The 288,358-nt window shown below is 37.6% G+C and overlaps 9 protein-coding genes and 2 long non-coding RNA genes across 14 annotated transcripts in view; 6 read left to right on the top strand and 5 right to left on the bottom strand.

Moving 5' to 3' along the window:
* The window catches only part of LOC122140723, a 6,019-nt gene extending 3,952 nt beyond the window's left edge, over positions 1 to 2,067 (bottom strand). Inside the window, exons 1-2 of the long non-coding RNA XR_006157313.1 lie at positions 1,998 to 2,067; positions 1,560 to 1,687 (exon numbers count right to left, since the gene is read on the bottom strand). This is a non-coding gene — a long non-coding RNA (uncharacterized LOC122140723). The remainder of the gene's footprint in view (positions 1 to 1,559; positions 1,688 to 1,997) is intronic.
* Positions 2,068 to 2,848: 781 nt separating this feature from the next.
* On the top strand, positions 2,849 to 7,233 carry LOC122141056 (gastrula zinc finger protein XlCGF7.1-like). Its single transcript, XM_042746915.1, has 4 exons — positions 2,849 to 3,275; positions 4,380 to 4,468; positions 6,456 to 6,943; positions 7,056 to 7,233. Exons 3-4 carry the CDS (start codon positions 6,501 to 6,503, stop codon positions 7,231 to 7,233), a joined length of 621 nt encoding a protein of 206 aa, XP_042602849.1. The 5' UTR covers positions 2,849 to 3,275; positions 4,380 to 4,468; positions 6,456 to 6,500.
* A 22,052-nt stretch (positions 7,234 to 29,285) lies between these two features.
* LOC109066702 (gastrula zinc finger protein XlCGF8.2DB-like) lies at positions 29,286 to 35,289 on the bottom strand. The gene is made up of 3 exons (XM_042745384.1): positions 35,251 to 35,289; positions 33,854 to 33,981; positions 29,286 to 31,133 (listed from the first exon to the last, which is right to left on the bottom strand). Exons 2-3 carry the CDS (start codon positions 33,936 to 33,938, stop codon positions 30,040 to 30,042), a joined length of 1,179 nt encoding a protein of 392 aa, XP_042601318.1. The 5' UTR covers positions 33,939 to 33,981; positions 35,251 to 35,289; the 3' UTR covers positions 29,286 to 30,039.
* Positions 35,290 to 41,011: 5,722 nt separating this feature from the next.
* LOC109065215 (gastrula zinc finger protein XlCGF8.2DB-like) lies at positions 41,012 to 48,983 on the top strand. Its single transcript, XM_042745259.1, has 3 exons — positions 41,012 to 41,074; positions 41,693 to 41,820; positions 47,666 to 48,983. The coding sequence occupies exons 2-3, from the start codon at positions 41,736 to 41,738 to the stop codon at positions 48,544 to 48,546; spliced, it is 966 nt and encodes a 321-aa protein (XP_042601193.1). The 5' UTR covers positions 41,012 to 41,074; positions 41,693 to 41,735; the 3' UTR covers positions 48,547 to 48,983.
* A 10,719-nt stretch (positions 48,984 to 59,702) lies between these two features.
* On the top strand, positions 59,703 to 64,485 carry LOC109069532 (vitelline membrane outer layer protein 1 homolog; the record flags this gene model as incomplete). Its single annotated transcript, XM_019086163.2, has 4 exons — positions 59,703 to 59,830; positions 59,965 to 60,078; positions 64,093 to 64,274; positions 64,346 to 64,485. Coding segments are annotated over 3 exons (423 nt in total), but the record flags the coding sequence as incomplete, so codon positions are not given.
* Positions 64,486 to 84,781: 20,296 nt separating this feature from the next.
* LOC109083644 lies at positions 84,782 to 90,830 on the top strand. Its single transcript, XR_006157277.1, has 3 exons — positions 84,782 to 85,499; positions 85,578 to 85,625; positions 89,745 to 90,830. It is a non-coding gene; the product is annotated as an uncharacterized LOC109083644 (long non-coding RNA).
* A 7,646-nt stretch (positions 90,831 to 98,476) lies between these two features.
* Positions 98,477 to 100,433, bottom strand: LOC122140663 (zinc finger BED domain-containing protein 4-like). Its single transcript, XM_042745195.1, has one exon. It carries the CDS (start codon positions 100,416 to 100,418, stop codon positions 98,523 to 98,525), a length of 1,896 nt encoding a protein of 631 aa, XP_042601129.1. The 5' UTR covers positions 100,419 to 100,433; the 3' UTR covers positions 98,477 to 98,522.
* A 6,699-nt stretch (positions 100,434 to 107,132) lies between these two features.
* LOC109065226 (NACHT, LRR and PYD domains-containing protein 3-like) lies at positions 107,133 to 174,292 on the top strand. Its single transcript, XM_042745181.1, has 12 exons — positions 107,133 to 107,387; positions 118,630 to 118,908; positions 119,040 to 119,090; positions 120,793 to 122,608; positions 122,785 to 122,958; positions 134,190 to 134,363; positions 134,476 to 134,649; positions 134,766 to 134,939; positions 135,055 to 135,228; positions 147,282 to 147,455; positions 152,608 to 152,654; positions 173,754 to 174,292. Exons 2-12 carry the CDS (start codon positions 118,650 to 118,652, stop codon positions 174,290 to 174,292), a joined length of 3,756 nt encoding a protein of 1,251 aa, XP_042601115.1. The 5' UTR covers positions 107,133 to 107,387; positions 118,630 to 118,649.
* A 13,177-nt stretch (positions 174,293 to 187,469) lies between these two features.
* Positions 187,470 to 198,842, bottom strand: LOC109051045 (gastrula zinc finger protein XlCGF8.2DB-like). Of its 4 annotated transcripts, none has more exons than XM_042745227.1 (4): positions 198,803 to 198,842; positions 198,051 to 198,170; positions 189,470 to 189,711; positions 187,470 to 189,384 (listed from the first exon to the last, which is right to left on the bottom strand). In XM_042745227.1, the coding sequence occupies exons 2-4, from the start codon at positions 198,133 to 198,135 to the stop codon at positions 188,584 to 188,586; spliced, it is 1,128 nt and encodes a 375-aa protein (XP_042601161.1). In that variant the 5' UTR covers positions 198,136 to 198,170; positions 198,803 to 198,842; the 3' UTR covers positions 187,470 to 188,583. The 4 variants fall into 4 exon arrangements, with proteins under 4 accessions (XP_042601161.1, XP_042601172.1, XP_042601176.1 ...); XM_042745238.1 differs by having other exon boundaries at positions 187,470 to 189,401; positions 189,487 to 189,711; XM_042745242.1 differs by having other exon boundaries at positions 187,470 to 189,410; positions 189,496 to 189,711.
* A 3,178-nt stretch (positions 198,843 to 202,020) lies between these two features.
* On the top strand, positions 202,021 to 203,054 carry LOC122141051 (putative nuclease HARBI1). Its single transcript, XM_042746897.1, has 3 exons — positions 202,021 to 202,602; positions 202,681 to 202,891; positions 202,990 to 203,054. The coding sequence occupies exons 1-2, from the start codon at positions 202,021 to 202,023 to the stop codon at positions 202,882 to 202,884; spliced, it is 786 nt and encodes a 261-aa protein (XP_042602831.1). The 3' UTR covers positions 202,885 to 202,891; positions 202,990 to 203,054.
* Positions 203,055 to 203,522: 468 nt separating this feature from the next.
* LOC122141048 (trihelix transcription factor GT-3b-like) lies at positions 203,523 to 204,804 on the bottom strand. Its single transcript, XM_042746886.1, has 5 exons — positions 204,638 to 204,804; positions 204,322 to 204,415; positions 203,998 to 204,085; positions 203,836 to 203,899; positions 203,523 to 203,749 (listed from the first exon to the last, which is right to left on the bottom strand). The coding sequence occupies exons 1-5, from the start codon at positions 204,747 to 204,749 to the stop codon at positions 203,523 to 203,525; spliced, it is 585 nt and encodes a 194-aa protein (XP_042602820.1). The 5' UTR covers positions 204,750 to 204,804.
* Between the last annotated feature and the right edge of the window lie 83,554 nt (positions 204,805 to 288,358).

Here is a 288,358-nt window from a genome sequence, read left to right as displayed (position 1 = left end):
CTTCCTGCATGTTACTATCAAGCCTCTACAACTGATCCAGAATGCAGCAGCGAGGGTTGTCTTCAATGAGCCCAAAACAGCTCATGTTACTCCTCTCCTCATCAGGTTACACTGGCTACCAGTAGCCGCTCGCATCAAATTCAAGGTACTGATGCTTGCCTACAAGACGACCACTGACACGGCACCAACATACCTAAGCTCACTAGTTCAATCTTATGTGCCCTCCAGAAGTTTGCGCCTCCTCCCATCCATTCTGCTGGCTAACGTTCAGTCACTGGACAACAAACTCTGCGAACTGCGGGCACGTATCTCATACCAATGAGAAACAAGGGACTGCTGCATTATTTGCCTCACAGAAACCTGGATGTCTGCAGTGGTTCCAGACTCAGCCATCGAGCTTACGGGGTTCTACGTGCACCGCTCGGACAGAACGAAAGAGCTCACAGGGAAAAGCAGAGGTGGGGGAGTTTGTTTCTTTATCAACAAATCGTGGTGTGATGAAAGGAACCCTCAGCCCGCTCCTGTACTCCCTGTACACACATGACTGTACAGCCACACACAGCTCCAACGTCATCATCAAATTCACTGATGACACAACGATGATAGGCCTGATCTCCCACAACGATGAGACGGCCTACAGAGAGGAGGTGAGCACCCTGACTAAATGGTGTCAGGAGAACCACCTCTCACTCGACATCGACAAGACCAAGGAGCTGGTGGTGGATTTCAGGAGACAGAGCAGAGAACACACATCACCATCAACAAGAAACCTGTGGAGCGGGTAAACAGCTTCAAGTTCCTCGGTGTTAACATCAGTGAGGATCTCACCTGATCTACACACACTGATGCAGTGCTGAAGAAGGCACATCAACGCCTCTTTTTCCTGAGACGGCTGATGAAGTTTGGAATGAGCCCCAGCATCCTCAGATCATTCTACACTTGCACTATAGAGAGCATCCTGACAGGCTGCATCACTGCCTGGTTTTGAAAACAGCACCGCTGGCAACCGCAAAGCTCTGAAAAGGGTCGTGCGAACTGCCAGCCACATTGTTGGAGGTGAGCTTCCCTCCCTCCAGGACATCTACACCAGGCGGTGTATAAGGAAATCCCGGAGGATCATCAATGACTCCAGCCATCCTTCCCACAGACTGCTCCCTCTGCTGGCCCTCAGGAAGACGTCTCCGCAGCATCCGATCCCGCACTAGCCGACTGAGGGATAGCTTTTTCCCTCAGGCTATCCGACTTATGAACAGTCTGAACTAATACACCCTACAGCATACTCCACAATAAGGTATGCCACACACTGCACTTTAACTTTAACAGTTCAACACCGAACTATTAATACAATAATCTACCTGCTACCACTGGATTCCATCCAATGCACATCAATAACATTCTGTATCCAGCCCACGTACACTCTGTTGCACCTTAGCATATTCTCAAGCGTATATATGTCTACATAATGTAAAACATATTCAAAAACATCACTCATTTCTGTAGAGCTGGACATTTTAATCAGGATCAGATGAGTGAGTTCAGCTTTGTGAATGAAAACCAACCTGTGTGTGTCTCAGTATCTTCATATTTGACTCTGAATGTGTCTTCAATCTTCATCTCTTCTCTCTCCTCTTTAATAAACTCCATCTTTATAACAGTGTGTGTCTCAGTCTCTTCAACAGGAGCCTCTCTGTGTTTAAGATCAATAATAAAAACACACTGAGGCATTCGTGCTTTACATTGTGTATACTGATTTTCAGAATAGTTTAAGAGATTAAACTCTCATGAGGATAAGTGCTATGGCTTGTAAAGGCTGTGTTCACACGTGTGTGTGTGTGTGTGTGTGTGTGTGTGTGTTGTGTCGTCACAGCGTGCGCTGATTCGAGTCACTGAATCACTTCACGAAGCGACTGACTCACTGACTCGCGCTTTAGAAAAGTTCAGATGCACTGAATGATTTATATCTATTCAAAACCTTTAAATGCTTTAAAGGCACAAACCTTTCTTCCTCCGAATCACATCAGATGCGGGAGCGCGGCGCAGCCCTGTGACGTCACACCACACAACCAAAATAAAAGTCCCGTTCACACGCTGATCTCTAAAATCTCTCTCTCTCTCTATATAACACAATACGAACAGCTACTATAAAAGTTATAATAGTACAGTTATCAAGCAATACATGAAAAGTCCATGTATGAAAATTAGTGCTGGGCAATGATCAGTCGTGATTAATCGCATCCAAAATAAGTTTGTGTTTACATAATGTGTGTTTGTACGGTGTATAAATAAAATACAAACACATGCATGAGATATTTTGTGTTTAATAAAAGTTCTATGTTTCATAAATAGGCTAAAGTGAGTTTGACGCTGTATTTCGTTGTTGCATTCGCTGAATTGCCGCTAATTCGATTAATTGCGCATGGTGCTTTTTGTGAATTTTTATTTTAAATTTATTTATTTAATAATCATTGCACAGCACTTATTAAAATGCTTAGCTAACTTAGCTAGGACGATGGGAATGAGCATTTCTTTAGTATCTACCTTGGGTTTGTATCCATCACATGCATGAAATCGTTCACCTTTAGCTTATTTGTGTAATACTTTAATCACAAAAGAATCGCAAACAATCCTGAAAGATCCTTGCATTGCATTGTAATAGAGCTGGTCACAGTGCTGGGGAAAGTTACTTTTAAAAGCAATTCATGACAACATTGCATTACTCTTTAAAATATAAGCAATTTGAATAAATTAAAAATAATACATAATAATGAATAAAGTGTATTTAAATATGTATTTCACCTATAATAATTCTTCCCTTCTTCCCAGAATAAAACAGGACTTTTATTCTGGTTGGGCACCGTGACGTCACAAGGCTGCGGCGCGCTCGGTGTTTGTTATGATTCGACTTAAGAACGGTTTGGGTTTTAAGCGTTTAAATGAATGCAACACGTTCAAGCTATTTTACAGGTTTAGCAAACGATGTAAAGTGGCGTCGTTATTACTGAATGTAAGATTGTAATACTTTATCTAACGATGCGTCTCGTTTCGCTCGCTGTATCGTCGGTCAGTTTATACACTCAGTCACTGGCAAAGCTGAATGAGACGCTCCCAGAGGCTTAGTGTGCAGTTATTTATTTTTCTGCTAATTATTCTCTTAAACACACAGAGATCCACGTGACACTCTATTATGAAGATGTCGTGTATTAAAGCGGAGAGTGAAGACATAAGGATTGAGGAAGTGTTCAGTCTGAAACGTGAAGAGACTGAGGAAGATACAGGTTGGTTTTCACTCACTCATTCGATCCTTATTAACCCCTTAACTGTCACCCCCCATTTATTTTTAAAAATAGGCATTAAAGTGCACTATCCAAACTTAAATTGTTGTATTTTATGAACACTTTGGAATATAGACCTAAGGTTGGTCTCTTTTTAAAGAAGAAAATTAGCAGATTTTGGCAAAAGTAGAATTTTTTCAAAAAATTTAAAGTTTCAAAAAGTTATAGAAGTTTAAATGTACTGTAAATAAAATGCGCTATATTCATTTTATTTTATTTTATTTTATTTATTATAAATATTTTACATAACAGGTTTTACTCTAAAATTGGTATAAAATTAAAGCCTTGTGCCTAAATAAGTTATGTTCCAAATTTGAAGTTGATATGAAAAAAATTGAGGTTCCTGTGAGATTTTATTTAGGATGTCATACCACAAACAGCCACCGGGAGCCATCAAAACTCCTGTGAATTTTGTTTAATGAATTTTTCCCTAGATTTCTCTGTCAATTTTACTTCAATACTCAAAATAACCACCAGATATGGAATCCTGAGACTCAGACCTTTCCAATGATATGTTTGTTGCCAAGATTATAAAAAGTTTTGATTCTAAAAGACCGTAATGCTTTTTGTAATATGACACTTGACACCGCCCACTAAGGGGGAGGAGACCGCCATAAGATTTTAAAATACGATTTCCATGGTAACACAATGTCCGATTTCAAAATGGTTTTCACAGGATGAATCTTGGGCTTCTAAGCTTTCAAATGATATATAATTTATGATGATTACCAAAAGATTTTATAGAGTAAAAGGACAACAACAAAAAAAAAAAGAGCGCCAAGCGTCCCACAGGTGGGACGGTGACAGTTAAGGGGTTAAAAAGTCCAGCGATACAGTTACGTAAATGTAATATGTTTTTATTATTTTCTTGCGTGGCTGGATGGACAATAAACACTTTATTTCCATTCGCCGAAATAAAAACAAAGGCGGTGAAATGCAGTTGCCATTAACACTTGCTGTAAAGCATGAGTGACTGATCGATTTGTCCAGAAAGAATGATTAATTCTCACTTCAGAGCTTTTTTTTGTATGTTGTCATACTGTATAGGTCTGCGTATACAAGACAAACTGCAACCCGGATGGCTTTCACATGGTGATCTGATGATTTTATATTGTGATCAATCTACTTTTCAAGCGGTTTGTAGATATCATGATCTTTTATTTCCTCATAATAATGTTAAAACCACAGCAGTGACTGGCCAAATTAAATCACACATCTTTAATGTATGGTGACATATTTGAGAAACAGTTCAACATGAGCTAGCAGTAGGGCTGTATGATGAATCAAAGTTTAGAAATTACTTCAGCAATATCATATTTGATATTTTTAATACACTCTGTTAACTTGGAAATCTCTGTTTCTTCAAGCTGAGAGGAAATCCAAACCTGTGTGTCACTGGTGTAACAGTAATATCTAATTATAATAGCCGTGTTTCCACTGTCGGGCCAAAAGCGGGCGTGCTAGTGCGTGCCAGGGCCAGTCACGTTTCCACTGTCACTTCCGGGGCTTGATCGTGCCTCGTCGGGGCTTCCTCGGGGTCAACGGCCAGGGTTTTTTTGGCCCGACAAAAACCTTGGGCCAAAGTGGGCCAGCTGGGGCTAGAGGAGTGGTTATGAACAAAGGCCGAGTTTCTCCGCGTCTGGAGAGTGTCAGCGCCGTTCATTTCATAAAGATAACAGCTATAACACCAGCATTAAACACTTTTTAAAATAAGCTGAGCTCAAAACTCACTTTCAGTCAGCAGCGAGTGTTTGAAATAACTCGATCCAATGTGGATTATAATCACCATAAAAGGCAGAAATATTTACAAGCGATGCAAAAGACTATGCACGCTAGGTATTAACGTTACTATAGTAAACATGGTAAATGCGACCGTTTGAAGAAATCATAAAAATACAAATTCTCTATCACAATCATGTATTTATTTAGTAACATATTTTATCTGTCATAAGTCTCGTCTCGAGAGTTTAGTTCCGCGTAGCCTATGTCATAAAAATATAACAATGTTTTTTGTTCAGGAACTTTTATAAAAATATAGAAATGATTAGTCTTTCTAAATGTGATGTATATAGGCTATTGTGACTACAAATAAACAGAAACAGACTCGACTGAATAAGCAGGCTATGTTCATAAGGCTTTATTTCTGTGTGACTAATTTTCAATCCTGATAAATGAATTCATTATGATTAATGTATCACTTATTATAGTAAAACATTCGATGCTTTTGTATTTAAATATTTAACAAAGCATGCAAACAAAAGGCCGCTGTTATCGTGTTCGTTTTTGTGATAGCGCTAGTTCCAGCGATTTATTTCTTAGTTTTCTGATAACTTCTCTTTGTTGGTGAAATGATGGGGTTGTGTGACGTTGTTCCTGAGAGGTGTGTAAAGGGTGGCTTTTAGTGACGCGCAGCGGAGCTTCTGGCCCAACGGTGGAAACACAGCACTATTTTGGCCTCGGTGCTACAGGTCCGAGGCTAATAGCCCCACCCGGCCCGTTTTAAGCCCTGGCTCGCACTGGCCCAACAGAGGAAAACCGGCTAATGTCTCTGAGGGAAAACATATATAAGGAGAAAAGCAGAGGGCCCAATACCGAGCCTTGCGGCACTCCATATTTGTGTTTGATGACTCTCTTCATTTACACAAACAAAGTGGTCATAATCATATTAGGACATGAACCATATTGATTTCCTGTCCACAAATGCCTATGTAGCTCTCAAGATATCCATGAGAATGTTGTGATCTATGCATAGCTCTGGAAAAATATAACTTAAGTTAGCACAGTTTCTGTTTTACAGTGGGGCTTAGATCCTGACTGGTGTTGTTCACAAATACAATTTTTCATCATTGTTGAAAGGACGATATTTAAAAAAAATAAAATAAAAAACAAACATATATATATATATATATATATATATATATATATATATATATATATATATATATATATATATATATATTAGACCAGGGATGTCACAAACCTGCAGACTTTAGCTCCAACTCTAATCAAATCAAGGTCTTCCAAATTACTTGAAAACTACAAGCAGGTTGGATCTAAACTCAAAACTAAAAATGGCAGGGTCATCTTCAGGGTTTAACTTGTATTTGTCTCTTTTCATTCTAGAACCGATGGTGCTGATAGAGGAGAGTAAAGATCGGTATAAGAATCATGAATTCAGTACTGAAGAAAAATCTTTTAGTTGTTCACAGACTGAGACTTCCTCACAAAAAAAACCTAAAAGGGACTCGGATTAGAAAACGCGTGATCTGCTCAGAGTGTGGAAAGTGGATAAGCAATCAGAGAAACCTTACCGTCCACATGAGGACTCACACTGGAGAGAAGCCTTTCACCTGCCCTCAGTGTGGAAACCGGTTCAGTCAGCAGGGAAGCTTTGATAGACACATGAGAGTTCACAGCGGAGAGAAGCCTTACAGCTGTGAACTGTGTGGAAAGAGCTTCACTGCACAGATCAACCTTGACTACCACATGAACAGTCACACTGGTGAAAAGCCGTTTTCATGCGATCAGTGTGGAAAGCGCTTCAGACATAAAGCAACCGTTAAAAATCACAAGAAGATTCATTCGAGACAGGAGCGTTTTTATAGTGGTCAGTGTGGACTGAGTTTCACAGACGCAAGTCACCTTAAGAGTCACGTAACAACTCACGCTGGAGAGAAGCCGAACATGTGCGATCACTGTGGAAAGGGTTTCGTAAACAAAAAGGACTCTCAAGGTTCACATGATAATTCACACAGGAGAGAGGCCTTTCGCCTGCCTCGAGTGTGGACAGAGATTCAAACTGAAAGCCTCCCTTCAGACTCACATGAGCGTTCACAGTGAAGAAAGGGCCTTTCACCTGCCCAATGTGTGGAAAGAGATGCAAACTCAAGGGAAACCTTAGGCTGCACATGAGGCTTCACACTGGAGAGAAGCCTTAAATGTGTATCCAGTGCGAAAGTATTTAGAGCTGCATCCATGTTTCCTCTTCTTCATTTGCACATTTTGACTGTCACCATCTATTTCATGCACAAAACATGGATAGACTAAAATAGGTAAACGTCAATATATAAATAAAATGTGTGGGCCAGGTGGGGCCCCAGTGGGCAAACTCTCAGCAACTCTTGGCTGTTACAGTTTTTCTCTTTGTTTTGGAAGTGTTCTTGTCCAGGTACAGTACTGATTGGCTCCTGTCCTGATCCACCCTGCTTTGACTCTCTCATTTCATGCATCCTTCACCCCTAGACAGGGTGTATCATGGACTTTCTGTGGGCCAAATCTGTGGGATGTGGGCACATTTTGGGCTGACTGTGGGTCCTAGTGTGGGCCATTCTTTAGTCTTTCTTTGTACATGCAGAATACCACTTATTTACTATGCATATATGCAGAATAGTTGCACTTCACATTTAGGCATAAACTCATAGTCATAGAAAGGATAAAATACATTAGTTATTCCCATTGCTTGGCACATTTTTCAAAACAATCTTAACATCCTAAAAACTGCAGTTGTCAGAACTGGGACATCTGAACTCTTGCGTGTCTGCTCAATGGAGTAACTCACCCAAAACATTTCATTCATGCTTCAAAACATAGTTACTGTGTCAGTGACTTGGCCAGTGCCACCAAATAAAGTGTTTTTGTCATCGTGTGAGCCACACTAGTCAAAATGGTTAGATTTTTTTGTTCACCATGGAAGTATTTGTTATATGCAAATTTAATTTTAGTTAATTTCGTGTTATATGCAATTTCATTTCATATTTATTAAATGCAATTTTTCCTACTTATTTTGTTGACAGACTGCTTATTATACTATCCAAGAATGTTAGTTTTGTCTGTATCACACTGAGCATTTTAAAATGAATGTCAAAAATGTGATTGTGCTGGGCAAACTCCAAACAAGTTTGTGATTCCCATTTCATTACCGTGGCAAGCCATTTGCCAACTTAGTGATTAAATCGGTCAGATGCAGCGGCCGTTATAGAGCCGACACTGCCGCATCCGAGCCAGAATTGACCCGACACTGAAGTGCACAGCACGCCGGACGTGGCCCGGATTCATTTTTAATAACTACTTTACTGTTCACTAAGCTTTCATTTAAAATTGATCCGCAGCCAAATCGTTTACTTTCATTGTAATTATAAATATATAAACATCTCATTATGATGAATGCATTTTAAAAGTAAAGAACTCGCTTGATTAGGTTGGCATGAGAAAAATTTATTTACACAATTTATTTACAAAACTATGCAATTACAGCAAAAAGTTATATAGAAAGTTCATATATATATATAAAACATAACATTTAGCGAAATTACCCTTGCATTTATTTATACTTGAATACTAAAATTTAGCAAGTATAAACAATAAACACTCACAATAAAGACAATTTACAATAAGGTTTCATTTGTTAACATTACCTACCCAACATGCCAAATACTTAACATTAACCTTAGTTAACTGTGTTAATTATTATATTAACCTAGTTAATTTCAACATTTACTAATACATTGTTAAGAACAAAAGTTGTATCTGTTGACATTATTTAATGGATCAGAGCTAACATGAACTAACAAAGTTGTTTTTTTAACAGTATCAAAGATTAATGCAAATTGTAACAAATGTATTGCTCATTATGTAATGTTAATTTCAACATTTACTAACATTAACTAAAGATACCTTATTGTAAAGAGACACCAAAACTTAGTGTTTTAAAATTAAAAACATTTTGTACTTTTATTTAACTATTACCATGGATCATTTTTGAGTAAAACAATGGGTACATTTTCTTGGTTCTTGCCAATTTTCAAATCGCTCAGGATTTATGGTTGCTGTGGCGTAACATGTCCTTCCACTTCTTAATAATCCAGTGACATCTTTGTTTGGGATCTTTCATTTCTGCACCTGTAAAGTGCAAATAATATGCAAGTATCTATTAGTAAAGGTGTAACGTAATGCATCATTGTGAACTACATTAAATGTATGTTATAGCAATGTACCTGTTATTTGACAGACTATTTACTGCATTAACTGCAGTGACAGCACAATAAGTGTCTGTGCCCAGCATGATTAATATTTAGTGTGTAGCATGCAAATTAAACAGAGTTCACCTAAAAAAAGAAAATCATTTAGTCCCATACTGTCATACTGTCATACTGTCCATACCTGACAAACGTCTTGGGTTTGAATACCAGCATTCTTCAAAGTATCTTCTTTTGAGTTCTGCAGAGAAACAAATGTCAGAGGTTTGGTAAAATGTAAATGACAGAATTCTGGTTAAATATACATTGAAGTAAATTTAAAAAGACACATTCAGTAGATCCAAAGCTTGCTGTTGATCAGGTCTCTTCAGTTAATATTCCCCGCAGTTACTGCAGAAAATAACACGGTGAAATGGTCAATGCAGACATTTTACTTGAACTTACTTTCTTGTGTTGTAGTCACATGTGTTTTTGCAGAGATGAGCATCTGTACAAGTATAGTCTGCTTGTATTTAGCATATGTAAAAGCAGAACAGAGCTATTGCAGATGATCTCAGACAAACTGATGCATATATGACTGCAGTACATTCTCATAAAAATAACTCAAAGTAGATTATTTGAAAACATCGACCTTACACACTTAAACAAATCTTCACTCCAAATACTTTAAGAAATATGGAGGGAAAACAACGTTTGCATGTTGCAACTGCATTTACAAAAATAAGAATGTGGAAGCTAAAAATACAAACAAACCTTTCTCTTTGTATATGCTGGACTGCCATCATCCTCCTCCTCCTCATCTGTTTGTTGGCGGACTGTAGTGTTGCTTGTCAGTTTTCTGCAGCGTAAACACTCTAGACCACACAACAATACTTAGATCAAAGATGAAAAATATATTGTTTATTTATTTTTAACTTGCGTTTCGCACAATGCCGTGTTCGCTGCAGTCTCACGTTAGAATAGAACTAGTAAAATACTAAAAATAAATGCTCAACGATGCTTACCAGAAGTGTTTTATCGAAATGAGTCCATACATCCACATCTCTTGGTAAATAATCCACTGTTTTGTTTGCATTCACCCCACACAAACATGGCGGACAGCACTCACGAGCACAGGTACGAGACTCCGCCCACGCTGCGATCTCACCATCAATTTTTTTTTTATTAACAGAAATCAGTTCATCCTTCACAGCTCATCTGTTGAGTCAGGGAAATCAGTGGCTCCTTTGCTGCTCAGCGCATACACCTCTAAGCTGGACCTCTGGTGGTCAAATGACAAAATGGCTGTTTCCACACCCAAATCCTCAAGCTTGGACACCTTTACAATATATAGATAAACAAGACAACCACAAAAAAAAAACATACTGAAGAAACAACTCATAACAGTGTTGTCACACATGGCAAATAAGTGGTCAGGGACCACCAGGGTTATATTAACTACACATTAGTTGTGTTTACATAGAGTCCAATATCCAACTAATAATTTGACTCATAGCCATTTGTGACTACTAATGCCTCAACTGACCACCTTGATCTGAATAGACTAGCCCAGCCAGTAGGAATTTAGTTTGAGAGGGTGGTGTGAGCCTTTGACAATTTCTTCAGTGTAAGAATATTTGATGTTGATAGCCTTATAAACAAAAATCACTCAGCTATCTCTGTCACAATGTTCTGCTCACATTGTAATTGCTGTCGATCATCCTTGCATCTAATACTATAATAATACCACTAATGCCTAACAAATGAAGCCTCTTTCCAAACCTCTAACTTCAGCTTCTTTAAGTGCATTTTAATTCGGGCATCCCTCATCTCAGGGCTGAGGTCCTGTGCCTGCCCATGTGCCCTCAGGGCTGCTGCCTCTTGAAAGTATTTCTGCTCTTCATCTTCCTCCAGTGTGGCCCACCTGCCCTTAATATCATACATTGTGCCTGAGGAAAACACAGATGCACAGAAAACTTAACACTTTAGAGTCAGCATCTCTTTTTTAAAATAAATGCATACAACTACAATCTGTCCAACACACTGGTTTACTTGGGTTGTGAAACCCATTTCTCTGTAACAACTCTGTAAAAACAACAAAGTAGATGATGATTGTTTTCAATACACACATCAGTCTTACACTGGAAAACTCAACCACTACCAAATCAAAACCCTTGCAAACCCCTGATGTAAACATTGCATTATATACAACAACAAACCATTTAGTATAACAATTAAAAGCATCCGTTAAATATTTTTCCTCACGTTTGTTTCTGAGTAGGTCACTACAAAAAAGATTGTAAGACGACAGCTCTCTGATATTAACTTTGGCCTTTGATGGCCGGGGCTCAGACGAAGCTTTAGTCATTACTGATCCAGTTCTGAAAAAGAAAAACAAAAAATAATGAAAGAGTATTAAACCAATTAAACTGAATGTTAAAAAAAACACTTCATTTATACAAGCAGTACAGCAGGATGATATATTTATTTGACATGTTGATTTTGTTTATGGGGGTTAGAGATTTGGACTTGTAACCAGAAGGTCGCAGGTTCGAGTCTCAAGAACAATTACCTTCCTTGAGTAGTCATCCACTCCACCAAATACAACAATATTTTATCGACATGAGATGAAAAGAAAGAATAAAAATAATAGAATAGCTTCTCCGTACTACACATCCTAGTTGTGTGAGCCATGAAAAGATACCCACTGCATCGACTCTATGCATGGATGCCATCATTCTCCACCACTGAACACGGATTCCCATTGAAACCAGATGTCCCTGAACCATGCGGTAACCAGCATCTGGCATCTGAGACGTGATAGCTGAAATGACATTATCCAACTCAGCTTCTTAAATCAAGAAACAATTACATAAATACAACAAACCTTCAAACCTATGTAACAAGTTCTCGTAGAAAACACCAAGGCATTTGGCAATGCAAGAAACAAGTAGATGTGTATCCAGCTAATCTTTCTCTCAATTACAATTTTTGGGCATCCAGGACCTGGACCAGCGACTCTTTCCACTTCCACACTTGGCACACATGTGGCTTCAATCTCAGACCTTACCAGGTGATAAAGGTTTCGCAGTCCCTCTGGGGGACGTCTATCTGTCCAGAAAAGGATTCAAGTATAACAAGCTCATAGTGGCTCATAAACTCCAAATAATCAAGGTTAAGTGGTTGCTGACTTATTACTGATTGCAGTTTGTTCAAAAGTCTCTCCAAAAACTGCTCTCTCAAAATATCCTGTGGAATAGAGGTAAAATTAACATTTGCCTTAAAAGTATGCATGTGTATGCTTGTCATTTCATATGTATACTCAGAATGACAAACATGAGATTATAAAGTGGACAGTTTTGCATATACTACGTACTGCCACAAGACTTCTACTGAAAAATAAAGACTGGATTACTAATCTTACACACTATTTAGGATGGATACTATGCACATTGGGATGCAGGCTTGTTCGCCCTCACTGCAAAAAAATAAATAAAATAAAATTACATTGGTAACAATGACATATAGTATATCCAAATATAACAGTAAGTGAAATTCTTGGGTGCGAGACCCACAAAATAGTCATCTTGGGTCACATCTTGGGTTATATTTGCATATGTCATTGTTACTTACATAATTTTTTTTTCTTTTTTTGCTGCAGTGAGGGACAAAAAGCCTGCATCCCAATGTGCATATTATAATGTCCATCCTAAATAGTGTGTAAGATTAGTAATCCAGTCTTTATTTTTCAGCATGATAGTTAATATTTTTTTTTTTTTTTTTTGTACAGAACCTCCCTGTCGTGAATGTATACATTTGAACTTCAAAATAAATAGTGTCAAATAGTCTAAAAATAATCTACTTTCGCGTGGTCGTCGAGTTGGATACATTTGAACTTCAAAATAAATAGTTTCAAATAGTCTTAAAGGGACTTTGATAGTGTTCAAGCCATTGAACAAACGTCTCTTCCAGCATGTATTTTTCTTCTTCCTCTGTCTGTCGGTAATGCAGGGAGTCTTCTGATTGGTTGATAAGCCAGCCAATCAGAATTTAGCAGCCTTTTCTCTGATTGGCTGGAATTATGGCACATTGAAACGCTGGGTTGTGTTGAGCAAGCGAGCCATTGGCGAATAGAGAGCACACAGCACAGGTATCAGGAGAGCAAGCAACTGAAACATTGCACATGCGAAAGAGAACGTCGCGCACATCCAAAGAAACTTCTTTTAAGTGCAAAATTGATTTTAGTTCAAAATATTTATTTGCAAGATGAACATTTCTCCGCAAAACTCAGTTCACGCGCATACGAAATGTCCTTTTGCACGCTCAAAATATGATCTTGCACACGCAGAATTGTGTCAGAAACATAACCCCATATTATTGCAGACATGTTGTCACAAGTTGACCCTGAAGGGAAAGCACATATGAAGTTCAGGCTTTACCAAGTTCTTTTTGAAGTTCGTGTCAAACAGCAAACAACGAATGCATGCAGAGACACATAAAACTGTTTCTTTATGCCTCTAAAGACTTGTAAAAACACGTTACTACTGCATCAAGGTTAATATTGTTAGTACAGTAATAACAGACAGTTATGGGATTGTAAAAAACTTGAATACAAATGGATTAAACTACTTAATTTAGTGAGTATACCATGATTGACAACCTGTTGTTTTGATGCCTTGTTGAAATCACCCATCTTGTAAAAACAAAAATTTAACAAAAAAATAATAACAATAATAATTTAGCTGACATTGTTATGAATTGTGAGAAAGGACCCAAAAGCGAAATGCAATAAAAATTACATATGTGTGTATTCATTAAGTCAAAAGGTAATGTAATAAAGTGGTCTAAGTTCAAATGTTAGAAAAATAAATACATTTTAAAGACATCTTGCCATTCCAAAAGTGGACATCTCTTTAGAATAACCCTCTGTATACTGTTGTAATCATGTTTATTAACTTCAATACGTAAAAATGTGTCTGAAGTATGTACAGAAATAAAAGATGCAACAAAAAGTTTTGTTCAGAATTTTAAAAAATCAATTGACACTGGTACAGCAACTATCAGAGGTGCAACATATACAAACATAAAGACAACATTAGTGATTATATTACAGTAGTTCAGTCAGCTCTACATCAGCAGCTGTGCAACACTCATTATCAGACAGATCAGGGACATTCACTCTCAACTCAGACACCGATTAGCATGAACAAAGACAGCAATTAAAGTAATGAGGCAGAAGAGGTGATCTTTCACACTTCTAAAGTATTGTGAAAAAGTATTGTGGTGCTTGATTGTGACTTTCTAAGGCTACGATTTCATTTAGACTGAAAATTGTGAGTAATTATATTTAAAGGCTGATCATCTTTCCTTTTCATATCCAATCATAAATACATTTGTCAATAAGGAGGCTTTAGAGTGGGAGTTATTTTCCCAATGGACTTTAGCCATTTCACCATATTTTCACTTATACATATGCAAAGGTCATATTCAGATCTAAAACTGTGCAACACTTAACAAACACGATTGCGTAGCCAGGGTATCTGCAGGATTCTAGAGCTCATATTGTTTATCAGCTCGGAGCCGCAACGCAAACACACTTGTCCGAGCCCAGAACAGCTTTACTCGGGAAACAAAGTTGATTTGGCGACACTGTTACAGCACAGCGCTGCGAGATCCAGTTTGAATTCTGCACAGAAATCTCTGTTATAAACATCAGAATACCAGAAATAGCAACGCTAACTTAACCACGGTGTTACGGCAGAAATAGTCGTTAATATTAATACGCTATTTATTTCAGGGTTTGTACAACCATCTGAGAGAGAAAATCAAGCAGTTTTCAATGAATTTCAAGCATTTCACACTACTATGTTCAGCCATTTAAAACTCTAAAATGATCCAATTCAAATGTTATTGTAATACTTTGTGGTAAACAAACTGTAAAATTAAAAAAATATTTTTTAAAGATTGTTTTTTTTTTAACTTAAAAAATACATCAAATCACCATTATAACCAGGAGATGGCAGCAGAGGAGCCCTTATTGGCTTATAAGTCATTCATTTCTACTTTTTGCTAATATAATAATATATATAATAAAATCACAATTATAAAATATCAAATCATCAAGAAATCAGATTTGGTCAGTTTTACACTTTTTTTGTGCATGAAGTAAGAAAAGTATCAAAAGTGCCTTGAAAAACAAACTTTTCTTCAATTTGTGACTAAATGACACAGTCACTGAAGTTGTTGGTGAGTTCCATATATTACTATAGAAGAATATTGGTATATTTAATAAGAGTGGAATATATAAGTTTCTATATAAACATTAGATTTTGCACGTTACTGTGGTTAATAAAAGTACATTTTGTATGCTTCCCCACTCAAGCTTAGTTCTTCTGTATAAACCAGGAATTAACCCTCTAGGCGCCACGGTCGAGTTTACTCGACAAGATGCGGCACTGAATAAAACGGCCGATTTTGTGAAATAGGGTGTCAATTTCATTCGACCTCCCCTCCACTAGATGGCAGACATGTCATACTTCATCTCCGACTCAAAAAAACGTCATGCTTCTATACAAAATCTTCGAGCTAGAGCGCATTGAATTAGTGCGAACAAAAGCGGAGCTAGTGTGAGAGAGAGCCATTTTATCAGAGCAATATTGTCAACATCAGCGAGTATTTGCATTAGATTATTATTACTATTATTATTACTATTATTATTATTATTAGTATTATTATTAGTATTATTATCATCTAATGGCATCAATAAAGATTACCCGCAATGAAGTGTTGGGACTTCTATTCGTGGACCCTGATTCTGAAGGGGAATATCTGCCTTCAGAAGATGACGTGATTCTGAAAGTGAAAGTAAAGCCCTACACCAAGCACAAACGGTGAATCCTTTGCCCAATGTAGACGGTCCTTTGCCCAGTGTCAGTGGTGGGAACAATGTTTCCCGGGGTCGGAGTGTTCATCGCGAAGTTAGCAGGCGTGTTAGTGTTGTGGGGAACAAGGCGGGAGATTTTTACCGCGCTAGTGTAGCTTTGTCTTCTGACCGTGTGCCTCACCGAAATCGCGGCGACAGTATTGTGGTGGAGACTTTGTCTAATGCCACTGGGTATGTTAGACAAGGTCGAAGTATTCATAGGACAGTTAGGGGGCAACGTGGAGGCAGGGTGGGGAGTCGCAATGACAATGACAGTAGTCCGAGCTGTGCACACTCGGCGCGCGCGCGAGGCAGATCTGGCCGCGCTGCTCGTAGCAGGAGCAGAGGCGGTGTGACACGGGGCAGAGGGGCTAATATGCATAGTCTATCGCAAGCTGATGGTAATGCCGGCTTTGAGTACTTGGTCAATGAGGATGAGTACCAAAGTTGGATCACGCCCTTTGATCAGCCAATTGGATATCTGGGGGAAAGAGAACTCTCCAATGCCAATTCGCCCCTAGATTTTCTATCACTCTTTCTCTCTGATGATTTCTGGAATTTACTTGTAAATGAGACAAATCGCTACGCCCATCAGTTTTTAGCCTCCCATCAACTCCATCCACACTCCAGATTTCATCAATGGTCTGACGTAAATGTCAGTGAAATGAAAGCCTTCTTTTCTTTGCATTTGAGTATGGGTCTGGTAGAGAAGTCAGAGTTGGAGGATTATTGGGCCGAATATTGGCCAACAGCAACACCTGGATTTGGCAAGGTGATGTCCAGGAATAGATTTGAGATGATTTTGTCTTTCCTTCACTTCACCAATAATGAGGAGTGTGTTGACAGGGGTCAGCCAGGGTATGACAGGCTATTCAAAATTCGCCCAATCATCAATTTGGTCATCCCCCGGTTTTCAGCAATGTATGGTCCATCTAAGCAGCTGTCATTGGATGAAATGACCATTGCGTTCAAAGGGAAATCAACCCTAAAAATGTACAACCCAAACAAACCAGACAAATATGGCTACAAAGTATTTGTTCTGAGTGAAGCCAAGTCAGGCTATGTGCTACAGTGGTCCATGTACACTGGACAAAGTAGGCCTAATTCAAGTGATTTCGGTGCTACACACCTTAATGTCCGTGAGCTGATGGCCCCGTACACAGGGAAAGGGCATGAGGTGTACATGGACAGCTATTACACCTCGCCAGCCATAGCAGATGAGCTGGCAAGCAATGATTTGGGTTTGTGTGGGACTGTCAGCAGTAAGAGGAAGGGGATGCCAAAGGGCCTCAGCCGTGAACAGTTACCGTTGAGCAAAGGAGATGACCCAGTCTTTATGAGGAAGGGGAAAATGCTAGCTTGTGCATGGCATGATACAAAGCGCCTCACAATGCTCTCGACACTGCATTCCAACACATGTGTCAGAAAGCGCATCAGGACCAAACACACTGATAGTGGCTATAGGGAGATAAATAGGCCTGTTTGTGTTGATGACTACAATTCGTTCATGGGGGGTGTCGAAACAGCAGACCAGAGAATGAAGACCTACCTCTTTCCCCCATAGGTCAAGGAAACTGGTACAACAGGATTTTCAATGCCATTCTCAGTGTAAGCATGGTGATGCCCACATCATTTACTGCCGCTGCACTGCTGCTCCTCACAAGACCCTGAAAGTCTTCGTGCAGGATGTCATCACTGCTTTACTGGAAGGGTTCTCCAGGAAAGAGAGCAACAAAGGACGAAAGTCGTCCTCACTGGGAGACTTGCCACAAAGACTCACTGAGCGACACTTTATCTGCCAGGCTGATGGTTACCCAGATTGTGTAGTTTGTTCTGATCGGACCTGCCCTAAAGGCCGCCGTCAGACAAAATACATGTGCAGGCAGTGTGGGGTGGGTCTTTGTGTTGGTGCCTTGCAATGAAAGGTACCACACCATGAAACACTACAAGAAATGTCACCTGGATGGATAGGGAGTCATTATCTCTACAGCAAAAGGCCTGCTACATAAATTCATGTTTTTGTCTGCCATTTATTAGAAATGATTTACACTGTTGACTTACTATTCTACTTACTCTATTTCCCTGACCATTTAGTAGTGTACAATATGTGTTCTTTTTTTGTGTGTTCATGTCCTTGGGATGTGTGCGTCTTTGTCAGCTAAAAAAAAAAAAATTCAACAAAAACAACAAGAAGAAAAAAAAAAAATACTAACATTGTCTCTCGTCTTGTCTCGTCTGTCTCTCGTCTTGTCTTGTCATCTCACTCATGATCTGTGCCTTGCCGTGGCGAGTGAGCTTTTGAACTAAACAGGTCTTGTCTATTTGTGTTTGTTTGTCATATGAATAATATATATGTGCCCCATACATGGAATCAGAGTGCCTACTGTATGTAGTAAATGGAAAATCTCTACAGCAAAAGGCCAACCACTACATGCATTCGGTTTGTTTCTACCATTTATTAGTAATGCTTTACACAGTTTGTTTACTACTTACTATTTACCTGAGCATTCAGTATTGTGCAATATAGCATACAGAAGGTGAGGGACATTTTGGGGGGTAAGAAGTGCTGCATTTTATCATTTAAACGTGACTTTTCATGAAAATTCTATAATCCAAGATGGCCGCCACCATATGACGTCATAATATGCAAATAAGATGGGAAAATGTAATCCCTACATAAACTTTGGGTCATCCTTAATATTTCTATAATTTACAGAAAGTCTCTTATCTTTTATCCCTTTTAAGATATAGCCTTTTGAAATTAAGATGTCAAAATCGAACGTTTTAGGAAAAAACCTCTGGCGCCTAAAGGGTTAACATATTATTAGTAACTGCACATATAAATGCAAAACAATAGTAATTTCATGATTTAATTATTTATATGTGTAATCCACCCACACACAAACCCCCAGTGCTACCAAATCTGCTCCTGGTGCCCCTTCTCTCAAATGTTAGTCTGGAGCCCTGGATTCTCCTCAGAAATCTGGGGCCAGTTGCATAAACATAGCCTCTATGTTAAGATTGTGTCTTAAGAAATACTTTGACCAACTAGCAGTTAGAGAAGAGGTAATCAGTATTACTTTTCTAATGTAGATTGGGCCAATCGATCTTTTAGTAATGGATTTTAAGCAGATATGACCAGTGTTTAACAAAAAAAATTAGACGACTGGCCTAGTTTTTAAGAAGTTTATGCAGCTGGCCCCTGTTTGTATTGCACATGAAGCCTGGAAAGCTATGCTCACACCACTTTTTTGTTTGCATGTTCACTAATTGCAGAGATGGAAAGTCCAAGTTCAGAGAGTAAAAGTCCTCCTCAGTATTTTGTTCCAATCACCTGGATTTGTTAATTAGCACAGTTCTTCAGCCAGGAGGTAATTCTGACACAGAGATGCACTAAAAATGGAGAAGAAGACTTGGACTATGCTCATAAACCTTGCACGCAGTATACAAACAAACATGGAACAATACATTTATTAATCTGTGTTAATGTTAGCTAATAAAAAGACAATGGTTCAGTGTTTGTTCATGTTTTTGCTGCTGTTACGTGACGTAGAGGTGTCTGATGAGGGGCGAGACGTGGGCTGATGACGTCATTGTTTCAGAAAATATACGGATTCACGATACACACGAAAACGCAAGGGCGGCGTTTTCAGATTTATCCAATCTGGAACCCAGTTTCACTCTCCCAAAACGCCGGATCCTTGTGGACGAAACGCCTTTACGATACAAAATTTATGTGTTTACAGCTGAACGTGTCTCCGTGTGGACGGGGCGTAATTGACTCCCACACCACCATCAAATAAACACAACACAAGAAATCACACCAAATGTGAAATCTGTCACCTCCAACTCGGAGGTGGGTTTTGAGAGGATGTGGATGTTTTTTTTTTCCTTTTGTTTCGGTGGCATCTCATATACTCCTATTAATTCAGGTTAGGACAGTGTGTGTGTGTGTGTGACAGACTTGACCATGTCAGTTTGGAGATTGCTGAAAGGGGACACAGTATTTTCCTGATGGTGCTCTGGCTGGTATTGCTCTCTAAATGAGACATCATTCCTCAAAGTGAGGTCATGCACTTGTTGGTATGTGATGCGCCCCTCCCAGTTGCTTTTTTGGGTGCACTTGTCACAGCCATAGTAACCTGAGAATTGTTTATTGCACTTCAGCATGGCTTTTGCTGGTGCATCACATGTAATACATCTCAATCTTACATTGAGTGTTGTTTCTCCCCATTCAAAGCCATTCATTAGAATCATTTTCAGTAAATTTAATATGACTTTATTGAAGTCCAGTGATTTGGGCTTGGCCTCAGTAAGGGCAATGGTCAAAGGAAATGTGCTTGCTGGTTTTAGAAGTACAGGCCAGAACGATGTACCAGTTCTCTTAAAGAGTGGCAGTCCATCTACATTGAGGGAAATCTTAAGCTCAGTGATGTGTCTGGCATAACTGTAGGAATACCAATTCAAGCACATGATTAATTGTTCAGTCACTCCAAACTGAACACTTTCCACTACAGACACCATTTGGCTTTCAACAGGACCAGTTTTTAATATGTTTTAGCAGTGGATGGCAGGTGTTTATGCCCTTGATCCCTGAGAATTTGAAGCAGTGCGTCTGCAGCATTGTGCTTGATGTTATAGCCACTGATCCACTTTTGTAACTCCTCGTGCTAAATTGTCAGTGAGCATATCAATGTTGGCAGTATTCTCAAAAAACCCTTCATCTATGTCGCTACCAGAAGATTCTGCATCCATGTTCTCTGTGTCTACAGCCATTGTATGTTGTAGCGGTGTGTCTCCATTGACTGCATTAATGCCAGTATTGATAAAACTCATTTCATAAGTCACTATCAAATTCTCCAGTCATTGCATTTTTTAGGCCTGAGTCCTGGAGTGGCATAGTGTCTCTGGGACTGTGTGTTTCACTGTCTAGCACAGTTCTAGGACCAGCTGCATTACTGTGCACATTTCTCATTTTCCTTTGCACCCTTTGCAATAGCCATTTGTATTCTCTGTTCCTGGCTTCTGCAGGCATCCAGCTCTGTTTCTTCTCAGCAATTAGGTACACTTAACATATATATATATATATATATATATATATATATATATATATATATATGTTAAGTGTACCTAATATATATATATATATATATATATATATATATAATATATATATATATTTCTTTTTTAATTATCTATAAAAATGAAAAAATACAGAGATATGATTATTTTTGGTCATATCGCCAAAACATTTCTCACGTGTGACCTTTCCAACATGATTTAAGTTTTCGGTGTTGTCATTACATCTGAACGGTGTGCTTCTTTATCAGAAAACTATAACGTTACACAAGAAGTGCTTATTAAAATAACTTTACTTGATTGATAGATAATGAAATTAGCAGACATAACATTACTCACCATAAGTTGCTGCTTGCTAGGAAAAAAAAGAAGGCAGCCAAATGTCCTCAGTCTGGATCAAGGGATGCTGGGATAGGTACAAGTCCCTCCCCTCCACTCCCGCTACTGGAGCATATGCCGCACATGACCTTTGTGATTGGTTTAAAATGCTAGGTATCCAATGGTCCACAAATATAGGGGAAGGACAGATAGTAGGGACTTACTACTTTAATGTAATTTATTTATTATTATTATTTTATGAGAACTTGCATTTCACCTACAGGTGGGATAGCTGATGTCTCCAAATGGGTCAGGAAGATACGTTGCCATGCAGTCTCAAATGAAACGTCCTGGTCTAAGTAAAAGGGATCCGGATGGGAACATTCTGGTAATGTCTCAAATGTCCTTTTTGTAACGTTGCTATGTGACCATATAATAACCAATACAGAACGTCCTCCTCAAGTCATATCTGGAATGTTATTATATGACTAAAAGAGCACCATGTGAGAACACTAAATTTAGATCTCGTTTCTAGAATCTCACATTTAAATTTCCGCAACTGAAAAAAGAGATATAGGATAACAAAAGTGTAGTCTGCACAAAATTGTATGTTATTTTATTCGTCTTGTCAAGAGTCTTGAATTTATTGACTTTGACTTGAATTTATATGAATTATCTTAAGACACAAAATTTGTTTAATATTTTATGCAAAACAGCAGGAAAAAAGTCTCAGAGAAAATAAAAATGTTGTACAAAAACTTTATTTATTTTTATTCCGTCTTGTCAGGATACAATTCATTCAACATTTACAACACAATCGGAAAAAGTGTCGCAGAGAGAAAAAAATAAAAATGTAGGTTGTACAATAATAATAATAATAATAATAATAATAATAATAATAATGTTTAATTTATATAGCACCTTTCCCAAGCTTAAGGACGCTTCACAATGACAAAAGAAAATCATGTCATACGTAGATGGACAAGACATTTGGCAAGTCCAGAACATGCGATTGCAGTTGTATACCACAGTAATAATACAGTATCATAATCACAAAAAAAAAATATATATATTATATATATATATATATATATATATATATATATATATATATATATACAGAGAGATAGGTAGGTGCAAGATCATGGAGAGATGATAGGCGAAATCTCAGAACACAAAGAAGTTCACCTCCAGATGATCGAAGTGGATGAGAGGGAATATATGGAGAAAGCAGGTCAGAGAGATAGGTAGGTGAATCATCATGGAGTGACTTCAAGGTAAGCAGAATAATTTTATAAATGAAACAAGAGAACACAGCATTTTCACAACAGAATTTTGAATATATTGCAATAGGAAGATGAAGTGTACTGGTAATCCAGAAAAAAAAGCTTTACAGTAATCAAGGCGAGATGTGATTAATGCATGTAATTCAGCCTCTTTTGGTGAACGGTGAAGGATCGGTGTTTGGCAATACTGCGGAGTTGAAATAATGCAACTTTGGTGGTCTTTAACTCATTGATGCATGACAATAGAGATGCAGTCTGGTGAATAGAGTCTGGTTGGCAGGAAGTGTATATCTGAATATCATCGGCATAGTGGTACTGTAAACCGTGGTGGCGAATAGTATGTCTGAGGGGCATATTATAATAGATAATGGCCCTAGGACTGAGCCCTACAGCTCCTGTTTAAGAGGGACAGAGGGAGAATTATAGTTATGTATGGTGATGTAGTATTGTCTGTCCGTCAAATATGAGGAAAACCAGGATAACACAGCTCCTGAGATGCCAATCTCTGAGAGACGCATGAGTAATAGCTTATGAGAGACGGTATCAAAAGCTTAGCTGAGATCGAGTAGTAGAAGTATAGAAAGATTTCCCGAATCAAGGTCATTTATAACCCTTACTAGAGCGGTTTCAGTACTGTGTTGCGAACGAAAACCTGACTGAAATATCAAAGTGTTCATTGAGAGCTAGAAATGACTGCAATTGTGCTGCAATAACCTTTTCCATGATTTTTGAAACAAACGCTAGGTTGGTGATTGGATGATAATTAGTGTGTAATCAGTTGGGTCTAGGTTTGGCTTTTTAGGAAAAAGAGTAACAGCAGCAGTTTTAAGTAAAACTGGAACAGTGGCAGAGATAAGAGACACGTTTACAAGATGTGAAATTGGAGCAGAAATGACAGAGGTGCAGTGTTTCAGAAGGAATGTTGGTGAAGGATCACCCCGGCAAGAAGAAGAATTGGATTTCAGTATTATTTGACTAATTAAGGTAGGATTAGTCAAGGAGAAGTTATCGACCGTCTAAATAGACAGAGCTAGCTCACAAGTAGAAGTGGTCAGTTCTGCACCAAATGTACCACATAAAGCATCCTGAACTAGCCTATTCACCATGCTAAAAAGTGATTTAGGCCTATTGTTTGCTTTGTTAATAATTTTGTAAATATAGGAAGAGTGAGCTGCGTTCAAGGCAGTTTTATAGTGCTTAACATGATCTGAAAATTCCTGTAAGTTAACAGTTAAACCCGTTTTCCAAAAAAGGCGTTCAAGTTGCCTGCCTTTTGCTTTCATAGCACGTAGCTCATTGTTATACCATGGAGAGGAGCGGGACATGGAAATGGACCTAGTCCTAATTTGAGAATTCTCATCTAAAACTTCAGCAATAGCAGAGTGATACAAATCAGATATCTTGGATGGACAGCTAAAATTGAAAACATCATAAATAACAAATGAAGCAGAGGCAGTAAATGTATCAACATTGATAACGTTGAACTTCCGATAAGAAATGGTTATGTTGTCAGTACATTTGGTTTGATAAGTTAGTGTAAAGTCAAAAATAATAAGCTTATAATCAAAAATTGAAGTAGCCAGACCACTAAGGGAGACATTGTTCAAACCTGATGTACAGACTAAGGCCCAATTCCAATTCTACCCCTTAGCCCTTACCCTTTCACCTACCCCTCTGTTTCACAGTTCCAAATCCTGGAGGAACTGCTTAGTACAATGAAAATCCATTTGAATGAGTGTTATGGAGTTATGACAGATGACCGCAAGGCCACCCCCTTTACCAGATACACACAGCTTAGACAAGTACTGATATCCATTCAGTGTAAGCATATTAAGATGGATGAAATCATCAGGTGTTTGCCAGTTCTCAGTAATAAAGAACATGTCCAAGTTGGTATCTGCAATTATCTGCATTTAGATAGGGGCCCTTGTCCGAGATGGAGCGACAGTTCAGCAGAGCACAGTGGTTATGCAGTACTCCTATGTTGCCGGTGAAGTTGACATTTGACTCTGACTTTTTTTAAAATAGACAAGTGATCGCGATAGATGATTTCATTCATGTTCTGCTCTGTCACTCATCGACAACCTGCCTGTTCTGTCTGAGCACTGTATATTTACCACTGGTATAGCCTGCTCTGAGCATCGTTTTGCACAAGCTGCGTACAGACCCCACAAATAAAATGCACGACGCAGAAAGCATGCGTGCAGCACGTGCATAACAGTCCGAGTGCAGGCTGTACTCATGGTCAATAAGAATAAAGCGCAGAAATGCTGTTCTGAATGGATATTGTTAACACAACATTTTCACACTCAAACCACACCAAATCAAATTACACCTACAGCCACTTACCCGCTAAAACCCTTTTTTATTCGGGAGTTTGATCTTCATCCAGAGTGATGCAGCAAGCAATCTGAACCTGCTAAACCTCTTGCCCCACTGAGGAACACTACAGTTTCATTCCAGAATGAGTTTGCAAATGACATTTTAGATCTCTTTGATACATGAAACTCTTCTCACACTGAAGACATGGAAAAGGCTTCTCTCCCGTGTGAATTCTCATGTGAATCCCAAGGAATGTTTTGTTTGTGCAAGTCTTTCCGCAGTGATGGCACATGAAAGGCTTCTCTCCGATGTGAACTATTACATGATTCTTGAGAAGTGTCCTGTCTGTGAAACTCATTCCACACTGATGACATAAAAAAAACAGTTCTCTCTCAAGTGAACCCTCATGTGGTTATAAAGGGAAATTTTAGATCTGAAACTCTTTCCACACTGATCACAGGTGAAGGACTTCTCTCCAGTGTGAGTTCTCATGTGAGCATTTAGGGTTGGTTTGTGTGTAAAACTCTGTCCACACTGAAGGCAGGTGTAAGGCTGCTCTCCAGTGTGAGTTCTCATGTGGCTTTTAAGGCTTCCTTTTTGAATGAAACTTCTACCACACTGTTGACAGATGTAAGGCTTCTCTCCTGTGTGAATTCAAATGTGTATTTTAAGGCTTCCTTTTGTAGTGAAACTTATTCCACACTGTTGGCAGGTGAAAGGCTTATCTGCAGTGTGACTCTCTTCTTTCAGCGCCATCAGGTCTAAGGTGGAAAAGATAAATACAAGTTATCCCCAGGTTAATTGCACAAACCAATGGACATAAACATTTAGAGATTAAGCATCAAAACCAACAACATAAAAAAGGGCTTGACCCCAGAAAACTGGTCAATTTTTGACATATGAAATGCTATTTTGTTGTCAACAATAGCCTCATGGGCAACACGCCGACATATAGCACAGTTGCGTCCTGAGTTTGAGTCCTGGCTCGTAGAGTTCGTAGAACAATATTTAAAAAATATCTGCTATTTATGTCTAAATTATTAGAAAGAAAGTGTCCTTTCCACTAAGATAGTGACCTTTCAGTTTTGCAGAGTAACCATTTAGTTTTCAGTATCTATTGCTGTAATATTTTGCAGCAACATAGACCACAACATTCTTGTAGATAGCTTGAGAATTATGTTTGCATTTGTGGACAGTTTTAAATCCTATTTATCCGACCGCTACCACTTCTGTTCAGTAAGGCGTTTCTCTTTTTTTTTTTTACACAAAGAAATTATGGAGTGCCACAGGGCTCAATATTAGGTTCTCTGACTTTCTTCTTTTAAAAGCTTCTCCTGAGGGACATTATTATTATTATCTAATGCAGATGATACTTTTAAATTTCCTCACATCCTGACAAGATGGCACAACTGCAGTTATGGGCTAAAGATACACCTTTTCAACCAAGCATACCTGTAAACTATTATCTTTAAATCAGTTATGGTGTATTAGTTAGACCTATTTTAACAAAAAAACTCAGTCAGGTCAAAGCCTATATTAGTTATTTTAAATTTCTATATAAAAAAAGTTACATTTCAACATTAAACTCACAGCATTATTTATGCAGTTGTAATTGATGTGTAAATACATTTATGCCACCTCTGAGCAGCATTATACAATCTGTGTGAAACTAAACAGCACTTAAATATTGACAGCACATTATCTAAACTGTGACTTTGAGTTGCTTTTGCAAACATGAAATTTTAAATTATAGATGGAGATAATGGCGGACTTTAACAGCAGAGAAGAGCAACAAGTCAGTAGCAGTGGAGAAAGTCAACAGCTGTAAACAAATCTCAGAGGACTCAATATACGTGTCCCTGTTATTTAAAGGACCATCAGGCAGTAAATGATGGAAACAGGAGTGTGACTGGAGGTGGAGCCACAGAAAGACTATTACTATAATGAATAATTTCAATATTAACATGATATTATGAATAATATATATATATATATATATATATATATATATATATATATATATATATATATATATATATATAATCATTCATGTAGAGCTGGACTTTTTAATTTAGCTTTGAGGAACAAACAGGTTGGTTTTCATTCTCAGTCTCTTCATGTTTAAGATCAGAATAATTAACAGAAAGAAAAATCAATTAAATCTTTTAGTTCAAACTCAGTCACAATATTTAGATTTTACCCAGTAAAAATGAGGTTGTTACACTTTTTACAGATGTTAATATTGTTAATGAAAATAACTTTATTGTACATCTGCATCTTAAGCTATATTGGTGCTGTCAATTCATATTTCTTTGAATTATGCAAATGTGCATTCCCAAGAAACTAAACATGCAAAACCAATAATTAATATTATTATTATTATTTGTGGTGCTACAACTGATTCAAGATGTAGGGAGCAGAGAGAGAAGCACCTTTTGTTATTTGTGTGGATACATTTAACATTCATTAATGAAAGATCAAGCATTACATATTCAATAATAATAACATTTTTGGAAAACTATAATAACAATTTGCATCAATTTAAATGCTTAAAAACAAACCTTTCTTTAGCCAAACCACAACAGATGCATGAGGAGTGTGGCGCAACTTTATGATGTCACATCGACACTCCAAAATAAAAGTCCTGTTCACACGCTGCTGTCAAATAACAAAAGCGCATTGAAATTTACAGACAAAATACGCAAACAAATAATGAAATGAAATAGATATTTAAACAGATTGTTTGATTATGTGCTAACAATAATGTGTGTAACTGACATGAGATTGTTTAAAAAGCACAGCAGTCATTTTTAAGAACTCAATTTTACCAATTGTCAGTAAACTTTTTTTTTTATTAACAAGCCAATTCTTTCATTTTTATTCATTGTATTTTGATGTACACTTGTATTACTATGAATGGGAGAAAGTGAAACATGCAGTATGGTGAATAAGCTTCGCCTTGTAAGTACAAGAGGCAATCGCTGATTGATAAATTAATCGCATCACTGCAGCTGCCATTAGCTCTGGGGCCAGTTTATACTTTTGATCCAAAAAACAAAACAAAAACTGGATTATTCTAAACCCAGTAGGAGGGTGGATTTCAGGAACAAAAATGTAATACAACTTTAAAACGTCCAAAAAGTACAACATTTGTAACATGTCAAATATCCACAAATCCCCAATCACGGTGATACAATCCAATTTTGAAAAACCGGCACAAAAGGAAGATGGGTTCCCTGATCCTGATTAGCAAAATATGGGATTTCCAAATTCAGATCATTCTGATCCAGATTAAACTTTTTTAACAACTGAGACGCATGCTTCGGATCACTCATGTGTTGGCTGGTCTAGCCTGAAAAGTGAGCAACATTTAGAAACATAAGAAACAACATTTATGAGACAGTAATTGTCAGATTTCATTGGTGATTTCAAATATGAAATTTTATCATAAAGGGGTCATATGATGCTTTTTAAAAGATTATTATTTTGTATATTTGGTGTAACAGAATATGTTTACATGCTTTAATATTTGAAAAACACATTATTTTTCAAATACTGTACATTATTGTAGGTCCTCAATGCCCCGCCTCTCTTAAACGCATCATTTTTAACAAAGTCCCTGCTTCTGACAAGCGCAGTCTGCTCTGATTGGTCAACTGACCCAGTGCATTGTGATTGGCCGAACACCGCAAGCACTCGTCGGAAATGTAACGCCCCTTTCCATAATAGTGAGCTTCATCTTTCAAAATAAATGTAAAGACAGTTAATAATGTCCTTAGTTTTACCATCAGTTCAAGCCTGAAATGGGAACAGAGTCGCGATATATATTTTCTCTTCACCAGCCGAGTACTTCAATCTTTCATATTTAGAAGCCCTTTTTATCATACATACAAACTTTCCAAAATATTAATTTATCTGATTAACCCTTTTCATTCAAACTAATTAGTTTCTTTTTAGATTGATATTTAGAATTCAGTTGTAAGCCTGTTTGTATCATGAAAAAATATAAATAAACTATAAAAAAAAAAAAGAATACGTTGTGTTAGTGTTGAGAGTTTCCACAACAAGTCAAGACAGTCAAGTCGCCTTTATTTCTATAGAGCTGGTAAAAAAAAGAGAAAATGGCAGAATCAATTATGGAAACTATGCAAACAATTCAGATTCTATTGTAAAGTTACTCTAAAAGACAGCAGTGACATTATTTAGTTCAAGTCAGTTCTGGTCAATAACAGTGTGATGTTTATCAATTTAAAACAAGGCCAGTTCAGCTAAAAAAAAATGTTCTACAAAAAAGTCACCAATGTGGTTATTCAGTTCAGTGTTGATCCAGTTCAGTACTGGATGTTGCAAGATGTGATTCAGATTTAAAGCTACTTTACAGATGTTCTACTTGCCTGTAAAAAAAAAAAAAAAATCCACATCGATGACATTTAAAATAGTTCTCTCTTGAAGGAATCTTCACGTGCCACTTAAGGTTTCCTTTTCAGTTGAATCATTTTTACACAGTTTGCATGTGAAAGTCTTTTCTCCAGTGTGAATTCTCATGTGGACTTTAAAGGGATAGTTCACCCAAATATGAAAATTACTCCATGATTTACTAACCCTCAAGCCATCCTAGGTGTACATGACTTTCTTCTTCCAGACAAATTCAATCGGAGTTTTATTAAACATGTCCTGGCTCTTCCCAGCTTTATAATGGCAGTGAGTGTTTTTCGTCAATAGTCCAAAAGAAGTCCAATAAAGGCGAGTAGATCACGGGGTAACTTTCATTTATGGGTGAACTTTCCCTTTAAAGTCTCTCATGTTGAGCAAAACTCTCTCCACACTCAAGGCTTCTCTCCAGTGTGAACTCTCATGTGCCTTTCAAGACAGATTTTACGAGTGAAGCTTTTTCCACACAGCTGGCAGGAAAAAGGCCTCTCTCCGTTGTGGATTCTCATGTGGACTCTAAGGTTTCCATGTTGACAGAAACTCTTTCCACACTTTTGGCATGTGTAAGGCTTCTCTCCAGTGTGAATTCTCACGTGTCTTTCAAGACAGATTTTACGAGCGAAGCTTTTTCCACACAGTTGGCAGGAATAAGGCCTCTCTCCGTTGTGGATTCTCATGTGGACCGTAAGGTTTCCATGTTGTCTGAAACTTTTTCCACACTGAAGACATATGTAAGGGTTCTCTCCAGTGTGAACTCTCATGTGAATATTAAGGTTTCCTTGTTGAGCAAAACTCTCTCCACAGTGCTGGCATGTGTAAGGCTTCTCTCCGGTGTGAGTTCTCATGTGCCTGGTGAAGTTTTCTTTTAGAGCGAAACTTTTTCCACACTGAGGGCAGGTGAAATGCTTTTCTCCAGTGTGAATACGTATGTGCTTGTCAAGAGTGTCTTTACGAGTGAAACTCTTTCCACACTGTTGGCAGGTAAAAGGGCTTTCCCCAGAGTGAATTCTCATGTGGATTTTAAAGTTTCCTCGTTGAGCATAACTCTTTCCACACTGGGGACATATGTAATGGTTTTCTCCAGTGTGAAGTCTTAAGTGAACATTTAGGTGTCCTTTTTGAGCAAAACCGTGTCCACACTGAGGGCAGGTGTAAGGCTTTTCTCCAGTGTGAACTCTCACGTGCCTGGTAAGGTTTCCTCTGTGACTGAAACTTTTTCCACACTGTTGGCAGATGAAAGTCTTCTTTCCATTGTGAATACTCTTGTGGTCTTTAGGGTTTTTTCGTTGACTGAAACGCTTTCCGAACCGAAAGCAAGTAAAATAACTTTGAGTTTCTGACTCTTGAGCTCTTTTTCGCGTGAAAGTCTTTTCAGTCTTTAAGCGACAAAAAGGTTTTTCTCCAGTTATGAAATCATGAAGATTCTCATATTGATCTTCCTCTTCATTTTCATCAAGTACTACTTTCTCCTCTTTCAGTGCCATTAGGTCTAAGGTGAAAAAAACAGTTTAATGGCACAAGACAACAGATATCAAAACCTTTAGATATGTAAAGCATCAGGACTATATGTGACCCTGGACCACAAAACCAGTTATAATGCTCCATTTTTCGAAATTGAGATTTATACATAATCTGAATAAATAAGCTTTCCATTGATGCATGGTTTGTTAGGATAGAATATTTTGGCCAAGATGCAAGTATTTGAAAAGTTGGAATCTGAGGGTGAAAAAAAAAAAAAAAAAAAATCTAACTATTGAGACAATCTCCTTTAAAGCTGTCTAAATGAAGTTCTTAGCAATGCATATTACTAATCAAAAATTAAGTTTTAATATATTTACAGTAGGAAATATATGAAATGTCTTCATGGAACATGATCTTTACTTAATATCCTAATGATTTTTGGCATGAAAGAAAAATCAATCATTTTGACGCATACAATGCATTTTTGGCTATTGCTACAAATATACCCCAGCGACTTAAGACTGCTTTTGTGGTCCAGGGTCACATATGACAGAATGGACATTGGTGGGGTGTGGTAAATATATAGAAGAAACCAGGGGGGAGTTCATTCAATATTAGATTCTTCACAGATACTACCACACTCCGGTAAGACTTTACAGGATGAAACTGATAAAAAACCATTAATGTTGGAAATGCCAGCTGGATACAGGTGCCTTATTACATTGTATTTGGGAATGTAGACTTGTTAAACCATTCTGGAAACAAGTTATTGATGTCTACAAAATGACGAATAAAGAATGTACATTGTGTTTTTGCTGTTATCTTTTTTTATTCCATTTATGAAGGTGATGTAAACTTTAGATAACTTTTTGACAGCGTTGTCTGAAGATGATCTGAGCAGTCTAAGACGAGTTTTAAAAAAAAGTAGATTTTTCACTAAATTCAAAACTGTGAAAAATCTTAACCTGTGGAAATTTTAATTTTGGTGTGCATTTGACTCGGCATGACCCAAGTAATCAGAAGAAAAAAATTGCTTCCAGTTTTTTTTTCTTCTAATTTCTTTGCTTCTAGACCTTACGGTTCAAAAGTTATTAGTAGAAATATAAGTGCACATTTGCCCTACTGGTTCCACTAAATAACATAAAATACAAAATCAAAATAAGAAAAACTAATGTTGAGACTGACCTCTAAAATTATTCCAAATTTCATAACTTTCCCGCGAGTGGTTCTTTGGGCTCCCAAAGACTTCCAGAGCAGAAGAAGAAGACGACTAACGGATACAATAGGTGCTTGGCCCCATAAATACCATTTTGGCACACTTAATTAGGCATGACAGATCACTGTAGCCAGAGACGTTTAAAAGTTTGAGATGCTTTGACCAAAATAATGTTTTTGTTACAAACTGTTGTATAACTGATCAAAATTCGTTTTTTTTAAGAGGTGATATTGTGTTTACCCCAAATAATTGTTTTAAGCTACTTCTGTGTTATTTCTTGCAATTAAATATATAACATGTAATATTGATGTATGCAAATTTTCAATATTGTTATATTTTCCCTATTTTACATATTCATCCATACAGTATATTCATTATGAGTTATTGTTACATATGCATGTAATTTTATTCTGTTCACAAGTGATGACTTGTAATGATACAGCTGCCCCCTAGTGGCCGAGAGTTTTTGTTCTTTGTCTTCATTTATTAGGTTACCTTTGTTCCTTGAGGCTGAATCGGCAATTGTTTTTGTTGTGATTTTTCCTCTACTTTTTGTTCAGTTTAATTCTTTAATAAATAGTCCCCTCTTTAAACGAGCCTTTGCTTGCCTCCCTCTCTATGTTATATTCGATAGCATAACATAATTGGGGGCTCGTACGGGATACGAACCCGGGACCTCTCACACCCAAAGCGAGAATCATACCCCTATCTTTATGATTCTTTTGCATTATATTCATATTCCTCATATTACTGTTTTATGTTACACATTTACTCAAGTATAAGGCCTATTCAGTACTCATTTATTCTCTTTATTTCCATTAACACACATATTCCATTGACTTAATATACAGTTTTCTTCATTTGACATATGTGACCCTTGACCACAAAAAAAATAAAAAAAAAAAAATGCTGAATAAATAATCTCTCCACTGATATATGGTTTGTTAGGATCGGACAATATTTGTCTGAGATACAACTATTTGAAAATCTGGAATCTGAGGGTGCAAAAAAATCTAAATATTGAGAAAATCATCTTTAAAGTTGTTCAAATGAAGTTCTTACCAATGCATATTACTAATCAAAAATTAAGTTTTGATATATTTATGGTAGGAAGTTTACAAAATATCTTCATGGAGCATGATCTTTACTTAATATCCTAATGATTTTTGGCATTAAAGAAAAATCAATAATTTTGACCCATACAATGTTTTTATGGCTATTGCTACAAATATACCCCAGAGACTTAAGACTGGTTTTGTGCTCCAGGGTCACAAATAAGAAAGTACAAGTTATGATATTTCGATAGGATGTCTGCAAAAATATTTTTTTATATGCAAGGACGTTTGGTAAATTTGTCCTCTGCATACATTGGACTACGTATTCTTTTCCAAGAGCTGGTGTTTCCTATTTGCAAGATGATATTTGCCCAGATCTGCTGTTTCTGCTCGAGAGGTGTAAAACCACAGCTACATGTATATCTGATCTTATGTATACTCATCCTCACTGTCATGTAAGCGTGAATGAAAACCAACCTGTGTGTGTCTCAGTATCTTCATGTTTGACTCTGAATGTGTCTTCAATCTTCACGTCTTCTCTCTCCTCTTTAATAAACTCCATCTTTATAACAGTGTGTGTCTCAGTCTCTTCAGCAGGAGCTTCTCTGTGTTTAAGATCAGAATAATTAACAGATAATAAACCCAATCTAAATCTCTGGGTGTGTCTCAATCAGCTCCCTAGTTCAGTAGTCAGCACACTAGTAAGGGACATAAATGGCCTGATCACACACACACAATAACACAAATACCAATGAATAAAAGAACAAATTTATATTGAAGTGATTCATTTCATAAACTTAAAGATAAGAAAAATAAAGCAGCTGCAACATTACATAAATAATATCTAATTAATTTTACTTCGCTTGTAAATAGGGTGGCCACCTTCAGTAAACCAAGAGAGAACACATTAATATTGTTATTTTGAATTTGATTATTTACAATTATTCATTATTATTAGTCTTTTTTGACAGTTCTGCAGCTATTTTTTATTCAATTGCTTAAATTAGGACTACGTTATTTTTGTAATTATTTGTCCCATTTTTGTCTAAATAAGTTGGCTTTTTTTTTTTACTTTTTAAAATGCCAAATTATATGAATATTTATGATGCATATATTTATGAATGCTATAAATGATCAATTAATAAATTAAAGGGTATAACATAAAACAGGTCTATAATCAATTAATGAATCTGGCTAATAATGCCTAAAAATATAATAATTATGCTTACTAAGCTGTATGAAATAAATAAGACTATCCAGATTTTAATAAAACAATAGGCTGATAACCTTTAGACTTTAAAGGTATGACTTGCCCAAAAATGAAGATTCTGTCATAATTTACTCAGGTTTTTCTAAACCAGCATAAAGTTCCTGCTTCTCTGAGTGTGTAAACGATGACAGCATTGTATTTTGGGTGACCTGTCCCTTTAAGTCGAACAGTCCACCGTGAGCAAGCTCCTCTGCGCGTTCCTCATCAGTTACTGGACAGACGCACTGATGACTTCCCCTTCAGCGCTACATCTGGAGAGTCTTGTGTTCAGAGCGCAGGTGTGCGCTCCAGGTGTTTAAACCGCGTGCTGCGCTCGCGTGAAAGCGCTTTAACGGCGCGCGTTCTGGACACTCCGTCGCTATGGGAACAAAGAGGCCGAAATTACGCGCAAACGCGCTTCTCTAGTACTTCTTATGAAATTGATTTCATTATAAACGCGATTAGTCTTATAAACGGTGCACAATAACTTACCTATCTGTGTTGGCCTTTGTAAAATACGGGGCAAATCGCGTCCCGTATTGATTCCGTATTTTTAAGCAACTCTAAACTTGTAAAAATCATACAGTGAATGCTCTGTACAGATCTAAACGCTAAAAACACAAACCTTTCTTCAGCCGAGTCACAACAGAGGCAGGAGCGCGCGCGGCTTTATGACGTCACACCGCCAGACCAAAATAAAAGCCCTGTAGAGCGCATATAAATTTACATACAGAAAACAAATATATATATTTACATATCAGCGGTATATATTTAAATATACATGTTGTACAATGATATACTGAGAATGATGGAAGTATGTGAAATTCTGCCTAAAAGGCAAAACAGTCAACACACACACACCTTACTGTTTGACATATCTTGTGAATATACTGGGTAAAATGCTTTATTATTTTATTTCATGGAAGTCCTTATTTCGGCAGCTGTGTTACATGTGTATCTTATTTATAATTACAATGCACATGACATTTGCATGATGTTTTACAGCAGTTCTGTGAGTGTTAGGCTGGAGAGCATTGCAGAGGGGTGTGTGTGTGTGTGTGAGAGAGAGAGAGAGAGAGAGAGAGAGTCAAGTATGGCGTTTATTTAGTCTCAAAACTCGCGCACATAAAATCTAGGTGCGTGCACAGTTTACGAGGGAAAAACGAACGGCAAATCCGCGAGCACGGGGCTGTGACACACTCTTGCTCGCGCAAAATGCCATCCTCGCGCGGGCGCGTTTCTGCACCGCCACATCCGTTCATAAACTACCCGCACACGTCAAATACCCTCTCACAGCTCTGTCAAATAAATTCCCCCCAGCACTCTCACTCGCTCGGTTATCAAGATGAAATTTGAGACTTTGGAGGCAGGGACAGTGGCTGATGTCTCCGCTCATTTGATTGGTCACTTTAACTAGGGCTCTGTGTAGTAAATGCTGCTCCATCTGAAAGCAGTTGATGGCGATTTACTACTAATCAAGGAACCGGCTTTACTGACGAGATGCGCATAACAATGTCATGCGATATATCGCCCAGCCCTAGCGTCAACACAACATGCACGCGTCGTTCTCTTGTGAACACACATTGGAAATTACTTTGTGACATAGTAGATCCATGTCGCTCCATAAAACTTAGGTTAAGAGGGATATTTCACCCAAAAAATGTCATTTACTTCAGTCGTCTGCTGAACACAAAAGAAAATATTTGAAGAATGTGGTCAAACAGACTGTTGACGATAGCCACTGACTTTCATAATATTTTTTTTCCTACTAAGGAAGTCAATGGGTGCCGTCAACTGTCTGGTTAACAACATTCTTCAAAATAACTTTTTGTGTTAAGCAGAAGACTGAAGCTTGTACAGGTTAGGAACAATTGAGGGTGAGTAAGTGATGACATTTTTGGGTGAACTATCCCTTTAAACCACTGGAGTCACATGGATTACTTTAATGATGTCTTTACTACCTTTCTGGGGCATGCATAGCTGTCAATGGAGGGACAAAAAGCAGATAACAGATTTCATCAAAAAGACCTTAATTTGTGTTCTGAAGATGAACGAAAGTCTTACGGGTTTGGAGCGACATGAGGGTGAATAATTAATGACAGAATTTTCATTTTTGAGTATGCATTCATAAAACCTTGAGGTTTTAGTAGTACTTTATTAGCGTTAAGGAGTGTTGTATCAAGTGTGCAGTATCAATGCTATCTTACATTTCTGATACTTTCCATGCACATTTTTGAATTTCAGAAGCATTTCAAATACATGAATTCCAAATCGTTACCTGTTGAATGTATTGAAATTGTGCAATAAGAAAAAACTAAAAAGAAAAATAGCAGAGAATGTATAGCTCTTCAAGTATGTTTGGATCAGCTGGATCTTCAGTCAGAGGGCACTCGTATTCAGGCACTATAACACCAGTTTCTGAGTCAGGGCCATCAAAGTCAACAGCGGTGTCCCAGTCAATGTCTGGCTCTTGAAGGTCCTATGAATGCATCAAGGCAAGCTGTTAGTAAATCTGGTCCCAAGTCTTATCAATTTTCTTCTTCTTCAAAAAACAAAAAAACACTTACTGCAAGGTTCTCTGTATGTACATTGGTGTTTAGCATCCGGGCAATTTCCCAAATCTGTGTTGGACTCCGGTTTCCCTCAGTACATAGTGGATGGTGGTTCCAGCCTTCAGTGAATATCTCCAAGTCTCTTTTGAGTCTTGGAAGACTTGCATAATGCACACAGAATATGTCATCTGTACATGAAATGTCCAAGAGGTCATCTTCTTCAAGGGAGTGCAGAAGATTGAAGTACTTCGATGATACTGAGATCCACACATCTCGCCATAATCGTTCTATTAAAACAAAATTATCTTGAGTACAGTGTAAGAAAACAACATTGTGCCAAAGTCAAGCAGGCAATACATTTGTAATTGGAAAACTATGTTGGTGCATCTCATGGTGTAACTGTGTTGTGCCATGTCATACCTGGCTAGCACCCAATCTTGGAAGTGGTAAAACCATATATACTGTGTGTAAAGAACTTAGTGAGATTATGAAAATGTGGCATTAATAATAGTAGTTTAAAGTAAATATCTGGGTGACAAACAGGTAAAATGTTACAGTTTCTGGTTAACAAAAAGAAACAATGCATAGGACATTGGCCAGATTTCTCAAGTTCTATTATCCAATTTCTTAGTCATGTGCCAAGATGCGCTAAAGAGCATCAAATACATCATTGATATTAGGTTTATTTATTTACACTGCTAATACAAGATTGCAGTAAACAAATCTGTTGTATTAACACTTATTTAATGGAGAACGAGACAGGTGAAGACACATCATTTCAAGGGATAGTTCACCCAAAAATTAAAAAATTGACTCACCCTCAAGTTGTTTCAAACCTGTATGAATTTATTTATTCTGCTGAACAAGAAAGCAAAATAAAAAAAAAACTATGCAAGTCAATGGGGTACATCAACCGTTTGGTTGCCCACATTCTTCAAAATATCTTCTTTTGTGTTCAGCAGAAGAAAGAATTTCATACAGGTTTGAAACAACTTGAGGGTGAGTAAATGACAGAATTACAATTTTTGGGTGAACTATTACTTTAAGGGAAGCAGTACTTAAAGTCAAGCCAAGTCACCTTTATTTATATAGTGCTATTTACAGATTGTTTCAAAACAGCTTTACAGGGATAACAGGAAATTAATGCAACAAAGACTGAAGTCTTTCAACTCTTTCTTTGTTTGTCATTTGTATAAAATACCTGACCATAAAGGTACACTGTAATAAAATATGAGGACGAGTATGAAAATCAGGAAAAAAATATGCAAGGTAAGAAAAAAATTGTACCTTTGGTTGTGCACACATTTTCCCGAGATGAAGCTTCTCCGATCAGTGCCCGGCCGGGCAATGTCCACGTTCTCCACTCCCTGGTCAGCTCTTACCCTGAAATCACAGTAATTATGGTACCAATTAGGCCTAACTGAGCTACTTATTTATATTTTTGATGATGGTTCTGTAACTTCTTAGTTTAATAAACACAACCCTCAAGAAGTAGTCAATATTGAAAAATTGATAAATGTCATCCAATATAAACCCACAACCAAGGACGATGAGTGTGTAAACAGAATAATTATTTTGTAATGACATTTTGCTTTTAGGAAATTACGCTCAAGTCAAGTGTCAGATTAATCTAAATTCTTCCATGTAAGACGAAGCTCATATTAAACAATTTGAATTTTCCCAGCCTTTTTACCTACAGTACATAGATAACACTGTAGCTTTTTAACTTTCTAAAATACACTACCTTGAAGGTAAACCATGCAGGTGAGTTGCCTCAAGGAAGAAGTGAAATGCCGCTGATGCACAGTTATTTGTGGCTGCATTCAAGTACATTATCTACAAAAGAAACATTTTAAACAATTAAAAGGCATTAAAGTTAAAACTGATAGGGTTCCTTCTCAGGAAGCATGAGTATGCTCAGCAAGCAAAGCACACTGACCAAGTTCTATTATGAAATTGGTTTGTCGTGTGCCTTTTACTTAAAGGTAAATTATGTCAACTTTGTATGCAGTTTTGTTTATTAACCGGTTGAGTGTCAATGCATCTTGCGGGAAGATGATTGTAGCCGGAGCTACTTCTCTCTGTTTATGTCTATAGACTTTCAATGAATTTAAGGTCTGAGCATTACAAGCGTTTTATTTAAAAAGTTATGTAAAAAACAACATTCACAAAAATCACAACACCAAAGCCACTATATCCATTCTTGTAAAGCCCGTGTTAAAACTAAAATATTAAAAAAACACAAAAAACCAGCAGCAAACAAACACCACCCAAACACAAAAATATCACAATGTTGTATCTAGAAAGCAATTGGGCATAAAATATCAAATTAAAACAATGTCAATGTGTATTGTGAAAATTACCCAATCCAAAATGAACTTTAAATTAACTTGACTTTAATACAAACCTGATTAACTTGTGGCTTGTGTCCACATGTACCAGAGACAAGGGTCCTGGTACAGAGTAAACTCTGCGTACAACACAGCCGAGACTTGACAGCCTTGATATGATGCCCACAGAATCAACCGTATGCATGGAGGCTGCAGTTCTTCTCCACTGAACCCTATGGCCTATTGACTCCAGTCCCCCTCTGACCATCCTGTAGCCAGCGTTTGGTAAAGGATTCTTGATTGAAGCAACCAAACTGTCAAGTTCATCATCACTGATGGAACTATACATGTTCCTGCCAGAGAGCTCGTACTCTTCCACTCGTCTGAAGACTGTGCTTCTTGAAACACCCATCAGTTTAGCCCTGCAAGACACAGGAAGTCGAGTATGAAGCATTTCTTTCAAGCGTTGTTCTCCAATCAAAATTCTGGGGCGCCCTGCCTTCACAAGGTCAAAGAGATCTTGCAAAGCCTGGGTGATAGCAGGATGTACTTCTACATGACTGGATAGGGCCTGCAGAAGATACAGCTCCTGACGGCAAATGAATTCGAAGTAATCCAAATTCAGTGGTGTTGTGTTGAATCCCAGTTCTATTTTATGCAAAAGCCTTTGATAAATGTGATGTCTTAGCTGTTGCAAGACAGAACAAAGTATAGTTAATAATGTCTCATGGTCTCACACACACAAACCACCGTAAAAAAATGTAATCACGAAAAATAATGTATGTATTTTTCCCAATTAGCATTCCCTGGTTTGTACGCTAATGCTTGCGGGACAGTATTTTGTGTGCGCGGTGCAGAAACGTATCCTGTGCACGCGCCTAGATTTTATGTTCGCGAGTTTTGAGACTAAATAAACGCCATAGTCAAGCAGCAACCATTCGGTCTTTCTCTTAAAACCAACACGGAAGTGACTAAAACTGTCATTCATGGAATGGCCGCTAGAGACGGGCTCTAGAAGGGAGTCAGTCCCATAGACACCCATGTTAAAATGCCCAACTTTACAGCAGAAACAAGTGTTTACAGTAAGAGGACCAGATTTCTGAATGAAAACCAGGGACATTTCCTAGTTCAGTGGTCAACATATCACTGAAACCTCACGAAATTACTGAAATATACAAATAAAAAAAAAACGGCAGAAATGTGTGTATTTTTTAAATTGTTTTGGGTTCCATATATTAATATCATAATTAATCATTACAGTGATGCTTGAGGAAAAACGGAAATACTCAATTATTTCTATTTTTTTTTATTTTTGTACACTTTAGTTGGTGGTTCTTTTCAGCACACAATAAGACTTTATGTATTTCAATATTTATTTCACCAAGAATAAAACTCTGAAAACCTCTGACATGTTTTATTATTCGTATGTGTTTTCTTTATGTACACATCTATATGCTATATATATTATAGACACAGCAGTGTTTGAACGGGACTTTTATTATGGTCTGGTGGCGTGACGTCATAAGGCTGCGCCGCGCTCCCGCGTCTGAGTTTCAGCTGAAGAAAGGTTTGTGTTTTTGATCATCTAAAGCGTTTAATCGATACGATGCATTCAGTATACTTTGTAGTTTGTACAAGCGATGAAAAGTTAATGAATGATTACTGTATGTTACATTATAACACTTTATGTAACATTAGTGTCATTTTGTGCAAATAAACCGCATTCACACACTGGTAACAGAAACGGAGCGTCGCATTTCGCCCCTGTGTAGTGAATCAGTTCATCCTAAACACTGGCACGAGCTGATGGACGAACGGAGCTTTCCGACACTCCGAGTCAGTTGAATCAAATCTTTCACAAAACGATTCAGTGATTCGAATCTCCGCGCGCTGACGAGAACTTTTACAAACAACAGCATTTTAAAAAATAATTAAAAAAAATAAAGTGTGTAATATACTAATCGTTAAATACCTATTAATCAAAACTAAATAGTATTTTGTGTAATTTTTGTTCTTTTATTAATTTGTTTATCATTAAGTTTTTAGATGATTTAAGTGCATTAACTCTCACTCTGGCTGACTCCCTTACTAGTGTGCTGACTACTGAACTAGGGAGCTGATTGAGACGCACCCAGAGATTTAGATTGGGTTTATTATCTGTTAATTATTCTGATCTTAAACATAGAGAAGCTCCTGCTGAAGAGACTGAGACACATCCTATTATAAAGATGGAGATTATTAAAGAGGAGAGAGAAGACGTGAAGATTGAAGACACATTCAGAGTCAAACATGAAGAGACTGAGACACACACAGGTTGGTTTTCATTCACAAAGTGTATATAATCTCAGTTCATTCACCTTTGTCAGGTGTTTTTGTACTCTTGTCTGTGCTCCTGCATCTTTCTGTCCTTCATTTTTTTTTAAAGGATTTCAGCTTCATTTATTGCTTCATCTATTTTTTTTCTTAAAGTTCTCTTAAAGTCCCCCTGTGGTGAAAATCTAGTTGTTTATTTGTCTGTGTGGTGTTTTTAATACGCTTTTACACAAACCATGCGCCAGTCTATTTATCAGCACCATTGCGGAGTATACTCCACAAAAAACAACATCCAACCAAATCAACAGAAACCATCCTAAACATACCATTTTTATATGAGTCCAGTTGGTTGCCCGATTTGTGAGTCGCTGTAGTAGACACTCGCTTGAGATCAAATGAGGCGAGCAGAGTGTTGAAGTCAGCAGACTGGGGTTTATCTAGGTGGATGTTGAAGTCACCAAGCAGTACCAGAGGAGTACCATCTTCAGGATAGTTTGATAGCAGCACATCCAACTCCTCCAAGAAGTTTCCCCAATTGACCTGGGGGATGATAAATGACCACAAAGTGGATTTTAACAGGGTGGGTTACAGTAATAGCATGTGATTCAAATGAATCATTACCTGTAGGTGGTGGTTGAAGATCAAATTTCCAAACTTTCGATATAAGAAGACCAGTACCTCCACCCCTCCCAGTCGTACGAGGGGTGTGGGAACAAGTGAAAATGAGAGGAGAGGGCTGCGGGGGTGGCAGTGTCCTCAGGTTTGATCCAAGTCTCAGTCAGTGCCATGAGGCTGAGACTGGAATGAGTAGCAATAGAAGAAATTAAATCTGCTTTATTAACAGCAGACTGGCAGTTCCAGAGACCAACTGGAATAGAGAGTAAAGTAGTAGAGGTCAGAGGGACAGGCCGTAGATTATTGGGATAGGCCTGCCTCCGACGTACAGATCTGAAAGCAGATAGTGAGTACACCTTTCCAATTGTCGGTGGTGTCGCACAAGTCGATGGTCTTTACACTCATCGGGCTTCACACGAGGGCTGCCGCGGTGAAACTAACCAATTTTTATACCTGCCTGAGTACATGTTGTTGAAGTCAGCTGGCCAAACCTTACTATTTAGCAAATCGAAACTGGAAAGTCCCGCGATATGCACGCGAACAAACGTGACTTGAGCACGTATTTATTTGTATTTAGAACCGCTAGCTTGAATAATAACCTGCGGCAGCAGACTAAAAGTAGCCCAGAGTCGCACCTCTCCCACATTGAAATCTGCATATAACAGCCGTATGATCCATACAATCTACGGTATGATCGCGGGCACAGTTTGGAATCACAAACTTGGCTGCATTTGAGTCTTCATGGCATTTTGAAGATACAACATCATCAAGTTAGTAACTAACGAATGTAAAGCCTCTGTTATACTTTCCGTGTCCGCGAGTCCGCTATGGTGCGCGTGACGTAAAAATCGTCATCAGAGAGTGTGCACGGAGGCTCTGAGCGGACGACCGCGTTCCTCCCATTTTTTATGACTGTGTGGACAAGTGTGCGCGGTCAGTAGGCTTCAAAAGCACAATTGCACATGTGCAGGCTGTGTGAAGAAGCCCATTGCTACTCGAACCTGTGCAATACGTCAATAAAAGAACATAAAGACAGACAGATGTGCAATAATTCTTGGCAATTGTTTGTTCACATGTTTGTTGCAGAGCGGACCATCAAGTATAAATGGAAGAAGTCCGTGTCCGTGCTGTCCATGTACATGTCCTGATTGCTCATGCGGAAAGTATAACGCAGGCTTTACAGTATCAACTTTAGTTGTCCGCTAGTAAAAACAGTTTTATCCGTCATTATTTGAGTACGAACCAGCGCGAACAGATAATATTACTTCACAAAGTTAGTAATCAGTCTTCTTGCTTACGTTGAGCATACCAGCTAATTTCTGGTTCAAACACATATGGCTTAATTAAATCAATATTTACACTAGCTATTGCCATTGTATCATTGTATGAATTGTTTACTACAATTCAGTTAGAGGATGGCTGGCTGCTATGTGACTGAGTGGAGGCGGAGCTAATTTGTGTATTCATAGATCCGCGTATAGTAAATGAGGCAAGGGTGTAGAGTTATATTCAATCTATTTTAAGGCATGAGAAAATTATTTTCATAAGAAGAAACATTTATTAACATTCTTCAATATAAATGCCCACTGCTAGGATTGAGTAACATCTTTCCATATGAAATTAGTAGCTACACGTGGAAGTTTCTTATATTTTTACTGCTGCCAAGATTAACTGATCATGCAAAGTTATCTGGTCTATCTAGCTTTGATGTGATGCTGACGTCTACTAAAAAAACTCTGGGGACAGCAGATGCTTTCACCAACTAGGATGATTTTGAAGTTGGAGGAGAAAATGAGTCCTAACCTAAAGGCCCCGATATACTTCTAACGAAGTTTGTTTTCGTTCTTCGTTTGGAGGCAAAAAGAAGTTCAAAAAGGCTGAGTGACGGTATACCATTTCAGAACTTTCCAACACCCCCACGTTGCTGGAGTGGGGTGTAGATTAATGTTGACATGTCAACACGCTCGCGCATATTCCCCATTTATTTGAAACACATGTATTTGGTATTTGCTACCTTATATCTTTACTCTTTCCTTTCATTCTTTTCATGGCTTTAGAATATTTCTCTATGTCGCTTTTTGCATAACTCTGGGTCATCGACACCAAGCTTCGTTGCAGTTTCTTACTAGGAATTAAAAGCTTCTCTGAATCTTTAAAGTCTCTCTGCGAGCGATCGTACAGGTGCAGATATATTTGTGCAGCTCAGCTGTTTGACACTCCAGTGTGTTCTGGAGATGCTGTTCAATGCCCGGACCTCCTTAGAATGAGCAACGAACCGGGAAAAAAAAAATAATCGCACATCAAACAAGGTGGAGTTCCAGAACACACCCACCGGTTGCGTAAAGGCTACGGACCAATGGAAGCTCAAAGGTGTTTAGGAGCCAAAACGAACTCCCCCAGAAAGTTCACTTTGGTGAGCTGTTTCAAACTAACGAAACAAACTCAAAGCGAACTTAGTTTCGGCCTGATTTTGTTCGAAATGACATCATATCAATTTGTTTTCGATTTCGTTTGAAGTATATCGGAGCCTTAACTGTCTTGAACAGGAAAACACAGAGTTCACCCAGAGCTAGACAAGACAAGCGTTTGAGATTAAAAAGTATATGAATTTTGAATTTTTTATTTTTTTTTTTTTTTAGAAAATAACCGAGCGTTTCACTAGATAAGACCCTTCTTCCTCGGCTGGGATCATTTAGAGCCTTTTGAAGTTGCATTTAAACTTTTTTGCATTTAAGCATTTTGGAAGTTCAAACTCGGGGGCACCGTAGAAGTCCGTTTATATGGAAAGAAATCCTGAAATAGTTTCCGCAAAACACAATTCCTTTACAACTGAAGAAAGAAAGACATGAACATCTTGGATGACAAGGGGGTGGTGAGTTCATTATCAGTAAATTTTTGTTCTGGAAGTGAGCTACTCCTTTAAGAGACCTTGGCATCAAACACTCCAGAGTCAGTCAAGTCAGCTTTATTTATATAGCACTTTAAACAATACGTGCCAAAGCTGCTTTACAGTGTCAATAATGCAGGAGGACAATAGTAAACTGTCAAAGTCAGTGACGTCATCGTCCATGCTCAGTTCAGTTTTCTTCAAATAGTGTCTGTGCAGTCAAGTCAACAATGTTAACCAGAAATTAACTAAGTAAGCCAAAGTTGACAGCGGCAGGGAACCAAAACTCCATCAGTGACAGAATGGAGAAAAAACCTTGGGAGAAACCAGGCTCAGTCGGGGGGCCAGTTCTCCTCTGACCAGAGAAAACCAGCATGGTGTGGGTTTAATTCCAGGCTGCAGCAAAGTCAGATTGTGCAGAGGACTTATTCTTAGTATAAGTAGTTACTAGTCTACTAAGTCTGGTTCCCGTGGTCTTGTGCTGATGGCCGTTGAGGTGATGAGGTCTTCGCTAGGGATCTGTATCTGGGGCTCATCTAGTTGTCCTGGTCTCCGCTGACATTCAGGGCTGTAGAGGTCCTCTCTAGGTGCTGATCCACCATCTGGCCTGGAAATTTGATAGTGTGCTATGTGTATGTCAGGTTAAACAAGGTTTAATTTAGGTTTAAACTGACAGAGTGTGTCTGCCTCCCAAACAACGCTAGGTAGATTGTTCCAGAGTTTGGGCGCTAAATAGAAATGATCAACTGGCCAAAGTTTTGAGATCACATTGGACGTGAAGGACTATAATGTGATAAGAGCTCGCTCAAGTACTGAGGAGCTAAACCATTCAAATCTATACGATGTTTGATAGGGAGCCAGTGCAGTGTTGACAGGACCGGGCTAATATGATCATACTTCCTGGTTCTAGTAAGAACTCTAGCTGCTGCATTTTGGACTAACTGAAGTTTGTTTACTAAGCGTGCAGAACAACCACCCAATAGAGCATTACAATAATCTAACCTTGAGGTCATAAACGCATGGATTAACATTTCTGCATTTGACATTGAGAGCATAGGTTATAATTTAGATAGATTTTTTCCATCTTAAAAATAAAGTTTTACAAATGCTAGAAACGTGGCTTTCTAAGGAATGATTGCTATCAAATACCACACCTAGGTTCCTAACTGATGACGAAGAATTGACAGAGCAGCCATCAAGTCTTAGAGTTCTAGGTTATTACATGCAGAGGTTTTGTGGTCCAATAATTCCCTCTTTTCATTAATTATTATTTAGGTTTTATAATATAATACAATATAGTATATTGTATTAAGATATAATATATGGTAAATTTCCATGTAAGAGATCTGTAAGCTAAATGTTTTCAGAAAATGTGAACGTGAATATTTTATATATCGTTAGTTATCTAAACATCCCTATGTAGTAGAGTTAGCACACTTCTACACTAGTGTGTAAATGTAACACTGTCTACAATGACATGATATCTTGCCACGCTGCAACAGCTTAAAATCTGTCTACACTGGACGCGACACAGAGACCGTTGCAAATCATTTGAACTTTGTGTCATAAATGTCATAAATAGAAGAACGAGGCATCAGTTTACTGTCAGGGATTTGTCGTATTGAGAGGTGTCATCTAGTGTAGACCACATCATTGATTATATTGGGTTTTCTAGTATTTTATAATATTGTGTTGCGTCGCGCTGCACCGCTAGCATCCAGTGTAGACACGGTAAGTGTTTTGTAAACTTTCATCATTGTTTTGTTCTCATTTCAGTGCATTGGCCCCCTTTAAACATAAATGGTGTTATACATGTTGGATATTTGTATCATTGTTTTGTTCTGCTGTTCTCTCTTGCTTCTGTGAATGCATTGTTTTCAGATTTGTAATTTCATCTGTCAGTGACGTTTTTTGAACCACTGTGATGGGTCATTTAAAAGTTTTTACAAACATCTGCTGCTTCCTCCCTGACACAAATATTGGTTTTCTTTCCAAATAAATATCACATGGAATTACAGTGTGATGAGTTTTTGGACAAATGGTTGAGTGGAGCATTTGTCTTTCTTTCTTTTCCCCAAGTTTCTTTATTTTTTGCATCTTAACCCCTTGTAATGTGTGATTAATCTTTTTTTTTTTTTTTATTTAAATGGAGGGTTTAAATGCCAGCTTTTCCTAAAGAAAGACTTTCATATCTGAATGTTTTAATGTCTGATGCTTTGTGTTATTAAATTGAGTTTAATATTTGTATGTTGGTTTCGACGACTTGCATATCTGAATGTTTTAATGTCTGATGCTTTGTGTTATTAAATTGAGTTTAATTTTTATTTGTCTTTTTTGCCTTAGACTTGAGGGTCCTCAAAGAGGAGAGTCAAGAACTGAATGATCAATATAAGAATCAACATGATTTCGTAACTGGAGACAACTCTTTTAGTTGCTCACAGACTGAAGAGACCGGAAGTAGTAGTTATTTCCTCTGCCAACCGTGTGGAAAGTGTTTCCTTCAAAAAAGTTTTTTTAAAAGGCACATGAGAGTTCACACCGGAGAGAAGCCTTACGCCTGCCAACAGTGTGGAAAGCGTTTCAGTCACAAAGAAGCTCTTACAGTACACATTAGAATTCACACTGGAGAGAAGCCTTTCACATGTCCTCAGTGTGGAAAGAGTTTCACTCAAAGTGGAAACCTTAGAGACCACATGAGAATTCACACTGGAGAGAAGCCTTATGCCTGCCAACAGTGTGGAAGAAATTTCAACCGGAAAAGTAGTCTTAATAGCCACAAGACAGTTCACAATGGAGAGAGTCTTTTCACCTGCCAACAGTGTGAAAGAAGTTTCACTCACAAAGGAAGCTTTAACCAACACATGAGAATTCACAATGTAGTGCAGCCTTACACATGCTCTCAGTGTGGAAAGAGTTTTGATCAACATGAAAACCTTAAAGTCCATATGAGAGCTCATAGAGAGAAACCCTACACATGTTCTGAGTGTGGAAAGCGTTTCAGTCAAAAACGAAACTTTGAAGACCACATGACAATTCACTCTGAAGATCAACCCTACACATGCACTCAGTGCGGGAAGAGTTTCAATTACAAACGACGCTTTGAAGACCACATAATAATTCACACTGGAGAGAAGCCTTTCACATGCCAACAATGTGGAAAAAGTTTCTACCGAAAAGGTAGCCTCAACAGGCACATGAAAACTCACAGTGGAGAGAAGCCTTAGACGTGTGGTCTCTGTGGAAAAAGTTACATATATAAAGCAGCCGTTAAATACCACATGAGATTTCACATATGAGAGAACTGTTTTTTATGTCATCAGTGTGGAATTGTGGAGTTTCACAGACAGAAAACATCTTGGGAAACATGTAACACCAGACAGAAGTGCCATCACTGTGGAAAGACAATCTTGAGGTTCACACAAGCTCCCCCGATACAGTTCAAAATACCTGAGCAGCGGATTTGGACTTCGTTTGCACCTGGGTTTAAAATGTGTTTCGGTTGATCGGATCACAGATATACTGTCTCCATATCACCATCTCTTTTGTCCACTTTCGACCACTCCTGTCCCCATTTTTTCAAGGGTGGGGGGGTCAGTGGATGGGTAAATGCGTGTTTTCCTTTCATTAACATAATAAATGTGACAAAACAGATTTTCTTTTAGTTTGTGTGTCTTATTCCTAGGTGTAAAGTCAGGTAGATTCATACAAGAAATTAGTCAATACCATACATAGAAGAAGCAAATTTATTAAGAAAAACAAAGATATTGAAAAAGCATATGGTGTGGCATGGAGAGAAGGATTGTTAATAAAAGCTGCTAGAATGGAACCAACAGGTAAAATGCATTATTGGTTGTTAACATTTTTATTTCAAAAGGTCATCTGTAGTGCAGGTGAGTTGAAGTCAGTCATTTAATGTAGAAACAGGGTGTCCGCAGGTCCTTAAAAAATCTTAAAATGTCTTAACGTTTTCCTAATAAAAGGCCTTAAAAATGTCTTGAATTCAGATTCGATGGGTCTTTTATATTTTTGGTCACATTACCGCTAAAATATCTCACGTCTGATGGACCTAATGACTGTTTACAACCACTGGACACAGACCGAAGATTTTTTTCTCCCCTGCGTTAAGTTACTGCATCATCAGAGAGAATCACAGTAACAGAATACAGGTCAGCTATTCCTTTTTAATGTTCACAATAATAACAATAATAATAAAGGTTGAGCAACAGCCGATCATCCTTCTAGCTTTTGTGTACATTTTTTATTTGTATTTATTTATTTATTTTTTTAAACCACTGGACAAATAGCCTGATCAAAACATAAGTGACAAAAAATAACCAGTGAAGCATTGAAACCCAAGAATGATTTTTCTAATTTTATTAGCCTACATTCAATGTAAACAGCGATTAATTATAGATGGTGTATTTCTGGTATCAAGCAGGGATGGGCATTCCAAACAAAAATAATATTCGAAAATCACTGGGTATTATTCGATTATTATTCGAAAATCGCACCCCTCCCCTGCATGCACGCACAAACACACATAAACAGAGAGAGATGGGATTCACGCTTTCAATCTGTATGATAAACTGTTTAATTTAGAAGACAGGCTACCTTAACTCAAGCTATATAATGATTGTAACGTGCTGAAACATATTAATATAATGTTATACATAACCGAATGACGGCACTTATTAAACTAACAGTCCGTCAATTAGCATAAATCAACTGCTCGTAAGGCTAGAACATTTCCAATTAAAAAAATGGAACTCCTAAAGGGAGTAGAAACTATATTCAAAGAAAAATATTATGGATAAATACTTTATATAGAACTCATGTCGTTGGGCAGTTAGGTATAGGATGTGCATTATGTGCAGATGATGGTGCCACATGGGAGAGGGGTCAAAACTTTTTGCAAGTAATTTTTTGCGTGCAGGCGGCCATTAAAAAGGTGGAACAGTGGACTATGGACTAGAGATTTAAAATACATTAACATTAACTAAATGGAACCTTATTGTAAAGTGTTACCAATTTTAGTTATTTATTTTGAATATAGCCTTTATAATAAATAACTTTATAGTTTGCTGCCATAAAATATGTAGATTGGTGTGATACACAAACAGAACCAGTTCGGTAATTGGCTTCAGCTGAAATTGCCATAACGCCTGATGTTTGGACAGTGGCAGGCATGGAGGAGTAAAACTCAGAACAGAGAATGCAAATTTTGTCGGAAAGAAATGAAAGTGCAGTTGTGCAAGAATGATTCAGATTTTATTACATTTAGTGTAAATAATGATTTATAGTGAATACAGTAACACGATTCGTTGAGAAATCAGAACAAATGAGCACAAAGAAACTCACAGATAGTAATTTTTTTTCACATAGCCTAGAAGAGCAACGAGAAGACCAAGAGAGTGATGTTTCCTGAATATCAGCATGATTGGAGATTTGACATTGATTTTTATTAATTCAGTATATGAGTAGTAAACATTGTGACCTACATTTTTTGAATAGAATACATTTTAAAATAGTTCCAAAAAGGAACACAGCAGAACCAAGCAGCACACAGCCATGTTTCATTACTGAATGATTCAGCAATTCTGAATGAAGCACATGCTTCATTGTTTAATGATTCAGCCGTCTGAATGAATGAAACGACTGTATTCGATGGTGGTACAGTTTGCACAAACAGAAACTTGATGGCTTTTCTCCAGTCATGGCCTGATTTTTCAGTATGTCAACATCTATAGGTACTTTGTTAAATCAATTTTGAAATATCTGCAAATGTATTTTGACATTTTAGGCTTTCTGCTGATCCACTTCTAATTCAGAGTGATACAGTTTATTTAAATGATGTAAATTTTCTCGAATATCCAATATTATCATCATTGTCAAACTGAATGGTTAATTTAAAGCACAACCGGTCAAAAGTTTGGGATAATACTTTTTTAAATGTTTTTGTAATGAGTCTCTTCTGCTCACCAAAGCTGCATTTATTTGATCAAAAATACAATAAACAGAGTAATATTGCGAAATATTATTTCAATTTATAATGTTTTTATGTGAATATGCATTCAAATGTAAATTATTCCTGTGATCAAAGCTGAATTTTCAGTCACTAATATGCTGATTTGCTGATCAAGAAACATTTCTGATTATTGTGAAAATACTTGTGCTTCTTCATTTTTTTTTTTTTTTTTGTGAAAAACATAATACCATTCAAAAGCACCATTAATTATTTTTTTTTTTAATTCACCAGGATAAATGTAATTGACCAAAAGAGCCAGTTAAATCACTTTAACTTTCAGTGAGTCTCTTCGGAGCTCCAGGTCAAACCACGACTCATTCGCAATGGCTAGCAAATGTAGCAAACACAATACTTTCCCATAATGCAACTTCGACTACGGGAGGCTGTTAACTCAAAAAGAATCAATGCTTTCTGCAATTGGGTCAGATCGAGGTCACCTTAAATGAACCGTACCTGCAGTGAATTGAGAGATAAGTCTTCTTAGCACCCAATACTGAAACAAGAGTGGTAGCATTATATTATATTATTATATTATTCAGGACCACACCTATTAGTGTGCCAAAATTTATCATTTTGGAAGGTGTGGTTCTTACAGCTTCAATAGACTCCCATTGGGGAGGAGTAAGAAGACAAAGAAAACCAATAGATTCAAAAGGGACTACAGCACAGTCGGTGCTTGGCTCCTGATAAACACAAAATAATAATCAACATTAATATTCAGGGAATACAATCAGACTATATTTTATTTAATCAGGTCGTATGGGGTCTGGATAATGGGTAAGGGACGCTGGCCCCAAGAACTTTAAGAATAACTAAAGGTTTTGTTGCTTTGTGACATTAAACTGGGGTTAAACTTGTATTTAGTTTTTTCACCTTAGACCTGATGCCACAGAAAGAGTCAAGAACTGAATGATGTAAAGGAAGAGAAACAAATGTATGAGAATAATTAATAATAATAAGTAATATTTTGTAACTGAACTTAATAGGTAGCCAGTGCAGAGACTGTAGTATTGGGGTAATATGATCATATTTTCTTGACCTGGTAAGGACTCTAGCCGCTGCATTTTGGACTACCTGTAGCTTGTTTATTGAGGATGCAGGACAACCACCTAGCAGTGCATTACAATAGTCCAGTCTAGAGGTCATGAATGCATGAACTAGCTTTTCTGCATCAGGAACAGGTAACATGTTTCATAGCTTGGCAGTGTTTCTAAGATGGAAGAATGCTATTTTTGTAACATAGGAAATATGATTTTCAAAAGACAAGTTACTGTCTAATATAACACCCAGATCGTCTAATAACTAATTTGTCGTCAAAAAAAAAAAAACAATCCACACACATATTAGTCATCAAATCTTTTACAATATATATATATTTCTTTTTACACATTATGATCAGTGTAATAAAAAATTATTTGTCGTCACACTTAAAAAAACAAGTCATGCAGATGTGAGACCCTATTTTTGTTCTTTGAAAAGTTTAAAAGTATATATCTGTGTGAAATTAATTTTGATCAAATAGCGGTATCACTCATATTTGATTAAGATTAATACTCAATATATAACATAAACTTCCATCTTGCAGTGAATGGCACAATATAAGTGGAAAACTATAAATAAAAGGATGAACTGAATGAAATAATGAACTGCATTATTTGATTTATGTTCATACATGTTGGTTTTTATGTCTTTATACATACTTTGCTGCGGTACCATGGGTGCAGAAGGCGCAATGATATTACGCAGCGCCTGAAAATAGTCCCAGCTAGGTAACTTCCAATAAGACTATTTTCAGGCGCTGCGTAATATCACTGCACCTTCTGCACTCATGGTACGGCAGCCAAGATCCTTGATTATTACGCCGGAATGAGAATATAGTTCCTAGCCATATCGGCTGAGAAAATCGCAACTTTTAATTTTTTTACATTGGTCTTAGTTCACAATGTAACTACAGATGAGTCAAGTTTTAAATAGGAAAAATATAGAAACTCTTTGGTAATTTTTTTAGCGAGATGCTAACGGTCTAATCAGATTCAATGATCTATGCTAAGCTAAAAGTGCTACCGCCAGACCCGGAGGTCGGCTGAATGGATTCAAAAATGGTGAACTCAACTGTTTAACTCTAGGGGAGTTGGAAAATGAGCCTATTTTCAAAAAAAGTGGAGTGTTCCTTTAACTAGGATAGAGGTGATTCAAAACCAAGCCCTAAGAATATGTTGTGGAGCGTTTAGATCCTCTCCTGTGACAGCTTTGCAGGTAAAAATGTTTGAAACACCACTAGACATTCGTGAAATTCAGCTTAAAATAGATAGTCATTACTTTTACATTTTTACAAATTTATATAGATGGTTCTAAAGACCCAGAAACTGGGTTTGTACCGAATACGGCAACTCAGAATTATAGCCAAATATTTACGGGTGCCTGCTCATGTTGGAGTGGAAGGAAATGAGGAGGAAGACAAGACAGTGAAGCAAGCTCTTCAGCACACGAATATTGACATACATATACCCTTGAGTAAATCAGAAATTAAAGGTTTAATTAAAGTTAGCTGTCAGAAAGATGTGTCAAGAGAGATGGGATAAAGGAAACAACGTGTGACATCTTTATAATATATATAAAGAAGTAGGCCACGTAAGAACTGCTTATGGTGATAGAAGGGATGATACAGTAATATCTCGATTGAGAATTGGACACTCTGCTCTTAATAAATCACTCCAGATGATAGGAAGACATGAATCTGTGGTCTTCCAGAAACTGTAGAGCATGTGCTGATTAACTGTAGGGCATATGAAAAGGAAAGGGAGGAATTAAATTCTGCTGTCATTAATTCTATGACAGAATGTCTTTAACAGTTCTCATAAAGGTTGCAAAGCTCTTTTTACATTTTCTGAAAAGGACAAATGTATATAACAAAATATTGGTAGAAGAATTTATTTATTTTTGAATTAGCATTTTCCTTGATATCGTCGCCACACTCTCCATCCCAGTAGGTGGCGGAATATGCACCAAAAGCTTGTTTGCCAACCGCCATAAAACATTAAAAGAAGAAGAGATCGTAGACTCAAAACTGGCCAAACAAGCAATGAAACATATGAACGCTGAGGTACAAATTCCACTGAGTAAAGTAGAAATAAAAGGAAGAATCAAAGAACACATGAATAAAAAGTGGCAGGAAATGTGGGACAATCATTTAAAGGGCAGACATCTATACAATATTCAAAAACAAGTTGGCAAAGGGAGAATATGCTTTAACAATAAAAAAGAAGACATAATAATAACTCGACTTCGAATTGGAAATTCTGGTTTAAATCATTCATTATTCACAATAAGGACACATCAGTCACGATTATGTACAACATATATATGCAAACACTACCAGTTAAAGGTTTTTGAACAGTAAGATTTTTAATGTTTTTTAAAGAAGTCTCTTCTGCTCATCAAGCCTGCATTTATTTAATCCAAAATACAGCAAAAGCAGTAATATTGTGAAATATTATCTATTATCTATAAAAAATAACTACTTTCTATTTGAATATTTTTGAAAATGTAATTTATTTCTGTGATGTGCAGCTGTATTTTCAGCATCATTACTCCAGTCTTCAGTGTCACATGATCTTCAGAAATCGCTCTAATATGCTGAATTGCTGGTTATCAATATTAAAAACAGTTGAGTTGAGACATTTCTGTAGGATTCTTTGATGAATAAAAAGATCCAAAGATCAGCATTTATCTAAATAAAAAAAAATTGCAACATTATACCACTTTTTTTTTTTTTTGAGAAATTATAGAAATTAATAATTTTAGCAATAATGCTTTAAATTGATCAAAAGATTTCTATTTCAGATATACAGGTACATCTCAATAAATTATAATGTCGTGGAAAAGTTCATTTATTTCAGTAATTCAACTCAAATTGTGAAACTCGTGTATTAAATAAATTCAGTGCACACAGACTGAAGTAGTTTAAGTCTTTGGTTCTTTTAATTGTGATGATTTTGGCTCACATTTAACAAAAACCCACCAATTCACTATCATCAGTGTGAATCAGAGGTAAAAAAAAAATTGTATATAAATTATATAAGTACTGTTCAGTGTCTTTCACAGACCGATTGTTTTGTGTCTTTACACATCAGTGTATCGTCACGAGTCGCAGGGTTTTAATTTTTTTTACTCTCATATATTTTGTTATCATTGCCATGCGTTATACAACTGAGAAACTGCAACGACTGGAGTCGTTATTTTCTTTTCTTCACTGTTATCTTTCTGCACTCCATTGAAAATCATACATCAATTAGAGTTAATATTCAATGTTGAAACATTATTCAAATGTTATTTTTCAAAGCAAATGTCATTCTAACGCAGATTAATTCAGTTGCACAAGATGTTTTCTGGAGCAACCGATCAATCCCTCAGCTTGAGCACTGAGGATCTGATGTCAAAGCGCATGGCCAGAAGTAGCAGGACTCTGTGGAGACGGTCAGCGAACAGAAGTTATGGATGAAGTCATGTTGAGTTATTCTGCAGGTACTAACTGAAGGGACGGCTGATTAATAACAGGGTCTAGTGCATCTGTCACATAAATCTGCATCATATACTTGAATGTATATGTGTCAAGTTGTTTTCGTTTTACTGCTTCAGAGTTATTTTCCATTTATATTGAAATATAGTCTTGCACGACTTCAGTCAGTATGTTCAACGGTGCTGGCACCTGTGCATTGCTCTTCCTGCATTCCACCGCTTAAACTCACGAGGCTTTTCAACGACTGCAACAGAGAAAAAAAAACATGATGATGAAGACCTGCAATCTCACTAGAATGTGATGCAATAGAAATGAAATCAAAAACAAACATGTTTTATTTGAGCTGGCAGAGAATCCCAAGCACAAGCTGTAAAGACTACACCCTCTTCTGGAAAGGGGCAGGGAGCAGCAGCTCATTTGCATTGAAAGAGACAAAAACAGCATGTAACTATACAAATAAGGGGATGTACAGTCGTGGCCAAAAGTTTTGAGAATTACATAAATATTAGTTTTCAAAAAGTTTGCTGCTAAACTGCTTTTAGATCTTTGTTTCAGTTGTTTCTGTGATGTACTGAAATATAATTACAAGCACTTCATACGTTTCAAAGGCTTTTATCGACAATTACATGACATTTATGCAAAGAGTCAGTATTTGCAGTGTTGGCCCTTCTTTTTCAGGACCTCTGCAATTCGACTGGGCATGCTCTCAATCAACTTCTGGGCCAAATCCTGACTGATAGCAACCCTTTCTTTCATAATAACTTCTTGGAGTTTGTCAGAATTAGTGGGTTTTTGTTTGTCCACCCGCCTCTTGAGGATTGACCACAAGTTCTCAATGGGATTAAGATCTGGGGAGTTTCCAGGCCATGGACCCAAAATTTCAACATTCTGGTCCCCGAGCCACTTAGTTATCACTTTTGCCTTATGGCAACGGTGCTCCATCGTGCTGGAAAATGCATTGTTCTTCACCAAACTGTTGTTGGGTTGTTGGAAGAAGTTGCTGTTGGAGGGTGTTTTGGTACCATTCTTTATTCATGGCTGTGTTTTTGGGCAGAATTGTGAGTGAGCCCACTCCCTTGGATGAGAAGCAACCCCACACATGAATGGTGTCAGGATGCTTTACTGTCGGCATGACACAGGACTGATGGTAGCGCTCACCTTTTCTTCTCCGGACAAGCCTTTTTTCCAGATGCCCCAAACAATCGGAAAGGGGCTTCATCGGAGAATATGACTTTGCCCCAGTCCTCAGCAGTCCATTCACTATACTTTCTGCAGAAGATCAATCTGTAACTGATGTTTTTTTTGGAGAGAAGTGGCTTCTTTGCTGCCCTTCTTGACACCAGGCCATCTTCCAAAAGTCTTTGGCCTCACTGTGCGTGCAGATGCGCTCACACCTGCCTGCTGCCATTCCTGAGCAAGCTCTGCACTGGTGGCACTCCGATCCCGCAGCTGAATCCTCTTTAGGAGACGATCCTGGCGATTGCTGGACTTTCTTGGACGCCCTGAAGCCTTCTTTACAAGAATTGAACCTCTTTCCTTGAAGTTTGTGTCAGAGTAACAATTTAAATGCGACTTTGTGAAACGGACTGTCCTATAATTGTTGCTATAGTAGCATCATATTTTTGCTAGAAAGCCTATGCATTTGGCAAATATATTTTTTAAATAAACCATTATATTTCATAATTAAAATCTATTTTCACACTCATCTTGGGTGAGAGGGCGGGATAGGCCCCCTCACGCCCCCCCGTGGCGCGGCCCTGGGTTGAGCGCATGCTGGGCTCACGTGAAAGGGCTTTAACGGCGTGCGTTCTGGAGACTCCTTTCGTCACTACAAAGACGCCAAAATGCAATCACTCGCAAACAAGCTTCTCTAATACATCTTATGAAGTTGATTTCATTAGAATTGTGATTAGTATTATAAACAGTGCGAAATACGTATTTCTTTATTCAAATATCTGTTGGCATTTGTAAAATACAGCACGCACCATTTTACCTTTAAATATGGGACGATTCAGTATTTTAAGGGACGGGTGGCAACCCTAATCTGTGTTCAAAAGGAAATTTATTGAAACATGTACATTAAATTATGATGATTTGATATGCATTATATATTGTTTGTTATTGGTTTATTAATGTAAGTTATTATAAAAGTGTTACCTAACAAAGTAAATAACTATCAATCGAAGTTGTTTCAAGGGGCACATGCTTTTACCGGCAATGAGCAGCATTTGACCCGATCAGTCAGTGTTTGTCTAAAGTGCGTTTACATTCAGGTCATTGACTTTAATATCTGACTTCATTTGATCATTTAGTTTTGATCACTGACTGGAGCAGTAATATGAATAAAGACAGATTCTTCAGTTAACTGATCTGAGTTTGATCTGCAGATATTATAGTCAATTTAATGGTAACACTTTCTATGAAGCCCATATTTATAACACATTATAAGAGCATTATAATGAACGCATAATGCATTATTAAAAAAAAAAACTTAGTTAAAATCAAATGTGCCATATTGCACATTCATCTGATCAGATATCTGATCTAATGGGCTGTTTAAGAAAAACAATATTTTATTTTTATTGTTGTAGTTGTATTAATTTATAAGTGGTCTGTCTGCTTTAAGTAAAGTAGCAAGTTAACAATGGCAAGATATTAGACTTGTAATACATTATTAGCAATGGGAAATATAATTCATTGTAAGTTAAGTGGATGCACTGTGTTTGTTGTGTTATAAATCATCATATTCTTAAAAGCTATAACCACAAATAAGTAAATATTACAATGCATTAAAATGATGATTCAACGTATTATGAGGTTTTGTAATACCTTATGCATTCACTATAATGCCTTAAGAATACTCTTATAATGTATTATAAATACAGGCTTCATGGAAAATGTTATATATACACATTTATGAAACTTAAATTCAGGTTTCATTCTTAGTTGATCACTTCCTTTAACACTTGCAATCGCTTTTATTTACTTGAGGAAATTTAAATGCAATAAACCTGTAAGCAAATGCCAGCCATTTACTTTTACATTGGTCTTACAGTAAATTCTGTGTTGCAGTGGATGCTTAATATTTCACTCATTAAAAATACAAAATCAAACAAGCAACTTAACATTTTAATCGGCATTTTACCAAGAAAAACAGTTTTCAGGGACACTTACAGCTAAGCATATAGATATTTTGCTGGATCAGTGTTTGTATTTTTGTGAGTTTAGTCACATACAGGTCGTTGATGTGCACTCTGTGCTCCTGGCTGCTGATTGGCTAGAAGCAGGAAATCACAGTATTGATAAACCATACAAATGTATTCTGAAAGAATGGGGCAGATTCTGTGGACAGACTGCAGTCTGCTAAGGTTCTCTCTTCTGGATTTGAAGAATCTGTTGTTCCTTTGAGCAGTTTAACTGACCCTGGAGCAATGCATCACTTCATTTCTTTACTGTTAGTCATTATTGGGCTGCATGTGAGCGTTCAGACTGCAATAAGTGTTGAAGATCTATATGCGTTGCATGCGGGCAATGGAATGTCGTGGGGGTGGTGGCGCTTTGAGGACAGGTGCCCAAATGGAACGTACGCAGCAGGGTTCAGCATCAGGGTAAGTCATGCACTGAATCTATTACAGTAATATGGGGTGGCTTGGTGTTTAAACATGTAAGCTGGTAACTGATCATTACTCGTTTAATTCCAGGTTTCTCCAGGAAGATGCACCTGCCTAATACTAATGTTATCATGCAATGATTAGAGTTAAAATACAAAATACAGATCTTACATATTTAAAATTAAAATGTAGTTTTTGTTTTTCAAGTTGTAATACAAGGTATAACATATTTCCTATGGCTTTTGGGATGACAACACTGCACTCAATGGGATTCGCCTTCACTGCATCGATCCATCCAAAGGCTTATCAAGGTCTTATGAGAACTACGCCTCAGTTCAGTCAGATGTAGGAAGGTAATGGGCTCGCTCTACAGGGTACTAGTTACATTAGTTCTTGCAGGTTTGGAATCTTTAAGAGTTTTTACATTAAGGTTTAGGAGCAGCTTCTTCATAAGCTACAGTAAACAAATTAATTGTTTTTCCTTCAGCTGGGGTCAGTGGAAAAAAATCCAATGGTGTCCTTTTGGATTCTTGACTGCTTTTCAGCTGAGAGTTGAATCTCCCCAAGGGATCGAAGACGACTCGGCCGCAAATAACATCAGGTGAGCACGTAGTCATCGTTCACTGTGAGAACTACATTTAAAAAAAATTAATATAAAAAAACTTTGCGGTTTAATCATAGTTGTCACAGTACACACACGAGGATAACTGAAACCAAGGAGCGAGGAGACAAGGAATATACTAACAGTCTTTAATCCATGGATCACAGGAAACATTAACACTGGAAACAGCAGGGAACACATCAGTGTAACAAGTCAAGTCAATTTATTTATAGAGCACTACATTAACACAACCATTGTTGATCCAAGGTGCTTTACAGTAAAAGGTTACCTTAAAAGCAACAGAGATCAAAAATTAAAGGGGAAAGAGATAAAATATTTATACTTTATTTTATATGTATATAGAAAACACATCAAAAGTTCCGTACATAGCATCACTCAAAAGCAAGGGTGTAAAAATGAGACTTTAAGTTGGATTTAAAAACACAGAGTGATGGAGAGGCCCTGATAGTAAAGGGTAAACTGTTCCAGAGTTTAGGGGCAGCAACAGCGAAAGCTCTGTCACCTTTGGAATTACAACGAGAACGAGGGACAGATAAAAGAAGCTGTTACAAGATCTTGATGACCTAGAGGTTGTATATGGCTGGATAAGATCAAAGATATAATCTGGGGCTGACTTATGCAGTGCCTTATATACAAAAAGAAACACCTTAAAATCAACTTTGAATTTGATAGGGAGCCAGTGCAATGAAGCAAGAACAGGAGTAATATGCTCCCTCTTTTTTGTTCCTGTCAACAATCTGGCTGCCACATTTTGAACCATCTGAAGCCGAGATAGAGTGCTTTGAGGAAGGCCAACATACAGAGAATTACAATAGTCCAGCCTTGAAGAGATTAGTGCGTGGATGACAATTTCAAGATCTTTTTGAGAGAGAAAATGTTTTGCTTTCGCAACAGATCTGAGGTGGAAGAAGCTATTCTTTACAACCGTGTTTACATGCTTGTCAAATTGTAGTAATTGATCAAAATGGACCCCTAGATTTTTTACATGGGGCTGTAAGTTATCACTAACGGAGCCTAACCTACTTGTAAGAGTAGTATTGAGTGCAGCGGGGCCTAGCAGAAGCACCTCAGTTTTGTCAGTGTTTAGTTGCAAGAAATTGTTAGCCATCCAAGTTCTCACTTCGTCAAAACATGAGAAAAGAGGTTGTAAAGAGGAGCCATTTTTTTCGAGTTTGATAGGAAGGTAAAATTGTAGGTCATCGGCGTAGCAGTGATAGTTAATATTATATTTCTGGAGAATGGAGCCTAGGGGAAGCATGTAGAGCGAGAACAATAAAGGGCCAAGAATAGAACCCTGAGGAACACCATAAAGGACTGGTGCAGAAGGTAAGGTGAACAACCCAATATTTACTGAAAACGTCACATTCTTTAAATAAGAGGTGAACCACTGTAATGCCATGCCTTGAACCACTACTGCATATTGTAGTCGATTCAAGAGGTCAAATGGTCAATAGTGTCAAAGGCTGCACTCAAATCTAACAGAAAACTAAAAGCAAATCACACTAAATAAATTGAAAACAAAAGATCATTCATAACTTTAAGCAAGGCTGACTATGTACTGTGAAGTGCTCTAAAACCAGATTGGAACATATCCAGAATGTTAAAAGAATCCAGGTAAGAAGTAAACTGTGAAAGCACTGCTTTCTCTAAAACCTTAGAAATAAATGTTAGTTTACAGGGGCTATACAGAAGCGTGTTTAAAAGACTCTGGGAAAACCCCACTAGTCAAAGAACTGTTTATAATAGTTAAAAGTGCAGGGCTAATAGTGTCCAATACCTCTCTAAGCAAACGGCCAGGCAGTACATCGGATTGACAATATGTAAATTTCATCTTAGAAATTAATGCACTTAATTGAGATTGAGTTACTGGTTTAAAACTAGTGAAACTGCTAGAGGAGAGAGGTGAGATCTGATATCTTGTACCTTCTGTACAAAGAAACCTAAAAATTCTATGCAGATCTCGAGATTGCCAACAGGGGCTGAGCAAGTGGCTGGATTAAGAACGGAGTTTATAGTTTTAAAAATATCTTTTGGCCTGTTTGCATTCATGGCAATCAAATTTGAAAAGTATTGAGATTTTGCATCACTGACAGGCTTTTGATAGGTGGCTAGACAATCTTTTTAAATTTGATAAGAAACCTGAAGCCCATCCTTTTTCCACCTGCGTTCAGCCCTCCTGCACTCTTGTCTGAGCAGACGGGTAGAAGCATGAGGATTGAGGATTAGATCTAGCTTGCTGCTTTCTAGGCTTCAGCGGAGCAACAGTATTCAATGCAGTAGAACAAGCAGAGTTAAAAGCGAGAACCAGCTGATCAGTGTTCATATCAGGTGACAGAGAGACCTCACAATTAGAAAAGATTGTAAAGAATTCTAGTGCAGTAGTGGCATGAAAAACACGAAAGCTGCATACAGGCTGAGAGAGGATGGGCTGGACATATGGGACTGCAGGTTCAAATAATACAGAACAGTGATCAGAAATACCAGCATCGAATACTTCACATGAGTGTATAGAGAGATTGCGAGTCAAAATAAGATCTAGTGTGTGGCCTAGGTTATGAGTAGGAGAAGAGACACACTGTACGAAACTGAGCGAGTCAATGAGATTCATAAAATTTTTAACCAATGGTTTAGAGGGGCAGCAGACATGGATGTTAAAATCCCCCAGAACCAACAGTCTATCACAGCGTGACACTTGATTGGACAGGAAGTCTGAGAGCTCATGAATAAACGTTGTGCTAACTTTGGGTGGTCTGTAAATCAGGATGCAGATTAGAGGACCATTGAGATCAATATGCAAGAGTAAACTAGAAAAGGCATCTACAGGCAGTAGTCGACATTTAAATGACTTCTTGAAAATTGTAGCTAGACCACCACCAGGTCCATTTGGCCTGGGAGAGCTGTAAAAAGAACAGTCAGAAGGAGATAGTTCACCGAGAGACGAAAGGTCATCAGGTTTCAGCCACAAACAAAAAACAAAAAGAAAAACAAAAGAAAAAGATGATAAAAATTAATTCATAATTAAACAGTGACCTAGCGTTTACTAGGGCCATTTTCACTGAAGGCTGAACTGTTTAGTAGCTGTAGCGGTAGAGCCCTGAGTGGGACATATTCCAGAGAACGGTGATTTACAAAGTTAATATTTCCACCCTCTCTACGTGTTTTTGCATACAGTCGATGAGAAGAGGACCAGACAACGGGGATAGTACATCCATCAACTGAGGGAACTGAAGTAGTGAGCCCAGTGCAGTGTTTGTGAGAACCCTGATGTATGTAGCGAGGCCGGCGAGCAATACCAAGAGCAACACAGTGATTATATAGGCTGATGGGCAGCGGTGGCCAGACTTTGGGGTTCAGGTGATGCAGACCCAGCGACGAATAAAAGGTCATGTCATAAAAACCCCACCAGCAAATAGGCAGCAAAGTTTCTTGAGACAGCACGCAAAAATAAATAAAACGGATTAAAAAAAAAAGTTACGGGCAGTAAAAAGATGAGGATCGTCCTAGAGTCGCAGGATGAACTCAAGGCAGTAAGAATCCAAAAATTAAAACTGCACGCTTGAAAAGTCCAAAATCAGTCACAACCGGACTAATTCGCTCAACCGGAAAAGGGGACTCCTTTCCTGCAAGTAGACCCGACAGCCACAGAACGCAAAAGCACAGACATATATACTAGAGATAATTAATAAACACAGGTGGCAGGATTCAGAATCAAACTAAACGAGAAACAGAACATGACCAAATAAGGAAACACAGGAAGGCACATGAGGAGCAAAACACACATAAAACATTAACTTATGTCAGTCACTAGATTCACCGCTTTAATTTTTAATTTAATTTGACCAGCCCTACTTTTGATTTTTTTTTTTTCAGAATGTGCCAAGTTTCGTGACATTCCATGTTATACTGTAAAATCTGTTTTAATAATTGGATTCCGAGATTCTGTCTGCGTTTTCAAATACTAGATATTTTTCTTCTTCTTAAACCTTTTTTTAGATTCAGATGCAGTGGTGGGTCTTTGCTGCAGGGTGACGGCACATTCCGGGGAAATTGGGGCGAGTGGACCTCAACATGTGAGGGAAGAGGGATATGTGGTATCAAGACGCGGATAGAAGAGCCGCAGGGATATAGTGACGACACCGCTCTCAATGACGTGCGCATGTACTGCTGCGATTAAGGTGATGCGATCGCAATCAGACACTTGGATTGGCACATACTGCAGAGCAACTGAGTTTGTTTTTTCTTTAAGGTACAAGAGGACAACAACGAGAACAGCAAGAAGATCTGATTGATTATAATATTTGATCAAATATTGTGATGAGATTACAATGAACAACTGAATGTATGTCACGGTTCATATCACACAATAAAGCCTAACAGGACAATCAAGGCCTTCACATCATTTATCACAACACTTTACATCAGACGCTTCATGACATTAAATCAGGCACAGAGGTGAAGTAGTGCGATAAGATCACATTTATTTGAATCGAGAGAGAGATGGGTGAAAGTTGCGTGTGTGTATTGCGTCTGTGCGTCTTATACAGATACCATAGGAATGAATGAGAAATGCCGTAAGCATTCAGATTTCACTTCCAAAACATTCAGTCTGTTTAAAAATTCAACCTATAATATTCAACAGGTAATTGTCGGTCCATTTTATTTCTTTTTTTTATTAATTTTGCCTCCACAAATTCAGTGGTTAAAATTCGACAGAAAATTCAACACTGCACATCTGGGAACTGCAGGAAAAGCAGTAGATCACCGATGCGTGATCATCATCTGCTGTTAGTCAGCCTCACCAGCAGGTGTCGCTTACAGCTTGAGAGGGGCATTCATTGTCGGTTTCATTCACAAACATGGATTTACAGAAGTGGGAAGTATATATGATGATCATTAGGGCCAGTATATATTCGGAAAATCTGGTAAACGAGACAAAAGCTGTGTTTATGTTTAATTTAATGTCTTCACGATTGCTTTCCATGTGCATAGCCAACATATAGTAGCTTTCTCTACCGCCAACAAGATTATAACATTATCCCCACCCGATGCTGATGCACAGATCAAATAAAAAACCAAAACACTACATAACAATTGCTGTTCTGTAGTACTGGGGTTTCCCTCATACATCACACCCCAGGATTCCCCCAACAACCAAAACACTGCTTAATGCACTAATACAGTGATAGTAAAGACCAAATTCATACATTATTGGTGATGTAGGCTATACCATAAGCATGAACATGAAACACAAACAAAACCAAAATGTTGTCAAAAATGTAAATTAATAAATAAAACAATTTTCTTCATATAACAATTATCTTTAATATACTTCGGGGATACATGCATTTCGAAGCTTTGACAGAACATGAATACACATACTCATGTAAAATGTTGCTCAAATCCAGTCATTGTTGTAACGGATCTGGATAAAAAAGTTTTCAACCTGCCAAGTGAGGATTTTTTTTTTTTTTTTATAATGTTTTAGGTGTTACTGAAAAGTTATGCATATCATAGTGCATTTTTACACGTGTTGCAACTGTCTTTCACAGTAAGTGAAATCCCTGCTGCATCAGAATACACTGGTATGGTAGACATGGAAGAATTTTGAACTTCAGTATCTTCTGAAATAATTTCTGACGGACTTAGAGAGACCTTTAGTGAGGCACAAATTACTTAACATGATTTCATGATGTCTGCTTTTTGTGCTTCAGGAATTCACTAGCCTAATGCAGTCATAAAATGTAATTTAATTTAATGTTATTGTCTTTTACCTGTGTACGAACAGATAAGGAAACAAACTCATTTGTCTTACAGCCTGATGTGTAGTGTTGTGTGTTGCTAAATAAATTTGGTATTCTTAGGTGGTTGCGCTACAATAATGTGTCCATGTGGGATAGTCTACAGTTTAAAGTTCAACTTGAGAGCAGAAAGTCCAAGGGATTGTATGGACTTGTTGATGTCATGGCAGCACATTCCAAACATAGTAATTTATGACTTTGTCTGAGGACCTGCTACTCATAAAAATTATAGGATTTCCCAGAGCACTGCCCTTTTCTCCTCATGAGGGAAGATTACTCAGCCCTACTGCTGAAAACATCCAGCGTGATAACTCTTTAGCAATCTAGTGGGGATAGCATGTCTGTCAACCTGTATTGTATTAATGTTTTCAAAGTGTTTGGGCAATAACGACTTCAAAGGCCTATGTTTCCAGTTTGGATTGCATATTCCCTGCATGTAGGTGATGAAGCCTTGGCAGAGAGAGTTCTTCTTGCTGGACTCTGTGTACCATAAGACATCAGGAGAATTTGGAGGCATGTCCTACCAAACTGTGCTAAGGTTACTTAAGGAAGAAATGCATTTTGGAAGCCACGTTCCCCTGGCCTGCCCGTTATGTTTCACTCGGTGGTCCCGTTCTCTGGGCTGCAGTTTACAAGGATCACTTAATGTTTGACTTTAGAGTATGTACTGTTCATGTGTCAGTTTGTGCTTAAGTGTTGGTTGAATAATTCAGTGTTCCAAGCAAGATAAAACAAAACAGAGGACGTCATTACCTTCATCATCCTTAGCAGTATATATATAAGAAACTTGCACATAATCTTGTCCCTGGAAAGTGGTGATATAAAGTGATTTAAAGTTCACCAAAATTTAGCTTATTTTCTTTCTAGTAATTAATTTATGAATAAATGAAGTATTCTTCTTCTTGTATTATTACAGTGAATAAGTAATTGTAAAGTTCTGTTAAAAAAAAGGGAATTCCTGAATTTTTTGAATAAAATTTCAGCTTTAAACATTCAGGGATATTTCCAGCTGTTCCCATCACTCACCAGTAAGTTTTACACAACTACAGCATGCTTGTTAATATTAATTATTATGAATAAGCTAACACAAAGACTGCCTGCATGTATACTAATTAGGCTTTCACAGACAGTGCAATATTTCCTCAATTCTACAGACCTTGCTTGTATTCAGTACAGTCCAAATGTAACCTAGTCAACAAAGCAACAAACCATTATGGTGCAGCAAAGCCACTGGAAATAGCGAGTTTTAGTATGCAGCAATGTGTTGTCATGGTTTGTCTTAAAGGGGTCATATGATGCGATTTCAATTTTTCCTTTCTCTTTGGAGTGTTACAAGCTCTGTAACAGTATCTGTAAAGTTGCAAGGACTCAAGGTCTCAAAGTCTCAAATCCAAAGAGATATTCTTTATCAAAGTTAAGACTCTGCCACACCCCCCTGAAATGGCTTGTTCTAACACGCCCCCACATCGCTACGTCACGATGTGGAAATATTTACGTAATGCCGCCCAAATGTTCACACAAAGAAAGAAGGTGTGGTTTCAGTAACACCCTCAGTTAGTGTTGAAGCAGTCATTAATCAGGGAGATGTGTGTGTATCTAGACGAAAGCAAAAGCACTTTATTTGTTCTTCTGAAAGTAGATGCATTCAGGAATCTTTAAGATTACTTACAACAGAACAGAAACACATTTTATGGACGACCGTTTCGTGCCTAGGAGAGGAGGTAATTGTGACTTTGCTAAAACAATCTGGCGCTTCTGAATCAGCTACTGTAAGTATGTTTTATTAGTTTAAGTATTTGCTATTGACTGTTTAAATGCGGTGACTGCAGTTTTGCGTGTCGTGTGTGTGGTGTGTGTGTGTTCACTCTAATGAGTAGAGAGAGAGAGGGACACATTACAGTGATACAGTCAGTGTCTTAACCGTCCGTGGCTTGTGTACTGCAAACACACGAGGCCTTCATCACTGGAATACTGTCACAGAACAGCAACGCATGTTATGGACTGTTCCGTCTTTCGGGAGGTAATTCTGACTTTGCTACTACAAATCTGGTGCTTTCTGAAAGCTACTGTAATGTTTTTGTTATTAGTTTAAGTATTGCTATTGACTGTTCAAATGCGGAGTTTTCTACGAAGATTTCATGTCTTAACTGTCTTGTGTACAAAACACATTTATTTTGAAAGGGACTCGTTCACCTTTCGGGCTTGAACTGATGTTAAACTAAGGATATTATTAACTGTCTTTACATTTATTTTTGAAGATGAACTGATGAAAGGGGTGTTACGCGCTTGCAGTGATCAGCCAATCACAATGCACTGGGTCAGCTGGCCAATCAGAGCAGACTGCGCTTGTCAGAAGGAGGGTACTTTGTAGAAGACGATGTGGTTTTGAGAGAGGCGGGGCACAGAGGACCTACAAAAATAAAGATCTTTAAAAAAGCATCATATGACCCCTTTAAAACCCAGTAACTGCTAGCTTAGTCTGTAACAATGGCAAATCCTTAGCTACAGGTGTAAACAGAAGCTGACCATTCTAAGTAACCACCTGCATTCAGCAAATAAACATGAGAGAGAGGATACATTGATAATGAGAGGGTGATGTTAATTTGTTCTAACCTTAACATATAACTGACATTTTACAATACAATACAATACAATACAGTTCAGTTCAGTTCAATTTTATTTCTATAGCACAATTAAAAAAGAAAAGAAAATGAAGTTGACCAAAGTACTTTACAACACTACACAAAAAATGACCAATTTTGAAGCGCACAGCAACAATAAATACAATTATAAACACAATAAAGCACAAGTCGTAAAAATGGGCAGTTTTTAAGAAAAACGAATCATAGAACAATAGATCAAGGAATATTAAACGGCAGAGAAAATGAATACGTCTTAAGAGTGGACTTAAAAACAGACAAGGTCGGGGCAGCTTTCATGTGAGATGAAGCACGGTCAATGGGTTGTACTAAGCTTTCATGAGAGATCAAGCACGATCATAAAGCAGAACTAAAGGATATCTCCAGAGTACTAACAAGTACATAAGTATAAGTAGATCTGAGGGATCTCGTCGGAGTGTAAAGCTGTACTAAAGTATAGTTGTAGAGTTGTACTAGGTTTGTACTTGTACAGTTGCTATTTTATTTTATTGTTTATTTTTATATTACTGTGCAGCACTTTGTGACCCTTCCTTGTCTGTGAAAGGTGCTATACAAATAAACTTTACTTACTTACTGTAACAGATCAGTTAATAGTGATTGTGAAGAGATTTAAAAACACTAAAATTTTAAATTCAATTCTATACTTAACTGGCAGCCAATGAAGACTAAAACCGTGTAATGTAATGTAATTTTACATATTACATTTTGAATACTCTATTATTCCAACAGCTGCAAACTTTTTGTGTGTTTTTTATGTACCTGGTCTTTATGCTAAGTTAGGATAAACAGCTTAATTTTTAATTAGGCAAAAAATGACTGCAGATGGCATGGGGGAAGAAGAGAGCAGGCCCTACAACAAAGAAATTCTTCCTTAGGTATGCTAAAAATGTTTCTACCATTTACCATTGAGATCACTGAGATCTGACTAACTATGTGTCAATATGTCTCCCCTCTTTATCTCTCTCTTTCATTTATTCTGTCCCTTTTTAGGATAAACTTGTGGTCCTGAGGGTTTCTATAGTGTTTTTATGAATTTTTTGATGCCACTTTTTCAATAATAAATTCTAATTAATTCTCATATTTCTTTGAAACATAGACTCGGGCCACTATCGGCTGATTTTATGATCTACACTGCTGTGATTGTGTCAATCAGTTTCCAAGAAACAAGAGGACCACGATTCAACCATACTGTAAGAGGCCGCAAAATAAATGCCCAGTGATAAAAGTTTGTATTGCAAAACCACCCACATCTTTGCACTGCTGTAGAGTTGCATATTTTATTGAAGGAGGTTTGCCATTCCATATGAACTTAGATGTTAATGTTTGAAGCTTGGACCCAGCAGCAGGTGAAAATGAAATGTGGTGGATTAATCAAGCCCTTCCCAGAGATTTCGGGGCTCACAGCTGCCCAGCCCATCCTTCACACCACACAAGTGTAACAACTGCACACAGAACAGCGTGTGTAAAGACCAAGAGGTCTGCACTGGCTCCTTTGGCACATGTCTTGACACATCCCTAGTTAAACCCTGTGGAGTGAACGCCAAATGCTCATCCTCCAATCATGACAGGAGCTGCACTTGTGTGATTCCGTGGAAAGGAGACCCATATCAGGGCTGCAGGAATCAGGACCTCCAGTGGGATCAGACTGGAGGTGTGACTAGCAGTATACAAACTCTTTTATGTTACATACAGGTGCATCTCAAAAAATTAGAATATCATGGAAAAGTTCTTTATTTTTTTTATTTAATTCAAAAATCAAACTTTCTTATATTCTAGATTAATTGCACACAAACTGAAATATTTCAAGAGTTTTTTGTTTTAATTCTGATAGTTACGACTTACAGCTTACAAAAATTAAATATTCAGTATCTCAAAAAATTTAAATATTTTCTCAAAGATCAGTCAAAAAAAAAGATTTACAAAACAGAAATGTTCAAGAGCTCCAAAGTAGGTTTAATTATGCACTCAATACTTGGTTGGGGCTCCTTTTGCAGGAATTACTGCTTCAGTGCGCCGTGGAATGGAGGCGATCAGTCTGTGGCACTGCTGAGGTGTTCCCAGGAGACCCCAGTTTCCTTGATAGCGGCCTTCAGCTCCTCTGTATTGTTTGTCAGATGTTACTTATTTTCCTCTTCACAATAACCCATAGATTCTCTGTGAGGTTCTGGTCAGATGAGTTGACTGCCCAATCAAGCACAGTAATATCATTGTCAGCAAACCACTTGGAAGTGGTTTTGTCACTGTGGGCAGGGGCTAAAGTCCTGTTCCAAATTGAAATCAGCATCTCCATAAAGCTTGTCAGCAGAAGGAAGCAGAAAGTGCTCCAAAATCTCCTGGTAGATGGCTGCATTGACTTTAGACTTCAGAAACTTCACACTGGACTTTGCATTCTGTGCCTCTCCATTCTTCCTCCAGACTCAAAACCTTGATTTCCAAATGAAATGCTAAATGTACTTTTATTGGACTTTGGACCACTGAGCAACAGTCCAGTTCTTTTTCTCCTGACCCCAGGTGAGATGCTTCTGATGTTTTTTCTGGTTCAGGAGTGAATTGGTTCTAGGAATGTGACAGCTGTTGACCATTTCCTGAAGACGTCTGAGTGTGGTGACTCTTGATGCACTGACTCTGGCTTCAGTCCACTCCTCGTGTAGCTCTCCCAAGTTCTTGAATCGGCTTTTCCTGACAATCTTCCCAAGGCTGTTGTCATCCCTGTTGCTTGTGCACCTTTTCCTACCACACTTTTTCCTTCCAGTCAACTTTCTATAAATATATTTTGATACAGCACTCTGTGAACAGCCAGCCCTTTCAGCAATGAGCTTCTGTGACTTACCCTCCTTGTGGAGGGTGTTGATGATCATGTTCTGGACAACTGCCAAGTCAGTAGTTTTTCCCATAATTGTGGTTGCATGTTCTAAACTAGCCCAAGAGGTACTCAGTATTTATACTCAAAACTAATCAAGCTCAAAATGGAATATTCAATTTTTTTGAGATACTGAATTTTTAATTTTCCTAAGTTTTAAGTTGTAACCATCAGAATTAAAACAAAAAAAAACCTTTAAATATTTCAGTTTGTGTGCAATGAATCTAGAATATAAAAAAGTTTGCTTTTTAATTAAATTACAAAGGATAAAGACCTTTTCCATGATATTCTAATTTTTTGAGATGCACCTGTATACTCGCATTAGATTATATTGAATCTTAATTTACATTTTTTTTAGCATTTTTGAGCATCTTTATAGATGAGCTTCATTTTACAGTTCCATCTCTACCTGATCCCATGTAATAAAATTATAAAATATAATTTCCTCCTCACTCTTAATCTCAACATGGTTCCTAACACAACACATACCCCTTCACATGTCACCCTCCCGGCTATTTGCTATGGTTTCATTTTTCGCTTCCTCCCCCTAAACAGTTAGCATCTCTTAAATTAAAACCATCAGTGCACAATTTTCCACACCACAATCTGTCAAACACATATCACCAGCAAACATACACTCATTTACATCCTTCTCTTTACTCTCTGAGGCAGAAGTCTCCAAACTCATCCTTTCTAATCATCCTACTACTTGTCCACTTGATCCTATTCCATCTCTTCTCCTTCAAGCCATTTCTCCTGCAGTTGTACCTGCACTCACTCACATCATTAACATATCCCTCCACACTGGTGTTTTTCCCTCAACATTTAGACAGGCTTGTATAACTCCACTACTTAAGAAACCCACCCTCAACCCATCTCTTTTAGAGAACTACAGACCAGTTTCACTTCTTCCTTTCATTGCAAAAACACTTGAATAAGCTGTATTCAACCAAGTCTCTGCTTTCTGGTTTCAGAAGTGGACATTTAACCGAGACTGCCTTGCTCTCAGTTGTTGACGTCCTAAGACTGGAAAGAGTGGATTCCATACCTTAAATACTTATCTTGCTGGATCTGTCCGCTGCTTTTGACACTGTTAACCACCAGATCCTCCTGTCAACCCTACTGGCAAAGGGCATCTCAGGAACTGCACTCCACTGGTTTAAGTCTTACTTCTCAGATAGGTCCTTCAAAATATCTTGTCCAAGTCGCAACATCTAACTACTCAAAAAGGGCTCAGTTCTTGGACCACTTCTCTTCTCTGTCTACATGGCATCATTAGGTTCTGTCATTCAGAAACATGGCTTTTCATACCACTGCTATTCTGATGACACTCAACTCCACCTCTCATTCCATCCTGATGATCTATCGGTAGCTGCTCGCATCTCAGCTCGTCTAACAGACATTTCTTGCTGAATGAAGGACCATCACTTTCAGCTCAATCTTTCTAAGACAGAACTGCTAGTGGTTCCAGCAAACCCATCGTTTCATCACAATTTCACCATCAAGTTAGGTCACATCAACCATAACTCCATCAAAAACAGCCAGAAACCTTGGAGTTATGATTGATGATCAGCTGAATTTCTCAACATCTCTCTCTTTCATTTATTCTGTCCCTTTTTAGGATAAACTTGTGGTCCTGAGGGTTTCTATAGTGTTTTTATGAATTTTTTGATGCCACTTTTTCAATAATAAATTCAAATTAATTCTCATATTTCTTTGGAACCTAGACTCGGGCCACTAACGGCTGATTTTATGATCTACGCTGCCGTGTTTGTGTCAACCAGTTTCCAAGAGACAAGAGGACCAGGATTCAACTATACTGTAAGAGGCCGCAAAATAAATGCCCAGTGATAAAAGTTTGTATTGCAAAACCACCCACATCTTTGAACTGCTGTAGAGTTGCATATTTTATACAAGGAGGTTTGCCATTCCATATGAACTTAGATGTTAAGGTTTGCTTGGACCAAAAGCTTGGACCCAGCAGCAGTCAGCATCAGAGTGACTAAATGAAATGTGGGGATTAATCAAACGCCCTTCCCCAGAGATTTCGGGGCTCACAGCTAACCAGACCATCCTTCACAACCACACAAGTGTAACAACTGCACACAGAACAGCGTGGTGTAAAGACCAAGAGGGCTGCACTGGCGCCTCTGTTTCCCGGCACATGTCTTGACACATCCCTAGTTAAACCCTGTGGAAGTGAACGCCAATGCTCATCCTCCATCATGACAGGAGCTGCACTTGTGTGTGATTCCGTGGAAAGGAGACCCCAAGGTATCAGGGCTGCAGGGAATCAGGACCTCCAGTGGGATCAGACTGGAGGTGTGACTAGCAGTATGCAAACTCTTTTATGTTACATACAGGTGCATCTCAAAAAATTAGAATATCATGGAAAAGTTCTTTATTTTGTAATTTAATTCAAAAAAGCAAACTTTCTTATATTCTAGATTCATTGCACACAAACTGAAATATTTCAGGAGTTTTTTGTTCTAATTCTGATAGTTACGAATTACAGCTTACAAAAATTTAAAATTCAGTATCTCAAAAAATTTGAATATTTTCTCAAAGATCAGTCAAAAAAAAAAGACAGGTCTAAATGTTAGGCACATCAACCATAACTCCATCAAAAACAGCCAGAAACCTTGGAGTTATGATTGATGATCAGCTGAATTTCTCAACCTACATTTCTAAAACAGTCCAGTCCTGCAGATTTGCTTTATTCAACATCAAGAAGATCAGGCCCTTTTTTTCAGAACATGCAACACAACTCCTTGTTCAAGCTCTTGTTCTGGGCCCACCGGTGTCCAGACAGTGGATATCGTCAATGCTCGCAATGCTCCTTGGCAGGTCTTCCAACCAGTTCTAGCAAACCTTTACAATTAATCCAGAACACGGCAGCAAAATACATTTTTAATGAGCCAAAAAGAATGCACATCACACCTCTGTTTATCAATTAGCACTGGCTGCCAATAGCTGCTCGCATAAAATTCAAAGCATTGATGTTTGTCTACAAAACCACCACTGGCTCTGCACCCAACAGACCATTTCTCTCGGTTGGTTGTGCATCTTTTTCTTCCACACTTTTTCCTTCCACTCGACTTTCTGTTAACATGCTTGGATACAGCACTCTGTGAACAGCCAGCTTCTTTGGCAATGAATGTTTGTGGCTTACCCTCCTTGTGAAGGGGTTCTCAAATGATTGTGTTCTGACAACTGTCAGATCAGCAGTTCTTCCCCATGATTGTGTATCCTAGTGAACCAAACTGAGAGACCATTTTGAAGGCTCAGGAAACCTTTGCAGGTGTTTTGAATTGGTGCACTGAGAGTCAGGACCTTGGTTTAACGTCTCTGATCTGAAGTATATATATACTATATATATATATATATATATATATATATATAGGAAAAAAAATTAATGGTACAACCTGAATAATGTTTTATTTTTTCAGTATGTATATGCATTTAAAAATATAAATTAACTGCATGTACTTACCATATGGTTAGGGTTAGGATTAGGGTCTGGCTTAGGGTTGCTTGCATGTAATTATGCATCATTTATTGTTATTATAATTAGGGATGGGCGATACCTTTTATTTTATTTTCGATCCAATACCGATATTTTCAAGCCCAGTATTGTGTATATCAATATCAATACCTCTAAACTAAATGGATGTAATGATTAAATACATCTTCTGTCTCATATGCCCTCTGAATCAGGGTTGGACTTGGTTCTTAAGACCCCTACACATCTCAAGGGCCTCATTTCCAAAATATATAACTTAATTATGACATTCCAAAATAGATCACTAGAGAAAATCAAAACAAGAATGGATAGGAGAGTTGGGAATTGACATATCTGAAGACACTTGGGACAAAGCTGTTTACAGAATAAATAAGACTTCATCTTGTGCATGATTCAGTCTGATTCAGATGAAAGTTCTGTACCGTATTCAGTATAGTAAAACCAAACTGGCTAAACTATACCCAAATATAGATAAAACATGATCGTTGCAATGCATTTAAGGCAGATCTAACCCATATGTTCTGGTCATGTACTAAACTGAGACAATTTTGGTCTTCAATATTTGAAATTTTAAACTCAGCATTTAATTTAAGAATTCAGCCTAACCCAATAATGCCTTTGTTTGGAGTTACAGGTGACGACATTCACATAACTAAAGACAAAGAAAATGCCTTGGCATTTGCAACATTATAGCTAGAAGAAGAATTATTTTAGAGTGGAAATCACCAATGCCACCTAAATTGTCACTATGGATTAGTGATGTAATGTTTTTTCTAAAAACTGAAAAAATGAAATAATTTCTCAGAAGATCAACCAGGACATTTTTCAAAACATGGGATCCTTTAATAACCTATATCGAGAAGAATGTACTCCTCCAACTTTGAACAAATTTATTTATTTTATTTTATTTAAATTTTTTGTGTATCTGAGTGTTTTGTGGGTAGAAAATGTAAAAATGAATGCCTTTGAAAGTGCCTCTGTCACTGAATACTTTCAATGTACCTTGTTCTAATAAAAATAGAAAACAAAAGGGGAAAACTGCAAATATATATTTTGTCTTGCACCCTGATGCACATGCATTTACCCTGAAGACAACTACAGGAAACCTGGATGATGCTGATGTAAAAAAGTGCAACAATTATTTCTGTTTTACCATACATCAATTCAAGTTTATTTGTCTAGTGCTTTTCATGATACAGATCGTTGCAAAGAAGCTTTACAGGAAATTAAGTTCCTACAATATTTAGTAGTAGCTTGTCAGTGGTGACTGTCAAATTGATGTACATATGGCAGGAATGTATGGTAAAATTCAGTTAATGACATAATCAAACAGACGATGAACACTATTAACAGCAATTATTGTATGATGCAATCAAACTTATAGCAAAATGTGGTAGTTCTGTATGTTGTCTCAGGGTTAGCATCATCTGAGGTCCTCTGAGGGGTTGGCATCATCTCTTCTCAGGTGTTCTGGATCCAGACTGGAGCTTGTGTAAATCCTAGCAAAACAGATAAACAAATAGAGGCATAATTAGCATAGCTGCTGTTCCAGCCAAGTAAAATTAATTAGTTTAACCCAAGCTAAAGAATAATAATGTGCATTTGATCAGATATAACTGCAGTCCAAAATTATGAGATGCATTATTTGAATGCTTGGCCAAAGAGGTGTGTTTTTAATCTAGATTTAAACAGAGGAAGTGTGTCTGAATCCGAACATAGGTACTATCAAAAGTCCAGCGTTTTGTGACCTTAGGGAGCGTGATGGATTGTAGCGTGGTAGAAGACTAGTTAGGTACGCAGGAGCCATTAAGGGCCTCATGGTGAGTAATAATATTTTGTAACTGATACGGAACTTAATAGGTAGCCAGTGCAGAGACTGTAGTATTGGGGTAATATGATCATATTTTCTTGACCTGGTAAGGACTCTTGTTTATTGAGGATGCAGGACAACCAGCTAGCAGTACATTACAATAGTCCAGTCTAGAGGTCATGAATGCATGAACTAGCTTTTCTGCATCAGAGATACCTCATTAGTGACCTTCTATATGTAATCCAACATCCAATAGCTTTGTGCAGGCTGTTGTTACCATAGATATGTATATGTAGATACCTCATTAGTGACTGTTTCTATGGTCTGCTATATGTAAGCCATCCTCCATATTCGAAGGGCCAACTTGACGTTATTCACCATAACAGCCAAACAGCTAACTAACGCCATACAACAAGATGAGTGCGTTAGCTAACACAACATCACACGATTCGAAACATTGGTAACTTTTAATATTGAGTTTATACATTTAAAAACACAAACCAACACATTCTCACCCACAAAGCATTATCCCGTTTCTTCTTCAAATTTTAACAACCATCGGGTGTGCAGGATTATGCCATCTTTGAATATTCATTGATTAATGGTGGACTTGATGTCATTTACCATAATGAAAGTATAAGTGACGTGACATACAGCCAAGTATGGTGACCCATACTCAGAATTGGTGCTCTGCATTTAACCCATCCAAAGTGCACACACACAGCAGTGAACACACACACACACACCGTGAACACACACCCGGAGCAGTGGGTATCATTCATGCTGCGGCGCCCGGGGAGCAGTTTGGGGTTCGGTGCCTTGCTCAAGGGCACCTCAGTCGTGGTATTGCTGGTCTGAGACTCGAACCCACAACCTTAGGGTTGGGAGTCAAACTCTCTAACCACTAGGCCACGACTTTCCCCTTAATAAATAATAAAGCTAAGTGCTTGGTGCAGATAAATAGGGCATCTACCCATGCATATCTATGGTTGTTACTCCCAGGTAGGACGGATTTTATTTTATTTTATTTGCTGGTTAAGGTAACTCGTGTTTATTTGGTTAAAGCTGTTTTAGTGCTCTTCATCTGTGTAAGCTTCAGCGAACTGTATTGTGAGCAACTTTATGACTTGTTTCAGTGATCGTTATCCAGTATGTATAGTTATTTATTTTTATTATGATTACTATTTAGCCCCATTTAAGTTAACAAAGGTTTGTTTTTTAACAGGAGGATTGATTTCTTTAAGGGTGTGCTGTCTCTATGGGGATAGTGGAGAAATTGTTTGCTGCATGAACGCTCTTAAGACGGTGCTGCTGTTTTGCTGTGTGTTTTGTTTGTTGGAATAGGACTGTTTTGATTCGCTACTGCTGCATGAGCATTGTGCACATCGACCTGCTTCTCAGTCATGTTGCTAATGGCATCGTGTAAGTGTGTTAAATTGTTTTTGTATTGGTTTCATTTCCCCTGTTGTATATTTAGTGATTTTGTTTCTCATTGTATGAATTAATTTGTATATCATGTTCTGTTCTCTTCCTTAGTTTGCTAAGGTTTTTTATTGTCTTTTGTTTCACGTTGACACTGACCAATCTGCAATTTCTTCAGTTTTTTTTGATGAGCCTTCTTGCCTCATAGTGGTGGTATTCCGAGCACGGAGTTTGAATTGTTGCTTTAACTGCTTACACCCCACTAGAAGTGTGTGTGTGTGGTTTGCTTTTGATAATCACCCTCCTGCTAACATACCTGCTACAGGTAAGCCTCAGCCTTCATAGTATACAGCATCACTGATTATAATGAGTTCAAAATGACTTTGTTGCGCCGCTCTTGTCCGGTGTAGACACTGTGTAAGGGTTTGGTATTGATAGTTTTAAGAATTGATCCCTCCACCACTACGCTACATTCACATGGATCTCTAGGAAATAAATATGATGCACAATGTGATCACCATGTGTTCTTCTTTTTTTTTCACAAGACAAGCATGCATTCCTGCTTCAACTGTACTATGATGACTTTGAGACAGCCAATCCCTTGGGAGCAAAAATATGGCATTGATTAGAAACTTTTATTTTATGGAATCTTCCACCAAATGTTTTGATGAACATCCATACTGTTGCTCCGTTTCATTTTAAAGACTTGATGATAAATGGATTTGATATTGTTCTACGACCTCTGGTTGCAACCCGAAATGATTGCACTGTATTTTATGTAAAATCATTTTCTATTTTTAACTTTCTTAAATTCTTTTTAAGTCAATTTTTTAAATCATTTTAGAAGTATTTAAATTCCTTGTTTTATTTTTGTGATTATTTTTTTCATGATTATTTTACTTTTTTTTTATTTTTATGTAAAGCACTTTGAATTACCAGTGTGTAGAATATGTGCTATATAAATAAACTTTTCTTGATCTCATGGTTTTACAGACTAAAGAGTTTCACGGCTGTATTTGACACCCCTTTAAGAGGAACCATTGTGCAGGTAACAGGGGGTCAGCTTGGCTCTTCATGGACTATTTGGGTTTGTGGAGTGTTAGTGCAACATTTTTTATCACTGTTAATTGAAAGTAACAAGAAGTAGTTATAGGCAGAGCAAAGCTTCATGAATCAGTGAAATAGTTGAAGCTGATGTACCGAATTGTGTCGAGGCCTTGAAACAATCAGACACCCGTCTTCACTGTGATACCTAGTGGTCACTTGCACGTGTTGCTCTGCCTTGACAATGATTTACATATGATAACCTACATGTGTATGTCAAACAATAAAGTGTGTCCCCACCATTGTAAGAGCAAATAGTTTTTTTTGTTTGTTTTTTTTTAATAATGTGTTGAGTTTTAACGTGTCTGACAACTACATCAGCTTGGTTTTGTTACATTTAAGCTCCTCATCGTGAATAATTAGGTTATTCGGGTCATAAGAAGTAAACATTAATAAAAGAAATCAAGCCACAACGTGTCATTTGTTACATTGTGAGATTTTTATTTTGCCGCCTGTCGGTTGAAACACTTCAGAACCGAACAGAAGCTTTATTTAGCCGTTGTCACGTGACGTGGTTGTTTTGAATCACACTTTGGAGCAGTGTTTTGAAACACCTATGCTTCAGGATCTCGACACTGGGTCGAAACGTCAGTTTCACGTCAGCTACAAATTTTAAAATATTTTATAAACTTGAATGATTCTGGGCTTTTGACAAAAAAGGATCCAGATATAATATTTAATCATAAACAAAGTGAAAACATTCCTAAAATATTAAGAAACTGTTAATCTGAACAGTTTTCAGTACAAATGTAGTAATTATGATACAATATTATTGCATTTTTATAGGCACTTTCTTGCTTCTCTGTAATTTTTTTCTTGGTGCCTGTGTGAGACTGACATCTAGTGGTTGTCCTGTTTTACATACGTCACACAAACACAGAAGCAGGAAACAGTTATCTCCAGTTCAGGGAAAGTGAAACTGAAGCGTAGTCGAGCGGTTGTGTGTTTGTGTCTCTGTATTCAAGCAGTAAAATGGCAGAAGCCAGAATTTCAGTGGATCAAAATGAGTTCATGTGTCCAGTGTGTCTGGATCTCCTGAAGGATCCAGTGACCACTTCCTGTGGACACAGTTACTGTAAGAGCTGCATTACAGATCACTGGAATCAGGAGGATCGGAAGAAAGTCTACAGCTGTCCTCAGTGCAGACAGACCTTCAGTCCAAGACCTGCTTTAGCTAAAAACACTATTCTGGCTGAAATGGTGGTAAAACTGAAGAAGACTAAACTTCCTGCTGACTGTGACGCTGTCCGCTGGAGATGGAACTTGTGCTGATGTGCGCTGCTGCGGATCGTCCGTGTGACGTTTGTACTGGAAGAAAAGGACGAAGCCGTCAAGTCCTGTCTGAATTGTCAGGAATCATACTGTCAAACTCATTTTGATCATCATGAGGAGTTTCATTCACGTAAGCCACACAATGTGACAGAAGCCACTGGACGACTGCAGGACGATGATCTGCCAAGAAACATGACCAAAGCTCCTTGAGGTTTTTTCTGTCGCACTGATCAGAAATGTATATGTGTGCTGTGTATAGATGAACATAAAAACCACAACACTGTATCAGCTGTCAACACAAACCACAAAAAAAAATGAAAAATATAAAGATTCACAATTTACTTACTCTCATGTTGTTTCAACACATTGAAAGTCAATACGCATGCCATTCATGTTGTTGACACACACAATGAAAGTCAATGGGGTCAGTTCATGTACACAGGACAAAGTCAATGGGGTCAATATTCACACTTAAATCTTTGATCAGTTCATGTACACAGGACCCAAATCAGCTATGTTCATCTTGTGATACGCAAGAACCAATGAGGTTTAAATTTGTTGATGCATCATCTGGGTTGGATTCTGGAAACAGAAACATTATCCAGATTGTGTTCTGCAATAGAAAATGAGTTTGAAACAAATAAAAGCATTTTATTAAATGCGCTATTCATTATATTTATTTAACTTGTTAGTGATGTCTCATATTGTACAGTATTTTTTAATAAATCTGAAAACAAGATATGACAGCCATCGTTTAAATGTTTATATTTCAACAGTGTATTAGAATAGAAATATAATTATATAATTAAAATGTTGATGGTGAGCAAGTGGACACTGGAGTCTTCTAACTAGCCGTGGAGTTTATTTTGTGCCTAACTGGTACATCTACATCCGTAGGGCGCGTGTTTTTGTTAACAAATGCATCATGGACAGCAGAAAAATCTCAACCAACAGCAATGAAGGCAATGCTTTTCATTTTTGTAATACTACATCCATTTCTTATATGCAGTTGTGGCCAAAAGTGATGTCCAATGAGGATATTTCTCAATATTTGCTTTGGATGATCCTACAAGAAATACACAGAAAACCAAAAGGCTCACAGGAAATTAAGCATACATTAAATACAATAATATAATAAGTTATTAATATTTAATTGGTTCTCCCTTGTTTTTGATGAAAGCACAACTACGCAATATGTGTAAAAAAAAATTCTTAATAATAAAATATTTGAATAAAGGGCGACAATGTCCATTTTCCTAAGCCAGACATCATTTTTGGCCACTGCTCTAACTAAAGTTAGCTTATCCCACCCTTAACACACCCTGACAAACCAACCCACTAAAAAATTGTAAAAAAATGGAAAACAAATTAACACAAATAAAAAAAATTGAAAAAAAAATACAACAGTATTGTTTCTTCAGTAATACCACAGTAATATTTTATTAATAATAAATCTTACGCGTGCTTTATGAAAAGGCTTAAATTAGCCCAAGTCAACACATATATTTAATGACTGTTTAGTAATATTTATTAACATTCTAAGTAAATTAACAAAAATATCTCTATATCATCTTTTGGTTACACAAATATGAATTTGGTAAACCTTGCCCTAAAAAGGCTAGAGTGACAATCCCAGTATCCCAACGAGACACTGCGTCCTCTAGAAGTCCCTATGAGGGAACACAGCTAAGGGGGCCAGGAGAGCACAATATCCACTTCTCCATCTGAAGGTGAAGCAGGTGTCCCAGAGGCATGGCAAGGGGATGCAGTGTCATATTCCCTCTCAGGGAACCATGGTTACATGCGTAACCAGAGACATTCCCTCTTGAGGGAACTCGCACTACATCCTCTGAAAGTCACTATGGTGAATGTAATACCAAATCTGCCATGCTGAGGGGGATGCATGCCATGTTATCACAGAGGCAAGCACAACACAGTTTTATGTGACATTTACTATTATCCATTTTTCCTCCAGACACAGATGAAGGAGCTGCAGAAGCAGTTCCAGCAGAAAATCCAGCAGAGAGAGAAAGATCTTAAGCAGCTGAGAGAGACGGTGGAGTCTCATAAGGTGAGTCTGGAGAAGAAGAGAAGTTTGTCTCCGTCTCAGTTCAGACTCACTGAAGCTGAATCACTGTTTGTCCTAACAGTGCTCTGCAAAGACAGCAGTGGAGGACAGTAAGAGGATCTTTACTGAGCTCATCCGCTCCATTGAGAGAAGCCGCTCTGAGCTGATACGACTGATCAGAGATCAGGAAAAGACTGCAGTGAGTCGAACTAAAGAACGACTGGAGCGACTGGAGCAGGAGATCAATGATCTGAGGAGGAGAGACGCTGAGCTGGAGCAGCTTTCACACACACAGAATCACATCCAGTTCCTGCAGGTAACACAGATCTACAAACACGATTCCAAAAAAGTTGGGACACTGTACAAATTGTGAGTATAAAAGGAATGGAATAATTTACAAATCTCATAAACTTATATTTTATTCACAATAGAATATAGATAACATATCAAATGTTGAAAGTGAGACATTTTGAAATGTCATGCCAAATATTGGCTCATTTTGGATTTAATGAGATCTACACATTCCAAAAAAGTTCGGACAGGTAGCAATAAGAGGCCGGAAAAGTTAAATGTACATATAAGGTACAGCTGGAGGACCAATTTGCAACTTATTCAGGTCAACTGGCAAACATGACAGTGTCCTCTCAGAAGTCAAGATGGGCAGAGGATCACCAATTCCCCCCAATGCTGCAGCGAAAAATAGTGGAGCAATATCAGAAAGGAGTTTCTCAGAGAAAAATTGCAAAGAGTTTGAAGTTATCATCATCTACAGTGCATAATATCATCCAAAGATTCAGAGAATCTGGAACAATCTCTGTGCGGTAAGGGTCAAGGCCGAGGAAAACCATACTGGAGGCCCGTGATCTTCGGCCCTTAGACGGCACTGCATCACATACAGGAATGCTACTGTAATGGAAATCACAACATGGGCCAAGGATACTTCCAGAAAACATTGTCGGTGAACACAATCCACCGTGCCATTCGTTGTTGCAGGCTAAAACTCTATAGGTCAAAAAAGAAGCCATATCTAAACATGATCCAGAAGCGCAGGCGTTTTCTGTGGGCCAAGGCTCATTTAAAATGGACTGTGGCAAAGTGGAAAACTGTTCTGTGGTCAGACGAATCAAAGTTTTAAGTTCTTTTTGGAAAACTGGGACGCCATGTCATCTGGACTAAAGAGGACAAGGACAAACCCAAGTTGTTATCAGCGCTCAGTTCAGAAGCCTGCATCTCTGATGGTATGGGGTTGCATGAGTGCGTGTGGCATGGGCAGCTTACACATCTGGAAAGGCACCATCAATGCTGAAAGGTACATCCAAGTTCTAGAACAACATATGCTCCCATCCAGACGTCGTCTCTTTCAGGGAAGACCTTGCATTTTCCAACATGACAATGCCAGACCACATACTGCATCAATTACAACATCACGTCTGCGTAGAAGAAGGATCCGGGTACTGAAATGGCCAGCCTGCAGTCCAGATCTTTCACCCCATAGAAAACATTTGGTGCATCATAAAGAGGAAGATGCGACAAAGAAGACCTAAGACAGTTGAGCAACTAGAAGCCTGTATCAGACAAGAATGGGACAACATTCCTATTCCTAAATTTGAGCAACTTGTCTCTTTTAAATTACAAAAAAATGCAACATTAAAAACTAACAGATCACCCCCTATATGAATATTGAGCAAAAACACATGAAATAACATTTAATTTAAACATTTACTCTCCTTAATAGTTAGAAGCAAAGCATGCTGGGAACCAGAAATCTGCTCATTCCGTGAATGTGTGTGTATATTAGAAGTCTCGCCTTCCTTCCCTTGAGGATCACCGTCTTTCATGATAGCGGCCCCGCCCCAGGGGTCTCCCATTTCTCCACTCTCAGGAGCCTCAGAGGAAGAAACAGCAGCATCAGAGGGCTGAGCATTCGGGCTTTGTGGAGTGCTTCACCATTGCTTAGAAGTTGTCACAAACCATGCGCCACTTAACTGCCCGAGTGTTCCAACCCAGCGGCTGCTTCAAGTCTCCAAGAGGCTATGCCGTCTCAACAGCCTGAAAAGCCTGCTCTGTAGCCTCAACATACAAAGCCATAGCCTGTACTAAAACAGCGAACAAAAGAAACAAAGAACTATCACATAAAAACTAATAACCACAATCCTAAATAACTGAAACATTGAGTTATAATATTTGAAGTAATTTCCATAATTTTGACAAATAATAAATATTGTATTTACTTGCTTTGCAAACATTCCCGTAAACACTCCTAATCACTCTCCTAGACTCCAGTCTCCTAATCACTATAAGCAATTACATTTTAATACATCCATCTAAAAACAAATATATTCTTAGTGCATTCATGGTATATATTGTATAAAAAAAAAGAGCAGACCACAAATGTGCAGTATATGTTGTTGTTTTTTTTCACATTGTTACAGTAAAATAACAAGGAACAAAGAAAATATAATGGTAGAAAATAATTCAGTGGACTGAGAGCTTGCCATAGATATTCCTTTTATAGCATGTCAGCAGGATGTTCGATAACAGTATATCATTGTTTGCATATTTCAAACTTCTTTTACCCCTAAGAGAAGAACAAGAAAGAACTTTGCCATGAGTAGATTGGGTCCTTAATGATAAGTCAACAAGAGCTGCACAAATCTAACAGTAATATAGGTTACTGGGTGAAGCGTGGCGGCGATGAGTTTTGATTTTTGTTTTTTTTGTAGAGTTTCCAGTCTCTCTCATCACCTCCTGAATCTACAGATGATCCAATCATTCCCTTCAGTTCTCTCTTCTCTTTTGATGGTGTGAGAGAATCTGTCCATCAGCTGAGAGACAAACTGGCGGATTTCTGCAAAAAGGGCCTCAAAAAGATCTCAGACAGAGGTAAAGAACTGGAGATTCATCTGCTCAGAAATGAGTCCATCATCATCTTACACTGTTCATGTCTGTTGATTTCCACAGTCTCATTCACCACCTTTGTTCCCTGGACCAGGAACGACTTCCTACAATGTAAGTCACAGGCAGAAAACCTCACTGAGTATGTTCATGTTCTTCCTTTATAAGGTAAAAGAAAACATGATAGAAGAGATTTAGAATTGATAACACAATTGCACAAGATATCTGGTAAACTGTACTGAGGCACTGCTGATACACTGATCAGCAGTGATTCATATAATGCAAGTCAATGGCTGCCGGCACTTTGAGAGTCCAAAAATCATATGCAGGCAAAACTAAACTAATACCTGTGGCTCCTGATGATACATTGAGATCTTATGAAGTGAAATAAGTAGGGGTGTCGAAATTAATTGTTCCATCGATGCATCGCGATGCGGACGTGGACGATTCTGCATCGAAGCTGTTATAGACCATAATCGATTATAGCCTATTACGCCATTTGCATACGCACTTATCACGCGAGTATTAAAAATGCACACTCTATTTTTAAATCGGAGCTTGGCTTTTTCCCACATATGGCACGTGTGTTTTTCTAGAGACAAACGTGCACTTTATGTTCCTGTGGCTCAGTGGTAGAGCATTGCGTTAGCAGCGCAAACGTTGTGGGTTTGATTCCCAGGGAACACATTAGGTAAAAAATGTTAGCCTGACTGCACTGTAAGTCGCTTTGGATAAAAGCGTCTGCTAAATGCATAAATGTAGACAGTGCTTCCACTCGCTGTTATTTAAGTCTTTTACTTTAGATATGCTTTCATTTCTGCCGTTTGGAATGTAACACGTATTCGATGCACAAAACTCACATACTAACAGACTTTCATGTGCGCCTTGAGTTTGTTTGTCCTGAAGCTCACAGCTGTGGTTAAATGCACCTGCATCTACTTTTATAATACCAAATTGATGTAAACACAGTCAGTTATGTTTTCAGAACAGGACGAAACATCTGATATGTGGAAATAGATCTGTGCATTAGTGTGAATGCAGTATATTAAAGCTGCCATGATCTCATCAGTAATAATTAAATGGCAACAATGCTGAGAAAAAAGAAAAACCCATAACTATGATTATCTTTAGTATCTGTTCCCAGATACTAAAAGTGCTTTTTGTTTATTACTTGTAATTGCCCCCCCCCACTTATTACTTTATATTTGCTTATATGTTTTGAAGCTATATTTACTTTTAATTCTTAACAATAATTAATTAATAATATATATTTATTAATTAACATAATTATTTAAAAAAGTAGCCTGCTTATATAATTTAATAAAAATGCACGACATAAATTTGATATAATCGTGATGCATCATATCAAATTGAATTGAATCGTTGACATGATAATCATAATCGAATCGAATTGTGAAAACAATGCCAATTCACACCCGTAGAAATAAGTTTCTCCAGACTAACGTGAATGCACATCAGGACCATTTGCCAAGGCTCTGGAGTAGTGGTTGACTGATAAATTGCCAAGGCCGATATATCGGTCAATAATTGCTATTTTTCAAATATTGATGTACACTGATAAGTTTTTCTGTTTTGCTGATGTGTTTGAGGCGGGACTTTGATTTTGTCAGTACTGAACAACAGTTTGTCAGAGATTCGTCACAGTCACTGCAGTCACCATCCGGGACAATTACCCGATCACAGTCACCTGAGTACTGATTACCCACACCTGTTGTCACCAATCAAGCCACACCACATATGCACATACTTCCCAGTTACTCGCCGTCTGGTCTACCGTTGGCGTCCTTGGACTGATCTGGGCCCGGTTCCCCAAAACGTTCTTATCGCTAAGTAGTTCTTAACCTATTCCTTAACCTCTCTCTTAACATTATGGCACGATTCCCGACACGTTCGTACGCTAAGTATATCTTCTGTAAGTCACACTTTCGTAAGGTTGGTCTGGACCATTCGTAAGCTCTCTCTTAGCGTTGTTTGAGCTCAAGACACTAGTCGCCGCAACTGTGCAGCAGTCTTTAGAAATCAGCGCAGCGCAGTACAAGTCCAACTATGGTATGTTGACAATGTTGTGGCTCAACAATGATTTTATGTTATGGACATTTTAAGACTAATAATAAAATATGTTCGCAATGGATACAGGCCTATTTATGAAGTTGACTTTATTTGGTATCAGAACTAATATGGTGATAATTAGCCTAGGCTATTTCGTAATGGCATTAAAGTGTTTAAATTGGAAATAATTTTTGATAATTAAAATCTGGCAAACAGTTTGGCTCTAAATGGCTAAGATCTATAAATGGGTAAGCATGGTGGTGTCCAGCAAGCGACCAACTATGGCAGCGATCCAACGTGTCCTTGTATTGAATCAAAGATGGCGCTGTTTAGTCCATGTCAATTTTTTTTTTATTAGGCAAAACTTAAGCCCTTTTGACATTTTGCCTGACGTGGCTATATTAAAAAAATTTCGCCTCCCAAGACAACTCATTATGGAGCTGCTGGACCTTCTCAGATCTGTGCTTGCCAGGCTAACGCGGTGGAATTTTGCTTTAAGCCCTGAAGTCCAGCTGCTTGCAGCACTAAAGTTTTTTGCTACAGGGAGCTTCATCGAGGTCGTGGGAGAGGGCTACGGCCTAAGCAAGACCTCGGTGTGGAGGTGCGTCCACACTGTCTCCAATGCCCTTCTGCGCCATGCAGGGATTACATTCTGACTGATTGTAAGTACCTTACCATTAATATGAAAAGTGTATTACATAATTTTTAGAAGTCGTTAAACCCATGTCAAGAAGCGGCACAAGTGGCACAACGGGATAAGGAGGGTGGATGATTAGCGAGGGATACCCGGTTTGTCTACCCGTCACAACATATCGTGTGAACATATTACTGACAATTTGATAGTTTAATTTTATAGTCTATATTTTACGGATAACTTAAACTGTTAAAATAAATGTTACTGGAATAATTTGAGGAATGTTTCATTTGCATAGAACGTGTTGTCTTTCTTAATGCCGTATTGCACCTTCGCGTGAAGTTGAAAATCGATTCCTGAGCAATCGATGCCAACTTATTCAGCACCTTCACTTGGGACAGCGCATTTGTAACGTCGAACGTAAGAGGCAGCGTCTTAAGAAGCTTCCTAAGGAACACTTCGGGGAACACGCTTAGGAACATAAACAACTTTTGTAAGATATATCTTTCAAGTCTTCTTAGCACGCTAAGAGTGAGCGTTATCGGGGAACCGGGCCCAGGACTATCTGAGTGATAATCACCAGGAAAGACTTACCTGTTGAATCTCCCACGATCCTCCAACGACTCCACTGTTCCTGTTCAGCAATCTCCTTCGAATCTGCAAAAGAGACACACCATCAGCCCTCAGATAAGCACACCAGTAACCTTCATTGTGTTGTTCCTCACCTGCATTCACTTCACCAGTTCCTCCATCTACAATACCTGTCAATAAACCTTCCTTTCTGCACTTACCTGTTGTTTCCGGCCTGATCTATGACCGTTGTTCAGCAAGCTGTACAAAATAAGTTCTTAATTAAAAAAAACGCAAATGATAAAACATTCCCTTATGTAAAAGGTAAGTACCCTCAAGGTAAATTGAAGTATTACACTATTCAAATCATAAATGGAATTAAAAGAAAAAGAAAAATATCCTTTGAATTCCTGTATACTTGAAATTTGAATACAACATAACTTCAGCTAAAATTCCATTCTTTCCCATGTGACTTCTCTCATTGTCATGCAGGCCATGAGGCCTTCAAAACACATCTGGCTTTCATAGTATTAAAACTATTTCTACAATTGTTTTTTATAAGATAAATAAAATATTATTAATATAATATAAAGTAATAATGTTGTAAAATGTTCAGTTTCTTGCACAGACCATTTGTTTTGCTTCATGAGACCTTGATATATCGTCTAGAGCCATAGAGTATTAATTTTAGTGTTGTCTGCACATTTTTTTTTTTTTTTTGACTCAATGTGATGGTAAATGTTGACTTGCATTATATGAAACACCAAGGACCACGGTTTCAGCTAAAATAAAATCTTTACTGTTCTGCTGAAGAAAAAAAGTCAACAACAGCTTAGCTGTAGTTGACTCACCTGAGGATGAGTAAATTAACAGCAAATTTTCATTTTGGGGTGAACTATGCCCGTAAAAGATAAAAAAGATTCATAATTCCATATTCTGATGTGTTTTATCTCTATCAGATTCACACCAGTTCACTCTGGATCTGAACACAGTGAATAAACGCCTCTGTCTGGCTGCAATGAACAGAGTGATTACATATACTGACAAAATCCAGCCGTATCCTGATCATCCAGACAGATTTGATGAATATAATCCTCAAGTGTTATGTAGAGAGAGTGTGTGTGGACGCTGTTACTGGGAGATTGAGTGCAGTGGGATTGTGTGTATATCAGTGTCATATAAGAGCATCAGCAGGAAGGGACAGGGTAAAGAATGTTGGTTTGGATCTAATAATCAGTCCTGGAGTTTGATCTGCTTTCCCTCCAGTTTCTCATTCAGACACAATAACAAACAGACTGTTCTCTCTGTGAAGCCCATCAGCAGTAGAATAGGAGTGTTTGTGGATCACAGTGCAGGAACTCTGTCCTTCTACAGTGTCTCCAGAAACACAATGAGACTCATCCACACAGTCCAGACCACATTCACTCAGCCGCTCCATCCTGGGTTTGGGGTTTATTCTGGGTTTGCTGTTTATAGTGGATCAACTGTTTATTCTGGGAATAGGGTTGATTATAAATCATCAGTGAAACTGTGTGAATGAATCAGAAGAGACTGACGAGAGATTCTACCCATAATGCTTTGAGCTGCATGATAAATCAGTAACAGTGAGATGTTATAGAGTCTCTTCATGACATTAATACTGCAGCTGAACTTCTGTCACTGAAATAACAGTCAGAATAAATGATCAGTGTGTGTGTGTGTGTGTCTTGCTGAGTGACAATGCATATCTTTGCTTTTCTCAAACTATTTTATTGTCGTTTCACATCAATCATTTGTAGTTACACAAACATGATTTGTGAGGAACATATAATTGTATATTTTATCTTTAATTTGATTTGTGCAGAAACAATAAAACAGTGACAAATGAGCTTCAGATCATATTTTAATTGATGATGAATATTTAAAATGTTTGAATGCTGTATGAATCATGAATATAATAATTGATACTTCAAAAGACTGAAATGAGCTTCAGCAGAGTGTCTGACATTATAAAATATGACATTAATCATGGCATTTAATAAAATATATTTATTGTAACCACAGTATATTTTAAAATAAATAATTCATATCATTAAAATAAACACATTTTAATTCATTTGTAATTAATAAAAAAAATACTTTACCCCAAACAAATATTACTCATTACTAAACAACTTTTATACACAACTGTACCCAACTACCTAGTACTGGACTCCTTTTTTATTCATTTGTAGCTAATTAGGTTAAAGTGTTTTATTCATTTGTAGCTAATTAGGTTAAAGTGAAAATATTTGTGATTAATTATAACTGGTCATAATTAAGTATTCTGACTGAGTTGGGTCTTTATAGCCTTTGCATTTCTTTATATTTGCTCATTATAATTTACCATATGTTATTCTATAGTATCATACATTTGTAGGTCATGGTAACCACAGGTAAAACCATAAATGGTTCTTCACTAAACAGTAAGAAAAAAAAAAATGTTTTCTATAAAAGTCTGGAATTTATGAACAACAGTAACCTAATCACATTTAGTATGGATATCAATGCAAAAACGACCATAGCTTCATAACAAAAAATTATTTTGTAATTACATTCCTGTAACAGTTAATACAGGCTTGAGCCCCTAATTATTTTTCTGATTTTTGGGATTTTTTGAAACATAAATATAAAACTATTTTATCGTGCTGATGGCCTGCACCCCAGCAGAGTCGGAGCGGAACTTCTCTCCGACAACATCTCCAGGATGCTGCGCTCCATATGACTAGTAAGCAAATTCTCAAATAACTGCTATGATGGCTTTTGTTCTACCCACTTAAATGATAGAAGAACTTATCCTGTCCAATCTATTAAGACTGTCTGTTCCCCGAATAGTGAGGTCAAAATATAAATCTAATGCAGGATCTAGAAAAAAAATCTAATTGTGATTAAACCAGAAAAATGTCAAATAAATGAACAAAAACAATTTTTAAAGTTTGTGCTCATAAACATTAGATTACTCACACCCAATGCAGATATTGTAAATAAAATTATCACAGTTAATAGTTTTGATGTACTCTGCTTGACTGAAACCTGGCTAAAACCAAATGATTATATTGGTCTAAATGAGTCTACTCGACCAAACTCAATAGCATCCAGCTGCAGCCCCGCAGACTCTTCTTGCTAGACACCAGTGGCTGGACACCAGTGGATGGACAGCAGACGTCATTTCCATATCGTCATTTACTTTTCAAATTGACGTCATTTCCGTATCGTCATTCACTTTTCAATTTTGACACGCCATGCAGATGTCAGCGGTAAGAAAAAATAATAAACTGTCGATGATTTATATGTCATGTCAGAATTCAAATGTACAAACTAGCTAGTTAAAAAAAATTGTCTTGTTTTCAAGGTACTGTGTCGTGTTTTTTAAAGGTATAAGTGAACTCAGGTGTGCCTCAATTCTAGAGCTAACGTTAGGTTAGGTTGCTACAATAGATTTTCCAATTAAATCGTTCTTTGAGTGGTTTGGAAGGGTACTGTCTTATATGTTTTAATAATGTGGTTTTGGATTATTCAAAATGGTACTAGCGTTTAGTCATGGCCATAGGAATGACAAAAATAGAAAAATATTTTCACAAAGTCTGCTGCATATATATTTATATTTATTGCCATTCTGCCCCTACCTGCACGTTTACAAAAGTAATTTTCAGTTTATATATATACAGTTTATACAAGGGCTGGTGCCAGGGAATTATTGTCCCTGTTTGCAGGCATGGTAGAAAGTTTGCTCACTGGACAGACATGGCAAAGGCTGTGGTTATGGGGAAACTTCAGCCAGTTTTCCGCATTCCAAGGAAACGGAAACTTTAACAAGTCATGCAAGTAAGTGTCAATTCAAGAATTATGAGTAATTTATTGTTACAGTGTCAAGTGTACCTTTTTAAACAACATTAAATTGTAGATATAAGTTCACCATTGTCCTTCATTTTATGAATTTAATTGTTTCTAAGCAACATGCATACACCAAGAAGGCAGAGAAGCACCGCAAGCTAGAGACTCGTCCTGGGTCCTTGGTATGTATTTGAAGCATCACTACAGAGAGCATTACACTGTATTTTGCAAATGTGTTATTCATTGAGCATGTTTGCTGGGGAAATATGATTTCTCAATATGTAATTTAATCTCTTCAACAAGGATCCAGGCACTTCCCTGCTTTTACAGGTAACCTTAAAAAAATTGAATGAATAATTGTGTACATGTATGGATTGTTCATTTCTAAATTTGATTTGGCCTTCAGATGCCAAAAAGTGTTTTGGAGGAGGTTTGTCAAGAGGTGATCCTCTTAGACGGAGATGCCGCCCACCTTACCCTGTCATTAACATGTACAGCCTTGAGGGATGTGGTGAGCAGTCTAGAATTTAGACACCGGGCCCATTATGCTTGGCTGGAGAGTAAGTTTTTAATCAATTTTTCATTTCTGTATTGGCCTTGAATCAACACTTGTACTCTAATATAGTTAAATATAAACATGCTCATTCTAATCATATTGTACATCTGTTCTTGCTTTAGGTGTGGTGAATGTCAAAAAACTGCCCCAGGCTGTAAGAGACATGTGTGTCCCTTTTAAAATTGTACAATGCAGAAATTGCAGATGTTTTGTTCAAAGACTGGGTGGGGTACTGTGGAAACGGAAGACGTGGAGACCTGCGAGGGTTTTATACAGACCCTGAATTTCCTGAGCATTGCCCAGACTGCCAGTTTTAGGGGGAAGGAATGAGGTGTGGTGTGCACAGTGTGCAATAGTTTATTTGGAACTGTTCATGTTTTATTTTCTCTTGAAATAGGGACTTCCCCCACAACCTTACGGGCCTGACTGTGGCATCTTCATTCTGATGGTCAGATTTGACAAATTTTACTAATTAGATTGTGTAATTTCCAATAAATATTGCAAAACCATGAAGTGTTAATTTGATCTGGATTGTTTGGTAAATTGTCTGATCATGTGAATCTAGGTCTATTTTAAAAACAGAAGTGGTTACATTTACAAAAAAAAAAATACGAATTGAATATCCAAATGGGCAAGGAAAAAAACTGTGGTCAATTAACATGTACAAGTCTGTTGTATTGACAAAACGTTATAGTCCATTGATCTAGGCTGAATTTAGGTCACAAAAAATAGTGATATGATCTGAACAATATATATTTTCAAGTTGGTTCTTGTGAATGCAGTTTGCATGAATTATTGATGTTATAATATTAAGTATATTATTGAGAATTGTTTTATGTAAAGAGATATGATAAAGATCATATTTCAATTTGCACACAGCTTTTATATCATATATTTTAAGTTATAAAAGTAAAATGACAATACGGAAAAGACGTGTGCAATTAAGCCTGCAAAGAATGCTGTCTATCCACTGGTGAAAACAAAATAAATATGCTGTCTATCCATAGGTGAAAATATAAAATAAATAAATGTCAATCCAGAGGTGAAAATATAAAATAAATATTCTGTCCATCCAGAGGTGAGAACTAAATATGCTGTCTATCCAGAGGTGAAAATATAAAATAAATATATCTCAATCCAGAGGTGAAAATAGGAAATAAAATTGCTGTCCATCCAGCGGTGAAAACGAAAATTAGCGGCGAAACGGAAATGACGGAGAAAATGGAAATGACGTAGGCTGTCTATCCACTGGTGTCCAGCCAGTGGTGTCTAACCGGAGGTGAGTCTGCGGGGCTGCAGCTGGATGCCTCTCACCAAACTACTGTTATAAACATGAGCCCCGTCAGACTGGTCGTGGTGGAGGTGTTGCAACAATATATAGTGATATTCTCAATGTTACCCAGAAAACAGGATACAGGTTTAAATCATTCGAAATACTTTTGCTTAATGTTACACTGTCAAATATGCAAAAGAAATCTATTGTATCTCTTTCTCTGGCTACTGTGTATAGACCACCAGGACCGTATACAGAATTCCTAAAAGAATTTGGAGATTTCCTCTCAGACCTGTTGGTTACTGCTGATAAAGCGCTAATTGTTGGAGATTTTAACATTTATTTTAATAATACAAATGATGCATTAGGACTTGCATTTACTGACCTAATAAACTGTTTTGGAGTAAACCAAAATGTCACCGGGCCCACTCATCGTTTTAATCATACGCTAGATTTAATTATATCACATGGAATCGATCTTACTGATATAGATATCATACCTCAAAGTGATGATGTTACTGACCATTTCCTTGTATTGTGCATTCTGCGTATGAATATTAACTATATGGCTCCGCATTATCGTCCGGGCAGAACTATTGTTCCAGCCACCAAAGACAGATTCACAAATAACCTGCCTGATTTATCTCAACTGCTCTGTGTACCCATAAATACACATGAACTAGACAAAATGACTGGCAATATGGGCACTATCTTCTCTAATACATTAGAAGCTGTTGCCCCCATCAAATTGAAAAAGGTTAGAGAAAAACGTACTGTGCCATGGTACAACAGTAATACCCACGCTCTCATGAAAGAAACTCGTAGTCTTGAGCAAAAATGGAGAAAAACTTGTAAGTTTTTAGAATTGCGTGGAAAAAACAGTATGTCCAGCTATAGACAGGCTCTAAAAACTGCCAGGGCCGAGCATATCCACAAACTCATAGAAAATAACCAAAACAATCAAAGGTTTTTATTTAGCACAGTGGCTAGATTAACAAATAACCAGACGCCACCCGATCTAAATATTCCCTCACAGTAAAATAGTAATGACTTTATGAATTTCTTCACTGATAAAATAGATAACATCAGAAATACAATAACAAATGTAGATTCTACAGCGTCTAATACTTTAGTTTTATCCATCGCACCCAAAAATAAACTGCAGTGCTTTACAACTATAGGACAGGAAGAGCTAAATAAACTTATCACTGCATCTAAACCAACAACATGTTTATTAGATCCTGTACCCACTAAATTACTGAAAGAGTTGTTACCTGTAGCAGAAAAACCGCTTCTCAATATTATTAACTTGTCGTGATCTTTAGGTCACGTCCCAAAACCATTCAAGCTGGCGGTTATTAAGCCTCTTATTAAGAAACCACAACTAGATCCTAGTGAACTGGCAAATTAAAGACCCATTTCAAATCTTCCGTTTATGTCTAAAATTTTAGAAAAAAAGGTGTCTGCTCAATTGTGCTCCTTCCTGCAAAAAAAATATCTCTATGAAGAATTTCAAAATTACAAAAGACTTGCTTCTTATGTCAAAACCAAGGCTGCATCTCATTGCTAGTTTTACCTGATCTTAGTGCTGCGTTCGACACTATAGATCATGACATACTCATAGATAGATTACAAAACTATACAGGTATCCAAGGGCAGGCTATAAGATGGTTTAGATCCTACCTGTCAGATCGCTTCCATTTTGTTTATTTAAATGGGGAGTCATCTCATTTATCACCAGTAAAATATGGAGTGCCACAAGGATCTGTCCTAGGATCTGCTATTTTCAATATACATGTTGCCCCTTGGTATTATTATTAGAAAATACGGGATTAGTTTCCACTGTTATGCTGATGATACTCAACTATATATCTCAACAAGACCAGGTGAAACTTCAAAATTATCTAAGCTAACAGAGTGTGTAAAAATTTTAAAGATTGGATGACCAATAATTTTCTTCTATTAAATTCAGATAAGACAGAGATATTACTTATTGGACCAAAAAAACCAGTACACAGAATCTAGTAGACTATAGTTTGCAACTAGACGGATGTACTGTTACTTCCTCTACTGTCAAAAATCTGGGTGTTATATTAGACAGCAACTTGTCTTTTGAAAATCATATTTCCCATGTTACAAAAACAACATTCTTCCATCTTAGAAACATTGCCAAGCTACGAAACATGTTACCTGTTTCTGATGCAGAAAAGTAAAAATGATGTACTTATAAGGCCCTTAATGGTTTAGCTCCTATGTACTTAACTAGTCTTCTACCACGCTACAACCCATCACGCTCCCTAAGGTCACAAAACGCTGGACTTTTGGTAGTACCTAGGATAGCAAAGTCCACTAAAGGAGGTAGAGCTTTTTCACATTTGGCTCCCAAACTCTAAACTAAACTAAAAAATGTATTTTGATTTAGAATTTAGACATTATAGAAAATCCATGTGTGAGATAATATAACATGTAATAAATAAAATAAATAAATATTTATAAGTTAAACATTACCTTGTCATAATGTTTTATAATTTATACAGATAACTCTTATATATGGCAATAAAAGAAATAATCATATTAGAATAATGTTACCTTATTTATTACTTATTATAGTGTGCTTTCTCATTAACATATAAAAAAAAAAAAATATATATATATATATATATATATATATATATAATAAGCTATATTACATATTGTAATATTATATAATGTTGTGCGCTATCTGTCACACCCACTGAAGGCTCGCTGAAGTGAACTAACAGAAGCTGCTCCGGAGCAGGTTAAGTTCAGAGAGTGAGTTGCTATGACTACTAACATACCCTGAAAGTTACCTCCATTTTTGGAACCGAAAGTTGAGGTTATCCACTAACTTACTCTTAAACATACCCGGGTATGTCACATAACCTGCTTTCTGGAATACCCCCCCCCAGGACCCACCTCTGGTCAAAATAACCCAACCGCTGGGTCAAAACAACCCAACTGCTGGGTTGGTCCCTTTTCAACCCAGCTCTGGGTTATATTTAACCCAGCATTTTTTAGATTGTGGAATAGCCTTCCTGATAATGTTCGGGGTTCAGACACACTTCCTCTGTTTAAATCTAGATTAAAAACACACCTCTTTGGCCAAGCATTCAAATAATGCATCTCATAATCTTGGACTGCAATTTTGTCCACATTATTATTCTTTAGCTTGGGTTAAACTAATTAATTTTACTTGGCTGGAACAGCAGCTACGCTAATTATGTCTCTATTTGTTTCTCTGTTTTTGCCACAGGATTTACACTCCAGTCTGGATCCAGAACACCTGAGAAGAGATTATGCCAACTAGAGATCGACCGATATGGGTTTTTCTATAGCCGATGCCGATGTTTAGAGGTCAGGGTCAGCCGATGGCCGATATGTGCTGCCGATTTTTAGGGCCGATATCTTGAAGTTTTCCCCTTGATTTGCATGCCAAAATGTCACACTAATAATAAGTCGATGCACAACATTTCTAAACTTAATCATTTATTGAACACGGACTTGAACCATCATAAAACTGTCAATCATTTACATTAAAGTTTTAGAACATTTATCAAGCAGAATTTTGTTGGAACAAATGTAAACATAAATATACACTTAAATAAAAAATACAACTTTATAAATAAAAATAAATTAAACTGAAAAATATAAAAAATAAAATGTGTAAAAAATAAATAGTAGTGCTGCACACTAGCAACCAGCAACATTTGATGAATGAATTAAATTGTGTTAAATGACATAGAACATCTAAAGTGCATTCTAACTTTTTTGATTTTTGCAATTTTCTGTATTTTTATATAAAACAAAGTCCTCAAGTAACTAACTTTGAATAAAAACCTAAAGGTTTTCGTGCACTTGACAAAGCAGCATCAAAAATCTCTTTTAGTGCAAATAACATAGCAGCAAACCCTTCATTTTTGAGTGAAGGAAATTATGTAAACATTACAGAACAATATAAAAATGAATGTGCTTTAATTTTAACTCAGTTGCAGTCCTTGAATCTTCCTCACTATACCCATCTTTCACTGAAAGTTCTCAGTACTCCCAGTTTAAGAACGGGAGGTTGTTATGCAGGAAACACAACTGTTCTGCATGTTCTCCTGTGAAGCGGCTCCTCTTGTTGTCATAAATATTCCCAATCTCACTGAATACTCTCTCGCTGGGAACAGAGGAGGGGGGTGGACAGAGGAATTTCCTTGACAGTGGTGCAAGAAGGTGTAGGCGGGATGTATTCTGTTTCCACCATTCCAGTGGCTGACCGGTCTGTCTTTCAATCAGTGGCTCACGAAGGTACTGATCCAGCTGCTCAGATATGCGATGCTCATCATCACTCTCCTGAGTAGGAATTCCATGAGGCCCCAAGATATTTGCATACATTTGTTCAAGAACACTGGAGGGACCAGGTAATTTTTCATCTTCCACCCTTCTCTGTTTCGGGTCTGATCCTTGGTCTTCAGTGGTGGCTGTTTTCAGTTGCTCAGACACAATGGCATGCTCTTCTTTTATCCATTGTTTTGCCTTGGTCAGTGTGTCCACTGCAAAAAAGACATGACCCTTATAACGGGGGTCCAGCAGTGTCGCAAGCACCAAACATTTTGTCTCCTCCATCCTTGCAAACCTTTTCTGCAAGCTTTGCAGCATGGTTTCTCTTAGTGTTTTAATCCCCCTTGTGTTAGGACCCTCTGCCTGAAGCACCATCTTCAGCACAGCAATGCTTGGGATGACACTGGAGATGGAAGCCTCTGACCTGCTGATCTCGAGGGTGACTTCCTCAACAGGTTCCAACGTGTCAATCAAATTGGAAACTGTGTCCCATTGATCTGCAGCTGGAGTAGCAATTTTTCCATATTCTCCAGCATAGATATTGAGTGCTCGTTTCTGCTCCAGCATCCTCTGCATCATGTGGAGCGTGGAATTCCAGCGAGTGGGTTCAGACTGAATGATACTGTGCTGGGGGAGGCCAAGTTCTTTTTGAATTTTTTTCAGATTCTGCTTTGCGAGCACAGAGTGGTTGAAATGTTTAGCTATGTTCTTTAACTTGGCATTAACGTCCAGCACTGCTCGCTGACTGTTGATGCCATCAGTCACAATAAGCTGTATGGTGTGTGCGGTGCAGCTGAGATCAGGTATTTCTGCCAGTCTGAGGCCTTTAACCATGTTAGCACCACTGTCACGGAGCACAAGTACAACCCTGTCGTGGCTGATGTCCCAGTACTTCAGCAGGCTGATGAACATGTTGCTGATGTACTCCCCAGTGTGGGAGCCAGACATGGCCTTGGCATTTAGGACGACTTGTTTCCTTTCCCAGTTGTCATCAATGAAATGACATGTTAGACTCATCAGTGCTTCAGTGTCCCCCGACCAACAGTCTGTCGTGAAAGACAAAAAAGGACCAGCATCCTCTGCAATCAGTGCTTTTATTTTCTTCTCAACTTTTGCAACTATACCATCTAGGATGTCTGTGCGGTAGTGCTTCTCAGTTTTTAGGTTGTATCTGGGCTCCATTGCAGCCACCAGCCTCCGAAAACCAATACCTGAGACAAATGTAAATGGCTGATTGTCTGTGGCAATCATTTCCAGAATTAAAGTGTCAAGTTTTTTTGACCTGAGATCTGAATTCTGCCATTTACGTTGGGCATCAAACATTTCTGTTAGAGTTGGCTGAGATACATTGGGTGTAGAGGCAGCTGCTTCTTCTTTTTCTTTCTGTGCATCTTTGTAAGCCTGGAGGTGGTGACACCGCAGATGACTCCACAAATTTGTGGTGTTTTTCTTTATACCTTTTTCAGCTCCCAAGCTCACCAGTCCATTGCAGATATTGCACCTGGCTTTCCCTGGAGTTGGCTCGGTGAAATGCTGCCATACTGGATTTGATTTTTGTTCAGCCATCAGACAGCAATTACTAACAGAAGAAACATTCATGGTTAGCATTTTAGTAGTGCCTTCATTTTCAAGTCAGTCTATAATTCCAATACACATTAAAACAATTACACTCTAATTTAAAAAGTTTAAAAGAACCAAAACAGTTCACTAATGTGTTGTTTTTGTTGATAACAGATTGCTTACAAGTTACAAACCAAATTACCATAATCTAGTAACCACAAAAAAAAAAAAAAAAAAAACGTTAAACCATAGTGATTTCTGACATTCTTGACGGTTAACGTTAGACAGGTTTAATGAGATTAATAACTGTGCGACGTATATAATGGTCGGAACACGTCACTTTTATTATGCTGATGTTCATTTTTATTCTCATTACACAGTTGATGGAAGCACACGCAGATGCGCATATAATTCAGCTGAATATTTATTGATGCAAATAGGGACGTCAACGATTATTCAATGAAGCTTTTTCGAGTGACTTTTGGACATATAATAATACCGCTGCAGACGCATTTTGCAGCATTAAGGTAACCGATTAATTGATTGTTAATTTAAACGACGATCGATCGTGAAAATATTGACATCCCTAAATGGAAATAATTTGGATGGAAACCCGGCTATTGTCTGCATCAAACCATGCTTCCGAACAAATGTCATTCACCGTTCTGTGCTGCTCCAGGACAGCTGTCTCTCCGAGCACGGTGCGGTCTGTGAGCGGGGCGGAGTAACGGAGCCCTCAATCACGCTGCAGTGTTTGTGAGAGCTGCCACCTTCTCCACGCCATGCACAGAGTGAAATTCTCCGACTCCAATACAGGAAAAATAAAACTGAACTTATAACATTGGGGCTAATATGTTAGCAAACAAGTTGCTGATAGTTTTCGACTAACTTACAGTCCTTAAAGCGAACCTTAAACCAGCTGTAGCATTATGCCAGTTCCCGACGGTTCTATGCTATTAGTTTTTTCTTTCACTAAGTAAAGCAACACTTCATAGTTTACTAGTAATATATAATAATATATATGTCCATAGGACTTTGAAATATCAGAATTTAAGCCTTACCTTTATCTCCAACAACTTCCACAGAACCAATTTGGGCTTGGGGTCCTTCACATGCGGCAGCAGCACTTTCCACCGCACCAATAACACGGGGCTGCCCGCGGACGTGCCTGACTTTAAATCGGCACTACTAAACACGGATATCGGCCGATGCCGATATATAAAAAAATGACAAATATCGGCCCGATATATCGGCCGACCGATGTATCGGTTGACCTCTAATGCCAACCCCTCAGAGGACCTCAGATGATGCTAACCCTGAAACAACATACAGAACTACCACATTTTGCTACAAGTTTGATTGCATCATACAATAATTGCTGTGAATAGTGTTCATCGTCTGTTTGATTACATCTTTAATTTATTTTTGTGTACATTTCTGCCATATGTCCATAAACTGACCAAAAAGTCACCACTTATCACTATCTGATAAGCTACTACAAAATATTGTAGAAACTTAATTTTCTCTAAAGTTGCTTTGCAGTGATTTGTATCGTAAAAAGCACTATACAAATAAACTTGAATTGAATTTAATTTCAAGCGCATTACAGAAGCACCTGACAGAGTAATGAACTCACAATCATCTTTGAAGCATTTAATGAAGTTTCTACTGCTTTAACAACAGCTGTACATTTCATGTTTGTTTTGTACAACTCACTCTATGGAGGTCCAAACATCCAGAAATTAAATAAATAAATATATAGGTAAATAAACAAATGTAATAATAGGAAAATAAATAAATAAATGTCTTGATAAAACAAATATAGTTCATTTGTAATACAATTTAATCCTGACTGTATTTTTTATTACTGCTTTCCGTTATTTATTGTTTTCTGTAATTTTATATTTATTTTTATTCTTTCTAATTTGCAATTATTATTTTATTTATTTTTATATTTATTACATTTATTAATTTGTTTTTCAAAGTTTTTGTTTTATGTGATTATTTATTTTATTCCCATGTATTTATTTACAGGTTTGTTTATTTATTTCTTTTTACTTTTCCTGTGTGCAACTTGTAAATGAGGGAGTTAGGGCTGGGTATCCATTCAGATGTCCCAATTCAATTCGATTCTGATTCACAAGCTCTTGATTCGATTCAATTCTTGATTCAATTCTAAGAGGTACCTCTTGCACTACTGTAAAGTGGGCCTGCATTAGTCTGCTTCTTTTAGTAATCCTTCCTCTGAATCCCATTACAAATGTTTACTAAATAGATTATTTAGCTAAACGCGGAGCTAAAAAGTGCCAGCAGTGTTGTTTACAAACCTGATTTCTGTATGTCTCTGTTAAATATGGGCACACATAATCAGGGCACTTTTGTGTTGGTTACTCTGGGGTTGAATAAATGGTTGTCTGCAAATTGTTCCATATTATTTATTCATTGTCAGCTTTCACAAATATACTTGAAAATGAGTCCAAAAAAATTAACCAGTATGTGTTTAAGTGCCCCGCTGCTGCATTGCAGTAAATTTCACAGGCTAATATGTGATATTTTCAAATCATTGTTCACAACCTATACCTGTCTCATATTTTTTAACCTGTTCCACTTCAGAGAGAGTTGTGATCCAATGCCTTGTTCATATTTGGGTGTTTCTGCAACTATGGGCACTTATGTCCTAGCAGTGACATTTTTGATTTATGGAAATTTATCAGTAAATATGAACACAGTGTGTTTATAAGATTGATTGCATAATTGTTGTTTATAATGTTAATCGTATGTTTGTTTATGTCTTTTATTGATTTTTCCAAACATTTCTGCCATATGTACATTAACTGACAGTCATCACTGATAAGCTACTACTAAATATTGTAAAAAAAAAAACTTAATTTTCTGTAAAGTTGCTTTGCAATGATTTGTATCGTAAAAAGCGCTATACAAATAAACTTGAATTGAATTGAATATGAGCGGTGAGATTAAAACGGATTTCCAGAACTCCGTCTGTCTGAAACATTCTTTTTTTTGTGCAGTTCTCCTCTATGTGCACTAGACACTTTTCACACACACACTGCTGTGTACATAATCCCACAAAATACTCAGAAATATGTTTACATGCTTGAGCACTACAAATCATCTTGCACTGTTCCCCAGCCAGCTGCTTGACTTACGATGTTTCTCTTTGCACATCTACAGTATTATGTGAAGCATTCATATAGTCTATATATTTTTCCTTTTCAGTCTATGTATAGGTAAACATTTATATATAGTATTTAAAGTCAAAATCTAGGTTAGTTGTGTATAGGTTTATACTGTTTTACTTCATTGTTGTATGTATCTGTGTGTTTATGAAGCACCGTAGTCCTGTGAGGCACAACATTTCGTACCACTGTATGTCCACACATGTAGCGAAATTAAATTAAAAATCACATATCACACTAAAAACTATATAAAAATAATATAAAAAAACATAAAAATATATCTAAAAAGAATAATTAAAAAAAATAAAATCACAAGACGCTAATTAATTTTTTTTGTGTTTGTTTTTTTTTGCAGTTCACATATGCTTAATGTGATTTTAAATATGCAAAGAATCTAATTTGGATAGACGGACTGAACGTAGTCATTTTTTTTTTTTTTGTTTACAAGATGACATTATTTCAAATGAATTTTTCATATAAATATTACTTGACAGCAAATGTCGGTGCCAATAGTCCTGTGGGCAGTGTTGTTGTGCTAAGGGTATCCTGAGATCAGACCTGGCTCATTGGACTTTTCCCATTTCCAGTCTCTAATTTTAAATTTTGTAAATATCAGTATTCACAAAAATGGCCAAAATCTTGAAATTGCGATGTTAAATGTTTTTTAATTTTATACACTTCTCTTTTTTTCATTTCTTAAAAAAAATATTGTAATGTTGCAGCAAGAACTTTTTGTAAGAAGAGATGAAAACCATAACAATTTTAACGTTTCAGATTGAAATCTTCACGATTACATGCAATTTTGTGTACAGTTTTATATGTATTACAGACTGTGATAGGTAAAATACAGTTTTTTTTTTTATTTTGTTTATTTAGGAGGGTCCAAAGTGGCCATAGTTGCGTAAACACCCATTTAAATTTTAAGCATGTGACCAAAAAAATAAATAATTAAATAAAAAATCTAGAGGATAATGAAAGGCTACAATTACTCAGCTGTATGTAATACTGAAGATAATGTACAATGGTTTGGGTGTGTGATTTCTCAATTTCCGATAGTTCATGATTAAAATGTGTTTGATCTGTCTTTGAAGTGAGATGCACTGTTCAGAGCAGTATCGTGATACAGTGCTCATGCTGTTAGTTTCAGTTCTGCTGCTCCTGTCCCAGCAGGACCAACATTCACATGTTGTGTCTCATGATCGTGTTTAGCAATGCAGTGGTTTGGTTACGCTCCCATTTTTTTTTTTTTTTTTTTTTTGCCATTCTTCTCCATCATGAAAGGTTATCATCTGATTCATTAATGTTAATCCAGCAACACAAGACAAAAAAATCATCTGCATTCAGTTGTTAAAATATGTCCTTAATATTTGTATTATTTGATTATATCTTAAGTTTATTTAAAAGCAAATTCACTTAACCTTTCCCTAGAAGAGATAATAGGTGTATTTGACTTGAAGCAGCAGCAGACCGACTGAAGTATGACATCACAGTACCACGAGAGCAAAAAGAGAGCTTCTTATGCTTTTGAATTGCTCTCACGATACTTTGATGTCATACTTCAGTCGGTCTGCGCAGTGCCGCTTCAAGTCGAACACGTCTAAAGTGTAAACTGTCACGGTCAGCTCTGGGTCTTGTACAGTAATATGATGAGCAGGTGTTCAGTGTCATCACCTTAACTACCTTAGCTTCAGAACTACATGAACTGAAGCCATAAACCACCCCTTAATTCTAATGATCAGGAGTGATCAATTCTATTCAAATTCAACACTGATCCAACAGCCCTGTCTGTAATTAACCAGTGCCTCTGAAGATCATAAATAGCTGGTTCAGTAGTGTTTGAGAAGGGTTGGAGCTGAACTTTGCAGGACGTCGTATAATCCTATAGACAGGTAAGTGTTGGCTGTGATTAATTATTTAATTTTACCTTGAAAGGTAAGTGATTGCTCTTAATTATTCTGTAATTTAATTACAGGCAGGATGTACAGTGATTGCATTATATACTGTATAGATTATAGAACATTTTTATGTAAAGCAATAGTGAATTTAACAAACAAATGTGTGTTCTTGTCAGTCCAAGAATAATTTATGCATTATGATTTCACTTTTTGCCTTGTCATTTAAAGCAATTTTAATGTCCATGTAAAGCACACAGTGTTATTTTGTGCATATGTAAAGAAAAAAAAATGTTGGTGCCTCCTTGTAAATATTAACGGAAGACAAAAATGGGACAAGGAATATGGATCCACTGATGCAAAGTCTATCTACAAAATAATGTAATATTTGCTTTTAAACATGCTATACTTTCTTGTAGAAAGAAAAGCAAATATCACAGAATATGGATTTTAAATAATCGTAATTTCTTCACGTATTTCTCTTTAAATTAATCAAATATATCAGCTGGTCTGCAGCTTCCCATCCTGACGCACATACCAACATATTTCAGGCGATAAAGATACATCGTATAGATGTCATTTAGAGGAAGGGAAGACGTCTCATTTAACAGCTTAAACAGCCGATCTACAGATGATCAAAATATCATCTGGTAAACATCGGATTCTTTTTTCAGTCATATGCTCTTTAGCAGACATGCATGTGCTATCTGGCGTCTTAGCTAAACCTCCAAGATGTTCTTAGGGAGAATGCAATTTCTAAACAGTTAGAATTAATTCATTTCTAAAATGTTATGATACGGAAAGCCTGACACAGATCACAGCAGAACAGACCTACACAGTAGGCTATCAATCATCAGCAACGTGGTAAACACGCATACACCTGTATGCATGCAATTTAATATGAAGCGTCCATACCACATTATATGGTTGATAAGAATAAAGATGAGCTGTTGATCATAATTAGCATGGCCATAAGTTGGCTTTGTAGAGAAAGTTTCAAGTTAATTGCATTAATAATTACTATATGATATAAACGTAATCTTTAAAATGTTACGGACGTGACACAGCACTGAAGCATCCTGACATCAAATATCTAGCCTATATAAATCCAAAAATACCGCTGTTTAGACAAAGTGAGTTAATTATTTTTGAAAACAAAAAAAAAAAACTGTGTGCAGCTGCCTGTTCATTTAGCAACTCCTAGTGAGCATGCATACATGTTCAATTTTGGCGTGGTAATGCGAGTTCATGATCCGAGTCATGAACAGATGATTCTTTTGAGTCAAACTTTTAAAACAATAATTTATTTTGTTTAACGAAACCAATGTGGAAACCAGTGTTTCACAAGCTGGATAGATCTGAGGTGTGATTTAATTTAGATTTAGATTTAACATTTAGGTGTAACATTTAATATTTAGATTTAACTATTTAAAATATCTCTAAATTGACAAATATTGTTGTAAATGTGCTAAAAAGTGACCGTCAAAAATTCATACCAGTTTTTTAAACATTGTTTGAAGCTAAAGGACAAAATGTTGCTGTTATTTTCAGCGTGAGCCACTTTAGAAACGGCGCCCCATAAAACTGTGCACCAAAGAAAACCTTAATCTCAAAAATCCACCTTTTAATGTGGAAACCCATCACTGTTCAATGAAAGATGACACAACACTGTACATATCTTGGACTGACACTTAACACACTTTCAATATTCAAAGCATGTTCAAACTTATAGCAACTTCTGAGTTCAGCAGCGTTTCCTGAGAATCAATCTTTCATTTGAACTGAATGAATAACAGCAAATGAGAGTTAAGATAATTGTTATTCTTCTCATTCTCACGTCTCTTCCTGATAGAAGTGAAAGAAATTTCAGAGCTGCTGTTCAACACAACACTTCAGAGGAAGACAAAGACAGATGTTCAGACACTGAGGTTAGTGTTTCATCTTTCTCTAGTTGTTTTCATGTATGAATGTCGTCTTATGATTGGTCATTGGTCACGTTGTGCTTCTTTTTTGCTGTGCTGAAATGTTTTGATGATTTTATTTAAAGCTCTTCATGTCGTGATCAAACAGATGATACAGTGTGTCTTTGTCAGTTATTCACAGAAAGCTACAGATTCAGATACTGGTGTCACATGCTGTGAAATCACTGTTTCTCATTTTACCATCAGTGTGTATGTGATACTCAAACAGTATTTGTCATAAGCTCTTTACTCTTTGAGAGAGAAACTATCACTCAGCATCAGCAGACAGCTTTGATTAAATATTGTGTCTATGTGGTTAACTCTATAACAGACTCATTCAGTGAAATCAGCAGCATTTCTACTTCATTAACTATTTTACTTTAGTTCACTGTGCAGTAAGTGTTAAACAGCAGAGTTACAGAAATACAAGTAACTACCAAATATAGAAAAACTCAAGTGTTAATAAATGCATATAGTTTGTTCACTTTTGAATTTAGATCTTGGAAAAGTAGAGCTGAATAGCTTTATGCCATAATAATGATTTCTATTGAATCCACACATAACCTGTGCTTTCATGCTTGTGCTGAAATCTTCTGAAATTTAGTGACTTTTTATCTGAAGGAAAGTAACCCTGAAACATGATGAAACATGATTCAGAGAAATAAAGCTGCTCTCTGGAAACCCCTCCAGCTGCAAACAGAGCTTCAGCACAGAGTCAAACCGGTTTTATTTGTTTTCCTGAAATGGTTGTGGTTTAACTGGTTCTGAAGAGAAACATCTTTCTGCAGTGGTTTCAAAGTCACCAGTTATTGACTATTACAGCAAATCATTTTTTACTCCCCCACAAATAAAGTAAATAGAAATATCAGAAGCAGTAAGAACATATTAATATATCATTTCTGCTCATTCTTTCCATGTTTCACTGTGTTGAGCTGCTGTACTTCACAATGAAAACCAGTTAAATTATCTTAAACTGCAGTAGAGCTTCATGTGAGTAAAATACACTAGTGTTCAGCTGCAGGTCATAATTATCTTACACTTCACACAGACACACAAGAAAGAAAATGTCTCCTTTTATGTCAGACTCCAGCTATACGAACTGAACACAGACTCCTAGAAATGATCTCAAACACAGAAACACAGCAGAGCTTCACTGTTTGCCCACATAGTTAGGCTGAGTCTAGATAAACCATCAGCACAGCTATCAAACTAACTAGCGAATACTAACTGTGAATACTGCAAATACTGTAATCACAACACTTAGTTCATTCAATCTATGAAATCAGACAGTTTACACTTGGTAGGTGGTCTGGCATTTCAAGGATGATCAGCTGTTCTTCTGTCTCCTTGTAGCTCTGTCTCAGGCCACTTATATTACAGACATTACAACAGTTTATTGCTCTGGTCTCATCAGACTATGGCGTGTTCACAGGTGATCAGGAACCCTGGACATCTTTCTTCTGGTGTTTTTCAGAGTCAGTATAAAGGTCTCTTTATTGTCCGAAATTATTGGAACAGTGACATTAATTTTCTTTCACCTGTAAACCGTAAGTGTCTTAAGTACTGTTCCACAGGTTCATGTGCAATAATTGTTTATGGTTCATAGAACAAGCATGAACAACCTGAAATTTCTGACATTGTGGGGACCAACCTTTGGGTTTGTAGTTTTGTTGTTTTTAATCTTTTTTTTTTATCCTTTAATACTATTAAAACTACTTTAATACCAGATATCATTTTTGATATTTTTTTACTAGTGGGTGCAGGACACTATAGTTCATTTGTGTAAGTGAGGATAGCAAAATAAAGTAAACTGTGACATATTATAATCAAACATTCTTCATACAGTGGACTACCAGTTAAACTGATAAACAATTGAGACCAAAAAATTATTCAGACACTTTGACCTGACCATGTTTTTTTTAAGTGTTATCTGACATTATCAAGATGAATATGATCTGACACAGTTTAACTCTGAGTTCTTGTCATAGTTTATTCCCTATAGTTTAGAAAATGGTAATAAAATGTTAATGTGTGAAATATTGAAGGTGTCTGAATCAATTTTGGTTTGACTATGTCATAGTATGAATTGTACACAAAAAAATTGAAATGTAAAATATGTTTTTGATAAATATATGGAATATGTAAATGTAATTTATGGAAACCATGGTGTGCACATACATTTTGAATATGTTAATTATTTTCAGGTGAGGAAAGTGAAGAATGGGGGCTCAAAGATGCAGAGGTTAATGGGATTTTTTTTTATTTATGAGTTCAAAAATAAACAAATACAAAAATTAAACACAGGGGAAAACAGTCCAAGCAGGCGGTGTCAGGACTGACAGAAAATCATCCTTAACGGGAAACCATCCACAATAAACTAGCACAGCACTAAGAACACAAGGGGAATAAATAGGAAAGGAAATGAGGAGGGTAATGAAGGAAGAGCAGGTGCGGCAAATCAATCAGTTTAGGTAACAAGAAGGGCGGGGTTTAGACAATGGACAACGGAGCACATGACACATAGAAACAAACAAAACCAAGCCAAGACAAAACATGACACAAGAACACGCAGCCGTTTCCTCACGATGGAAGGAATACACATGGAGCATGAATGTCTAGAGCCTGGCACTGAACCAAAACCAAACTGTCATTTACTCACTCTCATGTCTTTACAAACTGGTATGACTTTCTGGTATTAAGATATTTTGTAGACAGTTGGTAACTTACTCATGAATTCTATACAAGCACACAAACAAACAGATAGATAGATAGATAGATAGATAGATAGATTCTTTTCTCAAATTATCTTTTTTTCATGTTCCACAGAAAAAAAGTCATACAAGAATGACATTAGAGTGAATAAATGACGTGGTGAATCAAACAATGTATATGAGACACTGTTATTTAACATTCTTATTTAACTTTTACCTTCATAAAACATATTTAAAGAGACAAAAGCTTCATCCTTAATCCATGGTATCCAGGCTTTAAAGTGGTTTATTATTCTAAGTTATGCTTTGTAATAGCCCTAATGAAATCTACCATAGTTCTTGCACACTAGAGTTTAACTGTAGTATGTCTGTTTGTAAGACCATAATATAAAACCTCATTACGTATAGTATATGGTTTCCAAAATAAATAATAACAATGAAATGTCACAAATAAAATAAAAATGGAATGAGAAGTGTTGACTGCAGGATTATATTTAGACCTGCTCAATGTTGCACCATGATTCTTTTTCCACATTTTTACAGTGTTGCATGTTATAACCAATCACATCAGTCTGTTGAGTTTATGAATGGAGTGGCCAATCAGAGGCGGTCAGATGAGTCATCGCTGAAACAACAGATTTTGTTGTTCAGTGCACGCACACTTACTGAATTCTGCTTAGCGCAGATGTAGTTTTATGATGCAAATAGAAGATTGATTCATCAAACAGTGTATAGACAGATTTACTGATTATAATGGGAGTTTTTTGAGAGTGCTTAAACTCACGCTAGACTGAAGTTATATAACGTTACAGTCCTTTGACAGTGTAAATGTTCTTTGCTCGCTTTCTCTGTATAATTTATTTGACAATTCATTACATTTATGAACATGATTCGGACATCTCTGGATGGTGAAATGACATCATTTTTATAGACTTAACCTGAAATAACTCCAGACTTGATTCGAGGGAAAGGACTCATGAATATTTTAAAAGCAACTCTAGAGGATGCCACACTGCCACATCAGAGCCGGAATTGCCCCGACACTAAAGGGCACAGCGTGCCGGATGCGGCCCAGATTCATTTTTAAATGTCTATTTTACTGTTCACTAATCTTTCATTTAAAATAAGCTCTTGTTCAGTCCAGGCTAGACTATTGCAACGCTCTCTTGGCAGGTCTTCCAGCCAAATACATCAAAACAATAAAATCAATCAATAACTATTCAACAAAATAAATAATAAATGACCACAAAAAAATACACTCAAAAAATCCAAGGCATTGATGTTAACTGGCTACCAATAGCTGCTCGCATAAAATTCAAGGCATTGATGTTTGCCTACAAAACCACCACTGGCTCTGCACCCCTTTACCTAAATTCATTACTTCAGACTCATGTGCCCTCTAGAAGCTTGTGTTCTGCAAGTGAACGTCGCTTGATTGTGCCATCCCAAAGAAGCACAAAGTCATTTTTTACGGACTTTTAAACTAAACCATCCCTCCTGGTGGAATTAAATGCCCAACTCAATCCGAGCAGCGGAGTCCTTAGCCATCTTTAAGAATCGGCTTAAAACGCATCTCTTCCATCTTTATTTGACCCTCTAACTTTTTCACTCACTATTCTAATTCTATTTAAAAAAAAAAAAAAAAAATCTAACTACCTTTCTAATCTTTTTGTATTCTATCTATATTCTTTTCTTTTATTATACAATTATAAAAAAAGACCTCTAACACTAGCTTGCTCTAATCTTTTTCTATTCTATCTGTTTTCTTTTTATTTATTATATTATTTAAAAGCCCTTGCTACGTGTACTGCGTTTAAGCTAACTGAGACCTTTTTATAGCACTTATATATCATTGCTCTTTTGTTGTTTTTGATTGCTTCCATTGTCCTCATTTGTAAGTCACTTTGGATAAAAGCGTCTGCTAAATGACTAAATGTAAATGTAATGTAAAACTGAGACATGGCCAAAATGTTTACTTTGTGCACAACAGAAATAGTGGAGAGACGACTACGCCACCCTAGGACTTGCACCCAGGGAAATACCACGCACCCTCAGGGGCTACTCAAGGAAACACAGGTTCGATACTACTAAAGGAGCAAGAGACTTGACTTACCAAAATAAAATGTTTATTTTTCACAGAAGTCAACAGTTTACCAATTAAATACCCACAGTTACAAAGGGACCATAATAAAGCTTACTTTAACAGAAGGGACAAGCCCCACAGCAAATCCGTGCATACAAATTCATTAAGCAAGTGGCAAACCAAACAGAAACTAAAGCAAAAGGAACAAATACACTCTCCCCTTCTGTTAAGCCGCAGTATCACAGCTCGTCAAACATTCACCTGTGGATATGAATGCACAGAACACTCAGGGGAGCAGCGGTCCAGCATCGTGATGGCCACACAGTCAGCTACATGCACATGACAATGAAACCATAGGAGAATTACAAGAAATAATGTGAGGATAAAAAAGACTTTCTCATGTTTATGATCTCTGCTGGTTTAAGCCGCTTCATTCTTTTTTCTGAGGTAATCCAAATCTTATTCCTCTCAGCATGTCTTCTTGAGGTGAATTATGTACTGTATTATTTCTCTCAGCGCGAAGCGGACAGTAAAATAAAAAAAAACTTGAACAGTCTCACTGCTTTGTTTGATGTCATGTGGGCATTTACATGCCGCGAGCTTGTTGTCTATTATAATATAAAAAGTGTGCTCGGCGCGTGGGCATGGTCGCATTAGATATAATGAAGGGAGACTAGACAATGAAAGACTAGACATCGTGTTGTTTTCATATGGATTACTTTATCACAGAATATTTGTTTTCGATAAGACTTGCTCAGTTTAAAAATAGACATGTCAAGCTTTCTATAGATATCTCTTTCAGGTCTCTGTGTTGAGTATTTGCTGAGTTACAGTTCATTTTAATGACACATTTCTAAATGAAGATCACACAGGACCAAGGCTGCAGACAGCGCACCCTGTTTGTTTTCTTTATTTTACAAATGCACAAAGTTTTGCTGTTATTATGTGTGTATACATATAAAAATAGACCCTTTACAGATTCGATTGATGTATTGCTCTTACCTGTAAACTAGAAAAAAAAGTGTAGTTTAAGTTATTTTCGGGGTTATCAGGATAAGATGCCACAAAACGCGTATCCGCGTTGATCAACTCCAGAGGGTTAACATTAGTTACCTACCCAACATGAACTAACATGGCAAATACTTAACATTAACCAACTGTAGTTAATATATTAACCTAGTTAATTTCAACACTGAGTAAAATATTAACAACAAAAGTTGTGCTTGTTGACATTATTTAATGAATCAGAGCTAACATGAACAAACAAAGAACAGTTCACTAGCTAGGACCATGCCACAAACAAGCTATGAAACTGTTAGTTGAACAGTGTTGGGAAAGAGAATAAAGGGGCAGAGGAAATGGGATGATGGTCAGGTTGATCAGGGCATCTAGAATTGATGGCTAAGAGAGACTCAGGGTGGGGGTACCATCTCTATCATATATTTAGGCCAGACAATTAGGATGAGTTAAGTGAGCTTGGAATGTAGATGGCCTGATCATACGGAGAGGATGCAGAGGCGAAATAGTTCGACAAGTAGGTTTAGAAGCGCACATGTTGATCTTAGGAAAGAATGAGCATAAAATATTAAGTTTTGAATGGACGGTGGGTGGGTTGGTTGATGGGAAAGGAAGCTTTGAGACAGTTCCAGCCGGAGAGGTATTCTGGAAATCACACTTGGAGCAAGGCAATTAAGAATGGCTTCTTGAGAAGCATGTTTGGTGTCTGATCTGTGGTGAGACCGGAGTGGCATGAATGTTTATTCTGGAGCCAAGAATGGGAAATGAGATGAAGAGTCGGCTATGAGATTGAGGAGTCCTGGTATATGAGTTGTTCGGAGAAGGAATTGTTGTTGAGCAGAGATTAAGTGAGCCTATGCATGGATTGCATAACTACCAAACATGATCATCCCTTGTTTATAGTTTCGAATTCTGCTGCATAGTCTGAGCGCATGAGTAGATTCGGACCATTCAACCCCCAAAGGATGGCTGTTATGACTATGGGATATATTTCATAATGCTGTGGAGACTGCTCTTGACTGTGGATTGTGGGAACTGAATTCCGGAGGCTGTTCCGAATCAACCCAGCAGCCACCATATTGCTGAAGTCTATTTAGGGTGTTGCATCAGTGTATAGTTGGATGCAGCCGGGATGAGAGATATAGACATTATGGAAAAGAAATGTTGTTCCATGATGGTGTGTTGTTGCCGGAGGCACATTTCCATTGCATGCTTATCTAATGTGACACTGTCGTAGGAGAAGTGATGGTTGCTGCTTTTGACAGAATGTCTGACGCGAAGGATTTCCCTTGAGGAATTATCTGGATGGCATTGTTAAGGTGGCCTAGAAGACCTTGTAGCTGACACTTAATACATCTGTCTAGCTCAGATGAAGTGTGAGGCTCTGAGGTTTCTACTCTGACAATGGAAGGCAGAGTTCAGTGAAAATGTAGATAAGTGTAAAAATCCTAATTGTGGTGGTGCAGATGAAGGTGCAACGATTTGAAGTCTTTGAGGAGGTGAAAGACGTAAGTCTGTGGTTGTTAGTAAGAATCCATCGTAGCTTTGGAAAGAGAGTCTAAAATCCTAGGGCTGCTTCTGCAATCGAATGTGGCTTACGGTGAAGTAATGGCACCTTGACAGAAGCCTCACCGGATACTTGATGGATAGGAAAGAATGCTGCTGCAGGATTGGCCGGCCTATATGTCAATGATTTAAGGAAAGGTTAATGTTTACTGAGGGGCATTTCTATCAGCATTGGAATTACTGGAGGAGATGGAGCTGCAGCAGATAGCTGTAGTTTGCATGGATAAGTGTTGAGGTTTAAGGGCGGGCTGTAATGGAGCATGCTGAATATCCAGCAGTAGAGTTCAGGGTTGAGAGGGCTCCTGAATGACCCTTGGTTGGACTGCTGTAGATGACCTGCTGTTGAATTATTTGTGAGTGTAGAGCTACAGAAGGTGATGGACTACTGAATTTGGCCAAGTAGGTGGTGTCGCTATGGCTAAGTATGTACCTGTGGCAGGATGTGAAGGTATTGATAGAGGGAGGAAAGGGGAAATGGTAGACCAGAGGAATGGAATTGGAGGTTGGAGGTTGGACGTGGATGTGAGGTTGGACGTGAGGTAGGGTCCCCTGGGGCACTGGATGAGGCACCTGGACTGCAGAAGTAGCTGTTTGAATCATTAGAAAACTGGGAGCCGTATGCTGTAAACGGCTGAAGTAAGGGTGGAAGAATGGATGTTGGGATGAAAGGATGTTTGTGAGTGGGTTTTAAGCCAACTTGTTGCTAGATGGCAGGATGAAAGGGTATTGATGAGGGAGACATGGATAGACCATTTGGAATGGAATTGGAGATTGAAGAAGTCCAGACTGCACCGCGTGAGGTAGTGCCGCTGGACGAGGCTTCTGGACTGTAAGGGTAGCTATTGAGAATTATTAGGATGCATGAGAGCCATAATGCTGAAAAATGGCTGAAAGAAGGGTGGAAGAATGGATGCTAGGATAAAAAAATGTTTTTGGGTGGGGGAGTTTTGAGGATGAGAGGGTATTGGTGGAGGGTGGTGGTAGAGTTAGGGAGGTAAAGAGGGAGTGAATGAGAGAGGGAGGTAGGGAGAGAGTGAGATTTGGAGGTATAGAGCAGGGGAAGAATAAGAAGCTGTTAAATAGGAGTATATTTTAATTTAATGCCAGGTCAGCATCTTACGCTATTTTCATGGCAAACAATTAAAATACAAGTATAACAAATACTTTAAGTATAACAATAAAACTTCTTAAAATTCTAAAACTTTCTAAGTAGCTATTGAGAATTATTAGAGAAACAGGGCCATTGCTGTAAACAGCTGAAGGCAGAGTGGAAAAATGGATGTTAGGACGAAAGGATGTTTTTGAGTGGGGGAGTTTTAAGGATGAGAAGGTATTGGTGGAGGGAGGGGGTAGAAGGAGGGAGGTAGAGAGAGAGTGAGATAGGGAGGTATAGAGAGAGGGAAGAATAAGAAGCTATTGAGAATAAACTTTAAATTCTAAAACTTTCTAAGTAGCTATTGAGAATAATTAGAAACACGAGTGCCGTACTGCTGTAAACGGCTGAAGGAACGGTGGAAGAATGGATGTTGGGATGAAAGGATGTTTGTGAGTGGGGTGTGTTGCAAGATGCAGGGAGAGAGGGAGGGGGAGAATGGATAGAAGATTTGGAAATAGAATTGGAGGTCGAAGGAGACTGGCTGGTCTGTTTGAGCAAAGACTGTAGAATACCCAAGACGTGTCTCTCCTTTAGTTTTGAATGGGGAAAAAAATGCAACGCTCAATATGGACGCTCAATCGCAGAAAGCCCACCTTCTGAATGAAGTGTCTATTAGGGTTTTACATTAAATCAAAGACAACAACGTGCCAATTAGGTACTTTTATTTTATTTAATGACCTGAAATTGTAGCAAAAATTAAAGTGTTCTAACAACAGTTATTGGCAGAATACATTAATGAATGACAATGGACAGAGAACATAAATAAATGCCTGAAGTAAAATATAACATAAAATAGTGTATTGAAGACCAAGCTCCAGTGAAATATCCTCACAATCCTCTATGATGCCTTTAAGTTAATCATTATCTGTATTTTGCTGTGATTAAATGTCAGTTTCTCTCTGCAGATGATGAAATGTACAACTGAGTTTAGATATGTGTCTCCTTTATGAAAGCCAAAAGTAGTATGTGAGCACTTCACAATGTTAAAAGGAAGGAAGTCATAGGATAGCTGGGTATGTTTATGCATAAACCCTAGTAATTGAAAAAAATTAACAAAATGGACCATAAATTCGATATCTTTGTTTCTTTTTAGTGAAGAAGAGGAGAGTAGTATTCATAAACTGAATAGAGCTCTCTTAAACTACCCTTTTGAAAAAAACAGCATATGCTGGTTAGGTATGTTTTGACGCTGGGGTGTTGGTTTATGCTGGTCCTTTGCTGTTTTTTGCTGGTCCTTTGCTGGTTTATGCTGGTCCTTTTGTTGGTTTATGCTGGTCCTTTGTTGGTTTTTGCTTGATTATGCTGGTCATTTGCTGGTTTTTGTTTGTTTATGCTGGTCCTTTGCTGGTTTTTGCTGGTTTATGCTGGTCCTTTGCTGGTTTATGCTGGTTCTTTTGCTGGTTTATGCTGGTCCTTTGCTGGTTTTTGCTGGTCCTTTTGCTGGTTTATGCTGGTCCTTTGCTGGTTTTTGCTTGTTTATGTTGGTCCTTTGCTGGTATATGCTGGTCATGTGCTGGCAAAGGACCAGCATAAACTAGCAAAGGACCAGCATAAACCAGCGTCAAAACATACCTAACCAACATATGCTGTTTTTTCAGCAGGGTAAAAACAGAAAATACATAGAAAAACCAATTAGCATTTGAAAGTTATAATTTATAGACATTTAAAGAAAGAAATTATTTACCTGTTGAGAGTGTGATGACAGTCTGTGTAGTAGGATGGCTGAGCTCCAGAAAATCAGTAATGAGGCATCTTAGAGTGCAGCCTCCATTAGGGTTTTACATTAAAACAACAACAACAGCAGCAGCATGTTGTGTGAATTAAGTATGTTTTATTGACATGCAAAATTGTCAGTGCTCGTGACAACAGTTATTAGCTGAATACATTAATGAATTACAATTGACACTGAACATGAATAAATACATAATACATAAAATACATAGTCCATAATTTTGGTAGTGGCAATTTTTCTCTGCAGATGATGAGGTTGTAGGATGTAATATATCATATAACAATAGAAAAGAAGGATACAACATCACAAAACATAACAAAACACCAAACAAAAACCAAAAAAAAAAAAAAAATGATAAGAACATGTTTGATTGGAAACCAGTTAAAATTTTAATATTCAATTTATATTTACATTTAAGAATTAAATCATTTACCTGTTGAGATTGTGTTGACAGTCTGTGTAGTTGGATCACTGAATTCCAGAAAATCAGTAATGAGGAGCTTTGACAGGGACAGATTTGACAAACAAAAGGGCAGGACACTAACAGCATGAAACAAAAAAAAAAAAAAAAAACAACAAAAAACAGAACAAGAAACAAAACCCAAAACAGACCTTACACACGAGATATATATATATATATATATATATATATATATATATATATATATATATATATACACTACTTCATAAGATACAGGCATATATACCTGTAGATTTAAAAGTGTCATACACTTACATTATTAGACAGCATTGAGGCATTATGTAGATCAGTATTTTTTTTTAAATAAATTATTAATATTGTAAAGTAATTTCCGCAGATTTGCTTCACACAAACTTCTGATGATTAATTTCTCCGCTCCAACTTCATAATCCAAATAACATCTGAGCACTTAGGTGCCCATGTTCAGAGTGAAACTTCAGATCTTTTTCTTCTTGTCTTTCAGCTGTGAGTGGGTGAAGGACGATGGCGTCTGTTGAAGAGCTGCTCATGAACTCACTGAAGGACCTGTTAGAAGCTGAACTGAAGGACTTTCAGTGGTACTTACAGAAAGATCATGAGTGTATATCAAAGAGTGACATGGAGAATGCAGATAGGGTAAATACAGTGGATAAGATGGTGGCGTGTTTTGGACCAGAAGATGCTGTGAAGATCACGGTCCGCATCCTGGGGAAGATGAACCAGAATAACTTGGCCGAACAGTTAGAGAACAAACACAAGAAAGGTAATGTTTAATTGTGACTGTAGCATGATTGATTGTTTAGCGGTGTGATGGTTTAACATAAACTTTCCTCTTTGGTGATGTGATTGTGTGATTTATGTTTCTCAGTGAGTATTTTTCTGTCTCCGTCACAGCTCAGGCTGAGTGCAATACGAACACATCTATCCCTGTTGGAGCTGATTCAGGTCAGTAAATAACAATCGAGAAGAAGGGAATATAACTGAAGCAGCAATTACAGAGCCAATCATATCAGTGGCTGATCTTATAAAAATATAATGAATAGAACTGTCCCAGTGATTCCCATTCTACAATGGTCTAAAAGTCTTAATTAAACATCTTAATGTAATACAATTGTTTATTAAAGTTAAACAATATGTGGTATTATTTAAAGGGATACTCCACCCCAAAAAGAAAATTTTGTCATTAATCACTTACCCCCATGTCGTTCCAAACCCGATAAAGCTTTGTTCGTCTTCAGAACACAATTTAAGATATTTTGGATAAAAACCTGGAGGCTTGTGACTGTCCCATAGACTAAATTACAGTGTCAAGGTCCCTAAAAGGTATGATAGTCTTCGTCAGAATACTCCATCTGCCATCAGATATGCAATCTGGGTTATATGAAGCGACGGAAACATTTTTGTAAGTGAAGAAAACATAAATATCGACTTTATTCAACAATTCCTTTGTCAACAGTCTCCTCCGTGTCACTCTATTTCACCGTATGCTGTGAAAGTGAAAGTGATGTGACACAGCCAAGTATGGTGACCTATACTCAGAATTCGTGCTTTGCATTTAACCCATCCAAAGTGCACACATACAGAAGTGAACACACACACACCGTGAACACACAACCGGAGCAGTGGGCAGCCATTTATGCTGCGGCGCCCGGGGAGCAGTTGGGGGTTCGGTGCTTTGCTCAAGGGCACCTCAGTTGTGGTACTGCAGGCCCAAGACTCGAACCCACAACCTTAGGGTTAGGTGTCAAACTCTCTAACCAATAGGCCACGACTTCCCCAACTGTATGCTCTTTTGTATCAACTGCGCCACAAGGATGCACTGTTTTATTTCAAATCAAAGCTAAATACACGTAGAAACAGCGCATTCTTGTGGCACGGATGATACAGAAGAGCATACACAGCATACAGGGATATGGAGAGACACAGAGGAATTATTGAATAAAGTTGTTATTTTATTATTATTTTTGTTTTCTTCGCTTGCTAAAAGTGTTCCTGTGACTTCATATAACCCAGATAGCACATCTAATGGCAGATGGAGTATTCTGATGACGACTTTCATACCTTTTATGAACCTTGACACTGTTATTTACTTGGAAGTCTATGGGACAGTCTTAAGCCTCCAGGTTTTTATCCAAAATATCTTAAATTGTGTTCTGAAGATGAACAAAGCTTTTACGGATTTTGAATGACATGGGGGTAAGTGGTTAATGACAACATTTTCATTTTGGGGTGGAGTATCCCTTTAACAATTCATTCAGTGACATCAAGGCATGATTACAATCACACATGCAAAGGTTCATTTAAGCAGGTCAAAACATATTGCAAATGCAGCCTTACATTCTGTTTGATGCGCTAGATGATGCTGAAACCATTTATCAGCTTTTAGTTACATTAGTCAGCATGGCCTAAAAATTATCTCAATCAATAAGTCATCTGGAAAGAACATTGAAAAAAAAAAAAAAAAACGTAAAAAAACAAAAAGAAATTGTTAAATTTAAATGAAGTTTTCAGGGATGGACTGTGCTGTTTTCAGCTGTTTGAATATAATCTGTCTGCATCAGATCATGCTGATATGTAAAATAATATATTTGTCAAATTTATTTAATGTTTTTTTTTTGTCAATCTTATTCATTTATTTTTATTATAGAGCTGCAAAACTTCTTGAAAACTCACAAAAACAACATGATGAAGAAAGCAAAAATTATTTTTGAGGGCAACAAAGAAAACAACACAGATCTCAAAACTGTTTACACAGAACTGTTTATCACAGAGGGAGATATGAAAGATGTCAATCATGAACATGAGATTCTGAAGATTGATGATGCTTTCAAGAACAAAAAAACACAGGACAAACCAATCAAATGTAATGATATATTTACTGAACTGAGGAAAAACAATGAGGAGAAGATTGTGCTGACCAAGGGAGTCGCTGGCATCGGAAAAACTTTCTCAGTGCACAAATTCATCCTGGACTGGGCAGAAGGAAACACCAATCAGGATATAAAGTGTGTGTTCCTGCTTCCATTCAGAGAGATCAACACAGAAATATTTTTTGAAGACAGAGAGGTCAATCTCCATGAGTTTCTGCTGAAATTTTATCCTGGATTGAAGGACCTGGAGAAATCAAAGTTATATAAGGAACATAAGATAGCATTTATATTTGATGGACTTGATGAGAGTCGCCTGCCATTGAACTTTAAAAGCAAAACACTGGAAACTGTTGAGGAAAGAGCACATGTGGATGTGCTGTTTACAAGTCTGGTCAAAAGTAAGCTGCTTCCATCAGCTCTGGTCTGGGTGACATCACGACCAGCAGCAGCCAATCAGATCCCTGCTCGGTATGTGGGTTTGTTCACAGAAGTGCGAGGATTCACTGACCAACAGAAGGAGCAGTACTTCAGAAAGAGAATCACAGATGAGACTCAGGCCTCCAGAATCATCTCACACATTAAGACGTCTCGTAGTCTCTATATCATGTGCCACATTCCTGTCTTCTGCTGGATCACAGCCACAGTACTTCAGGATATTCTTATCAAGAACAATGCAGAGAACATCAGCACAACACTCACTGAAATGTATATTCACTTCCTGCGGATACAGATGGCCATGAAGAGCAAGAAGTATGATGAACAGGAAAAAAGAGAACATTCAGACCATTTAAAATTAAATAGAGAAATGATTTTGAAGTTAGCCAAGCTAGCATTTGAACAGCTGAAGAAGGAAAACATTGTGTTCTATGAGAAAGATTTGAAAGAATGTGGTATTGATGTGAGTAAAGACACTGAGTTCACAGGAATGATTGCTGAGATCTTTAAGATGGAAGATGGACTTTATAAGACAAAGGTCTTCAGCTTTGTGCATCTGAGTGTTCAAGAGTTCCTCGCTGCAGTGCATGTGTTCATCTGCTACCTGAACAAGAATACAGAGGAGCTTCAGTTTTTCTTTGAAGATTCACAAACTACATTCAGACAAAAGCTTCAGTTCTTCTTTAGAAATGTCACATTTTATGACTTAACAAAGAGGGCCATTGATAAAGCAATGCAGAGTGAGAGAGGACATCTGGACCTGTTCCTGCGGTTTCTGATGGGCATTTCACTGGAATCCAGTCAGAACCTGCTCAAAGGCCTGATCACACACACTAAAGACACCAGTGTGAGCATCAGACAAACAGCTGAATACATCAAACAAGTACAAGACAAGAATATCACAGATGAGGCTTCAGTCAACCTATTCTACTGCCTACTTGAGCTCAAGGATCATTCATTATATGAGGAAATCCAGAGTTACCTCAGTTCAGATGCACATCCAAGAAGAGACCTCTCATCTTCAATGTGCACAGCGTTGACCTCAGTACTGATGATGTCAGAGAAGGTGCTGGATGAGTTCAGTCCAAAGAGGTTCACGTCGTCATCTTCAAACTACACAAGACTCGTTCCAGCTGTGAGATGCTGCCGAAAAGCCCTGTGAGTAATTTCACTGACTGCTGTTTAATTAAATTTTTTGTTCTATATCACTAAACAATTAAATGTCAAAATAATATGTGAAATATGTTCCTGGCTGGATTATGAAGGGTCTAATAAATTATTGCAGGAACAGAGAACATCAGAAAATAATCTGACTAAACATTCTGTTTTGGCAGATTTGACGGCTGTGGTCTTGATGAAACATGCTGTGAAACTGTGTCTTCTGCTCTACAATCATCAAACTCTCATCTGAGAGAGCTGGACCTGAGTAGCAATCAACTGCAGGATTCAGGAGTGAAGCTGCTTTCTGATGGACTGAAGAGTTCACACTGTCAACTGAACATACTGAGGTTTGACATTTGCATTCACTGAATCAATATGTTCAAATATCTGGATGAATAGATGTTATAATAACTATAGCTAGTATATATCAACCCTCTACGCACACCTTGGCAATATAATCACCATCGCCAGACTGATATACTATTTTTATGTACATACAAATATACAAATAAACATACACACACACACAGACACACACACACACACACACACATATATATATATACATATATACAAAGTGAATTGATGCACATTTGATAATTAGTGTCTATATATATATATATATGTAATGGTTCATGAAAAAGAAAGTTAATTAACAGCAAATAAATGCTTATGTATAAAGTGAATTGATGCACATTTGATAATTAGTGTCTTTGTAAACATTTTAAGAACAAAATAACTCTGCTATTTGAGCATTGAGATTAACAGTGTTGCGATCCACACCCACATGCTTAAAAGCAGCAGACATTGTCCATCCTTTTTTAAAACTGCTTAAGATCCTGTTTGTATCATGCCAGCACTTGTTCTTGTGTATGAGTTGTAAAATGAGGGTGAAAAAGTATTGTATTGCACACAATGAGAATGCTGTACAACACAGTACACCCACATATGATAAAATAAGCATATAAGCTCTAATTTCTTCTCTTTTTATAAAGCATGAAACCAGAATGCCATAACAGTAAGACACTGATGGTTTGCAGGGGACAGACACAGTATTATGTATGTGGCACAGTACAAAAAGAAATACAACTTCTGGGTGATCATATTTAGTATTTTTTTTAACAAATAGCTGTAAATTGTGGAAAAAAAATTTATAAAACAGATCAATCACAATTTCAAATTAACAAATATATAACTCACTAAAGAAAGAAGAACAAACACACATTAATTCTGTTACATTAAAATCAAACACAATTTCAAAGTGAGAATATCAGTGACTGATAATTTTTTTTGCCAAGCTTATTACAACTTTCAGAAACTTTCTTGAAAAGTTTCAGACAGAAAATATAAGATTACGATGTTTGCTATACTAAATTATTAATCAATTTTATGACTACAACCACAAGACACCTAATATAACTATAACTTAAATATAACTGCTTACATGTATCAGTGACTGGCAGTTCTTCTATTTGTTTTCTCTGTATCACCCCCACATTCAGAAAAAATGTACGAGCTCCTCAATTTCTATAAAACGCCATCACTTTTTTTAGCACTATAAACTCCTATCAAGCGGGCGATGCGTCTAAAGGAACACAAAAATAAAATATAACAGTGATTTTTAAAAAAATACTCAAAAACACATATAAAATGTTAAAAACAAAAAAAAAATTGACATTAATTGATTAATTAATTAATTTTTTCTTTTTTGTGCTTAGGGTTTGTCGACATGGAAGAAATACAGTGCAAAAATAGCCATTCAAAAGCATCACTGTGTGATTGGATGCAATTCATTTACAGGTAATAATCCCACTCGGACAATGGCTGGACGGTATAAAGTTACGTGCTATCGAACTAGTAGATACATTTTCAGTTCATAACCATGTGAATTTAACCCTCTGGAGTCTAAGGGTATTTTTGGGGCCTGGAGAAGTTTTGTCATGCCCTGACATTTGTGCTTTTTTCAGTTTCTTATAAATTATCTAAATGGCTAAAGTCTAATCTCACTGTAATCAGCACAAACTAGGCTATAATAATATGTGAGCAGCATGTATGTACATGATTGTGTTTTTGAGAAAAAAAAATGTTATGCATGGTTAGTGAAAAACTAAAAATGTTAAATCACTTGAAAAAGGCAATAAAACGCATACAGAAAATTGGTTCCCAGGACTTTTGAGAACTGGAGCTTGTAGCTTAGAATTGTTTTTTTCTAAATGATGTGAAAATCATCTTGTTTACTCACTTACAGAAAACAATATATTGATTTAAATTTTCTAAGACACTTTTTGTTGGTAAAAGTCATATGCGAGTAGGCGTCAACTATCATGAATTCACACCTGAGAAGACAAAGGCCTGCATAATGAGCTGCATAATGAGCCATTCAGTCAGCTGTGTCACTGAGAGGGATGAGTTACAAGAAAGAATGTGAGGACAAAATAAATGTATATAATTTTATGTTTGAAGTTTATTTAGAATATATTTAATTATCCCACAACATAATTTAATATTCACTTGTGAGGTGCAGTTAAACAGTTTATTAAGAACAATCAAAGCTGACTTTCAAACTGAATTTTTTGCATCATTACTCCAGTCACACAATCCTTCAGAAATCCTTTTAACAATCTTATTTTCTACAGAAAAAAAAACATTTATTGTTATTATTATTATTATCATTATTATTATTATTATTATTATATTATTAATGTTGAAAAGAGCTGAGAATATTTTTTTTTAGGGTTTTTTTAGGGGGGATAAATTGAAAGAACAGCAATGATTGTTACATTTGTTACAGTTACATTTATTGGTACATTTATATTATTTACATCAAGCTTTTGAATGGTATAGTAGTGTATATTGTTATTGAAACTTCATAATATTTCACTTGATTATACATTTAGTCAGGAATTATAGTTTGGAAAAAGTCTTTGGACAAAGTCTAACTAGTAAAATGTTTACACGTTATGTGAAAACTAATACAAGTATATAAATAAATAAAAAGATACTTACTCATGTTTATGATCTCTGCTGAATAAAGTGCTTCATTCTTTTTTCTGAGGAAAATCCAAATCTCAAATCCTCAACCACATCACATCTTTTTGGGGTGAATTATCTCTTATTCCTCTCATCGCGAAGCAAACAGTAAAATAAAAAAAAACTTGAAGAACAATCTCGCTGCGTTGTCTTCTGTTGTGTGGGCGTATTCAAAAGCCGCGCGCTTCAGTGAAACATTTGAATCTCAAAAACGCGCTCGGCGCGCGGGGGCGTGGTCGCATTAGAAGATAATGAAGGGAGACGTGAAAAACGGACATCGCGTTGTTTTCATATGTATTACTTTATCACAGAATATTTGTTTTCAGCAGCACTTGTTTAGTTTAAAAGTAGACATGTCAGGCTTTCTATAGATGTCTCTCTCATATCTCTTTGTTGAGTATTCACGGAGTTACAGTTCATTTTAATGAGGCATTTGTAACTGAAGATCAGCGCAGACAAAGGCTGCAGACAGCACTCCTTGTTTGTTATCTTTATTTTATAAGTGCACAAAGTTTTGTTGTTATTATGTCTGTATACAAAAAAAAGTACACCCTTTACAGATTCGATTGATGTATTGCTCTTATCTGTACGATCAAAACAGAAAGTGTAATTTAAGTTCTTTTCGGGGTTATCAGGAGAAAATACCCCAAAACGCGTATACGCGTTAATCGACTTCATTTAAAAAAAAAACCGTAAACTATGGCATACTTTCCAATCGGCTTTGCTGATTTATATTAAGTATATAATAGCGGGGTAAACAACATAGAACAGAAGGCAGAAAATAACAAGCATATTTTTTATATTTTCATTTATTTATAAAAACAAAAGAAAAGCATCACATCATTCAAAGGCTTTGCTTAAATAAATAAAGAGGGAGAAGTGGATGGTCAGAAGCTAGAACCTAATTTAACAACTGACTGTCGGCAGATATCTTAAAACCCAGTGTGAAATGCTTTTATAAAATAATGCCAGGATAATAGTAAACCAAATGTAGTAATGTATACATGTTAAACAGCTAGATAGTTATATTTTGCTAGATTAAAATTTTGGTAACATTTTACAGTAAGGATCCATTAGTTGTGTAGTTAGTAATTAGTTAGTAATGTATTAACTATCATGAACAAACAATGAACAATACATTTATTCCAGTATTTATTAATCTTTGTAAAGGTTAGTTAATGAAAATACAGTTCGTTGGTAGTTCATGTTAATTCACAGTGCATTAACTAATGTTAACAAGCACAACTTTGGATTTTAATAATGCATTAGTGAATGTTGAAATTATGATCTAATATTAATAAATGCTTGTAGAAGTATTGTATGTTAACTGAAGTAGTTAACTTTATGGAAGTAAAATAATGACTAAAGTATTTGAAATAAAAAGCTTGTTTAATTGCACTAATTGAAAAAAAAGTAATTGCATTAACCCTGTTTGCATTTTAAAGCATTGTATTTTTAGAGCTTGCATTTTTATGGGCTGAAATTAAACATGTATGTTTAAACTGTGAATATTTCAATTCAAAATATTTCACATACATTTTCATTATAAAAAAATTCAATAATCCAAATTCACCTTTCAGATTTCACTTCCAAAACATTCGGTCTGTTTAAAAATTCGACCTATAATATTCTACAGGTAATTGTCATTCCATTTTATTTCGCTTTACAGATTCAACTCCACAAATTCAGTTGATAAACTTAGACAGAAACTGTTGAAATTCAGTTGAAATCTGAAAGGTGAATTTGGATTACTGAATTTTTTTATAATGAAAATGTATGTGAAATGTTTTGAATGGAAATATTCACAGTTTAAACATACAACCATGTTGCATTTCAGCCAATAAAAATGCAAGCTCTAAAAATACATTGCACTGAAATGCAAACAGGGTTAATGCAATGTATTTTCTTTTTTTTATTTGCATTTCTATTAGTGCAGTTCAACAAGCTTTTTATTTCAAATAATTTAATCATTATTTTATTTCCATATAACGTTAACTAATGAATCTTACTATAAAGTGTTAACAAAGTTTAGCTAGATTCACAGTTTTTGCTGAAATGTTACACTTTTTATGACCATATCAGTGGCAAATACAGTAAATGAAAATAAATTTGTAGACCATATATATTACTGTGGCCTCACGGTGTGGATCACAAAGTCTTAATTTAAAAAAAATGCTTTACTTATGTATTATACTCTATGCATGTATTAAGCATAATTATTTTTGTAGTAGTTTCCATTGAAAAATATGATGTGGTTCAACAATGACTATTACAAATGAATAAAACATTTGTATTTTTTTCTTCTATCTCTAAAGGTTTTCTCAGGGCCTACTAATGCGCCAGGACGACATGATTTATGACAACATTGCAGCAAGCTCAGCAATGCTTAGTGAAATGGCCAGAAAGCTAAAGGAGGTGTGAGTTATAGCTGTTGAGAGGAAGAGAAGACATAAAGGCCAGCAGATTGGTGGAAAAAAGGAGCTTGTTGTGATTGATGAGAGCCAGTTTCAACATAAAAGAAAGATGTGCTGTGAATTTATATCTTTAAATAATTTACATTTTATACAGATAATCTAATCTGATTTGTATGTTAATACAGATTAATAAACACACATCGGTAACACTTTTCTCTCCATATCACCATTTCTTTTAAATCCAAGCTAAATACATGTAGAAACAGCACATCCTTGTGGCGCAGCTGATACAGAAGAGCGCATGCAGCATACGATGATATGGAGAGACACAGAGGAGACTGCTGATGAAAGAATGGTTGAATAAAGTCATTATTTTTGCTTCTTCGCTTACAAAAACTTTTCTCGTCGCTTCATAACGTTATGGTTGAACCACTGATGGTTACCGATGAGTCTTTCGTTTTTTCATCTGGCTGTATGGGAGAAGAAGAATGACTGGAGGATGGAAGAGAAAGAAGTGGGTATTTGGGATGCTGAGTGTAAGAAATAAAGGATATGGAAGTGTTAGGCCGATTCTACAGATTGTGGATAAAAGGTCTCAAAGACATTCTGTCCCCTTGATCCCCATCATGTAAGATCAAAGAACATATATGGAGCAGATCCGGAGGCTTAGGAGGAACCGGAATGAAAGTTTGCTATCTGATCACCTGTAATTGAGTGGCATGAAAGGCTTGCTAGTCAACATCATGATGGGGCCTTTGGTAGAATAATTCATTACATTTCAAAACTGTACAATTGTGCGTGTTGTTTTTTACACAAATTCCTGTGGTTATGTGATGTTTCTTTCTGTCAGGCCATCTTTTCTTTGTCATGTCAAGCCATGTTAATAAAAATAAGTGAGTTATGATTTCGGTATGACCTGTGTTGTGTCTGTTTTGATCCTTACAAAAGAAGTTATAGCGATGGCCAACTTTTAAAGTAATAGATCATTAATAAATGTTTTATTAGGGTTTAATAGTTCTCACTTTAAAAGTAATGCAAAATTCTTAATTATCATTAATTAAGGTAAGGTAAGGTATCTTTATTTCATACCCGCAGGTAAATTTGTTTTGCAGATAAAAGAAGAATTTGGTCGTCCAAAATAAAGACACATAGTAAACATAAAACAAGCTGCACCATGACACATACACATCATCTGTCCAAATTAACTATCAAATACTAAAACATCTATCTTACTCATATTATTTAAAATTTCATTTTATATTAGGGGTGTTATATTACTTGTGTTAAAATTATATTAATTTTCTTAGTGATAAAAATCTACCTCAGCTTATGCTTAAATCTATAGGGAGCCCTTTTACATTATAAGGTCACAATTAGGCCTAACAACTTAACCCAAACTTAAATTTAATTACTACTTATTTTTAAATAGATGATCAACACTCAACTTTAAAAAAAAATGTATGCAAACATGTAAATTGCACATAATTTATAAATAACAAAATTTCTAAGCTATTTGTTTAAATATATTCAGTTACACAATGGCTCATAGCATGTTTCATAACAGGTTCATTTAAACATACTGTACATTAACCCTCTGGAGTCTAAGGGTATTTTTGGGGCCTGGAGAAGTTTTGTCATGCCCTGACATTTGTGCTTTTTTCAGTTTCTTATAAATTTCTAAATGGCTAAAGTCTAATCTCACTGTAATCAGCACAGACTGGGCTATAATAATATGTGAGCAGCATGTATGTACATGATTGTGTTTTTGAGAAAAAAAATGTTATGCGTGGTTAGTGAAAAACTAAAAATGTTAAATCACTTGAATAAGGCAATAAAACACATACAAAAAATTGGTTCCCGGGACTTTTGAGAACTGGAGCTTGTAGCCTAGAATTTTTTTTTCTAAATGATGTGAAAATCATCTTGTTTACTCACTTACAGAAAACAATATATTGATTTAAATTTTCTAAGACACTTTTTGTTGGTAAAAGTCATATGCGAGTAGGTGTCAACTATCATGAATTCACACCTGAGAAGACAAAGACCTGCATAATGAGCTGCATAATGAGCCATTCAGTCAGCTGTGTCACTGAGAGGGATGAGTTACAAGAAAGAATGTGAGGACAAAATAAATGTATATAATTTTATGTTTGTAGTTTATTAGAATATATTTAATTATCCCACAACATAATTTAATATTCACTTGTGAGTGCAGTTAAACAGTTTATTAGGAACAATCAAAGCTGACTTTCAAACTGAATTTTTTGCATCATTACTCCAGTCACACAATCCTTCAGAAATCCTTTTAACAATCTTATTTTCTACAAAAAAACATTTATTGTTATTATTATCATCATCATTGTTATTATTATTATTATTATTATTATTATTAATGTTGAAAAGAGCTGAGAATATTTTTTTTAGGTTTTTTAGGGGGGATAAATTGAAAGAACAGCAATGATTGTTACATTTGTTACAGTTACATTTATTGGTACATTTATATTATTTACATCAAGCTTTTGAATGGTATAGTAGTGTATATTGTTATTGAAACTTCATAATATTTCACTTGATTATACATTTAGTCATAAAAAATAGTTTGGAAAAAGTCTTTGGAAAAAGTCTAACTAGTAAATGTTTACACGTTATGTGAAAACTAGTACAAGTATATAAATAAATAAAAAAGAGACTTACTCATGTTTATGATCTCTGCTGAATAAAGTGCTTCATTCTTTTTTCTGAGGAAATCCAAATCTCAAATCCTCAACACATCACATCTTTTTGGGGTGAATTATGTCTTATTTCTCTCATCGCAAAGCAAACAGTAAAATAAAAAAAAACTTGAAGAACAGTCTCGCTGGGTTGTCTTCTGTTGTGTGGGCGTATTCAAAAGCCGCGCGCTTCAGTGAAAACATTTGAATCTCAAAAGCGCGCTCGGTGCGGGGGCGTGGTCGCATTAGAAGATAATGAAGGGAGACGTGAAAAACGGACATCGCATTGTTTTCATATGGATTACTTTATCACAGAATATTAGTTTTCAGCAGCACTTGTTTAGTTTAAAAGTAGACATGTCAGGCTTTCTATAGATATCTGTCTCATGTCTCTTCGTTGAGTATTCACTGAGTTACAGTTCATTTTAATGACGCATTTGTAACTGAAGATCAGCGCAGACAAAGGCTGCAGACAGCACTCCTTGTTTGTTATCTTTATTTTATAAGTGCACAAAGTTTTGTTGTTATTATGTCTGTATACAAAAAAAAGTAGACCCTTTACAGATTCGATTGATGTATTGCTCTTATCTGTACGATCAAAACTGAAAGTGTAATTTAAGTTCTTTTCGGGGTTATCAGGAGAAAATACCCCAAAACGCGTATACGCGTTAATCGACTCCAGAGGGTTAAATAATTAAGACTAACAGGTTCAGTAAAATATAATGAGTATATGGTGTAATATTTCGCAAAATGCTCCCCCCTATACTTAATTTCTGTAGTGAACTAACGAGCTGTGGACACTGATGACTTGCTGAGGTAAATGAAATGCTATGTGACATTTTATCTTCATGCTGTTTTGTTGATGTATTTCCATGCTTAAAACACTGATTGAGCAATTACATGAGGCATGAGATGTTCAGTCATGTTTATTCACGTTAAAACTAGTAGTGCAGAGGAAGGAATGATCGTGTTTACTCGCACTCCGCTCTGCACAAATCTGCGGCGCGTCATGGCTCAGACACGGGAACCGTGCTTATGTTGTGATTATACCACCATGTTTCTGAACCATCCAAGAAGCGGCCCTCCAAGGCTTTTATACAGTGATCTGTTATGCAACATCAAAGACTGTCAAACATCATTTATTATTTGAATTTCCTGAAAAAAAAAAACTGTATTTGTTTGGTACACATGCATACCGATCTGAAATACCCGTACCGAAATGGTTCAGTACGAATACGTGTACCGCTACCCTAATTTATATGTATTTATAAATTCTGTAGAAGGTGTAGGACCAAGAAATGTTCGTCCAATCAAAATGTTCGGTCCAAACATCAAGATAGGCATTCCTACCTGCCTGTTAACATATGTATTTGCATACCGCTGTGCACCCTGTTTGCGCAGATAGGTTACGTCATCAGCGAGTTCACGTATGAGTGAGAATGGCAGACAAACATCAACAACCTGACCTTCCTTCACCAATGTCAAGTACTTTGAGTTGAGTAAAGTTGGCTTTGGCAATTTGCAGGGAGGGAAAGACGTATGCTTTAAGTGCTATCAGGCTAAAGTTAGCATTTTCCAGGATGTCCTACTGCACCTTCAATTGCTTTAATCCTACTTTTATTATACATTAATTCCATGAACAAGTTTACAAAAGACACTAATCAAGCATTAAAATATGCATCAATTCACTTTATACAGGTCCTTCTCAAAAAATTAGCATATTGTGAAAAAGTTCATTATTTTCCATAATGTAATGATAAAAATTAAACTTGCATATATTTTAGATTCATTGCACACCAACTGAAATATTTCAGGTCTTTTATTGTTTTAATACTGATGATTTTGGCATACAGCTCATGAAAACCCAAAATTCCTATCTCAAAAAATTAGCATATCATGAAAAGGTTCTCTAAACGAGCTATTAACCTAATCATCTGAATCAACTAATTAACTCTAAACACCTGCAAAAGATTCCTGAGGCTTTTAAAAACTCCCAGCTTGGCTCATTACTCAAAACCGCAATCATGGGTAAGACTGCCGACCTGACTGCTGTCCAGAAGGCCATCATTGACACCCTCAAGCGAAAGGGTAAGACACAGAAAGAAATTTCTGAATGAATAGGCTGTTCCCAGAGTGCTGTATCAAGGCACCTCAGTGGGAAGTCTGTGGGAAGGAAAAAGTGTGGCAAAAAAACACTGCACAACGAGAAGAGGTGACCGGACCCTGAGGAAGATTGTGGAGAAGGACCGATTCCAGACCTTGGGGGACCTGCGGAAGCAGTGGACTGAGTCTGGAGTAGAAACATCCAGAGCCACCGTGCACAGGCGTGTGCTTTTGAACCAGAAACAGCGGCAGAAGCGCCTGACCTGGGCTACAGAGAAGCAGCACTGGACTGTTGCTCAGTGGTCCAAAGTACTTTTTTTCGGATGAAAGCAAATTTTGCATGTCATTCGGAAATCAAGGTGCCAGAGTCTGGAGGAAGACTGGGGAGAAGGAAATGCCAAAATGCCTGAAGTCCAGTGTCAAGTACCCACAGTCAGTGATGGTCTGGGGTGCCATGTCAGCTGCTGGTGTTGGTCCACTGTGTTTTATCATGGAGCTAGCTATCTATCAGAGATTTTTGGAGCACTTCATGCTTCCATCTGCTGAAAAGCTTTATGGAGATGAAGATTTCGTTTTTCCGCACGACCTGGCACCTGCTCACAGTGCCAAAACCACTGGTAAATGGTTTACTGACCATGGTATTACTGTGCTCAATTGGCCTGCCAACTCTCCTGACCTGAACCCCATAGAGAATCTGTGGGATATTGTTAAAGAGAAGTTGAGAGACGCAAGACCCAACACTCTGGATGAGCTTAAGGCCACTATCGAAGCATCCTGGGCCTCCATAACACCTCAGCAGTGCCACAGGCTGATTGCCTCCATGCCACGCCGCATTGAAGCAGTCATTTCTGCAAAAGGATTCCCGACCAAGTATTGAGTGCATAACTGAACATAATTATTTGAAGGTTGACTTCTTTTTGTATTAAAAACACTTTTCTTTTATTGGTCGGATGAAATATGCTAATTTTTTGAGATAGGAATTTTGGGTTTTCATGAGCTGTATGCCAAAATCATCAGTATTAAAACAATAAAAGACCTGAAATATTTCAGTTGGTGTGCAATGAATCTAAAATATATGAAAGTTTAATTTTATCATTACATTATGGAAAATAATGAACTTTTTCACAATATGCAAATTTTTTGAGAAGGACCTGTACATAAGCATTTGTGATGCGATCTAGGAAAACCCAACACATGGTGAAACTTTACCTTTTTTAGGTTTTAAATAAAGTATTTAGCACAAACATGCACTGCAGATCATAAACTATATAAACTCATAAATTCACATTAATATAGCTGTTTGTTTTGTTCTTAACACAGGCTATGTGGATGTAATCTCACTGCTCGGTCCTGTGACAGTTTGTCTTCAGCTCTACAATCCTCAAATTCCCTTCTAAATGTGCTGGACCTGAGTAACAATGACCTGCGGGATTCAGGAGTAAAGCTGCTTTCTGAAGGATTAAAGAGTCCTTACTCTAAGCTGGAGATATTGAGGTTTGAGTTTCAAATACTTGATTACCTTGCAAAACAATGCAAAATAATTAATTACTTAAAAATCACACCGTTAAGATTTATTCTGTATGTAATAACTGTTATTCTCGTTTAGATTCTCCATCTGTAACCTCACTGCTCAGTCTTGTGGGAGTTTGTCATCAGTTCTACAATCCTCACACTCTGTCCTGAGAGAGCTGGACCTGAGTAACAATGACCTGAAGGATTCAGGAGTGAAGCTGCTTTCTGAAGGTCTGAAGAGTCCAAACTGTCAGCTGGAGATACTGAGGTTTGAATTTGAAATACTTGATTAACTTGCAAAAAAAAATGCTAAATAATTAATTGCTAAAAAATCACACTGTTAAGATTTATTCTGTATGTAATTACTGTGTTATTCTTGTTTAGATTCTCCATCTGTAACCTCACTGCTCAGTCTTGTGGGAGTTTGTCATCAGCTCTACAATCCTCACACTCTGTCCTGAGAGAGCTGGACCTGAGTAACAATGACCTGCAGGATTCAGGAGTAAAGCTGCTTTCTGAAGGTCTGAAGAGTCCAAACTCTAAGCTGGAGATATTGAGGTTTGAATTTGAAATACTTGATTAACTTGCAAAACAATGCAAAATAATTAATTACAAAAAAATCACACTGTTAATGATTTATTCTGTATGTAATTACTGTGTTCTTCTTGTTTAGATTTACCACCTGTAATCTCACTGCTGAGTCTTGTGGGAGTTTGTCATCAGCTCTACAATCCTCACACTCTGTCCTGAGAGAGCTGGACCTGAGTAACAATGACCTGCAGGATTCAGGAGTGAAGCTTCTTTCTGATGGCTTGAAGAGTCCAAACTGTCAGCTGGAGATACTGAGGTAAATGGTTGATCATAAAATAATTAACAAAATGCGACCATTTAGTCAATTTAATCAACAAAACAAATGCATCATCTGCCAACAAAATAACACAAAAAAAAAAAACAAAAACATTTGCATGCATTTTTTTCATATTTATGTAGATGTTTGTAGATGTGGATTGTACTAAGATTGAAATGGTCTGAAACAATTACTAAACAAACTGCAAAACTGCTGCATTTCTAAATATAGCTTCTGACAGCACTGAACAAGCTAGCAGCACTATCTAGCAGCCGTGTGCAGACCCTCAGCCGTGTGCAGACCCTTAGCATCTTAGCTAGGGTCCAAAATTAACCCTTTCGCACGTGAGTTTAAAATATACTAGCTGAGCCTCCAGTGAGTTTTTTTAGGTGACCGTTATTTTAGAATGTATCGCTTATTGTTTTCATGGTGACGTGTCATGCTCATCATGTGACACAACACAGCCACAATAGATCTGTATGACACTCACTATATTATGGAATATCTGATATTCCGATTCTGAAATATGTGCAAGTAAATCTATTTGGAAGTTTAAACACTTTTATATTGACCGTGTTAGTTGATCTATACCGGGTGATGGGTGCTGTCATGTTAGTTTGCGCTGAATTGGAGCTGTGGGATCTACAACACGCAAATTCATCCTCTCCTCCTGAAACAAGTTAAAGTACGTCTGGAAGAAGAGCAGAGTAAACTTTGTAGTTACCTAAACAATCTGTATATGATATCAATAAAACATGTCATCAGATTATATTTGTAAGGATCATTATTGCCGTTTCCACAGACATCAGTGTGTATTTACAAACTGTAAATGTATGGTTTTCCTAGTACTTACAGTCATGCCCAAAAATAAGGGCAAATATGATCAAAGGAGGCTGTGAAAATTAATCTGGATTGTTAATCCTTTTGATCTTTTATTTAAAAAATTCACAAAGATCTAAACTTTCATTGGATAATAATAATTTAAAATGGGGGGAAATGTCATTATGAAATAAATGTTTTTCTCTAATACACATTGGCCACAAATAAGGACACCCCTAGAAATTCTTATGAGTAAAATAACTCTGAAGTATATTCCCATTCATATTCATAATTTTGAAAAAGTGAAAAAAAAAAAGTGACGTGACATACAGTCAAGTATGGTGACCCATACTCAGAATCCGTGCTCTGCATTTAACCCATCCGAAGTGCACACACACAGAGCAGTGAACACACACACACACACTGTGAACACACACCCGGAGCAGTGGGCAACTGTTTTATGCTGCGGTGCCCGGGGAGCAGTTGGGGGTTCGATGCCTTGCTCAAGGGCACCTAAGTCATGGTATTGAAGGGGGAGAGAGAACTGTACATGCACTCCCCCCACCCACAATTCCTGCCGGCCCGAGACTCGAACTCACAACCCTTCGATTGGGAGTCCGACTTTCTAACCATCCGACTCTCTAACCATTAGGCCTACTCCAGGGTGATTATGAACATGAAATTATCCAGCCATTGCTTCCTGTTTCACAGAAATATAAATGGGGGGGAAACAAAGCCCAAATTCCATTAATCATCCATCACAATGAGAAAAACCAAAGAATATATTTCTGATGTGCAGCAAAAGATAACTGAGCTTCACAAATTAGTGAAGTGGCTATAAGAAAGGAGCTAGAGCAGTGAAAATTCCCATTTCCACCATCAGGGCAATAATTAAGAATTTCCAATCAACAGAAAATGTTACGAAACTGCCTGGAAGAGGACGTGTGTCTATATCGTCCTAATGCATGGTGAGGAGGTCAGTTTGAGTGGCTAAAGACTCTCCAAGGACCACAGCTTGAGAATTGCAGAAAATAGTTGAGTCTCGGGGTCAGAAAACCTTAAAAAAAATTTAAAAATTGCAGGCTGTATTTTAAACTAACCAATAAAATAAAAGCCAGTGCATGTGGTGGTCCAATAGCAGTTAAGCTTTAGGGATGGGCTAAATTGAGTGGAGCCAATGAAAAGCTTTAGGTCACTGCCTGTTAGGTGTGAAAGATTCCCTTTGAGGGGATTATCTTCCATGGCAACAAATGGCTGTGTCATGGAAGTTTACAGTAAGCCACATACATCCGAAATGGCCGTAATCAGATGTATCTGGACCTGTGCAATTTGACATTCCTGGCCAGTAAATTCCTAGATATGTCCAAAATTAAGTGGTGTAAACAGGAGTTTACTAGTCTGGATACAGCTCTTTTCATGCAGTGTTTGCAATCTGATAATCACACTAAGCCATATGACATTCTCACAACCATTTATTGTTAGAATTAATAAATAAGTTACCAGCCATCTGGCAAGTAACACCCTTTTCATATACTGTGTTAACCCTTTAACGCGTACAATCACAGCGGTGCGAGCAGTGTGTTACGTAATCAACTACTGAATTTAAATCTGCTTTTCCGCTTTGGCTAATGTGGAGCCAGATCAGACGCGCTGAGCATCATATTATTATAAATATTCAGTGTTTTGTAATCATATAATGTTTATTTTAGGTTTCAGACATATAAATACAGAATCATACATACATACACACACACACACAACATATAAACACACCACACACACACACACACACACACACATATATATATATATATATATATATATATATAAATATATATATCAAAGTTAAAACAAGAATAAAAAAATTTACAATATAGAATAAAAATGTATACAAATATTTAGTGGACTTCTCTGTGAAAATGCTCATAGTATTGTGAAATAGCAGTTTGAAATAAGAAAACATCAACTACACATCAAATTTATTTTAACCTGTTAACCCGCATCTGGATGCCAAGACACTGAACTCTCTTTGTTTGCATACGTCAACGTTTACGAATAGATTAAATGAAACAGGACAAAATTCATCAAAACAAACTATATATCATTATAAAGATCTAAGCCTCAAGCATTGACGACAGATCACTGCTTTTCAATGGAAAGCTTATAAGGAATGTATTTGTTAAATTCATGTAAGCATTACACATCAAAACATGAAGAATCAAAAAGCAGTACGTACCAGATACTAGACATAGTCTCAGAAAAATGGTTGCAGAAATATAATTTTTCATGGTATCGTCTTCAGATTTGAAATAGAACCTCATGAGACATGTGACCTTCAATCCATATTTTTCCTGGACTGCTCTAGGACTGATTTCATGTATTTTTATATGAAATTAAAAAACAAATCAGTGTGGTAATTTTTTTTAAGGCACTTCAGTGTCTATAACTTTTTATCTTTTTGAGCATTATCAACTCTATCAAATCATTATCAAGACTAAATTTAAAGTTTTTAATGAATTTTACCACCTTCCTTAGATAACACAGGGCATGCAGGATTTTATCTGATGATAAGCACATCATTTTGTAAGACTCATCAGACCAAACAATCATTGGAATGCACGATACAGACGAGCAGTTTTCACATGCACGCAGTAGCTGTTTTTAACATCTTTAATTAAACTTACTTCCACTTTCACACTTTGTGCCTGTTTAATCCTCTTTGGATTACTTGCGGGTTCTTCCTCTGTCCTCTGCAGCATTTCTAACTGTCTCTCAAGTGCCTCGAGATGCTGTACGTAGAGTTGTTGAGCTTTGTAAATGGAATCCAGTTTGGAAGTTGCCTCGCTAAGGCATTCTGTCCGTCAATCAAACTCAGATTTTGTCTGCATGCCATTATAACAATTATCAAAGTTCGCTTTCTTCTTCAGTGAAATGATCAAATTCTCTTTGTGTGGACAATACTATATACTTTTGCAAACAATGCTAGTCCGGCCCCGCTTCGCTTTTAAAAGGCAAACTAATTTTACTGGTTGGCTTCTCATTACGTAACTACCCCAAAGCGAATGAGTGAAGGGCATGACATGAACACTGATCCTATTGGTTGCTTTTCGCTATCAGACACAAACAGGTCCGTGCTGGACTTGTGTTTTATTTTTTACTTCTGTAACTGTTTATCCTTGCACAATTGTAAAATATCCTTAAATCTTTATATTCTGAAGTGCTGTTTGTTTTTATTTATTTATTTTTTCTAGATTTTATTGAGTTATTTCTTAATCAGCTTGAGCTATTATGTTAGAATATAATAGTGTAGGTATTAAAAATAATGTTACTTAAAACAAATGTATCATGTGTTGCTGTCTAAAATAGCTATTTAAATGTATATTTATTATACTGTAAAAATTTCAGACCTCAAAACTCAAAATTTTATAGTGACTGGTCACATCTAAATTTTTCAGTTGGTCTAATTAAATGTGTGTGAATTTATAAAACTGAAATTCACATAAATTCATTTTGGCCAATTGAAATGTTTAAATATGATCAGTAATTCACACAAATTCAGTGAGGCCAATTGAAATGTTTAGATGTGACCAGTCAATAGATAATTTTTGGAATGTATTTTTTTTTTATATAGTTTTATTTATTTTTTTACAGAATTATTTTTCCTAGGTTGCTTAATTGTGTCTGAATATCTTTAGAATTGTGTAGTTTGCTGTGAACTCTTTTTTTTGCTATGAGTTATTTTTTCCCCTCCCCTGCTCCAAGACTACACCACTTTTCAGTCAGTCATTAACATATGAAAGGAGCAGCAGGCCACAAATACCCGTATTTCATTCATATTTTCCCATCTAACTTCATGGATTCTTGAACATCTCTGCTTACTTGAGGAATGCAGATATTTGTGGACATTTGTGGACATGTGGATGTTTTGTGTAACCTGGGTCCGTTTTTATCCATAAACATCTGACAAACTTTAAGTTAAGTGGAAGTTTATCATTCCCATGTTCTTCCGGATTTTACTCATTTCATGCAGTGAAAGGTTGTGATGTAATTATAGAAATGTACGATAATATAACAATGTGACACTATTCACTGAAACACAAGAAACTCAAGTCTCAGAGTGATTTAGTTTGCAGTAAATGCTGTTCCACATGAAATCATCTCTACCAGTGCTGTGAGTTTGGGTCACATAAAACATGTATTTGAAAACTAAAAATGCTCCAAACATGTTCATAAATTTGTAATGAGAATTGTTTATAAATATGCTAAAGCATCAAGAAGTTTTAAGGTTATTCATGGTTTTCTAAAATATAAATTATTTTATATTTTTACATACTTCATGAAAATAATAAAAAGCATTTTTTTTTTATTGAAAGCAAAGATAAGAAAGCCATAAATATTAGTAATGTAATTTTACTGCAAATGTATATTTGTTAAACATTTAACTATTTGCAAATAATATTATTTTAATATTTTATATTAATATTTTTATATGTACAGATTCACTCTTAATTGTTTGCCTAATGTGCTGAAAATGACTCTGTGGGTGTTTTCACATATAGTTTTTTTTTTTTTAAAGAAGCAAACCCATTTCACTTAAAGTGAACTAGCCGAAAATGATCTTATGGTGTTCACAGTATAGTGGACTCAAAAGAGAACCTGGTCCTTTTCATTGCCCTCTTCAGCACTGAAGTGATCTCAGGCCCTTTCCTGTTCACATCACAACTTCATAAGACCTCAGACCCCAGCTTTCTGTGCAGCAGTGAAACACTGGAGTCTGACCTACTGGAAAATTTGGAAGATGAAGTGAACAGGGAAGGGGGTGAGGAAGTGCTTTATCCAGTTATGAGTTTTAACAACACATTTCAGTCAAAGTTAAAAGGGAGCATTATCTGTAAAGTTAATTCAACTGTCTTTTTTTCTTAGATACGATAGTATTCAAATGTTTCTTTGCTCCTAACATCCAGGAGCACAGAACCTTGTCGTCAACGCTGCCTCATGACTTGTACTAATATAATGGCTTTGATACTGATTTGCTACATTATGAGTGACCCTGGACCACAAAACCAGTCATAAGGGTTTGTGTTGAGATTTATACATCTGAAACTGAACAAATAAGCTTTCCATTGATGTATGGTTTGTAAGGATAGGACAATATTTGGCCGAGATACAGCTATTTGAAAATCTGGAATCTAAAGGTTGAAAAAAAAATCTAAATATTGACAAAATCATCTTTAAAATTTTCCAAATGAATTATTAGCAATGCATATTACTTATAAAAAAATAAGTCTTAATATATTAACAGTAGGAAATTTACAAAATATCTTCACGGAACATGATCTTTACGTAATATCCTTATGTTTTTTGGCATAAAAAAAAAATCAATAATTTTGACCCATACAATGTATTTTTGGCTATTGCTACAAATATACCCTTTTGAAGTAACCAAACTCACAGCTTCACTGTTTGCAGAGTGCAATTCACATGTTCTCTCTCTCTCTGTTGTTAATAATTTAAAATCAATTCTATAATTCATGCATTCAATTAAATGTTATCTTACAGCACTACTTCATCTCTGTGTCTTACTTAAAGGGATCATATGACGTTGCTAAAAATAACATTATGTTGTGTATTTGGTTTAATGCAATGTTTTTATGATGTTTAAGGTTCAAAAATACATTATTTTCCACATGATGTACATTATTGTTTCTCCTCTATGCCCTGCCTTTCTGAAATTTTTACAAAGCTCATCGTTCTTAAAAGCGAGGTGTATGCTGATTGGCCAGCTATCCAGTGCATTGTGATTGGCTGAATAACTCAAGCGTGTGACGGAAATGTTACGCCCCTTACTATACTGTGATGGAGCAATGAGACACAAACATTAAAAAACAAACAAGGCATTTGTTGCATCCAGTGGGGACATAATTACAGATTATATTGACTTATACTGTCTTTTTACGCGATGCGTTACATATAGCGCTGCGTAAACATAAAACCATGTCTGCATTTTTGATCGGAGGAACAACAAACAACAAGCATACTCTACAATGCTCAAAACTCACGTTTGAATCATCATTGGGAAATTCTCTAAATATAAAAAATGTACTTACAGGCTGTGAGTCAGAAGCGCCAGACTGTCCTTGCAAAATTGGAATTGCCCAACTTTATAGAAACAGTTTTTGAGCACAGACACATTGTAGGCTACTCTGTAGGTTCAGCGGCAACAATACTACAGCGAGAATAAGTGGCTAGACATCCACTTTGGTGGCTGAACAAAAAAAGGCTCGACACTCACAATCTTTACAAATCCATTGTCCACATAGTTGATTGGTCCAAACCTCAGGAGATTGAAGTTGTCCCTAAAGACAGCATATCTCAAGTCTCCAATTGTGAGTCCAGAGCAAGATCATTTTCAGTTGCTTCTGCAAGTCTAAAAGTGGAAGCGGAAAGAGCGGCCATTTTAGCAAAGGTGGCTGCACTCAAAGAAAAATATAAATCGGAGGATAGAGAAGATGACTTGAACAGAGAAAAAACAAAAACTCGATAGAGTAAAGGATTGCAAAGATATAAAGTAGATTGGAGATTGAGTCAACACATGGAGTCAGACCAAGAGGTCAAAGACTGTTACTTCCTGTATAGCCACACCCTCAGGTAACATCACAGGCATTTTATCTCAGAGGCCTTGCATCTCCACCTGAGCCACTAGATGGGGTCAGCTTAAATAACACATAGACAAAAAAATTAAACAAATTATCTTTGCATAAAACATACAGTATTTTGGCCTCCTACAACCAGTCTTTTAGAAAGAATATCTCTTTGGGTTTGAGAATGTAGGCTTTGCAACTTTAGGGATCTTATCTATGCATGAACAGCTTGTAACACTCCAAAGAAAAAGAAAACTTGAAACTGCATCATATGACCCCTTTAAAGCGGGCAGAATGCTAGATCTCCGCTGTGCGTTGGGTGGTTCGTTGCCTCCATGTCATGCATTAAAATTATTTAATGCACAGCTAGCCGTAGATTACATAAATGACATCAGATTTGTTTTGTACTGTTAGTAAGCATTAAAATATATCAGAAAAAAACAACAGAAATAAAAATATTAAATAACAAAAAAAATTCTATAAAATTCTATAAAAGTAATAATAAACTATACATATGCAAAAAAAAAAAAAAAAACATAAAAACACAAATAATAAACTGCTTAGTTCAACCTCAAGCATTACTGTTATGTACCATAAGTAGGGCCCTATGAATGAACATGATCTTTAGAACTGCTCTGAGAGTCACTTCATGAGCATTTTACTGTTTCATTTGAAAAAAAAAATATTGTCATATCATATACAAAAAGAATTTATTTACCACAAAAAATTATATTCACTACACAATATTTATGAAAAAAAAATTAAACTTTTTTTTTTTTTTTTTTTTTTTATAAAATCAGTTAATTAGAGATGATTTTGATTATTAAAATTGTAGCATTTGGACCAGTCAGACACATGAGTATATGTTTTATTTTAAAAATAGTGGATAATACCACTCCTCAACAAGCAAAACGTGATAGATATAAAACCAGCCACCTAATTACCGTACAACCTCACAGTTTAAAAAGATCAGAATTATACAACAACTCAAAGGAATGTAGAGTTTTCACTATAAAATCACTTTGAAACAGACAAATGTACCGTTGTACTATAAACCACATCATAAATGTATCTACATCCACCCAAATATAACCACCACATAAATTCACCCACAAACACCCAATCCCCCCCATCTCATAATTTTTCCTCTTATAGTGCTTTGCTTATGTATTGATACAAACTCTTTTAAATGAACATTTTAGAATTGCTTACTTTTGTTAACAGAGATCACAGGTATGCCATGTTTGGTATCTTTTGGCTGCATGTTTAACCCTCTGAAGTCGATTAATGCGTATACACGTTATGAGGCATTTTCTCCTGATAACCCTGAAAAGAACTTAAATTACACTTTCAGTTTTGATCGTACAGATAAGAGCAATACATCAATCGAATCCGTAAAGGGTCTACTTTTTTTGTATACAGACATAATAACAACAAAACTTATGTGCACTTATAAAATAAAGATAACAAACAAGGAGTGCTGTCTGCAGCCTTTGTCTGCACTGATCTTCAGTTACAAACGCGTCATTAAAATGAACTGTAACTCCGTGAATACTCAACACAGAGACATGAGAGAGATATCTATAGAAAGCCTGACATGTCTACTTTTGAACAAAACAAGCTGCCGAAAACAAATATTCTGTGATAAAGTAATCCATATGAAAACAACGCGATGTCCGTTTTTCACGTCTCCCTTCATTATCTTCTAATGTGACCATGTCCACGCACTGAACGTGCTTTTGAGATGATAATATTTCACTGAAGCGCGCGGCTTGAATACGCCCACACAACAGAAGACAACGCAGCGAGATTGTTCTTCAAGTTTTTTTTATTTTACTGTTTGATTCGTGATGAGAGGAATAAGACATAATTCACCCCAAAAAGATGTGATGTGGTTGAGGATTTGAGATTTGGATTTCCTCAGAAAAAAGAATGAAGCACTTTATTCAGCTTAGATCAAAAACATGAGTAAGTCTCTTTTTATTTATTTATATACTTGTACTAGTTTTCACATAACGTGTAAACATTTTACTAGTCAGACTTTTTCCAAAGACTTTTTCCAAACTATAATTCCTGACTAAATGTATAATCAAGTGAAATATTATGAAGTTTCAATAACAATATACACTACTATATACATTCAAAAGCTTGATGTAAGCATATAAATGTAACAAATAAATGTAACTGTAACAAATGTAACAAACAATGCTGTTCTTTCAATTTATCCCCCCTAAAAAACCTGAAAAAAATATATTCTCAGCTCTTTTTAACATGAATAATAATAATAATAATAATAATAACAATAAATGTTTTTTTTTTTTGTAAAAAATAAGATTGGTAAAAGGATTTCTGAAGGATTGTGTGACTGGATTAATGATGCTAAAAATTCAGCTTTGAAAGTCAGCTTTGATTGTTCCTAATAAACTGTTTAACTGCACTCACAAGTGAATATTAAATTATGTTGTGGGATAATTAAATATATTCTAAATAAACTACAAACATAAAATTATATACATTTATTTTGTCCTTACATTCTTTCTTGTAACCCTCTCAATGACACAGCTGACTGAATGGCTCATTATGCAGCTCATTATGCAGGTCTTTGTCTTCTCAGGTGTGAATCACAATGATATTCATGATAGTTGACGCCTACTCGCATATGACTTTTACCAACAAAAAGTGTCTTAGAAAATTTAAATCAATATATTGTTTTCTGTAAGTGAGTAAACAAGATGATTTTCACAGAATTTAGAAAGAAAAAAATCTATGCTACAAGCTCCAGTTCTCAAAAGTCCCGGGAACCAATGTTCTGTATGTGTTTTATTGCCTTATTCAAGTGATTTAACATTTTTAGTTTTTCACTAACCACGCATAACATTTTTTTTTTCTCAAAAACACAATCATGTACATACATGCTGCTCACATATTATTATAGCCCAGTTTGTGCTGATTACAGTGAGATTAGACTTCAGCCACTTAAATATTTATAAGAAACTGAAAAAAGCACAAATGTCAGGGCATGACAAAACTTCTCCAGGCCCCAAAAATACCCTTAGACTCCAGAGGGTTAATGGCTAAATGTTCATTTATATTGTATGTTAATACCTATGGGAGACATTAGTGTTACCAGAATCTTTAATAAAATATCCATATGCAAAACATATGGGTGGGACATGAAAGTGAAAGTCGTGACATTTGTCAAGTATCCATATGCAAAACCCATATGCCTGAGGACAACACCGTGAGGGTCGTAAACTTTCTCTCAGAAGGGGTACACTTTCCCTCGCCCAACTAACTCCAGGGCAAAAAGCAAAAAAAATAACAATAAAAAAACCAACATCCTCACAGTTTAAAAGATCACAAGATCAGAATTATACGGAGAAGTTTTCAGATGCAGAAACTCCAGGGCAAGATGCAAAGCTAAGAGTCCTCAAGAACCCAACCTAAGCTTGTGCCAGGCTTCGGCCTAGTCTGTCCACTTCAAGATCCTCTGACTCAAACTGGTTCTTTTTCCATCAACCAACTTCAGCAAAGATCAACTTCAGATTGCATCAGGACTCTCTTTCAGACAGACAAGACTTGCAAGTATCAAACTTAGCCTTATTAATTGATACATTAATCATCAGATCATAATATTTATAATTAAACTAATTATAATTAATTATTCATATTTCCCCTTTGAGCTGAATGGCTACAAAATGTAATTAAACCATTAAAATGGAGTCCAGAAAATTAATGGAAAACACAGAATATGGTAAAAATAAAACTGAATTTGAGAAAAAATAAAACATTTCATAGGGCCTTAAAAATTTAATTTTTGTTAAACTTTTAATAAATTGCCATTAAATTGTGTACGTTTAATGATTTCAATTAATTAGACATGTTTTTTTAATTAATATTTATTAATTAAACCATTAAAACAGAGTCTAGAAAAATTAAAAGTAAAAAAACGGAATTTTAGAAAAAATAAAATGGGCCCTGAGTAAGGTTTGCTTTTGGGTCCCTTTAGGTGGTTATCTGTTATTTTAGGTTTATTTAAAATCACAGATAACCGCTCTGAGAGCTTAGGATGGGTCAAACAAACTTGGTGTGAAAATACCCTATTAAAAGATGAATAAATATGCCACTCTCGCAAATGGAATTAAGCGCAAAAATTACATCAAATCATTATCCAGAAATTAAAAAATAATATGATAAATATTCAATGTGGTCATTTGCACCCAGAAGGGATGTTTGAACCAGCCTGACCAGTCAAATGACTGATAACTAATGCTGAGGTCTGAGGATGTCCTCATATGAACACATAAATATGAATGAGGCTTGTGTGAATAGCATATGTTTCTATGCTTCTGTCTCCTCTTTATGGAATAATCAAATTTTCAGTACCCAAACAAGCTAATTGCACATATTCATAAAGTCTATTCTGTCTCTGTGAATATTACACATTTGACCTGACTGACAAGATCAGAATAACACATATGCACAATACGTTTTATTGAATGATCAGTTTAATACACAAAAAGGATAAAACACATGTGATATACAGAACAAACAAACTAACGTGATGTGGACTGTTGCTGTATGTTTTTGTAGATTGTCTGGCTGTATGGTGACAGAGGAGGGATGCTGTTATGTGTCTTCAGCTCTGACTTCACACCCCTCATGCTTGAGAGAGCTGGATCTAAGCTATAATCACCCTGGAGATTCAGGAGTCAAGCTGCTCTCTGAAAAACTGGAGGACCCAAACTGCTCACTGGATATATTCAAGTATGTCGAGTAGGAAGAGGTTTTAGGTTTTATTGTTTAAAATTTTCAGTCTCTCTGGGTATATCTATATGAGTCTAGGAGTTTTTAGAGGATGCAACAATATTTAGAATTTAAAGAGCACTAGTCTGAGGAGTTAAATCTTAACTAAGCTGCTCAGACAAAACAAATTGACAACTAAACAGTATTTTAACTCACCCCCTAACTGGCCACAAAACCAAAGCAAACAGTGAAAACAATAAAAATAGCAGCCTCCTCCTTTCAGCTTCCATAAAAGGTAGAAACAAACATATTCAAAATGAAACTTATGTTGCAAACTTTAACAACTTGTAAATTAAGGAACAAAAAAGCCCTAACTTTAAAGTGGACATCGGATGCCCATTTTCCACAAGTTGGTATGATTATTTAGTACTACATACTACATATATACTACATACATGAAATCATACTTTGGTTAAAATTTCTCAATGGTCGTGTAAAACCTTTTACCTTGTCAAAACATCTCTGTTCCCCACTAGCCGCGTTTCTTTAAATGATGATGAGCTACTGCTCACCCCACCCCACTCTTTCGTTGTGTGTGTGTGTGTGTGTGTGTGTGTGTGTGTATTCGTTGGTGTTACCATCAAAAACGAAACTAATCCACTGCCTCCTCAGTGGACTGTCAAGAGAAAATGAAGACTCTTATGTTCACTTTTACATCCAACTATAAAACACCTGCATCGCTTCCCAAGTTTCTGTGTTGCTCTATCTGTATGAGTGACTGAATGTGTGGATGTGAACTGCAGTGAATACAACACATTAGTTTAGAACATTTGTGCAATGATCACCTAACAGCAATGTAAAGATGATTTTATTAATACAGGTGCATCTCAATAAATTAGAATGTCGTGGAAAAGTTCATTTCAGTAATTCAACTCAAACTGTGAAACTTGTGTATTAAATAAATTCAATGCACACAGACTGAAGTAGTTTAAGTCTTTGGTTCTTTTAATTGTGAAGATTTTGGCTCACATTTAATCTCAACAAATTAGAATATGGTGACATGCCAATCAGCTAATCACCTCAAAACACCTGCAAAGGTTTCCTGAGCCTTCAAAATGGTCTCTCAATTAGGTTCACTTGGCTACACAATCATGGGGAATACTGCTGATCTGACAGTTGTCCAGAAGACAATCATTGACACTCTTCACAAGTAGGGTACATTGCCAAAGAAGCCCACAGATTGCTGTATCCAAGCATTTAACAGAAAGTTGAGTGGAAGGAAAAAGATGATGCACAACCAACCGAGAGAACCACAGCCTTATGAGGATTGTTAAGCAAAATCGATTCAAGAATTTGAGTGAACTTCACAAGGAATGGACTGAGGCTGGGTTCAAGGCATACAAACGTGTCAAGGAATTTGGCTACAGTTGTCGTATTCCTAGTTAAGCCACTTTTAATCCACAGACAATGTCAGGGGCGTCTTACCTGGGCTATGGAGAAGAAGAACTGGACTGTTGCCCAGTGGTCCAAAGTCCTCTTTTCAGATGAGAGCAAGTTTTGTATTTCATTTGGAAACCAAGGTCCTAGAGTCTGGAGGAAGGGTGGAGAAGCTCATAGTCAAGTCAAGTCAAGTCACCTTTATTTATATAGCGCTTTAAACAAAAAAGATTGCATCAAAGCAACTGAACAACATTAACTAGGAAAACAGTGTCAATAATACAAAATGACAGTTAAAGGCAGTTCATCATTGAATTCAGTGATGTCATCATCTCAGTTCAGTTTAAATAGTATCTGTGAATAATTTGCAATCAAGTCAACGATATCGCTGTAAATGAAGTGTCCCCAACTAAGCAAGCCATAGGCAACAGTGGCAAGTAACCAAAACTCCATCGGTGACAGAATGGAGATAAAAACTTTGGTAGAAACCAGGCTCAGTCGGGAGGCCAGTTCTCCTCTGACCAATTCAATTCCAGGCTGCAGCAAAATCACATTGTGCAGAATCATCTGTTTCCTGTGGTCTTGTCCCGGTGGTCGTCTGAGACATGGTCTTTACAGGGGATCTGTCTCTGGGGCTCTAGTTGTCCTGGTCTCTGCTGTCTTTCAGGGCTGTAGAGATCCTTTCTAGGTGCTGATCCATTGGTCTGGATACGTACTGGATACGGGTGACCACAGTGACCCTCTGACTTAGATACAGACTGGATCTGGTGGCTATGGTGACCTCGGAATAAGAGAGAAACAGACTAATATTAGCGTAGATGCCATTCTTCTAATGATGTAGCAAGTACATCAGGTGTTATATGGAAGTGTTCCCGGTTCCGGTTTACCTAATTAATGCAGCGTAAAAATCCTTTAACGGATTTGGATATTAGAAGCATATTAGTGTGTTATGTGTAAACCAGGTTAAAGAGATGGGTCTTTAATCTAGATTTAAACTGCAAGAGTGTGTCTGCCTCCCGAACAATGTTAGTTAGGTAATTCCAGAGTTTAGGCGCTAAATAGGAAAAGGATCTGCCGCCCGCAGTTGATTTTGATATTCTAGGTATTATCAAATTGCCTGAGTTTTGAGAATGCAGCGGACATGGAGGATTATAATGCAACAAGAGCTCGTTCAAATACTGAGGTGCTAAACCATTCAGGGCTTTATAAGTAATAAGCAAGATTTTAAAATCTATACGATGTTTGATAGGGAGCCAGTGCAGTGTTGACAGGACCGGGCTAGTATGGTCATACTTCCTGGTTCTAATAAGTACTCTAGCTGCTGCATTTTGAACCAGCTGGAGTTTGTTTATCATTATACCATGGTGTCAGACTGTTTTCCTTAACCTTCCTTAAGCGTAAAGGAGCAACTGTATTTAAAATGCTAGAAAAGAAGAGAGTCCATAGTTTCTGTTACATCATCAAGTTGTTCTGAGGTTTTGGATATGCTAAGGAATTCGGATACATCAGGAAGATTACTTACAAGGCAGTGTTTTGTGGTAGAAGTGATGGTTCTACCATACTTGTAACAATAAGTAGAATTTAAAGTTTTAGCTATATGAAGTTTGCACAAAACTAAATAATGATCTGAGATATCATCGCTTGGCTGCATAATTTCAACACCATCAACATCAATTCCATGTGACAGTATTAAATCTAGAGTATGATTTCGACAATGAGTAGGTCCTGAGACATGTTGCCTAACCCCAATATAGTTCAGAATGTCTATAAATGCTATTAAAATCACCAACAATTAAAACTTTATCTGCAGCCAGCACTAACTCGGATGTAAAATCAGCAAACTCTTTAATAAAGTCTGTATGGTGCCCTGATGGCCTGTTTACAGTTGCCAGTACAAACATCACAGTTGAATTACTGAAATAAATGAACTTTTCCACGACATTCTAATTTATTGAGAATGAGGACATTACAATATAAATATATTAGAATCACTACATTATTATTTATGAGCTTGAAAACAAGATGCAAACAATCGGAATATTGTAATTGGTCAAGCGTGGCCAATGTTAACGTGAAACCTACACCATTACTGATATTATACAGTTCTGGAGGCTCTTCATAATAAAGAGATCAAATGTCTGCTCCGCCTACAGTCAGCAGTGGTCCTACAGTATGCAGTGTTTAATAAGAGGTGAAATTTAGTGCAGTCCCGTATCAGGAAACATATCGTATTGTGACTTTACTGGTGATACACAGCCCTACTAGCAACCACCTCATGTACATTTACATTTAGTCATTTAGCAGATGCTTTTATCCAAAGCGAATTACAAATGAGGACAATAGAAGCAATCAAAATCAACAAAAGAGCAATGATATACAAGTGCTATAACAAGTCTCAGTAAGCTTAAATGCAGTATACGTAGCAAGGGCTTGTAAATAATGTAATAAATGAAAAGAAAACAGATAGAACAGAAAAAGAATAGAGCAAACTAGTGTTAGAGGTCTTTTTTTTGCTTTCGTTAATTGTATAATAAATGAAAAGAAAACAGATACAAAAATATTAGAAAGCTAGTTAGATTTTTATTTATTATTTTTTTTTTTTAAGAATAGAATTAGAATAGTGAGTGCTGAAGTTAGGTTTCTGGCTGTTTTTGAAGGAGTTATGGATGGTGAAATTGTGATGAAACGATGGGTTTGCTGGAACCACAAGCAGTTCTGTCTTGGCAAGGTTGAGTTGAAGGTGATGGTCCTTCATCCAGCAAGAAATGTCTGTTAGACAAGCTGAGATGTGAGCAGCTGCTGTCGGATCATCAGGATGGAATGAGAGGTAGAGTTGAGTGTCATCAGCATAGCAGTGGTATGAAAAGCCATGTAGACACAGAAGAGCCCTGAGGCACCCCAGCAGCTAGATGTTGCGACTTGGACACCTCATCTTTCCAAGATACTTTTAAGGACCTATTTGATAGGTAAGACTCAAACTGGAGTGCGGTTCCTGAGATGCCCTTTGCCAGTAGTGTTAACAGGAGGATCTGGTGGTTAACAGTGTCAAAAGCAGCGGACAGATCAAGCAAGATAAGTATTGAAGATTATTGTTCTAATTGAAGAGGTTGTTCTGTGTGAGAAAGGCAGAGAATTGGTTGAACACAGCTCGTTCAAGTGTTTTTGCAATGAAAGGAAGAAGGGAAACTGGTCTGTAGTTCTCTAAAAGTGATGGGTTGTTGATGGTGGGTTTCTTAAGTAGTGGAGTTATACGAGCCTGTCTAAATGATGAGGGGAAAACAACAGTGTGGAGGGATATGTTAATGATGTGAGTGAGTGCAGGTACAACTGCAGGAGAAATGGCTTGAAGGAGTTGAGATTGAATAGGATCAAGCGGACAAGTAGTAGGATGATTAGAAAAGATGAGTTTGGAGACTTCTGCCTCAGAGAGTGAAGAGAAGGATGTGATTGAGTGTTTGTTTGCTGGTGAGATGTGCTTGATGGATTGTGGTGTGGAAAATTGTGCTCTAGCAACTGCACAGCAACACCCTAGCAACCATGTTGTGTACCTTAGCAAATTTATATCAACACCCTAGAAACCACCCTGAACATGTTATCAACCACAAAGCAACCAAATCATGTACCTTAGCAACCACATAGCAACTCCCTAGCAACCACCCTGAATACCTTTTATAGTAACTGCATAGCAACAGCAATTTGTTCACTGACTGAATGTGACTCTGTGTGTGTTTTCTAGTGTGGATCATGGAGGAGAATCCAGGATTACAGCAGGACTAAAGAAATGTATGTCTAAACACACACACACACACACACACACACACACACAACTGGTTACTGACACAATCTCTCACACACACACACACACACACACACACTGCATCGTGGGGGTCACCTGTCAGAATTGCTACATAATGGGGACCACCCTTTCCTATGATCCTACAGACCTAAAAAAAAATTTAATTACTTTAAATTACAAATATTTCACTACAAAAGTTATAAACCTGACACAGTGGTTACTTGTGGGGTCATTTCAGGTATTGTGTATATCTGGGGTCCGCCAAACATAGCCAGTTTATAGTCATTGTGGGGATAAAACTCACACCCTTTTGATCATTTTTGTAAAGTTATTACAAAGTAGTAAACTGACTTCAACACATTTTTAAAGCAGTTTGTAAAAAGTCAATCTACTTTGAATAGGATAGGAGCTCCAAACAAAAAATGCTCCATTATTTAGATTCAGTAGATGTTCTATTTAATACAAAGTAGGGTTGTGATAGTGAGGAAATTTTCCCACCGGTTAATCATCGTGTGACAACACCGGTAATACTGGAATCACCGCTTCCTCGCTTCCCTCCACCTTTAAATAGCTTTCAAAAGATTCAACAAAACTTTTAAAACACTTTCAAAACATCGGCAATTCAGCATAAAATAGCACCAATTCAGCGTATAGCAATTGTTCATTTTTAGTTTGTTTTAATTTTCCCACTTTTCCTCACTTTTAAATAGCTTAAAAGTGCCATGCGCATTTTACTTTCACTTAGCGGCAGTTCAGCGTCAATTGCTTGAATACAACAACAAAATACAACGTCAAACTCACTTTAGCATATTTATAAAACATAGAACATTTATTAACAAAACAAATAAAAATATGCCATGCTATAGGGCAGGCTATGCCTAATATAAAATAATAAATAACTTACATTAAGTTTAAATAGGTATACAAAACTGTAATAGGCTAAGTATACATGTATAGTATATAACCAAATAAATGAGAAACATAGAACGTTTATTAGCAAAATGAGTAAGTGACCACAAAAAAAAAAAAAAAAAAAAAAAACCCTGGATGAACAGAGAGGTTCGCCTCCTGCTCAAAGCAAGAGATACAGCCTTCAGGTCTGGAGACCGGGAGGATTACAGCTCAACCAGAGCCAACCTGAGGAAGGATATCTGCTAGGCCAAACTCACACACAAACAGAGGATTGAAGAACACTTCAATTCTTCGGACCCCCGGCGTATGTGGCAAGGCATACAAACTATCACAGACTACAAACCACCCAGCACTGTGCCTCCCTCCAGCTCTGCCTCCCTCCCTGACAAGCTCAATCACTTTTATGGTTGTTTTGATCACAATAATAAGGAGATCTCACTCAAACATCAACCCAATGAACTGCCTCTCACACTCTCCACCTCAGCTGTTTACTCCACTCTGTGTAAGGTGAATGCACGGAAGGCAGCTGGCCTTGACAGAATACCTGGTCTTGTGCTTAAAGCCTGTGCGGAGCAGCTGGCTGTGGTCTTCACGGACATTTTCAATCTGTCCCTGGCCCAGGCAACTGTCCCCTATAGTTTCAAAACCTCCACCATAATGCCAGTACCGAAGCACTCCACTGCCTTAGCCCTTAACGACTTCCGTCCTGTCGCACTCACCCCCATCATTGCTAAGTGCTTTGAGAGGCTGGTTGTATCCCACTTAAAATCCTGTCTCCCTGCTACACTAGACCCATTCCAATTTGTCTATCACCACAATAGGCCAACAGAGGACACCATCTCTACACTTCACTCTGCCCTCACCCACCTGGACAGTCAAAATACACATGTGAGAATGCTGTTCATTGATTTCAGTTCTGCATTTAATACTGTAATCCCCTCCAAGCTGAGCCATCTTGGAATCAGCACATCCCTCTGCAACTGCATTCTAGATTTTCTGACAAGCAGACCTCAGTCTGTTAAATTAGATAACCTCTCCTCCTCCATCATCACCCTGAACACCGGTGTTCCACAGGGCTGCGTATTGAGCCCTCTTCTGTACTCCTTATTCACCCATGACTGCGTTCCTGTTTATGGCTCCAACACCATAATCAAATTTATGGATGACACCACGGTAGTATGTCTGATCAAAGATGATGATGAGTCAGCGTACAGGGATGAGGTGCAGCACCTGGCTATGTGGTGTGCCACCAACAAACTGGAACTAAACAATCAGAAGACAAAGGAGATCATTGTGGACTTAAGGCAGACTAGGAGTCATGCACACACCCATCTACATCAACGGAGCTGTAGTGGAGCATGTGTCGAGTTTCAAGTTCCTGGGCATCCACATCTCTGATGACCTCACCTGGTCCCATAACACCTCCACCCTGGTCAAAAAGGCACAGCAGCGCCTTTACTTCTTATGGAGCCTTAAGAAAGTTCACCTGAGTCCCAGGATCCTTGTGGAATTCTACCGCTGTACCATTGAGAGCATACTCAAAATACATATTTGCACTACTCATATTTGACACAGACTGTACATTGTTCAAGCTATTACACTGTAAACTGTCTAACGTTACTGTACAAAGCACAGTAAACTATTTCTATAAAAATATTATTGTACACTCAACCAACTGTATTTATTACCACTGTTCTTACGTTGCAGCTGTTCATAATGTACATATAATCCTACATTGCATTCCTATTTATATTTTGTACATACTCTGCTTAATACTGTATGTAGCAACTCCACTGTACATTCTGTAAATCATAGCTTCACTTACTCTGCACTTTTATGTATATAAAACACAATATTCTTGCACTTCTGGTTAGACGCTAACTGCATTTCATTAGCTCTGTACTTGTACTCTGCATAATGACAATAAAGTTGAATCTAATCTAATCAAATATAATTAAATCTAATTTAAGTCAATGCCATCTTGGTTGCTGTTGAAGGATCATAAGAAATAAATTGCTTTTTTTTCCCGAAGTAACACTGTCAAACAGTGACAGCAGCAGGTAAAGTTACAGCAGGAGGCCACGTCTCTCTTGCTTCCATTGAGTTTGTACAGACCCCTACAGCATGTGCTGGGTTTGGTGGGGGGTAATTGAAGTAAACATACTGTCAGCGAATAGTCTTGTGGGCAGAGCGCCACTTTATGTCAAGTCAAAATCAAATTTAAGATTGAAAACATAATCTGTGGGGGGTTTAAGTGAGCAATCAGCTCAGTGAAACTGAAGGTGCATCTTCATGTCTGTGACCAGTGTTTATTGAGCTTTGATGGCTGATGAATGAACAAAAGTTGACTATTAAAAGAACTGCTGAACATCAGTTCACAAATAAAACGTATTTTTAAATTGATGAGATGTATTACGGCTGAGCAATATGGCCTAAAAATGTATCACGCTAAAATCGTTCATTTCAGTCGATATCGATAATTATCACAATAAATTTCAAATCTTTATTTCTTTCAAGTTTAAAGGAGGATTTTTCCTCCTAAGTGAAAGTTGTAGAAAACAGACTGTTAACTGTGGTTTTAAACTACTCTTTACAGTCAGAACATGACAAACACTGAAGGTTTCTAAATTCATTACACTTTTCCACTTATTTTCCTCAATGAAATAAAAATCTTTATAGAAAAAAGTATTTTTTAGTCTCTGCATGTTGTAATGAGTGATATATAAATCATGAAGCAGGTTTGTGTTTCTGACTTTGACACACATCTTCAGCACAGTTTGCAGTGCAGGCTGCAATATTAATAATATTAATAATATTTAATATTAATAGTAGCTTGAGATTGGATGCAGATGTAATTTTATGTTCATTAAAAACAGGAACATCTGTAAAAATTGTAACAACCTTATTTTTATATGGTGAAATTTAGATAATCTGACTGCTGGAGTTTATTAAAATTAACCATAGGTCTTCCACAGTAGCAAACATTTAGATCATAATAACCTCAGTTAAAACCACACCTATAGTACCTCAATACCATGCTAAAAATATGGTTTCTAGGTATTTGTATGAAAAACAGTAGTCTAAATATACAAACGCTATAGCTTAATCACAAAAAATACTGTAATCATATTCCATTACTCCTTTAATACAATTAACATATGTCTAAATTAATAATATAATCAAATTCTATATGAATATCCCACATTTCTGCCACAATACTATGGTGCCGTTAGTGTTATTACAGTAATTCCATGGTAAATGATGGTGATTTGTAGATGGAAAAGTCTTCTGTCTCGCTGCTCAAAATGTTTCAGCTGTTTGTCAGCACTTTTTCATCTGGATATAACCTAGTTTAAATCAGAGAGTCATTTGTGTTCTTCGCTGAATTCAATCTCTTCACACTGGATCTCACATTGCTGTTTAGTGTCGTGTGATTGAGACTCATCAGTGAATAACTCATCTGCTCTATTGAGCTCGTGCTGCGCTGCTGCTTTAACTTCGCAGTACTACTTAAAGTTACTGACATGTTAACGTGTTTTTAATCACAGTAAACAGTGCAAAAGAACTCAATGTAGTGCTGGTGCTGACGGACACACAGCTGAAGCACAAGCACAAATGACGCCTCTATGATTCATGTGATGTTGAATTCAGTTCTCTTTCACAGCTTATTGCACTTAAATAGTCAAATACACACACAAATATGTTCTTAAAGGGACAGCAGCCTAATAAATTCTGATACAGATACGATATACATATATATATATAATAATATATGTAACTCATAAATTAAACACTATAAATTTATATGTAATTCATACAGTGAAGACTATACAGTATTTTATTTTTACATTTGATTATTCAATTTCTGTAGTATTTCTTAAGACATGTTAAATAAACCGAGGCTTCTGAATCTGGAAATCTTAAAGTTGATTTAATTTGTATATTTTTTATATTGGATTTGTCCTATTGTTTATTTATTTTTATTTTCCAGATGACTACTAGTCTTGTGTGTAATGATTGCATTCAGCTTTGGCATTTGTTTTGAAATATTGGGGTGACTAAAGGAAGAATAAACACATTTCAAGGATTATATTTAATTTAGTGAGATTTTTTCTTCAATATCTATTAAACTGTCTACTGCAGTCAAACAGGGAAAGTAACAAAACAGTAAACTAAAATCAAATCTGCATAAAACAATCTGAAATTTGATTTATAATAGTTAATCATTTTTAAATCAAATCGTGACCTCAAGAACTGATCTGAATTGAATTGTGAGATACCAAAAGATTCCCCTAATATTAAGAAAGCTAAGAGCTGAATTGTCCTCGTATACATCAGTAATTAAATTTCAAAATCAAAATAGTATGTAATATAAATATTGAAAAATGTTATAAAATTTTCAGTTGTATTTAAATATAAATGTTGATACTCCAGGGCTTTAAACATGCTATAGTGGTATGTTAAGATGAGGGAAGATGCCCCCTAGAGAACAATCTGCATTTACCTGTAAAATAAAACATATTTAGACAGAAATGTAGCATGTATAGGATGATGACGATGATGCATCAGTCAATGTGATATGGGAAGGAAATAGAATGATTTGACATCTGAGCAATGACAACTAAATAAACAAATCTAGCACTACAGGGGGCCTAGGATAGCCAATAATTAATAATAAAAAATAACATAACAAATAAATTAAATCATAAAACATTTGTGTTATAAATATTAACTATTTATATAAATACTAAATCATTCTAACACTAAGTTTTTGGCAATTTAGTTGAATAACTGCTAAAAAAAAAAGCAGAATCTAAGTAAAAGAGAATCCACTGAAAGTTACTTTTGAATTATAATAAGTGTTACATTTAAACCTTAATTATGTGCCAATTCTGGGGGGTCTAAATACCCCAAGGGTCTAATTTGATCATTTCACTTCAAAATAAAATATTGCTTACTCCACAAATCTGAAAGATCCCTATTTATCAAATACACAATATCATAGACGGTGTCAAAATACAGTCATAGATTTTCCAGTGACACAAAACTAAATTTTCAACTGACTAAATTCATAAATGTTGATAATTGATCAAGAAAATCAGGGTGAGAGTGGAGGGTCATCTTGCCCCGTCTTACCCTACAAAATGATCTAAAAAAAAATGATCATAGCTCTCTTTCATCTTTAGCGTCATCTTCACATACAGTGTACTGTGGTGATGATACTTTAGTGGACTCTGAAATAGAGCCCTGCATTTCTGACTTTTTACGTCCCTCAGGTCGGGCTTCGGGCCAATTTTCACGTCATAGTTAAGACACGGGCCGGGTCTCGGGCCTGTTTTAGGCTTCTCCTTATTTTTATATTTTAGACATCCATCAATTAGTGATGAAAACAAAAAAATAGCTGCGCTGGTGGAAACAACAATATACTCACTACACCCACCACCAACACCACATCTACTCATTAGACTCTCCTGCAGCAGCAGCATGTATGGTGCGTGCCGTCAGCTCAGCTGAACAGTTCTGCGTTTAAATACATGCAATAAGCTCAAGCTTGCCACAAAGCACCGACAAAAGTAATTACCATAAATGTGACAGGGGGAAATAGTAAGGAGATATTTGAATTATTTACTGATAAACTAGTGTTTTCTGAGTCCTTTCAACCTTTCAACTCATTGACAAATCTCAGCATAAAGCTGACTAACTGTGAATCATTCGGGTTTATTATAACAACAACCTTTCAACTCATGGAGGATAAAGATACCGTATATTCCAAATAAACCAAGTAGGTGTCACTATTTTAGTCTTTTTTAAGCTGCACATATGGACTGGAGGCAAACAGGAAACAGATTTGGCAACAAAACCAAAGTGGCACTGCTGCTTCTCTTTCAGTTTTTGGAATTAAACTCATATATATCAAAGTTTCTTTGGAATAATCTGCCTTTCCATGAACATCTCTCTGTTTGTAAGGCTGCTAGATGTTAAACTGGAAATGCTGCATGCAGAAGTAGTTGTGCAAGCAGTCAAGAGAGTAAAAAGTCATAAAAAAGGATCCAGAGATCAAACTGGTTTACTCCTCACATGTGTGCAAAAATATTTTGGATTCACAGCCTCCTTAAAATAGTGACTTGTGAACATACAACAGCACGAATGAACAGGGCTAAACCCAGTACCACTGATGCATGGCAATGTTTTTCTACTAAAATTTTGGATTATGTAAAGGAATGAATATAAACATATGTTTTTTTTTGTTGTTTTTCTTCTTCATTCATTACAGAGTGTGTGTGTAAGCCACCTATTGCAGAATAAAAATAAAGAACACATTTAAGATCTCCACGTTAAAAGAGAGAGAGAGAGAGAGAGAGAGAAAGAGAGAGGCTGCATTTACACTGCAAGGCATAATGCACAGATCCAATCTATTGACTGTATCAGATTTTTTGTCCTGCCTGTTTATATTACACTTAAGGTACAACTTGTAATCCGATATCTGCGTTTCCATGAATCCCCATCCAAACAGAATGATTCCACTGGTGATCTCTTTCTGTGACACAGCTGACCCTCGGGTTTTGAACAGCTATATATGAAATTATTTATAGAATTCACGTGGAGTGGCTTTTTGACTTGAATGCACAGCAGCTGTGATTAACTCTCTTATACCATGATCACGTGCCAGCACGGATGAGATAAAGCTGCCATTAATGATACAATAACAGTAGGGGTGTGAAAACCTGGAGGGCAAAACATCCATAGAACTGCAGCACAAGCCTGTCAATTGTCCATCTGTTTCAAAGCCGTAAATATTTAGATCACCTCTCAAAAGAATAAAACAAAGGTATGTGAGCAAAATGCAAGTTTTGGCCATTTGCAATCCATATAAAGCACCCGCGGCAATATTTCAATCACTAAACAGTGCGACAAAACATTGTAAAAACTCTTAAAGTGCTTTCATATATTTAAAACAGTAATCTTCTCTATATTAATGAAATAAAAGTTTACATAGGCAAGCAGATGAGGCTGGAATATGAACACAATCCGCTTAATGGTTCAGTGTTTTTCTTCTAATGGTTTTCTATGGGAAACCATTTAATGTGAAACTTTGCACCTTACGTTTATATTCTGGCTTCATATGCTTGCCTGTACAAAATAAACATAATCAATAAGTTGTTTACTGAATTTCACCTTTTGATATCTGCGTTTTACTACATTACTACTTAATGCAAACTGCGCAAAAGTAGCTGGTGGTCAGTGGAGCAGAACTTCATTTTGCCCTCAAGGTGGGCATTCCTATGAGTGTATGACGTCACATGAAAACTATCAATAGCAACCGGGATGCTTCTAATGGCTGCTGCAGTAACACACTCTTTAACCAATTAGTGACTGGCTCCTTTATTCAGAAGGCGGGGCTTCCTGCGATTGAGCGGCCATATTGAGTGTTGCATTTTTCCCCAATCAAAAGTATACGAGTGACATGTCTTGGGTATTCTATAGTCTTTGGCTTAACCAATGCAAAACACAAAAACAAGTATCTCTGCTTTATCAATCTGATTTCACCCTCATATGGACAAAATTTAAAGCATAACCAACTCTTATTACCACAGGAAAAGAACCATCATGAAGAAATTCACACATTTATAAACTGTAAGAAATACATCTGAAATACAACCGGGTGCATAATTATAATTATTATTATTTACTTTTACAGTTATGTGATGTGTTTCTGGTCTCAATTTTTAAGGATTGGGAAGGCTGTAAATTATGAACTAATTTCTCTATCCAATCGAATTTCTAATCACGATTACAATTATGGATGCCACAATTAATCATCCAAAGTCCACTTATGTTATTCTGCGTCCTTAAGATAAGTATTTTTTTTCTTTCTACATGTTACCTTTAGGGTTTTCCCATTGTTTTAGTTTTAATATTACATTAAAATACCATTCATATTTCTACTTTTTTATAATTTAAAGAAGAAACCAATCTGATGTATAGTTGAAATTTGAGGCTTAATAAACTTAATAAAAGCACTAAAAGTTTTTCAGTTAGAGTGGTTTCAGCTTGTTTATTTTCATATAAAAATATGGCATGCAGTTGCATCAAACAATGGTATAAACATAATTCAATGTAAATTGTGATAATCGTAATTAATAATCACAATTACATTTTCAAGGGAATAATCGACGATTTAGATTTTTGTCATAATCGTGCAGCCTTAATTCCCATCACTACAAACTGGAGCGCGTGCACTACACTGACAGGACAGCTGATTCAGTGGTTGCCTACCAACATTAAAAACCACAGCACACAGGTTTTTTTTCTAAAATCAACCAAAAAAAAGGCAGTGCGGTGCACCAGGTGTTTTCAGACCTGAAAAACGCGTTCTGTCTGATCAGGGCCTTAAAGTGGAAGTGAAGCAATCAGTCAAGTTTACATTATTTAGTAAATTGACTTCCACATAAATTAAACAATACATAACAAACACTATTAATGTAACCATTTTAAAGAAAAAAAGGATTGTTTTCTTACAGCTTTTGGGGGACAGGTGCTGCCATCTTGCAGTACCACCGCCAGTTAAGTACTATAAGCATTTCTTTATTTTTTGAACACACTCTTGTTTAAATGGAGGAAGACGAACTCTAGGACTGTTGAACCCATAATAAGTGCAAATACTTTTTGCGTTTTAGCCGATACAGTGAGGGGACAGAGTAGTACTGCCGTTACAGGTGGAAGAAGTCGTGAACCTGTTCTGGTTTGGGGTGAAGAGCACTTTCAAAGCAAGATTCAAGATTTTTATCAGGTCCTTCTCAAAAAATTAGCATATTGTGAAAAAGTTCATTATTTTCCATAATGTAATGATAAAATTTAAACTTTCATATATTTTAGATTCATTGCACACCAACTGAAATATTTCAGGTCTTTTATTGTTTTAATACTGATGATTTTGGCATACAGCTCATGAAAACCCAAAATTCCTATCTCAAAAAATTAGCATATTTCATCACGACCAATAAAAAGAAAAGTGTTTTTAATACAAAAAAAGTCAACCTTCAAATAATTATGTTCAGTTATGCACTCAATACTTGGTCGGGAATCCTTTTGCAGAAATGACTGCTTCAATGCGGCGTGGCATGGAGGCAATCAGCCTGTGGCACTGCTACAGGTGTTATGGAGGCCCAGGATGCTTCGATAGCGGCCTTAAGCTCATCCAGAGTGTTGGGTCTTGCGTCTCTCAACCTTTCTCTTCACAATATCCCACAGATTCTCTATGGGGTTCAGGTCAGGAGAGTTGGCAGGCCAATTGAGCACAGTAATACCATGGTCAGTAAAACCATTTACCAGTGGTTTTTGGCACTGTGAGCAGGTGCCAGGTCGTGCTGAAAACGAAATCTTCATCTCCATAAAGCTTTTCAGCAGATGGAAGCATGAAGTGCTCCAAAATCTCCTGATAGCTAGCTGCATTGACCCTGCCCTTGATAAAAACACAGTGGACCAACACCAGCAGCCGACATGGCACCCCAGACCATCACTGACTATGGGTACTTGACACTGGACTTCAGGCATTTTGGCATTTCCTTCTCCCCAGTCTTCCTCCAGACTCTGGCACCTTGATTTCCGAATGACATGCAAAATTTGCTTTCATCCGAAAAAAAACAAGTACTTTGGACCCACTGAGCAACAGTGCAGTTGCTGCTTCTCTGTAGCCCAGGCCAGGCGCTTCTGCCGCTGTTTGGTTCAAAAGCACACACGCCTGTGCACGGTGGCTCTGGATGTTTCTACTCCAGACTCAGTCCACTGCTTCCGCAGGTCCCCCAAGGTCTGGAATCGGTCCTTCTCCACAATCTTCCTCAGGGTCCGGTCACCTCTTCTCGTTGTGCAGCGTTTTTTGCCACACTTTTTCCTTCCCACAGACATCCCACTGGGGTGCCTTGATACAGCACTCTGGGAACAGCCTATTCGTTCAGAAATTTCTTTCTGTGTCTTACCCTCTCGCTTGAGGGTGTCAATGATGGCCTTCTGGACAGCAGTCAGGTCGCAGTCTTACCCATGATTGCGGTTTTTGAGTAATGAACCAGGCTGGGAGTTTTTAAAAGCCTCAGGAATCTTTTTTGCAGGTGTTTAGAGTTAATTAGTTGATTCAGATGATTAGTTTAATAGCTCGTTTAGAGAACCTTTTCATGATATGCTAATTTTTTGAGATAGGAATTTTGGGTTTTCATGAGCTGTATGCCAAAAATCATCAGTATTAAAACAATAAAAGACCTGAATATTTCAGTTGGTGTGCAATGAATCTAAAATATATGAAAGTTTTAATTTTTTATCATTACATTATGGAAAATAATGAAGGGCTAATTCACACATGAATATAAAAATATACTCTCAAAGCAAGATTCAAGATTTTTATTCGTCTCGCACATGATTATATAGAGCATATATAACCAGCAGTGAAATGTGAATCAGGTCCACTCCATGGACAGAACAAATAATAAAAAAAACAAAAAACACGAAAATAAATCCCATCAGGACCAACAAAAAACCAAATAAAAGTAAACAATGAAAATATAAGAATAAAATATAAAAAAAGATGTATACTGCAGAATTAAATATAGAACATAATGTGCATGAAAGTATACTGTAGTCTTACATATTAAGATACACAGGAATGTACAAGAGGAGAATGTGCACGTTCTATGGCCCCTGAATAGTATGTCAATGTGAGGTAGAGAATGATGAATGTCTTACTGATTAAGTGAATATTAAGTGGAGACATGTAGATGTTAAGAGGCTGGTTTTGAGTTTAGGAGAATAAACCAGGGGCGTAAGAAACTCCTCCTAAGTCGCTCAGTTTTTGCCATCAGGCTACGGAAGCGCTTACCAGATGGCAGCAAAGTGAAAAGATGGTTACTGGGGTGGATGGAGCCCTTGATGATTTTAACAGTTCTGCTTTTGCAGCGTTTGAGGTAGATGTCCTGCAGAGAGGGGAGAGCAGACCCTGAGATGCGCTCAGCTAAGCGCACAACTCTCTGCAGGGCTCTGCAGTCTTGACTTGAGCTGTTCCCATACCACACTGAGATACACTGAGTCAATACACTTTCTATGGCCCCTAAAGTTTTCAGGTTTGCTGGTGAGACCCTGAATTTCCTCAGCTGTCGCAAAATCCACAGACATTTCCAGGCTTTATTAACCTGTGTTTGAATGTGGGTAGTCCAAGTCAGATCCTCTGAGATGTTTACACCAAGGTACTTGAAGCTGCTCACCCTCTCCACAGGGGTCCTCGCTGATCATTAGAGGAGTACAGAGCCGCTGCTGTCTCTTCCTGAAGTCTACAATCAGCTCTTTAGTTTTGCTCACATTCAGAGAGAGACAATTGTTCTGGCACCGTGATGTGAGTTTCTCTACCTCATCCAGGTATGTGGTCTCATTATTATTGGAAATGAGGCCCAGAACCACAGTATCATCAGCAAATTTGATAATAGATGTGGAGCTGTGGGAAGACACGCAGTCATGTGTTTAGAGAGAGTAGAGCAGGGGACTCAGGACACAGCCCTGTGGGGCTCCTACGTTCAGGGTGATGGAGCTGGAGATTAACTGGCCAACTTTCACCAATTGAGGTCTGCCAGTGAGGAAATCAAGAATCCAGTTGCAGAGTGAAGAGTTTAAACCAAGGTCTATGAGTTTAAAAGCAAGCTTGATGGGAACTATAATATTGAAAGCTGAGCTATAGTCGATAAATAGCAGCCTTACATAGTTCCCGTTATTGCTGTCAATGTGCGTGAGAGAAGAGTGCAGGATGTGAGAGAAGGCATCTTTAGTGGACCTATTGGGCTGAAAGTATCCGGGGATGGAGGAGCAAATGTAGTTTTTAAGCAGCCATTAACATAATATTCTGTGCATTTGCTCAAGCAGACTCGGTTTGGTACTCGCCTGTAGGGTGCTTCAACAACCTTTTGTGTGTGTGTGTGTCCACATTAAAATCTGTGTGTGTGTGTGTGTGTGTGTGTGTGTGTGTGTGTGTGTGCGCAAAGAAACAATCTGTCACAGCGTGCGAGTACCACATTAAAATCTCTATTGTGCTGATTCACTTCAGAATGTCTTAAAGTGTTTTAATGTTTAAACTGACAAGTCTTAAAACACGTGAGAATGATTAAGCAGCACTAACCTGGTCATTCAGAGAGGTGTTTAGTTAAACTACATTCTCTTAACAGCAGGTGAATTCACAGGTGAATGTAAAATATGTGACATACCACTACTAGTGAACGAGCCAGTGTAATGCAAATATGTCTGAAAGGTCTGACATAAGATGCCAAATGAACGATACTGTATGAACCATTGTTTGTTTACATCACGTTGTGCCTCACGTTATGAAAACAATGTTTGGAATATAATGATCAGAACTTTGTGATATAGATGAGGTGATATTGATATAAATATTTTACATGTTAAATATTCATCTTAATTACCATTAAAAACAAAACATTATCCCCAAAATAACCAGATGTCAGTCGTTGCATCGGAGAGTGCTTATATTACTGAACTGTCCTGCGGAGCGAACCAACCCTGTGACGTCACACGCGGTGGTACTGCAAGATGGCGGCTCCCTTGCTCCAAAAGCTATAATAAAACCTCCTTTTTTCTTTAAAACGGTTACATTAATAGTGTTTTTTTAATATATTTTTTAATTAAAGTGGAAACTAATTTACTAAATAATGTAAACTTGACTGACTGCTTTACTTCCACTTTAAGCCTGTATTATACTTTCCACATCTGCAATCCGGATGCGTACACGGACAACGCAGACTGCTTGTATTTATACTACCGAAAGTGTATGCTGGTGGTCCGCTCTGGACGTGTTCCGTACATGGGCAGTTTACTTGAACAGTAAACAAATATGTGAACAAACAATTGCCCAGTTGAATTGAACAATTTTTTCTGCCTTTCTTTCATAGATAACAGCAATAATTATATTATAGCATTAGAAACAGCCTACTACTGTAACTAAAGAGCTGACGCATATTGGAGGACTAACCAATACAGTAATTACCAATTCTGTTAGTTAAGAGCAGCAGTTGTAAAAAATTGGTTAAGAACCTTACATAAATTTGTTTTAATAAATTTTTTAATCACTGTAGGCAATATAGTTGAAATCTCTAGATCAAAATTAAAATAATAAAGATAATTAATACGAATAAAATCACAGTAAAGTTCTGCAGGAACACTTTGATCACAGTCAGTCTCCTCTTACTGTCATTTCTTTATCCTGTAAAATCGTCTGATATTTATATTCAGACAATTACACGCTGCTGTCCCTTTACAGTTCCTACTCTCATAAATTACTGCATGTTGACTTTTAAACTTAAATTTAATGTTCAACAACAGATATTTCAGTTGGTTCCCAACCCTGCTCTTAACATCAGTAAGTCAAGTGTTATAATATGATAATCAAGTATTATTTAATGATATAAATTCAGTAATTAGAATTAAAACCTGATAACCATGTATGAATGCATATTAATCATTTTAACTGAATTTAGGACTGGTGCTGGTGGTTTTTTCTTTGGTCATTCACTGTTTCTGTAAAAGAAATTGGGAAAAAACTAACAAAAATACTGATAAGATTTTTGATAAGAATAATGATGTGAATTCTACTAATAAGAACAATATAAAACACACTAAGGATTAATGAGCTGTTGGATTAATGAATATTAATCCAGTTGTGTTTGCTTGAACTGATTTGCTGAAATCAAAACGGGGATGATAATAGGGGAGCGCCAGCCAATGAGATTGCCGTTTGCACATTAGCTCCGCCCACTACCTGATACTACCGGAGAACACAGCAGTTCTTAAATGCTGAAGAAATCCAAAGGAACTCTATTTTTACAGGAAAATACAACAAAGACTATTGTTTACGTGCAGCGCATCAATTCTCTCTCTGGTGTGAGACAAAGCGATGGCGAGTCATGTGCCTTCACACACAAATACAGGTGCACTGCATATCCATTCAGATGAACTGAAAGATGGCACAGACAGATCACTTGACAGAGAAAGAACTCTGAAAGTGCTCAGAGTTTTCAGCGAGTGAAAATATATCTGTGCTAAACTTATGCTTAACCTCAAACTCACACACTGGTGAGTAAAATTTAAGAATTTATTAGCCATTGGCTAATATTAGACACCATTTAGTCCCCCAGTGAAGATTTAGTCATATATGCGAGTGATTTACTCACAATGTAGAGGATTGGATGTCTTTGCTATGTTTCTGTGCCTTGACCGTGATAGCTCCCTTGCTGTCTATGGAGGGACAGAGAGCTCTCAGATTACATCAAAAATATTTTAATTTGTATTCTGAAGATGAACGAAGGTCTTACGGGTTTGAAACCACATGAGTGTGAGTAATTAATGAAAGCATTTTCATTTTTGGGTGAACTGTCCCTTTAAATAGCTCTGAAAATATTCAGTAGTCAGGTTGTAATTCAGAAATATGCTGCACTGTATAAACTTCATATTAAAATTTAAAGTCTTAAAATTATGTGGTCACAGGTCTATAAGAACTATCATCAGCGCTATATATTGTAGAATTATAGAAGAGAGTGTTGCAGGGATGACATATTTTTGCAGGCCTGGTTTGTATCTGGTTCCCTCAACAAAATCCCAGAAGAATTTTTTCATTTGCTTATGGATTATTGTAGACAATAAGCTCTGTGACAACAAAAGTTTATAACTCTTTCATGTTTTCTTCATCATGATATTCTTTTTACCAATAAGCACAGTTTTTATTAATTTTGAAGCTTAAATACAATCATTGACATAAACACTATAAAAACAAGAGGGTTTTACTTATGTAATTACTTACTGCAGATTAATATTTTTGGTAAGTAAATACTGAAATATCTTGTCTTTATATTTGCTGATGAATTTCTCTTGAAGTCCTGGTTTATTGGTTTTACAAGCAATGTGATGCTCTGCATCCTGAGTCACATGCAAACCACTGACCTAAAATCACCCAATTTTAAGCAAATCAGTCAAACGGGATTAGATTTATGTTGTGTGTATGTAAATTCATTTTTACTTAAAATGTTATCTGCAATGTGGTATGTGTCAGGGATCTGGCAAACCCGGTTTCAACCAATCCACAACGCTCACAGTCCCCTGAGTACAAACCAGTCACACCTGCCCCGCATCAAGGATCCAATCAAGGCACTATAAAACACTCACCAATACATCAGTTCTCCGTCAAGCCTCCAACAGGAACAGTCTCCTCGCACTTGCCTCCTATGTTCCTGACACTTCACTGTTATCCAGACATAACATAAGCACTTGAAGACGAAGTATTCATATACTTACCCTTGTGTTACACTAACCTGTGTCCTTGTTCTGCTGCCTTCAGGACCACGGATCACTGAATTGTAACCTGTGATTCGATGGTCTCTGTAGTCTCCTGTGTATATCCTGAGCTGGTACTGTCTTCGGCATCTGTGAAGGAAGAGAACATACGTGAGCGATCTGTGACTGTGGCTTTGACACTCCTGAATCAAACGTGCTCACCTGTCTACTATCCCGTCCCCTGTGTTTATCATACTGCCCGCACTTGAAGACACGAAGCACTCACCGAGCACTTGAAGACGAAGTATTCACCGAGTACTTGTATATACAAATAAAAACACTGTTCTGAATTCACCTATCTCTGTCTCCTGAGTATATCCTGACAGAAGGCTTGACCAACACCGCAAGGATGAATTCAGCACAGCCGGAGGACAGCGCTTCCGCTAATCCTGCTTCCACGTTGGTGTATATATCTCACGACCAGCGCCCTTCTCCAGTTGGGAGGAAGATTGCAATGGTTTTTACTACAATGTTCACTTGCACTTGAGCAGCACGCACACCAATACCCTACGGAGAGATCGAAAATCTCGTTCATCATACAGCAATTGTCCGGACCAGCACTGAGATGGGCCGAAGCGCTATGGTTCCAGGAATCCACAATCACCTCCTCCTTACAGAATTTCATCGGCCATTTCAAGGAAGTGTTTGGGCGTCCGGTGGGGGATTCTGCGGTCAGCGATCAGCTCTTAAACCTGCGACAAGGTAAAAAGACTGTCTCAGAGTATTCCCTTGAATTTTGTACTTTGGCCGCAGCGAGTGGATGGAATGAAAAGGCTCTTCTAACAGTGTATGGACGAGGACTAAAAACCCTGCACTCCGACTCCAACTCACCATATATGATGACAATCTGGGATTAGAAAAATTCATGCAACAAGCTCTCCGTGTTCACCTGAGGTCCTAGTTCTGCTATCGGGAAGCACACCCTATAGATAACGCTCCTCGCCGAAACGTACCTGAGAAAACTCCTTCATGATAGTTGACGCCTACTCGCATGTATGACTTTTACCAACAAAAAGTGTCTTAGAAAATAAGACTTTTGCTTCACTTGCAGCGCAAGTACTGGTTAAATCAATATATCCCCTGTTTTCTGTAAGTGAGGTAAATTTCACAGATGATTTTCATATCATTTAGAAAAAAAAAAATTCTAGGCTACAAGCTCCTTTGAGTTCTCAAAATTGTCGGATCTGGGAACCAATGTTCTGTATGGCGTTTTCTATTGCTTTTTTCAAGACCAATGATTTCAACATTTTTCCTTCAGTTTTTCACTAACCACGCATAACATTTTTTTTGACAGTCAAAACACAACCTCATGTACATACATCCGCTGTTCCCAGTGGGTCAGCCACCGGATCCTTGATTAACAGCCCCAGTTTGGAAAACGAACTGATTAGCAGGACCGTAAATTGCACCATTCCCTGAGACTAACAACCTGGACTTTTGGGCCATTTAGATATTTATAAGAAACCGGGTTGCAAAAAACTGAAAAAACCTTTTCCCAGCACAAATGTCAGGGCATGATTTACCTGTTAAAAACTTCTCCACGACAACCCCCCGTTACCGCTCCTGACCTTGAAAAAACAGTACCCTTAGACTCCAGAGGGTAGGGGCGACACAATAAAACCTGTTTAACAAAAAAAATCATTACCTGCTTCATAGGAATTTCTAAAAAAAAAAAATGCCCCCCAGCTATCCGAAAACAAAAAAAAAAATAAAATGAAAAAAAAAAAAAATATGCGACCCAGAGCCGAGCCCCACGAAAAAAAAAAAAGAGCTAGGTAGGCAACGAAAGAAGGGGGTGTAGTGTCAGGGATTGTTGAAACCAATTGCACTTCCCCTGAGCAACCAGTCACACGATCATTCACAAACTAAAAAAACACCAATATAATCCAAAAACAAATTCCTATAAACTATCATTTATCCAACGTAATATACTTACCTTACAAGGCAAATAACCGAATTTGTAACCTGTGATTCAAAAGTAAAAAAAAAAAGTCTCCTGTGTAATCCCGAGCTCTTCTGCTTTGGCAGATTGAATCAAACGATAACTCATCCCGTTTTGTTATCATACAAAAAAATGACCACACTTGAAAGACACAAAGCGCACTCATATTCACCGAGCCACGCAAAAAAAAGTATATATATAAAAACAAAAAAAAAAAAAAAAAAAAAAAAAAAAAAAAAAAAAAACTGAAGTGCTATATACTGTCCGTATAAAAAAAAAAAAAAAAAAAAAAAACCTGACAGTATAAAAAAAAAAAAAAAAAAAACAAGCAGTATTAGAGATAAAAAAAAAAAAAATATTTAAAAAAAAAAAACAACCAACAAAAAAAAAAATTAATTTATCACTATCAATACAATGGATATAAACAATATAAACTGTACATAGGCAAATAAAGGTTCTTTCTTCAGATTTGAGAATATGTTGAAGTAATGTCCAACTTTTTGACTGTCAATGAATGTTAGCTTTTTTACTGTATAATAGTAGCTTTTTAATAAGTAGGGGAAATTCCAGACATTAAAAAAATAGCCGTTTACATGCCTAGGGTGTTTGAATTATATTCATGACATCATGAGCAATCCAGTTCTCTATTATAGATCAGTGGGTGAATGGAATAAACATTCACCCACTGTGTCCCAAACAGCGCAGTGATGCCTACCGAGGGCACCTCGATGAGAGAGAAAAAGCGTGACAATCACAATGTTCCAAACTGATGTTTATGTCTTCAAAAGTGTGTTCCTAATGACTCTCACTTTTGAGCCATACACTTTCCAAGGCTGCTGTTGTGGAGAATACAGTCTTACAAGAGTTAGGGCGCACTAGTGATGATCTCTGAATAGCACACAGCCCAGTGTCGATCCAGGAACCGTGACAAACAAGGACACTAGTGATGATCTCTGAATAGAACACACCCCAGTGTCGATCCAGGAACCGTGACAAACAAGGACACTAGTGATGATCTCCTCTGAATAGAACACGGCCCAGGAACCGTGACAAACAAGAACACTAGTGATGATCTCCTCTGAATAGAACACAGCCCAGTGTTGATCCAGAAACCGTGACAAACAAGGACGGACACAGTGATCGAACTCAGTACAATCAGTCTTCATCATAGAACATTTGGTGCGTTCAAGTCATCTCGTATCGATCGTATTTACGAGTTGAATGCACATGAACGCCACCACAATATCGTAAATACCATTGGGGAGCTCGGGATTTTCTTTAAGCCCCGATCTGTACGAGTTGGGGGCGTGTCAGTGATAAACATGGCGGAATCAATGGATGCAACGTCTGGAGTTGACGGTAAATTTTAATTGAATTTCAATGTTTACTAGTCTATAAAACTGTCATTTATCATGATCATCATTAATCTTGTTATAAGCAGCAAGTTAATGAATTACAACTAAAAGTCCTAACATTTGTGCACCTTTAGACGAGAAATGGTTTGATTCGCAACATTGCACATGGCTTTAACATTTTTTTTATCTCTCCGTTTAGCATTTTTCCATGATAACCAGTTGTACTGGGATCGTGGTATGACAATACCATTGACCCAGGTGCTGTATTCATTAAAAGAAGGTACAGCGCCATCTTGCTCCGACGAAACTGACTTGAACGCACCTCACGTCGTCAGCACGACTACCCCACCCCTACGAAAAAAAATCCCAGCAGTAATTGAACGCACCAATTGTTTATACATTTATATTGCAAGCAACATGCATTTTATTTGAATTTTGTCATTGAACAACTACAAAAAAAGTAAATTACTTTAAATGCTAAAATACGATTACAAAAATATCATAGGAACATATACACAGTCACGCGAGCTTATGTTTCTTCATCATATTGTGTCTAAAATGTTAGCGTAATCCAACAATTAAAATCTTCTTTTTAAAGAGATTCAGGGTATTTTAACTGTTTACTAATGAGAGATCTCTTAACAGGGGAAACGTAATACAACAGGTTTCAAATATTGTTTAAAATATTTACAACTGTAAATATGCACATACAGTACGTGAATCTTGCATGACGCAGGAAATGTAAACAAAGAGCGCATGGAGCTGCATGCATGCGCACAACTGCTTCTAAATGAGCATCACAGCATGTCAGCAAATACAAAGCTGCTCATGAATATAAACTGCTCATATATATATATATATATATATATATATATATATGAATGAATGAGTAATTCATAATAAGTAATTGTGTACATCTAAATCATAACCATCACTAATATTAAAACTCAACATCCTCATTAAGCTGTCTAACTTTCACAAACAGACTTTAGATGCGTGATATCTATAAACATAATTTCTCTCCCCATTCATGTGTTATTAGGAACAATCAATATTTATTATTCAAAAACAAGTGATTGGTTTAACAAAGGTTTAGTTTTTGTTATAGATTTATTGAATCATTCAGGAGATCTTTATAATTACACTGAATTTATTTATAATTGTAGCTTAAATGTATCTTCCAGTGAATATATAAAAACTAATTCATTGTATTTCCCCAAACCTACTTCACCTTATTAAAAATGAAAACATGTATAAGCAGATCTTACTGTTGAGGGCCTTTCTATCAGAGATAAAAAATTAAATAACTTTAAAATCAGGAACATTTTTACCAAAGAAAAAAGTATTCTTTCTAAAATATTTAAAAAGAAATCACACACACACTCCTCTCTCTCTTACACACACAAACTCTCTCTCTCTCTCTCTCTCTCTCACACACACACACACACACACACAGCTGTAGTGATTGTAGTTGTTGTTATTTATGTCTCTGTTCTTGTGTTCAGGGGTCTGTTTTCTCACACTGGATCCAAGTGCAGCACACAATGGACTCATTCTGTCTGAGGAGAACAGAAAGGTGACACGTGTGATAGATGTGAGAGAGAAACAGTCGTATCCTCATCATCCAGACAGATTTGATGATGTGCGTCAGGTGTTGTGTAGAGAGAGTGTGTGTGGACGCTGTTACTGGGAGATTGAGTGGAGTGGACGTGATGGTGTGTGTATATCAGTGTCATATAAGAGCATCAGCAGGAAGGGATCGGGTGAGGACTGTAGGTTTGGATCTAATGATCAGTCCTGGAGTTTGTTCTGCTCTTCTTCCAGTTACTCATTCATACACAATAACATTATGACTGATCTCTCTGTGAAGTCCATCAGCAGTAGAATAGGAGTGTATGTGGATCACAGTGCAGGAACTCTGTCCTTCTACAGCGTCTCCAGAAACACAATGAGCCTCATCCACACAGTCCAAACCACATTCACTCAGCCGCTCTATCCTGGGTTTGGGTTTTATTATTATGGATCATCAGTGAAACTGTGTTGATGAATCAGAAGAGACTGACGAGAGATTCTACCCATAATGCTTTTAGCTGCATGATAAATCAGTGACAGTGAGATGTTATAGAGTCTCTTCATGACAATAATACTGCAGCTGAACTTCTGTCACTGAAATAACAGTCAGAATAAATGATAAGTATGTTTGTGTGTGTGTGTGTGTGAGAGAGAGAGTGTGTGTGTTTATCTACATTTGTGTTTTAATTGTAGTGTCACACCAATCATCTGTGTTATAACTATCAAAAGTTCTTCATAAATCATGTTTGTGAAAAGTACATCTAATTCATTTTTCTCTATTGTTTTTGTGCATAAATAATAAAACACGATGAGAAATGAACTTGAGATCAGATCTGAATTGATGATTGGTTTATGAATATAATCGATTCCTCACAAGACTGACATGAGCTTCAGGAGAGTTTCTGACATTATAAAATAAAACATTCATCATAGCCATCCATCCATCTTCTTCCGCTTATCCGGGGCTGGGTCACGGGGGCAGCAGTTTAAGCAGAGACGCCCAGACTTCCCTCTCCCTAGACACTTCCTCCAGCTCTTCCGGGGGGATATCGAGGCGTTCCCAGGCCAGCCGAGAGACATAGTCCCTCCAGCGTGTCCTCTGTCTTCCCCGGGGCCTCCTCCCGGTGGGACATGCCCGTAACACCTTTCCAGGAAGGCATCCAGGATGCATCCGGAACAGATGCCCGAGCCACCTCAGTTGGCTCCTCTCAATGTGGAGGAGCAGTGGCTCTACTCCAAAAAGCAGATACGAAATCATGTGGTCCCAAAACCGGACAACCTCCAGCCCCTAGAAATCCAGTCCATAATGAGTTAGGGAACTGAACGGGACTGGACACCAAAGGGCAGCCCTGCCAGAGTCCAACATGTACCGGGAACAAGTCTGACTTACTGCCGGCAATGCGAATCAAGCTCCTGCTCTGGTCAAACAGGGACTGGACACCGCTTAATAGAGGGCCCCGGACCCCATACTCCTGGAGCACCCCCCACAAGAGGCCGCGAGGGACACAGTCGAATGCCTTCTCCAAATCCACAAAACACATGTGGATTGGTTGGGCAAACTCCCATGAACCCTCCAGCACCCCAGCGAGGGTATAAAGCTGGTCCAGTGTTCCACGACCGGGACGAAAACCGCATTGTTCCTCCTGAATGCAAGGTTTGACTATCGGCTGAATTCTCCTCTCCAGTACCCTGGCATAGACTATCCCGGAGAGGCTGAGGAGTGTGATCCCCCTGTAGTTGGAACACACCATCCAGTCCCCCTTCTTGAAAAGGGGGACCACCAACCCGGTGTGCCATTCCAGAGGCACTGTCCCAGACCGCAGAGACATGTCAGCCAAGACAGCCCCACAACATCCAGGGACTTGAGGTACTCAGGGCGGATCTCATCCACCCCTGGTGCCTTACCACCAAGAAGCTTCTTAACTACCTCGGTGACTTCAGCTTGGGTGATGGACGAGTCCACCTCCGAGCCCTCGGCCTCTGCTTCCTCAACAAAGACATGTCAGTGGGGTTGAGGAGATCCTCAAAGTATTCCTTCCACCGTCTGACGATATCCCCAGTTGAGGTCAACAGCTGCCCACCTCCACTGTTAACAGTGTTGGCAGGGCACTGCTTCACCCTCCTGAGGAGCCATATAGTTTGCCAGAATCTCTTTTGAGGCCAACCGATAGTCTTTCTCCATGGCCTCACCAAACTCCTCCCAGACCCGAGTTTTTGCCTCCACAACCACCCGTGCTGCAGCCCGCTTGGCCTGCTGGTACCCGTCAGCTGCCTCAGGAGTCCCGCAAGCCAGCCAGGCCTGGTAGGACTCTTTTTTAAGCTTGACAGCATCCCTTACTTCCAGTGTTCACCACCGGGTTCGGGGATTGCCGCCTCGACAGGCACCAGAGACCTTACGGCCACAGCTCCAAGTGGCCGCATTGACAATGGAGGCGGAGAACATGGTCCACTTGGACTTAATGTCTCCAGCCTCAGTCGGAATCTGATCGAAGCTCTGCCGGAGGAGGGAGTTGAAAATCTCTCTGACAGGGGGCTCAGCCAGCTCACAATACATTTGGGTCCACCAAGTCTGTCGAGCTTCCACCCCCACCATCGGATCCAACTCACCACCAGCTGGTGATCAGTTGACAGCTCTGCCCCTCTCTTTACCCGAGTGTCCAAGACAAACGGCCAGAGGTCAGACGAAATGACCACAAAATCGATCATCGACCTCCAGCCTAGGGTGCCCTGTGGCTCAGTGGTAGAGCATTGCGTTAGCAGCGTAAGAGGTTGTGGGTTCGATTCCCAGGGAACACATGTTAGGTAAATAAAAAAAAATGTTAGCCTGAATGCACTGTAAGTCGCTTTGGATAAAAGGGTCTTCTAAATGCATAAATGTAAATGTCCTGGTGCCACGTGCACTGATGAGACACCCTTATGCTTAACATGGTGTTTGTTATGAACAAACTGTGACTTGCACAGAAGTCCAATAACAGAACACCACTCGGGTTCAGATCAGGGTGGCCATTCCTCCCAATAACGCCCCTCCAGGTGTCACTGTCGCTGTCCACGTGAGCGTTGAAGTCCCCCAGTAGAACGACGGAGTTCCCGGTCGGAGCACTTTCCAGCACCCCTCCCAGAGACTCCAAGAAGGCCGGGTACTTTACACTGCCATTCGGCCCGTAAGCACAAATGACCCCCGACCCGAAGGCGCAGGGAAGCGACCCTTTCGTTCACCAGGGTAAACTCCAACACATGGTGACTGAGCTGGGGAGCTATGAGCAACCCTACACCAACCCGCCGCCTCTCGCGGGGGGGAATCCCAGAGTGGTAGAGAGTCCAGCCTCTCTCAAGGGGCGTGGTTTCATAACCCAAGCTGTGCATGGAGGTGAGTCCGACTATCTCCAGTCAGTACCTCTCAACCTCCTGCACAAGCTCAGGCTCCTTCCCCAATAGCAAGGTGACATTCCACGTCCCTAAGGCCAGTTTCCGTGTCCAGAGATCAGGTCGTCGGGGCCTTCGACCGCTGCCCGATCCACAATGCACCAGCCCCTTATGATTCCTCCCGCAGATGGTGGGTCCACGAGAGGTTGGCTAAGCCTGGCCAGGCCCCATAAGGGAGGCCCGGCCACCAGGCGCACGCATTCGAGCCCCCGCCCCAGTCCCGGCTCCAGGGTGGGGCCCCGGCTGCACCATGCCGGGCGATTTCACGGTCCTTGTTTTTTTGACAATTCATAAAGGGCTATTGAACCGCTCTTAGTCTGACCTGTCACCTAGGACCTGTTTGCTTTGGGAGACCCTACCGGGGGCATATAGCCCCAGACAACTTAGCTCTTAAGATCATTAGGGTACTCAAACCCCTCCACCACGATAAGGTTGCGGTTTAAGGAGGAGCATTCATCATAGCATTTAATAAAATATATTGTATCTACAGAAAAGCTGTATTAATTATTATGGGATCTCTTTCAAGCGGTGATTTTATTTACTTATTTTTTATTTACTAAAATATGTAAACGTGATAAAATATGTATAATCTGCTGATTTGATAATAGCAACTACAATATGAATGTTTTAATTATTTGAATTATAACAAATCAAAGAAATATGATTACAATAATACTGTTGTACTCTTAAATCAAGTCTGTATGCATGTATTATTATTATTAATAAAAATTATAAATAAATATTAATGTATTATTTTATTTTTTTTTTATACCAGTTAAAAAAAATCTTACTGCAATAATTATATTGCACTTAAAAACAAAAAGTCAGTATTTAATAATGAAATAAAATGATTATTTTGGCTATTACTATAATTTAAATTATAACAAATATGATAAGAAATAAAGAAATGTTATGACAATAACAATAACATAAACATCAATAATATTTATCAATAATATATTATCATTTTATTATTTCTATTACAACAACTAAACAAATCAATAAAAATGTATTCCAATTATATTACTGCAAAATATATTACTGATTTATTAAAGAAATATTATATTCATATTATATTTATTTTAATATTTATTTATTAAGTAAAAGTATATTAATAAAAGTATAAGAGTACAAAATATTTTATTATTATTATTATTAACAAAATAATATTTTTACTTTAAATATACCACTAAACAAATCAATAAAAACTCTTACTATTGCAGTAATCATATTGCACTGTAAAATAAAATGCCAGTATTTAATAATAATTATTATTATTATTTTGTTGTTATAACAAAAAGTATAATTGCAGTAATCCTATCATACTTTAAAAATAAAAATGTAATATTTAATAATAACCAAAATATGAATTATATATTTTATTAATTAAATTATAATAAATTAGTACTACAATAATCCTGTTCTACTGTAACATAAAAAGTCAGTGTTTTGATTCTACTACTATTAATAATAATTATTGAATTTTATTTTATATTACAATAGTATCATTTTAATTATAACAGTTATGTTCTTATAATAATAAAATAAAATTCTTATTTTGGTTAATATTATCAATAAATACTGACTTTTTATTGAATAAATATAGCATTTTTAATTGAATATTTATTGCAATAATATTATTGCAGTAACAGTTTTGATGGATTTTTAAATTGTAATTTAAATAATACAATTATAATTAATATATTTTTCTTTAATTTCTTCAATTGTTATAATTAAAAGTAAAGTAAATCAATATTTTGTTATTATTATTATTATTATTATTATTATATACTGACATATTTACAGTACAATATGATTATTGCATCAGTGTCCATTTTTAGTGATTTCTTTAATTGATATAATTAAAACAGTAAAATTAATATTTAGTTAATAATAATAATAACGCGTCTGGTTTGTTTTCAACAGATTTATAAACGCTTCTCATCACAAATGTGTGAAGATGGTTGAAGCGTGTTGTATGTTATGTGTGTTATAAGAGACTCAAACTCTGTTCATGCATCAAATAAATCCATCTGAAATGTATTTGAAAACACATCATGTTTTTTACAATAAGCTTTGATTTGTTAAAATACTGACTTTTTATTTTACAGCAATTGTACCATTTTTATGTATTTATTATCATTTAAATCTTGTTATCTCTACAACTTCAAATCCCACTACTACTAATAATAATAAATATTGAATTTTATTTTATATTACAATAGTATCATTTCAGTTATAACAGATAGTATAATAACAGTTATGTTATTATCTTCTTATAATAACTAAATAAAAAAACAAAATTAAAATCAAAATAATAAATAACCTTATACTAATAAATACAAAAAATATATCAAAAAAAAACTTCAATAATAACCTTTTTGATGGATTTTTAAATTGACAAACAAAAAATTAATAATAATAATAATATAATAAAAATATTAACTTTATTTTATAATTAACAATTTTTCCATTTTTAATGGATTTGTTAACATTATTAAAGCTATTATTATTATTATTATTATTATTATTATTATTGATTAATTGTAATTGTTATAATATTTATAAAAAAATACAGTTACTATTTTGGTTATTATTAATAAAGACTTCCTTTTTATTTTAAAGTACAATTGGATTATTGCAATCATAATATATTCATTTTCTCATTTGTTATAATTAATAGTTATTATTATTATAATTAAATAATAATAAAATATTACAATATAAAATATTTTGTTAAGTGTATAAAAATATTATTCATATTATTATTAAAAAACAGACATTTTTGTTTAGAGTGCAATATGATTACAGCAATAGCTTTTATTGATTTGTTTAATTGGTATATTTAAAATAAAGTAAACATAATATATAATAATAATAATAATAATAATAATAATAATATAAGCTTTGTTTTATTATTAATTAAATGATAATAAATGCATTAAAAATGGTACAATTGCTGTAAAATAAAAACTCAATATTTTAATTCTACTACTACTAATAATAATAATATTGAATTTTATTTTATATTAAAATAGTATCATTTTCAATTGTAACAGTTATTGTCTTCTTATTAATAATAAAATAAAATTGAGACGTGCTGCGTTTGGTCTCGTACTCTATCGCATACGTTGTCAGTGTCGTGCGCTTGCTTAGACCTTTGTTGTGATAAACAGTAAAGTGTTCAAGTGCTAGCAAAAGACAGTGTAAAGAAATACCCTGTGAGAGAAGCAGTTAAATCAGCGGAAGTTAAAAGCAGATCGTAAGTGTATTTATTTCTTGTCTCATTAGTGTTTAGCGCAGTTGTCGTTGCTAGGAAACGCTTGTTTGTTTACTATGTTGAGACGTGCTGCATTTGGTGTCGTACTCTATCGCATACGTTGTCAGTGTCGTGCGCTTGCTTAGACCTTTGTTGTGATAAACAGTAAAGTGTGTTCAGCTGAATTCAATTTCCGTTTTGTCTGACGGGTTTAAAAAAAAGGTTAGTAAACCGCGGCAGCCGTCGCGGTCACGGCAGCCCTCCTGTTAAGCCCTCCTAGTGTGAAGACCGAAGACTGTAAAGACCATCGACTCTACTGTGCGACTCCACCGGGCAGGGACACCGGCAAGGGATATAAGTATTGTTTTGATTAATCCTTTTTCCTACTACTTGTTTCACTTCTGTTTCAGTTTTTATAACCAATTCTATGTGTTTCCAGATCCCTACTATCACTACCGCTCGCAAACCACACATCACACACTGTAGGCAGTGCAATCCTAACAACCTGCTCACTTTGCCTATGTCTGCTAATACACTACTTTTTTTTCTGTTGGTCTCTGGAATTGCCAGTCTGCTGTAAACAAAGCCGATTTCATTACTTCTATTATAAGTCATTCAAAGCTTAATCTCATGGCCCTGACAGAGACCTGGATCAAACCAGAGGACACTGCTACACCTGCAGCACTCTTCCCACTCCCCCGTTTGACTGGAAGAGGTGGAGGTACTGGTCTGCTTATCTCTATTGATTGGAAATTTAATCCTTTACCATCTTTGGGTATCAACAGCTCCTTTGAATCTCTTTAATACTTCATGCAGCACTGCGCAAACCGATCGCAATCTGACTTGAAGCAGTGCATGCCGGTTAGAAATTTTGTGCGACTTGAGATGGCGCCAACGCCACATGACTGTCACGTGTGGCATCAAAGTACCGCGAGAGTGTTTCGAGAGCAGCCGGATGACTCAGCCGCCACAGTTTCTCCAGTGCAGCTGCAGGAGTGCTGATGACGACACAGCTGTTTCACGATTGGCCAGATTCACCACATGACAACCATCACGTGTGTTTCGGGTTTATTCTAACCTTTTCAGTTCCAATAATGGCCACAAATCTGTGTTTTTAGGACGGTAAAAGCTTCTTTTTTTTTACAGTAGTTGCACTGCTGTATTGAGTCACATTTATCATACAACACTGATAAAAGCATATATACCCCCACTTTATTAGTATTTAAATAGTATATGGCTATTTTGAACTTTATTCTTGAAAAGATGGCGCTGTATTAAGCAGTATGTAAAAAGTTTTCTGTTGCTCATAAAAATGTTTCTGAAAGGTCTTTGTATTTGACAAATATTGCGTTCAATTCACTTCATCTGGTGTCCGGCTTGACGTGTCTGTTTGTAACACTCACCAACGTAAACAGAAAAAATAATACCACACATATATATTCACAACAATAAACCCGACTGCAAGCAGATGCTCTCGTTGACTGCCGTCTGTAGCCATAAAAAAAATCAAACACAAATACAAAAGGTGTTCCATCTAATTAAAGCACTCATACAGAAAACATCCAAACAAATCACTCATAACAACATAACACAACAATCATGCCAACAAATTGCTTAGCATATGGGGTCTCACTTGGGAGGCCAATCATCTCTGAGTTTAAGAGAAAAGGGGACCAAAAGGGTGAGTACATCGCTGCTGGAGAATGCGATGGTGCTGTTCCGTCCACTAAAGGTTTTTGGAAGGAATTTCAACCTTCAGTGAAAAATTGCTTCAAATCTTTCCTATTTGTTTTTTCAACTAGGCAGAACGATGGGGAAGTAAGCCTAGGAAAAAGTCGCTACGGAGATTATATCCTACCTATAGGGAGGTGACAAATGGAGATACTGATATGGACTGACCCAGGGGGCAGTACTACATATGGAATGGGTCTCTGAGGCAGATCCTACCTTTGTGTAGGGATGGAACAGCTACCAGAAGAGACTGACAGAGCGGGTCTGTCAAGGGAAGACGCGGGTTTACCGAGAGGGAAACCTTACCGTGGAAGAATACACATATTGGATTACCCGTAGGGAATCAAGCCATATGGACACCTAGCCCAGTACATGGGCTGACCGGGACTCTGGGCATGCTAACACCAGTACTGGGCCACACAACATACCGCCAAGCCAATCTGACCGCTGAGGGTGCTGGAGGATGCTCGACCAGGGTACGCCAACCGAGGAACTCTACTGGGAGAAAAAAGGTGCTCGCATCCCCGTGTGAGGGGGAATGGCACAGCAAGCGTGACACTGAGCCAGTTCTTCCCACCAATTACCTGTTACCCAACACACGGGCTCTACACGAAGGATGTAAAACCTCGCAAAGGTGTTAGGTGTCACCCAGCCCGCAGCTCGACAGATGTCTGCCAGAGAGCATAGGAGGAGGCAACACTCCTTGTGGAGTGAGCCCTCACCCCCAGGGTGTACGGCTCGCCTTGGGAATGGTATGCCAAGGCGATGGCATCCACTATCCAGTGGGCCAACCTCTGCTTGGAGACAGCCTTCCCTTTCTGCTGAACCCCAAAGCAGACCAGGAGCTGCTCAGAGCTTCTGAAGCTCCGGGTGCGGTCCACGTATATACGAAGCACTCTTACGGGACACAGCAACGCCAAGGCTGGATCTGCCTCCTCCTGGGGCAGTGCTTGCAGGTTCACCACCTGGTCTCGGAAGGGAGTGGTGGGAACCTTGGGCACATATCCAGGTCGGGGTCTCAGGACAATGTAAGAGTAGGCCGGCCCGAACACAAGGCACTCTTCACTTACCGAAAATGCTTGGAGGTCTCCGACCCTCTTGATGGAAGTGAGCGCGATCAGGAGCGCTGTCTTGAGAGACAGGAACTTCAACTCAACTGAATCAAGCGGCTCAAAGGGACCCCTCTGAAGTCCAGCCAGGACAATAGAAAGGTCCCAGGAGGGCATCAGGGCTGTCCTAGGAGGATTTAACCTTCTGGCACCCCTCAGGAACCTAACGATCAAGTCATGCTTCCCCAGGGACCGGCCGTCCACTGCATCGTGATGGGCTGCAATGGCAGCCACATACATCTCATTTGAGAGAAAACAGAGCAGTGTAATATAAGTGAGTAATGTAATGTAAAGGAGCAGTATAATGTAAGGGAGCAGTGTAATGTAAGGGAACAGTGTAATGTAAAGGAGCAGTGTAATGTAACGGAGCAGTGTAATGTAAGGGATCAGTTTAATGTAAAGGAGCAGTGTAATGTAAGGGAGCAGTGTAATGTAAAGGAGCAGTGTGATGTAAGGGAGCAGTGTAATGTAAAAGGAGCATAATAAAGTAAAAATGTAATGTAAAGGAGCAGTGTAATGTAAAGGAGCAGTGTAATGTTAAGGAGCAGTGTAATGTAAAGGAACAGTTTAATGTAAAAGGAGCAGTGTAATGTAAGGAGTACTTAGCAGTGTGTAAAGGAACAGTGTAATGTAAAGGAACAGTTTAATGTAATGTACAATTGTAATATAAAAGGAGCAGTGTAATGTTAGTGAGCAGAGTAATGTAGGAGCATGTAATGCAATGTAACATAAAAAAGTAAATTAACATAAAAAAGCTGTGTAATGTAAGTGAGCAGATGGAGTTGTAATGTAGTGTAATGTAAAGGGAGCAGTGTAATGTTAGTAATGTTAGTGGTAATGTAAGGTAGCAGTGTATTGTAAGTGAGCAGAGTAATGTAAATGAAAGGGAACACAGTGTAATGTAAAGTGTGTAATGTAAGGGAGCAGTGTAATGTAAAGGAACAGTAATGTAACGGAGCAGTGTAATGTAAGGGGATCAGTTTAATGTAAAGGAGCAGTGTAATGTAAGGGAGCAGTGTAATGTAAAGGAGTAAAGGAACAGTTTAATGTAAAGGAACAGTGTAATGTAAGGGAGCAGAATAATGTAAGTGAGTAGTGTAATGTAAGGGATCAGTGTAATGTAAAGGAGCAGTGTAATGGTAACGGAGCAGTGTAATGTAAGGGACAGTCCAGATAATGTAAAGGAGCAGTGTAATGTAAAGGAATCAGTGTAATTAATGGGGAGCAGTTTAATGTAAAGGAGCAGTGTAATGTAAAGGAGCAGTGTGATGTAAAGGAGCAGTGTAATGTAAAGGAGCAGTATAATGTAAGGGAGCAGTGTAATGTAAGTGAGCAGTGTAATGTAAAGGAATAGTTTAATGTAAAGGAATAGTTTAATGTAAAGGAGCAGTGTAATGTAAGTGAGCAGTGTAATGTAAAGGAGCAGTGTAATGTAAGGGAGCAGTGTAATGTAAAAGGAGCAGTGTTATGTTAGTGAGCAGAGTAATGTAAGGGATCAGTGTAATGTAAAGGAGCAGTGTGATGTAAAGGAGCAGTGTAATGTAATGGAGCAGTGTAATGTAAAGGAACAGTGTGATGTAAGGGAGCAGTGTAATGTAAAGGAGCAGTGTAATGTAAGTGAGCAGAGTAATGTAAGGTAGCAGTGTATTGTAAGTGAGCAGAGTAATGTAAATGAACAGTTTAAAGTAAGGGAGCAGTGTAATGTAAAGGAGCAGTGTAATGTAAAGGAGCAGTGTAATGTAAAGGAACAGTTTAATGTAAAGGAACAGTGTAATGTAAGAGAGCAGTGTAATGTAAAGGATCAGTGTAATGTAAAGGAACAGTGTAATGTAAGGGAGCAGTGTAATGTAAGGGAGCAGTGTGAGCAGTGTAATGTAAGGGAGTAGTGTAATGTAATGAAGCAGTGTTAAAGGAGCAGTGTAATGTAAGGGAGCAGTGTAATGTAAAGGAGCAGTGTAATGTAAAGGAGCAGTGTAGATTTTGTAAGCATACTGCACAGTTGCTTAGAATCAATTGTTTTATTTGTACTAATAATGCACTACAACATGCCAATCCGGTCATAATTTTTGGCATGCTGTCATACAAAGAAATTATGAACACATGCAAAAACGAGAGGACCAACATATTATTAATAACCGATTATGTTGTAGTCAATGTCTATGTTGCTAGTTTAGTGACTTCTTCACCCCATTTAGCAGCTGTTTTAGCTACTTTCAACTGAAAGCAGTTGGCAGCACTGGTCAGTGTTTTTTCTCTCGTATTTTGATGGTTTAATAGAAATGTAGGGTCATAAAAAAAATTAAAAAAAACTCCACACATCACTTTTGGCCACTGTTGTGTTTGGTGAGGTTAGTGCCACAATAGTTAAGACCCTGCTTACTGTGTCATCACCAGTGTATTGCTGCATTTTTCCAGTTTTCCAGCCAAAAAATGTAATTACTACTTTCATTTCTGCAGCTAGAGCATTGATTTGTAGAGTGGAAGAAGTTATTACATTTCTTACTTGGTCAGTTACAGAAAGCATTGACTATCTTGACGATCAAGTTTGGATCGTTTTATCAACTCTATATTATCATATAACACTAATATGTAATATCTTCATTGGAAAGTGTGTGTCTCATCCTCTTCGCTGCCATCTTGTTACTCCTAACTAGGTTAGGAGACCTCTCCAGCTCTCTTAAATAATTTAGGATCTAAGAGCCAGTCTTAACACTTAAGAAGCTTTATGAATCACTCTTATTCTTAAGTCTAAGTACAGGAGTAACATTACGTCATTCTTAGAATTTTGACACACTTAAGACTAAAATGTTACTCTGAGTGGGTTTGTACATACGGCCCCTGGTCTTTAAACCTTGGGTCAAGTGCAGTAGCAATTTTTGTAGACATGAGGAGGAGGAAATGGGAACCGCTAAACATTCAAACACTTGACAAACTACTTGACACAACATAAACTAAAGGAAAGTAAAGTAGCAGCCCCTCACGGAAGACTGAAAGTGAAAGTCGAAAGTGAAAAAAAAAAAATGACGAAGACTGCCGCACACAAAATAAAGTCCAGGCCTGTCCTCTCTCATCTTTCACTGACGCCGCTCCTCCTTTTATCCTTCCGGAGCTCCTCCGCGGGACTCGAGACGGTGAGTGGCGCAGGTGTCGTGCATTATTATTAACTCCACCGGCCTCGCTGTGCTCCCACCGCTCTCGTCACAGTGATCTTCAGCCATGTGAGTTTGTGCTGTCCTTCCTTTTAGCTAGGTCTGTGGTGAAACCGTTTTGAATTTAATTATGTAGACTGAATCACCGTCTGTGGACTCAATCATTTTGAAGAAGTGCCACAAGGCTGGCAGCACTGAACAGGAAACATACTGCTCTCCTCCCAGCAGTTCACACACATGTCTGCGATTGAAAGCACAAGGTGTTGTAAAAATGACAGTAAATTGGAATTAATTGCACAAAAATGCATCTTTGTGCCTGTATACAACATGTACAAACACACACACACAGAGGGAGAGAGATCTAGAACACACACAGAAAACAATGGCAAAGAGAGAAAATTTAGCAATTTCATATTTATTACTAAATCCCTCCCTGGTCCGCTGCAGAAAGAGGCATTTGAAAAGACTGTACTGTTCTTGGTTATTAGAGGTACGTGTATAAAACCCACAACATGTACCAGAGAGCTTCTCTCTTTTAAACGATTTTACATTTTAACAACAAGAAAAAAATGAAAAACTGCTTTAATATCTGTATTACGCAGTCCTCTCTGGTGTAATACAAAAGTTTTGTGTGATGTACAGAGCAGAATTTAAGTTGTTAATCGCTGAAAATATTATCCAGATTATTATCCCGATCCACTCCACTTGTCTGTGTGTGCAAATCGAAAGGCTCAGCTTTTCACATGAGACCTGTGGTGTAAATTTCAACTTAAAAATAATTAATATGACAGGTTCTCACATTCAAATCAACAAGTTCTCCAGTTTTGCTATTCTTTTACCTTCATACTTAATATGTATCCACCTTTTTCCTGGCGTAAAAATGGGTGCCAACATTTGTAAATTCTACGGGTCTAGCTTCCGGTCTCATTTGCGTCCAGCTATTTTTAGCACAGTTCATTTTGCTGCTTGATATTGACAACTGATGTGTCCTATCAAATTATTTTAATCTGTTATCTTAATTAAGAACACACTGGTTTGTACTGCAAACAGTTTTACAGTTTGCTGCATATTGTTATTCTCCTCGTTATTTACCTATAGTGGCTAATGAAACGTAAGTCTCATCTTTAGGCTTAATTCCACGTTGAGGAAAAAGGTGGATAAAAAGAACTAAAGAAAAAAAAAAGAAAATGGAGGGGGGTGTATAAAATACAATTTCAGTACAAGAAATTATCCAATTATTCAATAGCTGCATTATAACACCTTACTAGACATACTGTCACACCACACAGAGAATATGTCCAGATCAGGGATAGGCAACGTGGTTCTGGAGTGCCGATGTTCTACAGAGTTTAGCTCCAACCTTGAAAAAAAATTAATTTTGAAGAGCTTAATTAGCTTGTTCAGGTGTGTTTGATTAGGGTTGGAGCTAAACTCTGCAGGACAGCAGTACTCCAGAACCAAAGTTGCCTATCCCTGGTCTAGAGTGTTGAAATCAATAATCAGTTATCGCCTCCAAGATATTAAAAAGGGTTTTCATATCTGTAAGAATCTCTTCAGTTTACCAGCAATTTCACATCAGATTTTATCCATATGTATCAAACTGCTAAACTCTGTTAGCCACATCTCAAATTTGTGTACAAACTCTTTCTTCCACATCTTCAAAATAGTCTTTTCTTTGCTATTGTCATCCCATACTGGACTGCCTGAGCTTGACTGGGACTATAGGTTTCCAAATATTGTGACCAGCCGAATACAGTAACAAGGATGCCATGGGGAAAATCAGTCTTAAACACCCTTGAATAAAAACAAAACACACCAGAATTTACTTTTTTTTGGACAGAACCAAAATAAATGACCCAAAGTTCCCTCGTTGGGCTTACATTTAATACATAAAGGTGACACAGAGGGCTATGTAGAATGTAACCTTGTACGAGAATAATGCTATCTGTGCACTTTATATTGAATGAGCTGAAAGTTAGATGTGATAGATTTGTAAGTTTCAAAATTGGGATATCACTTTTAACATAATTCTGCACCTGAATAAATGGTAAGAGGGTAATCCAAGAAATCACTCCTTTTTCTAAACCTTTTGTCATTCTGAGGAAAATGGCATTTTCTTTCCAGAATGAGTCTTCAAATGATGTTTCAGGTTTTTGTTAAATGAGAAACTAATTTCACACTGATCACATGTGAATGGCTTCTCTCCAGTGTGAACTCTCATGTGAATCTTTAGGCTTCCTTTAGCCCTGAAACTCTTTCCACACTGTTCGCAGGTGAAAGGTTTCTCATCAGTGTGAATTCTCAAGTGAGTCTTGAGGCATCCTCCTGTTGAGCAGCTCTTTCCACAGAGATGGCACATGAAAGGCTGTTCTCCGATGTGAATTTTAACATGATTCTTAAGATGTTCCCTCTCTGTGAAACTCCTGTCACACTGATGACAATTAAAACTGTTCTCTCTTGAATGAAACTTAATGTGATTATTAAGGCTTTCTTTATATCTGAAACTCTTTCCACACTGACCACATGCGAACGGATTCTCTCCAGTGTGAATTCTCATGTGATTCTGTAGGTATGTGTTACGTGAGAAACTCTTTCCACACAGTTTGCAGATAAAAGGTTTCTCTTCAGTGTGAATACTCATGTGGGCATTAAGGGTCTTTCTCTGTGTAAATCTTTTTCCACACTGAGGGCATATGAATGGTTTCTCTTCACTGTGAATTCTCTTGTGGATTATAAGATCTCCATTTCGTGTGTAACTCTTCTCACACAGCTCGCAGGTGTAAGGTTTCTCTCCGGTGTGAATTCTTATGTGGACATTAAGGTGATTTTTCCGTGTAAAACACTTTCCACACATTTTGCAGGTGTAAGGTTTCTCTCCAGTGTGAATTCTCATGTGGACATTAAGGTGATTTTTCTGTGCAGGGTGAATCCTCATGTGGACATTTAGGCTTACTTTTCTCTCCAGTGTGAATTCTCATGTGGACATTAAGGTGATTTTTCTGTGTAAAACACTTTCCACACAGTTTGCAGGTGTAAGGTCTCTGTCCAGTTTGAATTATCATGTTGGAATTAAGGGTTGTAGTTTGTATTTTCTGAGTCTTTTCAGTCTGTGAGCAACTATTTGATTTTTCTTCAGTTTTGAAATCATGATGTTTCTCATTTTGAGCTTTCTCTTCTGTTTCATTCAGTCCTTGACTCTCCTCTTTCATTGCCATCAAGTCTGGGGTAAAAAGAGACAAATACTAGTTTAATTACACAAAACAACAGACATCTAAACATTTAGACTAATGCTGTCAATCGATTAAAAAAATTATTAATTGCATATTTTCAGTAATAAATTGCATATTATTATATGTTTATATTGTCATAACTTCATATTGAATCTCCAAATTAATGTAGAAACAACATAAGTCGTCAAGTCTGCTTTATTGTCAATTCTTTTACATGTACAGTCGTGGCCAAAAGTTTTGAGAATTACATAAATATTGGAAATTGGAAAAGTTGCTGCTTAAGTTTTTATAATAGCAATTTGCATATACTCCAGAATGTTATGAAGAGTGATCAGATGAATTGCATAGTCCTTCTTTGCCATGAAAATTAACTTTATCCCAAAAAACCTTTCCACTGCATTTCATTGCTGTCATTAAAGGACCTGCTGAGATCATTTCAGTAATCATCTTGTTAACTCAGGTGAGAATGTTGACGATCTCAAGGCTGGAGATCATTATGTCAGGCTGATTGGGTTAGAATGGCAGACTTGACATGTTAAAAGGAGGGTGATCCTTGAAATCATTGTTCTTCCATTGTTAACCATGGTGACCTGCAAAGAAACGCGTGCAGCCATCATTGCGTTGCATGAAAATGGCTTCACAGGCAAGGTATATTGTGGCTACTAAGATTGCACCTAAATCAACAATTTATAGGTTCATCAAGAACTTCAAGGAAAAGGTTCAATTCTTGTAAAAAGGCTTCATGGCGTCCAAGAAAGTCAAACAAGTACCAGGATCATCACCTAAAGAGGATTCAGCTGCGGGATCGGAGTGCCACCAGTGCAGAGCTTGCTCAGGAATGGCAGCAGGCAGGTGTGAGCGCATCTGCACGCACAGTGAGGCGAAGACTTTTGGAAGATGGCCTGGTGTCAAGAAGGGCAGCAAAGAAGCCACTTCTCTCCAAAAAAAACATCAGGGACAGATTGATCTTCTGCAGAAAGTATAGTGAATGGACTGCTGAGGACTGTGGCAAAGTCATATTCTCCGATGAAGCCCCTTTCCGATTGTTTGGGGCATCTGGAAAAAGGCTTGTCCGGAGAACAAAAGGTGAGCGCTACCATCAGTCCTGTGTCATGCCAACAGAGAAGCATCCTGACACCATTCATGTGTGGGGTTGCTTCTCATCCAAGGGAGTGAGCTCACTCACAATTCTGCCCAAAAAACACAGCCATGAATAGAGAATGGTACCAAAACACCCTCCAACAGCAACTTCTTCCAACAATCCAACAACAGTTTGGTGAAGAACAATGCATTTTCCAGCACGATGGAGCACCGTGCCATAAGGAAAAAGTGATAACTAAGTGGCTCGGGGACCAGAATGTTGAAATTTTGGGCCCATGGCCTGGAAACTCCCCAGATCTTAATCCCATTGAGAACTTGTGGTCAATCCTCAAGAGGCGGGTGGACAAACAAAAACCCACTAATTCTGACAAACTCCAAGAAGTTATTATGAAAGAATGGGTTGCTATCAGTCAGGATTTGGCCCAGAAGTTGATTGAGAGCATGCCCAGTCGAAATTGCAGAGGTCCTGAAAAAGAAGGGCCAACACTGCAAATACTGACTCTTTGCATAAATGTCATGTAATTGTCGATAAAAGCCTTTGAAACGTATGAAGTGCTTGTAATTATATTTCAGTACATCACAGAAACAACTGAAACAAAGATCTAAAAGCAGTTTAGCAGGCAAACTTTTTGAAAACTAATATTTATGTAATTAAAAAAAAACTATACAAATAATGTACAGTACATACATACAGAGAATGGAAATTCCATTACTCTAAGGTCCTCTGTGCAGACAGATAACTAACAGTAGAACATTAAATACAGATAAAATATAAAATACAACTATACAAATAAGATCATGTAAAAAAAAAAAAAACAAGATAAGAAAAGCAGCACAAGGCACATGGCAGATAGAGTGCATACCAGTGAAGTAAACAAACAGTGCAGATATGATTGTAGTGCAAAAGAGCTTTTTCAGTCTGATTAAAGTGACAAAAATCTCTGAAAGCAGTTCTTTATTTAAACTGACAAAAGAGGTAGTTGAATGAGGTCAGTTAACTGCTGAATGAGGTAGTGAGCAGACCAATGCTGTACAAAGTGTTTGGTGCAGGTCACAGTGTGTTAGTGGGAGCTGGGTTGGGGGGGGGGTCTGAGGTTCAGAGTTCAGTGGTGCATGAGGAAAAAGTGTGTGGGGGGGCAAGGTCAGGAGGGAGTTTCATCAGAGGGTTTTACAGGTGAGACGGGTTCCATAATTGTCCTGGAGGGAGTGGAGGGAGACACCAACGATCTTCTCAGCTGCTCTCACTATGCGTTGAAGTGACTTGCGGCAGGATGCGTTGCAGGCAACCATACCACACAGTGATGCAGCTCATCAGAATGCTCTTGATGGTGCCTCTGTAGAATGATGGGGTTGAGGCTCTTGCTCTTCTCAGTTTGTGGAGGAGGTAGAGATGCTGCTGTGATTTCTTGGCCAGTGCTGCAGTGTTGTCATTCCAGAAGAGGTCCTCTGTGATGTGCACACCCAGGAACTTGGTGCTGCTCACTCTCTCCACAGTCGCACAATTGACGGTCAGGGGAACATGCTGAGTGTGCACTCTCCTGAAGTAAACAACATCCTTCATCTTCTACATATTCAGAGAGAGATTGTTGTCACTGCACCACCCGGCCAGGCAGCTCTCCTCGCTCCTGTAGTTTGTCTCATCATTGTTTCTAATAAAACCCATCAGTCGTGTCATCAGAGGTTAGAGTTGTGTGACAGTCGTGTGTCAGCAGAGTGAAGAGGAAGTGGCTCAGCACACATCCTTGGGGGGCCCCAGTGTTCAGTGTGATGGTGCTGGATGTGTTGCTGCCGACCCGTACTGCCTGAGGTCTTCCAGTCAGAAAGTCCAACAGACAGTTGCACGGCAAAGTGTTGAGCCCCAGCTGGTGCAGTTTGTTGATGAGATGTTGAGGGATTATTGTGTTGAATGCTGAACATAAGTCTATGAACAGCATTCTGATGTATGAGTCTTTTTTTCCAGATGTGTGAGTGCTGAGTGGAGGGCAGTGGCAATGGTGTCATCGGTCAAGCATTAGGACCGATATGCAAACTGAAAGGGGTCCAGGGAGGGGAGGCAGACATGATATGGTGCATGACTAGCCGTTCAAAGCACTTCATGAGAACAGGGGTAAGTGCAACTGGACGGTATTCATTGAAGCAGGATGGAGATGGCTTATTATGGCTGATATGACAGTAAGACTTAGTACAAAGGTAAAATAAATCCAAACTGGGCTCAGGAATAGCAGTTACTTTTGCCCAACTTGTTCATGAAAAGGAGGATTAGATTTAAGGGAAATTGTTGTGAAATGTTTCTAAAACATTTATGTTCAGAGGTGGATTGCTGTGGAAACAGCCATTTTAGGATTGTTTATGATTTGGTCTTTGTGATTTAGGAGTCCTCTTGACTCTATTTCTATAATATCTATTTTAATATTTATTTAATACATTGAAAAATAGTAGTTTGCTTTTAAATGTATGTGCAGAATCTATACATTATGTTCTTTCAGGTTTGCCACATCATTTTGAAAATATGTCAGTTTTTAATAAAATAATAAAAAATATTAGGCTGCAAATGCAGAAGGTGTTGCATTAATGAGAGAAATCATTGAAAATCAAATAAATTTTATTATAAAATTATATTTTATCTCAGAGTTTGAAGTAACTGTGCATGACTGTTAAAAACCCATTTTTAAAATGTGAAAATGTATTAGTTTTCCCTACGGCTCTGACATTTTCAGTGTTGCAGTAATGAGATTTTTAAGGACGTGTTAGAAAATATGTTCAAAAAGGTGTTAAATTGTAAGTAAAACTTTTTAAAATTTGTGGTCACCAACACTTCAGACCTTAAAAAGGAAATTTGTTGATACAAACATGTTTTTTTTACATTTCATATATGAAATATTTGAAATTAAGATTTCGTAAGAAACACCCGTGTATGTGTTACGATGTGATTGTCAGTTTCAGGTGTGGAAAATTGGCTGCTGATGGTTGTTGTGTTGTTTATGAAGAAAGTCATCAGCTGTAAGATTTTGGGGGGGGGGGGGGCAAAGAAGAGAAGAGAAGGTTTTGAAAAGTGTGCGAGAGTCAGAACAATTGTTAATTTTATTGTGGTAGCATATCATTTTAGCAATGGAGACATTTGCAGAGAAGGAAGAGAGGAAAGACTGATAGAAAGCAAGGTCATTAGCATTTTTTGATTTGTGCCACTTTTCTGCAGCTCTGATTGTAGCACGATGTTCACAGAGAACACCGGACAGCCAAGGTGCAGAGGGGGTAGTGCGGGTCTGGATGAAATTGGCAAACATTGTCTAAGCAAGATGTTAGAGTAGATCAAAGAGTGTCAGTAGCACTGTTAGTGTCCAGTGTTGAAAACAGATTGGGTGGAGGAAGTGACAATGAAACCAAAGAGGATAGGCGAGAGGGGGAGACTGAGCACAGGTTACCCTGAAATGTGATCTGCGGAGGAGTGCGAGTTGTGTTAGGGGTCAATTTTAAATCTCTATAGGTCAAAAAAGAAGCCATATCTAAACATGATCCAGAAGCGCAGGCGATTTCTCTGGGCCAAGACACATTTAAAATGGACTGTGGCAAAGTGGAAAACTGTTCTGTGGTCAAACGAATCAAAAGTTGAAGTTCTTTTTGGAAAACTGGGATGGTATTTCATCCGGACTAAAGAGGACAAGGACAACCCAAGTTGTTATCAGCGCTCAGTTCAGAAGCCTGCATCTCTGATGGTATGGGGTTGCATGAGTGTGTGTGGCATGGGCAGCTTACACTTCTGGAAAGGCACCATCAATGCTGAAAGGTATATCCAAGTTCTAGAACAACATATGCTCCCATCCAGACGTCATCTCTTTCAGGGAAGACCATGCATTTTCCAACATGACAATGCCAGACCCACATACTGCATCAATTACAACATCATGGCTGCGTAGAAGAAGAATCCGGGTACTGAAATGGCCAGCCTCCAGTCCAGATCTTTCACCCATAGAAAACATTTGACGCATCATAAAGAGGAAGATGCGACAAAGAAGACCCAAGACAGTTGAGCAACTAGAAGCCTGTATTAGACAAGAATGGGACAACATTCCTATTCCTAAACTTGAGCAACTTGTCTCCTCAGTCCCCAGATGTTTGTAGACTGCTATAAAAAGAAGAGGGGATGCCACACAATGGTAAACATGGCCTTGTCCCAACTTTTTTGAGATGTGTTGATGCCATGAAATTTAAAGTCAACTTATTTTTTCCTTAAAATGATACATCTTCTCAGTTTAAACATTTGATATGTCATCTATGTTGTATTCTGAATAAAATATTGAAATTTGAAACTTCCACATCATTGCATTCTGTTTTTATTCACAATTTGTACAGTGTCCCAACTTTTCTGGAATCGGGTTTGTAAAAAAATAATCTGTAAATCTATTTAAGGGGACAAATATTGTCCCTTAATGGAAAAATTGGGACTGCGTTCAAATTGAATGAGAGGGGGTACGATACTGTAAACTACTGTCTAATGTAGCACTAGCGAAAGTATGCCAGGAAAAAAAAGTAGATGCTGCATTAATTAACAGTGCATTGAAGTGGAAAAAATAGACATTTAGGCCTGGTTTCACAGACAGGGCTTAGATTAAATCAGGATTAGGCCATAATTCAATTATGACATTTAAGTAATTTTTATCTAAAAAACAAAAACTATATTGGTGTGCATCTTGAGACAAAACAAATGCACTGATATATTTTAAGATCAGTGAGTGCAAGCTTTCAGTTGAAACAGCTTAGACTTACATTTTAGTCTAGGACTAGGCTTAAGCCTTGTTTTTAAACATTTGGACATGAAAAGCATCAAATTCAAACCTGAATACTAGATCCTAAACCAACTAAACTACTGAAAGAAGTGTAACCTCTGATCTCAGAAGCTCATCAATATTTTTAACTCTTTGTTTTCTTCAGGACACTTCCTAACTAGATTTTTTTTTTTTTTATGAAAACAATCAAACAAAGGCATCAGTACACTATTAGATACGTAACGAATAATTGACTCCGGGGTGTTGAATTATTAGAAAAATATGCACACCCGAGGTGGTGATGACGTGAAGTGGAGTGTGCATTATTTTTCTAATAATTCAACGCCCCCGAGTCAATTATTCTGCTTATACTACGGTTACCACACCTCAAGACATCACACAAAGACATCGATCAGATGATATATTTAAAGGGATTCGTCTGGTTTTTGTACTTAAATCGCTATTGTGAGTAGGATTATTTCTCCCGCATCTCATCCAACGCCTCTTTTGCTAGTTCCAAAACGTCATTTTAAAACTGGTAATGGAGGCTTGAGCTGTTGATAGCATTCTAATGCAGTTATTAGAAAGAGAGCGACAGAGACACACAGAGAGAGAGAGAGAGAGATTGTGTGAATTAGGCTAATGTACCTCTGTGCGTCTCTAAACACTCTTCTGCTGCAGCGTCTCTAAACAGCGCTGTTATTACATCGCTAGTGAGAAATGTCATGTGTAGCCTTTAAGTTGCTACACTGTATAGACTAACTCATAAAATCGTCAGGGCAATGCCTTTTTTGTGCAAATTGCGTGACCGTTATTACTGTTAACTATGCGAAGTGATATGGAACTGTAATGCGGTCAAGCGAGCTGTCTGGAACTACGTTCGCCGTGCGTTTACCAGAAAATAATTGCACACCTCAGAACGTTCATCAGCCAATCAGATTCAAGCATTCAGTGGCCCCGTAGTATAAATTTTATTAATATGCATTGGAGTGATTCTGAGTATTAAAAAAAAAAATCTAATTGTCTCTAAACATTCATGTACAAAATTATTCAACCCCCAAAAGTCAAATTTGGTGCAGAATCATTTATTCTTTATAACCTCAAATAAATACTGGCTTGTAAGAGGTCTGTCAGCTCTCTACTTACAACTTTGCCCATTCCTCACACAAAAAGCTTAAGGATCACTGATAATCTTTGGTGTTTACATTGCCACTGCTTTCTTCATATTCCAGCAAATACTGAGAGTTAAATCTGGAGAATGAACAGGCCACTCAAGAACATTCTTAGACCGATCCCTGAACCAAGTTTGAGTAGATTTGGATGTTTACTTTGGGATGATTGTCCTTCCAGTTTGTTGACATCAGTTCATAAATCATTCTTTCAGATCTCCACAGATCTATTCAAATGAATTTTAGCATATTCAGGTCAGCCTTTTATGTTCTTCTTGGTCAAGAGAGGTGTTCATTGAGATGCCTGAACATGAAGGCCATGCTCGTCTAGTGTTCTTCTTCGCTGCATTGAGATGTTTTTCCTCCTGTCATCAGCTCTTCTTGAAAGTCTCTAGCTGTACATTGCAGGTTTTTCATCAGCTGCTCTGATCAAACATTTTAGCATTTTGTGCTTTTTCTTCAACGCTCTCAAAGGTCTTCTGGTAACACATTTTAAGCTCAGGAATAAGACTGCCAGCTGTGTCTCTGGGAACTTTCAGTCTCTTGGAAATCTTCATGTAGTCATAGACTTAATACAACTATTTATTCTCTATAGCGTTTATGAGAGCGCTTCTGACTTTGTCATATTTGCTACTCAGCTTCAGTTTATGTGTAACATCTCAAGCCAATTCTGTTTTTAATAGTTTCTACAATCTTAATTGGTTTTAAGACAATTTTGTTCCCTACCATAAAAATAAGTGATGTTGAATAGGGGTTGAATAATTATGACTTATTGTCATTATCTGTGTGATTTAAAATACCTTTAACTCAAAAATATTTTGTTATTGACATTATCACAATATTCAAGTAAACTTTTATAGATGCAATTTTATGAAATTCTAGATCCTCAGAAAAGCTTGCATTTCTACAGTACTACAGTCTCTAATCATTTTGACTGTAACTGTATTTTCAAGCTGGCAGTTATCAAACATCTCATCAGAAATCATGGACGAGGACCACAAGGCTTAGACCCAGCAGAACTGTTCAGTTATGTTCAGTTTCAGTTTCAACAACCACAAATCTCCACCCATCTAGATCTTGATGGAGGGATTCACCATTACATCATTTTTCACAATTAGGAACCTAGTTGTTGCTTTCACAGAAATAGTTTCTTGGTTAATAATAGAATAGCCTTCTTCCACCTAAAACTAATTTTATTAAAAACTGGAAATACCAACACTAGAGTTTAATGTATCCTGTAGAGCTGGACATTTTAATAATGATCAACTGAGTTCAGCTTTGAGAATGAAAACCAACCTGTGTGTGTCTCAGTCTCTTCATGTTTGACTCTGAAAGTGTCTTCAATCTTCATCTTTTCTCTCTCCTCTTTAATAAACTCCATCTTTATAACAGTGTGTCACGTGGATCTCAGTTTATCTGTGTGAGTGAGATGAGAGTAATTAACAGAAATAAACATCAATGCACACTAAATCTAAATCCAGCACACTGGTAAGGGAGTCAGTCAGAGTGAGAGTTAATGCACTTAACATGAATATGACATTAAAAAAAAAAAACCCCAGCATTCAAATTAATAAAAGGACACACATTGGTTTACATTTGCATTAAGACATATATTTAGTATTGACTGATGTGTAGATTATATTTAATAGATTTCATTTTCAAGAAAACATGTGCACTTGGTTAGTAAAAGTTATCATTAAACATCTTTGTGTTTGTTTTCATCGCATTTACTCTGTTTTGAGCAGCAGATGACGTCAGCGTGCGATGATTCGAACGAATCGAATCACTGAATCGTTTTTTCGATGCATTGATGTTTTCTCCAACACTACTAACCAGTAACCGAAGTCGTGTTTGATGCACTATATAGGGAGCGAAATGAGACGCACTGTTTCTGTTACTCATGTGCGGGAGCGCTTTACACGCTTAAAATACCCTTCATTAATAACACTAGATAAAGCACGGGTTAATACTTAATTTCACAGTGTAATATACGACTCTCTAAATGAGTTTAGTCGACTGAAACACTTTAAACTATTAAAATCACACACCTTTCTTCAGCCGAATCACAGACGCGGGAGCGCGCGCAGCCTTATGACGTCACATCGCCCGACCAAAATAAAAGTCTTTTTTTTTTTTCTAAAATCATATGATTTTACATTAGAAAACAAATATAATACAGTACATGATCAATCGAAATGATGAAGATTTGCAGGGCTAGCAAAAGACAGCATAAATATTTAACTATTTAATCAACTTAAACTGAATTTCTCAGTTTCTCCTCACAATATAACAGGCAATAAATCAAATTTCATCTTTATTTAGTTAAAGTGCATTATATTAAAGGATTACAATGATGGTAGGTTTAAAACATTTGCTTTTGATTCTCTGAATGGCAATCTTTACTTAATTAAAATATCATCTTCTAAATGTTAATATGATTTACATTTTCCCAATAAAGGTTATCTTTATTAAAAATTATATGCAGTTAAAGTTTTGAAGTTTTGAGCACAAAACAGCCAGCAGTTCTAGTTCTAGAGTTTGATCCGCTCTGATCCCATGAGCAGAACTACAGACTCATGATCAGGAAAGGATGTGTGTCTCATCTACTATCTGTAAACAAAAACTTTTTTATATACATTTAGTCATTCAACAAAAGCTTTTATCCAAAGCGACTTACAAATGAGGACAATGGAAGCAATCAAAATCAACATGAGAGCAATGATATACAAGTGCTATAACAAGTCTCTCAGCTGGGCCTGCCTCTGCTCCAGGACCCGAATCTGCTTCTCCACGGCCTCCAGCTCGAGCTGCATTCAGTGGCTGTGTCCAAATTCAGGGTCTGCATCCTCCTTAGGATACTTCCTACCCGGTTGAAGGAGGAAGGGTCCTCCGACGACCGCAAAACCCGGAAGTCGGTGTTTGTGAATTTGGACAGCCTACCCTTCTTTCAGTTCCCTCCCTTACCCGTTGCTCATATCCTGACTCTATCTATCTATCTATCTATCTAAATAATGATATAGATATAGATTATATTCATATATATATATATATATATTATATATATATATATATATATATATATATATATATATATATATATATATACACACACACACACAATATATATATAGATATCAATAATATGTATATAATTATTCATGTAATATGTATAATGTCATTGTATTAAAAAAAAATTGGAGTTTTGATAATTAAATTTGTCTTAAGGTAGAATATGCTTTTATCTGTTAAACACTTATTCTAATGTACTAATTATATTATGTATTTGTTCTCTACTTTTCCTTAACCAGACCAGACCCCGTTTATTAACCCTCTGGAGTCTAAGGGTATTTGTTGGGGCCTGGAGAAGTTTTGTCATGCCCTACATTTGTGCTTTTTTTTCAGTTTCTTATAAATATCTAAATGGCTAAAGTCTAATCTCACCTGTACACAGCACAAACTGCGCTATAATAAATGTGAGCAGCATGTATGTACATGATTGTGTGTTTTGAGAGAAAAAAATGTTATGCATGGTTAGTGAAAAACTAAAAATGTTAAATCACTTGAATAAGGCAATAAAACACATACAGAAATTGGTTCCCAGGAATTTTGAGAACTGGAGCTTGTAGCCTAGAATTTTTTTTTTCTAAATGATGTGAAAATCATCTTGTTTACTCATCTTACAGAAAACAATATATTGATTTAAAATTTTCTAAGACACTTTTTGTTGGTAAAAAGTCATATGCGAGTAGGCGTCAACTATCATGAATTCCCACCTGAGAAGACAAAGGCCTGCATAATGAGCTGCATAATGAGCCATTCAGTCAGCTGTGTCACTGATTACAAGAAAGACTGTGAGGACAAGATAAATGTATATAATTTTATTGTAGTTTATTTAGAATATATTTAATTATCACTTAACACAGTTTATAGGAACAATCAAAGCTGACTTTCAAACTGATTTTTTGCATCATTACTCCAGTCACACAATCCTTCAGAAATCCTTTTAACAATCTTATTTTCTACAAAAAAAAAAACATTTATTGTTGTTATTATTATTATATTATTATATATTATATTAATGTTGAAAACGAGCTGAGGATATTTTTTTCAGGTTTTTTAGGGGGGGATAAATTGAAAAGAACAGCAATGATTGTTACATTTGTTACAGTTACATTTATTGGTACATTTATATTATTTACATCAAGCTTTTGAATGGTATAGTAGTGTATATTAGTATTGAAACTTCATAATATTTCACTTGATTATAGACATTTAGTCAGGCCCTTATTATAGTTTGGAAAAAAGTTTTGGAAAAAGTCTAACTAGTAAAATGTTTACACGTAATGTGAAAACTAGTACAAGTATATAAATAAATAAAAAAAAGACTTACTCATGTTTATGATCGTCTGCTTCATTCTTTTTTTTGAGGAAATCCAAATCTCAAATCCTCAACCACATCAGAATTGTGTCGTAATTATGTCTTATTCCTCTCATCGCTTAAAATAAAAAAAACTTGAAGAACAATCTCCGCTGCGTTGTCTTCTGTTGTGGGGGCGTATTCAAAAGCCGCGCGCTTCAGTGAAACATTTGAATCTCAAAAGCGCGCTCGGCGCCGAGGGCGTGGTCGCATTAGAAGATAATGAAGGGAGACGTGAAAACGGACATCGCATTGTTTTCATATGGATTACTGTATCACAGAATATTTGTTTTCGGCAGCACTTGTTTAGTTTAAAAGTAGACATGTCAGGCTTTCTATAGATATCTCTCTCATGTCTCTTCGTTGAGTATTCCCTGAGTTACAGTTCATTTTAATGACGCATTTGTAACTGAAGATCAGCGCAGACAAAGGCTGCAGACAGCACTCCTTTTTTTATAAGGCACAAAGTTTTGTTATTTATTATGCCTGTATACAAAAAAGTAGACCCTTTAACAGATTCGATTGATGTATTGCTCTTATCTGTACGATCAAAACTGAAAGGTGTAATTTAAGTTATTTTCGGGGTTATCAGGAGAAAATACCCCAAAACGCGTATACACGTTAATCGACTTCAGAGGGTAACCCAGTTAAGTCCCAGTTTTTGGACCGTTTCTTCAGCCAGGAAGATCCCGACCAGACTTTCGGCTGAGCAGGGAGTCTCTGGCAGTGTTGCAGAACCTCCTGAACCAGGAGAGAAGACATGGGTGGGGTGCTACAATAGAGACCCTGGTGTTTCTCTTCTGGTTGGCCTGTGGAGTATCCTACAGGGTGGTCTCAAGAGTGTTTGGGATGCCCCGGTCCACCGTCCACTATATTGTCCACCGAGTGACTGAGAAGGTCATCTTCCTCCCGAAGACCCCGGAGCACCTGGAAGAAGTGTCCCGCGGGTTTGCAGGGCTGCACGCCACAGAGCTTTTATCAAAGCTGCAGGTGCCATCGACGGCTGTCACATCCGCATCAAGCCTCCGAGCGGCCCCTGATGGTCAGTGCTACAGAAACAGGAAACTGTTTCCATCCATAATCCTTCAGGCTGTTTGTGACCATCAGGGCCGCTTCATCGATACGTACGTGGGGTGGCCTGGATCGGTGCACGACTCCAGGGTGCTCCGCCACAGCCCACTGTACGCTCAGTCATCCTACCCTCCTCCAGGGCATTTCATCTTGGCCGATGGAGGATATCCATGCCTCCAACGGCCTCTCCCCCTCATCACTCCTTACAAGAGGCAGGTGCAAGGTGTGGGAGCCAAGCGCTTTAACAGCCATCATTCCAGGGCACGCTCCATTATAGAGCGTGCTTTTGGAATGATGAAGACAAGGTTCCGGTCCATCTTCCTGCAAGCGCTGGAGGTGCACTACACCTTTGTTCCTCATGTAAGTTACCAGCCAGTGTTATATTAAATAATTTTTTTTCAATATCACAATATACTAAATTTATATATGCTATTGCAGGCTGTGACAGCATGCACCATCCTCCACAACATCTGCCTCAGTGCCGGAGACGTGTTGGCACCTGAGGATGAACCTGAGGACGATGTGGAGGAAGATGAGGGGGAGGCTGACATGGAGGCCGTCAGCGGTGCTCAGTGGCGGGACCAACTCTGTGCTGAGGTGTCTGCCCTGGAGGTTGTACCACCAGGTCATGACTACCTTTAACAAGCAAGTAAACAATAACTTTAATATCTTATTTAAAAAGTACTTTGTCATGAAAGGATTGCATTCAATTTCTCCTGTTTACATATTTATTAATGCATGTTACAGATGTGACAGCCGTTGATTGAGTCACTCTGCAAACCCTGCTGGTGGACGATGTAGGGGACAATGGGAGGAGACATCCTGAAGCTCTCTGCCAGACCACCCTGTGATGTTTCACTCGCCAACCAGAGGACCAGCCACGGATCCCTGCTGAACTCCATCCATGTCTCTCATCCTTTCAGCGCGCCTCCAGCAACACTGCCAGGGACTCCCGTTGTAATTAAACATAAAAATGGTCCAATACCTGGTCACTCAGATTAATCCTGCAGTGATTTGTTAAAATCTGTTGTCCTGTAAATAGTTCTGTAAATAGTTTCTGTATGTTCTTGAATTTTGTTACCTCAATTTTGTTTTCTGAATGTTATTAAATAATTATACTCTTAATTTTCTTTACAAATGTTCCTTTTACTTTGAAAAGTATGGAAAATAAAAAAGAAATACAATAAATGAGAAGTATTTCTTTCAAACAATTTATTTCAAACAACTGAAGCTAACAATGGAAAAAATTTAATCCCTCCCACCCCAAGAAAAAAAAAAAATTATTTGGGGACCCAACGCTCCAGAATAGAGAAGAGCCTGTCCATCCTCTCCCTTCTCTCCTGTGCCCTCCTCTCTTCAGCCTCTCTCTGCTGCCTCATGTCCTCCCTGATGAGGTCTAACAGCTCCTGGTCACTGTCCCTTCTCCTCTTCTTCGCTGCTGGCTGCCTATCTCCTTCCCTCTCTTCTTCCTCTCTCTCCTCTTGGTCACTCACTGCTGCGCTTGGCCCTGGAGTGTCCATAGGGATGGAGGCAATAAGGACAGGGGGGCAAATTGAAGGCCTTTGTCCTAAAACCTCATCCATTTGGACAAACCAGGGCAAGTAGCAGCAGTGGGCTTCCCACTCACTCCCTCTCCTGACCCTGGATACTTGCATTCCTAAAGACAAGTACAAATCTAAACTGTTCACAAAACATGTAAACTTTTTTTTTTAACTGTTACTAACAAAAAATATTATTTTCTATATATGGACATACTTTATATTTCTTTTTTAAATTGTCCCACTTTTTCTTTGCTCGGGCTGGTGTCACTTTACCAGACAGGCCCATCTTCTCCAAAACTATCCTAATGTAGGAGAAAAAGAGAAAATATTGGACTTGTGTTAATCACAGATATCAAAACGACAATTGTGGAACAATACAGTACAGAATAATACTACAAAAGGACAAAACAAGAGAAGTAAGAAAATGTTTCAGCTGTTTAATGAATGCAGGAAATGTTATCTGTACTGCACAAAACAAAAAAGAAACAAAACTGCCTTGATATTACAATGGGATTTCTAAATAGATTTATTCCTGTACCTCCATCCCACAGTGGCAGAGTTCTTTGCTCCAGTGAAGAGCTCATCGTTCTCTCCCCGGAGCTTTATAAACACTTCTGTCTGCTCTTTCGTCCCTAGAAGCGGTAAAAACAGCTTCAATCACTAACAAATTAGCTGTGTGTAAGGGGATATTCACACAGGCAGTAAGGAAGAAGCTAGTTTACGAAAGTAATGTTTTTTTTTTACATATAAACATACAGATGTAAAAAAAATGCTTAACGCTAAAACAAAATGCCTAACTAGACAACCACTGAAAAAATTTTTTTTTTTGAAAAGCCAGTTTTTAAAAAACTTACATCGAAAAGCATACTCCTCTCCCACTCCGCTACCGCTCGCTTCGTCCGCCATTACGCTCTGCCGAAAAGAATTATGGGATAGGTAGGACGGGAAAGGATCCACCACACCCATCCTTCCAATTCGGGGAAAAGGAGGACGTATTTGTGGGCCGCATTTGAAGGATCCTATGAATTTGGACAGCCTTCATCACGGCGCTGTGACGTAACATCCTTCAAATGAAAACACCTTATGATGTAAACCCTAAATTTTTACACATACAATAAAAGTGGTAATATTTCGTATTTGAAAGAGCTTATGTTGTTATTGTTATGTTGTTATGTTTAGTGTATATGTGTTATGCTGTGTTGTGTGTGTGTGTGTGTTAGTTACACGATTTAGAAGATGTTGTGTGCACTTCTGTATTTGTCCTCATTGTTGTACTGCTTTGATGTTAATATGTTGGTAAAAATTGTTAAGACCCCAGGAAGAATAGCTACTGCTTAATGGAGTAGCTAATGGGGATCTAAATAATAAACAAACAATAAACAAACCAACTACGAAATGAAAATACAAGTTTCTCACCTGCCATTTGCTCTTCACAATGTGCTCTCATTTCTGTCATGCATCATCTGTTAAGTGAAAGTGACGTGACATATGGCCAAGTATGGTGACCCATACTATGTGCTCTGCACCCATCGAAACCCATCGAAAGAAAACCCCAGATGTTCACAACAGAGTGCTCCAAGGTAGCATTCCTCATTTCACTCCTTTCTGGTCGAGAATTGTTCTGGGCGAAGGCAATATGGAAAGCCAACAGTGTCATAATTAACTCCTATGAAGCTTTCACTAACCATTTCAAGGAGATGTTTAGCTTAGCTACAGGAGTACTCTCTGTGTCTGACCAGCTACTGCGGTTGCGCCAGGGCGCTTCTTTCACCAATGAATACACCTTGCAGTTCTGAACTATGGCAGTGACTAGTGGATGGAATGTGGCATCTCTTCTCAGCACATACAGGCAAGGACTGGGTCACCGTATCCTTGCACAGATAGTGATTTATGATGATTCCAATTGATTGGTTTTTGCATGACTCTTCAATCAAATCTCAGAATCAGAAAGAGCTTTATTGCCAAGTATGCTTGCGCATACAAGGAATTTGTTTTAGTGACATAAGCTTCCAGTGCACAGAGACAACAACACACAGACAAAAAAAATTGTATAAACAGTTGTGCTACAGATGATAATGGAATAGAATTGATTAAGATGCAGGCATGTACTAGGATGGAGGGGTAACAAATAAACATAAGGTTATTGCACATTTTTATTACATAAGTGGGGAACATTTAACTGTTCATGAGGTAGATTGCCTGGGGGAAGAAACTGTTCTTGTGCCTGACTGTCCTGGTATTTGTGGCTCTGAAGTGCCGGCCAGATGGCAAAAGTTCAAAGATGGGGTAACTTGGATGTGGGGGATCCAGAGTGATTTTCTGAGCCCTTTTCCCCACTCTGGATGTATACAGTTCTTGAAGGGTGGGCAGTGGAGCACCAATAATCCTTTCAGCAGTCCAAACCATCCTCTGTAGTCTTCTCATGTCTGATTTTGTAGCTGAACTAAACCAGACAGTTGAAGTGCACAGGACAGACTCAATGACGGCTGAGTAGAACTTTTTCAGCAGCTCCTGTGGCAGGTTAATCTTCCTCCCAGTGCTTATCAGTCTGCCACAACACTGAAGCTGCTGACCAGTCTCTTTCACCCACCACCGGTTCCCCAGCACCAGAGCCTATGCAAGTGGACTCCACCTGGCTTTCTCATGCAGAACACGCTCGCCGACTTGCAGCTGGTCACATCCACAAATTATATACTACAAATTAATCGCACACCAACCCAAAATTAGGGGGTGCCTGCGGTCACCCGCGGTTACGAGTCATCCAAAAATATTTTTAATGATATTCGGGTCGCAGTCGGTCGGGTCGTTTAAAAAAAAAGATGCCAATTAAACCTTTGTAATTTATATAGTACTAGACACAATTTTGAAATACATAGGCCTACACTTTATTGGCTGAATAACTGGTGCGAAGATGACACATGGGCTCAGTCTAGTGATGGGAAGTTCACTTCTTTTCTGCGAACCGGTTCTTTCAGACAGTTCGATTCAATAAACCGGTTGAAAAAAAAACGGTTCACCGGTTCTTTTACGCTCGACGTAATGACGTCATTGGCGATGACGTAATAGCGTTAAGTCTATCAAACATTCAAATATATACAGTCAGTAATCATAACTTTAGTCAGTTAAAAACCTCATAATCATGAAAAGTTTACAATTAAGTTTTGCAACAACGTACCCAAATACAGTAACAACAATAATGTGCATACGAGGATTTAAGTCTTGAGGATATAAAGTAAATTAGGTGTCATCAGCGGAGAAACCATGATCCACTTACTATACATAATCCATTATGATTTATTTGTTATTAAATAAACTTACATTTCGCCAGATTGCCCTTCATTCAAGCCTTCGGTTTCCCCGCGCTCATAACATTAGCACAGAATCAGTTCAGAATCAATCACCAAAAGAACCAGTTCGGTTCAGACGCGCTGTGTGTCAGTGTGCTTCACGCTGAATCACGCATGCGCAGTATCATCAGCTCCTCGGTTCTCAAATCGAACGCGTCCGACAGAAACGGTTCTCGGTTCATCAGCTGTTGCGCTTCTTGTCCGGTGAGTGACTACATTCCGCCCATTTAAAAATAATAAATGCGCATCCTTGAAAGCGCGCCGTTTTCTAACGTAGCCTATTTACTTTAACTTCTTAGGTAATAATATCAATGGTATGATGTTTCAGATGCGTCATCAGATTCGAAATTACAAAACATATACATATATTTACTTGTTTTTTCAAAATTATCGCTAGGGACAGTTTGGCAGTCGCTGGACATTGGTTCCCTCCCTAATTCTACGCCCCTGCGCTATGATGAGCATTTACTACTTTAAAAAAATACTACTTTAAAAAAATGTAGGTCAGGAAGCGGGTCGGGTACAATATTTTCTTTTTCTTTTTTTGCGGTCCGAGTTGCGGGCGGGTTAGTTGAAAACGTCGGTCGGTTGCCCATAGCCCATAAAAACACACCCACAAAACAACAGGGCACCCATAGCCCATGATAACTTATCGATCAACTAACAGGAATTGACTTGCATATATTTCACTGTCCTAATACCAAAAATTTTGTAAATGTTTGTAAATATTTTGTATATATATATATATATATATATATATTTAAAAAAAACTGACGTCACTATATATATATATATATATATATATATAAACAGGCATGCATTGCAGTCTTTTGTTCCCACCAAGCAGTGACATCAAGCTGACATTACTTTTACCTCACACTGGCCTTGCCTTATTTGATAAACATATTTACAAAAAATTCAAACCAGTTTTTCATTAATTAAATTAATACAGAGATCTCTGCATGGATGAGTCCCTGATGAAGTGGAAAGGCAGGATGGCATTTCGTCAGTTCATTCCATTTAAAAGACACAGATTTGGGGTTAAATTTTTTGTTTTGTGAGATGTGCTCACTGGCTACGTGCAGGGCATGATCATCTACTCCGGATCTACCAGTGACATCCAGCACTACCAAGGGCTTGGAATTTCTGGGTCTGTTGTAATGACAATGCTAGCACCTTACCTTAAAAACAGTCGAGCGACAGATAAGGACAGCAGTTTGTAAGTGTTGTTGCCTCGTTTTCTCATTAGACTACTGCGTGATCATCGTTGCTAGGGAAACTTTGCTTTAATTACTGTGTGTCTTACCCTGGTAAATATGTGTGAAGTGGCGTTTGGTTTGCATATCGAGGCGTTCGCGGGACTGGACAGTTTCGGTCTGCTAAATAGGGAGGCGTGACTATAGCCAGTAAGCACTACTTAAAGAGCTGTTTTGTAAGCGCTTGTCAGAAGAAACAGTCGAGCGACAGATAAGGACAGCAGTTTGTAAGTGTTGTTGCCTCGTTTTCTCATTAGACTACTGCGTGATCATCGTTGCTAGGGAAACTTTGCTTTAATTACTGTGTGTCTTACCCTGGTAAATGCGTGTGAAGTGGCGTTTGGTTTTGCGTTTGCATATCGCGGGACTGGACAGTTTCGGTCTGCTAAATAGGGAGGCGTGACTAGCTGACTTCAATCACAGGTAATCAGGCAAATATATAAGTGGTAGGTTTCACCGCGGCAGCGGTCGCGGCAGCCCTCGTGTGAAGCCTCCTCGTGTGAAGACCGACGAGTGTAAAGACCATTGACTCTACCTGCACGACTCCTCCGAGCAAAGACACCGACAGGGCACTTGAGTATTGCTTATCTCCCTTTCAATTTTTGTACAGCTCGTCCTCAAATACTTATTTTGGTCACTTGTAGTCACCATGTGCTTTCAGATCTCTACTATCACTACCAACAGTCGGAGAGCACGCTATGTACGTCGAAGGAAGGCCTGCCCGACACATCTAAAGCTTGTCCCTCTGACCTCTACTACAACGCTCTCTATTCCAGTTGGTCTCTGGAACTGCCAGTCCGCTGTTAACAAAGCAGACTTCATTTCTTCTATTGCTACTCATTCCGGCCTCAGCCTCATGGCACTGACTGAGACTTGGATCAAACCTGAGGACACTGCCACTCCCGCAGCCCTCTCCACTAATTTCACTTGTTCCCACACCCCTCGTACGACTGGGAGGGGTGGAGGTGCTGGTCTCCTTATATCGAAAGATTGGAAATTTGATCTTCAACCATCGCCTACAGGTAACAGTTCATTTGAATCACATGCTGTTACTGTAACCCACCCTGTTAAAATCCACTTTGTGGTCATTTACCGTCCCCCAGGTCAATTGGGAAACTTCTTGGAGGAGTTGGACGTGCTGCTATCAAACTATCCTGAAGATGGTACTCCTCCTCTGGTACTGCTTGGTGACTTCAACATCCACCTAGATAAACCCCAGGCTGCTGACTTCAACACTCTGCTCGCCTCATTTGATCTCAAGCGAGTGTCTACTACAGCGACTCACAAATCAGGCAACCAACTGGACCTCATCTACACGCGCTGTTGCTCAGTGGACAGCACTTTAGTTGCTCCACTGCACACCTCAGACCACTTCCTCATTACTGCTAACCTAGCACTTACTCCTGAAACGGCACACGCTCCAACGCGGGTCACCTTTCGACGGAACCTACGCTCACTCTCTCCATCTCGCCTATCCTCTGTGGTTTCATCCTCACTTCCTTCACTCTCGCAGTTTTCAGCTCTGGACACGAACAGTGCTACGGACACTTTTTGCTCCACTTTAACCTCTTGCTTGGACAACTTTTGCCCACTGTCGTCTAGACCAGCACGCTCCACCCCATCTGCCCCTGGCTGTCTGATGTACTCCGTGAACATCGCTCTAAACTCAGGGCTGCAGTGAGCAAATGGCATAAATCAAGAAACTCTACCGACCTCAGTGTGTATCAGTCTCTCCTCTCTTCCTTCTCTGCAAACGTCTTCACTGCTAAAACATCATATTACCACGACAAAATTAACAACTGTTGTGACGCTCGGACACTCTTCAAAACCTTCTCTTCTCTTCTTAATCCGCCTCCACCTCCTCCCCATCCATCGACTCTTACAGCTGACGACTTTGCAGTTTTCTTCACAAATAAGACAAGAACCATCAGTGACCAATTCTCCACACCTCAGACTGAGGATAACTTCACAACGACTAATGCACATTCTCTCTCCTCCTTCTCTCCACTCTCAGAGACGGACGTTTCCAAACTTATCCTGTCCAGTCATCCTACTACTTGCCCACTTGATCCGATCCCCACTCACCTCCTTCAAGCGATTTCTTCTTCAGTCATACCTTCACTTACTCACATTTATCAAATCCTCTCTTCACTCTGGAACATTTCCCTCAGCATTTAAGCAGGCTCGGGTAAGCCCACTGCTGAAGAAACCATCTCTAAATCCAGCACTTCTAGAAAACTACAGACCGGTATCCCTTCTTCCATTCATTGCAAAGACACTTGAACGAGCTGTGTTCAACCAGCTCTCTATGTTTCTTGTACAGAACTCCTCCAACTGAGGACTGCTCCTGGACAGCAACCAATCTGGCTTCAACAGTGGCCACTAAACTGAGACTGCCCTGCTCTCAGTTACTGAAGCCCTGCGAGTGGCAAGACGAGCTTCAAAATCCTCAGTACTCATTTTGCTGGACCTGTCTGCTGCTTTTGACACTGTTAATCACCAGATTCTCCTGTCCACCCTCAGAAAGATGGGCATCTCTGGAACCGCACTCCAGTGGCTTAACTCCTACCTTTCTGTCTTGGACAGGAATGGCAGCCACAGCAATGCTCAACCAAAGATGAAGCCAGTGTGTGTGCTACAGTACAACGAAAAAATGGGGTCTGTTGACAAACTCTACTGGCAACTTACTGGTGAGAAATTGAGTGCGCCAGAAAGACCACCAAGTGGTACAAGAAGGTTTCAATAAACCTTCACAATACGACCGTACTTAACAACCAAATACAGAAACGACAACCAACTGGTAAAAAAAGGTTTTTCCTTCCACCCCTGTCTCTTGGCACCTACTTGATAACTACAACAGCAAAATAACAGCAAAATAGTGCAACCTACTCAACATAAAATTTAGAAAAAAAACAAAAAACCAAGAATAACTATAAACAAGATAAAATTAATTAAACTGTAAACTAATGTAAACTAAACTGTAATGAACAAATCCACAATAATAACCTAAATATACCTACAAACAACATACAATTAAATCACCTCAATTAAACCAAAAACATACTGTCACATAGCCTACTATTATTTCCTCTTACTTACGCCACATTGATGTGCTCTACAATCAATAGGGAAGGAAATCACCTCCATGCAATTCAGGATGAACCTAACGAGAGGGCTGCTGGAGGAGTATAGCACATCCTGATGGCCATCCAAAGGGAGCCATCCTACTTTGGACACTCCTCTGTGCCTTACAGCCAGGCATTTTCCATCTGAAGTACCTCAGACCACTTCCCAGGGCAGCCGGACCAGGCGACACTGCAAGGTCTGCCTCTCCAATACATGCAAGACCAAACACCAAATTTGTGTGCCGTGCAACACTCTCTTGTGTGCTGCCCCATGTTTTGAGGAGCACCACACACTGAAGCATTACTAAAGCCTGTAAAAAAATAAGAAAAGTTTGTGAAGTTTTAATTTATTTTTTATCTTTGTATTTGTGAACATATTTCCATTATTCATAATTACATTTGTACAATTTTTGTACATTTTGTAAATGCTAAACAAAAAAACATTAACTATACTTTACAAACAACACAAATTCTAGATAGAAAGAAATGTAATAAAACATCTATGAAATATGTACATTTTGTGATTTATAAACTACAGGAAGTCTAGACTGAAAGAAATGTAAAAAAAATCTATGAAATTTGTATATTTTGATTTATAAACTACAGGAATTATAGATTGAAAGAAATGTAATAAAACATCTATGAAATTTGTACATTTAGTGATTTATAATCTAAAGGAAATCTACATCGAAAAAATTTAATTAAACATTGGATTTCTTTTTGACAAATGTCATACGTTTAATGGTATGAATAATGCAAAACATATACTAAACATTTCTTAGTAACAAAGCAGATAACAGCTATATTTACATTTCCCTAAACATCAACAACATTTGAGCAAGGTAATGGTAAATGAGGTACATGACTTCAAATGCAGAATGCAGAGAGCAATATAATTTGCATTGTGCTACAGCATTGACAACAGAATAGCAGATAAATAAAAAAAAAAAAAAAAATGAAAAAAACCTTAAACCTAAGTTACTCACCAATTGTAATACGGTTGTTGTGCAGGGTCTGCAAAGTGGCACGTGCAAGAAAATGCAAAGCCTTGGAAAAAAAATAACAAACACGTCAAAAAAAACCAAACTATTCTCCAAAAAAACTAAGAAGTAACTAAAGACTATTTCAATATCAAAATCAAGCAAAACGTGTCCTTGACTACTAACCTGCATTATAACTGTGTTGTATCACGTGGCAAGGCTGATGTGGTGCCATGGAAACTAGAATGTGATTCAGGAATAATAACGGGCACCCGAAAAAAAACTCATGCTGGGGTCTCAGCTAGAATATTTTAAACTCACGTGCGAAAGGGTTAAAAGCAGAGCAGTATAACAGTGCTCTGAACTTGAAGCCATGTTAAAGTGCAGTGTGAGGGGATCTTTTTGATCTACAATACGGTCAATGCAATCAGACATCACAAGCCAACAGGTACAGCCTGGACTTATTAATTTCAATGTCAAGTAAATGGCAAACACAACAAATAAGCTGTAGGTTTGGCTGCATTTGTTTAAGTAGGGTGAATACGAAATGGTGTTTTCCAACCATTACGCTGGAACCATCTGTGGCAATGCCCACCATGTTTTTGATCTGCAGGCCGGTCTGGGATATAAAGGCAACAACAGCATCAGAAACTCCCATATCAACAACACCAATAAACTCAACAATTCAAATATATGTAAAATTAAAAATAGTTTTTTTTTTGAGTGGTATTTTACATAAATACAGAGCAGTTTGTTCACAGATATGTCAGTGCTTTCATCGAGATACAGGGAATATGGAGACTCACCGATATCCTCCACAAGTTCTTCTCTGAAGTGTGGCGCGAGGACAGATTTGATAATGGCTTTGCATTTTGTCCGGTGCATTTGGAATGTTCCCATCTCGTCTTTCAAAATGTCTGACAAATCATCCACCGCATTTATTGAAGTATGACAAGCAATGTAGGCAGAGATTCTAATTTCACAGCGCTTTTGGTCATCCTTGATCAGAGACTGCCCTGCTGTTCCCGCTGACACAATAAAAGCTTTAACACTTGGAGCACAGCACGATTTGTGTTTTTTTTTGTGTTAGCATGTTCCTTTAAATCATTTAACTGTGCTCTGATTTCTGATTGACAGTATTTACAAAATGCCTTTGACTCATTGCCTACGAGAGGTGAAATCCATGTTTTTAGAGACGGTTGCTCTCCCATTCTTTTAGGTAGGACTTTCTATATTTACCCCACTTTGGCATGATGATGATGATAGAAACACTTACAGCTTTGCTAACACTTATCACGATTGTGACATTGGCTTAACGAGTACAACGATTACAACAACCCACCAATCAAGACTGAAGTCTGATTGGACAGGACTCTTCTTGAAATTTATTGGCCAAAATTAATCATATAATTTAAACGTCAACATTACATATTTTACTTTATTGTAAAGTTCGTTTGAATGGAAATTAATAAAAATATCATGTTTATAGTCAAAAATAAAAACCCACCAGTTGCATCAAAAACCAGCCCAAATTTTATCAACCCACCCAATGTATTTTTTCCCGGTCAGACATGACCAAAAGGAGCCCAATTGGGCACTGCTCAACCTCCAGACCTGGTTTTTATATGTTGACCATGCTCGTTCTATATTCTGGGTGTGGCCTCCATGAACTGGGTCAACAAACAGTCAACAAGCCGCAAAATTGGTCGTCTTCTTTCACCCTTAATGGCCAAGATACCAAAGACCCACTTTTTTCTTCTCCATGTTTCACCAGCTCTTCCTCGTCCATACTAACAAAAAAATAAAAAACATTCAATAACTGCCTTGCTTTTTCTTTCCCTGTGAGAAGTGTTGTATTAACACTATTACACTTCTGTCTCCGATGACAAACTAAATATTCAAGATAACACTACAGTGTCCATACTTTTTATATCTTCGTTTTGTCTTTTAATCATTCGATTAAATAACTAGTATATAGTCTAGAATAGCTAGTATAACTTTGGCTCAAGCAAACTTTCTGATGAAGGACTTAAAGAGGATATCGTATACACATTTTCCACAAGATTCCATCATTATTTTAGGGTCTTCATTAAATGTCAGCTCTGTTCACAGTGACCCGTTTTGGGTGCATTTCTCTTTAAATGATAACGAGGCACTGCTCACCACACCCCTCTCTTCTGTGGGGCATGCAGACACAAGACATGTGAATTGCTGCCTTGGACTCTGTATATGGTTTCAAATAGCTAGCTATCTATGTAGAAACTGGCTGCAGATTGAAACAGCTCACTGGATGACACAGTTTCATACTCAGAAAGCCCACTGGCTGCGGGTTTTCTTTTCAGCTTTTCTGAGGTGGCAGATATGCCAGAAACCTAACTAGGTTAACCTACCTAACTAAAAAAAAAAAATCTAGAAAAGTGAAAATTGATGTCCTCTTTAAGATTTTATGTATTTTTTTGGCCTAATGTTTGTGGCAAAACATGTTGCTCCAATCATGCTGCTCCTTGATTTCTTTTACCCTTTCAACAGACAGTTTGTTTTTGTACATTTGATTTCAAAGTAAAGTTGCATTACAGCCATGATATATTATAGCCTTAAAAATAAATACCTTTCTTTTGTGACGGAAGTTGCTTTCATCTATAATGAAAAACTCTGTCCTGCCCCCCATAAACTGTCCTGTCTTTCTCTTGTACTTTCTCAAAGCTTTTTTACGGAACATTCTTAGCCTCTTTGTCATTTTGCTCAGTGATGCTGATGCCGTCCTGAATCATATCCACCTGTCGTAATTTCAGGCCTTGACAAAATCTGTTAACAAGAGTGAAAATAGATTGTATAAAAAGATTCACATTGGTCATTGCATTATCAGAATGATGTTTGTTTTAACTTTACAGAAACATATTTGCTCTAATGTAAATTATTCAAGCTGCCAATACGACAGGGTTTTTATTAAACAAGTCTATGATTATGAGAATGAAGTTGAAGCTATTTGATGAATAAAATCTACTATTTTAAAGATAAAGTCAAATTTGTTATAACAATTAAGGTGTAGCAATATAAGAATTAAGTCAATATATTGAGAAATAAGTATTATATTGCGTGAATATTTCATAAATAATTGTTTTGATTAAAAATCACTATTACAACAATACAGCATTATCACAAAGAACTGAACTCACTCGGTTAACTTGCCTCATTGATTTACAATGCATAAATTAATGTCCGTTTACATTTCCTGTAGTTACTGTTTAATTCTATTATTACCATCAATACATAAAATCAATAAAATCAATTACTTTAATTCATGTAAAAAATACCGGCAAGTAAAAGTCATCCAGCTTTTTAAGGTGGTCCTGCTGATTTTGAATATCGATCCAGCTCTTTGTAAATTTCCTATGTGACCTTCTGCGGTATACCCTAAAATCACAACATTTAGCATTTGTATAGGAGTAAAAAAACATAATTAAAATATTAATGTTAATTACCACACAAATCAAACCCACCCATCTTACTTTTCTATTTTAATCTAATCCATACATAAAATACACTACACTTCATACCTTACCAAATTAAATTTTTTTAAAAAAAAAAAATCAATATTTTTTCCATCCCTTTTCTGTCCCTGCCAGTCCAAGAGAGACCACTCACCTTCTAGTTCCTCCCAGTCCTCATCTTCCTCTGAGTCCTACTCTTCTCCGTCACCCCACAAGACCAAGAAGAACAAGAAGGGAAAGAAAACACAGAAAAGTGCAAAAAGCAAAAGAGGTATGTTCAGTGGCCTTTCAGCATTCTTTATTAATTATTTTATGCTTATATCAATTCCATTCCAAAAATTAAAGTTTGGTAAACTTTTGTCCTGCAAACATGAAGATATGTGACCAGTAGGACATTGGCTCAATACAAAACATTTTATGGTATAACACAATTGTAAATTAACAGTATATTTTAATAATTTGTATAGTACTATATTATACTGTTACATATTATTTATTATACTCAGAAGCCCTCAAATATGCATGGGTGGCTATGGCTTTACACTCACTCACTTCAGAATTCAGGAAGTCTGCCTTTACTGGCAAACTAGTTTATATTACATCTATATTTATAAATGTACTCATTGATATAGTATCTTCTGGACTGTATGATATGCTCCCCCCATGTAGAGTCTGCCTATATGCTTTCAGAATAACTACAAAATAATGATATTTGGAGAAACTTATAGTGTAATAAGAGTATAAGTGTTATAAGAAGACATTGTTTTTATTAATAATGTACTATAATCTAGCAAAATGTTGTTCTTTGTCAGTACTTTTACCAGAGCTAATAGGTAATAGGAAGATACAAAAAGGTCCTGAGGTACCTGTCAAAAGGATCAACCAAAACAGAGACTTACCACAAGTGCGGCGTGGACAGGAAAACGATTGTGGATACGTGTGCCATTGCTGAATTGGAGGCCTGTGACATCACAGCATACAACAAATTGCATGCTACGTTTCAAAAAGGGCAGAAGCTGTCCGACTTTGCAGAACGTTGCTGACAGTTGTGCAGACAGGAACCTGTGCACTGCCATAGAGGAAAAAAAGAGAAATGGAGAACTAATAGACATTTCACAAAAAAATAAATAACGTTATCAGTGGCTGTACGTTCTCTGTAGGATGTGTTCTCAGTTTATCCTCACGATCTAATTGTGTGTGTATGAATATATGTTTAGCCAACATGTTTAGCTTAGTGTTTCATCACAGTTTCTTGAATGTTTTGAATGTTGTTGTGTTGGTCTTAATGATCATTCATTCATTCATTTTGTGTTTCTTTAGTTATTTGCAGTGCGTTAACGCCATCTACCGAACACTTGTGGTAACGGCAGGTTTGGTGTACAGTTTCTATTTCCTGTTTTATTCTCGTTTGGAACGAGATTAGTGTTCGGTTAGTACACGACTTTTCCAGAGCGAGTTGTACTCCGTGTTGTGTAAATTCTGCTGTCAAGTTTCTTCAAACTCTGCTCAGTTGTGTTTCCCTCGGGGGCAATGCCGGTGAGTAACACTGTGTGTAATATAAGGCGTTTTATATTAGTCGTTTTCTTAAGATGTGTAGGAAGAAAATTAACGTGTTGCCACGAAGTGTAGATTCCTCTGTTTCCCGTGTAATGGCGGCTCATGCTTAGTAGAAAACGATGTATGTGTTGCATTTGGTTTTGGAAATGATTGAAGAGGGCAATTTGAGTTAATAGGTATTTTTATTTGTTTTGCAGCTTGTTTTTGCACTGCTGTGTGTAAAATAAAGGAGAGGAGAAAAAGGACCTCGGGATAAAGCATCATCTCTTTTCTTTGTTCACCTCACCTGGCTGTTTATACGCACTGGATAGCTAAATACGCATACGTTTAGTGAGGCCAGTACAGTTGTTTCATTCCAAAACGCAGAATGTGGCTGGGATTTATCACTGTGCCAAATTAATTTTAAAAGTTTAATTTTAGTTTAATTTAAAAATTTTGTTTAATTCAAACGTATTTTGCACAGTGCTTTATTCTTGCATACCCAGTTGTACGTTTTTGCTTATAATAATAAAAAAAAAAAAAAATGTTAGACCCAATCACTGTAGTTCTTTTGTATTGTATTTAGTTCTTGCAGAGTGACATGTTGGTGAGGGGTTAACATGTTTTTCACTTTAAAATAATGGTCCAGATCACTAGTAGTTCCTGCGGACTGACAAGGTAACGCTTGAGTAATTAGTGAGGGGTTAACATGTTTTTCACTTTATAATAATGGTCCAGAGGTCTCATTTATAAACGTTGCGTATCCACAAAATAGGCACAGAAATTGCGTGCACAATTTTCCCACGCACATATTGGGATTTTTATAAAATAAACTTGCCGCAAATATGTATGCACCTTACGGACATTCTAGATCATGCGTACACACTCTTTTTCCTGGCGTGAAAAAAGAAATGAAGTCAACAATGATTTTAAAATCTGTTTTAATTTCAATACACATTTACATTAAATATTCCACTCTCATTAATGTTGTTAAGCATTGACATTACATAAAGTCATTATTCAAAAAGTTAAACAAAAACTTATGAATTTAGATATTTAGACATATTTGTAGTGGTTGCGCTGTTTTTTGATCACTTTTCTTGTTGCATGCTATGTTTTAATGACAGCGAGGAATCTCTGCAGATCTCATGTTAAGTTCTTTTTTTGTTTAGCAAGGACATCAACGATGTGCACTTACTTCGATATTGTGGCAGACACTGCTGGATTCGGTGGTCGAACGGTCCATTGGCAAGTTTAAATAGGTCTGATTATATTAGCCTATTGCAAAACCAAGGCTGCACGGAGGTGTCTATTTCACAAACATTCAGAAAATTATGAAAATAGCATTGTGATTGAAGGATAGAATCTGAAGCAAACGATAAGATTGGCACGTTTCTTTTTTTAATATTTTTTCAGTAACACCACGTCACACAATTATGTAGACTTATTTACACACTCCGTATTTCTGATTCAACTATAGCCTATTTAAATATCCTAAAACATTTGATTGTTTAAAACAATTTTATACTGCTTTGGCCAGTAGAAACTAAAGAGATCCACTCTATTCTAAAAAGATTCTCGTATGCTCTTCTGTATCATCTGCGCCACAGGGATGCACTTTTCTTTCTAATATTTAAATATTTAGCTTTGATTTGAAAGAAAACAGTGCATCCTTGTGGTGCAAATGATACAGAAGAGCATACACAGCAGAGACACAGAGGAGACTGTTGACAAAGGAATTATTGAATAAAGTTGTTATTTTTGTTTTCTTTGCTTACAAAGTGTTTCTGTTGCTTCATATAACCCAGATTGCACATCAGATGGCAGATGGACTATTGTGACGACGACTTCCAAACCTTTTATGGATCTTGACACTGCTATTTATGGGACAGTCACAGGCCTCCCGGTTTTCATCCAAAATACAAACCCGATTCCAAAAAAGTTGGGACACTGTACAAATTGTGAATAAAAACAGAATGCAATGATGTGGAAGTTTCAAATTTCAATATTTTATTCAGAATACAACATAGATGACATATCAAATGTTTAAACTGAGAAAATGTATCATTTTAAGGGGAAAATAAGTTGATTTTACTCATGCACTCATGCAACTCCATACCATCAGAGAAGCAGGCTTCTGAACTGAGCGCTGATAACAACTTGGGTTGTCCTTGTCCTCTTTAGTCCGGATGACATGGCGTCCCAGTTTTCCAAAAAGAACTTCAAATTTTTGATTCGTCTGACCACAGAACAGTTTTTCCCACTTTAGCCACAGTCCATTTTAAAATGAGCCTTGTCCCACATAAAATGCCTGCGCTTCTGGATCATGTTTAGATATGGCTTCTTTTTTGGCATATAGAGTTTTAGCTGTCAACGGCGAATGGCACGGTGGATTGTGTTCACCGACAATGTTTTCTGGAAGTATTCCTGAGCCCATGTTGTGATTTCCATTACAGTAGCATTCCAGTATGTGATGCAGTGCCGTCTAAGGGCCCAAAGATCACGGGCATCCAGTATGGGTTTTCCGGCCTTGACCCTTACGCACAGAGATTGTTCCAGATTCTCTGAATCTTTGGATGATATTATGCACTGTAGATGATGATAACTTCAAACTCTTTGCAATTTTTCTCTGAGAAACTCCTTTCTGATATTGCTCCAGTATTTTTCGGTGATCCTCAGCCCATCTTGACTTCTGAGAGACACTGCCACTCTGAGAGGTTCTTTTTTATACCCAATCATGTTGCCAATTGACCTAATAAGCTGCAAATTGGTCCTCCAAGCTGTTCCTTATATGTACATTTACACTTTTCCAGCCTCTTATTGCTACCTGTCCCAACTTTTTTGGAATGTGTAGCTCTCATGAAATCCAAAATGAGCCAATATTTGGCATGACATTTCAACATGTCCTCACTTTCAACATTTGATATGTTATCTATATTCTATTGTGAATAAAATATAAGTTTATCAGATTTGTAAATTATTCCATTCCTTTTTTACTCACAATTTGTACAGTGTCCCAACTTTTTTGGAATCAGGTTTGTATCTTAAATTGTGTTTCGAAGACGAACTTAGCTTTTAACAGGTTTGGATCACATGAAGGTAAGTGATTAATGACAAAATTTTCATTTTGGGGTGGAGTATTCCTTTAATATGAAGCATTTTACTAGAAAAAACATTATTTTAGTATATGATCATCATAATTAGAATAGACTGATTTAGTAATTTTATTATACCCTCATACTGATTTAAACATACCCAGACAGCACTCGTATGGGAGGCTTTTTCATGAACCAATTAGTGCTCCGTGTTGTTCATAACATGTGGGAATTTTGATATTGCATAGTGTTTGCACAGTGCCCAGTTTTCCAGGTTGGTCCCATGTAAAAGTGGGATAAACTTATTTACCCAGTTTTTCACGACCATGTGTGTGGCAAGCATTGTACGCATGTGTCATGGGTATTTTAGTTTGGTGTAGAACATGCATACTTTGGTGTTCAACCATTTTGGATCCAGGGGTTTCCAATGAAACGGGAGATGCACCTCTGGGGCTCTGGGGACCTCAAAGGGTCCCGTCTGTTTTTGTGTTGATTTTGTAAGGGTGGAGGGGTTGGCCATGATACCCTGTACTGTGTGTCCACTATATTTTATGTATGGTTTTTTGCATTATGTATGGGTATTAATTGGGGTAACATTTAACATTATCCCAAAATATTTAAACAATTATTTAAACTGCATATTATTCTTTTATTTATTTTATTAATTTAAACACATTATTTAAACTGCATGTCGTTTTTATGAATAGGGTCGCTTTGGACTAAAATAAAAACTAGAAGGGCTTATTGAAAAATGCTAATTCCTTCTTGCTTCATTCTTTCGCTTTTCGTCATTTAGCCATTTCCCCGGTAACCGCAGTAAACAAAGCAGCAGCACCTGATTTTGCAACTCTCAACACACAAAATAAACCAATTAAAACATATCCTTTTGATGTGTAAGCTATCTCAATTTTCATGTATGTTTGTTGATGTCTTCTCCTGTCCCGTTTCTATCCTTTCCTTCCCGCAGTACTCGTCACTGTTGTAGGTTGCCAAGTTGAGGAAACAAATGGTTTGAAACTTGTATGTGTCAATTGTGTGAGAAGGATGCGTTTCATACAAGATCTGGCAACTGGGCAAACTTGGAATTTGTTGTTGTGATTATTCATGTAGCCTAATGAGGTTTGGTCCATACAAATTATGGGAGTTTTACTGGAGGCGAATATAGCAAACATATAAAATACAACCAGTGTTATTTTTTTTTTATAGAAATATTAAAAATACGGGAGAAATACAGAAAAATATTTAAACGGGATGATAGCGGGATAGAATGGTAAAAAACGGGAGGGCGGGAGGGTTGACAGGTATGGTAGAAATCTGGGGGTCTTCGCTGGCCACTTCCCTCTTTATTTGTTATCCTTCTGTATTGTACTTATTGTTTTGTATGTTACTGGTACAGATTTGTGATGTTTGAGACCGTGTGTTTTATTAATTGTATGTTAATAAAGTGATTTTGTTTTATATCTGTCCATCTTTATGCTCACCCTGCAGTATTTTTGTTGTAAGTAAGGTTGATTCATTAGCCACAACCACATAGAGATGATTCATCATGAAGACTGTTCCATAGGAACCAGTGTATCCTGGGAGAAAAACTAAAGCTGGTTGTTTCAGCATCCCTCAGGCAAGACTAAATACATTTAAATTGATTTCAGCTGGTTATGTTTCAGGTTGTCCTGACCATTGTGCTGTCCTGGACGTGAAGACATGCTGGAACTGTATTTCTCATGGTTGAAAATCTGTGCAGCAGTATCCAGATATAAAAACAGCCTTCCTGGACCCACACGACTAAAGGCTCAGGAGAAGAGACAGGTAATCCACAGGGTTGGATTTCACAAATCAGTTACTCATACAGTCTTGATACAGGGCTCCAGACTGTGACTAAAACGGTCGCATTTGCGACCAAAAATATAAAGTTTTTGATGAGGTCGCCAATGGCAACTATATACATTTACCTTACGACTTAAAAATTAGCATGTAATGCTTTTTTTGTTGATTGTTTTGCGATCACATCTTTTGTTATGTTGATATAATAAACTGAGACGATGAGCATCAATGTTTTAGTGGAAAAAAAGGCTTTCAAACAGTCCTCATCTCTGCTGAATGCCAGTGCTGATGCACACCTGCTAAACACAACTAAGATTGTGCAGCGGAGAGAGATCGAAATGGAGACGTGCAAACTTTAAGTGCAGAAAAGCAGTACCTATTGTAGTTTGTGCAAGTTGTGCATAAAACAGACAAAGCTGTCAGATGTGAGGATATTAAAAATTTCATTAACAATTTTAATTTATAATCGATACTATGACTTCAAGTTCTTATCAAGCTCTATAGTTTATGCTGTGTTCTGTTAATGTGTGAACTTAATATTATTTGTAGCACACTTGCTGTCCAGTAATCGTAGAAAGTTTTGTGCTTTTGTTAGCTTTTAATAAACAAAGTAGCCTAGGCTATCAACTTGGTGCTCAATTTGGTGTAGCAAGAGCGATCAATTTAGCGACTTGTTTCAAGTGGCACATGAACCCATATCTATATTGAATTTTACTTTGGAAAAGGTGTAAGAACCCTGTATTCTGATTAAAGCTTTAATACAGCACAGCAACCGCATGCGTGTCCATGTATAACGCTTCTCATTGCTGTGTGAAAATAAGTGTATAAATAGAACAGTTTGTGCTTAGTTTGGACTTTACAGACAAGAGCTTTGCTGTGAAAAAATTCACAGATCAAGCTGGTGAAGATGACACCGATTTCATTCCTTTAAGTGTCCAACTTTTGGAGCTATAGGCATTATAAAATTAAGAGTCGCTACAAAAAAAAAAAAAAAAAATTAAAATGTAAAATAATCATAGTAATAACAATAATAATAATTAAATCTACAGCAATATATTCGGTATTAGCAGCACACTGCGTATTTATAGCCAAAAGAAATCTGAATATCAAACTATATTTACTGCGGTGGTAAAATGCCCTGAACTCTCACAGTTTAGTTTGGGTCATCTGACCCTTCCCTGGGTCACTAACATCACTAAGAAGTATTTAATGTGAATATATATATAAAAAAAAAAATTTAATGTGAATATATATATATATATATATATTTATAAATAGCTAATAGGATCAAATTAATTCATGCATATATTTTAAGTCATAACTTATGATTTGTGTGTACATCAGTGCATTTGCGCATAGGACAAAATTGAGCACAATTGTTTCAACGCACTGGCAATTGATCTTCTACATTTTGATCTTTGCACAGTTTTCTGATTTATCGTGGCCATAAAGAGTCGCTATTCTTCTATGAAGTGTCAAGGTTTTGCCGGTGTTAATTTATGTCATTATGTTTTGTAAATATGTTTCTAAGCTTTTGTAATACAATTTAATTTTGTAATTACATTTAATTATAATGCCTTTATATGCATATAATGATTTGATTTATACATCTGTGTGTATATATATATACACACACGTGCATATATTGCTGTAGATTTAATGATTATTGTTATTACTATGATTATTTTACATTTTAATTTTGCACATTTAAGGTGGCCATATATATTTATTTATTTATTTATTTATTTATTTATTTATATGTGTGTGTCATTCAACTAATTTTCAATGGGATTTCAGTCCTCCAGCCACTGTGTGATCAGTTTTGCTACATGCTTTGGGTCATTGTCATGTTGGAAGGTAAACCTTCTTCCCATTGACAACTTTCTGGCAGAAGGCAGCAGATTTTCCTCAAGAATTTGACAGTATTTTTCCCCATCCATTTTTCTTCTATCCTGACAAGTGCTCCAGTCCCTGCTGCAGAGAAACACCCCATAACAGGAAATTACCACATCAGCTGACCCATACTGAACCATGAAAGTTTTTACAGTGCAGAATAGAGATGTTAGTGACCCAGGGAAGGGTCAGATGACCCGTAGTGAACTGTAAAAGTTTTCACAGATCAGAATAGTGATGTACATGACTCAGGAAAGGGTCAGCTGACCCAAACTAAACTGTGAAAGTTCAGGGCATTTTACCACCGCAGTAAATATAGTTTGCGGTTTGATATTCAGATTTCTTTTGGCTATAAATACGCAGTGCGCTGCTAATACCGAATATCATTCTCCATGATTTGTTGATTCAGGTGATGAAACTTTCACAATAGCATTTTATCGCGTGGCCGTGTTTCTCTTTGCTCTGCCATACGGTTGCTGTTCCAGTGAATAACGGTTTCCAATTCATTAAATGAGCTTATACATAGACACACACACACACACACACACACACACACACAATATATAGTATATATATATAATATATATATATATACCAGAACCCTGCTGACATGTTATGGTGCCTTTCTGAAGCTTCTTTAGTCCTAGATGAGTTGAGTTAAGACTCCGAGGTAGCCAAATTATGGATTCATAATTGTTCATAATTATAATCATTAAACAGCCGGCTAATTCTTTAGTAGTAGTATTCTGACAGCAAGCTGTTTTTAGCTGCCATATACATTTAGATAGAAGATCATCCACACAGCTATTTAAATAAATATTATGAATTTTCCTCTGTAGATTTTGCATATTGTCCATGATTATTTATTTTTTTAGGTAAAAGTAGTTCTCATTATAACGTTATGTATTTGACAGTCGCAGTCATAGTCAAATTATGAATTGTTGTTTGTACTGCCTGTGTCAGTTTTAGTGTTGTTGAATTTTAATTTAATTTTAGTCTTAGTCTAGTCTTTGTATGAAGCAGTCATTTTAGTTTTATTCAAGTTCATACTCTTTTTAGTCTAGTCTAGTTTTAGGCCAAACCCATTTCAAACAAGGTTATCTTATAATGCAATTCTATTAAACCCAGTCAATATAGTACAAGTACCTAGAAGTATAGACGAAACCAAAATTTGCTTTTAGCCAAACCCATTTCAAACAAGGTTATCTTATTATATTATTGTTACCTTATAGACTCAAGAATACATCCATTCCAGACATGTAAGACTCTCTAATTTGAATTTACATTTATTTTACCCGCAATTTGACGTCATCGCGGTGTTGCTGGATGTTCGCTTTGAGTGTGCGTGAACTAATCGCTTGGCGGAGTGCACAGCTTTTTTTTTGTAACTTTCCTCATAGCTCCGCATCCGAACATGCACGAGTTCAGGGCGATTCTAGCCGAACATGCACGTCTGTGTCGGCGTTTGTGTGAAACAGAAGCAGTTTAATGTGAAGTTCAAACTCCATCAGGTGCTTTTTGACAGAAAACGCTTTTTTTTGGAAAAAGATGTTTGCATAGTTTGTCCAAGGCTTCTTATTTGAAGTACGTTTTATTTTTATTGTATAAAATAGTGTATAATTAATATCTAAATGAATTCTAATTCTGTGTGCTTAAAGTTGTGTTGTGTTTGATGCGTAATACAGCCAATAGTTTAAGATTGTTTTAAGTTTGTACATAAAGAAATGATTAACTCATCAACTCATTCATCACATGACTTGTACTGGCTAATGACTTATTCTCACCGGTGATTCCCGACGGTTTTAGAGGACAATTACTCCTCGTCGCCCCCTGTCGTTTCAAAGAATAGTACAACGGCGAACGCAGCAAGTATAAAAGCCTCGTCCGTTTGGGAAGGAGCGCTCACAGTCAGTGGAGCCAGGCGAAAGTATAAATCCCGCTTAACTTTGTTTGTTGTCATCTTCTAAATAAATAATGCCACGAGTGGGACTTGAGGAAGTGACGTCGGTCGCGTCTGCGCAGTGAGACACAGGAAACAGAAATACTGCAAAATAATAATAATAACGACTAAACGAGACAAATTAACGTTAAAACATCTCGTTTCGTCTCATTTTGGTCAACGAAAATGAAGAGACATTTTAGCAAAGTTTTTATTTTGTAAACCACATTTAGTCTCGTTTCTAATATTGCATTATACATTTAATTATAGTCATCGTCACATGACCAGAATTTATGTTGCGTCTCGTCTCGTTTTCGTCACATGATAAAGGTTCGTTGACGACAACATTTAGTCATAATTTTTGTTGACGAAAGCAACACTAGTCAGTTTGAGTCTTGTTAAAGTTTTAAATCCCTGCTGCCAAGATGCTTCTCTGTCAGTTCCGGAATATGGAAAGTGAAACTGAAATCTATAGGGGTGGTTGGATTTATTCACGCATGTTAAAATATTTATTTAACAATTAATTACACAATGTGGCGATTAATCTATTTAATTGCAGATTAATTACATTAAATTTGATGAAAAATAACAGAAATAAAATAAATTAAAAATTAAAATTAATTTGCTGAGAAATTACAGCCAAAAAATAAAGTCATTGTGTTAAATGAAAAAAAAGCATCAAATAGGCAATTCAAAAAGTATAAGAAATATTTTATTTGATTCAGCATAGAATTTATAACACAAACTTTTAGGCTACAACAGCCATATCTTCCAAAAAAAAAAATCCATAGTGCAGCTTTAAAAATCATTACATATTAAAACACAGTTGTTTATCCTGTCCCATACTAAAATGTCTTTTTGAAATTCTCTAGGGTGAGGCTGTCTCAGATTTATTTGATTCTTCTGAAGATACAGATGCAACTGATAGTCAAAGTGAGGTTCAAATGCCAACAGATGATCCACTTCACAAAACTGGCACAGACACAGGGATGGACACAGTACTCAAATCAACAGGCTCCATCACAAAGGCAGAGGCTCTGCTGCTGATAATGATTCATCCTGCTGTACGTAACATAACTGGCAGTCAACTAGATGACTTGCTGAGATTGATTAATTTCCTTTTTGGTAATGATGTAGTCCCAGGGTCCAAACATTTGTTTAATAAGGTATTCAAGAACAACTCAGAGATAGTTGAGTTTAATCTTTACTGTCGAGCCTGCAAATGTCACATTGGAACACAAAAACTAGTTACTGACCAGAACATCACACAATGTCCATCCTGTAATGAAACAGTTGAGATCACTTCTTTAAACAATGGTAGCTTCTTTATCAATGTGCCAGTTGCACCACAGATTCAGAACCTTCTGGAAAATCCAGAAATTCAGAAGCACCTCAGCTATCGATTTGACAGACCACACAGTGTTGAGAATGACATTTCATACATAACTCCATCAAAGATGTCTGAGAAGTTGTCACAACCTGGTGGGATTCTTTCAAATCCTAATAATTTTTCATACAATTTTAATTCCGATGGGTCCCCCATTTACAAATCTTCAAAATTCTCTATTGGCCTATACAGCTACACTTGAATGAACTGCCCCCTAAAATGATATTTAAGCATGTAATCCTTGCTGGCCTGTGGTTTGGAACTCATGAGCCATCTATGCAAGTCTACCTGAAGCCATTTACAGAACAAGCAAAGTCACTCAGTTCTAAAGGTGTCTTGTGGAGAAAAAATGGTGTTCAAGTAAATAGCAAAATTGATGGCATCTGCTGCTGAGTAGACTCCAAAGCAAGACCTGCAATGCAGAACACCACTCAATTTAATGGTTATTACGGGTGTGGCTTCTGTCTTCATCCTTGTGTTTTAGTTAAAAGACAGGTTAAGTACACCATGTCAGGTTCAGGACATGATGATAGAGACTCAAAGTCTATGATGAGAGATATGGAGGTAGCCTTAGTTGAAGGTAGGCCTGTCAGAGGCATTAAAGGTGCATCACAACTTATAAACATGCCATACTTTGACATTGTATGTGGCTTTGTACCTGATTCTTGGTGTGACCAGACAGATCACAGAGCTTTTACTTCAGAGTAGTGAGCAGCCCTATTACATTGGTAGACCAGAGACAATGTGGGTAAAAGAAAATCGTATCAGAAACATCCAACCTCCACATCTCATTACCCGCTTGCCTAGGCCACTTGATGAGTTCAGATACTGGAAGGCATCAGAATGGAGAGCTTGGTTGCTTTTTTATTGCTTACCGTGTCTTGAAGGTGTTCTTGATTCTCAGTACTCGAAACATCTTGCTGGTCTCGGCTGTCTTCCTCCTTTTACAGGAGTCTATCACCTATGAGGGAATCAACAAAGCAGACGTCATGCTTCTTGAATTTGTGACAGCCATGATCTTCTCACTCACCTTGCTAACTCTGGGGTCCATTGTGGACACACTCTGCATTTGTTTTTGAAAGTACAAACGGCAGTCTGTTGAAGTTGGTCCATGGAACCAAATGTGTTGCTGTTCATTTGATCAGTGACCGTGTGTTAAACTTCTGCAGAGAATTCAGTGAATATCCGAGATTGCAGAAATGTCTGCGGTGGCAGGAAACCACAGTTTTAGACAGTGGTACAACTAAACATTTAAGAGATGAGGAAATAAATGCCTTCATCTCAGCAGAGAGACAAGTGCCGGAAACTGTACTGATACACAATAGGATGGTACATAAAGGTCTGATTTACACCAGCAAGGCCTACTGTCGTGCTAAGAGAAGAAGGGAGAGCTGCATTCAATTATCAAATGGATGCCATGGTGAAATACAGAACATTGTGTCATTTAAAGCAGAAGTGGGGAAAGAAATTGCTCTGTTCTTCAAGAGATTTGATTCACAGCCCATGTTCGCACTTCCTCAGAACTCTGGTTTTGTGCCACATATTAAACTCGTTAGAGACAGTCAGTCCCCTCTGCAATTGGTCGCATTAAACAGCATCAGACAAAAATGTTTTAACATCTTTTCTTCAGATATCTTTATTTGTGACTTTCCAAACACATATGATAGAGATTAAAGCAGTGTAGAAAGTGTAGGTTGTGTGTTTTGGAGTAGGGGTTGGGGGTGAGTGAGGGGAGAGAACAGATTGACAGTAATACAGAAACACAGCATCACTACATGAAGAGCTGCACTGTGATGCACCTACATCTACAATCGCCCCTCTTCCTCTTTCCTCATTGACACCCCCTCACCCAAACCTCCCACAGCCATACACCCACAACCCACATCCCACAAACACACTCTTGCCTACACACCCCTCACATCAACTACCTCTCACCCAAACCACTTCTCCCACATTGAAATACCCACCTGAACCCTATACTTACTCCCACACCCACCAGCAATGTGAAACCCACCCATAACCCATACAATAATGGTATCTCTGGGTGGCTGTAGGGGGTATAAGTAAGTGTCTGGGGTATTAGTGAGTTTTAGAGTGGGTGTAAGGGGTGTTAGTAGGGATGTTAGTGAGTGTCTGGGTCAGTGTAGGGGGTAATGGTGAGTTTTTGCGTGGGTGTACGGGGTGTTAGTAGGGATGTTAGTGAGTGTCTGGGTCAGTGTAGGGGGTAATGGGAGTTTTGAGTTTTAGGGTGGGTGTACGGGGATGTGTTAGTAGGGATGTTAGTGAGTGTCTGGGTCAGTGTAGGGGGTATTGGTGAGTTTTTGAGTAGAGTGGGTGTACGGGGTGTTTAGTAGGGATGTTAGTGAGTGTCTGGGTCAGTGTAGGGGGTATTAGTGAGTTTTAGAGTGGGTGTACGGGGTGTTAGCAGGGATGTTAGTGAGTGTCTGGGTCAATGTAGGGGGTATTAGTGAGTTTTAGTGGGTGTACGGGGTGTTAGCAGGGATGTTAGTGAGTGTCTGGGTCAATGTAGGGGGTATTAGTGAGTTTTTGGGTGGTTGTACAGGGTGTTAGTAGGGATGTTAGTGAGTGTCTGGGTCAGTGTAGGGGGTAATGGTGAGTTTTTTGGGTGGGTGTACGGGGTTGTTAGCAGGGATGTTAGTGAGTGTCTGGGTCAGTGTAAGGAGTATTAGTGAGGTTTTAGAGTGGGTGTACGGGGTGTTAGCAGGGATGTTTGTACTGAGTGTCTGGGTCAATGTAGGGGGTATTAGTGAGTTTTTGGGTGGGTGTACTACAGGGGTGTTAGTAGGGATGTTAGTGAGTGTCTGGGTCAGTGTAGGGGGTAATAGTTTTTGGGTGGGTGTACGGGGTGTTTAGCAGGGATGTTAGTGAGTGTCTGGGTCAGGTAGGGGGTATTAGTGAGTTTTAGGGTGGGGTGTGGTGTACGGGTGTTAGTAGGGATGTTGTGAGTGTCTGGGATCAATGTAGGGTACTGGCCAAGTGAGTTTTTGGTGGGTGTACAGGGTGTTAGTAGGGATGTTAGTTGGGTCAGTGAGTGTACTGTGGTCAGTGTTAGTGAGTGTCCTGGGTCATGTAGGGGTTATTAGAGTTTTTGGGTGGGTGGTTGTACGGGGGTGTTAGCAGGGATTGTTAGTGAGTGTGTCTGGGGTCAGGGATGGGGTAGTGAGTGTTTGGGTCTGGTGTACGGGGTAAGCAGGGATGTTAGTGAGTGTCTGGGTCAATGACGTGGGGTATTGGTGAGTTTTTGGGTGGGTGGTGGGTGTTAGCAGGGATGTTAGTGAGTGTCTGGGTCAATGTAGGGGGTATTAGTGAGGTTTATGGGTGGGTGTAACGGGGTGTTAGCAGGGATGTTAGTGAGTGTCTGGGTCAGTGTAGGGGGTATTAGTGAGTTTTAGAGTGGGTGTACGGGGTGTTAGCAGGGATGTTAGTGAGTGTCTGGGTCAATGTAGGGGGTATTAGTGAGTTTTTGGGTGGTTGTACGGGTAATGTTGAGTTTTTGGTGTTAGGGGTGTTAGTAGGGATGTTAGTGAGTGTCTGGGTCAGTGTAGGGGGTATTAGTGAGTTTTTGAGTGGGTGTGTGTACGGGGTGTTAGCAGGGTGTTAGTGAGTGTCTGGGTCAGTGTAGGGGTATTAGTGAGTATTTTAGAGGGGGTGTACGGGGTGTTAGCAGGGATGTTAGTGAGTGTCTGGGTCAGTGTAGGGGGTATATATTGAGTTTTGGTGAGTTTTAGGATTGTTAATAGAGATTATAGTGAAATTCTGAGTCATTGTAAGGATTGGGATTTGGGTGGGTGTACGGGGTGTTAGCAGGGATGTTAGTGAGTGTCTGGGTCAGTGTAGGGGGTATTAGTGAGTAGTGGGTAGAGTGGGGTACGGGGGGGTGTTAGCAGGGATGTTAGTGAGTGTCTGGGTCAATGTAGGGGGGTCAATGTAGGGGGTATTAGAGTGAGTTTTTGGGTGGTTGTACAGGGTGTTAGTAGGGATGTTAGTGAGTGTCTGGGTCAGTGTAGGGGGTAATGGTGAGTTTTTGGGTGGGTGTAAGGGGTGTTAGCAGGGATGTTAGTGAGTGTCTGGGTCAGTGTAGGGGGTATTAGTGAGTTTTAGAGTGGGTGTACGGGGTGTTAGTAGGGATGTTAGTGAGTGTCTGGGTCAGTGTAGGGGGTATTAGTGAGTTTTTGAGTGGGTGTAAGGGGTGTTAGTAGGGATGTTAGTGAGTGTCTGGGTCAGTGTAGGGGGTATTAGTGAGTTTTTGGGTGGGTGTACGGGGTGTTAGCAGGGATGTTAGTGAGTGTCTGGGTCAATGTAGCGGGTATTAGTGAGTTTTTGGGTGGGTGTAAGGGGTGTTAGTAGGAATGTTAGTGAGTGTCTGGGTGGCTGTAGAGGGTGGTAGTGAATGTCTCAGTGAGTATAGGGGTGTTACTGAGTGTCTGGGTGTGTGTTAGTGTATGGGTGGGTTTCACATTGCTGGTTGGTGTGGGAGTAAGTGTATGGTACAGGTGGGTATTTTGATGTGGGAGAAGTGGTTTGGGTGAGAGGTAGTTGATGTGAGGGGTGTGGATGGGTGTAGAGGGTAGTTTGGTGGGAAAGTTGTGTGACGCAGAGTGGGGGTATAGGAGGGTGTATGGGTGTGGGTTGGGTGAGGAAAAGTGTGGTGACAAGAGTGGGTTTGTGGGGTGTGGGTTGTGGGTGTATGGCTGTTTTGATTGAGGAAAGAGGAAGAGGAGCGATTTGTAGATGGGTGTGTGTAGCAGTCTAGGGTGGGGAGACTGTAGATGTAGGTGTGTCACAGTGCAGCTCTTTTCATGTAGTGATGCTGTGTTTCTGTGTTACTGTCAATCTGTTCTCTCCCCTCACTCACCCACAAACAACCTACACTTTCAGATCTTTGCTACTGTCAGCCATGCTTTTGAGAATTGTATTTAACAGTAAGTGGGAAACCGAGTTTTGAGCAATGGAGGTAGTTGACTTGTGATTACTTTAGCCTGGAAATTTGCCAGGAGTCAACAACAGCATGTCTTGCCTTAACTGTAAAATTGTCAGAACAGATAAAAGATGTTAATGAAAAACAAATGTGATTTTTCTATTCTCTATAACAAGTAGTGTTTAATTATTTTACAAACTTCAGCATCACACTATTAATTTTGTAGCTTTGGTGCTTGTGTTTATAGTTTTAAAAGAATTCCATCATTGGAAACAACTGAAGTATATGTAAAATAGTACAAAGTGTTAAAACATAAAATGATAATCTGTACATACTAAATGTCATCAAATCATTACTCAATGACTCAAACATTCCAGAAGTTATATTTATGTATGTGTAACTTGTCTGAATGGGAGTTAAATAAATATAAACTTGTGTATCAGATTATGTTTTACGCATTCCTTGTCAAAGATATTATGTTTTTTTTTTTCTAGTATTTTATCCATTACTGATGACATTAAAATTGTTATTTATTACATAAATATGGTGTTTGTTTTATTTGTATTTTGTGAACAAGTCTATTCATAACCCAAACACTTGTTAAAAATAAAACAGTTGATTATATTTGGTCATACAACTATGGTGAATGTATTTCTTCAGACAATAATTTAATCTGATTCAAGTCAGGGCATGCTACAGATTCATGCTATATTTTATGCTATAATTTATTTGTGAAACCAGTTTTATCATTTTGTTTTAGACTCCCCTCAGATATATTATATCATTAGCAACTAGAATAATTTAAGCTGTACCATCTAGCCTGCTTGACTATGACACTAAACTACCCTTGAATTTAACCTTGTCAGGAAGTGAAATAATCTGATTAATTTGTAATTCGGTAAAATAGGCTGCGTTTACGCATTGTGATCGAATTTCAGTGTAATGTAAACGCAATCCAGCCATCATGTCTGCATTCGCAGGTGGACATCACGCAATACGCTGCCCCCTCTCTTGCGAACTGTCAGAAAAAAAGACGGAGAACCCCGGTGTGGAGACTAGTGAGACTCCTACCCTTATCTTTGATTTGTAAATTGTCCCTCAACTGAAAATGCTTTTCAAAAGAAAACCCACCACTTCAGGTTGACTTTGCACCGGGCCATTCTCTGCAGACTTATTTAAATATTGCACGGAAAAAAACAATCTGAACGGTTACCTAGATTGAAAAGTCAGTTGATGTTGCCAAGTGTAAACGTGCTGTGTTCTGATTGACTGATGATCTGATCTGCTTGATCAGATCAAGGTGATTGCATGTTAATGCCAAGTGTAAATGCACCCATAGACACCAGCTTGACCAGCCACTCAAGGCCGCAGTGTGCGACGCTGTTTCGTTGAGAAAACGAAACTCCTATGTTTGGCCTTCCAAAAGAGGACATGACTTTGAAATCATGTTTATATCACGTTAATAATGGGTTTTAATGTTTATATCTCATCGCTCTGGCCGGACAGGGCATCACAATATGTTAAGGTGCATAACATTTTCATCACACGCTTGAGGTGTTCAGCCAATCACAAAGCTCTGGATAGCTGGCCAATTACAGCACACCTCGCTTTTCAGAATTATGAGCTTTGTAAAAAATCAACGTGTTTCAGAAGGCGGGGCATAGATGAGAAACAATAATGTCCAGTATGTGGAAAATAATGTGTTTTTTGAATCCTAAACTGCATAAACACATTTCATTACACCAAATACACAAAAATGTTCTTTTTAGCAGCATCATATGACCACTTTAAAAGTACCAAAAGCAAAACTTACTGCTATTATTGGTTGGCTGGTGCTCTACAAATAATAAATGCATTCAAAGAGGTGAAATATTCTTTCCAAGCAAACTGCCCCTGCGAGTACATGACACAGGGTATGATTTTCTGCTAATAATCCCACATATATTCAGATCATTTGCCAGACCACCGGAATTTCTCAAAATATTGTAACTTTAATCTCATTATTGCTACAAATTAATTCTCGTAATTTGGAGTTTATTCTCAAAATATTTTGACTCTTTTTCTGAAAATATTAAGACTTTAATTTCATAATCTTATAATTATTGTATTTTAATTATTAATTTTAATTACAATTTTTATTATTTTTATTTTTACGTGTAACTTTTCAACTGTTGCCATGGGTTGATTTCCCCCCTGGGTTAAAGTTTTGAAATACTGCATAAATTACATTTCACTGAAATGCTTTTATTGAAAAATTTTGCATTCTACATATGATAAAACTGTGCGAGATGTTATGTTTTGTGAAGGAAGGCCACTGATAGGAAGCCTTTTAGCCGTGTTTATGATCTATATGCATAACAGTGACTGTAAAATATGTATTTTACGTATGGAAATTACATATGTTGAGTTTTAATATTTGGGATGTGGGCATTGTGCTACTTTGGTCGCTATTTTAACCACCAACCCCCACCCCTTCCTCTTGCACCAACTGTCCTCTTTTTGAAAAACGAAAATATGGTCACCCTAGTTCAGGGGCATGCAAACTTCAACATCAAAAGAGCCATTTTGGTCCCTTTCCTACCAAATAAAATTCACAAAACCTATTTGATCCCTAAAATGAAGATAAGACAGCATATAGCTGAAGTTTTATATTCAGTTTTGTTACAGGGCAGGGTCATAGCAATCATTTTAGAAGTGAGGGGGGCAGAAATGTCAAATGCAATAATAATAATTAATTATTATTTATGCATGTTTTGTTTTCTATAATATTTGTGATATATTTTTCTAATGACAATTTTATGATTATGATTGGTTTATTTATATACTACAAACACGTTTTCCATTTTTATCACAGAATAATAAGGCAGATAATATATTTTATAACTTCTGTATCTACTGTAATAAATGCTATGTCACTTAGCACTGTATCATTCATAAACTTTATTTATTACCTAGAGAAGACTTAAAAAACACACATATGTTGTCTAAATTATTTATCGTCTTCACGTTTCATTAATTATGGTTTGTGCTTGTTATTCAGCATAGCTACAGCGATGGCTGGATGCCTTTGTCCATATTAGGGATTTCCTGCTCGTCAAAAGTTATTACTACTTCTATGAGTCCGTTTTGGACTTTCAGCACGAGAGCATCTCCGGCTTCGAGTATGAATGAAACAGACATGTTCACATCGATTTGGATATTAATAAATCATATCTAAAATGATGTAACTTTTTGGTCTCTTTTAAATTAAATCTAGATTTATTCACACTGGCCCTTGAAAACGTCTACGTGAACACACTTGCCCAAAAAAAAAGTGCAGGGGAAGAGTTTAGGTTTTATTAAAAGTCAGGGGAACACGTCTCCCGCGTATTCTATGCCCATGCTACAGGGAGCCACTCGTGGCTGCCGACCCCTGCCCTAGTTAAACCACTGACATCTAGCACACCAAACAGGATGTGAGGCTGTATTTTCAGCATGTTTTGTCCTACTTAAATTAACCTTTTCATGCATGATGAGACAAAATCCCTTATATTTTGATGAACAACATTTGAAGTGTGAGAAAGAAGACAGACACAGTACCTATAAAATGGTTAACATAACAGATTAACAAATATTTATTTGTACAAAGGAACATAACAGCAAATGTACAAGATCATATAGATATGATTGGCCTTGGAATTGCTGCTTGCAGTTATATTTTATCATTTCCATATATAGATAGTAATTGTTATTTACCACAGATCTGTTGTGAATCAGCTCCAACAGGGACATATGCCTTCATATCGCTCTCAGTCTGAGCTTACAAACACAGAGAAAAAAAAACAACCACTCACCTATAAGTTCTTCATACAAAATACATCAGCAAGTTAAGCAATCACACTTGTAAACAGTCACCCACATTACAATCACAGTGAATGAAATGTTACCTTGCTTGTGTTTGTTCTCCAGCTGATCAGCCAGATCACAGCTGCAGGACAAGAAGAAAAAGATCTGAATTACTTTCACTCTTACCATGAACTCAAGTGCTCAAATGTTATTTTGATTATGAAATGAAGCTGTGAGTGGAGGCCTATGAAGCATCAGAAAGTTGTGATTAAAAAAATCTGCTATAATTACTTTAAAAGATCAAATATTTACTTTGTTAGCTATCAAAATAAACTATTATGGTACACAATGTCTAAGTGCTGTCTAAGATGTCCAGAATGAACAGATACAAGAGACTTTTAGATCTATATATGTTAGTATTTCATGAAGTAGTATTTACTAACCATGAATAATGTTTATGTTTCCAGGGTTGGGCAAAGATACATCAAAATGTATTTTAAAATAAAATACAAAATACCTTAATTTTAAGTGTATCAAAAAAAAAAAAAAAAAAAAAAAAAAATCAAAATACAGCAGCCACACCAAGTATCAAAATAAACTACTGTATTTTTGTATCTTAAAAATACTAAAAAAAAAATACTTTTACAAGGGAGCATGAAATTTCTTCGCAAACTTTCCATCAATTGGCTTATTTAATCTATCCCTTCAGTGCAATTGCACCAAGCACATCACATTCTATTACTGATACATCAATGCTTCCTTTTCCACTCCAACTTTCCAATAATTCCTGCCCACTAAAAGCTGCATGGATACATTTTCTTACCCCTACAGGTTAGTGGGTTCAACGGATCACAAATCTCACGGTTCATATCACATCAAGCATCTTTACCCAATGACATTGTACAGTAAATACTGCAAGTCTGTTTTTTTTTCTTTACTTCTTTGATACCACAGCCAATACTACTAGAAAAAAAATACTTATTTGATACCACAGCAAATACTACTAGATTAACTAAGAAAGTTTAAACATTATTAAAGAGACGATAGAACAACCAGTAAAAATAAGAACACAAATTACAAGCATAGATAAATACAACAGAATATGTTACAAATAAAATAATGTAGGTAGTATTCAAATACAGAAATGTAATAATTAGGGAAAATAACACTGCATAGTGTTCACTGTATAAATTAAATATAGATTTTTATCACAGCTGTTTTGTTGTTTGATGTTCATTAATGACAGCAGCAGTATTTATAGGCTGCTGTCCCTTTAAGACCTGATGCACGGATCCGATATAATGATACACATCACATTGGATTTCTTTCTCAGCTGTTTTCATTCACTTGAAACATAACTACCTGAAAGATTGTCGAGATTATTTTGTCATAATTCTATGTGTATGTGTCTGTTCAGAGGATTCAGACGAGGATTCAGTTCGGTGTTCGCGCACTTCATGTGTGTGTGGCTGTGCGCTTAGAGAACAGCGCGCGAGTAATGAATCGAGTTCCCTTTCGCCTTTTCTCTCTGGAATTGTTGAAAATTTGCTTGCTTGTGTAAATACGGACAAATTAAAAACTTATACTCTACTATCTTTAAATTTTGCAATTAATCCACAGATCACATAGTTTATGATCCTGTGAGGAAGTACACAGTAAATGTAAAATATGTATTTTACGTATGGAAATTACTATGTTGAGTTTTAATATTGTGGGATGTGGCCATTGTGTACTTTGGTCGCTATTTAAACCACAACCCCCACCCTTCCTCCTGCAACCAATTGTCCTCTTTTTGAAAAAAAAAACGAAAATATGGTCACCCTGGTTCAGGGGCATGCAAACTTCAACATCAAAAGAGCCATTTTGGTCCCTTTCCTCGCCAAATAAAATTCACCAAAACCTATTTGATCCCTAAAATGAAAGATACAGACAGCATATAGCTGAATTTTTATATTCAGTTTTGTTACAGGGCAGGGTCATAGCAATCATTTTAGAAGTGAGGGGGGCAGAAATGTCAAATGCAATAATAATAATTAATTATTATTTATGCATGTTTTGTTTTCTTTAATATTTGTGATATATTTTTCTAATGACAATTTTATGATTATGATTGGTTTTATTTATATATACTACAAACATGTTTTTCCATTTTTATCACAGAATAATAAGGCAGATAATTATTTTTATAACTTCTGTATCTACTGTAATAAATGCTATGTCACTTAGCACTGTATCATTCATATACTTTATTTATTACCTGGAGAAGACTTGAAAAACACACATATGTGGTCAATTATTTATCGTCTTCACGTTTCATTAATTATGGTTTGTGCTTGTTATTCAGCATAGCTACAGCGATGGCTGGATGCCTTTGTCCATATTAGGGATTTCCTGCACGTCAAAAGTTATTACTACTTCTATGAGTCCGTTTTGGACTTTCAGCACGAGAGCGTCTCCGGCTTCAAGTATGAATGAAACAGACATGTTCACATCGATTTGGATATTAATAAAACATACCCAAAATGATGTGACTATCTGGTCTCTTTTAATTTAAATCTAGATTTATTCGCACTGGCCCTTGAAAACGTCTACGTGAACACACTTGCCGAAAAAAAAAGTGCAGGGGAAGAGTTTAGGTTTTATTAAAAGTCAGGGGAACACGTCTCCCACGTATTCTATGCTCATGCTAGACATCTAGCACACCAAACAGGATGTGAGGCTGTATTTTCAAACCACTGACATCTAGCACACCAAACAGGATGTGAGGCTGTATTTTCAGCATGTTTTGTCTACTTAAATTAACCTTTTCATTTATATTTGTAATCATGCCTTGATGGGACAAAATCATATTGGTGACAAGTTACCTAGCTGCTGATGTGATTGGCCTTGTAATTGCTGCTTGCAGTTACAACATATCAAGTGTGAGAAGATCAGAGAGGAGCTGTTGATGTGATTGGCCTTGTAATTGCTGCTTGCAGTTATATTTTATCATTTCCATATATAGATCATAATTGTTATTTACCACAGATCTGTTGTGAATCAGCTCCAACAGGGACAGATGCCTTCATATGGCTCTCAGCCTGAGCTGTGTGTGAGAGAGAGAAAGAAACAATCACTTACCGAGAAACATAAAATTACAAAATACATCAACAACAAAAACAAAAAAACATTAAAACAGTCACCCAAACTACAACCACATACAATGAAATGTTACCTTGCTTGTGTTTGTTCTCCAGCTGATCAGCCAGATCACAGCTGCAGGACAAGAAGAAAAAGATCTGAATTACTTTCACTCTTACCATGAACTCAAGTGCTCAAATGTTATTTCGATTATGAAATGAAGCTGTGAGTGGAGGCCTATGAAGCATCAGAAAGTTGTGTTTAAAAAAATCTACTATAATTACTTTAAAAGATCAAATATTTACTTTGTTAGCTATCAAAATAAACTATTAAGGTACACAATGTCAAAGTGCTGTCTGAGATGTCCAGAATGAACAGATACAAGAGACTTTTAGATCTATACATGTTAGTTTTTCATGAAGTAGTATTTACTAACCATGAATAATGTTGATGTTTCCTGTTTCCAGGGTTGGGCAAAGATACATCAAAATGTATTTTAAAATAAAATACAAAATACCTTAATTTTAAGTGTATATATATATAAAAAAAAAACAAAATAAAAAACACAACATTCACACCAAAAAAAAAAAAAAACAAATTAACAAATGAAAGATAAAAACACTAAAAAAAAAAACTTTTACAAGGGAGCATGAAATTTCTTCGCAAACTTTCCATCAATTGGCTTATTTGATCTATCCCTTCAGTGCAATTGCACCAAGCACATCACATTCTATTACTGATACATCAGTGCTTCCTTTTCCACTCCAACTTTCCAATAATTCCTGCCCACTAAAAGCTGCATGGATACATTTGCTTACCCCTGCAGGTTAGTAGTTCAACGGATCACAAATCTCACGGTTCGGATCACATTACGGTTTTTGACCCATGGATCGGATAATTTTTTAGATCAGAAAGAAAATAAAAATATTTCAATTTAACTTGCTTTACATTTATTAATTAAAACAAAGTACTTATTTGATACCACAGCAAATACTACTAGATTAACTAAGAAAGTTTAAACATTATTAAAGAGACGAGAGAACAACCAGTAAAAATAAGAACACAAATTACAAACATAGATAAATACAACAGACAATGTTACAAATAAAATAAGGTAGGTAGTATTCAAATACAGAAATGATTATAATAATTAGGGAAAATAACACTGCATAGTGTTCACTGTATAAATTAAATATAGATTTTTATCACAGCTGTTTAGTTGTATGATGTTCATTAATGACAGCAGCAGTATTTATAGGCTGCTGTCCCTTTAAGACCTGATGCACGGATCCGATATAATGATACACATCACATCGGATTTCTTTCTCAGCTGTTTTCATTCACTTGAAACATAACTAACTGCGTTTACCTGAATGATTGTCAAGATGGGTATTTTGTCATAATTCTATGTGTATGTGTCTGTTCAGAGGATTCAGAAGAGGATTCAGTTTGGTGTTCGCGTATAGAACAGTGCGCGAGTAATGAATCGAGTTCCCTTTCCTTTTCTCTCTGGAATTGTTAAAAATTTGCTTGCTTGTGTAAATACAGACAAATTATAAACTTATACTCTACTATCTTTAAATTTTGCAATTAATCCACAGATCACACGCGTGCTGAACCGTGGGGCTTGGTCCGTACGGATCACGGATCAACTACGATCCGTTTAACCACTAAATATAAGTGAATTTGTCATCGTACTGTTTTATTGTACAGCCTTTTTTATTAATAATAATAATAATAATGTGCCACAAACTAAGCATTCATTTGAAGTAAGAGGAAAATCCAAAAACATTTTATTTATTGGTTGGGTATGTCTTATTTGTTCTGTTAATAAAAGTTTTATGTTAAATATATATAAACATCTCATTATGATGAATGCATTTTAAAAGTAAAGAACTCACTTGATTAAGTTGGCATGAGAAAAAATTATTTACAAAAATTTATTTACAAAACTATGCAATTGCAACAAATAAAAATCACAGGTTATACAGTATATATATATATATATAAAACATAACATTTAGTGAAATTACCCTTGCATTTATTTATACTTTAAATAAATTATACTTAAATTTAACACGTATAAACAATAAACACTCAGGTGACACTTTACAATTTACAATAAGTATTCATTTGTTATCATTAGTTACCTACTCAGAATGGACTAACATGACAAATACTTAAAATTAACCTTAGTTAACATCAACATTTACTAATACATTATTAAGATTAAAAGTTGTGCCTGTTGACATTATTTAATGGATCAGAGCTAACATGAACTAACAAAGAACAGTTTTGTTTTTTAACAGTATCAAAGATTAATGCATACTGTAACAAATGTATTGCTCATTGTTATTTAATGTTAATTTCAACATTTACTAACATTAACTAAAGATACCTTATTGTAAAGAGACACCAAAACGTAGTGTTTTGAACAACACATTAGTCAATGTAAAAGTAAAAGTTTTAAAATTAAAAAAATTTTTTACTTTTATTTATTTATATAACTATTACCATGGATCATTTTTGTGTGAAACAATGAGTTCTTTTCCTTGGTTGTTGCAAATTTTCAAATCGCTCAGGATTTATGGTTGCTGTGGTGTAACATGTCTTTCCACTTCTTAATCCGGTGACATCTTTGTTTGGGAGCTTTCATTTCTATGCAAGTATCTATTAGTAAAGGTCTAACGTAATGCATCAGTGTGAACTACATTAAATGTATGTTGTAGCAATGTACCTGTTATTTGACAGACTATTTACAGCACTAACTGCAGTGACAGCACAATAAGAGTCCTGTGTCCAGCATGATTAATATTTAGTGTGTAACATGCAAATAAAAGAGAGTTCACCCAAAAAAAAGAAAATCCTTTTGTCCCCTTCGTACTGTCCATATCTGACAAATGTATTGGGTTTGATTACCAGCATTCTTCAAAGTATCTTCTTTTGAGTTCTGCAGAAAAACAAAAGTCAAAGATTTGGTAAAATGTAAATGGCAGAATTCTGGTTAACTATACATTGAAGTAAATTAATAAACACTTTTCACGAGTCATCGCTATGCAGAAAATAACAGTGAACCCAGCAATAAAATGCTTGAAATATACACAATCAAAAGATCCAAAGCTTACTGTTGATCACATCTAATAATCCAATAATACACTCAAAAACATAACAAGATAAAACGGTCAAATCAACAATTCACACAAACTACACTAACTCACTTTCCCCAATGCCTCCAATACTCCTTGAGAGTTCATTCAGAAGTATAATAAAGATGATTTCACTGTCTTGCACTCCAAGCACTGTTCAGTGTTGACAAGTATCTGTGTAACGTTTGCCATTTCTTCAGCTTCTATTGATTACTACAAAACATAGAAATATTAAAAGAAATCTGTAGCATGTTAAGAGAAATAATCATCATAACCTGTGTGTCTCTACATCCTGAGTGCAGAAGCAATTAAAGTAGCAACAAAAGAGATGAACTGTAATGCTGTGTTTGTGTTGTAGTCACACGTGTTGGGCAGAGGAGATCATATCATAAGTATATCTGCTTACATTTAGATATTGCAGATGATCTCAAACATACTGGTGCATATATGACTGCAGTACATTCTCATCATAAAAATAACTGAAACTAGCGAATGCATTTAGTTGAGGTTATTTGAAAACAACGACCGTATATACACTAAAACAAATCTTCACTCTCAGCAACTTTAAGAAATATGGGGAAAACATTGTTTGCATGTTGCAACTGCATTTACAAAAATAAGAATGTGGAAGCTAAAAATACAAACAAACCTTTCTCTTTGTATATGCTGGACCGCCATCATCCTCCTCCTCCTCATCTGTTTGTTGGTGGACTGTAGTGTAGCTCATCAGTTTTCTGCAGCGTAAACACTCTAGACCACACAACAATTCTTAAAGATGAAAAAGATATCGGTCATTTATTTTTAAACTACGTTTCGCACAAAGCAAGTAAGCTACGTTCACTGCAGTCTCGCACGTGAAGTGAACTTTTGCGAGTTCCTTTGTGAACTTATGAGCGCCTGTGCTAGTAAAATACTAAAAATAAATGCTCAACGATACTTAACAGAAGTGTTTTATCGAAATGAGTCCATACATCCACATCTCTTGGTAAATAATCCACTGTTTTGTTTGCCTCCAATCTGCACAAACATGGCGGACAGCACTCGCGAGCACAGGTACAAGACTCCACCCACGCTGTGTGAGTGAAGGTGAATGAATCACCTGAGAGCGCAATGAAGCACGTTCAAAATACATACAAACATGCGTATTTAAGAATGACCTGCTGCATTGCATAAATATAGATTTGCTATTGTTATAAATATTAGAGAATGTACTGTCCTATAAAGTTAGATTTAGATATAGATTTATCGACTTTTCAAACCCCCCTAACGACTTTTTTCCAAAAAAGCGACTAGCGACAAATCTAGCAACTTCTTGGACAAACCTTAGCGAGTCTCTATGACTCATTGTTAGCTTCTGGACAAACCTTAGCGAGCACGGGCGTACAAGATCTTGCTTTCCCAGCACGCACACAACTGTTTCTCTGTGTCTGCTCTGTTCAGCGAGAGGCTAAGAGAAGCAGCGCTTTCAGTTAAAACCAAGCGGCAACCTCCCGCTCTCTCTCGTGAAGCCCATACGGAAGTGACTTAAACTGTAATTCATCAACTGGCCACTTGAGGCTGGCTGCAAAAGGGAGTCAATCCCATAGACTCCCCATGTTAAAGCTCTCAACTTTACAGCAGAAAAAAAGATGTTTACAGCCAAATGATGTTGGTCTATATAGCTAATTTTGCCCTTCATGACAACTGTGAGGGAAGTGAATTTTTTTTTATAACTTATCCATTTAAATTATATTAAGCCTTAAAGTTCTGCAAGTTCTGTTTGTGCAGATTAACATCTTGGAAGGGAGAGCTGGTCAATGTGCAGTCTTAAAGGGCCGCGTTTCAGCCATTATTTCATATTTATCCTGTTGTCTGACTTTCAGTTTTTCAGTTAAGGATTATCTAGTCTGCATTAGATTCTATATAAGTTAATAACAAATAATATCTCAATTTATTTGTTGAACCTAGAATAAGGTGAACCTAAAATACCTTTTTACCTCCAAGAAACTTCAGTTTATCTTTCCATAAGAAAGATAATAACATCCATAGTAACATCCAACTCAGTCACTTGCATCTATCAATCTTTTGCACTTTAACCATTCATTGTATTCATTAAGTAGTTATTAGTTACTATTGTCTGTCACTTTGTTAATAAAACCTTTTTTTTATTACACTTGTGTCTTTCTTGTGTTGATAATACAGTAAGAGGCTCTACAACGATATCTCACAAATCCTTCAGATTGGTCAGACTACAACTTCCTACAATTAAAATATAAATTTAACCAACACAACAACATTACATTACTTTAACTTCAACCTCCAACTCCAATTCCTTTGCACTTTAAAATAAAAATAGTATTACCAAAACTAAATATTACTATTTAAGGCCAAAGCCATTACACTGGTGGTGCTACTTAAATCTAAAATCACCGCATTTAGTGGTGCCCCATGTTAGGCTATCTAACATCTGATATCACTACAACAGGAATCAATAGCACTCCAAGTATGATATTTTATACTTGCCCAATAATACTTACTGGCCTGCACAACTCCATACTTAAGATTTTGGCATCTGGAGATGCACTTCACATTCATGCCCTTTTCTAGCAGTGCTCCGTGTGTCTTTTCCTTTCTGAAAAGCATTTTTTTCCTCTTCACCATATCTTTATATACTCCTGACAAAATAAAAATTAACACCAAATAGTCGACTTTGAACAGGTTAACTACCTGCCAACAACCTAAAGACACAACATACACAAACCTCCAAACAGCAGTGGTTTAGCTGCAAGTTTGTCGTGGGGAAGCTGGGGAAGTTGTGGCCTAATGGTTAGAGAGTCGGACTCCCAATCGAAGGGTTGTGAGTTCGAGTCTCGGGCCGGCAGGAATTGTGGGTGGGGGGAGTGCATGTACAGTTCTCTCTCCCCCTTCAATACCATGACTTAGGTGCCCTTGAGCAAGGCATCGAACCCCCAACTGCTCCCCGGGCGCCGCAGCATAAAATGGCTGCCCCACTGCTCCATTTTATTTTATTTTACAGTGTTCACTGTGTGTGTGTGTGTGTTCACTACTCTGTGTGTGTGTGCACTTTGGATGGGTTAAATGCAGAGCAAGAATTCTGAGTATGGGTCACCATACTTGGCTGAATGTCACGTCACTTTCACAAGTGTCATTGGTCCATTTGTACTGGGACAGTTGATTTCAACCCAGCCATCCTCACTGTCAAGGTCAGGCGTCTGGTCACCTGGGCCAACTGACCCATTCTCTTATCTTTGATAACAGAAATTTTATAAATTTTCACACTTTGTCAGTCATATAAAATAGGGTAAATTTGAATGTATCTATCAGAGACAGGATTTATTTTGTAAGTTTCCACATGCAACAAACAACACTTGCTAAGTAGCTTATTTAATTTTAATTAGTTAGATATGACAGCAGCATGCATCTGGTGATGAAAGCTTTTTATTGGCTAGGACAAATTAATAGGCAGCAAGATAGTTGGTCAATTTTGTCTATTATTTATTTTGTACTAATGAGTTCACATGAAAAGGGAAACCCTGCAGACTCATGGCATCATGGCATGCAAAAAAAGCCTCAAGAACTACATACATTTTACAGTAACACTTTATAATAACTTTCATTAATAAATCATTAACAAACATTATACAATGATTAGTGGATCATTAGTTAATATACATTCAAAGAGTTAGAAAAGTGAGATAATGTGCTTGTTAATGTTTGCTAATAAACTTATTAAACATTAGGTAATGTTCAAACAAATCATTATTTCATGCAAGTTAAAATGCTTAAAAATATCATTAAACTTTCAATTCCATATGATCAAGCACTTCTTGTAAATCTACAAATGATTTTACCAGATGTTATAAAATGATTAAAAGCTTGTGTTAATGCACAACACTTCTGCTGTTATTGAGGGGTGATACGGGTAAAGGTTAAGGGTTAGGGTCAGGTTTGGTGGTGTGGGTAGGTTTAAGGGTTGGTTAAAGGGTCAACAGTGTACAGGGGTCAATTTGATTACTATAAGCATACACGGTTCAATCTGTTTATATTATATTTGTTTTCTCCTGTTTATTTATGATCCAAGGAAATCATAAAACTTTTTGCACCAAAATCACAATGTTATGTCTGTAGCAAGCATTTAGCTAAACTTAACCAGCCACCCTTTACACAAACCTTGTTACACAAGTCCAATGCCCATAAAGATACTAAATGATTAGTAATCATTTATAAACATTTACAAATGATGAATAGTTTCAACTTTAGATCTCCTTCTCCAAAAACATGAACATAATTAATAGATTATTTGTTAAGATGTGAACATATAATCTACACAACAAAGACCAACAGAAGAAGATCATATGAACTGAAAGTTTACTGACATTTGTAAGTATTTCAGTTTACATTAAATAATCATCTGTTAATCATTAAGTATTAAGTAAAATGTTTTGTAAGTTCATTAGTAAACATTAACAAGAACATTATCTCATACTTCTAGCAATGTGAATATATATCAACTAATGATCTGTAAAGCATTACATAATGTTTTTTAAAAAAACATAAATAAAATTCATTAAAAATACTTATGTTTTTAAGTTTGTATATGAATTTTCATAATTTTCAAAGCTTTTATTTTGGCGGGTTGCCAGATTTTGCTGAAGATGAATATATGGGAGTTACCTGGGTTGTTATTGTTGTGGTTGCAGGGAAATCAGGAATTAAAGTTGAGAGTCCACTGGAGTCGATTAACGCGTATACGCGTTTTGGGGTATTTTCTCCTGATAACCCCGAAAAGAACTTAAATTACACTTTCAGTTTTGATCGTACAGATAAGTGCAATACATCAATCGAATCTGTAAAGGGTCTACTTTTTTTGTATACAGACATAATAACAACAAAACTTTGTGCACTTATAAAATAAAGATAACAAACAAGGAGTGCTGTCTGCAGCCTTTGTCTGCGCTGATCTTCAGATACAAATGCGTCATTAAAATGAACTGTAACTCAGTGAATACTCAACACAGAGACATAAGAGAGATATCTATATAAAGCCTGACATGTCTACTTTTGAACTAAACAAGTGCTGCTGAAAAACAAAATATTCTGTGATAAAGTAATCCATATGAAAACAAAGCGATGTCCGTTTTTCACGTCTCCCTTCATTATCTTCTAATGCGACCACGCCCCCGCGCCGAGCGCGCTTTTGAGATTCAAATGTTTCACTGAAGCGCGCGGCTTTTGAATACGCCCACACACCACAGAAGACAACGCAGCGAGACTGTTCTTCAAGTTTTTATTATTTTACTGTTTGCTTCGCGATGAGAGGAATAAGACATAAATCACCCCAAAAAGATGTCATGTGGTTGAGGATTAGAGATTTGGATTTCCTCAGAAAAAAGAATGAAGCACTTTATTCAGCAGAGTTCATAAACATGAGTAAGTCTCTTTTTATTTATTTATATACTTGTACTAGTTTTCACATAATGTGTAAACATTTTACTAGTTAGACTTTTTCCAAAGACTTTTTCCAAACTATAATTCCTGACTAAATGTATAATCAAGTGAAATATTATGAAGTTTCAATAACAATATACACTACTATACCATTCAAAAGCTTGATGTAAATAATATAAATGTAACAATAAATGTAACTGTAACAAATGTAACAATCATTGCTGTTCTTTCAATTTATCCCCCCTAAAAAACCTAAAAAAAAATATTCTCAGCTCTTTTCAACATTAATAATAATAATAATAATAATAATAATAATAATAACAATACATGTTTTTTTTTGTAGAAAATCAGATTGTTAAAAGGATTTCTGAAGGATTGTGTGACTGGAGTAATGATGCAAAAAAATCAGTTTGAAAGTCAGCTTTGATTTTTCCTAATAAACTGTTTAACTGCACTCACAAGTGAATATTAAATTATGTTGTGGGATAATTAAATATATTCTAAATAAACTACAAACATAAAATTATATACATTTATTTTGTCCTCACATTCTTTCTTGTAACTCATCCCTCTCAGTGACACAGCTGACTGAATGGCTCATTATGCAGCTCATTATGCAGGCCTTTGTCTTCTCAGGTGTGAATTCATGATAGTTGACGCCTACTCGCATATGACTTTTACCAACAAAAAGTGTCTTAGAAAATTTAAATCAATATATTGTTTTCTGTAAGTGAGTAAACAAGATGATTTTCACATCATTTAGAAAAAAAAAAATTCTAGGCTACAAGCTCCAGTTCTCAAAAGTCATGGGAACCAATTTTCTGTATGTGTTTTATTGCCTTATTCAAGTGATTTAACATTTTTAGTTTTTCACTAACCACGCATAACATTTTTTTTTCTCAAAAACCCAATCATGTACACACATGCTGCTCACATATTATTATAGCCCAGTTTGTGCTGATTACAGTGAGATTAGACGTTTAGCCATTTAGATATTTATAAGAAACTGAAAAAAAGCACAAATGTCAGGGCATGACAAAACTTCTCCAGGCCCCAAAAATACCCTTAGACTCCAGAAGGTTAAAGTTGAGAGTCCATGGAACTACATACAAGCCTGTTTCTTTCATAATTAAACAGAATATTAAAACAAAATATATGTGAACAGAGACAGAGGAAATAATGTAGTCCACAAATAATGTGGAACACATTTCAATCTACTCTGTAGATTTGCAAGTGATGAATCTGTAGGCATCCAGCATCTGTCAGGTAAATATTTGTGCACTTTCTGTCCAAATGATCTATAACACCTCATTCACACCAGCAAGGACATGAAACTACTGTGTATCTTTTCCATTATTTGTCAGAATTTTTCAGCTTCGACTTCATCCCTAATATGTCATTGAAATTACACTGATGTATCTGTGCAACTACAGCAGTAGTTACCTGAGAATTCATCTTTCTAAGGAACCAGATCAGTGTGTGTGTGTGTGTGTGTGTGTGTGTTGATGTCTTGCTGTCATTCTTCTGATTCTCATGTCTCTTCCTGAAAGAAAGCAGGAAGCAGGTTTCACTTGCTTTACAGAAGTGAAAGAAATTTCAGAGCAGCTGTTCAACACGGTTCAGAGGAGAAAATAGAAATATCTAGAAATATTGTTTGAGGTGAGTGTTTGATCCTTGTTTAGTTATTTTCATGTATGAGTGTTGTCTTATGATGTATCATTGGTCACTCTGAGCTTCTGATAGTTTAATTCTGTGCTGAAGTCATTTTGATGATTTTATTTAAAGCTCTTGATGTCGTGATCAAACAGATGATCAAGTGTGTCTTTTTCAGTGAATCATGGAGAGCTGCTCATTCTGATATTTTTGTCACACCGTGTGAAATCAGTGTTTCTCAGTTTACTGTGTTTATTATTGAGTCTGTGATTTCAGTATTTCTCATCATGCACTCTTTACTCTGAGACAGAAACTATCACTCAACATCTTCATGTGTCTGCAGACAGTTCTATACGATGAGCTCTATAACACACTCATTTAATACAACGAGCAGCATTTCTACTTCAATAAAGCTGTTTACTTCAGGTCACTGTAGGTGTTGAACAACAGAATTATAGAAATATAAAACTCTCAATATTGAAAACTCCCATTGCAAAAATAAAGTGTCCATAAATGTATAAAGTTTGTTTGCTTTTAAACGTAGATCCATGAAGTATGAGTTGGAAAAGTAGGACTGAATAGCTGAAATTCACTATATTGAGCTGCTGTTGTTCACAATGAAAGTAAGACAGTTAAAGTGCATTTAAACTGCAGAACATCTACATGTGAGTAAAGTACACTAGAGTAGAGCTGCAGGTAAGTGTTTTTTTTCCCGGGCCATTTGCATATTATAACTTACTGACCAGTGGTGTAATCGGGGCCATACGCAAGTATACGCAGTATGCTTACTTTTTTTCCCGGGCCATTTGCATATTACGACTTCTAGGGATCAATATCTGCGTATACCCTCGGTATACCCACTTGTTTTGTTGCTTCGGAAGTCCGTAATCTACTATCATGTATCGCTTCCCCTTTAATGGTGTACCATACAGTTGTGTGAAACTCGTGATTCTTTGTTGTAATGATCACCTCTGTCATTCTATACTGATAATTTGAGAAATCCAAGACATTTTTTTGTCCATACAGTAGAAATGAAAGGTATAAGCAAAATGGTTTGGTAACATTCTACAGAATATCTTTTGTGTTCCCAAGAAGAAAGTAAGTCATACAGGTTTGCAGTCACTTGAGGGTGAGGAAAGGATGACAGAATACATTAGAAGTAGACCTAATTTTATTTTGGCATTCTAGCTCAAAATCATTGCTTTAGTGTCAAGTGCATTTCTATCTGACAAAAATGCATTTGCTTTGAGTACTGTCCTGTTTTATTTATTAATTTATTTACTCCAGTTGAAGGCCCTATAACCCAGCAGAACATTCATGGGCTGGATATGTCCAGGGCTAAATTTGAACCCCAGTCCAGCCCTGCTTACATGCTGAAAAATTACAATAATACAATCAGTGTATAAAAGCATAAAATAAAACATCAAATTAAGATGACCATTAAAAAAATAATAATAATAACCTTAAATTCAGATGCATCTCTGAAACACTTTTCACAATGAATAAAATTCCAAAGAAACATGTTGAAATTATAAAGAACTGTAATAATGCGTCGACAGATGGGCTTAAACAACCTGGAAGTCATGCTGTACACTACTTGAAAAATAATCTGTTATCAAATTTAGAGTGCACTGTATTGATATTCCTAAATTACTATTTAAATTACTAATAAACCAACAACAATAAAATGTGTTTTTTTTTGTTGTTGGTGGTGTTTTTTTGACTACACCACACAGGTCTTAATATCTGTAGGCTACTTATTAATAGCAAACAACAAAAATATTTATTACAAACACACTGGTTCTGACTCAAGCTGCACAAACTCACAGACTCCTAGAAATTATCTCAAACACACAACAGAGCTCCACTGTTTAACACGAGTGTGGGATCCACATTAAAATAAATCCTCACCATGCAGTCTACATCCGAAACAGATGTGATTATAACCTATAAATTGGAAGCTATTTGACGTTTTTAAAAGTGATCTAATGGATTGATGCCACTCTAATTCATTGATCATTAGTTGCTGATCAAGATTAAACAGATGTCGCTGTCATAAAAAAAATAGTTTTAATGACTCGCATATGCATTAAATAATTAAGATACAAAACAGGTTAAGTAAAATATGCTAAATATAATATCGTACAAATATAAAGTGATAGACTGCAAATAAGACTGCAGTTTCACATTTTGCATCTGCATAACAAAGTGAATTATTTTAAACATGCAATGATTCGAAATAGAAAACAAAAATAAGAATGAATGATGTACCCACAGCACATCTCTTGCGTGTCGCACCCAGCAGCATGTGTGCTGAACACAAAATCTTGCTCTCTGTAGGCTATGCATGCAGTGCAGATAGCAAAAAGAGTTATTTGAAACACATACAAGATTTAAATAAGATAATATTGACAATGAACATTATATGACATTTAAAGATAGTTTTGGTGATTTGTTCTACAGTCCGCATGTTCTTACTGCACAGCAAATGCAGGCTAAATCTCTGTAATGTTCTCGTTGAGAATGCAATTTCTAAAATGTTATTAGAATGGATTCATTTCTAAAATATTATGATACAGTAAATCTGAAACAGATCACAGCAGTAGACCTATACAATCTAATAGACATCCGCAACGTGGTAAACATCTGTGCCAGTATGCATATGATTTAATATGAAGCATCCATAATGCATTATTAAGGTTGATAAGAGCAAAGAATGGAGATGAGTTGTTGATCATAATTAGAATAGACATAAGTTGGTTAAGCATAAGTTAATTGCATTAATAATTATTATATGATATAAACTTAATTTTTAAAAAGTTACAGACGTGACAGTGCTGAAGAGTCCTGACCTCATAAATCTAGCCCTTATAAATTAAAAAAATCAATGCTGTTTGAGTTTATACATATTTCAGCCAGGTCTCCATCTTTCTAAAAATGCTTACTGTTGACATAAATAAAAAAAAATGGGTAGCTTTTGATCTCATTTGAAAACATGAAATACAGTCGAATGAAAATGTAATTTTACCATAGGTGCACCCCTCATATGTGGTGAATAAACAGCGATTTCCTTCAAATTTCTTTTAAAGCACATTAATGCAGACCTAAATGCACAACATAAAAAAGGTTTTGTTCTTTTGGTAAAAACTTTATTTTTTCATGGTAAGGTTGACATTTGCATGGAATCACTCATATAGGCAATTTGTAGATTCTGTGGTCCAAATATTAGTAAGACTAAAGAGTTGTGTTGTGGGAGGTTTTGTTCATTTAAAGGGGTGGTCGACCAGCTATTCTCAAAGGCTTGATTGTGTTTATGGGGTGCACTGTAACTTGTGTTCAGGCTTTGTTTAAAAAAAAAAAAACAAAAAACTTATTTTTCACATATTTTAGCTTTATTCTATATCGCTTTTTCTGTTCTCCTAAAACGGTCTGTTGACTTCCTGGTTTTATGAAACCCCCCCCCCCCCCCCCCAGAAATACACAGTGGGCTCAGACTGATTAGCTGGTCCAGTGTGTTGTGATTCGCTAACCACCTAGTGCACTGTGGATCTACAGTGATCACTACTGACTGTATACCACCATTAGGCTGATGATACACAGGGCAATACTTTTTGGGCAATGTTGCCGTCAATGGGCAACCAGGTGAGACACAGGGCTCACGACCGATCTAAAGTATCCAGATAGAAATGTGTTACCCATTCTCAATGAGTGAGAACATGCACAAGCATTGCTCAAAAGAAGTTGCTTGGCTAAATTGCTCAAAAAGTTGCCCAATGTATCTTCAGCCTTAGTTTCGTCTTGTGTAGCAAAATATCTGTCACCAGAACTACAAGCCCAATATGAAGACTAACCATGGCTTTACTACAGTGGCCAGATTAAACACAGAACCATATTTAGTGTGCTGGTAGCTAAACGAGCATGTGGTAAAAGCTCTAATCAAAGAATAGTTTACACTGATCACATAAATGCCAACACTCAAAGTTCACTGGTGGAATTAAAAAAGAATTTTGTATGCACCTGACAGATAAGAATAAATTAGCATTTAGCTAACTGGCTAGCGGAGCCAAAGAGCGTTACCCTTTGTTTACGTCCTTGCTACAACATAAAATTAACAATAGAAACTATTAATGGAAAACACATCAACACAGATTAAAACATACTTACACTTTGTGGTCCATAAACAACAGCTTCTGCTTTTTTAAAGTGGGAACTGCTCCATCTTTCAGGAAAAGCTTTGAGAAGCACCCGGCAGCAGCCTGCAGATCGAGGCGGGGCTGCACCTGGGGCGGGACTGCACATGTCACCCCGCCCCCATACCTACTCTGATTGGTTAAATCGTCTTTCATAGACATACATGATAGGAAATGTGTGCGTAGTTGGTATAGGATGGAGTATGTTGTTTAAAAAGCTAAAAACGCTGTACAGTTTTACAAAGCCTTCATTATAATGCACAGAAGAAGAAAAAAAAACATTAGCCTGTAACTCGCCATGTTCCTGAAACGATTGTTTTGCTAAATTAGGCTGAGCTTTAGGCTAACAGACGAACAGCCACTACATTTAGTAAATTAATTGGGTTGATTATCCACAGAGAGAGGATCAGGTCTTCAGATAGAAGAATGAATTATGAATTAAATATTTTTTGAAAATTTGATTATTTCATATCATCAGAGTATGAGAAAGGAAATGAAAAGGATGTATCAGTATTGTTTTAATTTATATAGCATAAGACAATTATTGTTACATATAATTATCTGTCACGCAGTTGATAAATGACACCGCACTAGGCTAGTGTGTCTGCTGTGTGCCATTTCAAATTTTAGGAAACTTTATTTTTTTTACTACATTGCAAAGCATAGACTTTTCCCTCCCCTTTATCTCAGGAAAATATGCTGCTCCTCATTCTTTTAAAGTGAAGAAATCGAGAAACTTTTGTTTCTACCGCCCAGTGATGATTCTGAAAGAACATACCTGTAATCTGTTGCTATAGTAACGAACGCAATTTCATGCACATCCTGCTCTTATTTTAGTGCAGGTGTCTCTCAGCCACTGCGGTCAAATATTGAGATAAACTTTATAAAGTATCATCAATTTATATTTAATTAATATACTAAATTGGAATCTTCTCCGATACCCATTTTGTGACCATTATTGAGCTGATTATTTTCATTCAGCTGGAATGATTCGGGACATTCTACACTTAACGTGGCATTAAAACTTTTTTTTTTTTTTTTTTTTTAACTCAGTAAACACATTAATAATAAAGCATTCTATTCACAGACAAGCAAATGAGTTCAGAATAAGAACGCAATGCGTTTAATTATGTGTTAAGCATTTTCCTCCCATAGAAAACCATTATCCTAAAAGGAAAACTCTTAACGTGGCGAAATGCATTAAAACGTGTTTTAAAAAAACCAAACTCAATAAACATTTTTAATAAAGCATTCTATTAGCAGACAAGTAGGTTATGGGATGAAAATGCTTAACGCGTTGCGTTCGTATTCTGTGCTCATATCTGCTTGTCTGTGAATAGAATGCTTTATTAATACTTTGTTTATTGAGTTTGGTCTTTTAAAAACACAGTTTTAATGCATAAAGCCACGTAATTTACTGTTAAGCGTTTCAGAATGTCCCAATGATTCATTTGTGAATTCGACTGGTCCAGAAGATTAAACTTGCAGCAGCTAACATCTCGTGATTCAATAAATCAGACATAGTGAGTCAAGCTAACAATAAACAACTGTGCGTTATAATGAAGGCTTTGTAAAACTGCACAGTGTTTTTAGCTTTTTAAACAACATACTCTGTTCTACACCAACTACACACACATTTCCTATCATGTATGTCTATGAAAGACGATCGAACCAATCGGAGTAGGTATGGGGCGGGGCGACACGTGTTGATCTGCACCAGATGCAGCCCTGCCTCGATCTGCAGGCTGCTGCCGGGTGTACTTGGTGAATCCGGTGTTTTAACAAATAATGATACCTATCAGATCATGAACACTGACCTTCTACCAACACTGTAAGCACAAATTGTAAGGTTAGAATTAGGGTTGGATATTTTTCACTGTCGAGAGGAAGCTGTCAGAGAGCTACAGGTCCTTCTCAAAAAATTAGCATATTGTGAAAAAGTTCATTATTTTCCATAATGTAATGATAAAAATTAAACTTTCATATATTTTAGATTCATTGCACACCAACTGAAATATTTCAGGTCTTTTATTGTTTTAATACTGATGATTTTGGCATACAGCTCATGAAAAACCCAAAATTCCTATCTCAAAAAACTTAGCATACCAGGAAGGACTGTAAACAATAGCGAGTTATGGTTTTTAATGAAAATAAATAAAAACAGGGAAAAGACAAATGATGCTGGGAAGACAAAAATCCAATGATGGTGGTGGGTGGAATCCCTCCAGATGATCCAAGATTCTGCCGACTGTGGTGCCACGGTGACGGCTCTGAGGAGCAGCAGCAGGGTGAACTGAACGTTTCCTTCCCCCCGAAGACTGCGGTGAATAGAGCCGAAAAAAGTAATCCATGGATTGCGTTTGTGGCTGAGTGGAAGTGCGTAGAGTGGATGAGGTTCCGGGAAACCACGAACATCCAACGCAGTTTGTGTTTGTGACAACACTGAAGCCAAACAAACAGGGTAAGACGACATGAAACAACGATCTGGACAAACACAAGACGTGAGACAACATCCAACGCAGCCACTGAAGCCAATAAAGGGACATGAGTAATGAGTGACAGCTGTTGTAATGGGACAATTGAACGGATGACCAATTAACGGGGCCCACAAACTAATCAGTGCAGACGCGAAACACACAGACTTCACCACAAAGTGCCAACACCCAGAGATCACGGTTTACCAACCGTGACAGGTGTGCAATGAATCTAAAATATATGAAAGTTTAATTTTATCATTACATTATGGAAAATAATGAACTTTAATCACAATATGCTAATTTTTTGGGACAGATAGCTATATTGGGATTATAATTTTCAGGAACCGAGTTAAACATAAAATTTAACAATTGTTGTTGTGTCCTGCAATCGGTGAGAATAACAGTGTTTCGACGCCATGGCAACAACATTCTACTACAACAACTCTTCCTCTTTAAAGCCTTTTACACACTGCACACTTTTAGCAATCCTATAAAATCATTGCAAATCACAGTGTGTGACATTGATCTGATAAACTTGGGTACGACATGCATGCAGACTGTACGATGATGACACCCATTGACTCGTAGGCTACGATGCACATTACTACAGAAGAATAAAATGTCATTAGCATGTGCTAGTGGTAAACAAAAACAGCATGATGAATCACACTTTGGCAGTCGTAGTTTTTATGTGTGCTGAAAAAAAGTGGAAGCAGCAAAAGAGGAAGGGATAAGAGCTTGAGGTTTTGAGCAGTTTTATATTTTAGCGCTGTGTCCATGGAATTACCTTTGTGCCAGTTAAAATGAACATAATTTTTTCAAGAAACTTATGAAAATATAAATTGAAACCAAATAAAAAAAAAAAAAAATTGCAGGCAAAATCTTTGACTTCGTTTATAATACACTGCATGTTTTGCAACTGTATTCTCCTCATTCATTTGAATGAATGAATGAATGAATGGATGATGCATTTATAGAGCGCTTTATTGTGTATTGTTGTACACCCAAAGTGCTTTTACAATCATGTGGGGGGTCTCTCCTCAACTACCACCAGTGTGCAGCATCCACTTGGATGATGCAACGGCAGCCACAACGGCGCCAGTGCGCTCACCACACACCAGCTACAGGTGGAGAGGAGAGAGAGATAGAGCCAATCAAGTGGATGGGGATTATTACGAGGCCAAGGTAGCAATTTGGCCAGGACACCGGGGTTACACCCCTACTCTTTTACGAGAAGTGCCATGGGATTTTTAATGACCACAGAGAGTCAGGACCTCGGTTTAACGTCTCATCTGAAAGACGGTGTTTGTTGACAGTATAGTGTCCCCGTCACTACACTGGGGCGCTAGGACCCACACAGACCACAGGGTGAGCGCCCCCTGCTGGCCTCAATAACACCTCTTCCAGCACAACCTAGTTTTCCCAGGAGGTCTCCCATCCAGGTACTGACCAGGCTCAGCCCTGCTTAGCTTCAATGATGTGAGTTTCTCTACCTCATCCAAGTATGCAGCTTCATTGATCTGTAGTTAAAAATGTGCTTCCAGAGTTTTCATTTACACTTCTGAAGTTTTCATTTACGCTTCTGAAGTTTTCTTTCGCCATTCTGACACAAATCTCTCTTGGGGGCGGGTCTAGCAGCAGTGTGTTCTCATTGGCTGAGTTTTCGATTGACAGCTTCTTGACCTGGAAGTGAAGGCGTCAGTGTTGCGTGTGGATGTGAACATCTGTTAGCAGCTTTCTATATTTTATATTTTAATGATATAAAATCAGGAGTTTTGTTTTTTAATTTAATCTGTATTTATCTGTTGCTACTATGTCAACATAAGCTTTTAGGAGCGTGAGATATCAAATGCGAGAGAAAAAGAAGGTCATATTGAGGTTTAATTATTAAAGTACTGTATACTGGAAATATTGTATAATGTCCAATGTTCTCTTAGAATATTTGTTTATTGCTAATGATTCTTTTGCATTGTAGGATCTAATTAGGTTGAGCTGTTACATTTGAAAAACTATCATATATGTGTATGATGTATTCAGATGTCAAGAAATTCTCACTCCAACCAGGCAACTCATTTTATTACATATTCCACTCAAAGAATGTTATTGCTGCCAATTTGCTTTATCATGCTGACAATTTTGTTATTTTATTTAGTTAACATTATGATCTAACATTTAAAATTGGAAATACATTTTTCTGCATTTAATCTTTAACAAAAACTCTTTCAAGTGTGACTTTTATAAACCAGTTGAATGAATGTAAATGAAAATATGAATTAATTCAAATAAATGTACCTATTCTTTATTGTCACTATAGCATATACAGAAGTATCAAAGTGAAAGTCTTGGATGCATTCATGTTGTGACAGGAAAGACCTGAATCCACGAAAAACCTAATTGCTTAGTATACATGTTATGCACAGTATTCTCATAATTTACATTACTACACAAAATGAACCAGAACATAATATGTTTTCTCAAATTCATTACTACAGTAAATATTAAATATTGGATTATATTATTAAATATTGTATTATAATATTTGTCACACTTTAATGTTTCAGATCAAACAAATTTAATTTAGTAAAAGATAACACAAGTGAACACAACATGCAGTTTTTAAATGAAGGTTTTTATTATTAAGGAAAAAAACAAAAACAAAATTTTTGCCCCATAAACCTAATAACTGGTTGGACCACCCTTAGCAGCAACAACTGCAATAAAGCGTTTGTGATAACTTGCAATGAGTCTGTTACAGCGCTGTGGAGGAATTTTGGTCCACTCATCTATGCAGAATTGTTGTAATTCAGCCACATTGGAGGGTTTGAGCATGAAGCACATTTTTAAGGTCATGCCACAGCATCTCAGTAGGATTCAGGTCAGGACTTTGACTAGGCCACTCCAAAGTCTTCATTTTGTTTTTCTTCATCCATTCAGAGATGGACTTGCTGGTGTGTTTTGGGTCATTGTCCTGCTGCAGAACCCAAGTTTGCTTCAGCTTGAGGTCACGAACAGATGACCGGACATTCTCCTTCAGGATTTTTTGGTAAACAGCAGAATTCATTGTTCCATCACAGCAAGTCTTCAGGTCCTGAAGCAGCAAAACAGCCCCAGACCATCACACTACCACCACCATATTTTACTGTTGGTATGATGTTCTTTTTCTGAAATGCGGCGTTACTTTTACGCCAGACGTAATGGGACACACACCTTCCAAAAAGTTGAACTTTTGTCTCGTCAGTCCACAGAGTATTTTCCCAAAAGTCTTGGGGATCATCAAGATGTTTTCTGGCAAAACTGAGACGAGCCTTTATGCTCTTTTTGCTCAGCAGCGGTTTTCATCTTGGAACTCTGCCATGCAGACCATTTTTGCCCAGTCTCTTTCTTATGGTGGAGTCATGAACACTGACCTTAACTGAGGCAACCCATGCACGTATGACAGTTGATAGGAAGCGATTGTTAATAGTCAAATGTTTACATTTTTCTCATCTGTTGTTTCACTTCAAAAGATACTGATTCAACCACTAAGGTCAGATGGATTACTGTCACGGTCACTGTGTGTAGTTTTTAAAGCACCTTTATGACTCACAGAAATGGACTGTTTGCCTAAAAATCTTAATTTGTGTTTACCTGTTCAGTAGAAAGAAAGTAATATACATTTGGGACAGCATGAGGGTGAGTAACTGGGTGAGTTTATTTTTGGGTAAAACAATCCCCTTAACAATCATATGCTGTTGGTATTCTAATCCAAGATCAGCATAGACCAGGGCTATTCAATTGGCGGCCCACTAATCATCTTCTTCCGGTCCGCGAGAAGAGTAGGCCTTTTTTTTGATTGACAGACAACACAATGTTAACCTTTCATAGATGTTGCTGTTGGTAATATTAATACATTTTACTGCTGAATATGCATTTAATTTTAAATAATTATTTTTATAGATCTCCCCATAAAGAGATTGGGATGGCCCCCAACCCCATTGGCCCCCTTCAGATTTTCAATTTGATAATCTGGCCCTCAAATGAAACTAATTGAATAGCCCTGGCATAGACTAATAAGAATAAAGTGTAACCACTTGTGTACTTGTGAACTGTGTGTTTTAATTTAGAGCTCCAAAAAATTTTTTATATTTGCATAATATCAGGTGTCTGAAGATCAGTATCACAGTCATTCAAAGGTGATGTGTCTGTACATACAGAAGTTTGTTTATGGAAAACTTGCTTCTCTCCCTGGAAATTTAGAAAGGACATGTATTATAGTCTAACAATACAAACTGCTTTGAACTCCCATGAAACATTTCAACTAAAAATATTTCAAACAAATAAATCACATATATTATATAAATATAAATATATATATATATATTATATATATATATATATATATATATATATATATATATATATATATATATATATATTAGTACTAAATACCTCAAAATTATGCACCATTAATCATCTGTAATACCGTTGTGTAACCATTAGATGGCTATAACCTATATATCCATGACTGTGTATACTGTCAATACTGTCTGTATTATTAAAGACTACTTTTTGTCCAAATTTGTTCATTTTTCACCCCGAATTGTTCATCTGAAGTGACCATTTTTTGCTCTATTATTACAGTCAAATCTGGACACAGAAAAAGCATGGTAAAAAGGCTTTAAATTGCTATAGTTGGCAGCACAGTGATTGACAGCACTCTTGTTAAATAGCAGATACAGTCATTGACAGATACAGTACATTCAGTACTATATATTACTCTATATTCTGGGGGGAAATATGAACTAATCGAAACAAATGATCTAATTGAAGGCTGTAATTGTATGTAGATAACCAGGTCCTGTAATGATTGGGCTAAATCAAGAAAACTTACATCTTACCGCAATGATTGATGATGATGATGATGATATCATTTGTCTGTGCTATTCCTAAGAAATCACCTCAACAATGTAGTTTAGCAGTAGATAAATACTGATAAAATAATAATAAAAAAAAATATATATAATTTTTTTATACCATTAAAATGAAATAAAGTCGCTAACAGATCAACACGCAACACTGACAGCTTCTTGACCTGGAAGTGAAGGCATCAATCGAAAACTCAGCCAATAAGAACACACCGCTGCTAGCCCCAACCCAAAAGAGATTTGTGCCAGAATGGCGAACGAAAACTTCAGAAGCGTAAATGAAAACTTCAGTCAAAGATTTTGCTTGCAATTTATTTATTATATTTTAGTTTCAAAGACATTTTATTTGGTTTTAATTAATATTTTCTTAAGTTTCTTGAAAAAAATACATTTATTTTAATTGGCACAAAGTGTCACATTGATTTCATGTCGCATTTTTATTGGCTGGTCAGAAAACGTGGGTCGTAGCAGCAAACACACTGTGCGATGATCACTCTGAATTTCTGCCGTCTTTGAACTTCTCTCACTGTACAACATAAGACCACCGATTAGGAGCCACGATCACAGAAATCAACCCTGATTGTTTCACGATGCCAATCTTTCGTCTGGGACAGCTGAAAATCGTGCAGCATGTCTCGGGCTTAAAGGTGCCCTATTATGCTCCTTTTACAAGATGTAAAATAAGTCTCTAATGTCTCCAGAGTGTGTATGTGAAGTTTTATCTCAAAAACCCTAACAGATAATTTTGTTGAAATTGCCACTTTTAGTCTATGATCCAAAATGCGGTAACCATTTTACATACAAAACAAAACTACCAAATGCAACTAGTGGTAACCATGTTACAGACTTCACATTGCTTCCAAATGCAATTTTTAAATACCACATTTAACTGGTGGTAACCATGTTACAGACTTCACATTGCTTCCAAATGCAATTTTTAACTACCACATTTCTATTTACGATCATTCTGGTAGCCTGTGAAGGCAGCATCAGTGAAAACAGGCAGACACAATGGTAGCTTTAGCAACATTAGCCTTACAGAGAGCCAATAAGCTATTTTGGATAACAAAATATAACGCGTGATGCACGAAGCGTTAGTGTCAATCCTTCTTTCAGAAGCAACCTTTGCACAACTCTAGTGCTGAACTGAACCTCGTTTGTGAAGCAGTCTGGCATAAAATGATTAGCACAAACATATCAGAATCAGAAGAGCTTTATTACCAAGTATGTTTACACACACAAGGAATTTGACTTCAATGTAGAAGAAACATATAGGACTTTTAAATTTTTTTGTCTGGGACATTTCCCAAAATGAAATGTAACCACCATGTCCTCAGCGGTCTATGGAGACTCCTATGTGCCTTGGTCCATCCCAACACACAACACTTTTAAATGGCCCTTTGGCGCTGACATTGAACCTTCAGCAGCAACAGCAACAGCAAGAAAACAGTAATGGCGGACTGCTGCTACTCACTCAGGGCTGTGTATATGCCAATAATGCAGAGAGCATCACAAATGGGCGGGACTTTTCCCTAATATGACGTGTATATGGACGTGTATGGAACCGGTTGTTTGAAGAGACTGTTTATGATTTATTGAGATTATAAAAAAATGAGTGGGTGGATTTTTACCATTATAGGCTTTATTATTGTTTTACTTTGTAAAAGTAATTTTTGCATTTTATAGCACCTTTAAAGGAGCCCAACATGGCCCCACCCCCTTTGTTGCGTGTCCCCGGGGGCAGGGTTTATGTAAATTTCAGGGTTTGTGATGTCACCAACCCAGGAAGAAGCTTGTTGTAGTCCCTACCGCAGTTTTGCTGAAGGCCTTAAAAAGGCAAATTCTCTAAAAGAAAATATATCCTTTTGGATTTAACTTTGAGCCTTATAAACTTTGCAGATGTTGCTTATGCAAACAGCAACATTACACACTAAATAAAGGTTAAAAAGGTGAAATCATCATCAGTGAGCACTTAGGCTGGGGGCAGGTAGTGGAGCAGGTAGAGACCGTTACATATTTGGGCACTGAGATTGACAAGCATCTACTGTATCTTTTACACAGTAGGTGAATAGTGTCTATAACAGGGGTAGGCAACCTTTTCGGCATGATGTGCCATTTTTAATTTTAAACAGCCCTATAGTGTTTATCAATAAAATGTAAGACTTTAATATAAAAGATGATGCTTGCATTTAATAAGGTTAGTGAAATGCCCTTTTATAGTCAAATTTTTTTTTTTTTATATGCAGTAACTTCAGTCATATAAAACATAATTTCCCAACTACAAAATTGTGGCCAGTGAAAATGCTGTGTGGCAAGTAATTTTGGAAAACCACTAGCCACAGTGGCTGGTGAACAAAAAAGTTAATGTCAAGCCCTGATTACAACCTTTAAAAATAACATTACTTTCAGAAGTCCGATGTCGTTATAACAAGTGGTCCAGCGGTTCAAGTATTCAGAATTTGGCTTGCGCATCAGTGTACTGCCTCTTTTTCCTTTATGTTCTCTAAAATCTGAAAAAGAAAAACATGATGTTATTTAAGAGCAACTCAATTCAGTTTGTCATATTCAGTAACGTTAAAATGCTAACACAATGAGATTCACTTTTTTAAATTGTTAACACAAAAGAATAATTATACGATATTTATAATGCTGTTGAATTATGTATATCAGCCCTAATTAAACACACCCGAAGCAGATAATCAAGATCATCAGGGTCAATGAAAATTTACAGTCAGGTGTTTTGGAGCTAAACTCTACATGATGAATAATAAACAGCTCTGAACTACGACCATTGCATAAATCTAATTTTCAATGAAACTACATAACATTCAAGTAACAAGTTCCTCTTATAGAATAAAAAGCTTACTTGTTTTTTTTTGTTTTTTCAATGAAAAGTTCAGATTCATCTTATGTAGATCCTACACTATATATTCCAAAATAGCCGTGTGTAGCGTGAACCAGACAAATTAAAGCTTCAGATCGGGAGCCTGGATTGAAACATGAGCCGAATTCCACAGAAAGGCAGGATGTTGTAAATCAACTCCTAGCACCACAGTCTGATAACCAACCAACTCTTTCACAGAACAGCTTTCAACATTAACACCATTAGAACAATTATTGACAATTTCAATTCGAAGAAGAGATTGTCTAATTTGGGGCAAGTAATCGAAGAGATGGACAGTCTGACCCTCACATGTAAAGCCATGAGAGTAAACAAGATCGTTGGATTGACTTCCCCCCACCTAGCAAAACCCAGACTGAAATTCCTAAGGAGACCTGTTAACCCCCCTCTGGTCTTCACAGGACGTATCCTTACTCCCCAGAATGGCACAGAGAATGCCTTCCCATGCATATATGCACCAAAATGAACTCAAAAAAAAGACTTCTAAATGGATATCAGTCCATTGCTCAACTCCATATCATACCATGAACACACACACATTTGATTATAATGTTTCTATATCACTTATTTGTGTATGTCTTTTTAAATAACTCTTGAATAGCTTAAGGGATCATATTCATGTTTAGTATGTGTGTGTTCGAATCTGCTTGGCTTGAAAGTAGGTTTCTGACCATCAGTTATTTGTCAAAATGTATCATATTCTTGTTATAGGAATCATGTCCAAATTATTACCCTGCAAAGAGCGGGAAAATTCGGACCTCGTGCTTGATAAGAAACATATGATTTATGAATGGGTGGGACAAACATCGCAACACACCGAGAAAGACAATATCTAATTGGTCAAGACAACATTTGAGGTGTGGCCAAAAGGCCAGTTTAAATACTCAGGAACCATCAAATTTTTGCTTTTAGCTTTTGAGCTTTGCTTGTAGTTTAAGCTTTTAGTCATGCTTTTAGCTTTGAGCTTGCGTTTTAGCGTTTGCTATCAGTCAATGCCGGCTTTTAGCCTGCTTTTAGTCATGCTTTGTCATCACTTTTAGCGTTCTTTGAGCGCCGTTCCAGCGTGCTTTCGGCCTGCACGCCTGCTGCTGCTTAGCCACGATGAGAAGAAACACCACCTAGTCTCGTCAAACTTTACTTCTGTTCTTTTACTTTAGTTTTGTTTCTTTTCCGTTTGAGAGTGTCGTGTTCTGAGTTAAGTTTTGTAACGCCGTGTCTCCGAGTCTGTACCTCGAGTGCCCCGTTAACTTCAGCCAGCCCACAACTCCGCATCTTCAGCCAACGCCCAACCACGGGTTTCCCAAGACGTCACTTCAACAACTACTGAACTTCCAGTCAATCAGCAACCTTGGGAAACCCCCTTTTCAGCGAAAACAAAGGGAACCCCGTTAAACAGGCAACGCAAGTAACCTCCAGACTCACATCTGTACTGGTGTATCTATATATAATTTTAACCTCATTGAGGAACTCAGTGCGAGGGTTAATTAAGTGATTAATGGTTGTTCATGTCTATGCAATTTCACGTATTGCTGTAAACTTGGGATTCCACATTTTCATTCTCTTAAACTCATTCTTCCCTAACTTTCTATCTTCCTGGCAACTTGTGTGAATGTGTGAGTGCGTGTGCTTATGTGTTAGATTAGTTTATATGTCTTAGATTTATCTAATAAAGCCTTATTCATATTGAAAAGAAAAGTATCTTGTGTTTTGTGCTTACAAGTTAATGTCTTAAAACTGCCGATCTTGTTACTGTGCTAATTAATAATAGTGTTTTCCACTATACTTTGGATATTAATATCCAGCGCAGATTTGATGTTAAACGGCTCGTTCAGTGAATCGCTGGCCGTTTCAGTGATCAGCCGTGAAACAGTGATTCTGTTCAAATTCCCTTTAAAATCTTAAATGATTCCTTTGAGCTAAATTGACCTGTTTCCCCTACACGTGTCTGTCACTTTCTCATAAACACAAGTGTTTCAGTGGGAACAGGCTAAACTCAACGAAGATCAGTAACATTCCTTACATTTAATACAGATTCAGGAAAATGAATGGTTACCTGATAAAGCAATTATCAGGTAGCAGGACGTAACTATGAAGGTATATTTGGTGCAAAACAACTGAGTGTCTGTGACAGCAGAATTTGTAGTTGTAGAGAATAGCCACACATGTGTATCAGCAAATTTGAAGTCAAAGACAAAATTGGCAAACTTATAGATTTTTTTCCCTCTCCCACAAACACAACACAATACTTACACCTTCTCGAATGCTTCACTGCAGGTGCACAAATCCTAGTCTATGAATCACGAATCAAGAAACTCGTAGGCTCACATTTTGCTACTATGGCTGCAGTGAATATGGTGCAAAACACATTCACACACCTGCATCAAAAATGTGAAGTCACAGACGAATTTTGTACATACGCAAAACAGTGTGTGAATCCTTGCAATGAGATTTGCATGCTTGTAGAATGTTTTCTTACATACATTTTTTTTATTTCCTTGGATGCTTTTTCTGACACAAACACAAGTGCACAACGACAACGGCGTGCATCTGCTGCTATGAGTCTCAAAACTGTCACTTGCAAATGACAAGTTTTGCGCATTCCCGCTTTTGCACCACATATCTGTGTGACAAAATGGAGCAAAAGTGATATGTGCATCTGTAGAGGCAAAGGCGGGCACTGTTCAGAGATCAGCCAATCAGAAGAGCTAATTTGGGCGCTTATCAACAGGGAGGGAAAAAAAAAAGACAGCGGCAACCAATAAAGGTATGTTTTCTTTCCTTCTTTTTCTGAAATCATTCACATATATACTGTACATGTGTTTATAGTTTAAATATGAAATGAGTTAAGTTCTGACCCTGATAAAACTCATCTGTAGCATTCTAGTAATCCTAATTAAGTTAGCTGATATTGTATCCAGTACCAAGTTTGCCCACCCCTGCTTCAACTCACAAAGAGGCTCCAGTACCAAGTTTGCCCACCCCTGCTTCAACTCACAAAGAGGCTGTTTTAAAAGATTTTTTAACCTGTTCATTAAATAGATTATTATGAGAGTGTCATTTACAAGATGACTGAATATATTTAAATTATTAACAAATGTACAGAATAACAGTGAGTGATTTCAGAAAAAGAAAGAAAATGTACCTTTATTGGTATTTGCTACTGTCAGCTCCAGAAGATGCTTGCAGCTCGTGATGTTTCCTGAAACTATAGTTCAAACAAACATTCGCAAAACAGTGTTACGTGGTAGGAACTATAGCTCTCCACCTGTGGTTAGAAGCATAGTTTCTTCTTTAGTAAGACATATGGACAATCTACACCTTCCATGCTATTTAAATATATATGCATTTTAATCAAACAATCTACACCTTCCATGCTATTTAAATATATATGCATTTTAATCAATACATTTTAGCGCGTCCTCAATAAGCACTGTTTTTTAAGGGTGCGCATGTGCATAAATGCCTAAGGGAATCCCAGAGTATGACAGCGAACAAAATATGTAAATTAGTCATCAGGTCCCATGTTCAATACAGCAGCATCTCAGAGATCTCGAATCAATTAATTAGCAGAAGTTATCCTCCACTACATGCATGTGACGTCATTATAATGGCCCTAAATTGTTGAACTAATGTGGTTCAAACGTTGGAGATGCAACCGTGTTCGAGAAACAGTCGTGACTGGCTAGTATTCGTCGTACTATGCATTGTACTAAAGTGCAAAAGAAACTACGAGCATGCAATGTGTGAAATAAAAGTATAACTGGTACTTGTGTTAGGGAAGGATTTGCATGAAGGTATGATTTATTTTTTAAAAAAATTATATATATATCATAAAGTGGGTCGCGGCTTAATGACCATGGGAAAATGTGGGTCCCATGGCCAAACCAGTTGAGAAGAACTTAATTAGAATACTGAGAAGTGCACATGCAGAACCAAAATGGGTGTTTACAAATCAGTGCGGTCCAACTGGTGTTTTTCAACCAGTTTTGAATAAACTTGGACACACCAGATGATTTTTTTAATTTAACCCCGATTTTAAAAACCATGGGAGACCACAGACATGAAGACAGTTTAAAACACATGAAGGACAATCAGTGCTGTCAGTTGATCTTATTAACTATATCAAAGAAACAACAGATACAACAGATAACACAGAGAACAAACGTGACTAGTCTAGAGAAGAAAAACACATGAAGGACAATCAGTGTTGTCTTGTCAGCTAACTCTCCTGGCGCTTGTTATATTTGTACAGTGAAAAACAAAATAGAAAAAAAGGATTATACCCTTTATAATAACAGGAAAACAAAGCCAAACCTGGATATTTTAGGCAATATAGAAATGGTCACCCTACTGTAGGTTGCGCTGAATGTTGTAAACAGAAAATTGAATTGTATTAAGTAGAACACAGAAGTAGTTAGTCCATTAATCACTTGATTCACTTCAACACTGCTTCAGGCTACATACACATTAATCTAAATACATAATGGCAGTTTCTAAATACTCTGTCCACACTGGCATTTTCAAGCTTAAAGTTTCTACTCCACACCGAAACATCTTGAAAATGCCAAACCACTCATCCATACGTTTCTCACTGGTAAATATGACTTTGTGGTTGCAATTACATGAATTTAACTCATAAATACTATCTTTCTGACAGTAGATAGCACTACATTCAGTATGTCTAAATGCATAAAAGTATGCACATTTTGAGGAGAAAAATGCCTTTTATGACATGTTTTTTGCATCAAAGATGATTTATGTTTGTTCACTGAATGAAAAGTACATGCACTCTTCTATGCACAAAATGGAAGGAAGCGATGACTTAGAATTCAACTGCCTTTCAGTATATGAAAAGCATTAAAATTTAACTATTTATTGTTACATTCTTCATTTAAAGGTGTGTCACCTAGTGACCAACGTTAAAATAATTGACTCAGGTCCCAGCCACAGAAACCCAACAGACAGTCAAAGGTTGAAATACAAAATACACACTTTATTGATGGGACCAAACCAAGCAAGCACCAACTAATAAATACTAATATGTAAAGGAAAGTCCTCTAAGATCAAGTCTCTAAAAACCCTTTTGAAGAGTTCAAGGTTCAGTGACTGGAGGCTTCTAGGTAGTTCGCGGACAGCGGTCCTCCCTCTACAGTTTAACGGACACGTCCAAAGGATCACAGCAGTCATCAGACCCACAGGAGAACGCTACAGTACGCCAGGCAGCAAACAGCAAGCGTTGACAGAGATTCCAGCATAACCAAGGGAGTCTTCAACAGCAGCACTGGCCCAGAACCCCAAAATGGATCAGCCAGAGGCTAGAAAAAAAGCACCAAAAATGACCACCAACGTCACAGATAGCAGAGGTCACACACACACACACACACTGCAAATGTGATAAAATATAGTTACGGCCCTTCAGGCAACATTAGCGAGCGTTGCGAAAGGTTCGAGGATAGCCACAATCTTCAGGACAGCACCAGACACTGGAACCACACGATGGATATTGCCAAGGCTAGAAGCAAGCAGCAACCACAATGAACACCGACACCATAGATAACAAAGGGGGACACACATTCACACTGTGTGGTAAATAAAAGATTACGGCCCTTCAGGAAACATTAGAGAGCGTTGAAGGAAATCCAGCTGCAGTACACCGGTGTTCAAACAGAGAGGCCTAGGAACCTGGGCTTCATTTGTTGAACGGGAGTCCTTTGACACAATGGCAGCAGATCAACCACCACCAGGCACACACCCTCTCTCCTAAAGAACCAGATTTTATCTCCTTCCACCAAAGCATGGCCAGCTGTTAACAATTAATCGCCAATTTCAAATCATCAGCAGCAAGGCAGAGGCAATAATAAGGTAATTCAATGACAGGAAGTATCGCCCAAATATGGGCAGAAAGGTGGTTGCATGGTAACGAGTTCTAATAAACAGATTAAATCACATTAGCAGGGGAGGAAGCACAGTCCAAATATGGGCATAATAAAAAAGGAAGCAGGTTGCCAGGTTCGTCCATGAGCGGGTGTCTAAAAAGAGTCAAATAGGGCAGATTAAATAATAGCAACAAAACCCACTACAAATTTGATACACACACACGGTGAATAACCACAACAATTCAGAGTGCAAATGTTCATGCACACAGTAAATACCACCACACATTAAGGCCCAAATGTCTCTACTAATTAAAAAGATTCCTTTTTTAAAAAAAAGGTAAAGAGTCCACCGGTGACAGGTGCACTAAGCGAATTTTGCATAATGATGTTGATATTTGAAAGCACCAAAACAGACACGCCTATACCCCAACAGGACCTCGCCGCTATTTTGGTAACTCTGCCCCACATATAAGTATAGAACCCTGGCAGCGATGATGGCAGAATCTGCTATGCCTGCCAGCCGCAGCATATTCAAGCAAAGATAACACAGATTAATTGTGTGAAACAAAGCAAAATAAACGTAACTCACCTATCAAGAAGAAACAAAGCAACCTCGGCATCCGATTCCAGGTCTTCCCTACCCAATCCACTCCATCAAAGCAAATCTTCACCAATATTTACGCTGGTCCTACCTGCTACACGCCCCCTCCTACACTCCTTTTTCTGCTGATTGGCTGCGAGTATATGCCCCTTACTGCTGACTGGCTGCGAGTATACCCCCCTTATTGCTGATTGGCTGCGAGCAGGGCTCCGAACCAGTTCAAGGAACAAAAACGAAAACCGGAAATGAACAAAATTTTCACAGGAACAAAAACAGAAACAAGAACTAAATCAATTTTAATCATTTGGAACAGAAACACTTATTTGAAATTACCATTAACCGGTTAATAACGGTATTTTATCGTTCTCTTTAATATTTTAATTAGACAGTGACAAATCACAATTGAATAGTAGAGCATGTGACGCTGACGCACGGTGACAAGCGTGAAGTCCCTGTAAAGTCAAATTTAAGTATGTGTTCTGAGTTTGTCATACCACAGAAAAATGTGTTACCACAAAGTTGGCTACCCATCAAATTTTTCAGAGGTGTGTTTAAGTAAAACATGCTTAGAAATGTTTAAGATTAGCCTTAAATAGTAATGCAATCTATGTTTTTGTTTCTCTTCTGTAATTAATGTGAGCTAATTTTTAGAATTTAAAAAAAGTCAAAAATGGCCTATTAGATTATACCACTGTCAATGACTTTTTTAGATGGGTCGCCACCAAGACAATCCTTTTCGTCAGTATTTCTCCTATGACAAATTGTCTAACAAGTCTGTCTGCAAAATTGAAGGATGCGGGGCAGAAATAGCCGGGAATCACCGAGGCATATTCAACGTAAACATCCAGCAGAGTATACTGTTTCAACCAGCATTAAAAGACCAGCATCTACAGCAGATGGACAGACAACTCTGGACACGGTCATAGTGAAAAAGCCAAAGACAACAGACCTGCGTATTCAAATGAATCCTGAAGTTTGTTGATTCGGACATCTCTCCGCGTTTCTGGCAGCTAATCCAATGTAATAACAAGTTAGCTGGCTCCGGTAAAAGTTATATATTCATCAAAGCGTTCTGTATGAAAGTTACACAGAACGCAGTCTGCCCCTATTCACAGTCATATGCCATATGACTACCAGACCTTGCAAATAACAAATTCTTAACTGACAAGTAATCATTTGTTTTGCACAAATCACTGTTTAATTTAACACATTCGAGGAAGGCTTTATGACTAAGCAGAATCCTCTGCCGCCGAGTCCGCTCCTGGTTCACAGCTAGCGCTGCCTGCATTTCCCTTCACCGTCCGCGTTTTGATTTTGGCAAATCAGTTTGGGTGAATGCAAACAACGTGATTATCATGAGCACAACATCCAGCTAGTCAAGAAAACATGCAATCTACCTGAGGGATGACTTCTTTCACTATTTCACAGGCCAGTGGTTTGTGTGCAATGTGTGTGACATTTTTTGTATGACATTAAAATTCCCTTTAGAATAATTGCACATAAATATGTTAAATCATTAAAACACACATATATATATATATATATATATATATATATATATATAATATATATATATATATATATATATATATATATATATATATATATATACACACACACACACACACACACACACACACACACATATATCACTATATATATATACACACACACACTATATATATACACACACACACATGTGTATATATATTATTATTTATTTATTAATTTTTTTCTGAGAAAATTTTATACACCTTTTATATACTTAACTGCAGACATGGTACAGTACAAATATTTTGAGCATCTCTTATTCTGTCCCTTATTTTCCTATAAAGAATCACAATTATCCCTTATTTTCCTTTATGGCATCCCTAGTTATATTGTTAGAAAAAGTTTAAACTGTGTGAATTTTAACTACTTGGTCTGTAATTAATTACTTTTTAAATAAAATGGGCTAAACTCTTTGTGGTGAAAGGAGCATTGCGATAAGATGATCTTGAGGCTTACTATGGAGTAATTTTAACATACACAACATGCAAACACCAATAAAACTATTAAAGTTATTAAAAACAACAATCAACATGTAGCAAGAAACACAAAAAGAAAGTTGGATGAACTAGTTTTTTTTTAATCTGATTTAGTTTGTAGATACTGCATTTTGCTTTTGCAGTAATGTTTTAGTTGTGTAAGGTCATCCAAAGGCAGAGTGCAGTATCTGCATTTTAGTGGTCACATCAATGGTCATGGTTTTTTATCCATAAAAATTTTCATCCTAAAAAGGCTTTAAATGAATGCATTGCCACTAATCTACCCACAACATGTTTGACTGGCTGATGTAAAAACTCTAAAGGCATTTTTCTCAGTTTCATTGTTTGCGTAGTTACTGCCCTTTGCCTTTGTAGGGCAGAATACAAGAGGCTATAGGAAATGAGTTTGCCATCAACTCCTCAAATATCCGTGATATGGTGTCAAATGTTGCTCAGGTGGGAAGTGTAAAGCTCAAGAATGAGATAAAGGGAAGGCTACTAATGCTTAAAATTGATTCAGCTACATGCAGAGACCGATCTGTTCCTTGGCGTAAAGGTACAGTACACTGACAGAGAAAAAATTGTGTTGCACACTTTGGCCGTAAGAGAGCTAACTGAATGACACACAGCTGAATACATTTTATCCGTGGTGAAGGATGTATTAGAAGAATATCATGTTAAATTAGGGCAAGTTTACTCAATAACGTCAGATAATGGCGCTAACATGTTAAAGGCATTGTCTTTATTATCTGATATGCAAGTGGGGACCCCATCTGAAGGAAATTAAATTGATCCCATGGCCGCAGGAATGGAAGAGGCGAAACTCCTGATTTGGCAATTGAACTTGACTCTGTGATATCAGGACATGTGTTGCGCAGTGTGATGTGCTCGGCTCATACCCTGCAGTTAGCAGTTGATGATGCATTAAAAGAGCAACGGTCATCCAATTTGATTTCTAAAGCGAGACGTATTGCAAAAAAGTTGTCACACAAAAACTTTGTCACTCTTCTTAAGAGAATGGGGCACAAAAGGGTAGTTGTTGACTGTCCAACGCGCTGGCATTCTACACACGATATGCTGGAGCGGCTTTTAGAGCTCACAAATTTTTGCGAAGACATGTCACCAAATATTAAAGAACTACATTTAGGTGAGAATGAATGGGAGGCAATATCCAGCTTGGTGCGTGCACTGAAACCAGTGAAAATTGCTATGAAAAGCCTCCAATCCGACCAGCTCACAGCGGGTGACTTCTACGGTGTTTGGCTTCAGGGTGTACTGTGTACCGACAGAGTTGACAATTCCTTTGCAAAACGCCTTGTTCAGTGTCTCAAATCAAGACAAACAGCCCTCTTTGACAATGATGCCTTTGTGGCTGCTTTATTCTCGATCCTAGATACAGACTTTTTCTTAGCAATCTTCAATCCGAAAGTGCAAAAATTCACTTGTCGTGCCTGGGAAGCCATTCAGAATCTATCTGGCAGCAACACGATGGCACAGCAAAGTCCGTTCCAATCATCCGGCGATGACAACGATGACAACAAGAACAGCTGTTGATGGCAAAAGAAAAAGAAATCACAATAATAAAATACACTCGTGTTTCAATCTAATCTGTTTTGGATATGTTTTAAGTACTGGGCATGTGTTGTTCCCCTAACCTAACTTGCTATGAATGTAACTGCACTACCTGTAAAACAAGTCAACGTAGAGCGCGCATTTTAATGCGTCAAGTACATTCTTTCCCCACTGAGGTCTTCAATGAATGCACAGGTCTTGGAGGACATTCTTTTCGTATGTTTAAACAAGCAGTATGAACTTTAGGCTCATATAGACTTTTACAGTTAGTGCATTTCGTTTAAACCTATCCAAGTATCACAGGTAGCCCAAAACAGGTCAATGTGATTCCTTTATAGACTGTTAATACTTTATTAAATTGTAGAAATTTTGTTGATGTTTTTTATTTTACGTTATATTGTATTAAATGATCCAGCTTTATTAGCTAATGTGATGCAAGGACGTCGCGTTGGGTGTTTGCGTTATAGCCTACTTTGAAATTAGCAGTTGACGGTGCATTATAAGAGCAATGGTTATCCAGTTTTAATTATTTTTTTTCATGTAATTTCTAAAACAAGTAGTGTTGCAAGAAAGTTATGTACACAGAATGTTAATACTCTTCTGAAAAGAAGACTTTCCATTGTTCAGTACGAACGGTTCAGTAAAAACAGGTCAATATTTTTTCCAGCTGTTTATGCTTTATAAATTAATGGAGGTATTTCTGTTGTGGTTTTAACCCTGTTATGCATTAAATGTTCAAATTTAACTATCATGTGTTATGTTATTTTTGAGTGAAAATGAGTCTGTTTATACATTTGTACATTTGCAAGTATATGTAAAATGAAAAATAATGTAATTCACTTTTTCAAACTGCAGGTTTGAAAAGCAAAAGCCTGGTCTGACACCACACACCCCACTCTGACCATCTCACAGCACAGCCATCAGCTCCCTCCCCCTCCCTCCCCCCTACTGTTTCTTAGCCTGTACTCAAGATCTGTTAAGAGGATGTATACAAAGTCTTCAGAAAGCAGAAGATAAGGAAAGCCAAAGGCCCAGATGGTGTCTCTCCAGCCTGCCTCAAAGCCTGTGCTGTCCAGCTATCATCCATCTTCACATTGATCTTCAACAGATCCCTGGAGCTGTGTGAAGTCCCCTTCTGCTTCAAACGCTCCACCATCATCCCTTTACCCAAGAAACCAAAAATCACAGGACTTAATGACTACAGACCTGTGGTCATGAAGTCATTTAAGAGACTGGTGCTGGGCTACTTAAAGGACATTACTGGACCCTTGCTGGACCCCCTGCAGTTTGCTTACTGAGCAAACAGGTTCGTGGATGATGCAGTCAGTATGGGATTGCACTACATGCTCCAACATCTGGAAAAACCAGGGACTTATACAAGGATCTTGTTTGTGGACTTCAGCTCCGCTTTCAACACCATCATCCCGGACACCCTTCAGAATAAACTCACACAGCTCTCTGTACCCACCTCCATCTGTCAGTGGATCACCAGCTTTCTAACAGACAGGCAGCAGCTAGTGAGGCTGGGGAAAATCACATCCAAACACCCGCACCCCATCAGCACTGGAGCTCCTCAGGGCTGTGTTCTCTCCCCACTGCTCTTCTCTCTCTACACAAATGACAGCACCTCTAAAGACCCCTCTGTCAAGCTCCTGAAGTTTGCAGACGACACCACAGTCATTGGCCTCATCCAGGGTGGTGACGAGTCTGCTTACAGACAAGAGGTCGAGCAGCTGGCTGTCTGGTGCAGTCACAACAACCTTGAGCTGAACATTCTCAAAACTGTGGAGATGATCGTGGAGAAACGCCACTGCTCTCCCCCCACTCACCATCATGGATAGTACTGTGGCTGCAGTGGATTCATTCAGGTTCATGGGCATCACCATCTATCAGGACCTCAAGTGGGACATTCATATTGACTCCATTGTGAAAAAGGCCCAGCAGAGGTTGTACTTCCTTCGTCAGCTGAAAAAGTTCAACCTGCCACAGGCACAGATGACACAGTTTTACTCCGCTATTATTGAGTCTGTTCTGTGCTCTTCTACAACTGTCCGGTTTGGGTCAGCCAGCAAATCAGATTTAAGAAGATTGCAACGGACTGTTAGGACAGCAGAAAGGATCATTGGTGTGCACCTGCCCAGTCTTCAGGACTTGTACAACTCCAAAGTAAAGAAACGGGCAGGTAACATCATCAAAGACACCTCTCACCCTGGACACAACCAGTTTGCACTTCTCCCCTCAGGCAGACGCTACAGATCTCTGGGCACTAGAACATCTAGACATAAAAACAGTTTTTTCCCCCCATGCCTGTCACGACACGCACACAAACAGGTAGATCCAATTGCAGTGTGTTTTATTAGGATAATCCAAGTCTCATTATCAGCCAGGCAAAGGTCACAATCCAGGTAAATCAGTCCAGAAACAAGAAACATAAACAACATCCAAGAACCACGACAAACCAGGGTGACATTCAACAAGGACTCCGTAATAATGACAGAAACAACCAGGATATTTAAAGACAGGTGCAACCAAGGTAAGTGTGTGACAGCTGAACACAATGAACAGTGATGAACAGATAAGGCTAGTGGGAAATGTAGTTCTGACGAAGGTGACAATAAGGGGAAGTGAGACCTCTAGTGGCCACCCAGGGAGACACAGAACAGACACCGTGACACTACCCCCCCTCTAAGGAGCAGCTTCCAGATGCTCCTCAGAACAAAAACACAAAACAAAGAGACCAAGAGGGAGGTGGACTGGTGGAGGCAGAACAGGGGGAGGGATGGCGGGCCAGGCCCGTGTAGGGGAACTGGGACCGGCAGCGATGGCTCCCCTGGTAGCCCAGGTGGCTTGGTCAGATCAGGGGGCCATGGTGGACCCGAAAGTTCAGGGGACCACGAGGGACCAGGCAGTTCAGGTGGCCACGGTGGACCCGAAAGTTCAGGGGACCACGAGGGACCAGGCAGTTCAGGTGGCCACGGTGGACCCGAAAGTTCAGGGGACCACGAGGGGCCAGGCAGTTCAGGTGGCCACGGTGGATCAGTCCATTCTCGTTGTGCAGACGGCCAGGGAGGAATTCGCCACTTGAGTGGCCCGAACGGAACCTGCCAATCAGGGAGCCAGTAAGGAGCAGGCTGTGGCGATGGCCAGGTCACGGCATTGGGAACGGCATCGGGAACGGCCTCAGACAAGGGCACCGCCTCGGGAACGGCCTTGGACACGGGTATCGCCTCCGGAACCATCTCGGGCCCCGCATCGGCCTCCGGAACAGCATCGGGCACCGCCTCGGGAATGGCAATCGGACAAGGACACCGCATCGGGAACGACCTCGGCATCGGGCACCGCCTCGGGACACGGTCTCAGGAACGGCCTCAGGAACGGCCTCAGGAACGGCCTCAGGAACGGCATTGGACAAGGACCCCGCCATCGGGAACGGCCTCAGGAACGGCCTCGGGAACGGCCTCGGGCTCGACTTCGGACAAGGACACCGCCTCGGGAACGGCCTCGGGCTCGACCTCGGGCTCGACTTCGGGCACCGCCTTGGGAACGGCCTCGGGCTCGGGCACCGCCTCGGGAACGGCCTCGGCCTCGGGCACACCTCCTCGGGAACGGCCTCGGGAACGGCCTTGGACAAGGACACCCGCCTCGGGAACGACCTCTGCATCGGGCACCACCTCAGGAACGACCTCGGCCTGCGCATCGGCCACCGCCTCGGGAACGACCTCGGCCTGCGCATCGGGCACCGCCTCGGGCACCGCCTCGGTCTCTGGAACCAACTCGGGCACCACCTCGGTCTCTGGAACAACATCGGGCACCGCCTCGACCTGCGGAACGGCATCGGGCACCGCCTCAGGAACGACCTCGGCCTGCACATCGGGCACCGCCTCGGGAACGGCCTCGGCCTGCGCATCGGGCACCGCCTCGGTCTCTGGAACCAACTCGGGCACCGCCTCGGTCTCTGGAACAACATCGGGCACCGCCTCGACCTGCGGAACAGCATCGGCCACCGCCTCGACCTGCGGAACAGCATCGGGCACCGCTTCGGCCACCGCCTCGGCCTCCGGAACAGCATCTTCGGACACCGCCTCGACCTCCGGAACCGCATCGGGCCCCGCCTCGACCTCCGGAACGGCATCAGCCACCGCCTCGACCTCCAGAACCGCATCGGGCCCCGCCTCGGCCTCCAGAACGGCATCGGGGCACCGCCTCGGCATCCAGAACCACATCGGGGAACCGCCCCGGACTCCGGAACCACATCGGGCACCGCTTCGGCATCAGGCAACCGCTCGGGAACCTTGGACACTTCCACCTGGACGACAGCGGCCTGCTCGGGAACCTCCTCCTGGACGGCAGCGGCCTGCTCGGGAACCTCCTCCTGGACGGCAGCGGCCTGCTCGGGAACGTCCTCCTGGACGGCAGCGGCCTGCTCGGGAACCCTCCTCCTGGACGGCAGCGGCCTGCTCGGGAACGTCCTCCGGGTTTTGAGGAACGGCTGACGCCTGTCTCCTCCTCCTGCGGCCTCTATGATGGCGTGCCGGTGGCTCCTTGACGGAAGACTCAGGCGTTGAGTCAAACATCTTCACTGCCAACACAGGTGTAGATTCGACCATCCTGTGCAGTGGTGCTGGGGCTGGCGGTCATCTCGTGCTGTGGTGCTGGGCTGGCGGCCATCTTGTGCTGTGGCGCTGGGCTGGCGGCCATCTTGTGCTGTGGTGCTGAACTGGTGGCCATCTTGGGCATTGGCGCTGGCTCAGCGGCCGTGATGTAAACACTCCTGGGACACTCTGGGATCTGGCACATCCTGGAAAAGTAGCTTAATACTGTCTCCGCGGCCATCTTGGGCTGTGGCGCAGGGCTGGCGGCCATCTTGTGCTGTGGCGCTGGGCTGGCAGCCATCTTGTGCTGTGGCGCTGGGCTGGCGGCCATCTTGTGCTGTGGCGCTGGGCTGGCGGCCATCTTGAGCTCTGGCGCTGGGCTGGCGGCCATCTTGTGCTCTGGCGCTGGGCTGGCGGCCATCTTGTCTGGAGACTCAAGTGTGGTTGATGTATTCCACTGAGCACGATGGCACAGGTAACGGGTAAACCCCAAAAGTCTAGGATCTCCAGCCCTTCATCTCCCATTGAGGCAAAGGGTCATCCAGACAATTGTTAAAAAAGCCCTTCAGTGCTGCATCATTATAACCCAACCCGACCGCCATGGTCCAAAACAATTGCGCCAGGCCACCCACCTCACTCCCCCTTTGACGAAGGGTGGTTAAGTTCCCGGAGTCTCCCCCTCCGTTCCTCCATGGTGGCTGGGGAACGGATTCGAAATCCCACACCGCTGGATCTAGGCATGATGGAGTCCTTCTGTCACGACACGCACACAAAAAGGTAGATCCAAATGCAGTGTTTTTTTTATTAGGATAATCCAAGTCTCATTATCAGCCAGGCAAAGGTCACAATCCAGGTAAATCAGTCCAGAAACAAGAAACATAAACAACATCCAAGAACCACGACAAACCAGGGTGACATTCAACAAGGACTCCGTAACAATGACAGAAACAACCAGGGTATTTATAGACAGGTGCAAACAAGGTAAGTGGTGACAGCTGAACACAATGAACAGTGATGAAACGATAAGGCTAGTGGGAAATGTAGTTCTGACGAAGGTGACAATAAGGGGAAGTGAGACCTCTAGTGGCCACCCAGGGAGACACAGAACAGACACCGTGACATTACCATCTCCAGCTTAAACAGCTAACATATGAATCATTACCTGTGTTCTGTAATTCTGTAATTCATTTCCGTAAATCATTCTACATCTTTAATTATTGCCTTCTGAAGTATTATGTAAATACATATGCATATCTATATTATTTATACAGTTCTATATAGAATAAAAATGCACAAATCTGTACATAAATCAATCTACTGTTCCAGATTCTTTCACATTATTTATTGCTAAGTCTTGTTAAAATAATTTTTATTTTTTGTTCTCATGTCAGATGTGTATGTATGCATCAGGAGCACCTTTAAAAAATCCACAACAAATCCCTCGTGTGTTTGCGCACACCTTGTGATTAAAGCTAATTCTTTTTCTGATTCTGGTTATTTTTCGAATTAAACCAGTTTGGAACGGTAATGTTTAATGAGAAACACGGGAACGGAAACGTTATAATACCGATTATGTTCTGCGTGAACTGATTGAATTTTTTTTTTTCGTTTTTAAGCCCTGGCTGCGAGTACACGCCCCTTACTGCTGATTGGCTGCGAAATCATGCCTCTTACTGCTGATTGGCTGCGAAATCATGCCTCTTACTGCTGAATGGCTGCAGGTGTGTTTTGGGACTCAGTCCAGCACTATTCAAAAGCGCACCTCAAAAATATCATATTACACCTAAAAATGAAAAATTCAACCAAAAATGAAAAAAAAAAAAAAAAATAGCCCATAATTTACTCACCCTGAAGTCATCCTAGGTGTGTATGATTTTCTTCTTTCAGACAAGTTGGAGTTATATTAAAAATTGTCTTTGATCTTTCAAGCTATTTCATGGCACTCAACGGGTGTTACATTGCTTCAGTCCAAAAGAAGTTAAATAAAAAGTACCCATCCATAATAAAAAGTGTCTCACACAGCTCTGGGGGGGTCCAAAGACCTTCTCTAACCAATCAATGCGTTTTTGTAAGAACAATATCCATATTCAAAATGTTGTTATCACTTTAATGTAGCTAGTGCTCACTGTTGTACACAAAAGCAGTTCCGGGCAGATGACATATGAGGTCAGTGATGCGCATGTGCATCTTATGAATATTATTATGTGTATTCTGTAGCATAACATTTCTCAGTGCACATTTGGGAACATAAAATGTTTAAATAAATAAACAACTTAATATTTCAGAATGTGCAGAAGATAAATAGATTTATGAAGCTATGAGAACTACTCAACAAGGACTGTGGAAATACAAATTGAAGAATCTGTTTAAGATCTGCTGATTCTACATCCTGACATAACAGCATATGAAGAACTAAGATGAAGTATTGTATTATATTGGGCATTCAATATGAACATGAGGGCATCAGTTACTGATTAAATTCTGCCAGTCTCTGGTCTTCCTACTGAGAGTTAACTATGTGTGAATGTTTACATGTCTCTAGTTCTTGTGACCCGGTGCTGCTTAACACATCTGGTGATAATGCTATCTATAGGGTCTAGGCATGCTGGCATATGACTACAGAAACATGATCAGCATGATGATATAACACTGTATGGTCTGACATATTGAAGCAATCTAGTTTGCACATAATTTGCAAATCAAAGGGTTTAATAACAGTATTTGATTTTATTGTATCCAACATATCAGTAGAATGTTACCAGAGAGAGACAAAGTTTAGCTTTTGGGAGGAAGAGAAATAGAGGTGGAATTGAGGATTTTGGCCTTGTACCGATTGTTCTGTTTCAGAGAATGATGGACGAGCAGGTACATGTGCATCTCATGAGCTTAAATGATTACAGAGACAGCATCTGTCACTTTCTTGAGTCCCGGGCACAGGGTGTACTCACGTAGGCCTTGTACCGATTGTCCCCGCTGGTCTGCATTCACATCGCTGTTAATGTTCCAGGCCGGAGCACACGTCATTACCATGCTACTTTATGTTTTGAAGAAATGCTTTTCGCTAATAGACTGTCTGAAAGATTTAGCACTTATGCAATGCAGTGATTTTCATTAAATTGTGCTGGATATATCAGAGGATTATTACAGCACGGTATGGAGATATCGCTCTAGTCAAATCAGCTAGACTTTCAGATGTGCTCGGACATGGTTCAGATCACCTAGTCAGAGTATAAAGCTAATGCTGCTCTGAGCTCAGAGGAACTCCTGCAGTCTATCTGTTCTTCTCCCTACAGTATATTTCAGTGTGGTCTGTCTGCCTCTGTTTATCTGTCTTTTTTGTGTTTGTCACCTCTATTTCAATCTCAATCATTTTACTTAGTGGTATGACAGATACATTATATGCGGGTCTTTTGAGGACAAATAATAATTTCAGCATATTTACACACAATTCTGAAACTTCATAGGTCTCTCAACTCGACTGTATCTCTGTCCTCTCATCAAATGTACACACATTTCATCTCACAAGCTTTAACTCATTCATTTAGATCATGTGAATGTGTGTATATTCACAATTCAGTCTGTCCACAGCAATATATCCTGTCAAACCTCAGCTTTCACATCTGACTACTCCTCGAGCTTGTTGATGTGTGTGTGCCTGCTTTTCTGTGTCAGTGTTTGTGTGTGACTAGTGTGAGGAATCACTGACTTATTATCAGATGAGTTTGGGTGAGTTGATTCTGAGAGTCCTGATCTAATCACAGATTAATTTAATATTCCAAATAACACTTAAGCATTTAGGTCCACATGTTAAGAGTAAAACTATTTCAGATCTTTTTTGTTTTGTCCTGCAGGTGTGAAACGGTGAAAGATGATGACCTGCTTCTGAAGTCGCTGGAGGAATTGGTCAAAGATGATCTGAAGAAGTTTCAGTGGCACTTAAAGAAACATGAGTGTATATCAACATCTGAAATGGAGGATGCAGATTGATTAAAAACAGTGGATAAGCTGGTGGCGTGTTTTGGACCAGAAGAAGCTGTGAAGATCACAGTCGGCATCCTGAAGAATATGGAACAGAACAAACTGGCTGTGCAGCTGGAGAAAAAAAACACAAGCAAGGTATCGTTTAACTCACTGTGACTGTAACACAAGCTGTAACGTGTAACTGTTTAGCAGTGTAACTGTTTGACACTTTCCTCTTTGCTCTGCTGAAGTGTTTGTGTGATTCATGTTTGCCAGTGAGTGATCCTCTCACTCTCTCAGTGGATGTTGGGAGTGAATGGGCGGAGTTAGCATGTGTGAGTGGAATAGAGCTACTGAACGAGTGATTTTTCTATCTTTTCCTGTGTGTTTGACTTGGTTTTTCTATTTTGTGAGCGACTTGCTAAACATTTTGACGTGCTGATTGAAAGCGCTGTCGATCAGCGAGAGAGAATGGTATTGTCGAGAATGGTATTGTCGTTAATAATGTTTTTACTCCAGTAATGCCTTTGGTCCACCCAGTAAAAAGGATTACGCTTTCAAATGTACCACCATTTATCAGAGATGATACTATTGAAAGAGAACTAATGAGACATGGCAAGATTGTGTCTAAAATTAGAAAGATTTCGCTAGGTTGCAGATCACCTCAGTTGAAGCATGTAGTATCATTTAGAAGGCAGACTCACATGATTTTAAAGAATGAAAATGAGGAGTTAAATTTAGCCATGAAATTTAGGCTAGACAACTATGACTATGTGATTTATGCATCTTCAGAAAACATGAAGTGTTTCGGTTGCAGACAGGAAGGGCACATAGTCCATGCATGTCCTGAGAAGCAAGATTTGGTGTTGCTTCAGAATGAGAATAGAAATAAAGAGAAGACAAGTGAAGATAGAAATGACGAACAGAGACAGTTGGAAACTGGTGAAGGATCAAGTGTTGATACAGGAGAAAGAGATGGAAATGATAATGGAGAATTTAGTAAAGGAGATTTGGAAAATGTGGTGAATGAAGTTGAAAAAACAAGTATTAATGCTAATTTGATTGGAGCAGAAGGTGAAGGAGATAATGAAACTGTCAGGAAAATACAGGATTCAATTGCAGGTAACAAAAAAAGTTTATTACGCCCTCACTGGGCAAACAAGGAAAACCAAAATGAAGGATCACTCCAAGAGCACCGGCCAAAAAGAAACCTCTCAGCAGGGACCGATCCTAGTGCCTCCCGTGACGCAGCGTCAAAGTCTCACCAACCAGAGCGTCATTGGGGACGCAGCATCAAAGTCACACCAATCTGAGCGTCTTTGGGGACGCAGCATCGAAGGCCCACCAAACGAGAATGCTTAGAGTGCAGAGAAGAGCTGGAGTCCAGTATCAGGGTCCCAACAGAAATGAGATGCCATGGCCGAAAGCAAAAACTAGTAAAGTCTAGTAGAAAGAGAGGAAACAGTTCTAGACAGAAACAAAATCAAAACACTTGGAGCCTAAGATAAGATAACATAACACGGCAGGGCTAGGCAAACAAGACAGGACAGTCACTAGCGAAGCATTACACAACATACACCGGTCTGACAAAAGACGGAGCACGAGAGGAACTCAAATAGGGGAGAGCTAATGAGGAAAGATTGGCTAAAGGTGTGACAGAACACAGAGAATTAAAGATAACGAGTGGGAGGGGGAAGACACCACACTGACAGCAGAACACATGAGCTGCCAAAACAAAACCCCATGTGCTCAGAGACAAGGCACAAGACACAATGACAAATACACCGCAACTCAGACCTAAGTCATGACAGATATGGTAGAGGATGAAAGTGTTTTTAAAACACCTGCAATAAAATGAAAAATGAAGAAAAGAGGTCACGGGAAGAGAGCAAGGAAAGTAACTGCAGATGAAATGGTAGGGAAAGGTGATGAAAGTCCTGCGAATCAGATAAAAGTACCGCTAATGAGTCTGCGCTAGAAAGTGAGTCTTCAGGGTCTGTGAATACAGAGTCACAAAAAAGATCTGTTAGAAGTGCTTATACACTTGAGAAAATCAGAAAATTCCTACAAACAACCAAAGGAATGAAACGGGTGAAAGTGGAAGATTATTTCCCTGATTGTGAGCTGTTTAGCTCAGCCAGAATGTTAATGAGAGAGAAGGATACAAATAGCTTCTCTGATCAAGAAATCTTCAGACTAAAGAAAATTGTACAGAAATTGAACATATTGAATGATGAATTTGAAATTGAATGAGTTTTTATCTTTCTTGTGGGGTATTTGTGGCTGGTCTGTCCTTGTCTGATCTTTATTCATTCCTTTATGAGTTCGATAAGACTGGGCACACTTAATATAAATGGTGCACGAGACAGTGGAAAAAGAGCAATGCTTTATGAGCTAATAAGACAAAAGAAATATGATGTGATGTTTGTTCAAGAAACACACAGTGGTGCTCAAAATGAGAATGACTGGAAAATGGAATGAGATGGGGAAAAAATTTTAAGTAATAAAAGTTCATGGAATGGTGGTGTAGCGGTCCTTTTTCAAAAACATTTCAGGCCTATATCATATGAGGTTGAACATGTTGTTGAAGGACAACTATTGAAAATTAGAGCAAAAAATTGAGAAGTTCATTTTGGTTTTTGTGAATATTTATGCACCTGTTCTTGGTCCTGAGAGAATTGGTTTTATAAAGAAGTTGAATAATACTATCTCTATTCTTAAACAAGATGAGTATATGTTTATGGGAGGGTATTTTAACTGCACAACAAATGATAAAGTAGATAGAAATTATAAGGAGCCCCATATTTAATTGTTTTAAGCATCATTTTAATGTTATAAAGAAATGTACAATTTTACCTGTAGGTTTTCAGACCACTGTCTAGTTGATTGTAGTGTTTTTATAGCAAATATAACAATTAAAAATGCTTATTGGCATTTGAATATTTCTTTTTTGCAGGATAAGTTTTTTATTGAAACATTTACTTTTTTTTGGAAACAGTTTGGTTTTAGAAAACATGAATATAAATCGCTACGACAGTGGTGGGATTGTGGTAAAGTGGAGATACAGCAACTGTGCTGCCAGTACACTTTCAATGTTTCTAGAGACATTTCCCAGTCAATGAGAGACCTAGAAGTTAAAATAATGGAATTGCAAAGATAATAGTGGGTACAGGAAATCAGGGGCATATTGAGCTCCTTAAAACAAAAAGGAAAGCTTTAGATGACCTTTTGGGTGTTAAAGCACATTGGTTCGCTCTCATTTTCAGAGTGTCAAGGAGATGGATGGCCCAACCAGGTTCTTCTTTAGTCTAGAGAAAAAGAATGGACAAAGTCGATATATTCGTTCATTGTATTCGACAACTGGAATAGATATAACAGAGCCAAATGAAATTAGGAAAAGGGTTGTGTTATTCTATTCAAAATTGTATAAGAGTGAGAGTCTGGAAGTGGATGAGTCAGCCAGTTCGTTTTTATACAGGACTGCCGAAAGTGCCAAACGAAGCGAATGCTGAACTTCAGAGGCCCATTTCAGCAGGAGAATTGCAGATTGCACTGCAGAGCATGAAATGTGGCAAGGCACCCGGAATGGATGGTTTCCATGTTGAATTTTACAGGGTGTTTTGTGTGCCCATTTTAAAATTCAAAGAGGGATCAGACAAGGATGTGCTCTATCAGGTATGTTATATGCTTTGGCTGTTGAACCTCTGCTAGTGAAAATTAGAGAAAGCATTGAAGGTTGGTCCATACCATACTCAAATGAAAGAATAAAGTTATCGGCTTATGCCGATGATTTTATTGTTTTATTTAAGGACCAAAATAATATAATGGGGTTAAAGAATAGTATTGATATTTTTGGCCTTATTTTTTCGGCCAAAGTAAATTGGTCAAAAAGTGAAGCTTTGCTGTGTGGTAAATGGTTTGGAGGTCCTCCTAAATTACCAGGAGGTTTGTCATGGAAGAGTGATGGAATAAAGTATTTGGGAGTCTATCTTGGGAATAATTATATGCTGCAAAGAAATTGGGAAGGTGTTTTAAAAAAGGTAAAAGGAAAATTTGAAAAATGGAAGTGGCTTTTGCCTAAGATGTCATTTAGATGGAGAGTTATTGTGATTAATAATTTGGTTGCATCAATGTTATGGCATCGTTTGATTTGTGTTGATCCTCCTAATGGACTTTTGGCAAAACTGCAAGCTATTATTGTAGATTTTTTCTGGAATGGATATCACTGGATTGCCCAGAGCATACTTTTTCTTCCTAGGGAGAAGGGAGGACAATGACTTATACATCTGGCCAGCGACTGTTGTTTATACAGAGATACTTAACAGGACTAGAGGTTTTGGTCTGGAGGAAAGTAGCTGACATTATTTTTAAATGGGTCAGCGGTTTGGATTTGAACTCTTTTAATGGACTCCAGCAAACTACAGATCAATGAATCAATTAAATTCTACAAAGGACTCTTTAACATCTGGCAACTATTTAAGAAACCGAGGCAAGACACATCATCTCTGTACTGGCTGCTTAAGGAACCCCTTGTACATGGAGCGAGGTTGGATGTGGCTTGTGAAGTCACACCAGGATTATCTCAAATCTTATGCTCATCAAAGGCTCTAAGGCTACATAATTTAATGGACATTGGTGTTCCTGAGCTAAGCAATGTTCAGGCAGTTGCATCTTTTTTGAGAGTTCAGTCTGTACGTCAGTTTGGAAAGATTATAGATTTGCTATAGCAAAGGTTGACAGTAGAAGAAAAAACACAGTTGAAGGAATATTATAATGGTAAGATTGTTCCTGTTAATTCAGATCCATTTCCAAACATTTTTATCACTCCTGATTTAAAGTGCTTAAATTTTTTTTTTTTTGGACTTGGAAGGTCTGGAGGATCTGAACTTTCAAGATGCTCGAAGTAAAGTGTTGTATAAATGCTGTGTTAAGGTTTTGAATAAAACTTTTCTTAGGGAACGAAAGGATAAAATATGGAGAGAAAAGTTGAGGTTGGAAGATGATGTAAAACCTGTATGGAGAATTCTTTATAAAACACTTTTGGAAAGTGTACAGGTGATGTTCAGTGGAAGATACTGCATGGCATAGTTGCTGTTAATGCGTTTGTGAGTGTTATTAATTCTAATGTGTCTGACAAGTGCCCATTCTGTAAAAAAGGGGAAACAATTTTTCATTGTTTTTTTTAGAGTGTTCAAGATTGAAAAATTTGTTTAATATACTTACTCTAATGTTTTCTAATTTTGGTGAACATTTCTTTTCAGAGCTTTATCTTTGGCCCATTTTATAGAGCAGCTCACAGAACTAAAAGTCAATTGCTGAATTTTTTAATTGGACAAGCTAAGAGAGCTATCTACATTACGAGGCAAAGAAAAATAGAAGGTAGAGAAGCACAAAAAGTAGAATTGGTTTTTAAAAGATTGGTGAAAGGTCGAATCTTGATTGATTTTAACTTTTAGAAGTTGATTAATGACTA

The sequence above is a fragment of the Cyprinus carpio genome, chromosome A4, assembly GCF_018340385.1.
Source record: "Cyprinus carpio isolate SPL01 chromosome A4, ASM1834038v1, whole genome shotgun sequence".
Lineage (NCBI taxonomy): Eukaryota > Metazoa > Chordata > Actinopteri > Cypriniformes > Cyprinidae > Cyprinus > Cyprinus carpio.
The sequence above is the reverse complement of the archived record's forward strand: the minus strand, read 5'-3'. Positions and strand labels throughout refer to the sequence as shown.

Excerpts from the sequence above, each read along its gene's own strand:
- LOC122141056 (XM_042746915.1), top strand. The coding sequence starts at position 6,501 with ATGAATTCAGTACTGAAGAAAAATCTTTTAGTTGTTCACAGACTGAGA. Across the intron at positions 6,944-7,055 it reads GAGCGTTTTTATAGTGGTCA|GACTCTCAAGGTTCACATGA; the intron begins GTGTGGACTGAG and ends GTAAACAAAAAG.
- LOC109066702 (XM_042745384.1), bottom strand. The coding sequence starts at position 33,938 with ATGGAGTTTATTAAAGAGGAGAGAGAAGACGTGAAGATTGAAGACACA. Across the intron at positions 31,134-33,853 it reads AGATACTGAGACACACACAG|ACCTAATGGCACTGAAAGAG; the intron begins GTTGGTTTTCAT and ends TTTTCACCTTAG.
- LOC109065215 (XM_042745259.1), top strand. The coding sequence starts at position 41,736 with ATGGAGATTATTAAAGAGGAGAGAGAAGACGTGAAGATTGAAGACACA. Across the intron at positions 41,821-47,665 it reads AGAGACTGAGACACACACAG|ACTTGAGGGTCCTCAAAGAG; the intron begins GTTGGTTTTCAT and ends TTTTTGCCTTAG.
- LOC122140663 (XM_042745195.1), bottom strand. The coding sequence starts at position 100,418 with ATGCTAACCATGAATGTTTCTTCTGTTAGTAATTGCTGTCTGATGGCT.
- LOC109065226 (XM_042745181.1), top strand. The coding sequence starts at position 118,650 with ATGGCGTCTGTTGAAGAGCTGCTCATGAACTCACTGAAGGACCTGTTA. Across the intron at positions 135,229-147,281 it reads TGTCAGCTGGAGATACTGAG|ATTGTCTGGCTGTATGGTGA; the intron begins GTAAATGGTTGA and ends ATGTTTTTGTAG. Across the intron at positions 147,456-152,607 it reads TGCTCACTGGATATATTCAA|TGTGGATCATGGAGGAGAAT; the intron begins GTATGTCGAGTA and ends TGTGTTTTCTAG.
- LOC109051045 (XM_042745227.1), bottom strand. The coding sequence starts at position 198,135 with ATGGAGTTTATTAAAGAGGAGAGAGAAAAGATGAAGATTGAAGACACT. Across the intron at positions 189,712-198,050 it reads AGAGACTGAGACACACACAG|ACTTGATGGCAATGAAAGAG; the intron begins GTTGGTTTTCAT and ends TTTTTACCCCAG. Across the intron at positions 189,385-189,469 it reads AAAATCACCTTAATGTCCAC|ATGAGAATTCACACTGGAGA; the intron begins ATGAGAATTCAC and ends CTTAATGTCCAC.
- LOC122141051 (XM_042746897.1), top strand. The coding sequence starts at position 202,021 with ATGCCCCGGTCCACCGTCCACTATATTGTCCACCGAGTGACTGAGAAG. Across the intron at positions 202,603-202,680 it reads ACTACACCTTTGTTCCTCAT|GCTGTGACAGCATGCACCAT; the intron begins GTAAGTTACCAG and ends ATGCTATTGCAG.
- LOC122141048 (XM_042746886.1), bottom strand. The coding sequence starts at position 204,749 with ATGGGTGTGGTGGATCCTTTCCCGTCCTACCTATCCCATAATTCTTTT. Across the intron at positions 204,086-204,321 it reads TCTGCCACTGTGGGATGGAG|GATAGTTTTGGAGAAGATGG; the intron begins GTACAGGAATAA and ends CTCCTACATTAG. Across the intron at positions 203,750-203,835 it reads CACTGCTGCTACTTGCCCTG|GGCCAAGCGCAGCAGTGAGT; the intron begins GTTTGTCCAAAT and ends TGGACACTCCAG.